The sequence below is a fragment of the Callospermophilus lateralis genome, chromosome 2, assembly GCF_048772815.1.
Source record: "Callospermophilus lateralis isolate mCalLat2 chromosome 2, mCalLat2.hap1, whole genome shotgun sequence".
Lineage (NCBI taxonomy): Eukaryota > Metazoa > Chordata > Mammalia > Rodentia > Sciuridae > Callospermophilus > Callospermophilus lateralis.
Window position 1 is genome coordinate 199,293,966 of NC_135306.1, and position 241,696 is coordinate 199,535,661.

At 39.4% G+C, this 241,696-nt stretch overlaps 11 protein-coding genes and 8 non-coding genes across 29 annotated transcripts; 11 read left to right on the plus strand and 8 right to left on the minus strand.

Moving 5' to 3' along the window:
• The first annotated feature begins 6,052 nt into the window (after nucleotides 1-6,052).
• Nucleotides 6,053-6,997, plus strand: Or4d6 (olfactory receptor family 4 subfamily D member 6). Its single transcript, XM_076844635.2, has one exon. The coding sequence runs from the start codon at nucleotides 6,053-6,055 to the stop codon at nucleotides 6,995-6,997; it is 945 nt and encodes a 314-aa protein (XP_076700750.2).
• Nucleotides 6,998-12,930: 5,933 nt separating this feature from the next.
• LOC143391873 (olfactory receptor 4D9-like) lies at nucleotides 12,931-13,866 on the plus strand. Its single transcript, XM_076844636.2, has one exon. The coding sequence runs from the start codon at nucleotides 12,931-12,933 to the stop codon at nucleotides 13,864-13,866; it is 936 nt and encodes a 311-aa protein (XP_076700751.2).
• Nucleotides 13,867-20,565: 6,699 nt separating this feature from the next.
• Nucleotides 20,566-21,501, plus strand: LOC143391874 (olfactory receptor 4D10). Its single transcript, XM_076844637.2, has one exon. It carries the CDS (start codon nucleotides 20,566-20,568, stop codon nucleotides 21,499-21,501), a length of 936 nt encoding a protein of 311 aa, XP_076700752.2.
• Nucleotides 21,502-38,455: 16,954 nt separating this feature from the next.
• On the plus strand, nucleotides 38,456-39,391 carry LOC143391875 (olfactory receptor 4D10-like). The gene has a single exon (XM_076844639.2). It carries the CDS (start codon nucleotides 38,456-38,458, stop codon nucleotides 39,389-39,391), a length of 936 nt encoding a protein of 311 aa, XP_076700754.2.
• A 7,318-nt stretch (nucleotides 39,392-46,709) lies between these two features.
• On the plus strand, nucleotides 46,710-47,645 carry LOC143391876 (olfactory receptor 4D11). The gene has a single exon (XM_076844640.2). It carries the CDS (start codon nucleotides 46,710-46,712, stop codon nucleotides 47,643-47,645), a length of 936 nt encoding a protein of 311 aa, XP_076700755.2.
• A 7,637-nt stretch (nucleotides 47,646-55,282) lies between these two features.
• LOC143390546 (olfactory receptor 4D9) lies at nucleotides 55,283-56,218 on the plus strand. The gene has a single exon (XM_076842917.2). It carries the CDS (start codon nucleotides 55,283-55,285, stop codon nucleotides 56,216-56,218), a length of 936 nt encoding a protein of 311 aa, XP_076699032.1.
• Nucleotides 56,219-67,915: 11,697 nt separating this feature from the next.
• On the plus strand, nucleotides 67,916-68,851 carry LOC143391877 (olfactory receptor 4D9-like). The gene has a single exon (XM_076844641.2). It carries the CDS (start codon nucleotides 67,916-67,918, stop codon nucleotides 68,849-68,851), a length of 936 nt encoding a protein of 311 aa, XP_076700756.2.
• Nucleotides 68,852-81,525: 12,674 nt separating this feature from the next.
• Nucleotides 81,526-81,598, minus strand: Trnav-uac (transfer RNA valine (anticodon UAC)). The gene has a single exon. It is a non-coding gene; the product is annotated as a tRNA-Val (tRNA).
• Nucleotides 81,599-81,891: 293 nt separating this feature from the next.
• Trnav-uac (transfer RNA valine (anticodon UAC)) lies at nucleotides 81,892-81,964 on the minus strand. The gene has a single exon. It is a non-coding gene; the product is annotated as a tRNA-Val (tRNA).
• Nucleotides 81,965-82,226: 262 nt separating this feature from the next.
• Nucleotides 82,227-82,312, plus strand: Trnar-ucu (transfer RNA arginine (anticodon UCU)). The gene is given in 2 exon segments: nucleotides 82,227-82,263; nucleotides 82,277-82,312. It is a non-coding gene; the product is annotated as a tRNA-Arg (tRNA).
• A 426-nt stretch (nucleotides 82,313-82,738) lies between these two features.
• Trnal-uaa (transfer RNA leucine (anticodon UAA)) lies at nucleotides 82,739-82,821 on the plus strand. Its single transcript has one exon. It is a non-coding gene; the product is annotated as a tRNA-Leu (tRNA).
• Nucleotides 82,822-86,326: 3,505 nt separating this feature from the next.
• Nucleotides 86,327-86,399, plus strand: Trnak-uuu (transfer RNA lysine (anticodon UUU)). Its single transcript has one exon. It is a non-coding gene; the product is annotated as a tRNA-Lys (tRNA).
• Nucleotides 86,400-87,260: 861 nt separating this feature from the next.
• Nucleotides 87,261-87,333, minus strand: Trnaf-gaa (transfer RNA phenylalanine (anticodon GAA)). Its single transcript has one exon. It is a non-coding gene; the product is annotated as a tRNA-Phe (tRNA).
• A 2,085-nt stretch (nucleotides 87,334-89,418) lies between these two features.
• On the minus strand, nucleotides 89,419-89,491 carry Trnak-uuu (transfer RNA lysine (anticodon UUU)). The gene has a single exon. It is a non-coding gene; the product is annotated as a tRNA-Lys (tRNA).
• Nucleotides 89,492-95,165: 5,674 nt separating this feature from the next.
• Nucleotides 95,166-95,238, minus strand: Trnaf-gaa (transfer RNA phenylalanine (anticodon GAA)). The gene has a single exon. It is a non-coding gene; the product is annotated as a tRNA-Phe (tRNA).
• A 7,227-nt stretch (nucleotides 95,239-102,465) lies between these two features.
• Nucleotides 102,466-133,527, minus strand: Osbp (oxysterol binding protein). The gene is made up of 14 exons (XM_076847286.2): nucleotides 133,046-133,527; nucleotides 128,198-128,406; nucleotides 125,140-125,390; nucleotides 120,442-120,640; nucleotides 120,088-120,190; nucleotides 119,715-119,769; nucleotides 119,385-119,516; nucleotides 115,421-115,666; nucleotides 115,040-115,160; nucleotides 108,785-108,888; nucleotides 106,842-106,937; nucleotides 105,845-106,026; nucleotides 104,855-105,075; nucleotides 102,466-104,777 (listed from the first exon to the last, which is right to left on the minus strand). The coding sequence occupies exons 1-14, from the start codon at nucleotides 133,405-133,407 to the stop codon at nucleotides 104,635-104,637; spliced, it is 2,424 nt and encodes an 807-aa protein (XP_076703401.2). The 5' UTR covers nucleotides 133,408-133,527; the 3' UTR covers nucleotides 102,466-104,634.
• Nucleotides 133,528-149,258: 15,731 nt separating this feature from the next.
• Patl1 (PAT1 homolog 1, processing body mRNA decay factor) lies at nucleotides 149,259-176,647 on the minus strand. 3 transcript variants are annotated; one of them, XM_076847287.2, is made up of 19 exons: nucleotides 176,367-176,646; nucleotides 174,390-174,501; nucleotides 168,014-168,231; nucleotides 167,651-167,731; nucleotides 166,672-166,866; nucleotides 165,639-165,740; nucleotides 165,106-165,195; nucleotides 164,668-164,885; nucleotides 163,389-163,478; nucleotides 161,730-161,910; nucleotides 161,008-161,131; nucleotides 160,459-160,556; nucleotides 159,747-159,806; nucleotides 158,604-158,752; nucleotides 157,077-157,248; nucleotides 153,523-153,678; nucleotides 151,423-151,514; nucleotides 151,185-151,334; nucleotides 149,259-150,886 (listed from the first exon to the last, which is right to left on the minus strand). In XM_076847287.2, exons 1-19 carry the CDS (start codon nucleotides 176,379-176,381, stop codon nucleotides 150,865-150,867), a joined length of 2,325 nt encoding a protein of 774 aa, XP_076703402.1. In that variant the 5' UTR covers nucleotides 176,382-176,646; the 3' UTR covers nucleotides 149,259-150,864. The 3 variants fall into 3 exon arrangements, with proteins under 3 accessions (XP_076703402.1, XP_076703403.1, XP_076703404.2); XM_076847288.2 differs by having other exon boundaries at nucleotides 157,089-157,248; nucleotides 176,367-176,645; XM_076847289.2 differs by lacking the exon at nucleotides 149,259-150,886 and adding an exon at nucleotides 152,744-152,792 and having other exon boundaries at nucleotides 151,250-151,334; nucleotides 176,367-176,647.
• A 28,078-nt stretch (nucleotides 176,648-204,725) lies between these two features.
• On the plus strand, nucleotides 204,726-205,664 carry LOC143390547 (olfactory receptor 10V1-like). The gene has a single exon (XM_076842918.1). It carries the CDS (start codon nucleotides 204,726-204,728, stop codon nucleotides 205,662-205,664), a length of 939 nt encoding a protein of 312 aa, XP_076699033.1.
• Nucleotides 205,665-225,640: 19,976 nt separating this feature from the next.
• Nucleotides 225,641-230,621, minus strand: Or10v1 (olfactory receptor family 10 subfamily V member 1). 9 transcript variants are annotated; one of them, XM_076844647.2, is made up of 4 exons: nucleotides 230,565-230,621; nucleotides 228,367-228,426; nucleotides 228,251-228,284; nucleotides 225,641-228,174 (listed from the first exon to the last, which is right to left on the minus strand). In XM_076844647.2, exon 4 carries the CDS (start codon nucleotides 227,810-227,812, stop codon nucleotides 226,883-226,885), a length of 930 nt encoding a protein of 309 aa, XP_076700762.1. In that variant the 5' UTR covers nucleotides 227,813-228,174; nucleotides 228,251-228,284; nucleotides 228,367-228,426; nucleotides 230,565-230,621; the 3' UTR covers nucleotides 225,641-226,882. The 9 variants fall into 9 exon arrangements, 7 of the variants coding, with proteins under 7 accessions (XP_076700762.1, XP_076700764.1, XP_076700760.1 ...); XM_076844649.2 differs by lacking the exon at nucleotides 228,251-228,284; XM_076844645.2 differs by lacking the exon at nucleotides 228,251-228,284 and having other exon boundaries at nucleotides 225,641-228,250.
• Nucleotides 230,622-241,696: the final 11,075 nt, after the last annotated feature.

Consider the following 241,696-nt stretch of genomic DNA (forward strand, 5'->3'; position numbering starts at 1 on the left):
TTCAAACCTGGATCTTTTCAGGATTATTATGAGCCCAAAACACAGAATGGATTCTTTAAAATCTCCCAGAAAAAAAAAATTAAAAACCTATAAATGTTAGGGATTCTTATTATCAAATAACATTTCCCCAAGGAAGCATTCTCAGGTGCTCAGGACTGTGCTAAACCCCTGTGCTCTTCTCTCCCCATTCTCATGACACCCCAGTTACGATTACACATGACATAACCCCTGTTTCTCCACCAGACGGCAGACTCCACGAGGGAGACCATATTTGTTTATTTGATGCACAGAAAACACTAAAGAAATGTTTTGATTGATGATTATAATTGATCCTTTTGAAGGAAATCAATTATGTGATCCAATTGTGACCATTGTCACATTTGTCCTATGGAATTGACTTAAATATTGTTGATGAAATTGGCTATAATGGGTATGAATGATATGAGGACTTTGCATAAAGTTCATTTTGAGGTAGCCTAGGGGAGCAGCCTTTGGGGATTCCTAAGCCTTCCTGTACAGTTTTATCACATCCTCATTAGATGTCTTATCATAATGGGTGTGTGTGTGTGTGTGTGTGTGTGTGAGAGAGAGAGAGAGAGAGAGAGAGAGAGAGAGAGCACATGTACGTGTTGCTTAGTAACTTTTTAATAACTCCCATTGCATCTGCAAGCTTTGCCATTGAAAATTGCATTTCCTACAAATATCCATCCTAATTCCCTGTGATGACACTATATTAGACTCCTAATTCCATGTCTGTGGGAACATTAAGCTGTGTCTGTGTTCAGTGAAGATGGAGGAACTGGCAAGCTCATCCTTCTAATGCACAGGTAGGTAAGGGCATCCTGAAGACGGTTGCCTGCAAGCAACTTCAGCACACATCAAAAATTATGATCTTGATCGTGTTTGGCTTTCAGTTCGTGAAATGTAAAATAGCCATGGGCAATTCTTTAAATGTATCCAATTTCAAGGATGATTACGTTCTTCTGCCTCTTGTGTAAAATATTGGGCTTCTTAAGACATATTTAAATTAAAAGGTAATTGTTACATTAAAACTTATCCCATAAACATTTACTAAGTACCTATGATGTATAGGCAAATAACTGACATGGGACCTTTCTGAAACAGAAATTGAAAGTGTGTTGGTATCAAGGAGAGAAACACAAGTATATAACAACGATAACATTATGATGATATTAATAGCCTACATTTATATCATGCTTTGAAGTCTACAATGGTGCTCATATGCATTAAAGCATTTAGGTGATTTACACAACACCAGTGAATAGTAGATGTAGCACGAGGTTGAAAATGGGGTAAAGCAAAGCCAACCCTTGTTGGGATCTACTGCATATCAGACACTGACACCCATTCATTCATCCACATGTGCAAAAAGAATTATTGAATAACTGGATATACACCAGGTGGGAGCTACAGATTCAATAGTGACAAAATAAGTTCTGCCTTCAGGGAACTTACATCTGGAGGAAAGGACAGAAACAGAGACATTATGATAGCAGGAGGAAGAAAAAACTAGATTATCACAAGCAAATCCCACTGCAGAGAAAGTCCAATGTTCCTCATTTCATGCAAAAAGATTCTGAAGAGTATAATGGTTAAGTAGACCCAGGTCATGGAGTCAAGTTTCAAACACCTGAACCTGATTTCAAAGGTTGAACTCTTTTGATCAAACTGCCTCTAGTTTTGATAGTGCAATTATAGAAATGTCACCATTTGATCCTGACCTGTTATTGAGTCTAATAGTCTAGAACTTTCTAAGGTAATTGACCAGAAGAGCAAGTAGAATAATATTAATTCAAAAGAGAAGCCAATAATAATTAGTTTTAACCAGCTCTCAAAGACCAAAGTTGGCTGGTCCCAGGTCTCTACGGAGGCCTCAAGCCAATGACTCATGGCTCCATAACATATGAAGAGAAACACTGGTTTAGTTTCCCTCCCATAACTCTTTCCTTAATAAGTCAATCATCTTAGAATAATTTTACAGAGGGCTGGGGTTATAGCTCAGTGATAGAGCACTTGCCTAGTATGTTCAAGGCCCCAGGTTCAATGATTACTCTATGTGACTCATGATACATTTTGTTTTCAAGTATCTGTCAGTTTCTTATTGATTTATGAGAGCCCTTTTATATCAAAAACATTAAGCTTGTTTTATATTGTGTTTTTTAGCAGATATTTTGCCAAGTTTTTCATTTATATTGAGTGCATTTTTGTTTTGTAGCACTGGGGTTCAAGTATATTTAGTTGTTAACTTATTTACAGTGCTTTTGAAACATAAGTTTCATATTTTTACTTAGTTAAATATAATAATCTTTAGTGTGATGCTCTTTTACTCCAAAAATTATGAAAACATTTACTGAAATTTTTTCCTAATATTTTCCTTGCTTTGATTTTTATATTTATATTTTTTTCCTGAAAAATTATCATTAGTTGATAATATTTATTGAATACATAATACAATGATAAATGAATAAACACATGAAATAAAATGGGGAAGCCATAATAAATAAATCATAGTTTTCTTATTTCACTGGTTATCTATACAGTTATTCTAAATTGAAAATCCATCTGTAACTCACAATGTTTTATGTCCTAATAAGGTAGGACAACTTTTCTTAACCTTTATCAATCCATCATTACGGAAGAATCTATTATTAAGTGACAAAACCCTTAGTTTCCCTTTTCTGTGAGAAATTTAGAAGTGTGTCAATTTATTTCAGTTCATAATATCTATAAAAAGAAATCAAGTAAACTCTATTAGAATTAGGCCCCTTATGGTATCTTAATCATCAGTTAAAATTAGAAAACTGACATATCATTTGACTTTATAAGTCCATTTCTAGGAATTTTTCCTAAAAAAATCATAGATGAGCCAGGCTTGGTGGCACATGCCTATAATCCCAGTGGCTCAGGAGGCTGAAGCAGGAGGATTGTGAATTCAAAGCCAGCCTCAGCAACTTAGCAAGGTGCTAAACAACTTAGTGAGACCCTGTCTCAAAATAAAATATCAAAAGGGCTGGGGATGCGGCTCAGTGGTTAAGTGCCCTGGGTTCAATCCCTGGTACAAAAAAGAAAGAAGAAAATCATAAATGCACACAAAAATGCATTTATAAAATGTTTAGTGCAACATTATTTTAAAACACTAATTAGGGCTCAACCAGGCAAACTAAAGGGGTTAATAATAGTTTTGTGGCCCCTCCCACCTGCATATTCAGAAAGTCTGACTCCTGACCTCCCAGGACTGCTATTCTCCTACTGGTGCTCATTCACTCTAGCCTTTCCCACCAATGCCAGTCAGACCAGCCTGGATCCCATATACCTATGAAAACCTGTCTCAGCTCAGTAACCCTGTATTACCATCGCATCCCACAAAGGATTGGGAGACTTTATAGCAACAAGGACAAACACACAATAAAACAATATAATGTAAATGAGACACTGTAAAGAGGCCACCCACAGGGGAAAAAAAAGAGAGAGAGAGTAGGAAATGAAGCCGCACATGCTCTTGAGTGCATGGAAGGCAAAGCAGAGATATGTAGTTAGTCAGAATATCCTCATTTTCTAAGAAAATGAATGTTATTGGTGTCCCAGGAGAGTCCCTAGTACATGGGTCTACAATAAAATGAAAAAATAAATGAAATTTCTTATGGAGAAAATTGAATAGATCCTGCCCTCAACACAATCATAAGATGGGCGCTCACCCTTACAGATACACTCGATAAAATGTGTTCCAAATTTATTCTTTCTGCTATTTGCTAGGTGGCAGTAAAAGAATGAAAAAGAAAGAAAGAATTGGGGGCAGGGGGAGGAAGAAAGGAAGGGAGAAAGGAGAAGAGAAAGAGGAAAGGGAAGGAGAGAAGAGAGGAGAGAGGGAGGGAGGGAGGGAAGATGGGAGGGAAGGAAAGAAAAGAATGAAAACTCCAAAGAACCAGCTTTACATAATGTATTACTGGGTGCTGGCATATTAAAGTAGAAGTGCATCGTATATCTTAAATATATACCAAAAAATGTAAAGTTTTAAAATTAAAAGAAAGAAAGAAAGAAAAAGAAAGACAAAAGCAGCAATTCATTTTTTACAGGAATGAACTCGTGTTCACGGAAAGAACATTAGGGACCTTGAGAGCTCACAAGATTTTTATTATTTAAGAGGTTTTCTGTATGCCCTGCCTTTCAAATTAGACCATAAAATAGACAGAACTGAGAAAAATAAATACCTACACAGTTATTAATAAGTTGTTTATGGACTGCTATGCTCTGCTTTATTTCGGGGAAAGTATTTTTTTGTTTTTTTTCCTTCAATCTGGTAGAATCTCTTCATTGTGATTCTGCCTCTTGCAGACATGATCCCATTGCTTCAAATGCAGTTGTCTGCTTGCTACTGTTGAAATGAATTTTGGCCATCTCAGTTATTTGAATTTTTAAAAATTATCTGGAATATGAGTTCTTAGACATAAAGATATTCTTAGTGAAAATGATTTTATCCTCTGATGGCTGGTTTCTGATTTGAAAAGGCTATTTTTGACATGATATAGCAATAGGAGAAAATCCTTGGAATACAAGTCAGTGAATCTTGCAAAAAGTCTTTATCTTTTACTGACTCAAATTTGGTTCTGGACAAATCAGTATCCTCCTCTATTCATTCCTAAACTCAAAGTGTGGGCTGTCACCTCCAAAGTCTTGTGAGGTTTTAATGATCAATTTTTCTGTGACATTTCAACATGCCCTGAACAATCATTGTAGGTAACAAATCTACCAAAAGCCCTCATGCTGCCATGAGATCCAGGTTTCCCAAAGTGTCAAACAGGAGTTCTGACGAGAGCCTGGTTCTTTTCTTCCTCTATGGCAGGGGATGAGAAATAAATAATGAGGCCACTCAGTAAATGGTTTAAGCCTTATCTGTGTTCAGACTAAACCAACATAAGACCCAGACTTTGGAAGAGGAGTATGGTGAGAAAACTACTAGAGCTTAATGGAAAACTATTCACTGGACCACTTATTAAATACACAAAAGTAGACTTTATTCAAAACTATTGCAAAAGCTATCACAACTATGGCAACAAGAGAGATGGAGCTCAACTCCAAATATAACAAGGACAAGGGGAGATTTGTAGCCAGTAAGCAAGGGGAGATTTGTAGCCAGTAAGCAAGGTGAGAGAGTCAGTGGAGAGGAAGTCACTAAGAGGAGACACCAAGAGTAAGATGCTGTTTATTAAACTGGCTTAAATGGACTCTTGCTAACAGTAGCCAGGGACTGGGATACAAGGGTTTTCCTATCCATGATGGAGGGTGAAGAATCTGGCTAGATACCAAGGCGGGGAATTCTCACTAAACTGACTTAGCAGGACTCTAGCGGAAACTGGGCTTGGCAAGGAAAGACATGGAAGGCCAAGGTTGAGCTCACATTGAGAAGTTCAGAGGAAGTTAACCAAAATTTGGACAAGGAGGAAGTCTTTGCCAAAAAATGATTGAGATTTGAGTCCTTGAGTTGAGTCCTTGAGTTGCCATCTACCACGTACATGGTATGCATCTGCAGTTATGCAGGTGTGTGAGTAAGTCTTTAACTGCTCTAAGCCTCAGCTTCCCTATACACAAAGTAGGTGTGATCATGACCATTCTGAAGACCGCACAGAGCCTTCAGGAGAAGCAGTCAAGATAAGATTGCTTTTGTAGGTGAACGCGCTTGGTAAAGTATAAAGCTTAGCACATATGAAAAGACCCTTGCAGGTCAGAAGATAAACCACAGGCAAATGACCATAGTCCATTCATCTCTCTGGAGCCAGTGAACAGGTAAGAGTCTGACGATTCTGCCTGCAAACCCAGAGTATTTTTAACAGGAAAGAAGAACCATAAGGATAAAGAATTTCTAGAGCACAAAGGGAAGACTCCAGCCCACATTTCCAGAGTAGTCAGGATTATCCGAATGCTTGAGGGAGACTTGTAACATATGTGATAAATGATGTTGCCACTTCATGATGCCACATTCCAAACCCTAACTCATCCTCTCCCTAGGTAGACTTGGAAGAGGGTCACCCCCACCATGGACCAGATCAACCACACCAATGTGAAGGAATTTGTTTTCCTGGAACTCACTAAATTCCGGGAGCTTGAGTTCTTTTTGTTTGTGGTTTTCCTTCTTGTATATCTAACAACTGTGCTGGGAAATGCTCTCATTGTGGTCACCATCACCTCTGAGCCCCGCCTCCACACTCCCATGTATTTTCTCCTGAGGAATAAATCAGTCCTGGATATTGTCTTTTCATCGATCACGGTCCCCAAGTTCCTGGTGGATCTTTTATCACAGAGGAAAACCATCTCATACAATGGCTGCATGACCCAGATCTTTTTCTTCCACTTTGCTGGTGGGGCAGATATTTTCTTTCTCTCTGTGATGGCCTATGACAGATACCTTGCTATCGCCAAGCCCCTGCATTATGTGACCATCATGAGGAGAGAGGTATGGGTGGCCTTGGTGGTGGCTTCCTGGGTGGGTGGTGGTTTGCATTCAATTGTCCAGATAATTCTGATGCTTCCTCTCCCCTTCTGTGGACCCAACATCTTGGATGCCTTCTACTGCGACGTGCCCCAGGTTGTGAAGCTGGCCTGCACTGACACCTTTGTTTTGGAGCTTCTCATGATCTCTAACAATGGACTGGTGACCCTGCTGTGGTTCTTCCTGCTCCTGGGTTCCTACACCATCATTCTGGTGATGCTAAGATCCCACTCTGGGGAGGGGCGGAACAAGGCCCTCTCCACCTGCACCTCCCACATCCTGGTGGTGACCCTGCACTTTGTGCCTTGTGTCTACATTTACTGCCGGCCCTTCACTACCCTGCCCATGGACACAGCCATATCCATCAACAACACGGTCATCACTCCCATGCTGAACCCCATGATCTACACCCTGAGGAACCAGGAGATGAAGTCAGCCATGAGGAGACTGCAGAGGAGGCTTGTGCCTTCAGTGAACAGTAAATGGGGGTGAGCAGGTGCATGGAGGCTGGAAGTCCAAGACTGGTTTAGTTTCCTCCAGCTGCTAGCCCAAGAGAAAGAGAGAGCTGTCTCTTTTCTCATCATCACTCCACTGCATACTTTTATAGCCACTCAACTCTAAGGAGGAGATGAGACTGAACTATGTGGGCCATCTGGTCCGTGGCCTGGGAAGAAGATTGAAATCAATAACCTGGATATTATATTTGTGTTATCTATTGCTCTTTTGCTGACACTGACCTCCCTTTTACCACCTATTATAAATAAATAGCTACTCATAAAATGTCCTGAGAATGAAATATGATCATTACGAGGACCATAGTTGTGGTAGTTACCGTTCCCTTCACTAATCAAGCATTCAATGAATGTTCCCAAATACCTTTCCCTCTACTCCCAAATACGCATGCACACAGCATATAGACATGTCCATTACACACATGCTTCTTCTGACTCTGTTATTTCCAGTCAATTATTAAAATCACTTTTTGGTTTTATATTTTGAGTATAGTATCTTAAATATATTTTGTCAACTAGTGGAAAGAGAAGGAATGTTTCAAGCTGTGCCAGGTCAGATACATGCATGAACAAATGTATTCATGAACTAATGGCTTCCTATTCTCAGGTCCGTTCTATTGATCTGCCTCCTGAAATTAATCTCAAAGTTACTTATATAAAATATCTGCATAAAATATCTGCATATTTTCTTAAAATCCCCGATGACAATGTCTTTTATGTTAACCTGCACCTCCTTTTCCCCTCTGTCTCCACTTCACATTTTATCCCCAGAGCTTTTATAACTGGAGTAAAACTACAGGTTTTGTCAATGTATGCACAGACAATCCAAGACAAGTAGTTGTAAATTAAAAAAAAAAACTACCAAAAAATATACCTTTTGCCCTTGAGGCCTATTTTTGGTATCAGGAGAGAAAAGAAGCACTTTGTATACAGGGTCATTGATGAATGACCCCTGGGCCTGTGTTGGAAGCCACCTCTCTCCCAGTGGGAACGATTGCAGTGGAGTGGGTATGTAGAGAGATGATGGATCGCCCTTCTCCTCTGTGCTTGCCTCAGATCCCACCCCTCAATCTACAATAGTCATTCAAATGTAAGCCATGAGAAGTAAGGAAACTCAGAAAATTGCAACACATTGAACAGTTATTTTGACTGCTATAATATGCTTATATTTGGCCAAGAAGGTCCTGGTAGGTGACACACATCTGTGATCCTCCCCGAATACTAGAAGACAGACACATTGAGCCAAGACTCAATCGCATGAGAGTCCTTCTCAGCCTTTCTTAGTCTATAACCCTTTCAAGGAGCTTTATTAAATATGTTTTCTGAATTGTCCCAAAATTTAATACCAAAGATATAGCATGCATCTTTTTATGTACTGAGGCCCTTTTAAAGGCCACACATCATTGAAAAAGCCAAGATATTTTTGCTTTCACCAAGAACGGGTTGTCCCTTTGGGCATACTGTCCCCATTGAGAGTTAATAATAATGTGACATTGCATGTTTCTTAGACCAATGTTTCCTTAAAATTCAGAGAATCACAAGGTAGATTTATGTCTTCTGAGGCCCTGTAAAAATTTGGAAAGTAGAGAAATGTGAGCATCTGTGTGTGTGTGTGTGTGTGTGTGTGTGTGTGTACTTGCTTGCAGTAACCATTTGGAAACTGTTAACTACCTCCCTCTGGAACTGACACTCAGAAGAATGTCCACTCCATTTCCACACTCACTGCCAAACCCCCTGTGCTAATTCTTACATTAGGCTTAGACCTGAGAGAATAGAGCACGTGGCAGGGACAGGTGGGAGCAGGCAGAAGAGTCATGATGATGTGGCTCCCTGAGTATCTGCCTTCCCAAGGTGAAGGCTGAAGAGGTGCCACTTAAGTCTGGTAGAACTACTCTTCAGAAGTACTTCACCCTCAAACTCGATAGTTCCCCTCCATCACGTGCACCGGTTGGACACTGAAGAATTTGGGTAAGGAGATTGAACACTCAGGGTCTGAGATATTATTAGATATTATAGTATCTAATATTATAGATATTATACATGAATATCATGAGCACTAAAATGTGCCAGATACCTTAAGACTCTGCAGAAATAGTGGAAAACTTTAGCACAGGCTATAGAGAAGTAGATGTCAAATGTTGGGAAGTGAAAAATGTCTTCTAAAGAAGAAGCCACAGAGGTGGGGTCGGCACAGTAAAAGGGAAGGCAGATTTTGATAGGAAAATTGAGACAGTATTACTTTATGTATGTGTATGACTGCATGACCAATGTGATTCTGCAACACGTACACTCAGAAAAATGAGAAATTATATCCCATCTGTGAAAAAAAAAACAAACTGAGTTACATAAAAAGAAAAGATTTTAGAATTTGTCTGCAGGGATCATGAAGCCTCTGTCTACAAAATATATGTTTCTTTAAAAAAAAAAATCCAAGTTCCCTTAAAACCCATGGAGGTTTCAAAGGCCGCTCTATAGGCATACTATGCCCAGGGCTCACCGGTTCACCTTTCCCTTCCATCTAGAGATAGCTCTATTCTCAAACCCACAGACCCAGCCCTGAAGCCTTTGTTTCACTTGGTCAATTTACGCAAATTCATTCAAACAAAAATAAGCAAGTTGGTTCAAAGAGAACCAACTGTTCTTTTATAGAGCAGTATCTTACATTTTGCAAATGACTTCATAATGCTTTGTGTTAGGCAAGGAAGATGTTTTTTCAGAAAGGGAGAGAAACCGATTTAATTGAAAGTCTACTACAGGTCAGGTACTTCACAAACATTGTCATATTTCCTTATGTCACTTAGTAAAATAAGGATTGTGCTTCCCAACTTATGGAGGAAAGTGAAGGATTTGTTCCAGGTAACAAAGGAGCAAGACTCAGAATTCCAACCCAGCTGTGCCCTTTCAAAGCTCTTCACATTGTCCAACACTCCCTCACAATAAATGGCTCCTGAGTGTCACAACTGAGGTTCTGAGGTACAGAGAGCCAAAGCAGATACCTCAAGGTCAATGAGCTATTTTATAGCCTGCATCAGGAAAAAAGAATAAAAATTAAAATTCCCTGGCATCCCTGAGACCCAATCAAAAATATAAGCAGAATAGATTCCTCGTCTGTGCTTGTTGTGATCTTTCTCATCCAGACTCCAATGTCAATGTTTAAAATTCATGAGATGCATTTATTACCCAGGTTTACTCATTAATTTGAAAAGCATGTATTGAACCCTCACACGTGCCTCAGACTAGGCAAACCTTTGACAGCATTAGGATAGACAACACTTTGAACAGACTGGAGGAATCTGGGGTCTAATAGGGAAATGACACTGAATTAAATAGTGCTAGGCATATAAGAAGTCAGTCACAGTAAATTGTCACAGGTACCAGAAGAGAAGAGGGTTCGGGAATAAAAAAGGAATACCCAGACGGGATCTAGTTAAGGGGCGTCATGAAAATTTTCACAGAGGAAAACACCATGAACTTGAATATGAACATGGGTGTTTGCCAAGGCAGATAAAATGAGAGTCTGAAAGTGGGCAGGAGATGGTGGACAGAGGGAGCCAGAGGAACACAGATTCAAAGGAGTAGACTGCAAAAAAATTGCATAAAGTTTGAGCCATTAAAACCGAAAATCAAAAGAAACAGGTCAAAGATGGAGGAAATTCAGGAATGCTCTTATAAAAGAAGCTAACCTTGGTTCAGCAGGCAATAGCAAACCATTGAAAATTCTCAAATAAAGGAATAAAGTGATCCATTTATGGCATCAAGGTATTTCTGGAAACAAGAGAGGATGGATTAAAGATGTAGACCCAGGAAAAGGAGATCAGTTAGGGAACTCCCACTCTAGTCTAAAGAGAGAATATAAGGGTTTAACTGAGGATAAAGAAGAAGGAACAAATCAAGACAAGTGTCATGCTCGGGAGCGCTAATTTTGCATGGGATCCTGGTTCTTTGCAACGTGAGTAGCTCAGGGCAAGTCTCTTGTATGAACTGTGCCACCTGTCAGTACAGATGGTGGAGACGACTATGCCTCACATTTGAATGAACCGGGAGAACAAGACAAGTAGCCTCAGTGTGTTTATCTACTTGGTTTCTCAAGGTTATCATCCTCCAAAGCTTACTTTGACACAGCCCACGCACGATGCCTCCCAGCTGGACACTGACCTTCGAGCTTTCTATCTGCAATTGTGACAGACGACTCAGACAGATGCTCAGGCTGAGCATGGCTTTTTTCTCTGAGTTAACTTATGTGATGTTGCCACTCTCATAAGTCTCCTCAAGAAATTCTTGAAGTGACATGCATAGAAAATGCCCTGGGCTGAAAGTCAAAGAATGATGTCACCATTAGTTTGCTATCTTGTTCTCTATATGTCGTTGAAGCCACAAGAGATCTCTCCAAACTGACTCAAATGGAGGAATAAAAGGGATTTATGATTCTCTCTGCTGCATCTGCCCCTTCCTCCCCACCCAAGAGTTCATAATAAGTAAATCTACATGCTTAGCGGGCAGTTTGGGTGGGGCACTGTTTGTTTCCATCTTGTGCTGAAGTGAATGGGCAGATCTGCACTGGGCCAGAAAAGGCAAGTCCAAGGCTGAACAGACACTGCTTACCATAGATAGGAGGGGAGCGGAAGGAAGCCTATCTTGACCTGACTGCCTACCTCACTGGTATTCTTGCATTTCATGTCATTTCTCCAAATCTGCATGCAACTTTCTTCATGAATAGAGCTGTCTGCCTCCTCTCTCTAACCATCCACCTCATCTTCTTTGTGTTAAACCATTTATGTAAACAACTGAGTAGCCATGAAATGAAATAAAAAGCAAAGAGAAGAGACGTCATTTGCACGACATATTATGTGAAGCTCATAGAAGGGCACTGGCATAAACTTCTACCGTGATTGAGAAAGAAAATTGAAGGAGTGGTGAAATCCACCACTAAAATGTATTTAAGGGCTGGGATTGTGGCTCAGTGGTAGAGTGTTTGCCTAGCATGTGTGAGGCACTGAGTTTGATTCTCAGCACTGCATATAAATAAATAAATAAAGGTCCATCAACAACTACAATTTTTTAAAAAATTTAAATTTTTTAAGGGCTAGGGATATAGCTCAGTTGGTAGAGTGCTTGCCTAACATGCAGAAGGCCCTGGGTTCAATCCCCAGCACCACAAAAAAAAAAAAAAAGTTCTTTTAAGACTTTTTTGTAAAAATTATTCTTGATTTATGCATCTGAAATTGGCAGGCCAGTGTGGGATAGTAGAAAGATCCTAGAATGAAGAGTCAGGAGGAAATTTGTCTTATTTTTTTCTCCTTCACTGATTTTTCTCTATGACCTTAGAAAATTGACTTGTTCTTACTGTGTTCAGTTCTGATATTACGGAAGTGGGAATAATAGTATCTTTCCTCAGACCACAGAGGGATGCTACTGTATTTCAGAATACAGTTACTTTTTAAAAACTACCATGTGCTATTCAAAAGGATCCCCATCATGTTGTTAGTGGGTGTTATTTCATCCCAATGGCTTTTAAGCCATAGAAAGAAAATAGAAAGTGCATCAAATCAGAGCTGCTCTGATTCAGGAAGATTCAGGAAACCCAGAGGCCCTTCCACAAGGCCTTTCTTCAGGTTCCTTCCTTAGTAAATTCCAGAAGTTGGTTTTAGCAGATCCATGGGCACCCTCCCTCCTAGTACAGTAAGAAAACAAGTGACCTACTCCAAACCATGACATGCACTAACCACGGAGATAAGGGGAGGGGAAGCAAGTGATTTTCCCAGATGATACAGCCAGTTCCGGAGGACATGGAGCAATGACAAAACCAGACATATATGCATATTCTGTTTCTGTGTAAGAGATAAACCATGCTTGATTTCACCATCTCATTAATATTTCCTTCAAAGATGTCCATGGAGGAAAAAGCATCATTCAATGGCTCTAAAAAATCACACCAGGGTGACTGAATTTATTTTTCAAGGATTGACCCAGTCCCGAGAGCTGAGCTTGCTCTTATTTTTCTTTTTATCTATGGTTTATACAACAACTGTGTTAGCAAATGTAGCCATCATGGTCACTGTGACCTGGGAATCCCGCCTTCACACCCCCATGTACTTCCTGCTCCGCAATCTCTCTGTCTTGGACATCTGCTTCTCCTCCATCACGGCTCCTAAGGTCTTGGTGGACCTTCTGTCAACGAGAAAGGCCATCTCCTTCAATGGGTGCATCACCCAGATGTTCTTCTTCCACCTCCTTGGAGGGGCAGACATTTTCTCCCTCTCTGTCATGGCGTTTGACCGCTACATGGCCATCTCCAAGCCCCTGCACTATGTGACCATCATGAGTCGGGGGAGATGCACTGCCCTCATCGTGGCCTCCTGGGTGGGGGGCTTCGTCCACTCCATCGTGCAGATCTCCCTCTTGCTCCCACTACCCTTCTGTGGACCCAATGTTGTTGATGGCTTCTACTGTGACGTCCCCCAGGTCCTCAAACTCGCCTGCACTGACACTTTTGTCCTTGAGCTCCTGATGATTTCCAACAATGGCCTGGTCACTACCTTGTGGTTTGTCCTTCTCCTTGTGTCCTACACAGTCATCCTGACCATGCTGAGGTCACACACTGGAGAGGGAAGGAGGAAAGCCATCTCCACCTGCACAGCCCACATCACTGTGGTGACCCTGCACTTTGTGCCCTGCATCTACGTCTACGCCCGACCCTTCACCGCCCTCCCCATGGACAGAGCTGTCTCCATCACCTTCACTGTCATCATCCCTGTCCTGAACCCCATGATCTACACCCTGAGGAACCAGGAGATGAAGTCAGCCATGAGGAGACTGGAGAAAAGACTCTTGCTCTCTGAAAGAGAATAGTCTACTTATGGGTTGCAGACCAAAGTGGGAGTAACATCATTGAATTATTTTCTTAAAATAGTAGCTGTTGAAGGTTGAGACTCAGCCACACACAGATTAACTATAGCAGAGTAGCACACACACACAAAGGATCACTGACTTGGAACACTGGTTTTAAAAAAATATATCAGTAGAAAGTTTAACAGGAAAAATGCAGCCCTTGAAGACCAACTGACAACAAGCAGGTCTTAATCCTGAAATATAAGAGGAGTTCTTGGTGTTCAGGCAATGGGATAAAGGTTAACGTTGTGATGATGTTCAGGAGTGCGACAGCTGTCTCAACATAGCAAGGCTCCAGCAGCTAGCTCTCAGTTCTTCACTAGTAATTCTGTGGCTACTTATTAAGCACCTAATATGTACCCAACACTGTTGGAAAATATTCTTCTCTATCACTTGTGCTTTGTCAGTAATTTTGGAGTCCTTTTTAAAATTAACTCACCTATGACATGTACTAGCACAACCCCCAGAACCATTTGGTTAAACAATCCTAACTCTTAAGGATTTCCTATGGTCTTTCGCTCCCTGTGACCTTGTCAGAATTGAGTCTGACCTGGGACTTATAAAGACTGATTTTATAAATCCCTAATATATGAAATACAGAAATGGCAAGAATCTGGGGCTATCTACCCCACTGTTCATACCAGCTATACCTTAGCCATAAACGAGTTTAACTCATTGAAGAAATAAAACCTATCACCCAATAATGTTTTTATTTTTCATATATGTACTTCTTTGTCATTTCCCTTCCTGTGTGTATTAAAATGTCCAATTGGTAACCTATTTCTCCTTTCTATTTCCAGTCTCTAGAATGACTCTTGATCCATAGGAAGCTTTAAATCAGTGTTAGTTGACTCTCTGGAAAGAAACAAAATGAATGCATGTATGAAGATAATACCAAAACAATAGTTAGTCTTTAGCTTTACTATTTAAAACTAACTTTATTTGGGGGTGTTCAGTGGTAGAGAGCCTGCCTTTCATGCACAAGGCCCTGGGTTTGATCCCCCACATCAATACTTAGATACTTCTTCATGGAACCCAACTGAAATAGAAATGACTGAATCAGAGTGTACTGTGATATTTTATTCAAGAATACAACATCCTTCTGTGTGTCTTCATGAGGCCACCAAATCAAGGGTACATTCAAAAGTTTTGTTGGGACCGTGTATACAATAGAAGAGGAATATCCTAGAACAAATGAGTGTGCACACAGATGCTCATGCATCCAGAGTTCTAACTAGCCTGCGCTCCAAGGATATACAGATAGCCCCAGTAGACCTGAACTAAAGAGAGTCATGTACAGGGATGGAATAGGTCACCTCTTTCTTCCTTCTAAAGCATCAAATCTAGCAAGATCCAGATAAGGCATTCATTGAAATGTAATTAAAAACTACTTCTAATGATGATATTATTACAGAATCATATTCCTTATAAAATTTAGTGAGACCAGATAGGTTTTGGAAGTTAAATGTCTTAGATTTTAGAAAGACAATACAGTCCATTATTATATATGACATATATATTATATATGACATTCTTATATATGACAATTGTTTCTCCAATATGGAGCAGCTGATACCCATACTCATTAATATTTCCAAAGGAAAATGTGTACATACTCTGACCAAGTGCAATGAACAAAACATTAATTCAGACCGAATATTGACTCAAAATTAGTTCAGATCAAATCCAGCTCTACGACTTTATGACTTCCTAAAAATCTTTCAACACTCAGCATCTGAAGATATCAGAATGACTGGCAACACAGGCAGAGACTGGAAAAGAGGGCGTAGTGTGTGGTAGGTGGAACAATCCCCTGTAAAGGTACTCACATCCCAATCCCCAGTCTCTTCAAATGTGTCATACTGCATAGCAAAGGGGAATTAAGGTTGCTAGTGGATAAAATTAGGATGGTTATCCTAATGTGAACCCAAGGTCAAAGTGTCCCTCAAAGTGGTCAAATTAGAAGACAATGTCCGATGTCAGGGTGTTATAATGTGACAAGTACTTGACTTGCCATTGCTGGCATTGACGAGGGACAGGAATATGAGTCAATTTCTAGACGCTAGAAAAAGAAAGGAGATGGATTCCACCAGGAAAAAAAGAAAAAAGAGCAGCCTGCTGACACCTTGATTTTAGCCCAGTGATACCTGTGTCAGGTTTCTGTAAGACAATAAATCGTTACTGTTGTTTTAAGCCTCTCATTTTGTGATGCTTTTGTTACAGAAGTAATAGAAAACTAACACGAGGATTGTGCTTCAGTTGAAGGGGGAAAGGCAGTAGGAAGTGAATAGGGAAAGGAAGAGAAAGAAAGATGAAAGCAGCAGGGGCCAGGGGTGGGCGGGCAGCTCTCTGCCAACCCAGGGAGGTGGCCTGCGAGCCTAGGAATGTGCACTATTCCCAGGCACAAATCTCAGGTACCAGTGCCATGGGCTAGAGAAGCCACTCTCATGCTGTCACTATTTTATGGACTCCACATGGGAAGGAATCAAGCACTTGAATGTGACGTGTCGGTCAAACGCTCTGAAACTTCATATGTAATTGATTTATTTGATACCAAGCAAACCACTCCCACACTTTATGAAAGAGACACAGAAACAGCATTTCCAGTATGCATACAGCAAATTACCTTCTTATTTAAATAGAAAATGCCATCCACTGTCAGATGAATTTGTCACTTTTACTAAGACATGTAATAAAGAAAAAACATTTTCATGAGATATATTACATGGACTCATTGACTTTTAAGCACATCTTAATTTCAGGGACATTAAAATATGAAGGAAAGAAATACTCCATCTTAGAACTTAAGATACAAGGTAATTGGCCACTGTGACACACACACACACACATACACACACAACACACACACTTTCCTAAAAGAGATAAATGAAAACAAACAAGTTTTATTTTGTCATCTCTGTGTTCTAGGGATGTAGACCCACCTAAGACAACCATTAACTCACTAGTAAGAAGCAGACCACTCACAGACAAGTTCTAGTCATCTACAACTCACACTACATTATTTATATGCAGTTCATCAGTTGCCTGATATTAAAAGAAAGATTGAAACTCAGATTTTGCTTCATTTTAAAAGAAATAAAAATGTGCTGTCTCTAGTCCCTTACTTTGGAGGTCATGGAGACACCATCCTCATATCTGTCTTCTACCAAATACCTGTCTTCCTGGCTGGGCATGGTAGGGCATGCCTGTATTCCAGCAACTCATGAGGCTGAGGCAGGAGGGTGGCAGGTTCAAAGCCAGCCTCAGCAACTTAGCAAGGCCCCAAACAACTCAGCAAGACCTTGTCTCAAAATAAAAAATAAGGACTGGGGATGTGGCTCAAGCAGTAATGTACTTGCCTGGCATGTGTGGGGCACTGGGTTTGATCCTCAGCACCACATAAAAATAAAATAAAAGATGTTGTGTCCACTGAAAACTGAAAAATAAATATTAAAAAATTCTCTCTCTCAGGCTGGGGATGTGGCTCAAGCGGTAGCGCGCTCGCCTGGCATGCGTGCAGCCCGGGTTCGATCCTTGGCACCACATACAAACAAAGATGTTGTGTCTGCCGAAAACTAAGAAATAAATTTTCTCTCTCTCTCTCTCTCTCTCTCTCTCTCTCTCTCTCTCTCTCTCTCTCTCTCTCTTCTCTCTCTCTCTTTAAAAAATTCTCTCTTCTCTATCTTTAAAAAAATAAAATAAAAAATAAGAAGGGCTGGGGATGAGGCTCTGTTGTTAAGTGCCTTTGGGTTCAATCCCTGGTACAAAGAAATAATTTTTAAAAAAATGAAAAAAAATACATGCATATACACACACATCTTCCCACTAGGATATCAGTGCCATGAGAGCAAGAATGTGAACATTTTACTGTCTCACATTTCTGGTACCTACAGATGTTTGCCTGGTATATGGCAGCCACTCAGTAACATTATTTAGTGAGCATTAGCTTTTTTAAATTATTCTGTATGTTTAAAATATATTAAAGATGCCAAAGTTCACACATCTTTATGGCTAAGTAAATCTCCACTGTGTATATATAAAGAAAATGCAATATATAAATATACAATGCAGTTCTCCTCAGCTATAAAGAAAAATGAAATGATGTCATTTGCTGGCATTCTTGTTCTGATTTAATTTTACCCTTTAAATTCCATCTTCATTTTAAAAAAAAAAGTCCAATATAGATTCAGAATTCTCTTCAGTAAAACTCATGGAACAATTCAAAGACCTCACTCAGTTCCTTTGCATATTTAATACGTCAGGGTTGACAACTTGAGGTTCTTCTCATACAATACATATTTGTCCCTTCCATGTGTAGGTCTATTCCTTTCTTTATGTCTGCTGGTTTTCATTTAAAGGGGTAAATAATGGCTGAGATGGAAAGAGTAGAACTAAGGATCCACTGAATTCTGGATCTCCTGGACCAGACTCCATGACCCTAGAAATACCAATAACCAAAAATTCCTATTCCAGGTGCAACGATGTTACTTCACACTCTTGCTGTTCCACGGATAATCGAGTTAATATAAAAAATCAAATGGTACTGTGTAGGCAATTTACCAACTGATCTTTATCTAGCTATGAATTTACTTAACTCTCCCCACAGTAAAGGTCTCTGTATGACATCATGTGAGAAGCAGTCAACATGCGTACATTTCTAATTGTCACCTACGACATGCTGTGCAAAGGGACATCCAGGTAAGGAGCCACAACTTCTCTGCTGGATGAGAAAACAAAGGGCAATGAAAGGGCTTGAAGTCCAGTTCTCTTTTTCAAGCTTATTCACAAATATATCTAGTTCGACCACATCATCTTTTATACTTTTCAAAACATACAAATGGACTTTGAAAAGATTTTGGTACATCGACCTGCTTTGACAAATAACTGATGGAGCTGAAGATAAGGGGGTTGATTTTTCTCTCTTGCCATTGATAACATGGACATAGACCAAAAAGACTTTTTCCAGTAAATGGATTGTTTGCAAACGTATTAGCAACAACTTAATAACTCCCACAGAAACCCATCACCACCAGAGCTAGCCACTTGCTTTCCACTCCCTTGTCCAAAAATATCCCTCTCCCTAGCTCTCCTAATAGGCCTGGGAGTAAGGGACTAGTACCGGAGGCAGGGACACAGTGGAACAAATTGAAGCCAAAAACCTGGTTGGTTTCTATTGTCTCTAAACAATTTGGACACCAACAAAAATGTGTCCTTCTGTGTATGCACATGCGTGCACACACACACACACACACACATACACACACAAGCGCGCATGTTTTGGTAACATTTTAATAAGTCCCACTGAAACCACACCAACAAACTGCCATCAGCCATGTGACTTGAACTTTTTTTTTCCAATATATACCCTTCGCCACTCTCATACTGAGCCTGAGGCTGAAGGGCTTGAACATGACCCTGGGACACAGTGCAAAAAAACTTAAAGATGTGATTCTTGGAGTCTGTCCTTTATTTCCTGAAAAAGGAGCAAGGACAAGAAGATGTTTAATCCCCCATTGAACTTTACATTTGGAAACAAATATTTCAAGAATCAATGCTACTGTTTGTTACACACTGTACCTAACAGCATACAACTTTTAGTTGGAGTTGGATTGAAGGAAATAGGACTTCTAGTTAAGGCGGAGGCATGCATACTGAAATCAAGATGCTGTTATTGATTAGGTATCACTAATTTGACTTGAATATATTCCAGGTATAGCAAATGCTTCAGAGCCAAGATGTGCATCTCACTGACAAGCAAAACGGTGGGTGTCAAACATTGGGAAGAGGGCGGGTGTGTTAAGAAGGATGCAGAATACAGTCTGGGTGTGAGCAAAGTCATCACGCATTTACCAAGAGCCTTTGAGTTGCTTCTTGGTGACGCTTCCTCAGACTAATTTAATGGAAGAAGGCTTTCTGCCAAGTGCTTTTCTTCAGATGGACTTTTTCAAATGTCCTTGCAATGTGAGATCTTAACCTACATGGATTGAAGTGGGGAAATGTGGAAGAAGACAGAATTGCCTTCCATCCTCTTTCTTTTCTTCCATTAATAGCATCCTTCCTTGAATCCAAAAGATATCCCTGCTATGTCATGAAAAACAGGAATAACACTATTTCTGACCTAATGGGTGAAGGTAAAAATTAAAGACATCAACATTCTGTGCCACATAGGCATACAAAGCACTCAGAAAATAGTAGCTTTTATTACTGCTAGAAATGATTTTATCATCTACCCTCTCTCCTTGGCTATCCAAATCTCCCTTTACTTCTCTAAAAAAAAAAAAACATATCTCCCTTTTTATCATGCATTGTCTTTTTATTAAAGCAGAATAAATGCAGAAAAGTTTTATGATATTGGAAGCTGGTACCCAAAGCATCAATTTCAACCTTGGTGATTTCATGTTTTACATGTGCTATGTAAATGTCACTACTTAACAGACTTTCTTTGCCAAAATAGTTCTATAGGAAAAGGAATGAATGGTACTGTGTGTGAAATGTGATTTGCTCAACAATCTGATTGCAATGTTTAAAATATGGAAAGCTTAATAAATTGCATACACTGCAGCCATGCAGGGAAGCTTGAGAGGACAGCAAAATAAATAGCCCTTTCTTCATACGACACACCTTGGAACCAAAGAGCAAAAGGAGGATGACTCCATAGAGATGGAGAACTGCACCAGGGTAAAAGAATTTGTTTTCCTTGGCCTCACCCAGAATCAAGACGTGAGCTTTGTCTTGTTCCTTTTCCTACTTCTGGTGTACCTGACGACTCTGCTGGGAAACCTTCTCATCATGGTCACTGTGACCTGGGAGTCACGCCTTCACACCCCCATGTATTTTTTGCTCCGTAATTTGTCGATTGCCGACATCTGCTTTTCCTCCATCACAGCTCCCAAGGTGCTGGTGGACCTTCTCTCTGACAAGAAGACCATCTCCTTCAATGGCTGCCTCACTCAGATGTTCTTCTTCCACCTTATTGGGGGGGTGGATGTATTTTCTCTGTCAGTGATGGCTCTAGATCGATATGTGGCCATCTCCAAGCCCCTGCACTACGTGACCATCATGAACAGAAGCCGATGCATTGGGTTAATAGTGGGTTCCTGGCTGGGGGGCTTCGTCCACTCCATTGTGCAGATCGCCCTCTTGCTCCCACTGCCCTTCTGTGGACCCAATGTCCTTGACACTTTCTACTGTGACGTCCCCCAGGTCCTCAAACTCGCCTGTACTGACATTTTTGTACTTGAATTGCTGATGATTTCCAACAATGGGATGCTCACCACACTGTGGTTTTTCTTGCTCCTGGTGTCCTATTTGGTCATATTATTATTAATAAGGTCTCAGGCAGGAGAGGGCAGGAGGAAAGCCATCTCCACGTGCACCTCCCACATCACCGTGGTGACCCTGCACTTTGTGCCCTGCATCTATGTCTATGCCAGGCCCTTCACTGCCCTCCCAACAGATAAGGCCATCTCTGTCACCTTCACTGTCATCTCGCCTCTGCTGAACCCCTTGATCTACACTCTGAGGAACCATGAGATGAAGTCAGCCATGGGGAGACTCAGGAAAAGACTTGGACCTTCTGACAGAATGGACCAGTAGTTGCCTCCTGTCACCACCTTTGAGAATGTTGAACATCAGGTAGACTCTGTTTGCTACCTGATTTCTAAGTTTTCTATTTCTACTAAGATAAGCACGACTTTCAAAGATTCTGATCAGCATGCCACCAAAGTAAACAGATGTGCTTCGTGTCCCAGAAGAAAGTAAACAACTAAGGTCTAGAAATACAATCTAAATGGTGGATTAGAGGAAGGATACGCTTCCCAGAATGCTCAGCACCAGACTTAAACAGCAGAAACCGTGCTATCAGTGAGGTGGCTCACTAAGGGAATTCACTGAGATCCAATACTGGATGGTAAAAGAAACCACAGAGACACAGAAAGTCAGAAACTTTTACTATAAAAGAAATAATGCATCAGAGATGCACCAGCTTGACTGGCACCTGGGGGAGCCTCAGCTGTTGAGGGGAGGGGACCACAGGCAGAGAGACAGAAAAGCTGATGGAATTTAAAATATTGGCTTGGTGGGGAGGAACCTGTGGCATAGAGACACATGTTGATCTTAATGGAACCAGAGCTGGTGGGACAAGTGGTTCAGTGAAAATCAACTGAAATCACTCAGCCTACAGCAGACCGTCTGACAGGAACTATTTATAACTGCAGCACAGCAATGAGCAGAGTCAGGAAATCGGGAACTCATAAAGGAAGTTGCAGGTGCACCCAGCAGTTGCCTATTTGTGATTCCCAGAGTGTGCCTGAACCAGAGTGACTGAAATAGGCACATGGAAAATTCTGCCTGGAGAATACACATTCCAGATACCAAGGAAAGAGAGTTCCCTTTGCTGTTGACACCCCATCAGAACTATTGGGAAGATGCCTGTAGCAGCCACACAGGAAAGGCTGCACTCCAGGGTGAGTACTGGGCAATTCACATCCATGGAGGTAAATGTGAAGCCTCTGGAGAGTTTGTCCTTATGCCCTAAAACTGGATTTTACTGGAGGTCTCTGGCTTTCAGAGATCCATTAGAAACCAGCATCTCCCCAGCTTTGGGGGACATGGATCAAATTCGAAATAGCCACCAACAGAGTTCCAAAGATCAGCTAAAGCTAAACCCCAGCTACTGGAACTTCCAGTTCAAACTCTGCACCACTCACACTGTGGGATTACACCATCTGTCAGCATTCACCTGTCTAGGCTCCCTGTGCTGAAAGACAGGAGACTGAGAGCTACCACATCCAGCTTTGCCTCCTAGCCACAGTGGCTGGCAGCTGGGTGAGGAACACAAAGACATCAGACTTCACAAACACCAGCCCTTGAGCCAGGGTTACACAGTCAAGAATGAACAGAAAGAATGAAAATCCATCCCTGCCAACAATTTTGACCATCAATGGAAAAAAACATTTTATTTCCCATTAAGATGTTTTCTTTTTTTCTCTCTCATTTCTTTTCTTTTTTATTCTTTCTTTTCTGTATCTCCCCTTTTTTACCTGTCTTATTTTAATTTTTTAAATATTTTTTCAACAATTATTATATTTTGGTTTTTTTGGTTCTATGAGATTTTTTGGGGGGGAGTGTTAATGCTTAACTGCACAAATAGGTTTATAAGATAGATAGATATGGGTATGCAAATATTCATATAAATTTACTTATATTTTAATTGATTCTTTTCTGTACCTGTTTACTATTTAATCATGGTTTGACTTGGGTGAGGTATAATTATATGTGGGTTTGAGTTGTTTTGATCCTGTTTCTTTGTTTGTTTGGTTTTTTTCCTCTTCCTCACTCTCTCCCACCACAAAGAGCCAAATTTTCCTGTTCCTTCCTCCTTTCTTTCATTTTCTATCTTCTACTTCATTTTTATTCCCCTTCTTTACAGCCATCATCTGCTACCTATCTCCTTCCTCTCTTCTCTTCCCTTTTTTAAATATTTCCAAATTTTGTGCCTTCCTACCCCATAGTTGAGAAATTGAAATCCCAATATCTAATAGAATTATATAGTACATGTGATACCTATGTCATTCATATTGTGATGATTAATACGGTGGATGACGTAGTAGACACCTGCTGTTCAATGCCTACTCTAGTAACAGTTTTTGATTGTTGATGCTGATGTTAACTGTTATTCCGAGTTAACACTGTAACAATTAGTGTCACAGATGTCAAAGCAGACACTAGACATTTATCTTAAGGCTGTGCGCTAGTGCTATTCCTGGCTCTCTGCATTCTCTAAGAGGTTCTGGAAAATGATTGGGACATTTCAGATATTTCACGATCAAAGAGTAAAATTCCTGCTGCCAAGCAATACTCACAACTCAGTCAATAACAGCAGATCTCACCCCACACACACTCTAGCCTTAACTGAGCCTCAACAAATACTAATATATTGAATTTAATATTATGTTCAATGAACTAAAAGAAGATCTAAGGAATTAAGAGCAAATGCAGGAGATGAGAGTACACTTCAATAAAGAAATAGAGATAATGAAAGGAAACCAATCAGAACTCCTGGAAATTAAAGACATAATAAATCAAATTAAAAATTCACTTGAAAGCATCACCAAAAGATTACATTGCATTAAAAAAAATAGAAGTTCAGGCCTTGAAGGCAGTGTATGTGAACCTGAATACTCAGTATGCAATAAAGAGGAGTGGGCGGGGTATAAGACCATGATCAGAATATACAAGAACTCTGGGAGAGCAGCAAGAGAACAAACCTGAGAGTCACTGGGACAGAAAAGAACATGGAGATACAAGCAAATGGCTTTAAGAATATCTTCCATCTGATAGTAACAGATAATTTTCTGCATGGTAAAAGTTAGATAGACATCCACATACAGGAGTCATACAGAACCTCAATCTAGACAAAATAAGAATAGAACCTCTTCAAGACACAGCACAATTAAAATGCCTAACAGAAAAGATGGAAAGAATATTAAAAGTTACAAGAGAGGGGCTGGGGCTGTGGCTCAGTGGTAGAGCACTTGCCTCACATGTGTGAAGCACTGGGTTCAATCCTCAGCACCACATAAAAATAAATAAATAAATATGTCCATCTACAACTAAAAATATTTTTTAAAAAAAAGTTGCAAGAGAGAAACATCAACTCACATTTAGAGGCAAACAAATAAGTCCCACTTCTCTGACTTCTTGACGCAGATCCTAAAATCAAAGAGGGTCTGGAATGAGATATCCCAAGCTCTAAAAGAAAACAATTGCCAGCCAAGGTCATTATATCCAGCAAAGCTGTCTTTCAAAATCAATGGAGAGATAAAAAACTTTCCATGACAAGAATAAACTCAAAGAATTCATGACCACCCCGTTAGCACTACAAAGAATATTCAAAGATACACTACACACAGAGGAACCCCAAAACAAACCCCAATTCTCCCAAATAAATAAAGATCAATATAAGACCAACTAACTAAATGAAAATGGAGACAGAAATAAATATAGGAAAAAAACAAGATGAATGCAAACTACAAATACTTATCCATAACAAGACTGCATATAAATGGTCTAAAATAATACCAATGACATTCTTCTCAGAACTAAAAAAAAAAAAAAAAAGTCTTAAAATTCATTTCGGAAAAATTAAAGGACTCAGAACAGCCAAAGGAATTTTAAGCCAAAAAAACAATGCTGGAGCAGCATCACAACATCTGACTTCAACTTGTACTACAGAGCTACAGTAACAGAAACTGTCTTATACTAACATAAAAACACATAGGCAAATGGTACAGAATAGAAGACAGAGACAAACCTACTTATCTAAAGTCTGTAATCCTTGACAAAATTACCAAAAACATACATTGGAAATGCAGCCTCTTTAACAAGTAGTCCTGGGAAAACTGGTTATTTTTATGTAGAAGAACGAAAATAGACCCTTATTTCTCACCCTGCACAAAAATCAACTCAAAAAGGATCAAAGAATTAGGAATTAAGCCAGAAACTATGTAACTCCTGGAAGAAAATGTAGGATCAATACTCCTGCTTTTAGACCCAAGCAATGACTTTCTCAATGGGACACATATAGCTCAGGAAGTAATGCCAAGAGTTCGTAAATGGGATGGCATCAAATTAAAAAGCTTCTGCACACCAAAAAAAAAAAAAAAAGGAATGCAAAGAGACAACCAACCTACAGAAGGAAGAAAAGTTTTGTTAGCTACTCTTCTGACAGAGGATAATATCTAGAACATCTGTAAAACACTTTACACAAAATATCAAATAACCTAATTAATAAATGGGTCAATGAATTAAAAACACATATCTCAAAAGAAGAAATAAAAATGGACAATAAATATATGGAAAAATGTTCAAACTTATTGGCAATTAGGGAAATGCACATCAAAACTACACTGAGATTTCATTTCTATGAACAGCATAGTACTATTTGTACTTGGTGATGTGGAGGAGGTGGGAGAGAAGCAATTGCAAAAGGTAATCTATTAGTGGGTTCATAACTGGACATCTTCTGATATCAGTTTTACATGTTTTATGCATTTTGTTTTCCTGTGTATATAGTGGATATAATGGGAAAATTAGTCCCAATTTTCCAATATCTAGTCTCTAGATGTTAAAGAAATTGCCACTGCGTGAGCAAGTAGCTAGTAAAATTGGCACATTTTGTACATTTTGTGTTGAAATTCGTAGGAAAGTTTGTCCTCTGTAAATGACTTTTGGATATGAAAACCATATCTAAGCAGTACATGCCTATACTTGCCCCTTAACTAAAAGTAAAGAAAAGAAAGTGAGAAGGGAAAAGTTCAAGGACAAAATGGTCAAGTTAGGAGACACCTCAGATTATAACCATTGTTATGTGTGCAATTTTATTTATCAGTTCTGAGTGTATAATGGACAGGTTCTTACTTATGTGGGATATCTAGTCTTTCTATATATTTAGTAGTGCTTGATATATTTAAAAGTAGAAGTAGCAGGATAAAAATTTTTGTAAATAGCTTTTAAAAACTGATGGGAAATACTGTGTTTGGAATTATTAAACCACCTCTGAACAGAATATTGTCTGTACTTGTTCATTGGGTCAAGAGAGGTGAGAGGAAGATATTTGCAAAAGGCATTTGGTTGGAGTATGCTAGAAATTTTCAGCTTACTTATTGCCCTGTAATATGTGTTTCATTAACTTTGCTGTGCTGTATATATTGTGTATCTGCTGGACAAAGGAGTCATAATTTTATAATATCTGGTCTCTAGATATTAAAGAGGTGGCCAATGTATGACAAAAGTAAAGTTAATAAACTAACACATTTTGTACACTTTGTGTTAAAATTCATGAAAAGGCAGTCTTCTGAGAAGGACTTTTGGAAGTGTAATTGTAACATCATATCTGAGTGACCCATGTGCTTATATCACAAGAGACATAGGAAAAGATGTGGAAGAAATGAAGGATTCTAGGCCAGAATGATCCTACTTAAAAGAGACTTTCAGATATAACCATTGTGACATGTGTGTAGTTGATTCAACACTAATATGTATATAGTCTTTCTAGATGCTTAGATGTGCATACAATATATTAAAGTAGAGGTAATAAATAAAACATTTTGTAGATATCTTTTTATTAAAATGCATAATGGAATAACTATCTTTTGGAAGTAGAATGGTCAAAACACTTCTCAGAGAAGGGCATGTTACAGTTTGCTGGTTCAGGGAGGAAGAAGGAAAAAAAGGCTTTTTTCTGTTTTATGTTAAACAAGAATGACCATTGTCCTTCATGTCTGTGGGTTTTGTTTTACTATGCTGTGTAAATAATGTATATAAAGACAAATCGAGTCCTAATTGACACCTGGTCTAATTAGGTGTTAAAGAAGTTGCCAGTGTATGATGAAAGTAAAGTTAGTAAACTAACACATGGAGTACACCGTGTGCTAAAATTCACAGGAAAGACTGTTCTTAAAACCACTTAGGAAGTGAAATTGTCAAAGCCATCTCTAAACATTGTGGATGTATATATCCGACCCGTAGGTTGATAAGATATGAGAAAGAGAAGGATTCTAGGTCAGAATGTTTCTCTTTGGAAGATACTTTCAAATTCTAGCTTTAAAGGGGGGGATTTTTTTGCTTCAAAGTCTAGCTTTTGTTAAGTAAGTGTGTATAGTCTATACTTTGCCACTTTAAGTCCTTGTTGGAAACATCTTGTTTTTCCAGATGTTAAAAAGGGCACCTGGTAAAAAGTAGAGCGCTAAAGACATGTCCTTTGAGAATTTTCATTACTACCTAGAAATGCCATTTAGGGGAATGGGATTGTTGAATTTCATGTCTTGGAGAGTATGTTGAAGGTTCACTGGTGGGAGGGTGGGGGTGAGGAAAGTATGCATAAAGAAGCAATCTGTGCCCCTTACATTACTTCAGATTGTCTAGCCATTGTTATATGTGCATTTTAATTAATATTGCTGGGTATTAGAGGACAAGTCCTAATGCTCAGAGTTTGTTAAAAGCAGCAAAATAATCTCTATATAAATATATTTTGATAGGTTTTAGGAAGAAATGACTTCTGTTAATCCACCTCTTGGAGATAGGGGTATTCCTAAAATTAGTCACTGGAATGGTGAAGAGGGAGAAAGGAAGGGCGAGGGGAAGTACTCTTTGCTCATATCTCCACATCTGGAAGACAGTTTTAGATTATACCCACAGTTATATATATGCATTTTTGGTAAAGTAATTGTTTTTATTTTGCACAAATTTTAGACTTTATTTCACAACATCTAACTTTCTAGATGTCCTGATGTGACAATGTATCATGAAAGATAGAGCGAATGAATTATCCAACTTGTAAGTAACTTGTTGTCACAGTTGATAGAAAAGATGCATCTTGGACATGGAATTACTAGATTTCTGGGCAGAACTTGTTCATTAGGCTGGCAGCAGAGAGCCAGAAGGAAGCATACAAGGAAAGATGGGAGTAAGTGCTCAAGGATTTACACTTGAACCATTGATGTGTGTGCATCTTCTGGCTGTACCATAAGAATATTTTAATTCACTGGGAACATGCATTCTTGCTAATATTTTAGTTGAAGAAATCTGGTAATGAAACAGGTTTGGTGTATTCTGTGCTTTGTCTCATTTTAAATTGAAAATTAAGAGAATGCATATTTTAGTTGTAACTCTGTCAATAAATCTATCTAAAGTCTTGTTGCCATTTCCGTCTTCAATGAAATTTTTGTCCTGAAGAAAGGATTACAATTCTTTGTAACAGATTGAGTTGGTGTCACGTATAATTGGTTATCAAAAAACACGTAGCTTTGGGATTCTGAATTGGTGAATATTAGTGATGTATGGAAAAGCAAGATATACACTACAACACAAAATGGGATGCTGGGTATGAATGTATATGCACAATCTGGAGGAACACAGCCAACTAAGCTGCTTGTGACTGGAAGACTTTGTTCTTTTCTTGTTTTTTCTTTTTTTCTGTAATGCACATATTAACTTTTAAAAAAGCTATTTTTAAAAATAAGAATACAAGTAATAAATCTTGGAGAGAATGTGGAGGGAAAAAAAGAACACTTTTACACTGCTGGTGGGATTTTAAATTAGTATCAAGATGGAAGATTCTCAAAAGACTAGGCGTGGAACCATCATATGACTCAGCTATATCACTCCTGATATTTTCCGAAAGAATTCAAGTCACAATACTACATTAAACCCATGTTAATAGCAGCACAATTCACAATAAATAAACTACGGAACCAGCCTAGGTGTCCATCAACAGATGAATAAATAGAGAAAATGTAGTATATGTATACACAATTGAATTCTATTCAACCATAAAGAAAAATAAAATTTCATTTGCAAGAAAATGGATAGAACAAGAGACCATAGTGTTAAGGAAAATAAGTCAAACTCAGAAGGTCACAAGTTGAATATTTTCTGTCATATACAGAAGCTACAGAGGAAAAATGAAAATAAATGTGGGTAGTGGATCTCCTACAAATCAAAGGGAGATCAGCAAAAGGATTCCTCTAGGAGGAAAGTACTGGGGAGCAATATTGGCTAAATTATAATGCTATATTGTGTTCGTGTATGAATATGCTACAGCAAATCCCATCATTATGTGCAACTATCATGCATCAATTTTTAAAAAATGGTCTCAACTTCCCAATGAAAACACAGAGATTACCAAAATGGGCCAATAAAATAAGATCTAACTATATGCTATTTTTTAAGAGACTCACAGGCACAGACACTCACTGAAAGAAAAAGAATGAGGGAAAAAATCCCATGAAAAATGGGGTCCAAAACCAAAAAATAGTAGCTATTCTTATATCTAACAAAGCATATTTCAAGCAAAAAATAATCATAGGAGACAAAGAAGACCACTACATCCTGGTTAAGGGAACAATCTTTCAAGAAGTTGTAACAATAGTAAAAATATGTGCCCCAAATTCAGTGCATCTTATTACCCAAAAAAGAAAAAAACTTGACATTCAATCCGAGATGGATCCCAATACAATAATAAAGATTTCAGCACTAACATGAGTGATTTCAACACACAATTTTCTCAATATACAGGACATAAAAATCAACAAAGATATTTTTATCTAAATACTATAAACCAAATAGACTTAATAGACATCCCACAGAATATTTCACCCCAGAGCCACTGAATTTACCTTCTTCTCAGCAGTTCATGAGACCTTTTCCAAAACAGACCATATTCTAGGTCACAAAATAAGTCTTAGGATATACAAAAAAATTCATATAATCCCATTCATCAGATCATAATGGAATGAAACTAGAAGTCAACAGCAAGAAAAATAATGGAAACCACACAAGTGTATGGAGATTGAACTATACTCTTAAAGGAAGAGAGGATCATAGAAGAAATCAAGAAATTCTTAGAAAAAAAAATGAGAACAGAGATACAATATATACCTCTGGAGCATTCCAAGAGGAAGACTATAGCATTGAGTGGCTACATTAAAAAAATAATAATAATAAAGAGATTCCGAAGAAATAAACTGATACTCCCCCTCAAAGCCTCAGAAAAGGAGAACAAATGAACTTCAAGATCCAGAGAATACTGAAAATAATTAAGATCAGAGCTGAAATTAATGAAATTGAGAATAAAAAATACATAGGATTAATCCAACAAAGAGTTGGTTCTGAAAGATAAATAACATTGATAAATGCTTAGCCACCTTAATCAAAAGAGAGAGAAGAATCAAATAAACAAAATTAGAGTTAAAAAAGGAGATATCATCACAGATGAAATTCAGAGAATCATTAGAAATGGTTTTGAAAATTTACACTCCAATGAACTGAAAAATCTAGATTACAAATTTCTAGACATATATGAGCTGCCCAAATTGAAAGAAGAAGAAATATAAAGCCTAAACAGACCAACATTAAGTAATGAATTTAAAACAGAAATTAAAACCCATCTAACAAAGAAAAGCCAAGGACCAAATGGATTCTCAGCTGAGTTCTACCAGACCTTTAAAGAAGAACTGATACCAGTCTTTCTCAAATTATTCCATGAAATTGAAACGGAGAGAGCCCTCCCACATACATTCTATGAAGTCAATATAACCCTGATACCAAAACTAGACAAAGATACATCAAGGAAAGAAAACTATAAACCAATATCTCTGATGAACACATTTGCAAAAATCCTCAACAAAATATTAGCAAACCATTCAAAAACACATCAAGAAGATAATACACCATGTTCAAATGGGTTTTGTCTCAGAAATGCAAGGTTGATTCAACATACACAAATCAATGAATGTAATTTGCCACATACAGTTGAGGAATCATATGATCATCTCAATAGATGCAGAAAAGACCTTAGACAAAATTCAGCACACATTCATTTGAAAAACACTGGTGAGACTGACCTCAAAGTTGTAAAGGCTATATATGACAAATCCAAAGCCAACATCATCCTGAAAAGAAAAAAAAAAAAACTAAAAGTATTTCCTCCAAAATTGGGAATAAGACAAGGGTGTCCATTCTCACCAATTCTATTCAATACATTTCTTGAAACTCTAACCAGAGTAATCAGGCAAGAGAAGGAAATTAAAGACGTACAACAGGAAAAGAAATCAAATTATTCATTTGCTGATGATATGACCCTTATTAGAAAATGCAACCCCAAAAAAGTTCACTAGAAGACTTCTAGAGCTGATAAATGAATTTAGCAAAATAGCAGAATCAATATTTACATTATATATCAATAGCTTTATACTAAAAGTGATTTTGCTGAGAAATAAATTGAAAAATTATCCCATTCACATTAACCTCACAAGAAGAAAATTCAGGAATTAACCAAGAAGGTAGATGATCTCTACAATGAAAATTACAGAACCCTGAAGAAATCAAGGAAGACCTTAGAAGATGGAAAGACCTCTCATGTCTCATGTTCTTGGATAGGCAGAATTCATACTGACAAAATGACCATACTACCAAAAGCAATGTGCAGATTCAATGCAGTACCCATCAATATACCAATGCCATTCTTCACAACACTAGAAAAAGTGATTCTGAAATTCATCTGAAAGAATAAGAGACCCACAATAGTCAAACCAATCCTAAGCAAGAAAAGCAATGCTGGAGGCATCACAACATCAGAACTCAAATTATACTACAGAGCTACAGTAACAAAAATAATGTAGTATTGGCACCAAAATGGGCATGAAGACCAATGGAATAGAATAGAAGACCCAGAGACAAACCTACATACTCACAGTAATCTGATACTTCACAAAATGTGTTGGAGAAAAGACAGACTCTTTAACAAATTGTGCTGGGGAAACTGGTTATCTATATGCAGAACAATAAAATTTGATCCCTATTTCTTATCTTGCACAAAAGTTAACTCAATGTGGATCAAAGACTTAAGAATCAGACCAGAAATTCTGAAGCTGCTGGAAGAAATTGTAAGCCCAATACTACAACATATTGGCACAGGCACAGTATCCTTAACAAAACTCCTAAAGCATAAGAAGTAGATAAATCAAGAATCAAGAAGTGTGATGGCATCAAATTAACAAGTTTCTGCACAACAAAGGAGACAACAGTGTAAAGAGAGAGCCTACAGAATGGCAAAAGAAAAATGCCAGTTGCTTCTCTGACAGAAATAATATCCAGAATATATGAAGAACTGAAAAACCTAGCAATAGAACCACAATACGACCCAGTTATTCCACTCCTTGGTATATATCCAAAATATTAAGAATCAGCATTCTATAGGGAAGCAGCCACATCAATGTTTATAGCAGCACAATTCACAATAGCTAAACTGTGGAACCAACCTAAATGCCCTTCAGTGGATGAATGGATAAAAAAATGTGGCATATATACACAATGGAATTTTACTCAGCAATAAAAGAGAATAAAATCATGGCATTTGCAGGTAAATGGATGGTATTGGAGAAGATAATGCTAAGTGAAGTTAGCTAATCCCCAAAAAAAAACAAATGCTGAATGTTTTCTCTGATATAAGAAGGCTTATCATAGTGGGGTAGGGAGGGGAAGCATGGGCAGAGGGGTGGGAGGGGAAGGGAGGGGGCAGGGGGTTAGCAAGGATGGTGGAACGTGATGAACATCATTATCCAAAGTACATGTATGAAGACACAAATTGGTATGAACATACTTTATATACAACCAGAGATATGAAAAATTGTGCTGTATATGTGTAATAAGAATTGTAATGCATTCCATGTATTTTTTAAAAATCAATTTAAAAATTAAAAAAAAAACAACAAAGAACATTATGAAGACACAAACTGGTGTGAATATACTTTATATTCAACCAGAGATATGAAAAAATTGTGCTCTAAATGTGTAATATGAATTGCAATGCATTCCACTGTCATATATAAATAAAAATAATAATTTAAAAAAATAATTCACCTTTAATTATAAAAATAGTAAAAGAATTCAACTACATTGTCACAAATAAAATTAATATAAAAATAATATAAATATTAATGATGTAAATATTAGTCTATTAATAATAGCTCATATATGGTAGGTATTCAATAAACAATAAAGTTTATTATAAATAGTGAAAGAATTCAATCAGTTGGTCACATATAATATAAGTATTAATTCAACATAAGTATAATAATATAAATATCCATCTACTAATAATAGCTAATAATAGTATTTATTAAGCAATAAATATTTTTTAAATCTTCATGAAAATTATACATCCAACTTTCAGATAAGGATTATCTCAGGAAAGGAAGGAGATTCACAGTGGAGTTCTACTGTCATAAAAAAGAATGAAATTATGACATTTGCTAGTATTCTTGTTCTGGTTTGATTGTACTCTTTAAATTCCATTTTCATGTAAAAAAAATAGTCCAGTATAGATTCAGAATTCTCTTCAGCAAAATTTATTGCACAGTTCAAAGACCCCCTCCCCTCAGGTCCTTTGCATATTTAATATGTCTGTGTTGGCAACCTGAGATCCTTTTTACATAGTACATACTTGTCATGCATAATTCAAAAATATAATTTTCTTACACTTTTCAAAACATAAAAACGAACTCTGGAAAGATTTTAGGCATATTGACCTTCTTTGACAAAGACCTGATTAAGTTGAGGATAAGGGAATTGATTTTTTCTCTTGCCATTGATTACCGGGACACAGACCAAAGGGGCTTTTTCCTTTAATGGAACACTTGCATATGTATTAGCAACAACTTAATAACTCCCACAGAAACTCCATCACCACCAGAGGAACTAGCCTCTTGGTTTCCACTCCCGTGTCCAAAAATGTTCCTCTGCTTATCTCTCATAATAGGCCTGAGACTTTGGGACTAGTACCAGAGGCAGGGACACAGTGGAATAAATTATAGACAGAAGTCAGATTTTTTTCTATTGTCTCTAAACAATTTGGACACCAACCAAAATGTGTCCTTCTGTGCATTTGTGCACATACACACACACCAGTGCATGTTTTGGTAACATTTTAATAAGTCCCATTGAAACCACACCACCAAAACTGCCATCAGCCACACAACGTCCACTTTCTTGTCCAATAGTATTCTCTTTGCCGTTCTTGTACTATGCCTGAGGCTGAGTGGTTTGAACATAACACAGGGATACAGAGGAAGAAACTTAAAAGATGTGATTCCTTGAGTCTGTCCTATATTTCCTGAAGAAAAAAAAAAAGAGCAAGAATATTAAGATACTTAATCCTCCATCAGATGTTAGAAACAAAATCTTCAAGAATTAGTGTTGGAGCTGAAGGTATAAAGCTTAGTGGTAGAGCACTTTCCTGGAATGCCCAAGACCCTGGATTCAATTCTGAGCACTGCCAAAAAAAAAAGAAGAAGAAAAGAATTAGTGTTTCCCTTTATTATGCACTGTACCCAACAGCATAAAGCTTTTAGTTTAAATTTTAGGATTGAAGGAAGTAGGTAAAGACATTAGACTTCTACTTAAGACTGAGTCATGCACATTGAAATCAAGATGCTGTTATTGATTAGGTATCACTAATTTGACTTGAATATATTCCAGGTATAGCAAATGCTTCAGAGCCAAGATGATCGTCTCACTGACAAGCAAAACGGTGGGTGTCAGACATTGGGAAGAGGGCGGGTGTGTTAAGAAGGATGCAGAATACAGTCTGGGTGTGAGCAAAGTCATCACGCATTTGCCAAGAGCCCTTGAGTTGCTTCTTGGTGACGCTTCCTCAGACTAACTTTAATGGATGAAGGGTTTCTGCCAAGTGCTTTTCTTCAGATGGACTTTTTCAAATGCCCTTGCAATGTGAGATCTTAACCTACATGGATTGAAGTGGGGAAATATGAAAGAGAACAGCATTGTCTTTTATCCTCTTTCTTTCTCTCCATTGTTTACTCCTTCCTTGTATCCAAACTAGACGCCTGCTATATCATGAAAAACAAGAATAACACTATTTCTGACCTAATGGGTGAAGGTAATAATTAAAGACATCAACATTCTATGCCACATTGCATAAAAAGCACTCAGAACGTAGTAGTTTTTATTATTGCTAGAAATGATTTTATCATCTACCTTCTCTCCTTTACTATCCAAATCTCTCTACTTCTCTCACAACATCTCCCTTTCTTATCATGCATTGCTTTTAACTTGCACAAATCATCCACATTTATTAGACTGCAAACACTTTAGCAGTGTGACCCAATCTATCTACATCCATTTTTACTTAATATTTGTATTTAATATTATCTAAAATATTACTTATGCATATTAAAGAAGTTTCATGTGATATTTCCACATATGCATAGAACCAGCTTGCACTGACCAAATTTGACTTCCCTTTGTTCACCACCACCCCCAATACACACACCTCCTTCCAGTCTCTATGAATCACTATTCTACTTTCAGGTCAACTTTTGTAGCTTCAACATATGAGACGGACCATGCACTACTTGCATGTCTGTGTCTGGCTTATGTCCTTTAACATAATGTCATTCAGTTCCATCCATTTACCCATGTTCATAGCAAGATTACAATAAATGTCTGCTGGCTATGCATGAGATAGAGCAAGTCATAATAATCATAAAACTTCCTTATAAAAAAGCAGGCATTGTTCTGGTGACACCAATGCCTCTCAATGCTTGTATGATCCCCCCATTCTCTAAGCATGATTCAAAGAGGGAAAGAAGCAGAGAAAAGTGTGACTGGTACAGTGAAGTACCAGGTCCCTGTTCTTTTCTCTCCCCCGCACTCAAGCAAGAGCCACAACTTTCCATGACTGCTTTCCAGAATATTCCCTGACAGAACAATACTAGATAAACGCACTGGAACTGAAGGTGAAAAAGTCCAAGGGCATTGCTACCACCCATCAGAAAAAGAAAAAAAAATTTAATTTAAAAATTTTGAAATCTTGAGGATGAGATCAAAGAGTCAGTGGACTTAGCTCAATCATTCATCAACCAAAAATACCTAGGTAATGCCTAAGTGCACCTAGTACACTGAATGTGACAACACACTCATTCATGAGGTAAGACAGATTTCTCTCAGTGATAAAAACCTGCTTTTATTCTACACTCCTACAGTGTGCCAACCGCACTGTGTTCCCCAATGCTGCCTGTACAGTCCTGTTATTTTTACCGCTTACTGAACTTTCATGAGTTCTTGCCTCTGTGTGATATATCTCTGCTCCTGATTCTTGGAAATTCATGAAGCCTGAGTGAAACCTTGGTCTCCTCTGGAAAACTTCCGACGCAGGTCCGCCATTCTCCCACAGGACTGATCAGGCCACACTGTGTCCCATGAGTGTTACACACTTAAATGTATGTGCTCTCCAGCACACAGAAAATTTCCCCAAAGGTAGGACTTTGCCAAACTGTGTGTGTGTGTATTGCTAGTACCAGCCCAATCCCCACATGCTGGGAGGGTCACAGAATGTGTGTGGAAGGACAAAAGGACTCCTTGGCTAGATGCAGCCTCAGTGATAAATAAAGGCATTGTCAGGAATGCAGTTGAATCTAACTTTACAGAATCGGGTTCCACTTTTTTTAATAGTCTTTTTTTTTAGTTGTAGATGAACACAATACCTTTATTTATTTATTTATTTTATGTGGTGCTGAGGATCGAACCCAGTGCCTTACGCATCAAGGCAAGTGCTCTACCACTGAGCCACAGCCCCAGCCCTCGGGTTCCATTTTTCTAACATCAATTTCTGCTGCACCATGTTATCGAGGGTGCTGCAGATGCCTGGGAGGTTAGGTTGAACCTATGCTAGGTCCTGATTTATCTGAAAACTTTATGACCTTTTTAAACATACAGCTCATCTGGGACTGTTTTTCTCTCACCTCTACCCTAAAATTGAGGTAGAAAATAATTCTAACGAATTGAATGCTTAAACAACTATTGCATGTTCTTAGTAGCAAATGGAATGTAGGTTTGGGAACTAAACAGAATCACATCCGTTCAACAGCTTACTAGTGTTTGGGGAAATGAGCTCACCTTTTTTGAACATTGTATCTTTTTCTGTAGGAATGAAATAAAAACCACTTCTTCATAAGAGAGAACTATTCACAAGACACTTTATGTCTTGAGATGGGAAGCTTACAGAGGGCATCCTGACGGACTCTCCAGATGTTTTTTCTCAACCACTTAAGAGATGGATCTACTGATATCTACAAGACAGGGGAAGGAGGAGCAAAGCAGGAGAGAAGTAGGTTTCCAATTTGCTTCCGCCTTTTGGCAGAGCCTAAAATTGAGCTCCTGCATCAGAACTTTCTTCGATTTTGTAGCCTGTCAAGTGAATCTCCCCCTCAGTTCAGATTCCTCTTGCTCTCTGTGGGCTCCAACTTAGAGTGTCCACGCAGTTCAGAGTTGAGGGTCACAGCCCCCATCATTCAATCAGATCCAGAGTGTGGACAAGATGCAACCTGTGCTGCAGTCTCCCAGTCCAGAGCTCTCTGCACAATGTCCCACAGCCTCTCTCAGCATTCATTCAGACTTGATGAATTTACAAAAGCATCTTTCAGATTTCCAAAATATCCACAGGTTCTGGTAGTGTGGAGAAATAACAGATAATAATCACAAATTAGGAGCGGTTGAAACAAAAATAAGAAAGTGCAGATGGTCCTTTTATATCTTGCCTTTAAGGAAGCCAGAAACTTTCACTACCTCCCTTCAGAGAAGCACAATGGACAAGAGTTGAAACAATTTTATTAAAGCAGAATAGACGCAGAAATGTTTTTATGATATTGGAGGTTGGTACCAAAGCATCAGTTTCAACCATGGTGGGTTTATCTCCTCAAATGTGCTATGTAAATGTCACTCCTTAATGGACTTTCTTACCCAAAATAGTTCTATAGGAAAAGAAATGAATGGTATTGTGTGTAAAATGTGATTTGATCACAAAACCTGACTGCCATTGTTAAAATGTGGACAGCTTAACAAATTGCAGCCATGCAGGGAAGCTTCTGGTTGCATACTAGGACCTTGGACAGACAACAAAATAAATTGTCCTTTCTTTCATTCGACACACCTTGGAACCAAAGAGCAAAAGGAGGATGACTCCATAGAGATGGAGAACTGCACCAGGGTAGAAGAATTTGTTTTCCTTGGACTCACCCAGAATCAAGACGTGAGCTTTGCCTTGTTCCTTTTCCTACTTCTGGTGTACCTGACGACTCTGCTGGGAAACCTCCTCATCATGATCACTGTGACCTGGGAGTCACGCCTTCACACCCCCATGTATTTTTTGCTCCGTAATTTGTCGATTGCCGACATCTGCTTTTCCTCCATCACAGCTCCCAAGGTGCTGGTGGACCTTCTCTCTGACAAGAAGACCATCTCCTTCAATGGCTGCCTCACTCAGATGTTCTTCTTCCATCTTATTGGGGGGGTGGATGTAATTTCTCTGTCAGTGATGGCTCTAGATCGATATGTGGCCATCTCCAAGCCCCTGCACTACGTGACCATCATGAACAGAAACAGTTGCATTGGGTTAATAGTGGGCTCCTGGCTGGGGGGCTTTGTCCACTCCATTGTGCAAATCGCCCTCTTGCTCCCGCTACCCTTCTGTGGACCCAATGTCCTTGACACTTTCTACTGTGACGTCCCCCAGGTCCTCAAACTCGCCTGTACTGACATTTTTGTACTTGAATTGCTGATGATTTCCAACAATGGGATGCTCACCACACTGTGGTTTTTCTTGCTCCTGGTGTCCTATTTGGTCATATTATTATTAATAAAGTCTCAGGCAGGAGAGGGCAGGAGGAAAGCCATCTCCACGTGCACCTCCCACATCACCGTGGTGACCCTGCACTTTGTGCCCTGCATCTATGTCTATGCCCGGCCCTTCACCGCCCTCCCAACAGATAAAGCCATCTCTGTCACCTACACTGTCATCTCCCCTCTGCTGAACCCCTTGATCTACACTCTGAGGAACCATGAGATGAAGTCAGCCATGGGGAGACTCAGGAAAAGACTTGGACCTTCTGACAGAATGGACCAGTAGTTCCCTCCTGACACCACCTTTGAGAATGTTTAACATCAGGTAGACTCGGTCTGCTACCTGATTTCTAACTAATTTTTCTGTTTCTACTAAGATAAGCATGACTTTCAAAGATTCTGATCACCATGCCCCCAAAGTAAACAGATGTGCTTTGTGTCTCAGAAAAGAAAAATAAAATTTTTAGCAGAGAGATGTATGTTGCTTTTGCTACACAGCCTCAGAAGAAATAAAGGAATCAGAATTAAAATCACTCAGGTCTTCCCACCATATCTCTGCACCGTCAGCCGGAAGAGAGCTCAGGCCTTGGGGTTCTGCAAGGTGGGAATCGCGTCCTAATGCGGTCGTCACATCTAAGTTAAGTTCCTCTGCTACTTCTGTAATATGAATAAGCTAATGATGCCCACCTATAAAGACTTTTTAGTCTCAAGTCCACACTCCACTGGTTGAGGGCAGGTGCCTTGTAGTTAGCACTCCCTGAGTTACAACAGGCCCTACCAGCACTTGTCAGAAGTACAGGAGCTCCCAGGGGCCAGAGGTGAACTAACCCATGCTTCAACGTAGTGTTGGGTTATTAACCAAAGCATAAAATAAATACCCATGTGTTCATGATGATGTAAATAAATGATTGAATAAATAAATCAGTGGAGGGGCTGGGGCTGTAGCTCAGTGGTTGAGCACTTGCCTTACATGCATGGGTTTGTTCCTCAGCACCATATTAAAAAATAAATAAATAAATAAATAAATAAAGATATTGTGTCCATCTACAACTAAAAAAAAAATTTTTTTTAAATCAATGGAGGGTAATGAACAAGTATCACATGGTGTAGAATTCCAAATAACTTATGTGGATTCTCCACCCTCAAAGATATGTAGGCTACCCTGAGATCCCTGGAATACTTGGAGAATTGTTCTGCCTGGCTTAGGGGTCAGTAGGTCTTGATGTATTTCCGTATCCATGTTGAGGACCCACTTGTACTTTTTTCAGTTGGGGCTCAGGAATTCTTGCTCACATGGGATGGAGACTGCCCAGTTTGGGTTCTTTAGTGAAGGTGATTTGGGGAACCTTTTAAATAAGACTTCTGAGGGATGGGGTTGTGGCTCAGTGGTAGAGCGCTTACCTAGCATGTGGGAGGCACTGGGTTTGATCCTTAGCACCACATAAAAATAAATAAATGCAATAAAGTCATGCGTCCATCTACAACTAAAGAAAAATATAAATAATAAAAAATAAAACTTCTGAAGGTAAAAAAAAAAAAAAGAGGTGTAGCCTAACCCCCAACTCCTTGCAGGGGAGTCCTGAATAGTGATGTCCCCCCAAAGAGCACAACGTGGGAGCAGAACAAAAAATCTGGAGAGACCTAATACTACTTCTGCCCGGTATTCAACACTAAAAGCATTGGTGACAAATCATTTTAACAGCATGTGCCCTTTGACATGCTGGAATGAAGGGGCACTTTAGCTCTATACCTTTTCTCCCAAAAACCTATGACCTCTGTCTAACCAAGGGAAAATCACTAAACCAAGCAAAATTATGGACCCTCTCTAAAATATATAATTCCTTAATACTGTCAAGGCCATCAAAAACAAGGAAAATCTGAGAAATTTTTCATATAGAGGAGCTTAAGGAGCAGGGCAAAGAAATGCAATGTATTATCCTAGATGAGATCCTATAACAAAAAAAAAATAGGATATTAAGTTTAAGAGTAAGGAAATCTAAATAAAACATAGATTTTATTTAGTAATAATTTATCAACATGTGGTTTTTTTAGTTGTGACAAAATTACTGTAATACTGTTCACAGGGAAACTGTGTGTCAGGTATATGGAAACTTAATAATATTCTTGCAGTTTTGCTGTAAATCTGTCCTAAAGTTAAAATTTTACTTTGTTAAATGAACCTAGAAACCTGGCATGGTGGCACATGCCTGTAATCCCAGCAGTTTGGGAGGCTGAGGCAGGAAGATCATGAGTTCAAAGCCAGCCTTAGCAAAAGGGAGGCACTAAGCAACTCAGCAAGACCCTGCCTCTAAATGAATATTTAAAAGTGGGGGCTAGGGATGTGGCTCTGTGGTTGAATGTCCCTGGCCTCAATCCCTGGTATTAAAAAAGAAATACCTAGCACATAAGAATACTTAATAAATACTTCTCTTATTTTTCTATAAAGATGATGCTCAAAGAGAAAGTTCCAGGAACTAAATTAGAACAAAATATATTCCATGCTTTTATAATTATGTCAAAATAAATTTTATTATCATGTATAACTAAAAATAACCAATTAAAAATTTTAAAAAATGATTTTCCAAAACTTGTTTTCCTCAATTTAAAATGTTTTTCTTCCCCTAAAGCCTTTGGGAATGAGAAGAGGGAGGTGGTGGAGACTGTTGGTTAATACTACGAAGTAATATCCTGCCAAAGTGCCATTTGGGGAAACTGAGAAATTTCTGCTTCCTGCATTTTGTTATTAACTTATTCAGGCTGGATGCTGGGGTTTGTCATTTGAAGGGACACCTTGACTGAATCATGCAGATGTAAAGTAAATCCCTGCAAATTGCAACTGGGGAGGTCTTGAATCCAAAGAGTAACTCAGAATTAGCACTGTAAGCATTCAGTTTGCTGATCTTCACTGGGAAAGAGCTGGATACACTAAACTTAATTCTGTTGCAACTAGAGAGAAGGAGTTGGGTTTGGACTTTAGGTGACATTAGGGAGACTTCTGCCCGTAGAATCCCTTCTGCCTGGAGGCTGTCTAGGGCCTAAGGAGGAAGAAGCCGGCAGGCTGCCCTTTGCTTCGAAAGCATTCCAGGTAGGCAGAGGAAGCAACTCTTGACAATATCCAGTTTTGAAGGCCTTAGAATTGTGGAGAGTAGATATGGTCAAACAGCATAGCTAGCTATCGATTTTCTCTATTTCGACATTTCTCACTGTGTGGACATCTTGGTGTCTTATTTCATTTTGCTCACTTTTTCTTAATGTGAACAGCTAGCAATAGTGCTCTTTCCTGTACCTGCCTTATCCTCTTCCCCAGAGGGGGAACCCCTTGTAAACAAAGTGCTGAGATACAGGGTGGCATGGGACTTCCCCCAATCTTCCTGCCCCTGAAAATCCAGTATTCTTTATATGAATTTTCAGATACCGAAATAGAACAGGAACCAATGTCCTGCCAGCTATAAGTCTATGTCAACTTCATGGATTCAAGGGCAAAGAGCCCCTCTGATGATCAAGAACCGTGCAATTTGGGTTTTGTAAGAAATACACGTTGACATATTTTAAGGTAACCTCTCCCCCTGTTGAAGCCAGAGCCTGAGGGGATTCTCTCTTTAGGCTGCCTCTACAAAAAGTGTAGAGTCTAGACAGAGTGTGTATCCCTAAGCGAATGTGCCTAAGTAACTTCTTAATTACTCCCACTGAAACAACCTCACCATCACCGGAATTCTTGCACACCATATCCACCAAAATCCCTCTGACAATTCTCACATTTGTTCTGGGATTAAGAAATTGGTAAATATGACAGCGCACTGGGTACCAGTGTTGAAGAACCAATACTATTCCCTGAGTCTGCCCTTTGTCACTTCGATGCAAAAAAGAAGCCACTGAAATCAGTGGCTTCCGGAAGGGTGTTTAACAGAACATTCTGAAACCAAATGCTTCCCAAGTTTCATGTGAACTTTAGTTAAGATGTCAGAGCTCTTGAAAGAAGGCTGGAGATCACAGGTAAGAGACAGTGCCACAAGATTGTATGTGCCTGTGGTGCCTGGTCACCAGATGAGCAAACAATAGTAAGAACTATTGAAATCCAGGGGTAGGGGCTGGGGTTGTAGCTCAGTTGGTGGAGCGGTTCACCTAGCACATGTGAGGCACTGGGTTCGATCCTCAGCACTACATAAATATAAATAAATAAAACAAAGGTATTGTAACTATCTGCAACTGAAAACACATTTTTTAAAAAAGAAATCCAGATGTAATTGTTAAGATTAATAAAGTTTAAGAATATTAAGAATGAGGACATTGTGAAATGAGACACAAAGAAATGAGATCAGACTGGAATTGGAGGGAAAGCAACTTTTGTCTCTGGGGTTTCTTGAGTTGTACAGAAAAGAGATTGTTGTCTTGTATTTCTTCCCTCTATCCGGATGGATCTCCTCAGACTGAAATCTACAGAGATAATTCTTATCCCAAATTTAACCTAGAGAGAAAAATGAAGTATTTCAAATTCTCAGGAAAGTAGAACGACTTACAATTAACACCTACATGAAGTTCACATGAAACTCAAGAAATTAGCTTTCTCATTGAGCATCCTGTTCATGAACAACTTCCAGTGGTCCCCCAGCACTTTCTTCCCATCCCCAAGTGCCCAAAATGTAAGGGTCACCTCCTCTGTGCAATTTTCTGAGCCTCGTGGTGAGAAATCCTTTTCTCACACTCAGCTTTTCATCTGTCCTGAGACAGCCCCTGTCACTCCCCTATAACTATAGATAGTGACACTTTTCCCACTGTTTGGATTGTACTCCTTTTTCTCAAATAACCTGGAACTCGACCATGCTCTATCAGGATTTGCTAAATAGTTAGATGGATTTTAAAAAGCAGAAGGATGGAGAAGCTGAAGGAGCTTGTCTTTGAATTACCAAAGGTAGTTTTTAAAGGTAGAATCTATTCCTTGATTTTCTACCCTTCTGTGTAGACCACGTTTGCTGTACAACTGGAGGTCTCAGTGGAAGACTGTTATAACCAAGGTGGTTCCCCTGAGCATCTCCAACAACTAGACTGAGTTGGTGCTTTCTGGTGACCATTTGCTCTCTTTAAGCTACTCTGATTGATTTTTTTTAGTGTTGTATAACTAAAACACTTTGTGTTCCAAAGGAATTTTCCCCCCAGACTGGATAACCCTATTTAAGTAGTTCTAAGGACCCTTATCTTCAAAAGGATGCTCTTTGGATTAAATTCTACAGAAGCATTCAGATACCATTTGGCTCAATATGCCCCATCTACCCATGAGCCCCCACCGTGAAAGTTACCCAGCACAGTTCTAGACAAAAGGAATATCCAGCCTGCACATGGAAACCTTTACATACGCAATTCACCAACTCCTCACAACCTCCCCGTGGAGTGGGTGCTATTATTATCTCCATTCCACAGAGGAAGCACAGATCCAGTGAGGGCACACACTTGCCCAGATCCCACATATGCAAAGCCAGGACTTGAACCCAGATGGCTTTTACTACCCAGCCCTTGCACTGCACCACTTCACGAAGCCAGATGGAAGCCACACCAGGCAAGTGGTCTTCTCACCTCATACATGGTCACCAACTTCCGCCCTGCTTTTATTGCCACTGAAAGGAAAAAACCTCCTACTTTCTGTAAAACAGTATAATCTGATGATGTTTGAGTCTCTGAAGAAGCAATGTGTGTATGTGAATTGTTAACCCAGAGTTTTTCTTCATGCTTACACACATATAATCATTTATGAATTAGGCAGTATTCTAAGTACTAACGCTTTATGTAGATTAATTCATTTAGTTTCCACAAAAATCATATGAAGAAGATGCTGCTGCCTCCAAATGACCTTTGCATACACTGAGGTCAATGGGGTAAGTGTCTCAGTGGAGCGGCATAACCAGCAAGTGCCCAGATGGGCTTTGGACAGACGGGCATGTGGTGCCAGAGTTCACCAGGCAGCCACCTCTAAACCACCTCTCGGCAGCTGGTTTTAAGTCTTTGTAATTAAGTAGATCTTGGACAAAGTTGCATATTGAGGAAAAAACATTTTGAATGGAAAGTAAACTGTGTCAAAAGAAATGTCTTCATTTGGACTAACAAAGACATACAAAAAATGGGAAGAAAGTGACTTTCACTCTTTTTGTTTGTTTCTGATTATGGGACGAAAAGGGAGATAAACTGGGAAGAAATTAAGAAATTAAGGACCATTTCAAGGATTCATGAAAAAACAAGAACCCCAAAGCAACACAATTCTATGGTAAGTATATGTTCAACATTTTAAGAAACCACCAGACTGTTTTTAAAGGTGGTTTTACCATTTTACATCCTCACCAGTATTCTAGTTTCTCTACAACTTTACCCACTCTGGATAGATCAATTTTAATATTAGTCGCTCTAATAGGTGAATACCATTTTCAATTTACAATGTGGTTTTAATTTATACTTCCCCAGTAATAAACCATGATGAACATCTTTTAATGTACTAATTTTCTATGACTGTACCTTCTTGTTGAAGCATCTGTTCAAACCATTTAACCTTTTTAAAAATTGTACTTGCTCCCTGGCCCAATGCTGGGGATGGAACTCAGGGCCTCACACTTGCTAGGCAAGCTCTCTACCACTGAGCCACATCCCCAGCCTAATGCTTACTTCCTTATTAATGAATGTTAAAATCTACAGCTATTCCACCCTTAGTTATTTGCCCAAGAAAATGGAACCATATGTCCACACAACAACCCATACATAAATGTTCATTTTTTCCCTTTCTTAACCATAGTGATAGTGCCATAGCTATTAACCTAGGTCATTCTTTATCAAAGCATACACTTCAAATATGTGCAATCTATTGTAAGTCAATGGTCGCTCAATAAAAGAATTAATCTTTAAGAAATTTGAACAATGAACAGAAAGGGAGTTTTGATTAAAACTTTCATTTCGGTAGCTGAAGATTTTTCACTTTGCAGGAGTGTTGGTATTCAAAGGAAAGGTAGAACCAATGAGTCCCCCTTAAGGAAAAATGAGTAAAAGAAGAAATTTTATGTCTTTTTAAACTTTCTAATTCTTCATGGAATGAAACTTGCAATTAAAAAGGAGGAAATGCTTCTGCAGAATTTAATCCAAAGATCATCATTTTGCAGATAGGGGTTCTTAGAACTACTTAAATGGGTTATCCAGTCTGGGAGGGGGGAAATTCCTGTAAAACCCAAGTGTTTTAATTATACCACATTAAAAAAATAATAATAACTCCACTTTCTAATTCCCAAGCCACAAATAGTTCACTTATCAATATCTAGCATCCACCTTTGATTATCTTGGCTACTTAGAACTTATATACTTAGAACATGATCTCTTAAACATTTTCTACAATAAATGCCATTTACAGGAGAAAAAGTAATCAAATTTATGCTTGTGAAATAAGATGTCATGTCATTTGGAAACATCAGCAGTTACCCTGAGACAGCAATCCATGCGGCAACAATGCCTCCTGAGTTTTCAGACTTAATTCCTGACCCTATAAACCTGCATTTAGACTAAGGGAGAATCAACACCTTCTGAAATAACACTCTCAATTTTTTCCAAGATGTACAAAGAAGAGGAAACACAATTCAATGGAGTTAGGAAATGACACCACAGTAAAAGAATTTATATTTCTGGGACTTACCCAGTCCCAAGACCTGAGTGTGGTCTTATTTATCATTCTGTGTTTTGTGTATATGACAACCCTGCTGGGAAACCTCCTTATCTTGGTCACTGTGACCTGTGAGTCCTGCCTTCACACCCCCATGTACTTGCTGCTCCGCAACCTAGCCACCCTTGACATCTGCTTCTCCTCCATCACGGCTCCTAAGGTCTTGGTGGACCTTCTGTCAAAGAAGAAGACCATTTCCTACGTAGGCTGCATGACACAGATGTTCTTCTTCCACCTCCTTGGTGGGGCAGACATTTTCTCCCTCTCTGTCATGGCTTTTGACCGCTACATGGCCATTTCCAAGCCCCTGCACTACGTGACCATCATGAGTCAGGGGAGATGCACTGCCCTCATCGTGGCCTCCTGGGTGGGGGGCTTCATCCACTCCGTCGTGCAGATCTCCCTTTTGCTTCCACTACCCTTCTGTGGACCCAATGTTCTTGACACCTTCTACTGTGACGTCCCCCAGGTCCTGAAACTCGCCTGCACCAACACCTTTACTCTAGAGCTCCTGATGATTTCCAACAATGGCCTGGTCACTACCCTGTGGTTTGTCTTCCTGCTTGTGTCCTACACAGTCATCCTGATGATGCTGAGGTCCCAGGCAGGGGAGGGCGGGAAGAAAGCCATCTCCACGTGCACCTCCCACATCACCGTGGTGACCCTGCACTTTGTGCCCTGCATCTATGTCTATGCCCGGCCCTTCACCGCCCTCCCCACAGATAAGGCCATCTCCGTCATCTTCACTGTCATCTCCCCTCTTCTGAACCCCTTGATCTACACTCTGAGGAACCAGGAAATGAAGTCAGCCATGAGGAGACTGAAGAGAAGGCTCCTGCCTTCTGAAAGGGAGTAGAAAAAGAATCCCAACGCTTTATCACCAAGGAGTCCTTTCCTGTGTTTCCCATGGATTTGTGTACCCAAACGCATGGCCAACTAACCAACTGCCATCCTAGGTAGCCACTTATCTTCCTATTTAGATTAATAGGTAACAACCTAAGCTTCTGTTTCACATGAAGTAACTACCATGATGGGATTGAGCTGATGTATATATTTCCAATCAAAATCAAAGTAAAAATATGTCAGTCAAAATGACTGCATGATCTAGTTCAACTCCTTTTACAGAAGATAAAGTAATAAAAGCCCAGAAAGAAAAGGTGATTTGTTCAAGATTTTCAATCAAGTTAATTCTAGACACGTCATTGTCTCATACCACAGGAGTGTCATTTCTTACACTATTGGATCTGTCTGTACTAAGCTGTAACCATGTTCTAGCAGGACTCGTGATCAGCCCTCTGAAGTACACATATGTGGGTATGGATGGCCTATCACAGATTGAGAAATCTTCCTCTGCTCAGTTAAACTCCTCAGAACATAATCGTTGCCTTCCTGGATCCCCATCAAGAATGAAGCAGCTTGGGAAGATTTATCATAATGGCAAAAAGAGATTTGTCTCAACACAGAAGAGACATGTCAGATGCACATTCCTGTGAGAGAGTAAACAAAGGCAGAAACCCCAAAGGCCCCACCCATGATGCAATCCATCTCTACTATCCAAGGACTGATTTGCAGCCTTATTAGGGTTCAGCTTCACCGTTCATATTTCCTCCCACTGGAGAAAAAGTAAAAATGTTAAAGAAGATAATACTCTGACCAGTCTATTTTTCAAACTGTTGGAATCTGAAAATGTCCCTTTATAGGCTAGTGTTATTTGCTACTGAAAGTGGCAAAGCCTGGCAGCTGAAAGCTCCACCTTCAGACCTACATGCAAATCTCTGCCTGCCTCCCATCAGCTGTGTGATCTAGAGCAAATAAACTATCCATCTCATGGAGTGGTTAAGTTAAAATGACATAGTGTGTATAAAACATTAGTTATCTGGAAGATAGTAAATGCTTAGTGAAAGGCAAATGTCACTGTTAATATTGCCCTACAGCTTTGCCTAATAAGGTTTCTGTCCCCTCTTGTCCTGTTAATCTTCTCCTATCTGGCCCGCACTCATAACTTTTTAAAAAGTGAGGGAGTAGAAAACACGGGCATGTACAATGAATTCAAAACATCTATCATCTTAAAATTTCTTGCTTTCTGGGCTGGGGTTGTGGCTCAGTGGTAGAGCGCTTGCCTAGCGTGTGTGAGGCACTAGGTTTGATCCTCAGCATCACATAAAAATAAATAAATAAATAAAGTAGAGGTATTTTGTCCATCTAAAACTAAAAACATTTTTTAAAAATTTCTTGCTTTCTAGCATTAAAGCATGACAATCGGTTTCCTTGTTATTTTGTTAAGGTTCAGAGCCACCCTGAAGCTGATACAAGCTGAGAGATACAGCACAGGTCAGTTTCAGATGAAAAGGAGGCAATGGATCAAATATAAATCCAGAAGACAGGACCAGTAGGATGGAGAAAAGAAAGCAAATCATAGCATGTGGAGGAAAACTTCATTTGTGTCCCTCATTGGCCCTGGCCTGGCCCCAGAAGCATTCACGATGCCTCCAAACAACTATCTCAAATGTTTGCCACTTCCTGCCCCCTGATCCACTCTAGTTTTTACAATATCAACTTACCTCCCCACACATAGAAATTCTAAGAATGATTCACATTTGCCACCTCATTAGTCATAGATTCATGGTTCCCTGACCCCAGTAGCTCTGGTCTCAAGACTCTAGGTTTTTCTTTATGAAACTGCCTATAAGAAATGAGCACCAAGAATCACTTAATAGTCCATTTCATGCAAATGTGTTCTTTCTTTCCAATCTCTTGTGATTCACTCCAATCATGTTTTTGTTCTCTATGATAGAATCTGATGATACCAAAGATGTATAAAGTCTGAGTCACTGTTTCTCCAAAGTGTAATTCTAAGGGGGACAAGTACTCTGGAACTCTTGTCATGTCATTATCCCTGATGACCTCCTCAAACCATGTCCAAACACACACATGAAGGAGAAAGCAATTGCATCTGATCATGCAAGCATTTTTCTGGATAACATAAAATCACTAGTTGGGCTGCATTTTTCCCCATTTAAATCAGGGTTTTATTAATATTTACTTTTTAGATATAGTTGGACACAATATCTTTATTTTATTTATTTTATTTTTATGTAGTGCTGAGGATCGAACTCAGGGCCTCGCAGGTGCTAGGTGAGCGCTCTTCTGCTGAGACACAACCCCTGCCCAGGGTTGTTTTTTTCTTTTCTTTTTTTTTTTTTTTAACCAGCTCTATTAAGGTGTATTTGACAAATAAAAATCATACAAATTTACAGTGTACAACATGGGTGTTTGGATACATTTTTCCACAACTACCCTTTTATTCAGGCTTTATTTCCCAACTGATTTCAGGCCTTTAAAGTGACTTTGGTAAAGGGGAAGACAGCACAGTCCTTAGTGTCATCTAATACAACACTTTCTTCCTGAGTCAAAGAAGAAATGCACTCTGTGCTTCCTCTAGGGGAAAGGATGTGCCCTGAATGTGCATGTATTCATGTCCCCCTTGCATGGATGGGAGAGAAGGGACAGAGAGGAGGTGAGTGAGGGGGAGCAGGGGAGGGAGAGGAAGAGAGAGAGAAAGATGAGAGGGAGAGAGAGAGAGAGAGACCTTGGTGACATTTTAATGACTCCCCCGGGAACTCCACCATATTGGCCACTCAGCCTCCACATTCATCCCCAACTGTATTCCTTTAGCTAATTCCTATATCGGGCTGTGGCTAAGGGACTAATACAGTGTCCAAGGCACTGGAAAGCAGAAGAGAAGAGTGAGAACAGTGATTCCCTGAGGTTGCTTTTTCCCATCTGAAGGAAGAAGATAACAAAACCCCTGGCCTTGGGGTAGGCTTTACATTAAACCCAAAATTCCCCTAGCACGCACTTCTAAGATGCAGTGCAAGCATTATAAGCCGATCGATTTCCCACTTGGAGATTAAGCCAACAGCTAGTGTTGGTGTGTTTGAAGTTCTGAAACTGAGAAATTGTTAGTGTTGATTTTTTTCAGCAACGCTGCGTGTGTAGAATACTCCTGTCAAAGCCAAGGCTTTTAAGGAAGCAAAGAAAAGCAGTTGTTTTTCAGTAGTGGGAAGAAGAAAAGTGTAGCTTGCAAAACAGCGAGAAGGTCAGTGGTCTTACTGGGCAGGATATTAAGGTTTGAAGTGTTTTGAGGGTAACTGAGAAAGTGCTCAGCTCTGTCGGGAGGGTGATTCTTTGGTAAAACAGAATTTAGGATGGTGGTTCCTGAGCTCAGTCTATACAGTATGACCACCTGGGCTCCTTGCCTGGGAAAGGAAGTTTGGGGCTTTGAGAAGATGTTTTCATGACAAGTTTATCTGTGCCTTCACATGCCCACTGAATGTGAATAATGATTTTAAAACTTTTAGAGATTCCATCAAGAGTAGGGGACTTTCAGATTTGAAAAATTAAAAGCCACAATTGTCTAGGGGCACCCTAGACAATGAGGCAGGCTTGCTCTGTGGAATCCTGGGGCCAAGGGGGAACACTTAGTCTTCAGATTCTGTCCAAAATAAGCTTGTTTTCAAAGTATGGTCTCCTATGCGGTGATTTTTAAGAAATTCTCATGATCTTTATTTTGACCCTGCAAGACACTTAAAATTGTATTTCTTAATCCATTGCCTTGACCCTCTTTCTATTGTGCTTGTGTTTTAATGCAACATGCATAATCCTATACTTTCAAAGAATCCTCTGCAAAAAGACACCATTCAAAGGAACCCACCAAATCCATTATTTGCAAGGGAATCCACATGTGAGGTGATATTACTCAGACTTCATCTCTGTGCCTTTCCTTTGGAATATTATGTATTTGCTGCAGGTTATTTATAAAGGTTTCTGCAAAGTCTGATTTTTCAGAGTCTGCTTTTATTCAAGCACTTCAGCATATAAAAAGTCACTCTGACATCCTCTCAGGCTAAGTCACTGTCAGCCATTCCTCTCACACACCACCTGCCACCTTCTAACACCATCATCTTACATAAAATATTACTTTAATTTGATTTGCAAAGGATTTTCCTGAGCTTCTTTTTTTACAGCATTTTCTGGGAATGGTTGATTACTGGAAAGAAGGAGACTTGCAGAAGAACATTAGACTTTGAAATAAGACAAATATTGGCTTGAAATAAAATTCTGCCAACCGTGAGACCTTGATTAAGTTACTTTTTCTCTTTCTGTGCCTAAGTTTCCTCATCTATAATACCAGGATAATAATATCTATTTCATATAGATATTATAGATTTAGAATGACCAAAAAAAAATGATTCAATGGGCTCAGCACACGAGAATCACTCCATAAGTGTTTGCTAAAAGCAAGCAAAAATTTTGCAAAGTTGAATTCCTTTATTCTGCCTACAGGTCTATGATGTTTGAAAATTGCATGAACCTTCTAGAACTTAATCTCCAAATTACAGCATTTCTTATTGAGGATAATGGTATATTTTCTTTCTGTAAAACTTTATAATATAAATATCTACACTTATAATTGCTTCAAAAATAATTTTTAATTTTTATTTTCTAGTTGTTGATAGACACTTATTTTATTTTATTTTATGTGGTGCTGAGCATCAAACCCAGTGCCTCACACATGCTAGGCAAGTATGCTACCGCTGAGCCACAGCCCCCAAAAATAAATTTTTTGAGTCACATTTATAAGTAGACGTATGAGTACAAAAACTCTGATTTTCTTTTGATACATGTCTTAGTCCAAGTCCCTGAGCAAAACAGAAAATTATTTCAAGAAAAGAGATGGAATTTTCTCCTTACCCCGAAGTATGGGGAACCACAGGGTCAATAGCAAGATGAGCCCCTGTAGATGGACCTGGCCTATATAAGGAAAGACTTACTCATCTGGGGCCTGAGTGACTCACCTCCTCCTTAGAAGCGCACTGTGTATGAGGAAGGTCTTTTATTATTATGTAGCAGATAAATTATAATTCTGAATATTCAAGAGGACTCTAAGCTATGTCTTGTGAACTCATGAGTTTGGTACAAGCTCATGGAATAAATTCTCCATGGTCACCCCAGATAGGAGGTGGTAGTACCTAAAGGCATAAACGTTCCAAATGATCTACATGTATGTGTCCAAAATACATATGAGGGCCATGATATTGCTCAGCAGAGTTTCTGGATAACATGGGGTTTACAAATAGCATAGACTCAAATAAGAGAACTGTCTTTGTCTATATCACCATCATTTGTTCAGCCCCACCTTGTTTTCTGCCAGTTCCCCAAGCTGCAACATTCTTACGGTCTTAAGTTTTTAAGGAAGGACCTATATTTGAGTCCCCTTTCCTTGGGAAAAGAAAAACAGTTTAGTGTCATGGAAATGATGAATAGAGAAAGGGGGGGAGAAGAAAAGATAATAGGTAAAAGAAGAGCTGGAGAGAGGGAGAAGGCATGCAATACAGGAAGCTCTTGGACTGTGCCTTCTGAGCAGATTTGAAAACGGAAAGAAAGATTCTAGAGTGAGCTGCTGTCCTTAATGAAAAGGGGTCTGGACACTCCAGATAAACCAAGCTTCCTTTTGGGTGTTTCCTCCACTTCCCAGCTGTGGTAAGTACAGTGTGGGCAATTCTTCCTTCAAAGATCCTGTAAAACTGAAATCTCCTAGGATGGTCATTTAGAACCATCATTCTTGCCACTCTTGTGTTGACATTGACACTCATGGTGGGGAGACTGAGACAAATCTGAACTAATGCCAAGGCAATGAGAAAAGGGGGCTCTGATTTGTGTCAGTGAAAAGGAAGGTGCTGCTTGGGGAAATATAGTATTTTCAGGACCTTTTTCCCCCTTTGAAATTATTGGTGCACACCTATAATCCTAGCAGAGTGGAGTTAGGAAGATTACAAGTTCAAAGCTAGCCTCAGCGACTTAGTGAGACTTGGTCTCAAAATAAAATAAAAAGGGCTGTGGATGTGGCTCGTTGGTAAACCACCCTAGATGATTAGAAGAGCAAGGGAGTGTCGCTCAGTGGTAGAGCATTTGCTTAGCACATGTGAAGCCCTGGTTTCCATCTCCAATACCACAAAGAAAAAAAATAGAGGAGCAAAATGAAAAGGAATAGAGGAATTAAAATCAGAATCATAAAAAGAACTACATGTGGACAGCAGGTCAACTACTGAGAGTTTGGGAGAACCTAAAGGAAGTGAGTAGAAAATACAAGGGTGACTGTCAGATTGTAGCTGGTGAAGACTATAACTGTGTGATATGAAAGCAGCTGTTATGAAATTGGGTGGCCCATTCCATTTTGCTGTACATGAAACTGACTCTTTAGACATGATACTAAAATGTTGTGAAGGAATGACCACATATTTACAAAATTGTAACTTTATCCTGAAATATACTGATATACAGAAAAATGCCTATAAACGTAGAGAACAATGAATTTTTACACAAGCTGAATACACCTTTGGAACAAGCCCCAGAATCTCATCAGCCCCACAGAAGCCTCCTCAGGCTCCCTTCAATTCTGCCCATGTGAGCAAAGTGAGAGTGCGTTCCCTTTGGAGTGTGGGTTATCCAGCACAACATGGTGTTTGTGAGACTCACTTATATTCTTACATATAGCATGACACTCTAACTGCTGCATAGTCTGTTGTGACTGTGACACTATTTATATTTTCTACTGTTAGTGAGTTTTTTAGGTCCTTTCCCAGTTTGAGGGAGTTAGGAACAGTGGTGCTATGAAAACTCTAGGATCTGTCTCTTGGTAGACATGTGTACATATTCCTTAGGAGAAGAAATATCCTTAGGAGAGATTCAGATGCAGAAATAGACCTTTAGGAAATGTGCATCTATATCTAATTACATATACAGTTTTATCAGAAAACACAAGCAGCAAAGTGGTTGTGCCAGTTTTACACACCCACCATCCATGTGCAAGACTTGCAACTGTTCCATCCCTCACCATCCCTTCGGGTTTTTTCATCTTTCCCAATTTAGCCTTTCTAATGTGTATATAGCACTTGATTCCTGTCATTTTAATTTGCATTTCCATGCTAACAAGAAAAGTGGAATTGGAATTTAGATATCCTGTTTTGCAAAATGTTGATTCCTACCTTTTGCTATTTTGGGTTGGGTCATCTGGGGTTTTTTTGAACTGATTTGCAACTCTTTACATATTCTGAACATGACTGTTTTATTGTTTAATGTAAATGTCTTCTCTTTTTTTTTTTCAGGAAACCTTTTAACTGTCTTAATGATGGCTTCTGAACAGAAATTGTTAAAGTGGTCAAATTTATGCTTGCTTTTTATTATTTTAGGTGTCAGATTTTGTAGTAAAATCTTTGGTGACTTCAGCGATAGATCTGTCCGCTTAAAAAACTGAGTCAAAATCCTGGGTAATTGTTCAACTAATGGCAACACTCTGAATAGTAGGCCCAGTGCATAAGTAGAAAAAATATTCCCCCCAATTCAAAAGATGACACTAGACTTCAGACCATATTTTAATAACTATACTGTTATTTCTTCCAGAGATGACCTGGAAACAGTATCTGTGAGGCAATGGATTCAGGAAATGACACGAGAGTGAAAGAACTTATCTTTCTGGGAATTACTCAGTCCAGAGAGCTGAGCTGGGTCTTATTCTTCTTCTTGCTTCTGGTGTACATGACTACTCTGATGGGCAATCTCCTCATCATGGTTACAGTCACCTGTGAAACTCATCTTCACACCCCTATGTACTTCCTGCTCCGCAACCTCTCTGTTCTTGACATCTGCTTTTCCTCCATCACAGCTCCTAAGGCTCTGATAGATCTTCTGTCAGAGAGAAAGACCATCTCCTTCAGTGGCTGTGTCACCCAGATGTTCTTCTTCCACCTTCTAGGGGGAGCCGATGTGTTCTCCCTCTCTGTCATGGCGTTTGACCGCTACATAGCCATCTCCAAGCCCCTGCACTACGTGACCATCATGAGTCGGGGGAGATGCACTGCCCTCATCGTGGCCTCCTGGGTGGGGGGCTTCGTCCACTCCATCGTGCAGATCTCCCTCTTGCTCCCGCTGCCCTTCTGTGGACCCAATGTCCTTAACACTTTCTATTGCGACGTCCCCCAGGTCCTCAAACTTGCCTGTACTGACACCTCCACTCTGGAGCTCCTGATGATTTCCAACAATGGATTAGTCAGCTGGTTCATATTCTTCTTTCTCCTCATATCCTACACAGTCATCCTGATGATGCTCAGGTCTCAGGCAGGGGAGGGCAGGAAGAAAGCCATCTCCACCTGCACCTCCCACATCACCGTGGTGACCCTGCACTTTGTGCCCTGCATCTATGTCTATGCCCGGCCCTTCACCGCCCTCCCCACAGACACGGCCATCTCTGTCACCTTCACTGTCATCTCCCCTCTGCTCAATCCTATGATCTACACTCTGAGGAACCAGGAGATGAAGTCAGCTATGAGGAGACTGAAGAAACAACTAAGGTCTTCAGAAAGGACTTAAGTCCAATGGGGATGAATGAGAGAGGAGCAAATTTAAAGACAGACATTAAATTTCACCTCCTCAGAAGGGAAGAAATCACTATCATGCCAAAAATCAAAGGACCAATTCTATTATTCATGCAAAAAAAAAAAGAAAGAAAATGAGTGTCTTCTTTGTTGGTTGAACTTTGCTATATCAATTTTATTTCCATCTCTCAAAAACATTCTAAACAATTTTCCATTGCTAGACATACTTCCCCGAGCATTAAAATCTAATAAATGCATACATTTGTGTTCAGATCCGTCTGCAGACCCCAAATCACTGTGCACAGCATGGATCCACTCCTGCTGGTTCCCCACATCCTCTTCACTTTCTGCAATGATTCCCTTTTTCAACCTCCCTGTAGACTTTAGTTCAAGCAAGATCTTTAGGACTGAGCAGAATTTTAAGTGGCCAAAGACCTGCACGATCAGAGTGTGTGTTCCCAAGGCTAGGACCCCCAATAATGGTGGCAACCCAGCAAAAGTTGCCCACACTGCTCTTCATAGAGACACATGCAAAACAACTACATCAGACACAGTGAAGGAAGGCAGCTGAATTCAGGAGAGCACCATCAGATTCACTTCTCTTTCAACGTAACATCAGATAATTATTTACATTCATCTATAGTTTTCTTCAGGTAGAAGCATTTTTCTTAGAGAACCATTAAAATAATATTAAATTGATTCTAGCTTAATTATATATATATGTGATTAATATGATTTTAATATGCATATGTATATGATTTCAAATTTCCACAGTATTTTTTATAAGCAAATAAATTGATCTTTGTATGCAAACTGGCTGGGTTTATGGGTGGTCCTACTCTAAACTTCTGAAGAATTTGGAGATTCAAGTTGCTTCAGCTCAGTTTCTTTAGCGTGGTCAGCAGCCCAGTAACCATATTAAGCATCCATGATATTACAGTCACAAAACACTACCTTGGAGGGATCTACCAAGTATCGTTGTTGTCACTGCATTGCTTATCTTTCAAGTCTGAAAGAAAATGCTATCAACACAGCTTCTATCCAGTAAAATAGACTGTTATCTCAGTGCTGGATTAATAATCTATTGCTGCATAGTGTATTACCCCTAAAATAAGTGGTTTTTTAAAATGCACATTTTTCAAAGTTTCTGTCCATCATGCATGGCTTAGCTGGGTTGTCTACTTCAGGATCTCTCACAGGATTGTCGTTCAAGTGTCAGCTGAAAGTTGCAACCTTATCTTAAGCTTGGAAAAATTCTTTTCCCTATTCATGCATGTGATTATTGGCCATGTGATGACATAAGCTTTTGGACTGAGGATTTTGGTTCCTTAAGGGCTGTTGGCTGGAGACCAACAGTGTCTTGTCATGTGAGTCTCTCCAGCCTGGCTGCTTACTTGATCAGAGCAGGCAAGCAAGAGGAAAAAGAGAAAGTATCAGCAAGGTCAAAGTCACCGTCTCTCATCATCTAAAGTGACAACCATCACTGTTGCTGTATTCCGTTCACTAGATGTGATTCCCTAGGTCCAACCCACACAAAAGGGGAGGGAATTGCACAGGGGTGTGAACAAGGGGCAAAGACTGAAAAGTTCTAGAAGGAAAAGATGAAAAGATCATTCGAAAAACAATCATTGCAAATATGAACAAAGCTTAAAAGTGATTTATTCAGGAAGAGTTACAGAAGACAAAATATATATATGGGAGGGGGAAGAGGCATGTTAGTCAATTCAGAGACATTGAGTCTTGACAAGAATAATAGTGGCAGCTGCAGAAAAGCTGTGTTTGGTGCTTGGTAATAATGACCAGATCAATTTTAGCCATTTTAAGTTAGCCATGTGTAATATATCTAAGTGGGACTCTCCATAGATCTATGGTGAGAGATGAGGTTTCAAAAATGACATTGACAGTGAGCTGAGTCTTAGAGATTTTTGAGAGGCAAAAATGAACTTCACTCCTAGGATCTGTGGAAGCACAGGGTCTGGAATGGTAGTGCTCAATAAATAACTTCATGACCAAATATTTGGTGACTGAACGATGCCAATCTGTTCTTATTTTTTGTCTGCACGTTTCTCCTCTGCATGTAAGAAATGTGGTGGAAAGAAGAGAGAAAATGTGTTTCCCAGTCTTTATGATGCTTCTGATTATGTACTTTAATAGGTCAACAAGCAAACCATTTTCCTAGGGAAAAAACTGTGTAGGGAGTTCTATTCGTTTTCCCTGAGCTTCTGCAGCTTAAAGAGACAGACTTGTATGTCCCCTATGAGCCCAGCAAGCAAAGATAATCTGGGCTCTAATCACAGGATCTATAAGGATCTATCTCCTCCCTTCAAAGTGTATTTTGCACACATCTTCAGGTGCACTTTGACTTCTTAATAATTCCCAGCAGAGCTTCATCCCAATAGGAAACTCTGGCCATGAAACTTCAATAAACACATCCAAAAATATTCCCCTTGGTGATTCTTCTATTGGGTATGAGACTGAGGGAGGGACTGGTACTCGTGGCAGGGGCACTGAGGGGCAGTGTTTTAGAACCATGCAAAGATGATTCTTGGAGCCTGCAGGAGAGGAGATACTGAACCATCCAAGCCTCCGGTGCATGTCTGCCTTAAAGGAGAACAGCCCTCCGTAAGCATTGGCTCCAAAGGTCAGTTGACGCGATCAGATGGCCAACTCTGCTTCTTGATAGAAATTAGAGTTTGGGGCTTTAAACAAGATCTTTATGTTAAGCTGGAGTTTGGGGGAGTGTGTCTGTATATCTGACAGTATGTCTATGTGGGCATGTCCTTGCATAATCAATTTTGAAATATTATTATAGATTTAGAAATGTTTTGATGTTAATGATGCTCTTGATATGTAGAAGATGATATCCATTGAAGCTAAAAACTGGAGGAATGCAGAGAATAATAATTTGTTTTTCAACATGAGGAAAGTGTCCTTTCTATGAAGGACACAGAAATGTCTACTTGATTAAAAGAGATGGAGCAGCATGTACTTTCAGGAGAGTGGAGTTGGGGAGTTCCCTCAGGCTGGGGACTCTCTGAGGTCATAAGCCTGCTTCATTGGGGTGGATTTTCTTGCTCCTATTGCTGAGAAGTCCTTGAGATTTTCAGTTTGTTCTCACCAAGACAAAAGGGAAAGAAAACTTACAAATAATACTTCTGTGTTTTATTTTCTTCTGTTCCAAAGAGACACATATACACACACGAATTCTTTCTTTATAACCTTGGCCAAATAAATTCTCCCAGTTTCAATTTCCTCATCTGTGAGACAAAAGATTTTCCTCACAGCTTTATTGTCAGTATTAAATAAACTATAATAAGTAAAAGACCCAGCAGAGCACTTCAATTCATGTTTGCTGTCCCCCTTCTCCAATTGCACTTGGGTGGCCCTAAATATGATAATTTATACACCATTTGGTTCTTGAATATGCTCTGGCTTTGAGTTTAACAGTGGCCCTAGAATTGCTTTTTTTCTATTATCTATGTTGGTCCTTCTTATAATAGTTTATAAACCTAACCATGTGAAGTATAAGAGACATAAAAGGAGATCTAAATATAACCTAGATTATTATTTTTTTTAAAGAGAGAGTGAGAGAATTTTCAATATTTATTTTTTAGTTTTTGGCGGACACAACATCTTTGTTTGTATGTGGTGCTGAGGATCGAACCCGGGCCGCACGCATGCCAGTCGAGCACACTACCACTTGAGCCACATCCCCAGCCCCAACCTAGATTATTTTTTTATAAGTCCGTGGTGGTTTGGATACTCCACAGGATTGTTAAAATAAATAACTATTATGTATTCAACAACAGGATATATGTACCTACACACTCATATTTAAAATAAGGCAGTATCCTTCCATATTAATTTATTTCTTAAAGATCACCATCGATTACCAGCTTTGAGACTTTTTATAAACAACTAACTTTTTCCTATAAATAAATCCTACTATAGATACTTCTCTGCAACCTGCCTCTTTTTGCATAATACATCATGAACAACTTTTCTACCACCATACATAAAATTACTGAAACTTTTCAAAAACTTCACGAAATCTTTGAAGAGACTTAACAAAAATGCATGTAACTAATACTTTATGATTGGGCATCTCCAACTGTGGTTATTATACACGACAGTGAAACAAACAACTATAAACATCATTAGAATAAGTCATACTCCACGTACGTGTAAGATGTCAAAATACACTCTACTGTCATGTATATCTAAAAAGAACAAACACAAAAATTAAAACTTAAAAAGAAAAACGTGTAAACATGTTTGCAGGCTTCATTCTGTTCTCCTTATCTGAGCATGGACACCAGAAGGTCAGAAGCATGGTACCTGGCAATAAAATCAGTTCTTAGGGCAGGAGAGCAGTGAACCCCAAACCTCTTGGGATGTGTTCCCAAGAAGGATTTCAGCCTAACCAATTCTACTCAGGGAACACTCTGCACTTGAAGTCCAGGAAAAGGCTAGGGAGAGATTAGATCTTTGGCTTCAAGGCTAGAGCCGCAGTCTTTACAAAGACCTGAATTTAAACAGTGGTCCCTGTACAAACCTGCCTGACATAAGACACCATATTTCCTGGAGGTGAGTCCCTGGCTCACCTCTATAAAGTTGATTCTTTCATTTATTTTGCTGTTTATTACCTCTTCCGATACCAACATTTAAGCTTTTTCTACACAGAACAGAAAGATGAAACAATTTTTCCTCTGGTTAATCAAAATGGGTTTTTTAGGGATTGGGGATTTAATTCAGTGGTAGAACACTTCCCTGGCATATGTGAGGACCCAGGGTTCAAACAAATAAGGCTAAAATTATTATAATAATAATAATTATTATTATTATTATTATTATTACTGATGTATAAAAAGGGCCCCTTTGGCTTCACAAGTTGTTGGTTATTATATCATTTATATTTTTGGAATACTGTTAAATTGGGGGAAAAAATCACTATCCATTTTGCCTTGTGTATGAGCTCTAAGAAGTTATGGCATTTCATATTTTCTGGGTAAGAAGTGATAAGGAGTCTTAAATACTCCATGAACTGATAATATTATCAACCACTAGGTATCAGTTCTTCCCTATTGTGAGTTTCATTTCACCTTCATCTATGAATGAGGTATTTCAATTCAACTCAGTCAAAAAGAAATAAGGACCATTATAGATGATTGGACAAGGCCATTTGGGGGCCTGGGAAGACCATGAGCATAGGCATGGTCCAATGGTCAGCAAAGTCCAGTTTGGAAAGAACACACTGTCCAAGGGAGCAGCAAGAGAGGGAAAAGGTACTTTGAAGCCAGGTAGAAAAGGGGCACTGGGGTCAAATGCCAGAAGTTGGCTGGAAAGACATTTTCACCCTTTTAAACAAAGTCGTTCAAAGGCCTCTTGATGAATTATGAAGCATATGAATATTTACTAATCTACGAAACATTTGCTATTAAGACCCAGAGTGACTGCGACTCGTTTAAATACCTACAGTAGACCCAAAAAGTTTATGTCCTAATCCAACCTCACCAAAGCAGGATCTTCAAAATGCCTGTGACCTCTACAAAGACACCCAGAATAAGAAGTATGATGGAAGGGAAGCTGGAGTAGACACGAGTCTTAACTGATTTGTGGCTATCATGTTTTACTTTTGAAAACTATAAAAACATGTGGCCATCTGAGCATGTTGCCAGGGCTCGTCCCAGAACCTTGGCAGAGGCTCAGGCAGGTGAGGGGCCCTACACTCAAGCCCAGTTCCCCTCAAGAGAAACCCACATTAATCCTCCAGCGTAACCAGAGCTACTCCACTGGCACCCTGAGGCCTGAGTCGAATTTTTCAATTTTTTAGAGTTCTATAATATAGATACCAAAGAATCATTACATAAACCACACTCAAAACGGAGGTGTTTAATTTCTAGACCATCCTGACCTGTAACTATGGTAATGCCAGGTAATCTCTGTAACAAATGAACCACATTTCCATTCAAAATGTTACCTGTAGAGGTGAGAGGGAATTTTCCACTTGAACCTAGACCAGCAAGAAGAGGACCCTGAGCTTCAGGGAAACTAAACAGGCTGCGTCCTACTCGTAGAAGCCACTGGAGGTAAGAGCCCTGGGCTGTCATCTAAGGTGCCAAAAGCCGAGAGTGTTTCAACCTGCTGGCTCTTTCTTTACACGTGGAAATTTCTAATTCTTTGGATGTTATAGCCACCCACAACCGACCAGAGACCTCCTTCTTTCCACACTCTGTTAAGAATCTTCCTTGCATATATTATTTTACTTTTCTGCTTCAGTAAACATAATAAGTAACAATAATAATAGTATTTATCGAGAACTTTCTGCTCATCAGACAACTAGCATATGTGTTTTGCATAATTCTCTAATTTTATCCCCCAACCTCTCTGGAGGAAAAGTGGGATTATGATGATATCCACAAAAGAATAAAACTAAGACATGATTAAATAATTTGCCCAAAGTTACCCAGACAATAAGTAGTGACTGGGATTGAGATTCAAGATCTGAGTCATATATTATTTCACTTTTCTGCTTCAGTAAACATAAGCTTTTGGATATTAAGTACTTGGGTATTTTTAGCAGCAGGTGCCCACTGACTTCCCATTTTCTCAGTCACACCGTTATGTAGTAAATCAGATGCATCATTTAGAAGATGGAGTTATAAAGGATACTCAGGCTGCTGCCTTGGCTAATTTCTCACTATTTCAGATCATTTGTCCTGGGGGAAGTCAGTTATTAAGAGACTGATGGAGAGACCTACACAGGGAAGAACAGAGACCTGTTACCAAGATTCACACCAATGAGCACAGAAGTGGATCTTTCAATGAGTCATGCTTCAAGATGACTGTAGACCTGGCAGACATTCTGACTGCAATCTCCTGAGAGATCCTGAACCAACGGAGCTGTTCCACTTTCCTAATCTTCAGAAACTGTGAGGAAAAAAAAAAAAATTGTTGTTTTAAACCACTAAGTTTGAAGTCATTTGTTGAAATGCAGCCATAGATAATTTATACAAGATTCCTACATTGTCTCAGGACAATTGTTCTAAATATCAATACAGACTATATAATACTGAAGGTATTTATGCCTGAATTCAGCCTACAATAAACATAGCTAAAATGTATGGAAGAACATCAGATATGCTTCTAGACTTCCCGTATAAGTCATCTCCTTTAATGGTCTCTTTATTAGCTCAATTGTTCAGATGAGGAAACACAGAAACATTGAATAACTATCCAAAGATTAAACATCTAGAGAGCAACAGGCCCAAGATCTAAAAGTGGCCATTCTGGGTTGCAAAACCCAGTCTCTTACCCACTACCCTAAACTGATCTTAGAAATTCTTGATCTCTGAAATTTTTCTTGCCAGTGCCAATCAGCTTAAAGTTAAATGTCAAGAAACACACCTGGCTAGCTGGGGTTTGTAGTTACTTGAGGTTTAACTATGACTAAGCAATGGACATAATAAAACTGTGCCTTATCGCCAGATAACTGAGGACAACATTAGGGAGAAGAGTTGAACGTTAAGGCTCCAAGAGCTGGAATGTGTGGGTTCCTTAGGCCATATTAGGGTTACATGCTGTGTAGACACCACCACCCCCCTTGCCCCCACACCTTCAAAAGGGCTTGAGGTCACCAATGCTCCCATTTCACTGATGAAAGACAGTACCTAGGTGCCTCTAAAGTCTCCACTATTGCTGGGTACACTGTCACACACATGTAGTCCCAGCTATTAGAGAGGCTGAGAGGGGAGGATCACAAGTTCTAGGCCAGCCTGGGCAACTGAGTCAGACCCTATCTCAAAATAAAAAATAAAAATGGCTGGGGATGTAACTCAAGGGTAGAACTTTTGCCTAGCATGAACCAGGCCCTGGGTTTAAAAAAAAATAATTTTAAAAAGAGCCAGGCACAGCAGCTTGGGAGGCTGAGACAGGTGGATCATGAGTTCAAAGCCATACTCAGCAATTTGGCGAGGCCCTAAGCAACTTAGTGAATCCTGTCTCTAAATCAAATAAATAAATAAATAAATAGAGGGGGATGGGGATGTGTCTCAGGTTCAGCGTCCCTAGTTAGTTCAATCCCCTGTAATAAATAAATAAAAGTGTACTATTTCTCCATCAAAGTCTAAGGTTGGCATCAAAGCTCAAGTCTCCCAAATTAGGGTCTCTCTGCCATGTTACCTCCTTTCATAGTCCAAATACAAACAATAAAAGAGCCCTTTATGCATTATCTGAAAAACTGCATGGGTTCTGATTTTCTTTTTTATTATTATTATTATTTTTCAAAATATTTACTCCGAAGAAACTACCTGGCCACTTTTTTAAACATCTGCAAGCAATTAAATCCTCTGAGTTATTGTTGGATTAATTAACAGATGGAAGTAAGACTGCAGAATTAGCTTTGTGTGGCTTAAACGTCAGGAGGAAAGTGAGCTCACCACAAGTTCTATTCTGGAAAGAAAATAGGAGGAAAAGTCCTGGGGGACCCAGAGAGCTCCGTGGTGAAGAGCAGGACCAGGGCTGGCCTCGGTGTGGGCAGAATGCCCAGGGGAGGGTACAAAGGCAGGTCAAAGACAACACAGCCAGACAGACGGTCCTTAGAACCGTGAAACTGACTTGACTCAGTGACTACCAACGGAAGGGGAAGCAGCCGAGCCCTGTTGTCATTGTGAAGTAGCGATGTGGGCATTGGAAGGGACAAAAGACGGCCAGGGAGAATAGCGGGTCAGAGTCAGGAGGTAAAAAAATGACAGAGGCCTGGTGAGCGAAAATGCCATTAGGCAGGCAGGTCTGGGGCAGCGGTTCTCAAAGCCAGGATTAGGCCCTCCTGCAGAGCCCCTGCAGGGACGGAGGCAGAGGATCCGGCCTTCCTGACAAAAGACTAAGAAATGGCTCCCGGGTCCAGGAGAAAGAAATTTCTGAGGCTTTAAGAGACACTTATGCACAATTGCGAGCTCTTTTCAGTAAATGCTTTAAGAAAGGGAGGTCAGGGCCCATGGTCAGGCTTTTCAATAGAACACACAGTAAATTCTCCTGGTTGGCCTTCTTGGGCAGGCATTTTAATGAGGATCTGGGGCCATCCGAGGGACTCGGCCTTATGACCTTACACAGCTGGAAGCCATGTGTCATGATTGGGTCTTAAATGTGCCCCAGAGGCCCAAGGACTGAAGGCTTGGTCACCAGCCTGCGGCACAGTAGGGAGGGGGTGGAACACTTAGAAGGAGGAGCAGAGCAGGAGGAGGCAGGTCCTGGGGGCATGTCCTGGGGGATGTGGGGACCCCAGCCCTTTCCTCTCTCTTTTTGCCCCCTGGCTGCCATGAGGTGAGCGGCGGCCTCTGCCCCATGCTACCCACCTTGAAGTAATGTCCCGTGCTGCCACAGGCACAACGCCACACAGGCCCAACCACCACAGACTAAAACCTCTGAAACCAGCCAGAATGAGCATTTCCTCTTTTTGAGTTGTGTATACCCAGTATTTTGTCACAGCAACGAAAGCTGACTGACATACCATGCTAGATTTTGGTCTAGTACAATTGCTTTGGTCTGATAATTCTGCAATTCTGAGGAGCATGAGGAAATGTTGTGGGGTGATGAAAGTATTCATTATCCTAATTATGGTGGTTTCTCTGAGATTATATAGATGATAGATGATAGACAGATAGATAATGTATGCACGTATATATAAATACACACACATATATTATGTATCTTGATGTTAAAACCCATCAAACTCTATCCTTTAAATGTGTGAAGTTTATTGTAGGTAAATTACACCTCAGCAAAGCTGATTTTAAAAAGCAAAAAGAAAGCCACAACAGGCAATTTCACTTTGAGCAATTAACAAAACCACTATATCCAGACGTGTATCAACACCCAAAGCGTTGTACTTATTTTAAACTTATTTCACACTCTTTGAAACAGGGTGCTAAGCAAGGGAAAGAGTTGAATTGGGATTTGGAGGAAGTAAAGTTTGGTAATAAAAGTTTTAAAAGTGTGTATCTTTGCATTATGTTTTAGACCTTTTTATCCTTTGGCACATCTGTTCTTTAAAAAAATAATAATAACAGATTTTATTTCTTAGAGCAGTTTTAGGTTCACAGAAAAACTGAACAGGAAGTACAGAGAGTTCCCATATACCCGCTCTCTTTACCACCACCAGTTTCCCTTATCATTAATAAAATATTTCATTAGTGTATTTAATATTTCATTAACAACTGATGAACCAATATTGGAGTGTTATTATTAACTAAAGTCCATAACTTACATTAGGGATCACTGTGATGTACACTTCAACAGGTTTTGACAAATGTGTAATGTCATATATCTGTGATTATAGTCTCATCCAGGATAGTGGTAGCATCAATTACAGTATCATAGGCTTATTAGAGCATCATACAGGGCAGTTTCTCTACCTAAAAACCTCCTGTGCTCCACCTATTCGCCCTTCCTATCCCAGCCCCTGGTGAGCACTTACCACTTTATTGTCCCTACAGTTTTGAGTCTTTCCAAGCATGTCACATACTTGGAATCATACAGCTTGTACCTTTTCAGATTGGCTCCTTTCACTGAGCAATAGCACTTAAGTTTCCTCCAGGCCCATCCAGGCCTTGAGAGCTTTTTTTCTTTTTATCGGTGAATGATATTCCCTGGTTGAGAACCACATATCTTTTAAATGCCAGATTTGACCATACCTGCAATTATTTCAAAGAATTGTATTTTGCAGGAAATCTATAATAGTGCATTTTAGTCAGTATGACACAAATAATGTCATTTGGAAGACTAGATTTGATGAATGTAAATAAGAGGGAGAGAGTGGTCTGCGGTGAACTTGGGTTAAATAAATTTAAACTAGCATCTTTACTTCTCAGAGAATTTACTAAATTTTCAAGAGGAATGTAGACTATATAAAATTTTCCAACCATGAAATTTGTTAAGTAGAATTTTATGAACATACCAATAGATGACTGTCAATCAACGACATCATTAGAAATCCACTCTTTATTCCACTCTGAGAGAACTGAAGAAACACCAATTGTTATGGTTTGGATGTGATGTCCCCCAAAAGCTCACATGTGAGACAATGTAAGAAAGTTTGGAAGAGAAATGGTTATAGCCTTTACCTAATCAGTAAATTAATCCCTGATGGGATAAACTTAGTAGTACCTGAAGACAGGTGGGTGTGGCTGGGGAAAGTGGTTCATTGGGGGCATGGCTATGGGGTAGATACTTTGTATCTGGCCAGGGCAGTGTCTCTCTCTCTCTCTCTCTCTCTCTCTCTCTCTCTCTCTCTCTCTCTCTCTCTGTCTCTCTCTTTCTCTCCTTCCTGATCACCATGTGAGCTGCTTCCCTCTGCCACACTCTTCCACCATGATGTCTCACCTTGAGCCCTGAGGAATGGAGCTTGCTATCTATGGATGCATAGCTCTGAAATTGTGAGCCCCTACATATTTTTCCTCCTCTACAGTTCTTCTGGCCCAGTCCTTTAGTCACAGCAGCGAAAAAGCTGACTAAAACACCAATTCTCTACCAAGGACAGCTTACCTGAGGCATCCTTGCCCAAATAGAAAATGGCCCTAAAATAATAACATCCCAAGCACACAAACTTGACTTCCTTTCATTTTCAGTGATGTACCTTCTGTAACAAGATTATTCTCTCCCCAGGTGGTTGAAGAAGTAGAAGAAACATGATCCAATGGAGCAGGGAAATTACACCAGGGTGAAAGAATTTATTCTTCAAGGATTGACCCAGTCCCGAGAGCTGAGCTTGCTCTTATTTATTTTCTTATTTTGTGTGTACACAGCAACTGTGATGGGGAACCTCCTCATCATGGTCGCTGTGACCTGGGAGTCCCGCCTTCACACCCCCATGTACTTCCTGCTCCGCAATCTCTCTGTCTTGGACATCTGCTTCTCCTCCATCACGGCTCCTAAGGTCTTGGTGGACCTTCTGTCAACGAGAAAGGCCATCTCCTTCAATGGGTGCATCACCCAGATGTTCTTCTTCCACCTCCTTGGAGGGGCAGACATTTTCTCCCTCTCTGTCATGGCGTTTGACCGCTACATGGCCATCTCCAAGCCCCTGCACTACGTGACCATCATGAGTCGGGGGAGATGCACTGCCCTCATCGTGGCCTCCTGGGTGGGGGGCTTCATCCACTCCATCGTGCAGATCTCCCTCTTGCTCCCACTACCCTTCTGTGGACCCAATGTTGTTGATGGCTTCTACTGTGACGTCCCCCAGGTCCTCAAACTCGCCTGCACTGACACGTTCGCTCTTGAGGTCTTAATGATTTCCAACAATGGTTTGATCTCCACCCTGTGGTTTGTCTTCCTCCTAGTGTCCTACACAGTCATCCTGACCATGCTGAGGTCACATACTGGAGAGGGCAAGAGGAAAGCCATCTCCACCTGCACCTCCCACATCACTGTGGTGACCCTGCATTTTGTGCCCTGCATCTACGTCTACGCCCGACCCTTCACCGCCCTCCCCATGGACAGAGCTGTCTCCATCACCTTCACTGTCATCATCCCTGTCCTGAACCCCATGATCTACACCCTGAGGAACCAGGAGATGAAGTCAGCCATGAGGAGACTGGAGAAAAGACTTGCGCCTTCCGAAAAGCAATAGATGCTATGAATTCCAGACTGGAAAATAAGAACTGGAAAAAAAATATTTCCTTATGACACAACAGAAAGTTCCCTTCAATATACCATCTTGAGACCAAATTTTATCCTTGCTCCACAGCGGAGTCCTCTACTAAGTCTTCCCTGAGACAATCACCTCTGTAAGTTTTTCTCTGGGTGAGACTGATGGCAAATTAGAGCTTCACATCTATAAACTGTCAGCTCTTAAAGGAAGTCAAATGCTTATACCATCCAAACACCTCATCTTACAGGTGAGGGAATAGAGTCTAAACAGAAATTATCTCTTGACTTTGGAGTTGTGGTAGCATCATGTGTTGCCTAGGAGATAATTAGTAAAATGACTTCCAGGGGCAGAAGTAAAGTCTATAAAAACCAACTACTTCTCCTTAGGTAGAAGTTGGTTTTTCCATCACTAACCTTGGAAAATTAAGTAAAGTCTATAAAACCCAACTACTTCTCCTTATCTAGAATTGGTTTTCCATTACTAACCTTGGAGAATTTGGTTTCAATTTTTCTAAGGAAGGTTCTGAATTTCCTTTGCATAAGATGAGGGAAGTTTCATGTCCTAACAAAGATTTCCTAGTTAATTAATGGCAGAGGCAAGACTCGAACTCTCAGCTGAGTGCACACTCTACTGTCCCTGCTGCCTCTGACAGGATTTGTCAGAATCTGAAACTACCTCACCTATATTAATGTCTCCTCTGTTGTAGTATCGTGAGAGGCACTTGTTGGTCCTTCCTTCACAAAAGAGGACATATTGCAAGACTTTGGACTCCTGTAAGAATTTCAATGCCATTTTACAGTCATTCATTCCTGAGCAGAACTCCAGCAAGAAAGGAATCCTATCCCACCTGCATCTCTAGAACATGCCTGACTCGCACATGCCCAAGAAACAAAACCTTAAGAAGAAGACCTACTTTCCATCATTCAGGGACTGATCAGCTAAAGATTACAAATCTGCCCATTCTCTTCATTCTTTATAGGATTCTCTTTAGCACCACCTCTTTACCAGGAGGAAGAAATATCATTTGATTCTAGTCGTTGTCCGAGAAACCTATTTGTTAGGCTGAAATTGGAAATGAATTAAAATTTGGACTGGATATGTTGATTGGCCTGCAACAACTCAGTTTAATCTGCCAGGCGTCCAGTATAATGGAAGGGAAGTAAAGAAACATTTGCGTAGTGTGATCTAGGAGGAAACTCTGGCAAAGGGAACCTGCTCTCAAACAAAGCCCTTCCCAACCATTTATGTCACTGCCTACTGTCTCTCTCTTGTTCTGACCTCAAATTTCTGCTCTTGGGATATTTCAAATGTTAGACACGGTTCACAGAGAACGTGCCACAGCTTTAAAAATTATATACAGCTCCAGGTCACAGCTTCCAATTATAGTGCTGATGGTCATAGCAGGGCATGGGAGGGGATCTATTTCTAAATCCACTCTCAGCAGGACCTCTCGGGGGATTGGTTTTGGTGATCTTATGGGACGATTCATTTTAGGTGAACTTATGGAAGGCCCAGGTATCCTTCCAGAGTGGAGGAGAAGTAGCACAGGAATGCTTCAGTGGAGGGACCCAAAGGGGATCAATGCAAGCCCAGGATGTCAAAGGTAGCCTGAGGGACCCAAGCACAGAAAAACAAACCACTTCAGCATGGTGGCCTAGGCAAAGCCAGGCAGGCACCATCAACAAAATCCACATTTTCTTACATTTGGTCCTGGACGTGTGGATGATTTACTAAAGCTGAAAGACTTTTTTAATATTTTTTTTTAATTTTTTAGTTGTAGTTGGACACAATACCTTTATTTTACTTATTTATTTTTATGTGGTGCTGAGAATTGAACCCAGGCCTTGAACGTGCTAGGCAAGCATTCTAACAATGAGCCACAACTTCAGCCCAAAGGGTTTTTTGTTTTTTTTTTTAATCTGTGTTTGCTGCTTTCCAGGGGCTGCCAGTTCCTGTCTGGAGCTAAAATTGTTCACCCTATTTCTGACTCTGTCCTTGAATTTTGTATCCACTTCCCCATGAACAAAAACTCCAAGAACAAATCCAACTTCTCTTTGAACCAGAGTACAGAATCACATTCTGCCATGCCCAGGATGTGCCTTTGTCTATCACAATAGTAGATATTTTCTTTCTTATAAATCATTTTATTTTTTAAAAGCATACTTTTCATAAAAATTAAGCTTCCTTCTTTATACTTTTTGCTAAGTTTATTCTACATTCAGTCTTCACTTTCCAGAGGAAAAAAACAAATTGAGAAGTAACAAAAGATATTTATTTCATATAAGTACAAATATATATATATATATATATATATATATATATATATATATATATGGTGTGTGTGTGTGTGTGTGTGTTTTCTGTCTATATACATGTGTTTACTTTCAGCATGCATTTAATTTTTTCTCCACATATTTTATTGGTGCATTATAGTTTTACATAATGATGGGATTTGTGGTTACATATTCACACATGCACACAGTGTAACAATATAATTTGGCCAATATCCCTCCCCAGCACTTGCCCCCTTCCTCCTCTCCTCCCTCCCTGGTCCCTTTCCTCTATGATCTCCCTTTGATTTTCATGAGCTATCACACACACACACACACACACACACACACACACACACACATACTTTCTTTTCCTTTTTCCTCTTTGGCTTCCACATAAGAGAGAAAACATATGGCCCTTGACCTACTGAGTTTGGCTTGTTTGGCTTAACCTAATGGTCCCAAGTTTCATCCATTTTCCTGAAAATGCCATAAGTTCCTTTTTCTCTACGGCATATATTTAATTTTAAAACGCATACATACACACACTCTCTATATTGAGATTATCTCAGGATACCCACAGTTTCCTAAGACTACCAAAAATCCATTCCCCATAAAAATGTGCTCTTTCTCCTTCAAGGTCACAAGAACATGTTCCTTGAGAACATATTTTAATTTACATACTCTAACATGGGACCATGTAAATTTCTGCTAAGTTGTTCCACATCTCCCACACTGAGAAGCTGAAATTCTGAAGAACTTCCTCTTAAATGGGAAAACGTGCTTTGTAATACTTTCTCTTACCGCTAGGAGGAGCCGTTCCTTCTCCAATGTTTCTCCCTTGGCCAGACATTTAAGAACATTAACACATTTTTATTTTTGGAGATAAAGCTTCAAAACGACTGTCACCTCCATTTTCTCGCCCTAAAATTTCAAAGCTGCTTCTTAAGAGTGGAAACGACTTAACACTCCAGATAGAGAGGAGCAGCTCTGTGGATATTTCCCTGAGGTACTTCTGCTGCAGTCCTCCTGAGCCTCGGAGATCACAGTAGGAAATTATCTGTAGGGCATCCTGTACTCTCTGGGCCAGTGGTTCCCATACTTCAGTGGGCATAAGAATCACCAAGTAATTTAGTAAAAATGTAAAATTCAAGCCACTATATCAAGGGCTTCAACAGTTCTCTTGTGGAAACTGGAATCTACATTTCATCCAACACGCCCCTCCTTGGGGCGTCCCCTGTGACTATGATGAATATGGTCTGTGAATCGCACGTTGAAAGACACGGTCCGTGTTTTTCAGATCAAAGATCCTGAGACTCTAAAAAAAAGTGTGATGTCATTTTAGTAGGTCTGAAAATGCATTTTTAAAACGAAAGAACAGTCTAGGGTAGAATAGAAAAAATCACAGAATGAGTATTTCAAAACTGTGTATCTGACTCAGGGTTAATATCCAAAATATATGAGGAACTCTAACAATTCAATAGCAGAAAATGAAACAGAAAAAAAAAAAAAAAACAAATAACCTGATTTAAAAGTGGGCAAAGGATCTGCATAGTCATTTCTCAAAAAAAAGACATGAAAATGAAGAATGTTCAACATTGCTCATGTTCAGAGAAATACAAATTAAAACCCCCATGTGATATCACCTCATACTTGCTAGAAGAGCTATTATCAACAGGACAAAAGATGACAAGTGTTGGCCAAGAAGAGGAGAAAAAGGAACCTGTGTCCTATTGGTAGGAATGCAGACTAGAGCAGACATTGTGGAAAGTAGTATGGAGATTCCTCAAAAACTTAGATACAGAATACAACTGGTCCAGAGAAATGGCTCCTATCTCCTTTTTTCTTTTATAGTTTTAGTTGAAAATGGACACAATACTTTTTTCTTTTTATTTTTGTGTGGTGCTGAAGATTGAACTCACATGTTAGGCAAGCACTCTACCACTGAGACTACTGAGCTACTAGGTTTATATCCAAAAGAAATAAAATTAGTATAGTTATCTGTGTCTGCATGCTTCTTACAGCATTACTCACAATAGCCAAGATAAGGAATCAACATAAGTGTCCATCAGCAGATGACGAGATTGAGAAAATGTGGGACATAAGTACAATGGAATACTATTTGGCCATCAAAACAGAGGAGATACTGTCATTGGCAACAACATCAGTGAACACACAAGTCAAACCCATAGAAGTAGAGAATGGTGCTTGCCAAAAGCTGAAGAGTAGAGATGTCTAAGGATACACAGTTTTAGCTAGACAGGAAGAATAAATTCAAAAGATCTACTGTGCATATGATAACCATAATCAACTATACGTCATATGCTTGAAAATTTCTAACAATGCAGATTTGAAGTATTCTCACCACAAAAAAAAATTCTAGGTAAGTTAATGCAAATAGGTATCTGGCCATTCCACAATATAAACATCATGACTATGCTACAAACATATATAATGTTTATCTATTAAAATTTAATTAAATTTTTCATGTACTTTTCAATATGCAACTTGTCAAAAAGGAAGTCACATCTGAAGATCAAAGGCTAAGACACAGGTTAGTAAAGCCATGAGTTACTGACAGCACCTGTGATTGACCCCTGCAGCAACTGCAGGTGACTCCTTGGCTTCTCTCGTCTCCTCTTCCTCCTCCTCTCCTCTCTATACTTCTTACTCTTTCTCTCTCTTCCCTTATTCCCCCTCTTTTTTGTGTCTCTGATGTTTATTATACTGTCTGTCCTACCTGTTGTCACCCTGACTCACCATCAACCTCAACATGAATAAGAAATTAAGAGCTGGGCTGGGTTGTAGCTCAGGGGTCTCAGTGGTAGAGTGCTTGCCTAGCGTTCGAGTTCAATCCTCAGCATCACACAAAAATAAAAAGATAAAGGTATTGTGTCCTTTTTCAACTAAAACTATAAAAGAAAAAAGGAGATAGGAGCCATTTCCAAACTGCACACCAATTGAAGTTGAAACTGGGCACCTGCTAAGCCGCCTTATAACTCTGAGTGGTTAGTCTGCTTTCGATCTAATTTAGCATAGATACTTTGGAGAATGATGCAAGGTTCCTGATGGTTTGAATGCATTTCTTCTCTCTTTGTCCCTCAAAGTCATTGTTTTTAATTCCTAAAAATAATAATAATAATAATAATTATTATTATTATTATTATTATTATTATTATTTTGTACTGGGAATTTGAGCCAGGGGTGCTTAACTGCTGAGCTACATTACCAGTCCTTTTTTTTTTTTTTAATTCAGAATCTCACTAAATTACTTAGGGCCTTGCTAAATTGCTGAGGCTGGCCTCAAATTTGCAATCTTCCTTCCTTAACCTCCTGAGTCACTGGGATTACAGGGACACATCACTGACCCTGGTTAAAGAGTTTTTTCTTCACCTTTAAGAATAATGAAAAAGAGACCTCTTCTCTATGCGGAGGGCATCTCAAGGTCTAATAGTTCTGTGACCTAGCATGATACATTGCCCAGATTAAGTTCTGTAATCCCCCAAGAAATGCAAAAGCCTACAAAAAAATTATATGAACACAAAATTTTGTTCATATGAAACTATTATTAATCTCAGTCTGGAATCCATTTCTTTTTTCTTTTTTCTTTTTTTTTTTTTTTTGTCAATGGACCTTTATTTTATTTATTTATTGTGGCTCTGAGAATCAAACCCAGTGCCTCACATGTACTAGGCAAGTACTTTACCACTGATCTCCAACCCCAGCCCCGTTTCCCATTTCATTTCATCATTCATTCAATGAGTTCTTATTTGCTTACATGCTTGCTTATTATGTTTTTATAATTGAAAGCCTATAATGCGTCATAAAATTTTTTATTGCAAGTTATTTACAGGACATTCTACCCTTTTAATATGTAGAGTTCCATGAAATTTGACAAATATATAAATTAAACAGCCACGATTGTAATCAAAATATAGAATGTGTCCACCACCCCCAGATTTCCCCCATGCTACCGTGGAGTAAATACTTTTCCCCCACACCACCCTCTTCACCTGCAGACAAGATGCATTATGTGGGACATTGGCTCTTTGTGATGGTTCATTTTCCATGTCACTTGACTGGTTAAGAGATACCTGGAGAGCTGGTAAAACATTATTTCTGGGTGGTTCTGTCTGGAGGAGCTTAGTATTTGAATCTGTGGACCTAGTAAAACAGATTGTCTTTACGAATGAGGGTGAGCATCATCCGGTCTATCAAGGGCCCAACTAGAAAAAAAGAATTAGAAGGAGGGTGAACTTGCTCTCTGCCTGAGCTGGGCCTCCCGTCAGCTCCTGCACCCAGACATCAATGCCACTGGGTTTGGGGCCTTGAGACTCAGAGCAGGACTAATAACCATTGGCTGTCTGGGTCCCAGGCTTGGGGATTTGGACTGCAACCATACCACTATTGCAATAGATTGGGTGTCTCTGTTCCCCACCACCCAGATTCCCACGTTGAAACATACTCCCCAGTGTGATGGGCACAGTCCTCATAGACTGCATTAGTGCCCTCCTAAAAGAGGCTCCAGAGAGCTCCTCTGCCCCTTCCACTATCTCTGACAGGATGCAAGCCTTTGCCAGACGCTCAAACTGCCAGGGCCTCCCGTCTGGATCTCCCGGCCACCAGAACTGTGAAAAACGAATTCCTGCTGCGTATCTTATAAAGCCTGGGGTGGTTTTTGTGGTGGTTGTTGTTTGTGTGTTTGTGTAGCTGCCCGCCGATCTCTCACCATGAACCTCGTTCTGTATCCCTCTGTGGTCTATTGGTTCTGTTTCTCTGGAGAACCCAGGTCTGAGCACACATCATGTCGAATCCTACTTGGACTTTCCGGAGGGAACCCTTGATGTACCTTCTGTCCCTGTAGTTTCCCCCTTTCCAGAAAGTCACATGAACACCACCATAGAGCACATAACACTTTGTGATGATTTATTTCCCTTAGCATAATGCTGCTGAAATTAATTCACATCGTTGCCTATGTCAGAAATTCTTTTTTTTTTTTTTTCACTGTGGTACCACCATTTCCTTATCTATTCAGTTAAGAACATACAGTTTGTTTCCAGTTTTTGAGATAATAGAGTCACTATAAATATTCACATATAGGTCTTTGTGTGCTTTCATTTCTCTCCAGTAAATGCCAAGAAGTGGAACTGCCTAGTCATCTAGTGAGAGCTTTTACCTTCAAAAGAAATTTCTGACCCAGAGTGGTAGTGCATACCTGTAATCTTGTCTCTACTGGAGGCTGAGGCAGGAGGATTACAAGTTGGAGTCCAGCCTGGGAAACTTAGACCCTGCCTCAAAGAAAAATTTAAAAAAGACTTGGGGTGTTGCTCAGTGTAAAAGCACCCCTGGGCTCAATCCCCAGTATCAAAAAAAAAAAAAAAAAGAATGAATGAATGAATGAAAAAAGAATGAAATTTCAAAATTCTTCTTAAGTGGCTGGATGATTCTGCATTCCCATGAACAACATAGGACACTCTCAGCTGCTCCTTACCCTTACCAGTACTGGGTATTGTCAGTTGTATGATTATGTTTTGTGTTTTAGTTTTTCTACCAGGTATGTAGTGATATTTTATTGAGATTTTAGTGTGCATTTTCCTAATAGCTAATAATATTGAGAATCTTTTTATGTTTTTATTTACCACATCTATGTATTCTCTTTGGTGAAACATCTGTTCTTGGATCTGTGCCCATTTGTTTAGTTGGGTTGTTTGTTTTCTTATTATTGAATTATAAGAATTTTTGGTGTTTGTTTTTTGAGGTTCCCCTCACCACACCCAGGGATTTAATCTAGGGCATTTTACACTGAGTCACATCCCCAGCCCTTTTTATTTTTCATTTCGAGACAGGGTCTCACTGAGTTACCTAGGGTCTCACTAAATTGCTGAAGCTGGCCTCCAACTTCAGATCCTCCTGCCTCAGCCTCCTGTTGCTGCTGGGATTACAGGCATGCGTCACTGTGCCCAGTGAATTAAAAGAATGTTAAAACAAACTCTGAATACAAGAATTTTATCAGGTAAACCTTTTACAATTTTTTTTCTCCCAGTTAGCGACTTCTCTTGTCCTTTAACAATGTCTTCCCTGCACTGAGGACCTATCCATATCTTTCCTTACGTATCTCTTCATCTGGCTGGTTGTTTGTATCCTTTAAAATATCCTTTACAATAGACTGATATATTTTTAAAAATAGTGTTTTTAGAGGAACAAAACTTTTGTATGTTGATGAAATTAAATGTATTCTTTTTTTTTAGTTTCTGGATCATACTGTATGTGTCTTATTTAAGAAATGTTGCCTAACCAATGATCACAAAGTTTTCCCTCCTCTCTCTTCTTCGAGACGAAATCCCTGATAGCTTCAGGTTTCACATCTTGCCTTTTTTAAGGTTTCAGTGGAGTGATTTCCAATGAGACCTTGCCCTGGAACACGTGTGTGCTGTGTTTGGAAACCTTCAAAGACGATCTCCCAAAAAGAGGGGGAAAAAAGTTTCTTTGATGGATAAAAATTTTGATTACAAAAGATCTTGAGTTAAATTTACTTTCACAAGATCAAAATTTTTATATACCTCTGTCAAAAAAGTTTTTTTTTTTTTTTTTTCTCAGAATCACCTTCAATTCCCCAAGCATGTAGGAATCATGGCCTACTGCAGACTGGGAAACCAGTAGAGATACTGAGGAAACCTGTCTCCTTGACCAAACTTCAGACTTCTCTGAACCCCCTCCCAACTATGCACAGAGCCCAACCACCCCCCATCCTTGCCCTGCACAAAGCCCAGTTTCAGCAAGAATCATGAAGCTCAGTTTATGAAGAATCCACACACCCTTGATATCTAATCATCCTGGCCTGCTTCAGCAAGAATCCAGCTAAGTCGGCTCTCCAAGAATTCCCTCAGCCTGAGGTCTTCTCTTAGCAATTTTCTATCCACCGGCACCCTCCTCTGACTCTTCTCTGTGGCTATCAATCCCCAGTGGCCTTACTGTACTTGTAGTTGAGTCCACAATCTTGACACCTATTGCAATGGTCCTGAATGAAGTTTTCCTTACCATTTTATCTAGCGTCAGAATTTTTTTTTAACTTAACAATAGTTGGGGGTCGGGGAGGAAAATAAAAAATAAAAAGCAAAATGTCTTGAGCTCATGGATCTTGATACCACAAAATTAAATAAGAGCCAGAAGAAAGGAGTAACCAGTTCCTTTGATGCTGGGGTTGAAGTCAAGAATGAAGAAGAGGAAGTGGGATCCAAACCGCCATGAATGGGGAGCCGTGGGTCTTTAATGATGAAGGAGGAGAAGACTCAAGGACTGGGCAGCAGGTGTCCTAGTTCATTTTAGGCTGCTATAATAGAATGCTACAGACTAATTTACAATGAACAGAAACTAATTCTGTATACTATACTTACGTTCAGCACATTTGGCTCCTGGTTCTGCAGGCTGGCAAGTGCAAGAACAAGGGGTGCCACTGGTACAGGCTTTCCTACGGCATCATAAGAGGCCAAAGGGCATCACATAGTGAAACAGAGCGAAAGGTTGGACTTGCAGCTTCCAGTCCTTTCATAATCAGCACCAATACAGTCATGAGGGGGGATCCCCCGTGAGCCAGACAGCTCCCGTTGGCTCCCACCTCCCAACACTGCTGCACTGGGGAGTAAGTGTGCAACACAAAGACCTAGTGAACACACGGCAACACAGCAAGGAAACGTGGCAAGAAAGAGGCTGGAGAGGAAGACCATGGCTCAGAGGGCTCTGGGGTAAAGGAAATAGGGAACGTGAGTTACACTTTAGAGAAGTCATTCTGATTGCTTTGTGAAGCATTGACTGGAGTAGTGTTAGACCAAAGATGGGGATGCTGTTGGGAGGTCGGAGAAGAGATGACAGAGACCCACTGAGCAGCAGAGTGGGGGAGAGGGGGTTGCAGATGACAGAATCTGCAGGACCTGGTGACTACATGGTAGGAGAGCAGAATGAGGGGGAGTCAGAGTACCTGCGTGGTGTCTGACTGGGGTGGTGGGGTGGTGATGCAATCCCCCAAGAAGAGAAATTCAGAAGGGTGTGTGTTTGGGGGCAAAACCGCTTGGTCTGTTTGGATAATTTGTGGTCTTGGTTGAATTGTTATGGTTTAAATATTAGCTGTCTCCCAAAAGCTCACCTGTGAGACAATGCCAAGGAAATGTAGAGGGGAGATGATGGGGTTATGAGAGCCTTAACCTACTCTGTGTTAATCCCCTGGTAGGGATTGATTTGGTGGTAACTGTGGCAGGTAAGGGGGTGGCAAGAGGAGGTGGGTCATTGGGGGCATGACTTTATCTGGGGTAAGGGGAGTCTCTCTCTGCTTCCTGGTGCACTGCACTGAGCCACTTTCCTCCATCTCACTTGTCTGCCATGATGTTCTGCCTCACCTCAAACCTCAAGGAATGGAGCCAGCCATCTATGGACTGACACCTCTGAAACCATGAACCCCCCCAAAAAACTTTTCCTCCTCTAAAATTGTTCATCAGGTCTTTTGTCACAGCAGTGAAAAAGCTGACTAAAACACCATCTAAAAATCATATCTTGAAGCCTCAACCCCCAGTGCCTCAGATTATGACCTTATTTACAGATAGGGTCTTCAGAAAGGTAAGAAAATTAAAATGTGGTCATTAGGGTGTGGCCAGATCCAAGTAACTGGTTTCCTTGAAAAAAAAAAAAAAGGGGGGGGGGGGGAGTTTGGGCACAGAGATACAAGTAAACCAAAGACAATGCGAAGAGACAGAGAGAGAGGAAGAGCCGAGGAGAGAGACCTTGCAAATTAAGATCACATATTCTAACTGCAGCATTTCCTAAAAATTTCCCTAAGGGAGTGATATTATTCTACTCAAACTGTACCACACCTATCTGTCAAAACAGAATTAATGACATTTACTCCCTGTCTACTAAGTGCAGATAATCTGACATATACAGATGTACCATTTCACCATATCCTCTCAAGAATCGTGTGAGATATTATCCCCATTATACAAAGAAAGAAGTTCACCCAGCAGTTAAGCAGCTAGTCCAAGGCCATGCAGCACAGACTGGTTAGGTACTATGCCCAGGATACACAACCAGGAAGAGATGACTAGAAACTGAACCTCAGTTTAGTTCTGGAGTCTCCAGGTTGAACCTCTGGATTATGTCCTTTGTGACAGGGGCACATAGGAAAGCACAAGGAATGGGTTTGATGAGCCCAGGGAGTACAAGAAACCATACCTACTTTAGCAGAGCTTCTGGAAAGTTCTAAGGGGGTTAAGCAACATGCAAAGGCAGGACCATTTTAATTTCTGGAATCAGTGTGATTTTTACCAAGCAGACCGGTTTACTCCTGTGACCTTCAGTCCCCAAAAGTCTTCATAAAATCCCTTTGTAAAAGCCCATCTTCCCTCTCTTACCCAGTTATGGAAATTTCATTTGGACTAAAGATTTTAACATCACAAAAATTTTGATTATATAATCATTGAAAGACAATATAGCATAATTTTTGAGATATAATCTCAAAATAAGGAAGTACTTTCTAACCAAGAAATTGTAAAAGTTCCTCCCTCCCCCAAATAAGGGGATGATGAATTAGACCATATAAAAAATAGGTAACTTCTGCATAGCCTAGAGTACCATAATAAAAAGACAAATGGCAAGTCTGGGGAATACATTTGCAAAATTAGTCCCCCGCAGGGCACACGCTGTGGTGGGGATGGCGAGGGGGTGGTGACCCTTTGCAGGTCAGAGGAAGGGTGCGCATGCGCAGGGCCCTGTTCAATCCCCAGCGTTAAAAATATATATATATTTTAAAATGTCCTGAATCTGAAGAAAATACAAAGAACAACTAGGAACCAGCAAGAAAACATTAACGATATAACAGAAAACCTGACAAGAGGTAAATAGTTTAAAAGAAGGGACATGCGAAGGATTTTGAATTCTTTACCCTGCGCACATTAATTTTTCAAAAAGTATTTTTAGTTTCAGTAAATAAAATATAAGTCTGTGGACTAAAGGTTAATCAACAAAGCAGGAGGTGGACTTCAGAAAGCTCAACTCCGTGGTGCGGGTAGCGGCTTTTAAAGGTAGTGCAGGGGTAGCTTGGACAATGGCACGTAGCGAGCAACAGGACGACGCTGCGGACTCCGCCGGGTCAGCTCAAGAATCCAGAACTGCAGGCAGCTCCACCAAGGGCGCAGGCGCAGGCTGCTGTGAAGAGCCACTTGCACTTCCCAGGACATGCCACATGGGGGCAGCCTCCTCAGCCCATTGGACTGAACGTTCAGGAAAGCAGAGACAGGGCTGTAGGGCTAAAACGCCGCCGGGACTCTGGCTAGACCCTTCCTCTCCAGCCTCCTTAAGCAAAAGGAGGCTCAAAAGAGAACACCTTGTAGCACGAGGTGGTTCCACTGGGGCTCGAACCCAGGACCTTCTGCGTGTAAAGCAGACGTGATAACCGCTACACTATGGAACCACGTGCAGGGAGTGGGCACCAAGATTACTTAATTCAAGATAATAAATTTTAATAAAGCACAAAGAAACTGAAATTGGACATTCAGGGACTGCGGATGGAGGAAAAACTCCAAAAGAAATACAAACGTTCCAACGCTCAAAGGAAAAAGGCCGTTGATTTAAGACCGAGCACACTGGGGACACCGTGGAAGCGGCCGCGACTGCAGCTTCTGGAAACAAACTCCAAGGCTTAAAAATGGTTAAGGTGAAGGGGGGCTGGGGGCCGGGGGCCGGGAAAAAGAAAATGCAACTCCGTGGTTCCACTGGGGCTCGAACCCAGGACCTTCTGCGTGTAAAGCAGACGTGATAACCGCTACACTATGGAACCCTACAGGCACCAGGTGGGCCGGGATACCATAACTGCGCACAAAGACAATGTAACTGTAAACAAGATCAGATTGGGCGCTTGGCAAACGTGCTCGGAAAGAAATTTTCCAAAGCTTTTCAGATTTCCTGGCGCGGATCCCAGGCAAGGCTTTCCTCGGCCACACGGCTGCGTGGTTACTCGGGGGAAGGCAGCCTGCGCTCGGCTCTCGGCTGCGCGCCGTTCTTGCCCTGATGTATAAAGCGCGAAAGAAAACAGGCTATCCGGCTCTGTGGCGCAATGGATAGCGCATTGGACTTCTAGATAGATGAAGGAATTCAAAGGTTGTGGGTTCGAGTCCCACCAGAGTCGCTTTTTTTAAATAAACGGGACAGCAAGTGGGAATGAAAATCGAGGATCAAAACTGCAACCATCGAGGGGGGTCACGAACTGAAAGGACTCAAGAGACTTCAGTCCCTTAATATGTCACCTTACCAAAAAGAAGCAAGAATCAAACAAAGGAAAAACCCTTGCTTGGGCGTGCTGGGGTTCCTGCGACCCGAAATGATCCTGCTACTTTTTCCAATCACTGTCACCAGGCTCCAATTCCTGGTCACCAAATGAAGAGGTTAGCGAGATACGAGCAAAAGTTACTGAGGAGTCCCCGCCATCACCATCACCATCACTCCGTTTTATTTTTTAATTCCAAGAATTTTTTTAATTTTAGAACTTAAAAAAAAAAAAAAAAAGCCCAAAATTACCGAAGTAACCAAAAACCAAATTAAGGGGATTTCAGATACCAGAATGGCCGAGTGGTTAAGGCGTTGGACTTAAGATCCAATGGATTTATATCCGCGTGGGTTCGAACCCCACTTCTGGTAGAGATTTGTTGTACTTTTCCAAATCCTGAGTTTGTTTCCAAATAGATCTTAAACACAAGTCCTCAAAGGAGGGAGAGATCAAGTGTTACCATGAAGAAGATACCTGTATTTTGCCAGATGTAAATAAAACTTGAAGGACACCTTTGGAGCTGATGCTTTTTGCCAAGTAGAAAGAAAACTTCTGGTTGAAATTTATAATTCTTAGAGGTTAAAGGTACAGAACAAGGACATTGTGCTGTAAACACATTCACTGGTAGCAGGGGTTTTGTTGTTTTGTTTTTCTTTCTTTTCTTTTTTTTTTTTTTTTTTTTTTTTTCCTTTTAGATCCTGTAAGCTCCAAGTACTGTTCTAAATGATCCCAGTGACTGGGGAGGCTGAGGCAGGAGGACTGCAAATTGCAAGTTAGAGGCCAGCCCCGCCAAGTTGACAAGACCCTGTCTCAAAATAAAAATAAATAAATAAATAAAAAGGGCTGAGGATGCAGTTCAGTGGTAGAGCGCCCTTGGGTCCAATTCCCCAGTGTCACCACAGAGAGAGAGAAAAAAGATAAAGCAAGGTGGCACAGTGTAATGGCATAGAATTGTCCTTTACTTGACATTAATATTCCACCCTCCCAACTAAATAAGAACTCCCAAGGATCAATTCTGTCCCTCCTCCTCCACTCTAAGCCTTCCCTGACCAATGGCCTTCATTCAACTAGCCCCTCATTCAATGAGTCTTTGAGAATTTGCCTTGCAGGAGGCACTGAGCCAGGCATGGGGGAACATAGAAATATCCTAAAAGGGAAAAACACAGCCATGTGGGAAGGCTCAGAGCCCCCAGTTCCCAACCCATCTGGAAAGGATCAAGCAGGGACCTCTGCACAACTCTTGCACTCTAAGATAGGCCAGAATTCCCCAATCCAAAAGGTGTTAGAGTGTGGGATGTGGTAATCTTTCAAGTTGGGCATGGAGGGGAAAAGAGCACTTAGGAAGTACTGAATGAAATGCAGGCAGCTGAGCAGGACTGTCCCACACTATGGACACTAGATGGGAAGGCAGTTTGAGGCCTGTGTTTGACCTGAACAGGTCTTCATGCTCTGGTTCATTAGGATCCATCCTCAGCAGCCACTGTGAACTTGGTGCCTTGAAAGAAGCCAAGCTCCAGAGGTAGACAGAGGAACAGGACAAAGGCTCATAACTTGCCTGGGGCTGTGAGGCTTGGCAAGAGGGCTGCTTGGGGGAGGGGGTCTAGTTTTAGTGTTCTCCTTTAAACCTAGATTTGCTATCCCATGTTTAGAGATTCGAGTCTTTCTCTTGTGAAAACTGAATCTAACACGTGTGTGGTTTTCCAATACCAACAATTCCCCTCCAAAACTATGAGGCATTGAGGAGGAAGTTTGTGTTTTTAATCTTTCTCTGTGGAATCCTTAGAAAACAGCTTAAAGATACACAATGGAATTTTACTCAGCAATAAAAGAGAATAAAATCATGGCATTTGCAGATAAATGGATGATGCTGGAGAAGATAATGCTAAGTGAAGTTAGCCGATCCTAAAAAAACAAATGCTGAATGTTGTCTCTGATATAAGGAGGCTGACTCATAATGGGGTAGGGAGGTCGAACTTGGGAAGAATAAATGAATTCTAGATAGAGAAGAGGGGAAGGAGGGAAAGGGAGGAGGCAGGGGATTAACAAGAATGGTGGAATGTGATGGACATCATTATCCAAAGTACATATATGAAGACACGAATTTGGTGTCAACCTACTTTATATTCAAACAGAAATATGAAAAATTTTGGTATATATGTGTAATAAGAATTGTAATGCAAAAAAAAAACACAAGTACATGTATAAAGACATGAATTGATGTGAAAATACTTTATACAAAGATATGAAAGATTATGCTCTATATGTGTAATAAGAATTGTAATACATTCCACTGTCATGTATTTAAAAAAAAATAAAATCAATTAAAAAAGAAAGAAAGAAAATCACATACACACACACACACACACACACAAAAAAAAAAAAAAAAAAACAGCTCAAAGAAGTTTGGATCTGAGGAGTCAACTAGGAGATCCTAAAAGCTTGTAATAATGTAACAGATCACAGATTTTTCACTTATTTTACTACAAAAATAACACATACTTGTTTTTTAAATTCCAATAATACAGATATGTGTGATAAAGAAAACAGTGAGAGATTCATTGTCATCCTCAAAAAAAGACATCTTTATTAGATTTTTTGATATATTTATATACATATATATACATATATGGCATATATAACTAAGTATAATTCATATGTGCACATATTCTTTCATTTTTCACCAATAAATATATACACATCATATGGCACATTGCATCCTTTATATCCAGCATAACCTGAATATCTTATATCTTTCCATAACTGGCTATTTTTATTATTTGTTTGTTTGTTTATTATTTAGCACTGGGGATTGAACCCAAGGACACTTTTCCACTACATCCCAGTCCTTTACCAGTGAGCTACAACCCCAGCCCTCCCCTGATCCCTTCATACATAATTTCCTCATTGCTTCCTGATATGGTGGGTTGCCTCTTAACTCCAAGAGTTAAAATGCATGCGAGGCTCCAACCTTATATGATTCCAAATGCTCCCCTTCAGGCAATCTTTTCCAATGCCTTTCGGAATGATATGGCAAAGAAGTTATGAAGAAGCAGGATAAGTTTTTTAAAAAAATGACTGAAGACATGTATTCAGGAAACAGCTGCCATGATAACAGGACTCCCTTTAAAAAAGATTTTTAAAAGTAGCCCTTAATTTGCATGTTCAGCATCTTTCTCCACGGAAGCAGACTCTCAGCGAAGTAAATAATGCCATTGCCCGTTGGCCATTCCCTCTGGTCAGAATTCTTTTTCCAAGTCTTCAAGGGCCGATCCCAGTCACCATCCATGGCTCGGTTTAGGCCTAACCCCAGGAAGCGTGGCTGGGTGGTCCTGGCCCAGTCCTCCCGCGTGCGCCAAGGCTGGCTGCAGCCCCTCAGCGCTGGCCTGAGGACCTCGGGTTCGCTGTGATCCGGCCCCACCGAGGACGGACAGCGAGGCTTTGCAGCGCCCCGAGCTTGCTGAGGTCCTGGAGTGCAGTGGGCATTCCGTGGGGGTCTGTCGGATGGTAGCCCAACTATTGGACACCTAAGCAGGCATCCTCCTGCCTCCACAAGACGTTCCAGGGCTCCTCTCCTACCAAGACGGGGATTAGAAACCGGTCCAGAGGTTCTGAACCTGGGGAATTCGACGTGGAAGTGCCCCATAGGGCGCCTGAGATTGGGGCTTGCGGCTGGTCAGACAGGAAGCTGTGCTGTTAGACCTTATATTCTGTATGTGATGAGAGAAGGGCAGCATTTGTCCAGACGCCAGGCTCTTCTCGATTTTGTAGGAATACTTTGTCATCCCAAAGACTCGGGATTTTAAACCAGGAGGAAAAGAATGCTGGCACGTGGCCTGTTTTACTGTGGATACGCTAAGGGAAGAGGCTCCTGGCAGAGCCCGGATAGCTCAGTCGGTAGAGCATCAGACTTTTAATCTGAGGGTCCAGGGTTCAAGTCCCTGTTCGGGCGTGCGTTGTTTTAAGCCTCAAAACGAACTTGCTTGAGTCTGTAGCTGGGCCAGCAGCAGAGAAGACACAACCCGACAGGTTGTTTGCTGAGCAGGTGATATAATGCTGCGCCATACCTGGAATTTACGGAAAAAGTGAAAGTGTCCAACGTGGACATTTTCCCCCTTAAGTCTGATAGGTACTACTTTTATATTCAAAACATCAATAAATACATAAGTAATACAGTTGCACAACCAATAAAAATAAATAAAGTTGCATACCTGTCAGAATCACAATAGTAATACTTTGGACAGGAATTCTACAACTTTGGGCACCGAGGAATGTGTTCCGGCACTTTTTTATTAAAAGCTCAGTGAGGAAACTGAGATTTGAAGAAATATTTCAGGTAATGCATCATTTACAAGTCCCCAACGAGGCACTGTCCTTCACCAGATTCATGGGCTCCTTACTTTGTGAGTCTTGCAGTGGAAATGTTTTTAGGGTCATCTTTATATCTGTCACTGATAAGAAAATTTTCATCCCTAGTAAGGTAAGTACACTGAGGACAAACAACCCAACATCTTCCCCCTGTGTGGTAGACATGCCAGCCTCCACAAAATTATGCTTTGCACCATATAATGCTACAAGTGGTACATGGAGCGACTATGGACCTGGAAACAGATTATCCTGAGATTTAAGAGGCTTAAACTCTTTGGGGTCCTCATAATGCTAAACTAAATAAAATTAACTCATTCTGTACCCCTTGAAGGGACACACACAAAGCTCTGTGTGTACGCGTGGGGTGTGGGCTTGCAGTGTAGGTGTACTTGTGCAAATGGGGTTGGGGAAGAACACTTGGTGCACTCCATCCAACAAAAAGTTCTGCCGAAACCCGGGATCGAACCAGGGACCTTTAGATCTTCAGTCTAACGCTCTCCCAACTGAGCTATTTCGGCAAGGACAAGGGTAGGTGATGCCGTGCTGGAGGGAAATTTAAAAGACAAAGAAAAAAATGTTCATTTCCCTTCACCTTCAAATTTTTTGGCCCCTAATTTCATAAAGTGTATTCCTATAAAAAAAAATAAAAAAAAAAGGTCTATTCTTTTTAGCCATGAAATTTTGAGAACAGTGACACAGAATATTAATTCCTGTCATATAGGGACACTTTTGTGTTCTGCATCGTCCCAGATTACCTTTCATTGTCTTCCTAATTCTTTCTCTACCTCTAATGAGAATAACAACAGCCACTGAAAACCCTCTCTGTGCCCAACACTTGATCTATTTGGTTGCATTCAGTCTCTATACACCACATGTGTCATACCGTTGATATGATAATACAATAAATCTTGAAATAAATCATTTGCCCCCAGCCATCCAGAACTGAACCAGACCCATCTGACTGTTCTGAAGACTGAAAGGGCATGGTTGAGACTTTAGTTTTTAGTCTGTCACTTTTCACCAAAGGGAAAGGAGAGGAACTGGAAGAGGAAAGACCAGAAAGAACCAACACTCTCCACCACCTGCCCTGTCTCGCCCAGCCTGGACTGTCCTAATTGAGTCAAAACAATTGGAGCAGAGACTCCACTTTTGAAAGCTGCCCAAAGTGGATTTGATCAGGTTCCAAGGGACTCCCTCAGGGAGAAGGAGGAAAATTGGGGTGTTTGCCACAGCTCCTTATCTGTTTTTTTCCCTGGAATGCTTTCTGACAGTCTCACCCAACCAGTCCACTCTTTCTTGGATCAGTGACCACAGGTTCCTTTAGCACAAACCTATCGAGCAAGTTATATGAATATAGGTTTATAATCTTTGGCAAATATTTCTTTGAAATGGCTCCTTACCTGTTCCAATATGTATCTTTTGATTCAGTTCTAAATTGAAAACTCTTTAGTAATAATAATAATTACCATCTATCGACTGCCTGCTTTCAGGCAAAGTCCCTGTTAAGCACTGCACATTTAATTAACACAAAAACTTTATGTGATGAAACTATTTTTATTATTATTACAAATTATTATTCCCGAGGAAGCTGAGTTTTAGAGAGGAGGAGATGGTAATTGTGGAATCTGTGTGGATCCTGAGTGAAGGGTGAAGACCCTGCCTCAAATTCAAGTTCCACCTTCACCTTGACTTTTCCCTCTAATCATCACTGGCTGGGGGCCAAAGTCCATTACCTACTAAGAGGGCAGCTGACTCCTTCAGGCCACCTTCCCATACTGTCAATAAAATTAAGCTGGGCTTCTTTCTGTGGCCTGGCTGAACCAAGGAAGACTCCATCTCTGGCTAGTCAAGAGCTGCACCTGGACTCTCAACTGCCCAGGGAAAATTAGTTCACCTGGGTGACCTTGTGCCTGAGCTTTTTATGTTAACAAGCCAACCTCCTAAAGGCTTGCTGTAGGTTAAATTTCCCCTTATTTGGGTGGGTGTTTTTTATCATTTTGTCCCATTCCAGCGCCTTTTATGCATTCTCTCCCAGCGTGCGCCCTCCTTCCCCCACTAACAGAAGCTGGTATGTCAACCTCAACTTCTGTCTGTAGTCTGGGTCACACTTTGGGACCAGCCGGGGTGGGGGTGATTTGGTCTAGTTTAGAGAAGGGAGCTGCTCTGTTTGACACTTCAGATGATCTCTTCCTTTTCAGAAAAAAAAAAAAAAAAAAAAAAAAACAACTCTAAGGGACAGGTTGAAAGGTGCAGGGTCCGTGCCATATTCGCAGGCACCTAGCAGGAGCAAAACCCAAGATAGCCAGCAAGGGAACGAAGCGAGGTCGCAGAGGAGCTTGTTTCCCATCCTGGAATGCAACAGCAGTAGTTGGGATTCAGCAGAAGGGAGATAGGCTGCAGGTTAAAGGTGTCTGCATGCGCCACGACGATAGGTTAGAAGTCTCTGGATACCTTCGCACAAGGACCTACAAGTATTCATCTCCCTTAATGCCCTTGCTTCTTTGCAAGAACTGTTTGGGGTCGTTGGAGTAGGCACTGCAGGAATTCAGCATTCCTCTCTCTAAAGGTGCTAGGGTGTTTGATTTTTTAAAAAAAGGAGCCTGCGCCCGAACAGGGACTTGAACCCTGGACCCTCAGATTAAAAGTCTGATGCTCTACCGACTGAGCTATCCGGGCCCATAGCACAGGTCCCACTTTATTGAGTGAAAACTGTAATCATTTTTGCTGTACAGTCATAACCATATCAATGGCGAGTTTCTGGGTTCCTCGTTAGTGTAGGATTCAATCTAATCCCCAAGCACGGACCCCATGGAAGCGAGAAGAGGACGAAGTGAGGAAATCTGAAGAGCACGTGGCTCATGTATGCCTTGGCAGCTGGATACAGACTCTTTTTAAAATAAAATAAAACACGCTCCTCATTTATTTGGAGGCACCCGCACCCTGGCACACGTGCACCCCGAGTTCTGCAAAACTGCTCGGAAAGGGAATCCTCCTCCTAAGCGTCCCCACCCCTGCGCGCTGCTCCGTCCTAAACCCAAAGCGCACAGGCTCAGAGACCACAGTTCGGAGGTTAAAGGCATGAAGACGCCACTTCCAATTCCTTGTCCCCCCCGCCGACGTGCCCACTTCAAAAGGCAGTGCGAAACAGACTGGCTAAAAGACAGACCTGGGAAACACACTCAAACGGCTGCAGCTCCAGCGGCCTCCGGGAAGCCCGCCCCAAGCCGCTGGGTCCCGGCGGGCAGGTCCCTGCGCACGCGCAGCTCAGCACGGTTCGCAGGCGGAATCCCCCGCGGGTCCCCTGCTGCTCACCTGTAAGCCGCGCTGTTTTCACAGCGCAGATTCCGCAGATCCCGTCACAACCTTCAGTTTCTCTGAGCCTCTGTTCTATCGCTAGTTGGAATGTCACCTCCCTTTCAACGTCTGTCCCCTCGTTGCCCCCAAGCACCTGTCGAGAAAGAAGAAGACTTTTACTTTCTACCCTTTGGAATTCTCAGCTGAGACCCTTGTGACAAAAGACAGAAAAATTAGAAAAACAATGGGAAGTGTATTAACGTGTGCATTTCACATATACATGGGAGAGAGCCAGGGAATGAGTGATTCTTAAAGGGATGCTCTAGAATTCCAGTTTATATAATAGCATCTTCAACAAAGAACGTTAAATTTTTGGAGAAGTGATAAGAAATATAGGACCCTACCTCTCCAGGGACAATAAATTACAGGAGATAGATATGTGGCAAAGTATTGGTAGATAAAGGTAGTTAGCAAAATCGGTCATACAGAGAGATTCCTCCAGTGCCATCTCCGCACTGATAAGGGAATAAGACTACATTCATGATTAACCTTTGTCCTTCTTGGTAGATAAGAGAATAGGGACATCTTTGAAAATTATGTCCTATTTTTAGACAATTGAGGGAAAGGTAGAGAACTTTTGGGGGTACCTGCTCCTTACATGCTTTCAACTCAAAATAATTCTTATGCTAAAATGGCATATTTCGAAGTAGCATGTTTCAGTTATCTTTTCCAAATTTGAGAACATTGTTTAAATGCCATCCTCTCTAGGAAGCTCCCTATGACATGAGCAGCTGGCAGAGTAGCATGTGGCAGGGAAAACCAAAAAGCCTTAGGACTATACCTTGAAAAGTGAGTTGGAGTTTGCACACCGGCAGGAAGGTGACCCAGTCAGAACTCCACAGCCTTCTCTGAGCTTCTTGCTCAGATCCCAAGAGGATTCAGGGATTCTCCTTTCCTCTTCAGTCAGAAAGTTGGACAGGGTTACAGGCCCAACACTTCCTAGGAGTGTGACTCCCACCTTTACATCCCTGAGGTAGCTGTCCTAGGCTCAGAGCTGTAGAAACAGGCTTCCACTCTCCATTTCCTGTGCATAATGTAACACTTTAAAATGTGCTGTCAGGATTCTCCAGAAAACCAATAGGAAACACACAGACAAGGAGAGAGTTTTTTTTTTAAGAACTTAGTTCAAACACTGGGGGTTGGCAAGTTCAAATCCTTTAGGGCAGATTGACAGAAAATTCATATAAGAGTTGAACTTGGGGTCTTGAATTCAAATTCAGCAGGTCGTAAACTGGAGACTCCAGCAGGTTTTTTGTATCAAAATTTTGAGAAGTATGTCTTCATCAGAAAAAAAAAAAAAAATCCTTTTTTGCTCTTGAGGGTATCTGATGATTGGATGAGGTACAATCACATTAGGGAGGGTAATTGACTTTACAATGGAATATTACTCAGCAATAAAAGAGAATAAAATCACTCACTTGCAGGCAAAGCCTACTGATGTAAATGTTGATTGTTTACTTATTTAGCATAAAAGAGTAGGGTTTATTCAAGTGAGAAAAGACAAACTCCTGTAGGTTGAGGGGGCTGGAATAGGGATTGCCACTTAAATGTACTAGTCTAGGTGTTTATACAGCTACTGGGCAGGGGCATTGATCATTATCTATGCTAATCAGGTATTGGAAAAGTACCAGTACTGTTGGGTCAAAATCTATGCTAAACAGCTATTGAAAGACTGTTAGGCTATTGGTTAGAACTTGAGTCTGTAGACTCAGGTCTGTCCCATGATCATACTTCTTTTTTTTTTTTTTTTTTTTTTTTTTTTTAATACTAGGAAATGAACCCAGAGCTTTACTACTGAGCCACGTCCCCAACACTTTTATTTTTTATTTTGAGACAGGGTCTTGCTAAATTGCTAAGGCTGGCCACAGACTTGCCATCCTGCTACCTCAGCCTCCATAGCCACTGGGATTACAGGCTTGTGCTACCACCAGCTACATGATCACATCTTTAAAATAAATACATTCGCAATAACATCTAGACTGGTCCTAGACCAAACAATTGGACATCCTGGCCTAACCAAACTGACCCACGTGATGACCCTGTAAGGATGGCCTTAGGCCTGAGCCAAGCAACTCCATTTTAAAGCTCCAGTTTGAAACCTGCAATCTCACGAGGCAAGCCTATGGAGCCCTCCCGTATGGCCCTCAGGCACAAACAAATCACTTCTCCCCACCCTGACAAACTCAGTGAAGTCTCTGGCATGTTTTCCTCCCCCCCCCCTCCTGCTAAAGGGGGAGCAGTGAGAAAATCAGTTTGGGGACCACCAGACCAGATGTTTTAACATCAGATAAATGACATAACTGAGAGACCCAATGGCCGCTGATAGAGATTGAAAGTGGGGTCAAAAGCCCCAAAATTTGGTATAAATAATGGAGCAAATGAACAGACATTCAGCCACCCAACACTAATGCCCTCACGCTGGAGAGCCTGATGAGGACCTGGACAGACATCCCAAATCTTCTCATCGTTTGCCTGATCCTCTGCATTTTCCTCACCTCTCTCAAACTCTACAACCACATCTTGACCCTGGTGAGAGCCGCAACTTCTCCCTACGACCCAGGAGAAGCCTGCCTTGGTTCCTGATCTGGTCACTACCGTCTGAGTGAATGTGCATCTGCTGGACTTTAAGCCTAAGGCTTGAGACTTTTGATCTGACACTAGAACTTAGTATGCAGAGGGAATGTCTGTCATGAGCCTGTCATGATTAAGTGTTTTTGCAGTGCTTAGAATTAATCTAGAATTGCTTGCTGTGACTTAATTAATCTAGAATTGTTTGCTGTGAATTAATTATGTCTATTGCAGTGCCTAGCATCCAGGATTGTCATTTTCTTGATTAAGAACCAATAGAACAGGATGGAGATACAGCTCAGTTGGTAGCGTGCTTGCCTCAAATGCACAAAACTCTGGGTTTAATTCCTAGCACCACCACCAAAAATAAATAAGTAAATAAATAGATAGATAGATAGATAGATAGATAAAACATTGAGTGATTTGAGCGAATAAAGCATTGACAAAGGCAGAAGTACATAGACATTCTTTATTTCTCCCACTCAACTACATAATTGAGAAACAGACCCATCACGGGCTCTGACAGGCATCATACAAAGTTTGAACTGCCTGATTTATTAGACCACTGTTTTTGTTTCCTTCCTTTTGGTCATTGTTGGATTTTCAAGGGTCTCTTACTAAAAACCCAGCCATTTGGAAGATGAAGCCTAGCTGACATCTTGGCAGACTAACAGAAAGCGAAGGCTGTAAATAGGCCTGCAGAGTATTTGTCTCCATTTTGCCTTTTGCCAGTGAGTTCTTAGAATGTGAGAACTAGACCTTGATCACAGGGTTCAGCCTGACTCCTGCCTTTAAAAAAAAAAAAAAAAAAAAAAAAAGTGTGTGTTTCAATAGCTAAACTGTGGAGAGCCAACCTAGATGCCCTTCAATAGATGAATGGATTTAAAAATATGGCATATGTTCACAATGGAATATTACTCACCAATAAAAGAGAACAAAATCATGGCATTTGCAGGTAAATGGATGGCGCTGGAGAAGATAATGCTAAGTGAAGTTAGCCAATCCCAATAAAACAAATGCCAAATGTTTTCTCTGATATAAGGAGGCTGACTCATAGAAGGATTGGGAGAAGGAGCATGGGAGGAATAGATGAATTCTAGATAGGGCAGAGGGGTTGAAGGGGAAGGGAGGGTTAGAAATGATAGTGGAATGTAATGATCATTATTATCCAAAGTACATGTATAAAGACACGAATTGGTTTGAATATACTTTGTATACAACCGAAGATATGAAAAATGGTGCTCTATATGTGTAAAAAGAATTGTAATGCATTCCGCTGTCATATATTAAAAAAAAAAAAAAAAAAAAAGTGTGTGTTTGTTCAATTGCTTTCCCTTGAGTGGAGTGGTTCCCTAACAAGATTTTTGGTTTGGGGTTTTGAGGGGGTTTTGTTGCTTTTGTTTTTCAAATTAGGATCTCCTGAGCCTCTAGATTCTTTTGTCCTCTAACCCAATCCTAAAGGAGTGTGAACAACTCTGGAGACCTGGGGGCAGGTGAAGCCGCTTGTTCCTGGGGTCTTTCCTGGTGATTTCTGCCACTGGTTGATGGGTGCAAATGCACTTGTAAATTTTGAAATATGGAGGACCAGAAATAGCACAAGTCTGCTTTGAAATTCAGTTCCTCCTAAGTAGAGTGTCTGAGAATTTTTGCTGGGTCTTAAGATGGGCAGAGAGGCCAGAGGATATGATGTACACTAGTGGCTTGTGATTCACCAAGTAAAAATACAGGGTACCCACTGAAATCCGAACTTTACAGAAACAAGGAATATGCACTTTGTTATGTCTCATGCAATATTTGAGACAAGGCTTACACTAAAGGGTATGTGTTGTTTCTCTGCAACTCGGATTTAAGTGGGCGGTCCTAGATTTTTGTCTGGTTAAACCAGAAAGGTCTTCCGATGCCCCATCCAAGAGCTGGCTTGGGGTCCTTGTTATTGTTACACTAGCTGAACAAAGTCTGGGCGACTGACGCTCTCCAAGATTTCTTTGGCCAACAAGGTGCGCGAGCTGCGGCGGTTCCCGGAGTCGTGCAGGTCCCAGGACCCAGCCGCCCACAGGGCGGTGCAGGCCAGCGGCGCGCATCTGGCCGCGGAACCGCTGCCCAGCCAGAGCCGCTGCCCTTTGAGAAAGTCTCCGGAGGCTGCAGATGCAGGACGGTCTTGGAAAACAAGAAAGAACGAGGGCTGGAGTACTTAGTACTTAGAAGTGAGCTGCGGTCTGCGCGTGGGGACAGTCAAATCAGGGGACACTAACTTGATAACTTGACCGGGAGCCTTTTACAAGAGATTAAGGGTAACAATAGGAGAGTCTTCAAGGGCAAGTGCGAATACTCACAGACCACCCATTTCGACCCCTTTAAAGGGGGTGAGATTAATACAGGTCAATGGCTGAGAAACTAGCTAGTGGTGACAATATGACAATTGCAAAACTGCCGAAACCCGGGATCGAACCAGGGACCTTTAGATCTTCAGTCTAACGCTCTCCCAACTGAGCTATTTCGGCTGCCTCTGGTTGGACCTTTTTTTCCTTTCTGTAATTATTATGAAATAATGCTTCTTTCCGGGTAACAAAAGTGGTCATTTTGCAAGTTTGGTTGGGAATGGGCGTGTTACAAATGTTGGAGATGATAATGAAAGGACCTTGTTCACAAGCTAGAAATAAAAACTATTTTTCTCAAGTTTTTTTTTTTTTTTTTTTTAATTTTCTCTAATGGCTCTGCAATTTGTTTTCTAATTTTAAAATAATTCATGATGAACCTCGCGACCCTGTCTCAAAATTTGAGAGATTTTGGTTAAGGATCTGGGGGTGTAGCCCAGTGGTAAAACTCTGCTTGGGTTCAGTTGCCAGTACTTAGGGCACAGAGTGAAAGGGGCGTGGTGGGTCGGGATCATGAACTTTTTTCATGGCAGTATAGGGGCCTATTTCATGCTGTTTAATCCATGCAAAACATTGGATTATATGGATATAACACAAACTATTCAATCAGACTTTTCCCCCTAAGTTTCATTATTTTCTCCCAGATATAATTATTTAAAATACTGCCTTTGGGGGGAGGGTGTTACATATTTGTTCTGTGTGAAGGCAGATCTTGCAAGGACAAAAGATATATTTAATTTTTTTTTTTTTTTTTTTTTTTTTTTTTTTTTTTTTTTTTTTTTTTTTTTACAGATATCATCAATTTGGACTTCAGAAATGTTTAGAAGAGTACAAGAAGGCCTAGCATTTGTAAGGCACTGGATTTGATTGATCCTCAGGGCAACACACATGCGCCACAGGAAGGCCATGTGTAAAGGCTTCACAAGTAGATTTCTACTGTTATATATAGTCACTGTATTTGTTAAAAGCATTGGTTTGCTAAGCTTAGTATTAAAAATACACTTCCATTTTTGTAATTCCGTCTTGACTTTTCTTTTTTTAAAAGTTTTAAATATATATTGTTGAGAAATAGAATTGGACCAGACCTCTTTCAAGCTCTATGAAACAAGCTGTGGTTTAATAATATCCCTCATATGCTGATTCTGTTCCACCTCCGTCTCCTGTTTCAAAAGTTTGCATCTCTTGCATTCATTCACTTAAAATTGTTTTAAATAAACTCCATAAGACTGTTAATTCAGTGCTTCATATTCACTTGTTTCATAACTGGGGAAAGAACACAGGCTTATTATAGCTCGAAATGAAACTGACCTTAGTTTAGAATTTATAAAAAAAAAAAAAAAAAAAAAAAAAGACTTAAAGTGGAGGTTGATTCCAGATTGCCCTTCTCAAGACAGTAAGGAGAGAATGTTTCTGAGGTGAGAAGTATGGAGCCTAAACTAGATAGCATCAAAGTTTTTTCAGACTCTAGGAGTCTATCATTTGTTTAGCTTAAATGTTACCTTTTTGCTTTTACTCATAACTCTACTAGGAAAAAAAAAACCTAAAATGTCTCCCCAAGACACCCTCCCAGCCAATCAAGTGCCCTGGTTAATCCCTGGGACTGTTAATATGGATTTCATCCCTGTGGTTATGTTAGATTTTATACCAAGGCTGAACTCTAAAATATGTGATTATCAAGGTGCATCTGAACTAATCACATGAGCCTTTAAAAGCAGATTTATTTTTCCCCCAGATGGTCACAGAGGGACTCAAAAATTCAAAATGCAAGGGGGGATTCAATGCTGCTGTGCTGGTTTGAAGATGGAGACTGCAAGACAAGAAATATGGGCAGGCTCTGATTGCTGAGAGCAAATGCCAGCTGACAGCCAGAAAGAAAACTCCCCTCAGTTCTACCTCTGCAAGAAACTGAATGAAGTCTGCCAAGAGTGAGCTTGGAAGTACATTTCCCCCCAGTGCCTGCAGATGAGAACTCAACCTGGTTGACACTAATTTCAGCCTTGTGATACTCTGAGAACCCAGTCCGTATCACGTGGGACTTCTCACCCTCAGAATCATGAGCTAATACACAGTCACTAAGTTCATCTTAATTAGGTATGCAGCAATAGAAAACTAATATAGCAGTATAGATGCCCTAGGCTTGATTTCCCAAGTGTACTATTTTTTTTTCTTTCTTTTTTGTACCAGGGGTTGATTCCAGGGACCCTTAACCACTGAGCCACATCCTCAGCCCTTTTTATTTTTTGAGACAGGGTCTCACTAAATTGCTTAGGACCTTCTAAATTTCTGAGGCTGGGTTTGAATTTGCAATCCTCCTGCCTCAGCCTCCCAAACCACTGGGATTACAGATGTGCACCACCACACCTGGCCCAAATAGTACATTTAAAACCTAATCTGATCACTTGCTTGTCTATGATTTTGGGTAAGTCGGCTCCTTTGTGTTCATATTATAGATACAGTTGTGTTAATAACCACATAGTTCAATTAGCATATGTGTATAATTATACTAATCCTAGCCCTAATTTACTCACAATCTTTGCAAATGAGGTCCAGGTATTATATTTACATTTTAACTTGGGCAAGTGACTTTTAATCTGCACTTTCTCCCATCTCTCAGTGCTCACAAATATAGCTACCACTTGTAATATCCAATATTTTTTGTTATTATTTGACATCTATACAGGCACCTCCAACAAAGCATATCCAAAAATGAACCTACATTCCCCCTTCAACTTATTTATCTTACTATCAACTTCCATCTAAGTTTCCTAAGTTAGAAAATTACAAATTCCCTTCTCCTTCTTCTACTTTCCATTCATAATCACACCCAAGTGTTATTTATTCCATCTCACTATCTCTGGAATCGACTTCTTTTTCTCTTCCTATCCTCTCCACCTCTAAATTGTTTTTCCTACCTATAACTCATTTTCGACACTGGAACCCAACATCCTGCTTAAAAATTCTCCCTTATTGGGCTGGAGTATAGCTTAGATGGTAGGGAACCTGTCTAGCATGTGAGATGGGCCCTGGGTTTAATTCCTAGCACTGCAGGAAAAGGACAAGAGGAAAAACCCTTCACGGTCTCTCTGGTTAAAACCAAAAACTTAGGTTATGTAAGTTCTTCAACAGCTGTCCTCACCTTCTCTAGTATCATATCTTCTTGACTCTAAATTATAGTTGTTCTGGCTGTCGTGATGCTTTTTGTGACCTTACTCTTCAGTTTTAGTCATGCAAGATTTTTCACCCTGTCTTTCCCCAAGCCCCTTTAATCCACAACCCTTAGCTCACATTTTCTATTTTCAAAAGCTCTGACCCTCTGGGCTACGGTTGTAGCTTAGTGGTTGAGCACTTGCCTTGCAGGAGTGAGGCATTGAGTTCGACGCTCAGCAACACATAAAATAAATTAAAAAACAAAGATTTAAAAAAAAAAAAAAGCTCTGGTCAGCCCCCCCCCCCTTCCAGGCTAGTTGCCCCTCTGTAGGACTTTTTATACCACTTACCAAAAATAGATTGCAACTGCCTGTTAGGTTACCTAAGTTTTTTCTTGCCATTTATATCCCCAGTCTATGTTATAGAACAGGCTGGAGTAAATGTGGAATGAATGAGTGAATGAAAAAATGAAAAAAATTCTAGTCAGATCCCAGGACCAACTGGGTGACTTCAAAAATCACCTGGTCAACCTCTGTAAAGTTATTTGTAGATTCTTAGCTCTTTAGTTTCTTTTGCAAATCAAAACTACTCTAAGATGTCATCTCACTCCAGTCAGAATGGCTGCTATTATGAAGACAAACAACAATAAGTATTGGCGAGAAGGTGGGGGGAAAGATACATTCATACATTGCTAGTGGGACTGCAAATTGGTGCAGCCAATATGGAAAGCAGTATGGAGATTCCTTGGAAAACTGGGAATGGAACCACCATTTGACCCAGCTATCCCTCTCCTTGGTCTATACCTCAAAGACTTAAAAACAGCATACTACAGAAACACAGCCACATCAATGTTTACAGCAGCACAATTCACAATAGCTAAACTGTGGAGCCAACCTAGATGCCCTTCAGTGGTTGAATGGATAAAAAAAAGTGTGGCATATATACACAATGGAATTTTACTCAGCAATAAAAGAGAATAAAATCATGGCATTTGCAGGTAAATGCATGGTGTTGGAGAAGATAATGTTAAGTGAAATTAGCCAATCCCAAAAAAACAAATGTGGAATGTTTTCTCTAATATAAAGATCCAACTCATAATGGGGGGGGGCGAGATGGGAGGAATAGATGAATTCTAGATAGGGCAGAGGGGTGGGAGGGAAAAGGAGGGGGCAGAGGGTTAGCAAGGATGGTGGAATGTGATAGACATATCCAAAATACATGTATGAAGACACGAATTGGTGTCAACATACTTTACATACAACCAGAGATATGAAAAATTGTACTGTATATGTGTAATAAGAATTGTAATGCATTTCGCTGTCACTTATTTTTAAAAAATCAATAAAAAAATAAAGATAACACATCTGGCTATTCTGCTTTCTTCCCCTGAAGTATCAATACCAAGCAAAGAAAGGGTACTTGCAAAGACAATTGGGAGGTGTAAAAGTCAACTTGAATTGCTGACTTGATTGGATTAAGAGATTACAATGTTTAAGAGGATTGTGGATGTGTCAATGGGGTGTGTTTAAAAATGATTGGCCTGTGGGATAGCCAACTGAAATGGAGACTCTCCCTAAGCATGGGCAGCACTGACCAATAGGATGATGGCTTGGATGGAATAAAAATCAGAAGAACAAAGCAGCAGCAGCAGCAGCAGATGCAAGCTAGATTCTTCTTAAATGGGTTCTTGAATACTGCTGTGGTGGTCTGAGGATATGGAATTCTCACTTCTTCACCCTTCCAAAGCGGACTCTGATAGTGATTCTCCAGAAGGCTTAGGTCTCAGACTAGTGGTAGCACAGTTGATCCCTCTTTTTCTTGGGCTTCAGCCTCTTGGACTGTGCAGCTACTGGTTCTCCCAGCTCTCCAGCCTGCAGACAGCCATTGTGGATTACCCAATTCCTGGTCGTGTAAGCCAACCTACTAAGCCCCTTTTTATGATTATACTTCCTGTTCATTCTGTTCCTCTAGAGAACCCTAATATAGGAAGAAAGCCTGAGAATTTAACTACAGTTCAATTTATGAGCTTTGTAAGGGAAAGCTGTGTAAAACTTGGAATTCTTCCCACTGGTTAGGGTAGAGTATGGGGCAAAAACTTTATAAAATTCTTAAGCTTTTAGAAGCAAGTTCTATATTTTGATAACAATCTTAAGAATTTCACAAAATATATACATCTATAGCAAACACAGTCCAAAGAGTTTACTACACCTTTTAGGACTGTACTGTAGGTTGTTTCTAAATTATGTTGCTGAATGTAGAGCATATCCTTGAAATATACAGATTTAACATTTTTTGTAGGGTTTCACAAGTACCTGATCAGTGTAATAATTTATAATTTTCATGACTCATAATTTTGAATCGTAACCAAGAAAGGAAGACCCCAGGGTTCACATCACAACACATAATCACATTAAAGTTCTCAAGGAGGGATCATTAAATGTTTTGTTTGCCTTGTGTGGAAAATTATATCTCACAGTGGTATTCAAGTTTGCAGGATGTAGTTCTCAAAAGGTTAAGCATCTACTCAGTGGTTTTTAGCTTATGAGAAACTTTTACTGAAATTTAACATCCAATCCTGCAATAAAAGTTAGGCAAATTGAGAAGGCAGGTAGCCTTTCCAAGAACCAGGCAAGAAAAAATATTTCCTAACAATATAGCTAATTTTGTGGACAGGAGAGCATTGAAAAACCCAGGGTCCTGAAGGCTAAATTCCAAGGATGCTCTTTTCTTCAGATGGAGTCTTAAAAAGAAACTGTACTATCCTCATTAATAAGTTTCTGAAAAGAGATATGTGCATTTCAGTATGATGTGATGTCTATAATCTGGGAAGAAAGCTCTTAATTTGAGTTGCCTTCTGCTGCAGTCTGGCTGGGCACAATTCAGGAGCCACTTGTCAAAAGAAACAAACTTTATTTTTAGAACACACACACCACACCGCAGAGCTCTTCAGGAATTCCCTCAGAGCCCAACTGCCACCACTGGCTTCCCCAAGCCTCTCCACCTCCCCCGACTCCTCCTGCTCTTGAGGCCAATTGGCTGGGTCGCATGGGAGGAGCCAAAAAAAAAGTTCCCCCAAGGAGCAGCTCTGTGATCTGAAAGGGCAGGGAAACAGCCCAATGAGCATCACCGCAGAGGAGCCAATCAGTTGGCAGCTAGAACTTTGCTGGGGCCACTGTGAGCCAATCATCAGCTGGCAGCTGGAAGTTTGCAGGGGCCTCTTGGGCTGTGGCTCTCAACAGCCTTCCAATCCAGTTTCTCTCAAGAGCACAGGGTTGTACAGGTCACAAACCTGCACTAAGCACACCCTCCTTTGAATTCTAACACTGCAACTAACCAATCAGCTATATGGCTTGAAGAAATTTGCTTAAATTAGTGCCTTTCTACATCTTAAAACTATTTGTGGCCAGGCATAGTGGTGTATGCCTATAATCCCAACAGTTTGGAAGGCTGAAGCAGGAGTATCATGAGTTCAAAATCAGCCTCAGCAATTCAGCAAGCGAGGCCCTAAGCAACTTGGCAAGACCCTGCCTCAAAATAAAATATAGAAAGGGCTGGGGATATAGTTCAGTGGTTAAGTGCCTCTGGGTTCAATCCCTGCCCCCCCACCAAAAAAAAAAAAAAAAAAAAAAAAAGACAAAAAACTGTAATCCTGGGAATATTCAGGTCCCCATATAGGCAGATGCTCCGTGAGCATGAGGTCTCCTTTCAAGGTTGTTCTCTAGGCCCCTAGGTTACTTTGCCCATCTCCCCATCTGAACATGAACTTTAGAGAGAATGTGAATGTCATCACTTTTCTGAGGTCTTCAAATCAAAACTCACAAAGCAGAATTTGAATCCCTATATGAAATGGCTAAGAATCTGAGAATCTAACTGGGGAAGAGAAATTAAATTCATTAGGAAATTTTTTATTTTTTGAGGCAAAATAGGTCCACAATAAAAAACACTAGCAATGAATCCCTTCACCAAGTCAGGATGCTCCTAAATATATCACATTGGAGGGCTATTAAAACTGCTTTTCTGCCCATGGACCCTCCAAAGTGGTGCTTAATAGTTGAAATGTTTTTTTTTGTTTTTTTTTTTTAAACAAAGACCAGGGCTCCAAGGTTCCCAGGTTCCCAAGCAGGACAAATCACCATCAACCAGTTCTCCCACTGTCCACCTCCAATTCCTGACACATAGGAGCAGAAGCAAATCAGACAAACAATATGGCTTTTAAAAAAATTATTTAATTTAGTACTTTTTTTTGGAAAAAAAAGCAATAAGGCAAAAAAACTGAAAATATATATAGTTTTGTTTCGTTTTCATGTGACTTTATTCCACCTGAAGGACTCTAAGCTGCTTCCATTAGCAGGAATCTGGGGATCAATTCAGAAATGTAGTGCAGATGGTAAAGGAGGAAAAGGGGGATAAAGCAGGAAGTTCAGTTTCGCTGGGGAATTCACACTCTATCCAAAGCCCCAGATGAAGTTCCTGCTTCCATGGGCCTCCTTGGAAGAAGCCCCGGCATAACCTCTGGCTTGTGCTGGGAAAAGCATTCTTAGAAAGGAGGACATTCCTACAGCGGTCAGTCACTCCCCTCTCATGTCTATCACAGCAAGGAGGGATGGTGGGGAAGGATTAAAGTACTAATTAATTTACCCATAAAATACAATTTCCCGGAGGGATGGCTTCCTCTGGAATGATATTTCCCCCCAGGACCCACACTGGCTGAGGCTCAGCAGTTAAGGAACAAAAACAAAAAACACTAACAAAAAGCATACAAGGAAGGCACCTCAATTTGTGATCCTCAACCAAGGGTGGGTTCCCCAGGGGAGATTTCTGAACAAGACAACTGAAACAAATATAGAACATACAATAAGAAGGAAGCCAGGTCCCAACAGGCTCAGTTCTCTGATCCACCCCACTTGACAGTGCTTTTAGCCCACATCCCTAGGAAGAAAGTTCTTTTGGGATTTAGCCTATGTGCTGGACAGAGGCAGGAGTAAATAGGAAATTACCCTCCTGATTTTCTACCCATACTCTTCCTAACAAAAGACAGAAAAGAGGCAGGAAAGAGATTAGGATTTCATTTTCAAGAGTCGGGTAATTAGGAGAGCAGAGTTCAGACTGCAGTGGGCACCCCAAGATACAAACCATGGACAGAGTCCCTGTTCTGTAACTGCTAGACGTGATCCTTCCTGCTCAGGTTTCAAATCTGCCTCTAGAAGATGGAAGTAAAGGAGTGCTAATACACACCAGCTCATGTCCAAGAGAGTCCCAGGGAGACAAATGATATTAAAAACCAAGATTCTTAATGGGAAGGAGGAAAGTCAAACAAAAAATTAGATTTTTCTCTACATATATATAATATACAGATATTTAACACATTATTCCAGAGGTGGCTCCAGTCCATGGGGCTTGAGAGATGGTGAAAACTTTTGTTCCAGATTAACTTCTCTCAAATTCTGAAGTTTATCAGAAGGGGACAGGCAATGTTTTGCTCCAGACTGGGGCACGGGCCCAAATTGGTATTATGCCAGGAGAGAGAAGCTAGAAAGGCAATGAAGGATGGGGGCGAGGAGGAACCAGGAAGGTAAAAGTGGCTAGCAGTCTTTTTCCATCCTGCCTGTGTTCTCAGAAGTTCTCTGCCTGAGGAAGTCCGTAAAACCCCTTTGTGAGGATAATGCGACTCTTTTAACAACCACCACATGGCCTCCAGTTGCTGCCAAAGAAGATGGAGAACAGCAGACGGGTGTTTCACGTGAGTGAAGATAGAAACTTCCAAGAATGTAACTGAATATTCCAGCCCTACAGAACAATCACTCTTGCAGGTGTTCTAATACCTCAGTTATCTATGCATGATGCCCCATAAACCAACGCTGTATGAACACCTTTCACAATGTTAGACCTAAGCTCCACTGCAATCACTCTCGATGTCTCTGCTGGTTAAGTCTTATATGTGTTTCTTTTTAAAGGAACTTTAAAATCAGTTCTTGCCTGAACAGCACCAAAATGCTCATGAATCACAATTTTACGCAGATCTTGGCTGAGCAGGATACTACAAGGGGAGGGTGAATGACATCACCTTAAATGGGGCAGAGGGAGGAAGAAGAGCCAAGAATACTTGACTTTGTAGAAGTGGAATAACACTAACTTTCAGCCACTAAACCTCTCCCTTACAAGGTATCTAGTACATCGATTTCAGCATCAATCAGCTAAGGCAACCAGCCAATCACCACCACTGGTGTCTGCTTCTGGTGATTGATTTGGAAAAAATGATTGGTTAAGACAGACAAACTTGAGGAAAGCACTTGGTAAGAGTCACAACTGCCAGCTTTCCTGCACATCCTCTGTCCTCTTCTCCATTTGATCCTCTTCCTTTGTGTTATTGGTGCTTCAAAAAATGTCTGGGCATGAGTTCCAGTCCTGCTTTTCTTTGCACTCCCAATATTCACCCCTATAAATATGGGTTAACTCCTTGGTCACAGGGTCCTTCTTCCGCTCAAACCACAGTGCCTTATAAGGATCATATGGCGTGCCTAAAAGAAAGAAAAACACAAATTGAGCTGACACTCTCTATGCATCAAGAAATGTAAGTAGAAGCCAAGTTCGTTACCATCTTCTGTGGCTTTCATAGCTTCTGCTTCTCTCTTTTTTCTGGAAAGTCTTTGTTTTTCCTCCAGGCGCTGCTTTTCAGCATTGGCTTCATCCCAGCGCCCATTTTCCATCAGTCTCTGGTCAGGCCGTAACCGGCTGTCTGTGGGTGCAGTGCCGCCTTCCCAGGCATTGAGAGTCAGAGCCAGCTCTGAAAAGTAGTACATATTTTCTGCATTTTTCCTAAGGGTAAAGAATGAGAGAAAGGAAGGGTAACGCCAGAGCCCAGAACTTAGTGAAGGAGCAGAAAGGCTGATCCACAAATGGAAAAAATCTAGCACGATGTCAAGAACCCCTAATGAAGAGAGCCAAACTGGATCATTCCTGTCCTCACCCTCCACCCCCAGCATCACTCAATTCAATAGTCATCTGGGACTACACTGCTCTCAGTTAAAATGATCTACATTTGTTAGGAAGAATGAAATATTCTACTTAATGAAATTACTCATTTCCATTCCTTTGTTTCCCTTTTAACCTCTTTCTGGGATAATCTTGGCTGTTACTATAGACTGAATGGATTAGATGGTGATAGGAGACAAATGGCCTCCACCTTGTTCCAAAGTCCTGTGCACTGTCTTAGGGATTTTTATATTGCTCCTGCATTTTAGGCTAAATTGTTAATAGGTAGTAAGCACCTTTCTCCTCTAGCTGCTCTTAAATTGTCTGCTCTAAATTGTAGAAAATATCCTTCTGAATTGCATTTCAATGGATCTTTGGGAAGGCCAAACATTTTTTCACAGATGTGATTTGGTTAGTTAGAACTTTCTTGGGACAAGGCATGCTGTAACTCAAATCACATAGTGACAACCTTCTGGTAATCTCTCCAAAGGCTCCAACTTCCCTGGCTGAATCCCTCACATATTGAGTTGTGAAGGCAGGCAGAAATACCTTCAGTACTGCTTCACAGTCAAGGCTAAAGTGGTACTTGGGCAGCTTGCACACTGATACTCACGGTAAAGGATTCCTTTTCCACAGCATGACCCTGCTTTCCTCTGCTTCATGGACTTTCTGGCGAGCATCACCTCCATTTTCCCCAACAGCTGGCTGTATTTTGAAACAATCCATTTTCTCATCCCAAGTCCCCACAAGGGCAAAATGAACTTTTCCCGATGGATCTGTCACTTCCCCTGTCACCTGCAAGGGTGGAGAGCAGGGCTTTGGAGCAGAGTATTCACTGTGAGGTAGCTTAACTGACTAATCCAGAAACCAAAGTCAGAGGGAAATATTGGTTAAGTCCTGGTATGACAAACATGATGGAGTCATCCAGATTACTTTGTTATATTATTTTTTGAAATAACTGAGCCATGGCTTAGGGGTTTCATTATCACTGTTATAGAGGGATTTCTGATGCAATCATAAGTAGAAAAAGTATCTGACTAGTGGTCAGAATTATATTTTGGAGAAAATAGAGACAATCACAAATAAATCCCCAGCTACTGTTCACTCTCTCACAAAAACTCACAGCACAATTTCTCCATGGTGTTAACACAAAATTCCCCCTAAAACTCTCAAGGGTCAAACTCTCCACACTCTCTTCCTATAATTCTTTTATTAGTCCCTCCTTTGTGTTTCCATTCTGAGTCTCTCTTCGATCTTGACTTTTACTTTCTCACCGGTCTGAGAAGAAATTGATTCATCAATGAAACATAGTCCCTTTTCCTGCTTTATCCTTTATCTCTAGTTATTCATTCATTCATTCATTCATTCACTCATTTATTTTTATAGTTGTAGATGGACAGTATGCCTTTATTTTATTTATTTTTATTTGGTGCTAAGGTTTGAACCCAGTGCCTCACACATTAGTTAGGCAAGTGCTTGGCCACTGAGCTATAGCCCCAGCCCTCTACTTTTTTTGAATCACCATTTTTAACACACACACATAGACACCACACCAGCTCCACAGGAGTAGGCTCTCTAAGTAAAAAAAATTGAATTCCACTTTCCCTTACCTTTCTTGCTACATCCCGAGAGAAGTAGCTATAAGGAACAAATTTAAGATTACACTTATCTCCCGTCTTGTGATTTATAATGTCAATTTCACCAGACTGTAAAATGAAAAGAATCATGAATTAGTTAAATAACGACTGGATAACTTGAATATCTGCCAAACCCCTTATCTCATAATTCTTTATTCTTTCTTTTGTGGTACTGGGTTAAAATTAAACCCAGGGCCTCAGACATGCTAGATGAGTTCTCCACCACTGAGCTATATCCCTAGCCATAATTAGTTCATCAGCTAATTATTTTTGCAGTGCCAGGGATCAAACCCAGGGCCTCATGTCTGCCAGGCAAGCACTCTACCATTAAGCCACAACTCCAGCTCTCTCTATTCTTCAGTCTTAAATTCTAGCACTTCTTTGCTTAAAATTCAGTTCTAAGCCAAACTTGGTGATGTTATGGAATCCCTTTGTAGCCTTGGTAATTCCAGATTGGGATCAAGACCAAGTGACCATTTGTTTTGTTTTGTGTGTTACATGTTAGGTATCATAATTTGACCTTCTGCACACACACTGAAATTCACATAAAATTTATCTTTCCAAACCAATTCTTCCTTCACTTCACAAGCTTTTCAGCTTAAATCAAAGAGCTCTAGGGGCTGGGGATGTGGCTCAAGCAGTAGCGCGCTTGCCTGGCAGGGGCCAGGTTCGATCCTCAGCACCACATACAAAGAAAGATGTTGCGAACGCCGAAAACTAAAAAATAAATATTAAAAATTCTCTCTCCTCTCTCTCTCTAAAAAAAAAAAGCAAGCGCTCTACTTAGTTTTAAGGTTATATATATGGAAGGCCTTTCTACACTTTATTTCATTTTTCCCTTCTTTCTATCTTTTAGAAAGAGTCATCTTAATTCCTATATGTACAATGAAGCCCCTGCACCCTGTTTTTTTTTTTTTTTTTGCTATGAGGGATTGAACTAAGGGCATTTAAACATTGAGCCACATCCCCAGCCTATTTTATTACTTTTTAGACAGGTGTTGCTAAGTCACTTAGAGCCTCACTAAGTTGCTGAGGCTGGCTTTGAACTTATAATCTTCCTGCCTCAGACTCCCAAGTAACTGGGTTTACAGGTGTGCACTACCACACTCAGAAAGTGAAGCCCTTCTTGACTGCTCAGAAGATAGTATTTCTTCTTTTCTGATTTACTACAACCACTGTTCTAAGAACAAACTAACAATTAATTAAATATTATCTTAGTACGCCTCTTGTACTAGTGTTTTGTTTTGTTTTTACAGTGCCAAGAAGCATTCTACCCCTGAGTACATCCCCTTCACCTTTTTATATCTTATTTTGAGACAGCTCCTCACTAATTTGCCAAGGTCAGCCTCAAACTTACAATCCTCCCGCTTTAGCCTCCTGAGTAGCTGGGATTGCAGGTATGTACCCCAGAACCCAACTTGTACTTGTGTTATTCTGTTGCATATTTTTCAATCTATACTTTGTCACATATCTTCAATGATGCAGTAACTCCTAGAGGAACATCTCGTCTGACTTTGTAACCCCAGTACCTAGCATACTGCTTGGCAATAAATATTTCATAAATAAAGGAAGGACTAAAAGTGTTTATTATGTTTATTATGTCCCCAACATAGTTCTAGTCATCACTGATGAGTATTAAAACACATGTAATCTCAGTCGCTTGAAGGCTAAGGCAGGAGGATTCAATGTTTGAGGCTAGTCTCAGCAACTTAGCAAGGCCCTAAACAACTTAGTGAATCCCTATCTCAAAATAAAAAACAAAAAGGGCTGGGGATGTGGTGCAGAGGTTAAGCACCCCTTGATTCAATCCCCAGTACCAGGAGAGAAAAAGAAACAACAATAACTAAACACTGCAGAGATAAACCTAAATAAGTGTTCTCCTATACTTCAGAAGTATTCTGGGTACCTTTGCTCACCTGATCTATCCACAACTTGCCCACAATAATGTTGTGCACTGTTGTAGTAACTTTTTTCCAAGTGTAGTGATGCCCAGTTGCATGGAAAATACAGTGGATGGTACCTACAGGAAAAGAAGTACATAAATTAAGCCAAATATTAGAAAAACAACACCATGTAGACTAGAAATAATAATAGATGGACATCTTTCTATTGATATGGCTTACTTTAAAAAGAGAACAATTAATCAAAAAAAGACTTGTAACCTTCTTAAATGTTGGAAGCATTGATTGAAATGAACTTTTTCACTTGATTTTTAAATATATGATAAAATGTAAGTGATGACAAACACTGACAACAAATACATCTTAGCTAGGGAGCTACATTTTGCAGTACCAACAGCAAAATTTACAGGAACAAGTCAAATATGCCATAATGTGACCAAAAAAAAAAAAAAAAAAAAAGAAAGAAAGAAAAAAAAAAAGAAAGAGGATTTCACTGTGGGAAAATTGCATTGGTTGTCAGTATTGGGGGCCAGGCTCTGATTCAAGTCTAGCTGTGGACCTTAAATGAACCATTTATCTAAGGGCCTGAATATTAAAAGTGGAGGAGTAGATACAGCAGGACTTTGGAATTAGAACTGAATTCAGTCCTGCCTCTACTACTCATTAGATGTGTGATTCTATGTTATACAGTAAAGAATTTGTCTGATCATTATTCCTGGGAAGGAATCTTTCAACCCCTGTAACTTCTTAAAGGATGGGAGTGAACATGATAGTTTATGCTAATGAGGTGATTCATGCTGGCCCCCACACAGCTAATGCTAATGAGATAACTCTGATGAGGGCAAGCCAGGCCAGGAAGATCAACCAAGTGATTAGGGAGTTGGGATCTTAAGTCTCTGTTATCAACCCAACTTCCTGACCTCCCGCTGTAACCACTAATGAAAACAACATGTTAATTGTGGTTTAGGCAAGCCCTTTTTTGTACAAAAGATTCAAGTAGCCTTGGTAGTTGGCAAGTGAGGATGACAACAGCATCATGAGAATGAAACAGCAGCAACCCTGCTGACAGCATAGCCACTCTGTGCTATACTCTCCTCATACATTATCTCATTTAGCCTCCACCATATTGGCTCTACTTATATATGTCCAAAATCTCTAGATCATTCCCTCACTCTATGATGCCCCTATTATCCTGATACCAAAGTCAGACAAAGATATCACAAGAAAAGAAAAACAATGTCCCTTATGAAAAATGATGCAAAATCCTCAACAAAATACTAGGAAACCAAATTTAGCAGCATATTAAAATGATTACAAGCCATGACCAAGGGGAATTTATTCCTGGAACGTAAGGATGGCTCAACACATGAAAATCAGTCAATATAATAGCATCACATTAACAGAATGAAAGGAAAAGAACCTAGATGGTAATCTCAATTGATGCAGAAAAAAGCATTTGACAAACTTCCAACACTTTCTATGATTAAAAACATTCAAAAAACTAGGAATGAAACAAAAGTACCTCAATATAACAAAAGCCAAATATGAAACCCCCAGGAAAAATATCATATCCAATGGAAAAACACTGAAAGATTTTCCTTTGATTAGGAACAAACCAAAGACATCTGCTTTCACCACTTCTACTCAACATACCAGTTGTTCTAGCCAAAGCACTTACGTAGGAAAAAGAAATAAAAGTAGGAAAAAGAAATAAAAGGCAAAGTGGAGAGGAAGAGGTAAATTATCTCCTTTAACAAATGATATGATCTCATATATAGAAATAGTTACTAAGATTCCACAAATGCACACAAAATAACTGTTTGAAATAGTGAATAATTTAGCAAAGAAAAAGGTTACACAGTAAACACATGCAAATCAACTGTATTTCTTTTTTGTTTATATATATATATATATATATATATATAATATAATATATATATAATTATATATAATTATATATTATATAATTATATATATATAATTAATATATATATTATATATTATATATATATATATATATTTTAGTTATAGATGGACACAATAACTTTATTTATTTATATTTATGTGGTGCTGAGGAACAAACCCAGGGCCTCACACATGCTAGGTGAGCACTCTTACCCACAGAGCCACAACCCTGGCCCATCAATTGCATTTCTATATACTAATAATGAATAATATCAAAGACTCTTATGGAATCAATTATAATAGCATAAAAAAATAAAATACTTAGGAATTAATCAATGAAGTAAAAACTATAAAATATTGCTCAAAAAAATTAAAGACGACAAACAAATGGAAGCACATTCCATAATCATAGATTGGAAGACTTAATATCGTTAAGATGTCAATACTATTCAATGTAATCTACAGATTCAATACAATCCCTATAAAAATATATAATATATATATTATATATATATACATTTATATATATATGTGTGTGTGTGTGTGTGTGTGTGTCCCCATCCTGGGGATTGAATTCAGTGGCACTTTACTACTGGTTACAACCCCAAACATTTTTATTTTTTTATTTTGAGACAGGGTCTTTCTAAATTGCCATGGCTGGTCTAGAACAGTATCCTGAGTCACTGGGACAGGAATGCACCACCATGCCTGGCTCTAAAAACATATCCTAAACTTCACATGGAATCTGAAAGGATCCTGAATAGCTAAACTAATCTTACAAAGAGGAAAAAAAAAAGAAAAAAGCTGGAAAACTCATACTTCCTGTCTTTGAACTTATTGCAAAGCTACCATAATCAAAACTGTGTGGTACTGGCATAAAGAGAGACAAATAAACCTGTGGAACAGAATTAAAGAAAGCCCAGAAATAAACCTTTGTGTATTCACTTAAAAAATTTTTGACTAGGGGAATTTTTTGAAAGGGGGAAAGAATAACCTTTTTAACAAATAGTCCTAGGAAAAATCTAGATATCCAATGTGCTAAAGAATGAAGTTGAACTTTTTCTTAATAATAAATAAATACTTTAAATATACACATAAATAAATACATATTTTATACACACACACACACACACACACACACAAACACACATACTTGAAATGGATCACAAGCCTACATTAAGACCTCAAACTATAAAACTCAGAATAAAACAGAGGGGAAAAGCTTCATGGCATTGGATAGGCAATAATTTCTTGAATGACACTAAAGACGCAAGCAACAATAAAACACACAGACAAAAATGAACTTGCTAAATTTTTTCAAACAATGTGTGCTGGGGCTAGGGTTGTGGCTCAGCGGTAGAGCACTCGCCTCGCAAGTGCAAGACCCTGGGTTCAATCCTCAGCACCACATAAAAATAAATAAGTGAAATAAAGGTATTTTGTACAACTACAACTAAAAAATATAAATAAAAAATGTTGTGCATCAAAGGATATCAACTAAAGAGAAGCCACAGTATGGAAAAAAATATTTACAAATCATATTTCTGATACAGAATTTGTATTCAGAATGGAGAGAACTTCTACCCCCCCCCCAAAAATTAACAACTCAATTAAAAAAATGGGCAAAGAAAACAATTTTTTTAAAAATGGGCAAAAGACTTAAATAGACATTTCTCCAAAACACACAAATGGTTAGTCAGCACATGAAAAGGTACTCAACATCTCTATTAAACCAAACCACAATACAACCAGAGAAATGAAAAGTTGTGCTGCAATTGTGTACAATGAATCAAAATGCATTATGATGTCATATATACCTAATTAAAATTAAAAAAAATGAATTGCAGTTTATATAAAGTTTAATATTTCTATATCTTTCACTATGAACATATGCAATATAGAGGCATGCTGGAGATACTGTTTTATTACTTACTGTTTCTCTTTTAAATTTGTATCAAAAGCATTTACACATTTACCAGGCTAACAAGAATAAAAACAACCTGAAATCTATAGAGTGAAGAAAAAGAAAAAACTAAACCACTGTGAGATACCACCTTACACCCATTAGGATGACTAATATGAAATAAATAACTGGTGGCAAGGTTATGGAGTAATTGGCATGAGTGTACACTATTGATGGAAATTTAAAATGGTATTGTCACTATAAAAATAGAATTGATATTTGATCCAGCAATTCTACTTTTAAGAATATAATCCAAAGACTGAAAGCAGGATCTCAAAGTGATATTTGTGTACCTATGTTCATAGCAGCATTATTTATTTATTTATTTTTAATTCTTTTTTTTTAATATTTTTTATTTTTTAGTTTCAGGTGGACACAATATCTTATTTTATTTTTATGTGGTTCTGAGAATCGAACCCAGTGCCTCACGCATACTAGGCAAGCGCGCTACCACTTGAGCCACATCCCCAGCCCAGCAGCATTATTTATAATAGCCAAAACCCAAGTAAGTGTTCACCAACAGATTCAAGTATAAGAAAAGTGTGATCTATATGTACGATTGAATATTAAGCTTTAAAAAGGAAAGAAATTCTGCCATTTGCTATATTACAGATGTACCCTGAAGATATTATGCGAATAAATAAGTCACAAAAAGACAAATACTATATAATTCCATTTATATAAGATACTTAGAATGGTCAAAATCATAGAAATGGAGAGTATAACAGTGTTTTCCAGAGTCTAGGGGGAGGAAGAATGGGTAGTTACTATCTAATGGGTATACAGTCTTACTATTTAATGGGTATACAGTCTTAGTTTTACAAAATGAAGAGTCCTGGAGTTGGATGGTAGTGATGGATAGACAACATTAAGAATATATTTAATGACACCTAGCTGTACAGTTAAAATGGTTACGATACCAAATTTTATTTAATGTGTATTACCCTGCAAGAAAAAAAAACTGAGGAGTGGTAGGGGTAGGAGGAGAAACTACAGAGACCACATGGCAGTGGAATGAAAAATTCAAAGCTGAAAAGGAATTAATTCTATGTCTAGTAAAATTATCCTACATAGACAGAAGAGAACTTAAGAAGTTCCCAGATCAACAAAACCTGCAGGAGTTCATAAATAGCAGATCTGTCTTACAAGAAATACTATAAGAAGTCCTTTACACTAAAATGAAAGGATACTAACTTAAATCTACATTAAGAAATGAAAGACCAGGGCTGGGTTTGTAGCTCAGTGGTACAGCATTTTCTTTGCATGGGTGAGGCACTGGATTGATCCTCAACACCACATAAAAATAAATAAATAAAATAAAGATATTGTATCCATCTACAACTAAGAAAAAGAAATAAAAGACCAGTAAAGGTAACTACAGTTAAACTATATAAAAGATAGTATAAGGGTAGTTTTTACTTGCAACTGCTTTTTTCTTTCTCCTATGAGATTTAAAGGCATAAAGAAACATAAAACTATTATAAAACTACACTGATAAGATTAAAATGTATAAAAATTATTATCTGTATGAAAATAAGAGCACAAAGTTAAGGAAAGGTAATGGATCTCTATAGGTGAAAGATTTTGTATATCATTCTAACAGTGTATATATACTAGAATTCCTATTCCTAGGACTTTTTCTTTTTTCTTTTTTTTTTTGATTGGGGGAGGGATGAGGGATGGGGGTACTAGGGATTGAACTCAGAGCACTCTACTACTGAGGTACATCTCTAACACTTTAAAAATTTTATTTTAAGACGAAGTCTCAGTAAGTTTGGCCCAGAATTTGTGATCCTCCTTTCTCAGCCTCCTGAGTAGCTGGGATTACAACTGTGTGCCACCAGGCCTGACCTGAACTTTTGGATCTTGACACAAAATTAACTTGTAATTCAGTAAGATTTTTTTTAAAAAATAAAGTTTCACCTTACTTGGAATTTAGTGATTACATAACTGATACCTAATTCATCAGATAGAGAAAGAGAGGGGGTGGAAGGAGAGAAGGAAGGGGAGAGGCTAGCCAAGAAACCTAACCTTGTGATCATAAGGGTCCTGATTTTTAGAGAGAACTGGATTGCTAGAGTAATCAGGGAAACAACACAGTTAAGCGATAGAATTTTTTTTTTTAAAGTCATGCTAGAATTTATGTTCTAAAATTGTGCTAAAGATGTGTTCAATATGGTTAAGAAGACAAAGAATTTATGTAGAGCTGGGTCCTTAAAGAGACTCTGGCCTTCTCACTTATTTGATAGCAAAGAGCAAAGAAGGTAAATAACCTAACTAAAGCTAGTTAGTGAAATTTGGTGTCTGAATCAGAGATTCTTCTGTCTGCTGATGACCTCCTTCATCATGCCAGAAAAACTTTTATTCCTAAAGCATTAATTCTTTTAAAGATGGGGCCTTACCGAGGGGCATAATGGAGAGGTATTTGCCTCGAAACTTGCTGGTGATTTTGATTTCCTGACGCAGTGTCCAGCCATTTTTGGACTCCGCATGGTGTGCAGCAGCTGGGGGATGATGACTCACCTTGAAGAAATGAGGTTCAAATTAGCAAGGCAGAAAGAAGGAAAAGATATGGCCTAGTAATTGGTGATAAACACACAAAATTCATCCTTGATATTTTTATACCCACAATAGTAAGGGAATACCAGGCCTTCAGTGTTTAATTCTGAAGGAAAAGAAGGGTAAGATGACAGGGACTGACATTTCTACAAACAGCACCCAAGGGTTCAAAGAATCAACCTTTTCTTCAGAAGGAAATGTGTCAAGGTGCTGAGGCTTCTGACCTGTTCACAGAGGGATCGGTACCCATTTTCCTCTAGTCGGTCCAGCTCAAAGGTCTCCCCAAGGAGTGGGTTGAATGGCTTGCTGGTACGGAAGACAGTAGTGGAGTAGGAGGACACGGTAAAAGCTGCAACATAACAGAGCTGTTCTAGAGAGTTCTCACATTTTGCAGCTCGGTCTAACAGCTCATGGTATTCCAGATCTTCAGTAAGGCGCTGAAGCATGGACAAGGGCTCATTAAAGTTCACCTGTAAGGAAAAGAACACATATAAAAACCTTGTCCAGACATTTTTAAGAGAGTTACATTTTTTTGCAGGGATAAACCGATCCTGAGATGTTGAGGTGATAAGACAAATAATGAAAAGAAAAAAGACTTAACCCAAAGGCAACCCATTTTCCTTGGTATCTGCTCATGTCAGAGAGCGGCAGAAATCATCATTTTCATCCATTTCACTAACAGTAAGCTTTTGGAGATGGAAACCTTGCCTCTTCTGTCCATTACTACCTAACCAAAAGCCATCAGTACATGGACATAGGAGACCAATAACAAATTTAAGTTTTGAATGAATGAATTTTTTTTAATATTTTTTTTTAGTTGTTGATAGACCTTTATTTATACGTGGTACTCAGAATCCAATCCAGTGCCTCACACATGCCAGGCAAGTGTGCTACCGTTGAGCCACAGCCTAGCCCCTGAATGAATGAATTTTAAAATATACTAAGTTGTAGCACAAATATAATCAAAGAGGAAGTCAGGTATTTAAAGTTCTTGAGGGAGAAAAGAAAAGGTATTCAAATACAGGCACTTCCAGACTATTGAAAAGATCGCATTACAAAAGTTAGCTTCTACCCTGGACTAGACAATTGCTAAGTCTCAGTTCAATTCTACATCAGGCCAGGACAGACTACTTCTGAGGCCAGACAGCTGTATTTTTAGATGTAAAGTGCTTATGATGGTGGCTGATAAAGATGACTGATGAAGACCTAATCCTCAGCAATCTTTCAGAAAAATTCCATAGTTTAATAACCATGCCAACAAAATCTCTCAGTGGCAAAATTTCAGGCAACATGAAGCAACATTTCCATATTTTGGGGGAGAAGAGTGTACTCTGGTGGCTACTAGACACATCCACTGTGCCTGGAACTAGAATCAGTACATCCTAAGTCTATCACTGCTTTCCATGCACACATGACCCTGCTTTCCAACAACTGTTCCAGGAACCACAGTTGCTCTAAAAGTGCTAAATTTTTTTATAATGATCATTTTATCACTCTGAGGTTAAATAGGAAAACTAATGAATCTGAGAGCTTGAAATGAAAGGAAGAAGGGAGTTGATTATATAGCCAGCAGGCAGCTAGAGAAGACAATCCTGAGATGAGCAACACCAGGAAGCCATAATGGAGGAACAGAAAAAAGCAGTGTTATTACTAAAGCCAGAGGCCAAGGGGAACTGGCAGTGGCTAAAACCTTGGGAGGGGCTGAGGAGACCTGTCCAGATGCTGCCAGAAAACTGCCTAAAAGGAGAGAAATACCCTCTTCCAAGCTCTCATCTCCTGGTATCTTGCCCTAGTAGAGTCCAGCCAGACTCCAGCAGACACAAGACACAGAAGCTTGAAAAATAGCCTCAGATGATCAGCTTTCCTGTGACCCAGTATAGAGCAGGGGAAGGGTGAGAACTTGATTTGCAGGCCAACAGGTACAGAACTGCACATTCCTAGTGGCAAAGTCAATAAGGAACTAAGGGTAAAGGTGAACAGAGAGGTCACCTAGACCTAGAACTGTTTTTAAGCAGAAATGCACTTCTCAGACCATGACAAACTGCCCACCTGCCCACAACTTCTAGACATCTAATGTTCCAGGCAAGTGGGATTTCTTTTCAGGTCCCCAAAACACCCATTATCTCAGTTTCTCCAATGTGCCTGCTTACTCAGGGCCTTTTCTTTTCTAAGCCTTTTCTTTTTTTCCCAATGCTGGGAATCAAACCAGGGCCTCACTCTACCTCTGAGTTATATATATATCCTCGACTGTAGTTGATAAATATATTTTTAAATCATACAGACTTACAAATAAACTATTTGCTTTTCAAGATTTGTTGATTAATTAGTTCAACAATTTGTTGAATGATCTGTATATGCCAGGCTCTGGACTAAGCATCAAGGATATAGAGTCCAATTAGACATAGTTTCTCTCCATAAGAATATAGTATATGAAGAGACAGAAATCATACACTGTTCTCTGCACCCAGAGAGGTAGAGAGAATACTTTCTGTAATTCTGTCTGCCAAGTTTTTGGCTCTCTGTACCCCCAAGTCTTCATTTCCAGCCTTTTCTATAGCTTACTATGGTCATATAGCTAAGTCCTGGCCACAGAGATTTAAGAGATTAATGGATTATGCAATTTCCAGGAAACAACCCTTAAAAGGGTTGACTGGAATGTGATCCCGATGGTTCAAACTGGAGAGGCCACTATGAACCTAAGAACTAAGACCACAGACACAGAGAAACAGGAGAGAAAGCAGTCTGGTCCTGACACCATGGAGTATGATACTAGAACTGGACCATTTGCTTCTGGACTTTAATACAAGAATGAGTGAGGACAATATTTGTTTAAGACAGGAGTTGCCAGCTTTTTCTGTAAAGATCTAGATAGTAAATAGTTAGGCTTTCCGGGATATGTGGTCTCTGTCACAACTACTCAATGCTGCTTTGCAGCATGAAAGCAGCCACAGATAAGACATAAATGAATATCTTTGAGTTCCAGTAAAACTTTATGGACACAAACACCATGGACAATTAGTCTCCTTTTTATTTTTTTTTCCCAACCACTTAAAAATATAAAAGCTATGTTTGGCTTGTGGACAACATAGATAGCAGCCAGATTTGGCCCACAGACCCTAGCTTGTTGACCCCCTAATTTAAACCAATATATTTGGATTTACTGCTTTAAATTGATTATTCCCAGCTGTTATACTAGTACAATACCAGGCAAATAGAAGACACTTAGTAAATTGTTGAATGAATAAATAAGAGAAACACGTGGCCCAGACACAAATGGTGGAACCTATTGGGGCACAGGAGAGAAGACAGATCTCATCCTGACTGGATGCACTGGAGGTTTACTGAAAGAGATGTCATTATACTGAATTCCAAAGGAAAGAGTTTTAGCCACAGCAAAAGAAAACTACCAAGGGTTGGTGGAAAATTCAAAGTTCAGGCAGAAAGATCAGTGTGTATAAATGCTCTGAGGAATAAACAAGATAACTCTTGAGTATCTGAGGCTAATCTGATGACTATACCATCACACATATATGATGACCTTGCCCCTGGGGAAGAAGTGCTAAGTCCAATAAAGAATCTGAACTATGTCCAGAGCAATAAAGATCCAGGATTTTAAATTGAAGAGTAACACAACCATGCTTGCAGTTTTAAAAAAATCACTTTGGCAATAGTGGACAGGCTGGAAAAATGAATGATCATCGACAGGGAGGTCATTAAAAACCCCATCTTCGCCATGGCAATCAATAATTTTCACCTTCCTGGTTGGAATGGTTTTTGCTTCTATGCTCCCTAAACCTTTGTATATATAGTATTTCCCATTACACTATGATAAAAAATAATAATAACATCATTTTTAGCCTGTTTTCATGTCTCTTTTAAATTATGTGGTTCTTAAAAACAGAAATAAGGCTGTATTTATTTTTGCATGCCCCCAAGCCCAGAGCATAGGAATTTGCTCATAAAAGTTACTGAACGTGTGCATCTGGTTCTAGGTGATCTGGGAACATACCAGATTCAGAGCCAAAACTCAGCCAGCTAATTTAAAGGAACAGTTTATGACTATAAGGGTAACAAAGGCTATGCTCAAAACTGCCACGCGTATGGGAGGGGAGGGCTGTCATATCAGCATTCTTTTGCCTGAGGCTGAGAGGACCTACTGGCAGCAGTTAGGATGTGCAAGGACCTTACCGGCATGGGGATCTTGGAGAGTTCTTTTCCAATGCAGTTCTTCATGATGCTCCATAAGTTGAGGCTATAGTTTGGCTTGTATGGTATTCTAGTTCTCTTTTCCTTCTTCGTCTCTTCCAGCTGATGCTTGTACTGAGAGCAAGAACAAAGCCATTCAATCACCCACAAAGAACAGAAAATCTGCTATTGCTAATCTTCCCTTCCCCCATACTTAAAATTAAAAAAAAAAAAAAATCAGGATTTTTCTTTCTTTCTTTACACTTTACAAACAAATCCGTGGGACTCATAGCCCAAATCCTTCACCTTTGATGCCCTCCACATAGGAGTTACCTGTTCATCAAGGCTAATGTCACTGCTGGCCCCACTGATGTTGCTGCCAGTGCGTCTGCATAGAGGGGAACACAGGAGATTTAGAACAAAGAGCACAACTAGAGTTTGGGCCTCAATGTTTTTTTTACAAAGCAGAATGTCAAATATGCTGCACAAACTTATTGATGGCTAATCAAAAGGTGTAAATAGATATGACTGTAAATGCCTCTGGAGAACTCATCATGTAAAAAGCTGACAGTTTTCCACTTACTTAAGGAAAAGAGCCCAGATTTTACCAAATGTCGACAACTATAACATTCCCACATTGAACAATGTTTCTAACCTCTTGATGATCAGGTATGTTCCTTTTCTTTAACAGTAAAGGATAACTTACTTGTGGCCCAAATTCTCGGGCATGGTGATGATCTCTGGTGCATCAAAAAATTCATTCTCATCATCTTCATCACTCATGTCTCCTTTCCCAGAGCAGCACTGATCTACGAGGAGAAAGGCCTTCTTTGTTTTCTCTGGTTATATTTATCAAATGCCTGGTACCGCAGTTCTTCTCAGTACCAACCACAAACATAGCAACAAATGGTAAAGTAGTGGAAAAGCCAGAAGAAATGAACAGCTCCAAAGCCACTTCAGATAAGTCATTAAATTGTGAAGAATTTGGAGCTCTTCTATCAATTGCAGAAAATCACCTGGCTCAAATCTGAACAGGCTATGCAAGAACAAAGCGTCTTACCTTTAGCAGATCCTGCGCTGCCAGGAGTGTTTGCAGGCAGCACTGTGGCTCCCCGGAAGGCCCTCTCCAGGTGGTTGTGCTGCTTTGCCAGCTGCTCAAGGGTTTCTTCCAGTCGGATACGCTGGTCTCTTTCATACTGCAGTGACTTCTGCCACTTTTTACTGTGGGTCTGGGCTAACATGAGGAAATCTCTGCAGGCCTGTGAGGAGAAAGCACTAGATTGTGTCACTTCAACTAGTCAGGTTCCCCTCCGGCCTCTGTATGCCCATTAAGAAACCTCATTCAGCAGAAAAATGAGAAAGACTTTCCCTGTATTCCACAGTATCAGGGACAGCTAGCTCATGCTGCAATCAAGGTCAAACTCAGAAAAGAGTGAAAACGGTTGTCATGGTTCTCTTACATTTTCCTGGTCATTAGGACTAAACAAATGCCAAGTGAGCAGTAAACCTAGACAAAGTATTTGTGGCAATATCACAAAGGGCAGGTATGTGAACTACACCAAAAGAGAATTACAGACTGAGCAAGAAGAGAAAATACACAGAATAACTACTTTCAGTAATTTTTTTTGGGGGGTGCAGTTCTTAGATTGAACCCAGTAGTGCTTAACTAGTGAGCCACATCCCTAGCACTTTTTATTTTTTATTTTGAGAGAGGGTCTTGCTGAGTTGCTAAGGCTGGCCTCAAACTTGCAATCCTCTTGCCTCGGCCTCCTGAGTTGCTGGAATTACAGGCATGTACCATCATTCCCAGTCCAGTTCAATAAATTATTGACTAAACTCAAGTAACCTAAAGCAGAGGAAGTTAGACACTGAGAACCGAAAATCTGCACTGAATTAGACTAAATACCAGGCAACATAATTTGCTTTTATTTTGGTCACTGAGAGAAACAACTGACATTAAAAATTATAGACCTACTTGAGGAATCAAAGAAGCATTCTAAAGAAAAAAATAGAAATATGTTCATATCAGTCCCTCCACTGGCTGACCACTATGAGTGAAATCAGATCCCAATTAGTGGTTATAAATACTAGGTATCCTTCACAGGACGGCCCCCACCTGCCTTGTCGCCTTCTCTCAGGTAGATATGCTACACTCCACAATACAGCCATGCTGAGCTGCTTATCATTTCTTGGACAGAGTTCTTTCAGGCCTGCCTGTCTCAGCATATGCTATCCACCCTGCCTAAAATGCTCTTTCCTAGCCCCTCTCTAAGATAGGAGAAATCCTGATTTCTCAAAACCTGGGACAAATGTTAATTCTGTGACAGCTTCCCCCCTAGTCTCAAAGGTAGTCGGTCTCTTTTCTACATTTGCTTGGTGCTTTGCACTTACTTCTATTTTACATATTTATGGCAGAATCGTGACTGATTTTCCCTCTCCAGATGGATCAGGAGCAACTTAAAGACACATTTTATGGCTTATTCATATACAGATCTTTAGCTCATAACTTAGTTGTTTTGTACATAGTGAGAGCCTGATAAAGTCTGCTTAACAAGTCAATGAAAGAATACAGATAAGTAAAGGAAGGAAGGAAGCAAAGTAAGCTTAAGAGTCAGAGAAACTTAAAGTAAATAGAATGTCTACTCCCATGGTTTCAACTATTGCCTGCAGGTCAATGGTTACTAAGTCAGTGAAGCCAAATCCCACACTCACTGAGTTTTAGAGAAGAATCTAGATGTCTATTCAATGCCTCAAAGTAACCTCAGAATCAGTGGATCCCAAACTGAACTCACTGCACTCCTCTGCTGACTCTGTTTCTCCTTTTGATGTTCTCCATCCCAAGAACAATTCCAGGGCCCTCCCAGCTGTCCAAGCCAGGAACCTAAGGGGAACCTCTTTTAGTTTTGCTTCCTTCCTCATATCTAATTATCAAGTATTATTGATTATTCTTCAATATTTTGAATCCATACTTCTTTCTATTGTCTATACCAGAAGCAGTAAAGAGTATACTTCTGGAGTTGGGCTGTTGGGGCTCAAATCACAGCTCCATCCTACTATTTGGCTGTGTAATTTGAGGCACACTTCTCTGCCCCTTATCTTCCTTATCTTAAACAAAGAATTAAAAATATTAAAGTATTAACTACCTCAAAGAGTTGGTGCTTTACATGTAAAGCATTTAGATTTTGAACTACACGGGGCTCACAGTAAACACTCAAAAAGGTGCCAGCTATTAATTATGGCTACATCAAAACTCCTCTCATTCTCTTCTTACCCAATCTACAAAGCCCACTTAGCAGGATCTGCATCTCCTCCTACCTCCTCTCCCCTCTCACCTCCAGCTACTTCCTTGCCAGCAGTTCCCACACTGTGGAGAAGGAGGGCTCCACATATGCCATACCTCTACCCCAATCAACTCTTCTTTGTTCCCTTTTAATAATACTGATCATGATTAAAATTTAGCAGAGACATATTTCAGTACTTTGCTGCGCATTTCACATTAATTACATAATAAAAGCCTTTCAACAACCCTGTGAAGGGTCTACTAGCATCAAAGCCATTTAAGGATAAAGAATTGAAGTCTCAGAGAATAAGGTTGCCCAGGGTTATACAGAAGGTAAAGGAGGTGGTTGAAACCCAGGCCAAGCTCTATGTTGCCCTTCTTCCCAGAAAGACAGTCATTGCTCCTTCAGAATTTAGCTGAGATGCTATCTTCTCTAATCCTCTGGTCTGAGCTAAACACCATAGCAGTCTAGACATGCTCATTCTATTATATCATGATCCACTCAAATCTCTGTCCTCTCACTAGAGAGTAATCTCTTTGAGGGTAGAGACCACATGTGTCCCAGGGATATCCCCTAGCACAGCGTATGGACCATAGCAGATACTCATTTAGCAAATGGATATATTAACAGTGTCTTCTGTTAGATTCACTTTGGTGGTAAGAAAGGCAATATCCTAAGCTGTCAAGAAATTGAGTAAAATGTACTCTTCCTTCGATATAACTGTTCATTTAGAGCTGTCATGCATTAGCATGTTAATTTTTAATATGCCTATTACACCTAAGACCTTGCTATTATATTAACACCAGAAAGGTACAAAGAAAACAACATAGGGAGAAAATGTGCACTTCAAGCAATAATCAGTCATAAAAGGGGTACAGGTAATGAACTGAGGGAGAACAGACTAAGAAAACAGCTTACCTCTGATTTCTAAGGGATTGTTCCCTTTAACACAAACTCTGGACACTTATAACTTGGTGACGACTTTCCCCAAGAGAAAAAAAAAAAAAAAAGAGTTTGTTTTCAAGAGAAAAATCCAAGCTAAATTTTCAGTTTCATGAAGGAGTGCTTTATTTAGAAAATTTTTCATTTCAGAATAGAAAAAAAAAAAAGAAAAAGAAAAAACCCTAATACAAAAAAATGGTGTGGTCACCTGACATTGATAAAAAGTAGCTTTCACTCTCTGGAGTGTCATGACCAGAAGAATAAACACACAGTCACTAGGAAGTCAACAGTTTGGAAAAAGAGCAAACTAAACATCAGAAGCACAAGCAAGAGTACTAACTTGCTGAGTGGTCCTAGGAGATGGGTAATCTTCCTGCAACCCCTAACTGGAAAAAAAAAAAAAAAAAAAGAATTTGGGTTCTTTGTACCTTATGTGAATCAAAATACTGAAGAGTGTTCAACACTTCAGAGCATTCAACACTTCATGCTAAAGTAACTTGGTGGTTACTTTCCACCAACTAAATTTTCCCTTGGTCATAGGAAAAGGACTTTGATCTTTTAAGAGTCTTCAGTGAACTAAACTAGCTTTAAGCAAATGTCTTACTATCATCACCTAAATAAGAGAAAATCTGGCACTAGTGAGGTAATTTCATCCCATTTAATTAGGGTGGAAAAAAAAAAAAGCCAGCAAGAAACCCTTTCTCACAGAATAGTCTTCTCACGTATAAAATGTCTTCCCTGTGGAAGGGAACTAAAATAACCTGCCAGGTGAGAATCAGTGACCAGGAGAGGAAAAACAGCATTGTTGTAAGCCGTGTATTCATTTCATAACTATCAATTCATCAGTAAGGCCACTGGTGTTCTGTTCACCTGCAGCCTTGAACCCAAGCAGCTAAAGTATCCCATACACTAACAGCTACCCAAAATAGGAGTCCTAAGGAAGCAAAAGGGCTACCTCTTCATTATAAAAGAAAGTTTGCAGATTTTGTCCCATCAACAGAATTACCCCTGAAATCAAGGACTAACCAGTATTATAAAGTCCTCACTAGTATTTGATACAGCCCCCGTTACTATCCTGTATGCCAGAATGCATTAGCCAAGTAGGGCTAGGACTCCAGCCTAAAGCTAAAGAAAATGCTGTGGAAAGAACCCATGGAAATCTTTTAGATCCAACAGATGAAATTAGATAAAAATAAACATATAAATAAAACTACAATCCAGAGAGATTAAGGGACTCAACTAATATCACCATCAGATGTCCTGCTAGTTGCAAAAGCAAGACTGCAACTCTGGACTCCTAACTAATTCTCAGGCTGAAGCAATGTCCTGACCGCTTGAGCAGAGCATGAAAGTCACTCCATATGGTGCAACATGTTCTATTTCATGTAAGAAACAATGTAACTTAAAGCCCTTGAGCAGTGAAGCAGGGTCTAAGGCTTTGTGCTTTACCAATTACAATTTTCTGACAATGGGGAAGCATAATGTTTCAAAGAGGAAAAGAATCAAAAAGCAACAGAGATACCATCTGTACTCACATTGATCATGGCATTGGATGTTATCCTAAAAAGTGTGGCTCGCTCGTTGACCTGTTTGATCTTTTCATTGCTCTCAGCAGGCAACTTTAGGGACTCTAGCTCACTGAGGGAACGCTGCAGGGCTGTGCCATGCTTGGCTATCAAGTCATTGCACGTGCTCAGGTCCTCTACTTTGCTGGAGAGGGTTCGGAGAGTGTTTTGCAGTTCAGTCTTGTCAGTTTGTGAGACAGACTCTTCATCTCCTGATTCATCTGTAGGGATGCAAAAGTAAGTTATATGACTCCAGAACCAAACCAAGAGTTGAAACCCTACCTACTTTGCCCACAACCAAACAAACACTCATCATGCTGCGTTTTCTATCTGGAGGCTTGCCAATTAGCAGATGATTTCTCTACAGTGTAGTATACACTCAACTGGCACCAGAAACACGTGAGGCTCTTCTTTTTTTTTTTTTGGTACCAAGGATTGAACTCAGGGGCACTTGACTACTGAGCCACATCCCCAGCCTTTTTTGTATTTTATTTAGAGACAGGGTCTCACTGAATTGCTTAACACCTTTCTTTTTGTTGAGTCTGGCTTTGAACTCATGATCCTCCTGCCTCAGCCTCCCAAGCCACTGGAATTACAGTTGTGCACCACCCTGCCAGATCTGAGGCACTTTTTAAAGGCGCAGAGTCTCTGGCCTTATGCCCAGAAACTTTGATTCAGCTGGTGTGAAACATGGACCAGGAAGCTGCAGTTCTAATAAGCTACCCAAGTATTTCTGATATACATTGAAGTTGGAGAGCCACTGACACACAGGAAGCCATAGAGAAGCTGAATAGCTCTTGGAATTAGGAATGTATTATTGAGTCTTTAAATTTTAGCTTGGAGTACCAATCCAGTCCTAACCAATTATTAAAAATTCACCATTATCTGTTGGGTGAGAGGTGAAATGGGTTGAGAACAAAAGTCATTCATTATGACAAAGTCTATGTCATTAAAAGTGTCATTAAGAATTTCACGGGGCTGGGAATGTGGCTCAAGCGGTAGCGCGCTTGCCTGGTATGCGTGAGGCCCGGGTTCAATCCTCAGCACCACATACAAAAAAAAAAAAACAAAGATGTTGTGTCCGCCGATAACTAAAAAATAAATATTAAAATTCTCTCTCTCTCTTTAAAAAAAAAAGAATTTCATTAAGGGGCTAAGGGTGTGGATCGGTGGTAGAGCACTTGCCTACCATGTGGTGAGGCACTGGGTTTGATTCTCAGCACCATATATAAATAAATGAATAAAATACAGGCATGGTGGGGCATGCCTGTAATCCCAGCAGCTTGAGAAGCTGAGGGGGAAGGACGGCAAGTTCAAAGCCAGCCTCAGCAAAAAAACGAAGCACTATGTAACTCAGTGAGACTCTGTCTCTGAATAAAACACAAATAGGGCTGGGGATGTGGCTCAGTGGCCTAGTACCCCTGAGTTCAATCCCTGGTACCCACCCCCCAAAAAAAGTTTCATTAATTCATCTTTTCTGAAGGAGAGCTCCGGAATCTCATGATGAACTCATTTGATACTAAAACTACTATAAAAGTAATGCAAAGTCTTCTCTGATAATAAGTCAAAGAAAGAAGCTCTGTTGTACCTGTTACTATAGTTTTGTACTTAACAGTTTTTAACTGCAAAAGGCCTTTCTAGCAGTGTCACTTCCTTTGGGGGAACTAACATCATCACTAAAACTAAAAGAAATAAGACAAGACTTGCCTGTCAGAGAAGCAAGACCAAGATCAAAATACAAAATAAATGAATAAAATTAGAAAACAGTGAATTTTCCTTTCATTGCTTAATAGATATTAAATATAGTAGGGGAAATGACAGAAAATAAGATAAATAACAGACAAAACTCTTAGTGAACAAGCTCATTAAACTATCAACATTTCAGCCAGATGCAGTGGCACATGCCTGTAATCCTAGCGGCTTGAAAGGCTGAGGCAGGAGGATTGTGAGTTAGAAGCCAGCCTCAGCAACTTAGCAAGGCCCTAAGCAACTCAGTTTTGAGATTCTGTCTCAAAATAAAATAGAAAAAAGGAGGGGAGGGCGGCTGGGGATATGGTTCAGTGGGTTAAGCACCCCTAGGTTCAATTTCCAGTACTATCCCCCACCCCACCCCCAAAAAGCTATCAACATCTCATTGGCAAATTCTACCACTTTCCTTGAAGAAAAATAAAAAATACAACTAGGTTATTTCTTTTAGTTTAATGTTGCAAAATGAAGTCTTTTTCATAGGAAATATATGGTTTTTCATCATCTATAAAAATTGTTTCAACTTAACAAGTAAGACTTTAGGAGAAAAAAGTAGGGATCGATCCAAATTACAAATTGTAATACTCCTAAGACTGACCTCATAATAAAGTTATTATGTCTCAAAAAGTTAAGGTGGTCAACTGGCATTCTTCTTAGGAGGCTGAGGCACAAGGATCACAAGTTGAAGGCCAGCTTTGGCAAAATAATTAAGACTCTGTCTCAAAATAAAAAATAAAAATAAAGAACTGGGGGTATAGTTCAGTGGTAAAGTGCCCCTGGGTTTAATCCCCAGGACCAAAAAGAAAAAAAAGTTTTAAATGTGTGGGTGGGGCACTGGGGATATAGCTCAGTAGTAGAGCACTTGCCTATATTATTCATGGCCTGGGATCATTTCCCAGTAGCCCCTGTGCCCTCCTCTCCCCCACACAGAATAAAAGCACAAGAATGATGTCTAGTTTTTCAATCTTGGCCAGATTAATTTTTTGTTGTGAAGGATGGTTATGTGCATCGTAGGGAGTTTAGCAGTATCCCTAGCCTCTTCTCTCTAGGTGACAGTAGCATCTCCTTCAGTTGTGACAACTAAAAATATCTCCAGAAATTGCCTGGAGGAGACAGAATTGACCCCAATTGAGAACCACCACTCCTGGAGAAATACTGTATGATGAAAAGTAGCTAGGGACATTTAAGAGAGGTGATAATCAAAGGACAAAACACAATGAGGAACAAAAGATAATGGGGACATATGGAAAGCTTTCCAGGCAAGGTCTTCTTTGCTTCCTACCTGATTCTGCTAGCATCTTCACAGCCTTGGCTTTGGCCAGTTCTAGGGCAGTCACCCAGCGCTGTCGCTCCACTTCTGAGCTAGCCTTCAGATGGTAGGTCTGAGCGCCCCCATTGGAAATGATAAAGTTGCAGGAGTCCTCCACAGTGATGTTGGCTGTGGCGAGGTTAATGGTACCACGGCAGGTATGTCTCATTTCTGCCTTTGACCTGCAAAAGTGAGACAAAAACAAGCTCAAGAAAAAGGTAATGGGTGGATTATCCTTTAACACATTTCATTTCTTTACATAATTCTGAGTCCTTGAAAATATGGTAATCTTAGAAATCTAATTATAGTTCCTGCAAACAGCCCCCCTAAAATTCAAGAAACAATATATTGGGAATTTATTTCAGAGCCTTTAAGAATTGTTTCTTAAACAAATTTTATTCTTCCACTGTTCCTCTTGCTATTAACCTTTTAAAAATAGACATTATTGAGGTATAACTATTTGCAATAGTAATTCAGTAGTCTCAAGTGTACAACTGAGTGAGTTTTGACAAGTGTATACAACTGTATGACCACCACAATCAAAATGTAGAACCTCACCTCAAAAAATTCCCTCCTGCCTTTCCACAGTCAGGAGTTACTCTCTACTTAGCAAGTTATAAAGGTTTATATCCCTTGCAACAAAATTTTGTATGACAATCTCATTCCCTAAGAATAGTTCTGTCTTCTATAAACTGAACCATCCCCCTCACTGTAAATCAGCCCAAATCAGAACTGTCACACCATGCTTAGAATTATACTGTAGAAGTGTAAAAAGGCATCTTTAAATGTTTCAATGATTAAATGCTGGCTATAGCTCAAATGATATGAAATAAGAATAATTGCCCATCTGAGAGAGCAAAGAAAGAATTATTAAAGAATCACCAGACATTTAATCTTTTTGGAATATGTTCTTTTCTAAGGTCCACAGACTTCTATTGGTAGGAACTCCTAAGCCATCCTATTAATAGCTAGGAAAGATTCAGCAGATCTGCACTGAGGACTGGGTGTAAAAATTTTCCCAGTCTCTACTGACTGACAGTTCTATTAATAGGCTAACTTTTGAACTTTACAGCACTACTTGGTGACAACAAGCCACAAGGCACTTCACATAAAATAACAAGCTTCTAGCACAATTGTGTATACAGAGAAAACTGTGCTAATTTCTTCACCATGCTGGTTATGCCCAGGGACCTGCATGTTTAGACTGCATGCAGTTTTTTCCCTGTCCAACCGGGAACATAAAGAGGTCAAAGTCCTTTGCCAAATGCCACAGTACAAAGCAGAATCATTTCCTCTTCAGTGAAGCCAAGTGGCCAAACACACCTGGCACATCCAGAATTCCTGCATGCCAGAGGCGGCATACGCCCCATTCTCCAGAAACTAAGATTTGGTATGTTGGAAAAAGTGTGTTTACTATGCTTAGGAAGACAGATTTGCTGTCATTTGGTTTGTCACATGAAACAGTTTTTTTTTTTTTTTTTCTCCTCCAATGCACAACTGAGCTGTATGGGATCACCAGGGGGGTCTCAATGGACTGGGCCATTTTCCATCCTCTGCACCTGCCACACTGTAATGTGAATCCCTGTGTTTTCTATTCTTACCTCCCCACCCCCAAGCTTCAGTTACATTATGCATAATGCAGACCGAATTACAGACACACAGCTGACAGGCTGGCTCACCCTTGCTTTCTCTTCCAAGGGTGCCACTTGGACCTTCTATCACATTCCTCCTTATTGGCACTTTTCACTAACTACTTCCTAGGAATCTCTTTCTGCATGGGTCATCTTCACACACTAAAGAAGTTTCTCAAACAGCATAAAGTATACAACAACTTAAGAGATTGCAAGGAACCCTGGAAATAAGGCAAGCTTGACCTCAAAGCTCTTGAAGTTTAGGTAGATACACCTATGGTTATAAATGACTAGTGAGAATCTAGAAAGATTCTTTTCTCTTGCAAGAAGTTTTTAAGGCTGGGGATGTAGCTCAAGCGGTAGCATGCTTGCCTGGCATGTGTAGGGCGCTGGATTCGATCCTCAACACCACATAAAAATAAAAAAATAAAGATATTGTGTCCACCTAAAACTAAAAAATAAATATTAAAAAAAAAAGAAAAGTTTTTAAGACACTAAAGTACTGGGTGGTATTTTCTGGCTAGAAACCTCTGCCTGAAAAGGTCAGCTGAAATAGTAATTTAATCTCTTAGAGCTAGTCATGAAAATTAATAATATAGCCTATCATGCTGCTTCTGGGAGAGCCTGGATTCTATATAAGGTTTTAAGTAATGGATCATCTATGTAACCAGGTATAGAAGGAAGCACAGGATAGGTAAAAAGTGATGGTCTAGGAAGGACATAATTTCATTTAAAAGGGAAATAATATTTTGCAAAGAGGATACACAAGAAATTGCAGTTTAAGAGGCATGAAAACAGGAGGAACGACAATTTGGCTAAATAATCCAAAAGGGAGACGGGGACCAGAAGTACCCTGTTGTGAAGAATAAATAGCTAATAGTTGGAAAGAAGTACTTCACAGCAAGTTTGAGGGTACTGAAGAGATTTGATAATCTAGATCCTGTTGCTTGGTTGGTTTATGGGTGGGGAACATACTAGCTGTTAAGGACAGGCCAATCACATGTTTCTCAATAAGTGAATGAATATGTCTTAAGAGAAGTTTTATTTGCAATTAGGCAGGTACCACTAGCTATCATAGGAGAAATGTTGAAAGTAGTTACAAATACTTAAAAAGATAGTGATCAACACTGATCAAGACTGGTACTGAACAAAGGATCCAGTGACCTGGAAAGCAGATAACATAACTTGGATGAAAAGGAAAGGAAAGACCATATGTTAAGGCCCTTACCTGATGTACAATTTTTTAAAATGGGCAAACAGTATTAATAGTGTTTGAGGAATCAAGTCAGGAACATTGAACATTAGAGTAACAGTCATAGTAACCAGAAAGCATGAACTTGAGTAGGGGAAAAAACTGGGGCAGAGTAAAATTTTAGACTAAACTGATTATCCTAGATGAGAAGTTAGCAATGGTTATATTAAGATCAATTCTAAATACAATAATGTAGATGATATATACAACTTCACAATTAATGTTTAAGCAGTGAGGAGGAGTTACACGAGGCACCTTACAGCTAAGAATGTGTTCTGGCTGGGCATGGTGGCACATACCTATAATCCCAGCAAGTCAGGAGACTAAGGCAGGAGGGCTGTGAGTTCAAAGCCAGCCTCCGCAACTTAGCGAGGCCCTAAGCAACTTAGTGTGACCCTGTCTCTAACTAAAAAATAAAAAGGGCTGGGGATGTTGCTCAGTGGTTAAGCACCTGTGGGTTCAATCCTGATACCAAAAAAAAAAAAAAAAAAAGATGTGTTCTCACCAACAACCTCCAGCTCCCATCTTTAATCTCTTCTTGAAATTCTCAAAAATAAATCGTATGGTTAAAAAAAAAAAAAAAGAAAGAAAGAAAGAAATTCACCTGGTAGCAGAATGATTACAGTCAAGGAAAAGGAACAAAAAGTGAGTCACTCTTCAACAGCAGTGTTTTGGGTCCCAAACAGAATGGTCTTTAGGAAAATGTTCACTGAGAAATGCCAGTTTATTGAGCAAAGTCTCCTGTAAAACACACTTTTTGTATAAAGTATATACAGTAACCATAATCCATACTTACTTGCTTTAGATAAGTAATTTACCTCTGTATCTGACTGATTTGTGTAACACTAACCTGGTTTTTAGGTTATGTTGGTGTGAACAGAATTAGTTTCAAATCCTGACTCCTCCAAGACCTTGGGAAAAAGTTGCCCATGCTGAATCTCAGTTTTCTCATCAGAAAGATGGAAATATTGTCTAACTCCCACAGGTTTTTGCTGGGAGTCAATCAAATACTATACCTAAAACACCCAGCCACAATGTCCAGCCTTTGGGGAATATTTGTATCCCATCCCCAAATCAACACCTTTATACATAGTAATATGAGAAGCCCAACAGCATGTTATGACCACGTTCTGAGTCACTGAGGATAAGTATATATTAACTATTCCAAAATAAACAATGTTGAACAGAAATAATCATACCAAAGACATGGATTCTTATTTTAATAAAACATAATTCTAACTAACCAAAAAGATCACAGAAGTGTTGGATACAACAAACATTTCCACGGGAGGGGGTGGGGCAAACGAAAATAAGAGCAAAGCAAGAGGGCACATCTCCAGTCTGGGCTGTCCAGAAGGTTGAAAGTATGCATAAGTCTTGGAGAGATAAGAAAGGCAAGGGGCAGAATCCTGAGGACACCTTGTGTATGGTGTCTTGGTGCCTGACTGTGGAGAGATTAAGGTCGGGTACATCAAGGGCTACGAATAACCTTGAATTTTAGAGACTGAGCATAAATAACTAGACTTTGGGACTTTCACTGTTAAGTTCTTTGAGAGCAGTGCTTAGGCTTTGCTCTTCTATGTGTCCCTTAGCGCCTACAACAGTGTCTTGCTGGCACAATTAATAATCCCACCCATGTGGTGGTGGAAACACAATGGAAGAACAGATGCTCTCCAAACAATTGATGATGGAAAGGCCAGGGAAGGAGAGATATGGCACCAATGGGGGTAACAGGGGATGGGTGCGGGTACAAGTCCTGGGGCTTTCAATTTCGTGGAAGTGGACTCCTGTCACCACCGACTGTCAGTTTGCGCAAGTGAAAGAAAAGGGCCTGGGGCGACCTTGGCTGCCGTGCCTGCTGGTGAGGGCGCCGGGCGCCAGGGCTGTGGGCTGTGGTGGGGGAGGCAAGGTGAGTGTCGGCGCCCCGGAAGCAGTTACCTGTAGTAGCTCAAAAGCCCGTTGCTCAGCACGAACCACCGCCGCTGGTAGCCTTTGATATAATTGGTCCATTTGAAGAGCCAGCCCTCTCGAGCCGAGCCCGAACCCCCAGCGCCCGAGCCGCCCGAGCCCCCAGCCGGCGGCGCAGGGGTTGGGCCAGCCGTCGCCACTCCCCCGGCCCCCGGGCCCGGGCCGCCCGCAGCTGCCGTGGCCACCGTCCCTGACGCGACCCCGGAGCCGGGCCCCGCGTCTCCGCGGCCGCCGCCTCCTCCCACCACTGGGGGACCTGCGCCGCCGCCGCCAGGAGCTGCAATGGCTGCCGGGCCCGGCCCCACCACTCCTCTCAGCTCGGTCGCCGCCATGAGCCGCCGCCGCCCCGAGATACAAGACCGGAACCTCCTACGAGAGCCGCCGCCACCGCTGCCGCCGCCCCGAGCGCCCCACACGGCTAGCGCATCAGCCGCCGCCGCGCAGCGTCCCCGCCCCGCCAGGCCCGCCGGAGGAAGGAGGGCTCGGTGACCGGGGTGGAGGACGTCGATTGGTGCCGCGGAGTGTCACTTGTGGAAGACCCCGCGGACATTGGCATTTCTCTCGGGCCTGTCATTCTACTCCGCCCAGTGAGAGCCCAGGGTGGGACGCGTCCACACGCTCCGCCTTTGATTGGTTCAGATGAAGGCCAATCAGATGCATGTACAACCTCATTGGCGCTTTTCTGAAGTCTGGGAGGATGGGGGAATGCAGAGTGCCGGCCAGTTTGTTTGCCGATTGGCTAGTGTTTCCGCCGCTCATTTCAGTTTATGCTTCTGTCACCGCCACGTCACCACCTCCCATCACTCTTCTCATCGTCCTCTTCCGCTCTTACGGATTGGTGGTTGGTATCAGCCGCTCAACCCTTTCTACCATTTACTGATCGCTTGAGCCTGGGAGGAGGAGCCTTTCGTCACATTCTTAATTTCATTTCTTATTGGTTAGCGTCTATGTCACTCACGTGTCGACGGAGAGGCGGGGCGATTCGTGGAGATGATTGGTTCCGGGAATTGTCTGTGAAAGCAGGAGCTTGGGAATACTGACCAATGAAAGAGATTTTCATGAGAGAGGGGCAGACTTGGACAACCAATAAAATCCGGGAAGAGTGATTTGGGGGCGTGCCTGCCTGCTTCCAGCTTTAGGGAAGTTGGTGGAGACGACAGCTAGTTGGTTCCTCTTGTTTGATGTGGGCGCGATGTCGTATTTCTTCTTTATGAATTAAGTCCTCCATAATGTCTTCTTAGGAAGAGGTGATCCGACAGATAGTGACTCTTGGCGATCAGGCCCCTCCTGAGTCCTCTTAAAGGTCCCGCTTCGCTCTCAAGAGCTGGAAACCCAGCTTCGGGGTCGGGGTGGGGGGAGCAGAAATAATTTCCACAGGCCCCTGCTGGATCCACGATCCCTTTAATTTCCTACCCTGGTTCGCTCAGCATCGCACCATACTCCTTATCATTTGATTCGAGACTGTCACATGCCTCTATTAACTCTGTCCTCACGAGTTGCTGACCTAGCTTTGGGGGCAAATAGATTTGCAGGATCTAACTTTATGTCTCTTTCAGGCCTAAAGATACTTGGTGTTAGCATCACAAATACGCATGTATGTGCTTTAGACAGAAATTCGTTACTTTTGATCAATTGACTTTGTTTACAGGTTACAAAAAATACAAATTAAGCAACTAGTGTATCATTTAAATATTCTGAACTATTGTTACGAATGTTGTCAAAAGCGAGATATTTTGGGGAATCCAGCACCTGTTACACTTTGCCAGTTGAGTGGGCAATAGAAATAGCTTTGAGAGCCTGTAAAAACAAATTTCAAGAAAGTAAAGAAAAACTTCTTTTTTTAGAAAATGGCTTCAAAAGGAGAGAAATACTTATTGAAGTATGGAGAAATAATACTCTAAAAATATTCAGCCTAGACTATTGGAGATTATGATGATGATGATGATGATGATGATGATGATGATGATTTGTTGTGCTGGGGTTTTGTGGTGCATGCAAGGCAAGCACTCTACCAATTGAGCTATACCCCTAGCCCCAGAGATTAAGTTTTTAAGTGAACTAAAGTTAACTTATTTATGCTTGAGTCCTTTCTTTGCTATTTATTAACTCTAAGACCTTGGAAGAATCATTTAAACATTCCAAGGCTAAATTTTTACTTCTAAAAGAAATGAAACTTGAGAGGGATGCTATTGTGATTAAATGCACTTGAATGGGTTGATAAATTGCAAACAACTACAAAAATATGAGTTATGTTGCCAAGCATCCCTCAGGTCACTTAGTGATCACAAAGAAGAAACACATACTTTCACATCAGGTGGATTGGGCTGTCCCCTCCTTAAACCAGGTATTCAATTTAGCATCACTAACACACCAACAGTTTTAGGAGGTCCCTGGTGTGCTCCAGCATGAAATATACATCACAAATTAATGAAGTTTCCTTGCCAGAAATGTTGAAGTTGAATCTAATCAGACCTTTAGATCTGACCTCCAATTTACAGGGGTTAGACATACCAGTTAGACATACCCCCAAGGAGACAATCAGTTAAATCAAGAATGTAAAGCATTCTATAAGACAACTGTTTTATAGAAGATAAGACATAAAGACTATGGATAATCAATATCAAACAAAAGAGTCAGGGGTCATTGTTCTGAATTACAAAACAAGAACACCATCAAATGCTTCATTGGATTCTGCAAAAAATTGCCTTTCTGATCCTGATGGGACATGGGAAAATTTGAAAATATATTTGTATTAGATGTTGCTAGGCGGTTCTTACATTTGCTCAGCATAATGATAGGAAAGCAAACATCAAAAATTTGAAAAAATTTGCTAAATATTTAGGAGTGAAGAATTATATTGTCTGCAATTTTCTTTGAAACGACTCAACAAAAAAAAAAAAAAAGAAAAGAAAGAAAGAAAAAGGAAAGGAAGTCACCCAAAACTAGTAATATGTATATATTTTAAAAGTATATATACATATATATGTATATGAGTATATACATATATTTAAAATGCATATACACGTGCACACACACACACATACACACACACACACCCCTCTATCTATGGATCAAGCAACATGTAGATTCATCAATGCTAACAAATATGCTGCTCTAGATAACAAATATGCCAACATGGTAAAATGTTGTTAAATCTAGGTGGCAAATATATGAATGTTTATTGTACTATTATTTCAACTTTTATTGTGTATTTGAAAGTATTTTTAAAAGGCTAGTCATTACCCAACACTGCCTCTAGAACAGGGTCCAGAATTCTTAGCCTGGCCAATGAACTCTTTGACAATCTAGTGCTACCTCTGCTTTCCAGTCTTTTTGTTTTGGTCTTGTTGTACTCCATGTTCAAGTTCAATCGATCCACCCACCTTTGTCTACATCTGCCCTATGCTTCCTTAGACTGGTGCCTTTGTATAGGCTTTCCCTCCATTCAGCACCCAGTACAATGTTATCAACAGAGTCTCTTGTGATTCACATGGCTATAAGACATGTCCCTTCCTCAGGACTGGTAGTGTTTCCTGTGATGTTAATTGCCTTAAATGTTTGTTTCAGTCAGATCTCCTCTATTGGAGGGTGAATTCCTCCAACATGTGATCTGTATCCATTTCATGTTTGATTCACCCACCACAGTTAGGACACAGTCTGGTATATTTACACATTTAACAATATTTATTGCATGTGTATTACCATTCTTAGGCCTAAGCCACATGCTGGGAACATAGTAGTAGATGTACTAATGGACTTTGCTTCCTCATAAGAAAAGGATTTTAGGGATCTTCTCCCTGGCCTCCTCTTCTGCTCTGCTTCCTGGCTGCCATGAGCTGAGCAGCTTTCCTCCACCATGCCCTTCCACCATAACATTCTGCCTTGTCTCAGGCCCAGAGCAGTGGAGCTCATTGAACATGGACTTAAGCCTCTGAAATAAATGAGCCAAAATAAATCTTTCCTCCTGTAAGTTGTTCTTGTCAGATATTTTGGTCAAATTGATGAAAAGCTGATTAACATATCCATCAACAAATATTGTTCCCCCCCCCACACACACACATTAATGGACCTTGACAACAGTGACCATACTTGCATGCCAGAAATGCTGTTCAAATACACATGCCAGGGCTGGGGATGTGGCTCAAGTGGTAGTGCACTTGCCTGGCATGTGCAGGGCGCTGAGTTTGATCCTCAGCACCACATAAAAATAAAAAGATGTGTCCACCGAAAACTAAAAAATAAATATTAAAAAATTCTCAAAAAAAATCCTTAAAAAAAATACACATGGCAGGGGCTGGGATTGTAGCTCAGTCATAAGTCCTTGGGTTTGATGCCCAGCACCACTAAAAAAGAAAGGGCTTTTAGAGACAGGTATTAAATAGAAGCATGAATGAATATGCACAGTATTTGAAGAAAGAAAATATGTTCAGTAATTACATACATATATACATATATATTTTATGTATATATACATAAAATGGAAGGTAACCAAGAATAGAATAACATGTGTAACCTGTCTCTTTAAAAAGACAGTCTCTTTAAACTGTGATCTGGGGGCTGAGGAGGAGTTATCCAAGGACAGAATGGAGACAGGCCCAGAGTGAAGGCCCAGGGTGGTGAAAGAGAGGCAGTCCACTGAGGTGGGACATCAGGCAAAAACCCTCCTAAGAAGTTTGGTTTTTATTCTCAGTGCAATGGGGAGCAATTGGAGATTTAGGCAAGTGACCCCAATTTTTGTATAAAATGATCACTGGTGGTTGTATGGAGTCACCAGAGTGGAGAGGAGGCTAGAATTAAGAAGCTTCAGCCATCTTTCAGAAGAGAAGTACTGGTAACTAGATTGAATGTGAGATCTACAGAAATGGGAAATAAGCACATTCTGAATTAATTTTGGAGATGGAACTGATAGAACTGAGCACATGGTATTCAGTCAATGTTTAGTGAATGAAATAATGCAAAATTTTGAAAATGATGTGTGATTTTTCTCATGGAATCATTTTCTTCATCTTGTATCCAGTTAGTAACCAAAACCTGGATGATCTTTTGTATACCCTTTTCTTTATTGGTCCAGGCACTTGTGTTTTATTCCTGTTTTTAAGCAAGTCTGTCTACAGTTAATCTTCCACAATTCTCACAGAATAGCTGCCAGAGGGATCTTCCTAAAATAATCTGTTTTTTACCCAAGTTCCTTGCTCAGTAATCCTCAACGGCACCCTTTCATCTATAGGACAAAGTCCCAGTAACTCACTTTACCATCTTAGGCTCTTTGCTACAAGGTCATAACCTTCCTTCCTATTCCATTTTTCACCATTCTATTTAGTCCAGAATGGTTTACCTGCCAAATTCCAGTGCTTTGGACATTTCTGCTTTTCTGATTTTTTTTGACATACCCATTTTTTTAAGAGCAGTTTTAGAGTCACAGAAAAAAAATTATCAAGTTTCCATGCATGGTCCCCAAACCTCTGCTATTTATAGCAGCACAGTTTGTTAACATTGATGAACTTACAGTGAAACACAATTATCTACTAAAGCTCATAGTTTACATTAGGGTTCATCCTATGGGTTTTGACAATGTACAATAATATGTATGAACCATTATAATATCACTCGGAATAGTTTTATGGCTCTGCCTTTTCACTCTTCTTCCCCTTTACCCTCAGCAATTACCAATCCTTTTACTTTCACCATAGTTTTTGCCTTTTTCATGAATGTCACATTGTTGGAATCACACAACATCTAACCTTTTCAGATTGACTTCTTTAACTTAGTAGTATGTATTTATGTTTCTACCATGTCTTTTCATGACTTGATAGTTCATTTATTTTTAGTGCTGAATAACATTCCATAATTTGGATGTACCACAGTTTATTCATTAACCAACTGAAGTATATTTTGGCTGCTTCTGGGATTTAGGAATTATGAATAAAGCTATGAATATCTGTGTGCAGATTTTGGAAACATGTGGACCCTTTCCAACTCATTTGGGTAAACTTTCAACCCTACTTGTCATGTTCTCCATGTTGCTACTGAGCAGGTGATCCAACATTTGTGTTTGCTGAGTGTGTGAAGATTTGTTAATAGTGCAGATTGTACCAAGGTAACATTGTTAGACATTTAGCTGTCTTGTTTTACCCTTACTTCATTTGTGTAAGCAATAAAAATATTCTTGCTGGAAAAGATAATTTGTTGTTTTGAGGGATAGCAGGAATCTCTCAACTGAATAGGAAGAAATTTGAGTTTGTCTTAGGTCAGAACTTTCCTGGTGAGTGCTCTCAGGAGCAACGTTCCTGTGTCAGCAAAGGAAAGAGGATGGGTCAAGAGAAGTAGGACTGAGATGCACTAGCAAGAGGTCTAGGGAGGCCTGGGGAGGTCTGGAGTTGGATAAGCTAATCCAGGTGTCCAGTCTTGAGGGAAGAGAGGGTTTAGCACTTAGCCTGTGGATTTTCCTGAGAAGGCAATTCCCAGAGGGAGAGGCTCAGCTGTGAGCCATCAGCCAACACTTTCAGCAGCTGAGGTTTGAGCACCTGGTTCTAAAGGGATCTTGGTGACAGAGCATTCACTATAGCATAAGCCATTTTTTCCTCCTAGGTCAGGACTCCTGTGGTTCCTGTAACCTACGAGAATGCAGCAGCAGGCTGAACATCTGGTATATACTATGTACATCTGGTGTATACCACTATACTTGGTGGTGAGCCTGTCATCATGTTTCCCAGAGATCACTGAAGCTAGTGTCATTCATTGCTTTCCCTAAATGATTCTTTTTAAAGAAGGGTACCGGGGATTAAACCCAGTCCTTTTTATTTTGAGACAGGGTCTCCACTAAATGGCTGATGCTGGTTTGGAACTTGCAGTTCTCCTATTTCAGTCTCCTCAGTCACTGGGATTACAGGCATGTGTCATGCATCTGTCCCCTAAACAATTCTTAAAGCCTGCTATTTATAGATACTGTATTAAAGAATGGAAAAGAGCTTGAAAGATGAAATTATCTTTGTGGTCATCAAACAGTGGTCTTCCTGGTTTTCTTTGCTTGCTAAGCTTTTTCTGGAACAAGGGCTAAATCCCAGCCCTTTGATCTTCCTCTTTTGTTTGTGCAACAGAATGATGAAATTCACTGAATCGAGAAGATACAAAAGTGAGTGTATCAGAACTGGTTCTTTAACAAAGTCTCAAAAGAGGTCATTTAAACCTCTCTTTTAGGATTTTTAGGGGAACAGTCACTCTTAGAGAACAAGTGCCATAGTCTGTGTAGATTTTGCGGATAGTCCCACAGGGAGTCATTATTAACTTTAAAAGGGAGCGCTTCATACTGACCAGGAAAATCACCTCTTTGACTCCCTGGCAGAAAAAGCTATTAACCTATTTCTGCAGTATAGTAATCAATTATACCATCTTGGGATCCCTACCACCTGGGGTCAGATACTGTTTTTTTTGCCAAGTGAATGCAACCTTGGGCCATTTACTTAATTTCTCACTGACTTCCTTATAATCATATTAATAGCTACTATTTTTCAAGGTTTGGGGGAAAGAATAAACAAAAATGCATGACATGTGCCTGGCATGTAGTACTGAATGCCAACTGTAATTATTAATTATGCAAGAGTATCTTCATAGCCCACTATGAAGTTATATTATAGCTAATATAAGTGGGGCCCACATGTGCTCCTTGATGAGATTAGACATGCCATAGAAAAACCTGAAAACACTTGGACTTTATATGAGGTAGAAATAAATTGATAAAGTAAAGGGACGCTAGTTTTTACTGAGTGTTAAACACTTTCAAATGTTATTATTTCAAATGTTATTATTGCTTATTTTTTTTGTCACAGTCCCAGTTGTTCTCTTTCACAGAAGGGATGGCTGACACTTGAATGTGTAAAGGCAGAGCCACCATTCAAACACAGATATAACCAGGCTATCACCATACTCCCTCATGTCTTGAAATCTTTTTTCTTTTAATAACAGAAATTATTCAAATAGTTAAATGAGGTGTCAAGATGTCAATAACCAAAACAAAGGTAACCTTTTGTAAAGTATCCATCTACTCAAAATTTAAATATAAAAATACATTTTTTTGGAAAATTTTGAAAAAATTCATTTTAAAAATTGAAATATTTGGTTTTAATTTTAATAACAAAATGATTTATTTTTTATATATTTTTTAAAGTATCTCTAGCCTACCCCTGTTTCATTACCCCCCCAGGTCGATCCTGATACTTAGCCACCCACCCACCTCAGGAGACACAAACCCTCATTTCACATCATAAAATCCTGCTTTGCACTTCAGAGAAAATGGAGGACCATGGGAAAGGAAGTCTTTAAAATTTGTAATGGTTAAAAAAGTATATTGAGGGCTCATGTTGTAGCTCAGTGGCAGAGCGTTTGCCTAACATGTGTGAGGCACTGGGTTCAATCCTTAGCACCACATTAAAAATAATAAGTAAAATAAAGGCATGATGTCCATATACAACTACAAAAAAAAATTTTTTTAAAGTATATTGAAAATTGTTTTTCCAAGTACCATTTGATGAATTTTACCACTAACTGACTGGAAAAATCCTTTGTAATAATTATCGTTAGGCTTATTTGCAAGCAACCAAGGCCTAATTTACATTGGCTTAATCTTACATTGAGTTTATTCTCACACATAAGAAAGACAGGGGTAGGCAGCTCAGGGTTGGCATGGCGCTCCCTGAAGCCTTCAGACACAGGCTTCTTTCGTAGTGTGTATTCTTTTTGTTGTTGGGATTATTTTTTGCCTCAAGGTGACTGCAAGAGCCTAAATTACTACAGCTGCATTCTAGGCAGCAAGAAAAAAGGGAGAAGACAAAGGTAGTGGCTCCCTGTTAAGGAGCATTTTTGAAAGTCTCACAGTCTTCTTGAAGGTCTTCTTGCTGTTAGATGGAGAAGAAATGGAAAATAATTGTGATTCAGGTTTTCTTTTTCTGCCACTTACTTGGAGAAATCATGTCCATGTTCTCTTCTCCTCCTTCCTTTGAATAGAAACCTATTATATATTCATTTAAAAAGAGTTAAAAGTACTCAGAAATGTAAATATAGAAAATAAAAATTCTTCATAATTTTACCTTTCAGCAGTAACCATTGTTAACAGTTTGGTACATATTATTCTACTACTTTGCGGATTTTTAGGAATCATTAAAAATATTTGGTGATGTAATATTTGAAATAGTTAATATGCTAGAGCTGCTATAAAAACCACAGACTGGGTGGATTTTTTTTTTTTTTTCTTACAATTCTGGAGACTAGAAGTCCAAGATCAGGCACAGGCTGGGTTAATTTCTTCTGAGGTCTCTCTCCTTGGCATTCAGACAATCACCCGAGTCTTCACATGGTTTTCTACCCCTTGCTCTGTGCTTGTCTATGTCCTAATCTTTTATTATAAGGGTAAGTGCTTGGACTAGGGCCCACCGTACTGATATTATTTTAAAGACTCCATCTTCAAATAGTCATAGTCTGAAATACTGGGGGTTAGAACTGCAGTATGAGTTTGGGGGCGATACAATTCAATCCATAGCATACACAGAATAAAAATAAAAAAAAAACTAGTACTAATCCACAATTCAGCATTTTGTAAGAAATACAAAATGATGGGTTTCTTCCTAAACATTGCAAAGATAACTGCTGTCCCACATCTGTTTTCAAAAAACTATTCCCTCACTCACTTTGCTTTTTTTTTGGTACTGGAGATTGAACCCAGAGGTGATTTACCACAGAGCCACATTCAGCTTTTTAAAACTTTGAGACAGGGTCTCATTGACTTGCTTAGGGGCTCACTAAATTGTTGAGGCTGGCCTCAAACTTGTGATTCTCCTGCCTCAGCCTCCTGATACGCTGGGATTACAGGCCTATGCCACTGTGCCTAGCTTTACTTTGCCTTTTGAAGTCCAGGTGTCCACTTTCTGCAGACAAAAGCTTAGTGTCAGGTTCTCGGGTAAGTGCCCCTGCTCTGGTTTGGATGTATGTGATTTGTTCCCACCAAAACATGTGTTGACATTTAATTGCCAATGTAATAGTATTGAGAGGCAGTGGGAATTTTAAGAGGTAATTAGGTCATGGGGGCTCCACCTTCATGAAAGAATTAAAGTACCTGTGAAAGTGGGTTAGATATCATGAGAGTGTGTTATTATAAAGTGGGTCAGTTCCTTTGTCCCCTTTCTTCTGCATGTCCCCACTTCCTCTAACACGCTTCCTCCATGCATGGATTAGCACGTGGCTCTTGCCAGAAGCTAAGCAGATGCTGATGCCACACTCTTGTGCTTCTAGAACTGTGGACTAAGTGAAATCTCTTTTCTTTAGAGATCACCCAGCCTCTGGCATTGTTACAGCAACAGAAAGTGGACAAAGCCCCCTTCTCTTGTCTAGTTCCACTTCATACAGCATTGTAATTCTTGGGGGTACCAGGGATTGAATTCAGGGGCACTCGAACACTGAGCCACATCCCCAGCCCTATTTTGTATTTTAATTAGAGACAGGGTCTCACTGACTTGCTCAGTGCCTCACTTTTGCTGAGGCTGGGTTTGAAATCTTGATCTTCCTGCCTCAGCCTCCTGAGCCACTGGGATTACAGGTGTGAGCCACCATGCCCAGCAGCACCATTGTAAATTTAATTATTTATTTTTTAACATTTAAAAAAATGTTATATATGACCAGCATTGTAATTTTCAAAGGCATAAATGATGATGTTTTATATTATTTTTTCATACCAATTCTGCAAAGGCTTCCCTTTGCAATGAGAACAAATTCTTCCCAGGCTCTGTGTGGCCAGTCTCTGTTAACTTTCTGATTCCCATCAGTCCCGGTTCCATTCCCTTTACTCCAGTGACACTGACCTTGGGTGATTCCTTGAATTCCTCAGACTCACTCTCCTCCTTTCATGTGGCTGTCTTCTCATTATTCTACTTGAATGTCACCCACTTGTTCAGGCACCCCTGGCTACTCTGTCTAAAGTGCAAATCCTCCCCATACTCTTGATTTCATTACCCTCTTTTGTTCTCCTTTTAACACTTATCACTCTAAGTATCATATTCAGGACACAAGCTACACCATAACAGGAGTTTAGTTTCTGTTTGTCACCACTGTTCCTAGTGTAATGTGGGACTTACAAGAGCTTGTCTGACTTATGCTATCAAATTGTTTCTAACCTAGGGGTGATGTGATAAAATGAATAACAATGTATTTTGAAATTGGCCTTATGTAACAATGGGCCTTAATTATATCAAGGTCTGATCTGAGTAAGCATTTTAAATTCTGTTTCTTAATAGCACAACTACAAGACATTGTTGGTTGTCAGCTAGGCGTTGATACTATACTGGGTTTGGGTGAAGAGCTATGAACAAGATAGTTTCTGCATTTGTGAGCTCACATATTAATACAGTAAATTAATGGATGAGCCAATCAACTGTGACTAAATATGTCGAATAAAAAATGCATTTCAAAACAATGGGAAGGAGGAAGAATGGAAGCAAGGAGTGCCATGTTTCTTTTTTCAGAATGTTTAAACCAAAAAAAAAACAAAAAAACAAAAAAACAAAAAAACAAAAAACTATACAGATGTTTGACAGCTGCATCCTTGTGATTCTGATGCTTCCATACTGCAGTTGGTCCCAATAATTACAATCTGAATTATCCCTTTCTGACATTCCCAAGAGGCAATTGCTTAATTTGCCTACTGAAAGTCAAGACATTAAAATCCAATCAGGAATGATTACAGATGTGACCTTAAAGCCTTGTAACTTTTTAGCTACTCCAATACAAAGCATGAGTCTAGGACAGGAGCCTTCTTAGCGTAAGGACACTAGATAAGGAGCTTAAAATTCAGAGTTTAAATCCCAGTTTTAGCTCTCACTGACTGGGAGGTCTGGCTGATCCATTTTGGTACAGTGGGCATCACAGATGCCTATTTCAAAAAGATTATGAGCTGGGTGTGGTGGCTCACACCTGTAATCCCAGCAGCTCAGGAGGCTGAGGCAGGAGAATTTCGAGTTCATAGCCAGGCTTATCGAAAGGGAGGCGCTAAGCAACTCAGTGAGACTCTGTCTCTACATAAAATACACAATAGGGCTGGGGATGTGGCTTATTGGTCTAGTGCCCCTTGAGTTCAATCCCCCGGTACCTCTGCCTCCCCCAAAAAAAGGTTACAGAGAGGATCAAAGTAGAAAATGAACACGTGTTCTTTGTACGTTATAACTATGTAGAAATGTAAGGTGATTTTTGTGGCTTCATTTTTCTTCAGTGTTGGATGAATAATGATAATTGACCATTGAAGACTGAATCCTATTAACTGATGATCAGGTAAATAAATTATGGCACAATGGAACACAGCAGAACACTACACAACCGTCAAAAGAACAGGATAGCTCACTAATTCTGGACACAAAGATGCATGATGTATTAAGGAAAAAAAGGTAAAAATATAGTTCTATCTTCATATACATACACACAAAGAAATCACTTGGAGGACACTAAACTGTTGGCAGTGTTTTTTATTTTTTTTTAAGGGGGTGGAATTTGAGACACTCTTTGTTGGTTATATGCACATTTCTTTCTTATGCTTTAGGTTGGTACAACCTAAGCAATTTAAGAGATTTTATATTCACAACTGGCAAAGTAAACCTAGCTCCCCTCTAGATAATTTTCAGATCTCAAGTCTTGACTTTGGTTAATATTGCTTTGGAGAATGAGCTTAGCTAAATTGGGAGCCTGAAGAGGGACAATGAATAATGAAGGAGTTCTCAGAACAGCCTAAAGTGAATCATTTGCAAAGTAAAAAGCAGAGGAAGCCATAAGACCTGCAGTCTAGCCACAACTGTGCCTCTAGTGCAAGAGATGGTCAAAATGATACTATATAGTGATTTTAAGATACTGAATCTGTAAAGACTTATTTCCTAAAAACCCACATTCTTAGGGATCACAATATTAATCTATTTAAGCATACCTGGGAGAAAAGTACAAGACACTCCTGCCCCCCGCCCCAAGGCTATTCAATTTACAAGTCATGTCTTGCCTTTCCTAATACTTAGCAGGGCAAGTTGGGTGATTCAGCACCTACAGTTTGGGAAAAAAATGTACAACTTAGTGTAAATATGGTATCATACTGGGAAAAATAACTTGGATTTATAAAAATGATGTATCCTTTTAAACATCTGAAATGAAATAACTGCCTACACCTCAGGATAAGCTAACTGTTGTGCTTTCAGATGACTTCTCCAGACTCTTAGCACTCAACAGTTACAGAGTCAAATGCAATGTCTCTGAAGGTAAGCACATCTAGACACTTCTGCCTTGCTAGATTTTTCTCACTAGAAATAGATGACTACTATTTATAGCAGTTTTGAGAATAATCCCCTTTTATGGTTATAATACAGTACTTGCTCAACTGAAGGCAAATTCGGAAAATATGGAAAAGCCTTAACAATCACCTAACCAGGAAACCCTCCACAGCCCCTCCCTTTATGAGCAATCATTGCTATTTGGTCATCTTTGATTTTATTTTTTTCCTATATATATTTTTTTTCTCCAGACTGTCATGTACACACATAGAACCTATTTTTTACTTAACATGATATTCTTAGTATATTTCTCAAAATTCTTTGAAAACAATTTTTCCTTAAAAAATACGTTTTCTAAGATAAACAATGCATTTTCTTGGTCGAAAATTTGGAAATTACTGTAAAGCAAATTCCTATTAATGCCACCCTCTGGAGATAGACATCAGCTAACTGCTAGTAACATTTTTATTCACATATACATTTTTATTTACAAAAACGGATTCAAAGCATATATACCATGATTTTTTCTCACATCATAAACACTTTCCATAACTAAATATTCTGCCTTTCAAATTGTCAATGTCATATGGAATCCAACATTTACTTACCATTATTGTGATGTTGAACACTTAGGTTATTTCAAACTTTTCTATTATAAATAAAGCTGTAGTAAGTATCTTTGCTTTGTAATACTTCCTGTAGATTTATAAAACTAAATTAATTGGCCAAAGGCTTTTGAAATTTTTCACATTGCCACAGGATTTTATCAGAAAATTTATTATCATCAGGGAATGGTAGCTCCAAATTTCTGCTAGTATTACTTTAGAAGTTTTTTTTTTAATTTGATAGATTAAAAAATCATTTTTGACTTCCCTGATGACAGTGAGGGAGGACATATTCATTTGCATTTTGCTTTGGGAACTATTATGCACAATTATGTTACCTATTACGTATGAAGGCCCATCTATTACTAAGGCTTTTTCTCAAAGATTACACACATGGATATCAGTTCTTAACTATGCCAGACTGTTGCCAAATTATTTCACTGCAATAACTAATGTGATTTTTTTTTTTTTTTTTTTTTTGAGACAGGGTCTTGCTAAATTGTCCAGGCTAGGCTCAAACTTGTGATCCTCTTGGCCTCCTGAGTCCCTGGAATTACAGAAGTGTGCAACTATGCCCAGGTATAATGTGATAATTTCAGAATATATTTAATAGCAATACTAATATTGCTCTCATTTGTTATTCTAAGTAAGGCTTAAAAATGACTTTTAGAGCACCTAGAACAGTATCTGGTACATACTATATGACTCAAAGCTGATTAATATTGTATAAACTATTATAATCACATATAGTATAAACACTTGCCTCAAGTGCAAGTGCTGTCCATTCTGCTCCCTGAGATCTTCCTCACTCTGACATTTTTAGTTTCGTCTCCTGGGAACACAAGGACATCCTCCCTGCTAGCCCACTTTCAAAAAACAGGGCTACTAGAGACCTTAGGTTTGTTCATTGTCAAGAAGAGAATATTTTTTATCAGAAGATAATTTTATTCCTTCACAGCAATAATATCCTGAGTCCCCTGCTCTGCAGCTCACTTGCTGTGTTACCTCAGGCAAGACATTTTAATTTTAACCTCAGAGATACTGAGAAAGCATTATACAAGCAGGTACCCAATGTTAAATGATCCTCCTTCCTAGTTTTCTGCCTTTCTTCAGTTGTTTGCTGAATCTTTTACCTTGAGCAATTTTTAAAGTTTTTTTTTTTTTTTTTTGAATGTTACAAGAATTTAGTCAAAAAGATCATGTCATCTTCAGACTCCTCAGATTCTCTTTCTTTGCTTCCACTTTCTTCTCCTCAGCTGGGGCAGCTGTGGTGGAGAGATCAGGACATCCTACTGGTGCCACACCTGCTGCTGGAGCAGGCCCACCAGTCCTTACATTGTAAATGAGGCTCCTAAATGTTGATGTGGCCAGGGCCTTTGCAAACAAATCAGGCTAAAAAGTTATCTTGAGCATGTTAGAGTAAAAATGATACTAAGTTTAAAACTTACTATAAAGAAGAACTAATCGTTTCCCATCTCCTTTAAAGAGATTAATTTCAGGATATAATATGGTGAGTGTTAAGGATGAATACCAACCATGAGGGCAGCTAAATGCCAAACTGCAGTCTCCAAAAAGTTAAGCAAGACGCTGTTTAGAGATAGATGGTCTGGAGAAGATTAACTACAGTGAACCTACTAAGTCATGATTCTGTTATGTAGTTAAAATAGATGGGCAGCATTTTGACTGCAAGCATCCTAGGTTTTTAAAGGAAAGTTATATCATATGCTTGGGTGGCTGAGGCAGGACTGCAAGTTCAAAGCCAGCCTCAGCAACTTGGCGAGGCCCTAAGCAACTCAACAAGACCCTGTCTCTAAATAACACAAAATTGAGCTGGGAATGTGACGCAGTGGTTAAATGCCTCTGCGTTTAATCCTTAGAGCCAAAACCAAGCAAAAAAGATATTTAAAGCAGTGTGCAGAGGCATTTATCTCTAATCCCAGTGATTTGGGAGGCTGAGGAAGGAGGATAGTAAGTTTGAGGCCAGGCTTGGAAACTTAGACACTGTCTCAAAACAAAACAAAAATAAAAAGGTCTGGGGATGTAGTTCAGTGGTAGAGCCCCATGGGTTCAGTATCTAGTACTGGGGGTGGGAGAAATTCCCTTACAACAAAGAGGCAAAACCACTACGTAATAATATTTTTACAATTCCTCCACATCAAGCAATTTGCCAGTGTATCTATATATGCTAGAAACACATCCAAAATCCATTCCGAAATAACAAAAAAGTACAAATTTCAGCACAGTTTTTTGAAGTATACAATTTGTTTTTATTTACAATACCCTATAAAAATGTAAATTTAGAAACTTTTATTTTCATTAATTAGAACCAAACAAAAATAAAGCACAGTAAGGAAGAAATAATAATCAAGTATTCACTTGATCAGTTGTGAAGGGAAGGTAGGAAAGGCGCATAGTGGAAATAGTCAGTAGGTGATGGTGGAGGGAAGCTAGGTAATGTCACTGGGGAACAGCTGGTGAAGCCTGGGTTACAGAATGGGAAGAAACGGAGATGAAGAACAAGGACAGCTGGTTATAACAGGATTTTACTGTTGTACAATACATGTATGTGCAAAACGTTTATTCTCTTTAAATGTCACAGCCTGTCCCCCCACTACATTCGAAAAGGTGAGAATGGCATAAAGTAGACTGGAAGGGCATGTAAAATTGATTCAGATTTAATCTTCTTCAGAACTGAAATCTCTAGGGACCAAAACCCTTTATCCTGGTTGATTGCTGAAAGGAAGAAGGGTAAGTGACAAAAGATCATGGCAGGCTGTACCTGCTAAGATTTAAACCCAGGTCCCTGGCTGCCTGGGAATGAGGTTCAGATGAGATGGACGAGCCAGGTTGGCAGTTCTGCGCATGTTGGAGGATAGTGAAGAGCAGAGCAGGCCAAGCGTAGCTTCCGTGGTTACATTTGAAGGTTTCTACCCATGACACCAGATGACAATGAGGAAAAGAGATGGACAAGCATGGCTTACTGAAGTCACCTCAGGAAGACAGAGTGTGCAAAAAGCTACACTGCTCAAGCAGGCTGTAAGTGAGGATCACCTTGGGTGCTCCTGAATGCACTTGAGGGGACAGGCTCAAGCACACTGTGGCTGTAGCTGGAAAAAGGCTTAACCGTGTGCTGTTTCCATTAGGGTGGACAAAACAAAGAAAATACAGGTGGGGAAGAGGAAAATAACTTCTCAACCTAGAGCTGGGCACCAGCCAATTAAGAAATATGATCTTATTAAATGTCCCATATACCCTGTATTTATATTAAAACAAATAAGTATTTCCACCAAATTAATTACAAGACGAAATAGAAACAGATTAAAAATATATCAGTTGGTTTGTTTAGAGATGGTATGTGTCAATTAAATATTTTTCAATCTAAAATTCATTCTTTAAGGACCCTCTGGAGATCATATAAATGTATGTATGGGGTATGTGTGTTTCTAGAACTTGATTTCTATTTAGTTGGCTCTCCTACAGCCATATTAATATGGGATAATGAAAAAAGACTTCAATAGGATGAGGGGAAGAATCTTTTGGCAGGCTACAATCTACTTTGAACTGGAGTAGTGGTAGTGGGATCAAGGGAGATATAATTTTTTGTCGATAGGGCAAAGAAAATGAAAAATCGAGAAGAATTGAGTAAAAGTAGGACATGCAGAATTGTAACACAGAAAGTAAAGAAGAAACCAGCATAAGTATCACCCAGCCAAATTTCACAGAGCAATGGGGAAAATACCTGGCATTTAGAGACAACCCCTGTAAACAGGAATCAATCCCACAAGACTTTGCTTTGGGGAATAAGCTACCTTCCCTCCCTCATTAAAAACACTCCATTGGTGATGGCAGCAGTGCAGGTGGCAGCCCAAAGGAGGTACAGGACACATTTGGAGATCTTTTATCGTATCTCCTGAACTAGCCTAGGGTATAAAAAAAGAGAAAGAAAACTTGTTTATATAAATAAGTTAAAATAGAAAGCAAACTTTTGCATTAAAATTTCAACCTTGTAAAGATTCTCAATAACAAAACACCCAAGACATTGTTTTACTCTTAGTCAACTTCAATGAGGGTACTGCTACACCCAGTATAGCAAGATACGCGAATATTTATTTAAAGTCTTTACTCTTTTCCACCAAATTCAGTTTTATCCTCCCCTCTATCATAACTTCTAAAATGCCAACTTTGTTGACATGTGCAACTATCCTTTTTAAAACTTACTGCAGTTTTGTCTCCAGCAAGTTCAATTTCTGCCGGTCGACATAGCGAGAAAAAAGGGACACTAGGTTTGTGGGTATAGAGATTGGTTTGGCCAGGGCTGCTTGGGGAATCCGCAGAAGTTCTCGGGTTGCCATGAACATCACCTCTGTCCTGATAGGGAAAACCAAACAACAAGATGAGGGAAAAAAAAGAAAGATCACCTCAAAAAACTTAAAATAGAGAAATAGTCTGTACTGACCATTGGTTATTTTGCGTTGATTCTGTAGCAGGGTCTGAACTCTGTAAGTCTTCCCCACGGCTCAGGAGGACAAGGAGCAGTGACAGGCCAAACTATGAGAGAAGACAGGGTGTCAAACAAAGCATCCAAACCTCCTCTACGACAACTGATGGGATCCTGGCATTAAATGGGAATAGCACTAAGCCACAATGACCTCACTGCTGTGCTTCTCTGTGAAACCAGGCAGAAAATGGACAACCCTGAGCCAGAAGCCTATGTCCTTTCTCCCGGTTTCGCTTTTGGCACAGCCACGACCAAGCACAGCCTTTGGAAACAGAACATCATGGTGTCCAACATTCTTATCTGTGCCTCACCCTGGGGTGAAAGGATGATCCCCCCCCACCCCCGCCCATCATGGTTAACATGGGATTCGGCTTTTTCCTATTTACAAGAACTGAAATGGATTAAAAAGAAAAGTCAAAGTTCATGGAAAACGAAAAAGCATGCGCGGGGCACTGGGTTCGATCCTCAGTACCACATAAAAATAAAAGTGTCTACTAAAAACTAAAAACTAAATATTAAAAAAACCTCTCTCTCTTAAAAAAAATAAAAATAAATAAAGAAGGGATAAACAGATGCATTCATCTTATTTAAAATTAAAATCCAGCAACATAAGGTTTAGAAACTGAAATATAAAAAAATGTCTTATTTAGTGGTGGTAAAAGGAGGAAACGTAGGTTAAAGGGGCATGAAATGAAAATACAAATAGGGACAAGAAACAGGTTAAATGTGGACAAGAAACAGGTTAAATGTAAGAATCACATGATCTATAAGGAAACATAAAGGGAAGGATAATCTTGCCTTTTCACAAAATTTCCCTTCATGTTATGGGGGCGGACACTGGGCTATATAATCTTATCTGATCTCAGTTTCCTACTGTCTTTACCAAAATTAAAACCAAGAGACCAAATCATATCCCTGATTACTCCAGAAGCCCATCTACATCCCTGAGGCGGTTACTTCTCCTGCTCTGATGTTTGCCCTTCAGAGTCATGCTTTGATAGGATTGTAAGTGAAAGGCAGAAAGAGGCCTTGAGACTATTTTTCACCTCTACTGTACAGAGTGGCCCTGAATGAGTGCCTATTATGTATGGGGCACTACATGAAGCACTCAAAGCCATCATCTCAATGAAGTACGAGGACAACTCTGTGAAGTCTACATCATCACTTCTACTTTACAGATCAGGAGGAAGCTGCCCTAGGAAAGTGAGAAAAATCTGTCCAGAATTCTAAGGCTAATATGGCAGGAAAGGACTAAAACCTGGTCTGTTTAAAAACTCACATTTGTTCCTTCCTTTTATGCTTCCACTAGGAGTTGCTGGATCTTTAATCTGACATAAATAAAATGGGAAATTCTACTTATAATCATATAACAGAGACCACCAATTGTAACTTAATGATAGACCTTCCTTTTCATTATTAGGAACTCTGACTTTACTTGTGGCACCAATGATGTGCACTAAAAGCTATTTCTCAGACTTTTTTGCAGTTAGGTTTATCTAAATCCTGGCCATTGATATTAAATAGAAGTTGGTTTGAAGTCCTGGAAAAGGTTCCAATGAAGAGCACAGAACATTAATCCACATCTTCCATAACCATCTTCCTTCCTAATGTAAACTCCACACCATCTTAGATCATGGGGGATCATGTTCCTTCTGTATTGTTTCATTTAATCCAAAAATACTTATTTCTCTAACAAAAGTTGACAGTCTTGCTACTAAAGATGACAGCAAAAAAAAAAGATGGAGCCTGGATCTCTTGAGTCCACTGTGAGCTGACTATACCAGATTTGTTTCTTCAGGAGATACATAAAATCCTACTGTGTTTCAACAAAAGGAAACAAAAAAGCAGCAAAAACTAACAACACTGTTTAGCTTAAAAAGCTTAAAACTAACAACACTATTCTTTCTAGCTTTTGTTAGTAGGATCAACGCAACTTCTGACTAAAGGAAAAGAAACCCTTTTGAACAAGTTATCACAGCCATGGTAGCCATTGCTTTTAAATCTGTAACTCAAATTTAGATGTTTCACAAAATCTAGGGAACCAAAAGTCAATACCACCTTGTTCTGGAGCACAGCTGCAAGGTGAGGGTTGGAGGGTGCTGGTGCAGCTGCACTTTGAGGTAGGTTCATTAGCTGTTGCAGAAGGCTGGTGACAGTCACTGAAGGAAGATGATAAAGGAGGAGAGAGAAGGGACTCAATAAACATGGCAGCACCTACAAAAAAATAAACAAAAGTATTACATCTTGTCAACTGTTCTTTAATTACTGGCCATCAGTTGCCATGGACAGAAAGATGCTCAGCAGTATACTCAACCACTCACGGCAAGATTTAAGAAAAAAGAGGTGGCAAGCCCAGTGGATATGACTGAAGTCTCAACAATGGATTCTAAGGTATCTATTGAGAATGTTTTCAATTCAATCTTCACTGGAAATGCCATGACTTGTAGTACCAAGGGGGCTGAAATCACTTTTCAAATATTAAATTCATATTAATACACCATACTATTATTTTAGTATGAACGTTGAGCTCATTTCACAAACGTCTAAAAGCCTACAATGTGCCAGACACAATGCCCACCCCACCTCTCCCCAAAAAAGATGGTAAACAGGTCACACACGGACTCTTAGACATCTGAAGCATAGTTGGGAAGACTGGCAATTTTGATATACTGTAAGAAGCACTCTAAAGTTTAGACTGCTACACAATTATTAGCACTTTCAAACTTAATTTTATCTTATTTATAAAAGCTCATTGAAGAAGTAAACAAATAGTTAATTAATAATTACTAGAGAAACTAAGTGATCAGAAACTCAAGTGTTCAGAGATACATAGTTAGTAGTTAGAACCACAACCCAATGATGTTGGATTGTAACCTATTCATTTATTCCTTTTTGCCATGTGGCCTAGACTGGAAAAAGTTAAAATACAGCTGGTTTTACAACAAAAAAGGAAATCAAGAGCTGAATGTGGTGGCACATGCCTATCATCCTGACTGAGGATCTTAAGTTCGAGGCCAGCCTCAGCAACTTAAGCAAGACTGTTGTAAAAGTGCTCGCCTAGCACACGTAAGGCACTGGGTTCGATCCTCAGCACCACATAAAGTAAAATAAAGACATTTGTCCACTTGTAACTAAAAAAAAAAAAAAAAAAAACAAACAAATAAATAAAAATATTAAAAAAACAAAAAAAACAGTGATGTATTATTTTAAATGGCACCTAAGGACAGAGACTGGGTCACTTTTTGTCATTTAATACTCTATTATACAAACAAAGCTTTTTAATCATAGATATTTAAATACATACATGAAAGTACAAATAACAGAAATTGTTCATGTATCCACTACCCAACTTCAATGGCCAAATTACAGTATTATCAGTAATAAAATAAACAGATTTTATTAGATCTGTTCCTTCCATATGGTATCATTTCATCTAGAAATACTTATTTCTCTAACAAAATCTCATTATATCAAACAAAATTAAAAATAATTTTAGTATCAGTTAATAGCTACTCAAAATTCCTATTTTTCCATTTGTGTCAACAGTATCTTTTAGCAGCTGATTTATTTTAATTACAATTCAAACAAGATCCATATATTGCATTTTATTGATAAGGTTTAAAAAATAACAGGTCCTTTGCCACAGTCTGTATGTCCTCTTCTCATGCTATTTATTGAAAAAAAACGTGTGGGGCTGGGGTTGTGGCTCAGTGTGTAATTTGTCCCATTGTTTGAATCTGGCGACTGCATCTCTGTGATGCCACTTAATTGGTTCTGCCATCCAGTATGTCCCCATTAACTGATGGTGATTACAAGTTTGATTAGATTCAGGTTTAATGGTGGGAGGTGGGGCAGAAGAGGGAGGCAGGAAGACTGCAGGCATTATGTCAAGAAGCACAGCGCTTAGTGTCCCATTCTTGGTGGTGTTTGCAGTGCATCACCAGGTTCAGCTGTCAGTATGCTCCAAACAAGTCAAGGCTTACAAAATGATTATTTTCTGAAGTTCTTCTATAAAGAATTTTATATTACCAACTCTGGTAACCATGACATTTGGTTATAATAAAAAAGCAGGATAAATGCTTGAGTCTTTCCTTTATTTATCTATTTTTAGGATGAACTGATGGTGTGGCAGTTTCCAAAGCGGACTGGTTTATTTGGTGTCATTATGAATTCATTAAATGAAACACATTTACTACATTCATTCAGTCCACTGTTAATTTTTCTTTCTGATATAAATGATCCCATTTTTAGCCAACAAGAGCCCTTTCAAAGTTAATCTGTGCATCCACAGGACCCTAGTAATCTATTAACTTCTTTGCATTCAGGCACACAATATTTTAGGATTGCCTTAAATTTTCAGGCCCCATACCTGAAACTAGCTATACCTTCATGAAAATAGTTTTGAGAGATGTGGTATACTGCTTTTCAACACACATACGTAAAAACGCAGCCTGTATATTTAATCAAGTCTTCCTCACTAGGAGGTAAGCTCCATGAGGACAGGCATTTTTGTATTTCTAGCTCCTAGGACTGGGTGCTGTTATTTCTAAGAAATAAAATGGTGTCTAGTATGTATCTGCCAACTGAGTAAGGCTCTCTCAAACTTGCTCTGTGTAATTATGGCAAGAGCACCTGCATACAGTGTACATGGTCTAAAATAGCAGTAACTTTTTTAGTTTAGTCAACTTATTAGGATATTCCTCAAATCTTTAAATTTTCTTCCAACCATTTTTCATTCTTAAAATCTTTTAAAAATAAACTTTCTTACCCACTTCACTTTCTTAATCAGACCTAAACTGCTCATTCACTTCTATAGATGCTAAAATTTTAAGGGTCTACAGAAGGAACAATTTCCAATTGTCAAAGCATACCATTTCTAGTGTATCCTGTCACCATTTGTTTTCTGTGGACTAATTACCCAGACAGGTTTCACTCAGCTTGTGGCTGACTGTGACAGGCTCACCTGAATACCGTTTATTATTCTGAATCTCATATTCATTAATACCAGTCCTTTGTCCTACCTTTCTCAATTTCTTGTTTTGACCTCCTACACCATACTAAATTTTGCTAATCTCTTAGATACAGAAGTCCTGATCTATCTTCTATAAATTCTTTTTCCCAGTGGCATTGGTGATTGAATCCAGGGGCACCTTACCACTAGACCACATCCCCAGTCCTTTTTATTTTGACACAGGGTCTTGCTAAGTTGCTGAGGCTAGCTTCAAACTTGCAATCTTCCTAGCTCAGCCTCCTGAGTTGCTGACATTACAGACATCCAACATTGTACCCGGCCATCCTCTATAAATTCTGATTCAGCATTTGGGGTACAGAGCCAACTTATTTGCTTCTCAATTAGTTCTGACATACACCACGTCTTTACAACTGTGTTGTGAATTAAGAAGGAACTACTGATTTCCTCATGTTTTGAGATGGTCTGTTCCACTAACCATGGGATTCAAAAAAATACACCTGAATTACTTAAGGTTGTTTTAAATAATCAAATCCTAATGCCAAAGTTTAGACAAAACAACACAAAAAGGAGAAGAGACAAAGAAATTAGATTCCAGAAATCTTATCAACTATGAAAAAAACTGAAAGGAAAGATGTCCCACATGGTGGATCACCTCATCTTGTGCATCCTTCTTGATAAGAAAAGGGAGGTTCCTAGCAGTTGTCATGAGAATGTCAGCTGCTTGCTCTGTGGAGAGGAACGGGAGAATACGGGCAACCATTCTCTTCCCTTTTCGGATACACATGATCTGTACAAAGTGGTCATCACTTGGCCTACAAGGGAAGAAAAATGACAATTTTCATTAACAAGAGCAATACAGGAAATCCTCATGTTTTCTCTTCTTAGGTCTTTTTAAAATTAATATGCTGCATTCATTTTCACTCTACAATGACCTGTACTACAAAATAGTGAAAATTACTTCTCCAACTTTAACAAAATAATAAAAAGCAAAATTTCAATTTCACTAATTACATTTTAGAAAAACTTGGTCAAACTATATAAGCATTATTACATTAACCCTTAAGTATCGACACAAATATCACATGACTAATAGAGCAACATGTGAAAATGTATACATAAAAATAAAAACATAATCTGAGTTAATTTTACAAGTGTTAACAGTTTGCAGACACTTTTCCATGTAAATATACATCAACCACATACATTTTGATGCCATGTAACATGAAATTTATGGACAAACCACAACTATTCAACCAGTTTCTTGTCAGCCCTAAAAACACCAGAAAAGGTGTGTTGAAAAGAAAGTGCTTGTTTTTTAAAAATAATTTTAATGTATATATTTTGTTATTGATGGACATTTGTTTTATTTATTGATTTATTTATATGTGGTGCTAGGAATCGAACCCAGTGTCTCACACATGCTAGGCAAGTGTTCTACCACTGAGCCACAACCCCAACCCAAGGTGCTTGTCCTTATGTTCTGTTTGTGTATCTCCTGGCTTAGAAGAATCCACAACTCTACTGACTGGACAAAGGGAAAGAGAATTACTAGCCAATGTAGTCCTCTTACATTCATCATGTTAAGTATTTGGGATTTATTGAACATTTACCAACAGAAGGATTCTATTCCAGATAATAAATGGAAGAGAGATGACACAGAAAAACAATAAAAGTTACAGAACTTAAGACTCCACTGGAAGATTTACTGGTTTCTACACCATACACATATTCTGTGGAAATTCCAAGGAAATATAAATATTTACAATCCCCATCTTAGTAGAAAATCAAACAAATGAAGATTATAAGGTAAAACATGCTAGTAATCATAAACCACATATAGTCCGTAAGCTCAAAACCACAAATCCAATAGGCCCACCCCACCATTTATCTGTAGTACCTAGCACAATTCCTAGTAGATACTGAATTCATATTTGTTGAATAAATGAACTCAGGATAAGAAGACGCCCCATGCTGACAAGCCACCAGCTGTGAAAGATTATGAAATGGCTAATATGAAATCACCTTTTGAGTTTGGACAATAGGTAGATTCTGAGTTTACAGACATAGCAGGGGAGAGTCCTGAAAAGGCAGAAATGTGTAAAACTCAGTGTGACACAGAAAGAAGTCCAGGTAGTCTCATGTTTTCCTCAAAGTGCACAAAGCTTACCTCTCTTGCCCGGGCAATTTACCCCTCAAGTTGTCATACATGCTACAGATTTTGTGCTTTCTCTCTTCCATCAGGGCAGGCCGCTCTTCTTCTAAACTTAGGAGATAACGCCTTTCATAATCCTCCACATCAAGAAGTAAACTATAAGTCTAAGGGAGAGACAAAGCAGGCCACAGCATGCTGTGTTAAGATCATCCAGTATCTAATAAACAATTTTACAGTTTCGGACCACCTGACCTGATAAGATCATCATAAACTTCAGATAAAACAAAACAAAAGGTGGTCTTTAAAATACAGGAAAACAGGGTAAAATAACTTAATTCTTCATGTATCATTTTTTATTTCTCCCTGACTTTTAATCTAGCAGATAAAGATAGTGTAATGTCATTACACTTTCCAAATTTTCCATACAGTGCAGCAACAATAGCACTGTATATATGACATTCTGTTTTACTGCCACAGTGACACTTTGTATTTATAAAAATATTATTAAGAAGTGATTTTACCACTGAGTGCCAGCCTCTGTTCTAAACACTTCATGCTCATTCACTGAACACTCGCCACAAGAAAACTATCATAATCATCCTCATTTTTATAGACAAAGAAACTGATGACAGCACAGAAATATTAAATAACTCACTTTCATATCATAGCCTCATAAATGGAAGATATAATTTATAGCATAGAAAATATACTCCAAGGCCATCTTCTATGGCTTTGACTCGTGGTATTTATGCTTTACACACCAACTATATAATATATTTTCCTTAGCACCCAATAAGTGCCCAATAATTATCTATAAATTGACTTAATTAATCCATAGGAGAAACAATATAAATTTTATTCCCATTTTTACCAGGCTTAGAAAGGTGACCTGCCCAGAAATACTCAGCTCTTAATTGAACAAGTCTGAACAAAAATCCAGTACTTCTAATTCTAACTGCAGGATTTTTTCCATGATGCCATAAGAAAGGTATACCACAATTCTTTCTGCTCTGGCACACAATAAGTACTTAATAAGAGTATATTTTTAATTAAATCAAAGAACACTGAGTCATTGCTCACTTCTCTGCTTCTTGGGTACACACATACTTGATAGTTCCTTATTTGAAACTAGTTATAGCAACAAATTCTAAAACTTACTTTCTCAATTATGACAAGGGTTTTTCTTCTCTTGTCCCGAACCTGCTTTTCTTTTGTCTCCTAAAAAAAGACAAGAATATTCAGTGTTTAAGAACTTTACTAAGAACAATTTTCCAAGTATGCATCTGTAGTTCAATTGTGAAAATATTTTAAGAAAATTTTGATTCTGTGAAAGTTAATAATCTAAAATGACACTAGCACAAAGTTCAGATTTGATGGACTCAACCAACACACAAACTGAATTTATAGATAGACAAATGGTAATTATAGAATTTTACGGAGGATTAAAATTTCATAGCAAATTTTGAAAACACACAGAAAATAGTATTTATTTTTTTATTTTTTGTGGTGCTGGAGATTAAACCCAGGGCCTTGTGCGTGGAATGCAAGCACTCTACCAACTGAGCTATATCCCCATCCAGAAAATAGTAATTTTTTAAAAAAAGCAAACTGGAGTAAACAGATGCTGTTTGCAGACAAACATGCCTAGTCTAGATTCCTGCCTCTTCTGGCCTTCACCAGCTACATGAGAAATGAAGGTGTTATTATTTCAGCATGTCTGCTGAAAACCAGAAGGCCACAATGTGCCAGATTGTAAGCTCTGGGTTAGACTACAAACAACTCCGTCATGCCTGATCTCATTCCACAATGACTCCAAAGGAAATGGTGACCACCAAGACATTCTTAAATATATAATTCTACAGACACTTACATCATCCTCACTCCGAGATGTCACAACAGCATCGATCATTTTTCGAGGGTTATTCACACTAGAGACAGTAAGTTTCCCCAAAGAACCCTCAAACTGCACTGTAAGGACAAAATAAAAATAAAAATAAAAATTTCAACAAAATAAAAACTCAGCAATGCAGGCAGGAAGCATTCAAAGATTTTTACTTTTCTGTTCTTTACTCATGGTGTAACAACTTACTACAAAAAAACCTACGTATCCTTTAAAGCAACTCCTTATTACAATCTATCCTTTCTCATTCCTCCTCATCTATTTTAGAAATATCAAAAGCACCCAAGAGGTCATCTGTCAAGCCATACACTTTATGCTCAAATAAAGGCTGATCTTTGCATATATTAAAGGCAATAGTACTTTAAAAATTATTTCCAAACCATCCACATGCATAGAACAGCAGGAATGCCCTCTCCTCTCTGTGCCCAGAAGAGGACAAAACAGACAAGGTACCACCTATATTTTATCAAATCAGTAGCATCTCAAATTTCTCTTATCATTTAAGGGCCTGCATCTTACCTGGCTTATACGCATGCTCCAGTTTGGCCACCTGAGGGGTGATGAGCTTGGTGCGTTCCTTTTTAGGGCCATCACCTTGCACTTCTTCAGCAGCTGACAGTTTCTCCAGTTTTTCGAAGTAATTCTACCACAAAATGATTTCAGTTGCAACACAAGCACAGACCATGATTGTTCTTTACCATCAAATAATTATTTTACAATAGTGGCAGTAACACAACTTGAACCATAGAAATGTACTCATCTCTAATTTTTGCTAGATTTATACTAACATTTACTATATTAAAATTCGTAGCATTTGGGCTCAGGGTGTAGCTCAGTGGTGGAATATATTCTTAGCATGCTTGAGGCCTAGGGTTCAATCCCAAACTGCCCCCTCACCTCTGCCAAGAAAAAATCCTTAGCCTTCAAAAACTTTAATCAAAGGAAATGTCTTTAGACTGCCAATATACTTAATTGATAGAACCAGATTACTGAAGCCAAAGAAATTGAAAACACTGGTCTCAGAGCAAACAGCTCCAGAGTCTCTTGCTTGAAGAGAGGACAGGATTTGTTTAGTAGATTATCAACTACTTGAGGACTACCTCAAAAGAAAATTCTACCTTGAACATGTTCCACCACTGAGCTACACCCCCAGGCCAAAGGCTACGACTTTTAATTTAAGTCAATCTCCTTTCTAGCCTAAGGGGCCAAAATGTTATTTTCAAAACTAGCACCGTATTTACCTGGTAATAAAAATCATCCAGGTAGGGATCAGTGCTTTGCAGCTGCATCATTTGAATTTTAGAGACCCAATCTTTTTCCCGCTGCAACATGAGATTGGCATATGGATCTTTTCGAAGATGATCTTGATGACTGCTCCTGTGACTTCCTCTATCTCCAGCTCCATTGATATTCCGATGCTGACTGAAAAACATATGCCACATTCACTCTAAGTAGGCATATTAATTATTAATTAATTAAAGGTTATAACATTACAGGAATCAAACAGGCCAATTAAAAATCAAGTCTTCAAAGAAAAGAGCTATGTAGTACATACTCAAGGAAATAAAACTATATGAGTAACAAAAGATCTGAGTATCTTACCACATACTAAATACTTTTACTTATGGACTTCTGTATAAACCCTAAAGAACCCTATGAAGCAGGTAGTTTTCTTTTCTCCACTTAAGACAACAAACTTACATCTTTGCCAAAAGTGACACTTCATAAGTTTTGCCTGTCTGATCATGTTAAGTGGTTATCTAATTTTAATCTGCATTTTTTTTGAGTGAGTTTGACCATGTTTTCATTTCTATAAGCCACTTGTGTTTCTTCTATTTGGAGTTTGTATGTTTCTGCATGGCTTTTGTTATATTAAGGACTGATATTTTTAATAGTCAAATGTATTAATCTTTCCCTATATAATTTGTACTTTGGAGTATTATTTAATAATCCACACTGGTTTCTTTCTCCTGAACCTGCAAAAATATTCTGGAACATTTCTGAAACTGAGAAGGAATCACACACACTCAAAGAACAATAAAATTGATGGTTGAAGAAACTTCAGAGTTTATTTTTTTCTTTTCTTTCTTGCTTTCCTCATGTTATTCAAGTACTCTACAACTGAGTTACACTCCAAGTCCTTTTTTATATTTGAGGCAGGTTGTGCTTGAAACTATGATCCTCCTGTCAGTCTCCTGAGTAGCTAGGCATGAACCATCATGCCTGGTTTATTCTCCTCATTTTATTTAGATGCCTAATTATGGTATTACTTTATATGAAACTACAAAGGCAAAGGCTTTATCTGTCTTGTGTGCTTTTTTTTTTAAATCTTCAATACCTACCACAGTCCACAATACACAGATGGGAGATATATGTAAATGTATATATTTATATTTGTTAAATAAAAATTAAATAATTTATATAGAAATAAAGAATGACCACTGGGTTCACATTAAGACCCAAATGTGAGGCTGGTCAATACATTTTTTTCCCTCTCTTTTTTTAATCTTTTATTGATTCTTTTGATTTTTATTTTTTTACATACACGACAGCAGTGGAATGCATTACAAGGTCACTACATTTTTAAGATTTAATTCTGAACTGAAAGACAAAGAAAATGTAGTTAAAGAGAATGCTAAGAACTTGGTAAGGAGTATAAAATACTGGCTTTAAAAAAATTCAGAACTCAACTTATGATCAACAGAGTTAGAACAGTTTGGAAATTTGTTGATAAAATCTTAGTAAAGCTAGTGTATCAAAAACATAAAAATGACAGCATTTGTGATATAACTTTACCAGCAAAATCAGCTTCATACTAAGTAAACTAAGAAAGTAAACTAAATTAATAACATTTTGTTACACTGTTCAATAAACCACCAAGGAATACAGTGAGTACTTACTTCCTGTTCTGCTGCTGTCTCTGATGCAAGAGCCGCCGGTGCTGTGGATGAAGGTGAGTTGTGTCTGGTCTGAACATTGGGGCCTGAGATCTAAGAAAAAAATGATAAAAAAAAAAAAAAAAAAAAAAAAGGCCTTTAATTCTGTCATCCCGATGATCTGAAGTTTTCACAAATGCTGTCAGAACAGGATAACTTCACATAGGTTCAGTAGGGACTGCCAAGTGTATTCTAAAGAGACTTTAAGTAAAAAAGTCACTTTTTAAAAACCTATCTTCCACAAAGACCAGTTCTCAACTACTAAGAGGATGATCATGAAATCTCAGGAAATTTATTAGTAAAAGCATGTAATTTTCTTTTTGCTCCTGTTTAATAGTGTTCTCTCAAGAGGTTTATTTGCCTTAAAAACAGAAGTCTCCGAAGAAATTCTGCATCAAGACTGGAACACAGAAGTCTTGCCTGAATCTCCAGCCTGCCAACATATAACATTTCAAACTCAAGAATGCAACTTCAACTCTTACGTGATTTCTGGCCTGCCCTATAAATTTTTAACTTGCCAGCTTCCACAATCACATTTGTTAATTCCTTAAAATAATATTTTTTTTCTACTGGTTCTATTTTTCTTGAGAACCCTGATAATACAATGTATGTAATAAAAAACAATTTTATCAAAGCAGGAACTTGAACTCCTCTTGTTATAAAATCAGAGGGTAGAAGTAAAAAATGTAGCAGATACCAAGACTTGCTAACTTATCATTGTTATTTTTTTAAACTTCTCATTATTCACCTCTCTCATCCTTACTTATGATTCTTAAGTGATTAACACCATGTGTGCATATCTTAGTGTGTGTTTGTAAAGTGGACATGAAATGAGAAAGGTGAGTAACTTGTAATGTATAAAGGTGCACAGGATGCATGATTCTTGATGATGACATAAGAAAGCCTAAACTGTCAAACCCTGACTTGAGGATCTCAAAATATTTCACTTACAAGATACATACATATATGTATGTGAGTGTGTGTATGTATGTGTGTGTGTGTGTGTGTGTGTGTGTGTGTATTTTTGGTGGGACCTAGTGATAAATATCTTTATTTATTTATTTTTATGTGGTGCTGAGGATTGAACCCAGTGCCTCACAAGTGCAAGGCAGGAGCTCTACCAGTGAGCTACAGCCCCAGTCCTCACTTAAAAAATATTAAGAGACTTTTACATTAAAAAACTAAATTGGAATGATCAAGAGACTTAGCTGGCAATGGGTAAACATTGGCATGTTTTATATACCTTAGGTTTTGCAGATGAGGTCCTGGGCCGGGAGGGTGCTGCTGTGGAGGTGGTGTTGCAGGGGGTGGAGCACCAAAGAAGGCACGGAAGCCTGGTGCTGGGGGAAGCATCTGCCCAACTCGCCCTTGCAGCAACTTGGGATTCATGGCAGCAAGAGGACTACCAACAAATCCAGGGACCCGTGCAAACTGGCTGGGAGACATCCGACCAGGCTGTAGCTAAAAAGAGGGACAAGATCTTAAGACTGAGTTAACCTTAAATCAGCAGCAAGCACACCTGCTTGCTGAAAATTGAATACTGTTTCCATCAATAACTTTATTTTAAAAACTAAAGGCAAAAATAAGAGGCAATGGTGATTACTAACAAAAACATCTATGTCCTAATGAACTTTAAGACAGTAAGCGGGTTCTTTATGGATAGAGCTAATCACAGGCTTACCTGTGCTCCTCCAAGAAGCTGTGCTCTCTGGAGGGGACTGAGAACCGGAGGAACAGTAGGAGGAAAAGGATGACCCAGGAGGGAAGAGTTCTAAGGAAAAAAATAAAGTAAGGAAACAATTATATCATGAAACAGGTAAATCAATGTAATAAGGGAACTCAGTAGAAATGCAGTATAAACTTAGATTGTAAAATTCTCAAATTGTAGCACACCCTACTGAAGGAATAAAAAGAATAATGCTAGAAATTATGAAACATTATGGCCACGTAAAACAAAAAAGAAATTAGAATGAGAGTTGAAGTTAACATGAAACCAGATGACAAGAAAGAGCTTAGATTTTTAAAGAGTAGTGCTAAGAAACACATAAACTATGTCTTCTGACCAGGGGACCATAAGACCCAGAAATTCAAGGATGGAGATTATAAAATTTAAGTGTTCCATAGGAGATGTTAGCACTTCTACATACTGAATCACACAGGCAGTGACCATAAAGTACATACTTCACATTTTTGTTAGACTGTAAAGAGACATACCGGGACACTGCAGAGCTGGTTTGGAGACATCCTCTCACCATAGGGAGCAGGATAACGTGGTGGCATCGGGGGCCGAACATGGACAGGCTTCGGACACAGAATCTATTAGGACAAACATATATACAACTACACTCAATGAAATCAGTTTTTCTTCCACCTACACTCCCTCCCCTCAAGTACTGGTAGAGACACAGAACTCAATGCAAAGCCCTACTTCTAAGCAGACTGCTATAACTATGGATTCAAACCCAGAACCTTTGATCACTTCCTCTCACAAATCAAGCAAAGTCTGAGGAAGATTTAGCTAATTCTCCAGTTATCCCCACCCTTCCATGCTATCTGAGGGAGATATCAGCAGATATTCTGACTTGCAAATTCTCTCCAAGAGGATGTATTTTGGTAGCAGTGAGGGAGAAGGAATGATAAGAAAGCTGGAGGATTAACTAAGTCCTATTCTGAAGCCTGTGATATGGCCGCCATGCTCAGCAATTTCATGATACATTGTGACTCCACCATTTATTTCATAGATAATTGAGCCTAACTAGGCCATACCAACACCACCCTCCCCCCATACCTTCCAAATTGGCCTTCCTTTTCAGCTGCTGGTTTCAGGTGGAGGAAAGTCTATGGAACAGGACTGCACAGGCTCTAGGGAAAGCAGGGATATCTTAAAGGTAAAAAGGGATGTGGACAATGCTGAGTGTTCCCATCCCCCCCAGCTTTCAGTTATCTCTCTGCCAATGTGTTGGGCAGCCAGTAAAACACTTTAAAAAGTACATAAGCCCTAAATGTACTTAACTACCCTTTTCCTCCCCCAATTAAAAGGCAGCAGCAACAACAGCAGCAAAGGCTATTCGGGAATGTGTCTCTTATTTGTACTAACTTCTATGCTAATTGGCTATAATTGGCTATTTTGCTTTCTAATCTAAAGCCTACCCAAAATCTCCACCCTCCTCCCAGTATCACTCATTTCCCAAATAATTTTGCCCAGATGCCCAATATCCTGGGCTGAGTGCCTGTTAATTAGAGGTACCTGTTGGTTGAAGCTGGGTACAGCCATCTGCTTAGGTGGGGTGCCTATGGGCACAGCTCTAACTGGAGGACTCCCAATGATAGGTGAAGTTGAACGCCTTGGTAATGCACGCTCAGAAAGATCCCGATCATCTTCTGGGCCCTGTGGGGGCCTCTGAGGCAAGGCATACTCTAATACAGACACTGTAGGCATTTCCTAATGAGGAAGTAGTTAAAAAAAAACAAAACAAAACAAAACCAAAAAACAGAAATTAGCTAACTTGAAATGTTTTAATAATCTCTACAGATGTCAAAAATACTTTTTAAATTTATTTATCTATTTATTTACTTTTGGTACCAGGGATTGCCAGGGATGCTTAACCACTGAGCCACATCCCCAGCCCTTTTTATTTTTTTGAGTCAGGGTCTCACTAAGTTGCTTAGGGCCTCATAAGTTGCTGAGGTTGGCTTTGAACTCAAGATCCTCCTGCCTCAGCCTCCTATATCACTGAGATTACATGAATGCATCACTGCACCCAGCTTTTTTTTTTTTTAATTCACATATAGAAAAATTCAGTCTTTGGTATACAATTTTTTGAGTTTTGATAAATACATAGAAGAAATGTTGCCTCCAGAGAACAATTTTATCACTCTGCAAAATCCCCTTCTTTTGTCCCTTTACAGTTAATGCCTTGTGCCACATCTAACCACTGGCAAACCCTGATCTCTTCTCTGTCCCTGTAGTTTTGCCTAGACTTTTAAAATAATTTAAATGATATACTGATAACATGAGTTCCAATGGCTCCCTCTCAATCTTTACCCTGGGGGCTGATAAAGGGCACATCAACAGAGAGAGCCGTCTAAGTACTGGATGCAGTAGTTGACATACTACTGGCAAATGATAAATATCGACATGTTCACAGTAAGGAAAAATGACAATAGGAGCCAACTTAAGATTTTATAATACTAGTAATTTTATATAATGAGAAACTTTTTAGTACCTGAGCAAGAAGTGGTCCTCGGATTCGCCTCAGAACTTCAGATCCATCCCAGATGCTGGAATTCAGACTTCCTGGTTGAGGCTACCAAACAAACAAACAAAAAACATATATACAAATTCTTCAATATTGTGAGCTCTCTGGGTGACTCATCTGCTATTAGGAAACAAGGGTCCAAGGTTTTTACTGGCAAGGTAGTTGACAAGAAATTATAGTGCTCCAGAACATACATTATTCCCCAATTTTATTTCCAGAATTACTATCATCAGTAATTATATTATGAATTTTCTATGGCATAAGTGATAATGGCAAAGCTCAATACTTTAATAGTCGACTATAGTTCTCAAATAAGAGTAAATTACTCACTTGCAAAATTGGCCTGGTCTGCACTGCCTGCATAATAGCTGGATCTTCTAGTTCATTTTCAATCACCATCTTAGTGAGCCTTTCTGCCAAATTCTCCTCATGGTCACCCAACAAGTCCATCTCATCCCTTTCTCCATTGCCTGTTTGTTCATTAACTGCCACTGGTAGCTTCTCTTCCAACTCAGCCAGGCGTTCATGTGCTTCCTGCCAATCATCATCTATAAGACAATAGCGTGGTATAAGAAATATAGTTCATATCAAAACAAAGGCTTTATATATAAATTTCTTCCTTTAACCAAATGAATAACCCAGTTCCAGAAGATTTTAAAGACATGAAATAAGGTTGAAACAAGGAAAACACAAAGTGGGCTTTTCACTATTAAGAACAAAAAATACCATGCCAGGAACAAAATTTGGCTTAATGACTTAAAACATTATCAGTGGTGTCCAAATTACAGTCTGAAATTGATTTCTAAAATGGTGATACAAAGCCAGATACAGCTGCATATGCCTGTATTCCCAGCTACAGGAGCGAGGCTGGGACAGGAGGATTTTAAGTGCGAAGCCAGCCTCATCAACTGAGTGAGACTCGCCTCAAAATAAAAATAAAAAGGGATGGGAATGTAGCACAGTGGTAAAGTACCATTTAATTCAATCCCTAATACTATAATAAAAAAACAAACTAACGACACATAAGACCACCTGTTGGTTTTGAGATTTTCAATACTCCACACAAAAACTTCAAAGGAAAGTAAAATCTGTAATACTAGCATAACTGTCTCTTAAATTGTAACTGCTATTTTCTTTACCTGATTTTTTAAAAATTTATTTTTTGTATAGATGGACAGAATGCAGGGACCTTCTCTCATATAGCTTTTTCATTAAAGTAGGGGAGAGACAGATAATAGACAATAAAAATAATGAGGAAGTAAATTAGATACTGTATTAGAAGATGCAAAATGCTACAGGAATATGGAAGAAAGGCAAATCGAAAAAAATAGATGTTCAGAAGAAGGCTGCACTGAGATGACATTTGAGCAGAGATTCAACGAATATGACAATAAGAGGGTAAACAGTCAAATGGAACAGAATGAGCAAGAGAGAAGAGTAGAACAAAATAAAGTCAGAGTCTGGAGGAGGGAGGTTAGTCAGGGTCTTCAACTCCACTCCAAAATGGGGCAGAGCTGATGAGTTAACTTTTGAAAGAATCACTAAGGCTACTGAATTAAAAGCAGATTAGAGGAGAAGTGTTGGGGGGAATGCAGGAAGTCAGGTGGCTACTGCAAGGGAGTATCCACTAGCCAAGGGAGAGGGGATGAAACTTTGACCAAGGCCAATTCCTCTTCTATTTTAATTATGTCTTTGCTATTCCTGCACATTGCTATTTGGTCTGCAGCACTAACATTGTTTTCTTATTTATTATGCTGATATAGCATTGATTTTTGAGTCCCATTACCACACAGACTAAAATCTTGTGAACCCTTCATCAAATTCTCTAGAATGAAAACTCTCACTCCAGTTCTCTTGGATCTAATCATTCTATTCTACTTCTATCATAAACGCACTACTCACAATTCTGCTTCTTTTAGCATTCAAATGCAGAAACCTCTTTCTCCTCATTAAGCTTTCCAAAATATTTAAATTTTCATTTTAGTTTCATCTCACCTAAACATGCTACTTTAATGCACATAAATGTACTCTTCTGTATAAGCTATGTATGTACTCTATTCTTACTTTAGTTATATGTCTTGTATGTTCTATAAAATTCCACATTCAGGGATAACAGGTAATCCCCTTTGTAGCTAACACAGAAATCTATACTGTCTTCTTTCTGTTTACAAATAAAATACAGATTAAAAAAATTCAAACATCACAATACATGACTTAGAATGTGAAAGTTCTTCATAATTCCACAGCTCTGTTCAGATTTTAAGAATGCAATCTGTAGTTTAACTTGATTCTTCTTGGATATACTTTCAAGCATGAATACGTGTATACACATATAACTGCTGAAAATATTATCTCATTCTTTTAAACATATATGTAAGATTGCATTCTATTAATGAACTGAATTGTAATTTATTCCCTACTAAAAAACCATCTGGATGATTTGCAACTTTTTACTATAACAATCAATACCATAAGTAACCTTATACATACCACAGCATCTCAAATGAATATTTAAGTAGGCTAATTTCTCTTCAGGGTCAGACTAAGCATTTAAAATTTGCTATTTTTGTAATATAATAATATATCACATAACCCTAGTGATCCAAAAAGCAAGGGAAGTGGGATTTCAAATTTACAATTGTGTTATCCCAGGATCCACTGTCTGCTCTTTGGTCAATGTGATATACAATATAGGAGCTATGGTAAGGGGTTTCTTAAATAGGGATCACTCTGCCATTTCTGTGATAAAGGCTGTGGGCAAGAGTCACAAAATATCCCTATCTAAGCCTCTAAGATATGTGTTTTCATTCTTATGTGGAATTTTCTTTCCCACCCAAAAGCTTCCTCTTACAAAGTGCTTAGTCAGGTGGCACTCTTCCTCTGAAATTTCCTCTTACAGAAAAGAACTTGAAGTAACCACTTCATTATAATGGTCTCAATAAACATACCTAGATGTGCTTAAAAAAGGGAAAAATCCATTTTAGATAAAAATTATAGTACTAATTTAAATGACCAGTCATCTGAAACGTTCTTAAGGAATAGTGTAATAAATAACCGATTGTGACTTTAATATTGGTGTCATCCTTGCTTAAAAAAAAAAAAAAAAAAAGCTGAAAAAGGATAAATTTTTTTTTTTTAAATGTAACAGCTATGCCAAGAAGAGTGGGGAGTCTATAATCCTGAATTCAGGATTAAAATAATATATATTTTTAAGTTTCCCAAATTTAAAACATTAATTTGTTAATGGATTAATTTTAATGTAGTACAGTTCTAAATTACCTTTGGTAGCCACTCCCCATATTCATATTTGCTAACTTTACCAGATTCTACCAAATAATTTATTTGCACTTAAAAATAACATTTAAAAAGTCTGAATAGTCATGTTCTGTAAAAATGGACATACTGTGAACTGACTATTGCTTTTTTTTGGTACTGGGGATTGAACTCAGGGGCACTCAACCACTCAGCCACATCCCCAACCCTATTTTTTTTTGGGGGGGGGGAAGGGGGTACCAGGGATGGAACTCGGGGGCGCTCAACCACTCTGCCACATCCCCAGCCCAATTTTTGCATTTTATTAGAGTTAGGGTCTCACCGAATTACTTAGTTCCTTGCTGTTGCTGAGGCTGGCTTTGAACTAGTGATCCCTCTGTCTCAGCCTCCTGAGCTACTGGGATTACAGGAGTGTACCACCATGCCTGGTGACTGTTGGCATTTTAAACATGGATGCAAAGGAATCTATGCCATAAAACATTGCCAACATTATTTTTGGTTTTTCTTGTTCTTATGAAAAAAATCAGGAGAGGACTCATGCCCTTAGTTTGAAAGAATATTTCACTCTGTTACTTCTGCAAATTACCTAAAAATATTGTTACTTAGATGTGCCAACACTTGACCTTATTGCATCATTGGTTAAAAGGCTAAAGCATAGGCAAAAGAATAGCAGAGAAATGAAGGAAAAGGAGTATCTGTATTCTTCCAACTAATGACCCTGTACTGTGATGTGGGCTACTGAACTCCATGCTGCTTTTTCAAACACTTATACTTTAATGCCCCCCAGGCCTGTCTGGGATATTTCTGAATGAAAAGAAAATAAAAAGGAAATAGAAGTGATTTAATTTTAAGGCAATCTCAGTTCCCAAAGATTACAGCAGCTATCAAGAAAAGGGAAGGAGAAAGAATGAGAAGCCCATCCAAGCAAAGGTAAGAGATTTCCAAAGATTCCCCAAAGATTGTTTTAACATAACTGGTAATTTATACTGACTGTATTTATTACTTTATCTCTCAGTAACTCTGCTTCCTCATTTGTGAAAATGAGGATAATATTGATAACTACCTCAGAAGGTTACTGTGAGAATTAATAACATGTAAAACATTTAAAACAGTACCAAGCACATAATAAGAACCATGTAAGGTGTAAACTTTTATTTTCAGAGAATGAGTTTGGGATCACTCTAACACCATTTATTGCTTCGAGATGATGCAAACTTTTTTAAAGGGAGTAGATCAATGATTAGTGTCCCATGGAAAGGTGATATCAGAGCTTTTGTAGCCAGTGACCTAAAATACCCACGGTATAAACAGGTGTTGTTCAAGATGTCAGCTCCATGAATTAAAAATTATCAATCAAAACCTACGTCAAAGATCTAACATTTCATCTACTGGCTTAAACTTCCTCTACCAGCTAAATCTGTAAGAAGTGTGCCAAACATATCACAGGTAGACTTAGCAATTTTCTTTTTAAAATATTTATATAAAGATGTTTTGAAGAATTAAGATTTTTACCTTACAATTCAAGTATACTACACTCTCAATGAAAAGCGCTCACCTGTGACATCTTTTCTCTATTATAACCTTGGCTGACCAAGAAGTCCTTCTTAATACCCTTCTACCCTATGGTACAAAGCAAACTAACCATATTCTATTTCACTGCCTTTAATTTTACTACCTGTTCTTTCACTGTGCACCCAAGAGCACTGTGGACTTATACTTTTCTCCTATCATATAAAATACAGTTCTGCACATTCTAATATTCTTTTAAAGGCAATATTCTTGTCTTGAAGGAAAAACAGAAACTCCAGGGGGCGGTGGGGGGGGGTGGGAAACTGCCCTTAGCACTCTGGAAGTCCATGAGAAGGCAGGACCCATTTCTCTCTGTCCAAGTTCAAAACTAAGGAAGGACACATTACTATGTTGCTTCATCTTAATATAGTAGCTATGAATCAATTTCAATTGACCAATTTCATAAACTGAAGAATGTGCTGAAAATGATTTAATACCCAGTACAGGTTTTAAAAGAAAAAGTTTAGAACCAAGAATACAATGTTATGACTTTTATTGTCTAGGTTATTATGCAATTTGCAATTCACATCAGTTCCCTCCATTTGTAATTCTATTCTTCATAGCTTTCCCTGCCATCTCCCTGGAGATGGGCAATCTTATCTCCTAAACTATGACTACAATCCAAAGGATCTTTATTTCCTTTCTGTAATGAGTCTAGTTTATACTTTTAACATTCTTCTTGCTGCTCTAGATCATGACAAAGTCACAGTTTCTACTGAATTTTATAAATGGAAGACTAGTAGGAAACTTTTTCATTTTTGCCAGTTCATTCAACTCTGTGCAAGCTTTCATAAACCTAAGCTATAAAGTCATCACAAAACACTATCCACTATAACTTTTATAAAACCTTTGTTTTTGATACTAACACATTGGTATCACCCACTGTGCTACATTTCCTCTTCTTCCTTATTTAATTTTGAATATTTGTTGCTGCAAGTCTAAAGAAATTACAAATATTGACACACCACAATATAAACACTGCTATTGCTGCTTTCCAACACTAAGTCAAAACAACAATATCTACATTGATTCTGATCTATTCATTTCTTTAAAAAGTACAAATTTCTAATACTTAGTTAACTTGCTCTAAACTTGTTCTAAGTAAATTTTGTTCTCAAATGTAATTATATAGCCTTGCTTCTTAACTGTTTTATCCCAGCATTTACAACTCTGTAGCTTTAAGTCTACTTCAGCTCTTTTAACTTTTTCAGCTCTTACAATATTTACCTATATCTGGGGATGGATAAAATTTCATTTGTTTACAATACTTTTCAAACTTATGAAGATTTCCTATTGCTAAAATTCTTGGAATTAAAAGCTTTTTATTTCATTAAATACAACCATGTACTGGTGTTGGGCTGAATGTAGAACATGCAGAATACTAGAATCTGAATTCTCTATTAGTCCATGAGTTTTCCCTAGATTACATGTTCTCCAAATAAAAATTCCTTTTATTTAGAATTATTTAAAATCTCTTTCAAATGTCTATTGATCTAAACATCTGAATTCCTTACAGTGGCAACCGAGAATCAAAAACCAGATAGCTGGAAGACATAGGGCTTAGATAATACCTGGCTTTATTGATGAGGACAAAAGATGACCAACCAGAAGAGCACAGTAGGAGGATGAACTATTCTGAGTAAAGGACATACTATTCTCACTGAGATCAAGAAGATTAACTTGCCAAATTAGTGAATGAGGTTACTCCTTCTAAGACAAAGTATCTGAGCAAGAGATGAAGATGAAAACTACAAAAGATGCCGCTTGGGCTGGAGTTATAGCTCAGTTGGTAGAGTGCTTGCCTGGCATGTGCAAGGCCCTGGGTTCAATCTCAACACATACATACACAAAAGATGCAACTTACCAACTGCACCCGACCCAAATGTATCATCATTGAACTGATCAATCTCCTCATCTTCTTCTCCCAGGCCCTGAAATGCATCTTCATCTTCATCTAGAGGACAATCCTCCAAAGACTAAAAAAAATGAAAAGAAGTTTTTCATGAAATTCACATTCTCATTTATAATGTTCTAAAAATGTTCACCTTACCTTCTCAGTGAAATAGTTTTATTATGACCTTTTGTAAAGATGGCATTTTATACTCCTCAATTACCCTGACATTGGACACTTTCAGTAGCTTGTTTCTGTTTCTATTCTTTATTCCTTACTTGAATTTTTCCCAAGCATCTTTTTTCTTTATTTTATCAAGAATCTAATGATAGCATTTTCTCATGCACACAAGAAATTAGGCCCACAGTATCCTTTACATCACCGGGTGGAACAGAGATGAAAATTTTCAAATTGCCAAAATGAGTACTTTTATGTATCTTTTTTAACTAAGTTCACATTTTTATCATTATTTTCATGCTGGGTTTTCAACTATTTCAGTGTTCTCTTTTAAAACTTTCTTTTCATTTTCCACCTCTTCACTTTGCTTTCTATAGGCCTAAACTCTAGTGAAAAAAACAGAAATGAACTCTAGAAAAGCCATGATAAACACAGGCAACTCACTTTTCTGATTAATCCATTAACTATCGTGTGTGTGTGTGTGTGTGTGTGTGTGTTTTTAATGAAGTGCTGAGGATGGAACCCAAAGTAGTAGGTAGGTGCTCTAGCCCTCATTAGCATCATTTGAGAACATTTTTGTCTCAGGTTCTGTGCTAGGCCCTAGGTCCTGGATTCTTAAGTGGCGCCACAGAGACAAATACCACTTACCTCAAATAGGTAAGGATCAAACAAGGCAAAGACTGCACATTGCTAAATAAAACCTAGATATTATCATAACACTTTCGGTACATTCTGTTTGGACCTGCAAACCCCCCCCCCCTTCTCTTCAGGTTTACTCAGCTTAATCTCCAAGTTTCCTTTTGGCAACTTCTGCTCATTGTATCTCATCATTCTCTCCATGTTTATACAAAGTCAGTTAACACTTTTATCAAGTATCTGTCCTTACTGGCCTTTCTACCCATCCTAAGGCCCACAAACTTCCACAAAGCAGTCTGCCACCACATCAGAGGCAACTTCCAGCGCACTCCCTTCCGAATCATCAAGATCGACTTAACCAAAACATCAAGATCGACTTAACCAAATCGCTGCTTTTTAAAATTGAAATGACTCTCAGGAATCACCTAGATCAGTCCTTTCACTTTATAAATCCAGAAACCTTGTGTCCAGCGATTAGGAGTGGCTCAAGGTCACTAAGCGAGTGGGCGATACGGTCTAGACTCCACATTCTGGAGCTGCTACATTCCCCTCCGACGTCGTAGCCAAACCCACAGCTCACTCCACTCGTCCAGAAAGAACTTCAGCTGGACACGCCCCCTCCCAGCTCGGAGCGCTCTCCTAGTAAACAGTCCGGGGCCCCAGCCAAAGGGCAAGTCCAGGCGCCCTGACCGGCTGCTTGGGTGTACAGTGTGTACCCGTGGGTAACCCGGGAGAAGGGGGCTGGTTCTGGGTAGGCGGGAAAGTCGTCTCCGGGCATCCCCGGGTGGTTCTTCCTAAGAACAGCCACCCGGTGGGTGCAATGCTCTTCCCTCCACCGCCCCTCCCCGAGTGGGGGCGAGGGGCGCTCAGGTTACCGCACTAACGGGCCCTCCCCACCCCAAAGCAGAAGCCAACTCTCCCCAGCGGCATCGGATGGGACAGTCCCGCCCCCCAAACCTCAAAGCTGGTTCCCAGCCCTCGGACTAAATCCGCGACCCCAGGTCGGGGGCGCTGCGCTAGATCGCGCGACTCCCACGGCTCGCCCCCTCCCCCCAGGAGCACGGGACCGGCGCGCGGAGGGTGAGAGGAAAGGGGCGCGCGAGGAAGGGGGGGCCACTTCCGGTCGCAAGAGCTTACCTCGTAGCGGAACATTCTTGGGGAAGGGGGGAGGGAGCGGGGAGGGGAGTGGGGGAGGGAGGGAAAAGGCGCTGATTCCCCGGGCTCCTCCGCGCGCGGGTCCTCCACCGGCTCGCGACCCCTGGCCGCCGCCGTACGTCGGAACGTGCGTGGGAACGTGCGCAGGCGCGCCTCGGGCAGGGCAGCCGCCCCGCTCGGCGCCCGGCGGCGGCGGCTGCGCGGGGACGGATTTGGCGTCCCGCTTCCTAGTCTCAGCGGCGGGAAGGAGGTCCCGTGGTGAGAGACTGCGCACGCGCCATCCGTCGGGGGCTTCATAGCTAGCCGGACTGGCGGCTCCGCCTCTGATTTCTCGGCTCTTTGCTCGGAGCGGAGAAGCCAGTCACGAGTTTCACGTCACCGACGGGGCGGAGAAAGTCCTTGTGATTGTCACAGGATGTGGTTCTGCGGAGTCCTGGCCTTAGGTCGGGTGCGAGGAATGGAGGCTCCTGGGTTAGTTTTGCAAAGTCCAAGGCACGCTCTTCGGGGTTCCCGGGGGTCTTCACGGCACGACCCTCGCCCGTGGAGGGAGAAACGGAGGCCGAGTTTGTGGTCCACGGAAGGAACGCTGAATCTGCAGCCGGTCGAGGCTGTGATTTATGCGGCTCCAAGTGATGACAGCGCCCGGCTTTTAAAAAGCCCAAGTCAAGTTCCGAGAGGTTTAACTAGGGTAATGGTTTTAGGCTCCTGGAACTTCAGGCTCGCGGAGCGGGAGGTCCTTTGAAGCACAGTCTGGGGCTGCGGGTCTCAGCCGGCGGCAAGGTCAGGGGCCCTGAGTGCACCTATGGGTGACACCACTCCCTCTGGATTAAGCCCAGGAAAGGGCGGGTCCAGCTTCTAAACCTTGACAGCCTGGTTCCAGAAATCTGGTGGTTTGTTACCTATATAAGTTCTTCAAGCCCTTTCAAGCCTACTCAAATCTTCTCTATTCCTGGAGGGACCAAACTTGTACCATGAAGAATTTATTCTTGTGGGTTTCACAACCCCTTTCTCCTGTTGTCTTTAAAACGCCGCCTCCTAAGAGTGGCAGACTGTGAATTCCTTCCACGTTGGTGTGACGCGCGCTTGTCAGAGTTGGAGCACTGGAAACATAGGATTTGGAAATTACAAGTTCTGGGTGGGAATTGGCGCTTTGCCATTGGCGATGAGACTTTGGGCAAGTTTTCTAAACATCTGTGAAACTTCCTTTATTTTTTTTTTTTTTAAATAAAATGGGTTTAATTATATCTGCCTCACCCAGTGGTGAGTCAACCACATGATACTGATGTTACTAATAATAATGATTAAAGTCTGCCTGGCTCTGCTAAGTGCTTTATATGGATTATTTTGTTGAATCATTTCTTATGTTCACCCCATGAGGTAGGTACTATTACTTTCTCCAGTTTATAATTGAGGAACCTGAGGCTTAGAGACATTAAATAATTTGTTTTCAAATCACCCGATGGCAAGTGTCAAACTTGGTAGTTGAGATATTTCTGATTCCCCAACCCAGTCTCTTCATCACTGTGCCAAAATAACAAAGGCAAATATTTACGTGACTCAGGCCTGAGTCCTAAAGAACTAGAGCAGGCCAGGGATAAGAAAATTGGTTTTCAAGCATGAACATAACATAGCATAGCATAACATAACATAACATACTAGGTGCAGTGGGTCTTAATTACTGAAATTTTGATGCTGTATAGAGGACAAAACTATGGTTCAAAGTTGAATCTGTTCAGCCAAGTGTTTTTGTAAGAAAAATTTGAATTGGAATGTAGCCGTATTAATTTATTTAAAAATTGTCTTTCGTTGCTTTACTCCCATAAAGGCAGAGTTGGGTAGTTACAATGGAGACTATGTGGTCTGTAAGTTATGAAAATATTTACTATCTGGCCCATTACAGAAAAGTTCACTGATCCCTGACCATGTTTTCTGATCATTGCATTAAAAATTAATAGTAAAGATAGATAAGAACAAAATTCCATATTTTTCCATATTCAGAAGTTTAAAAATCCCTCCCATTGATGGACTAATTAAGAAAATAATGGATCACTGAGTGATAAACACTTTTTAACATTTTTTTTAGTTTTAGGTGGACACAATAACTTTATTTTTTATGTGGTGCTGAGGATTGAACTTAGTGCCTCATGCATACTAGGCAAGTACTCTACCACTAAGCCTCATTCCCAGCTCCTGAATGATAAACATTTTAATGTATCAAAACTTCTGGGGTACAGCTAAAGCAGTTTACATTAGAGAACAGGAAAGCCTGAATGTAAATTAACTACAGAATACACTAAAAAAAAAAGTACAGGGGAAGAGCCTGTGGGGTAGTGCATGCCTATGATCCCAGCAGCCTGGGAGGCTGAGGCAGGAGGATTTCAAGTTCAAAGCCAGCCTCAGCAGTTTGGCAAGGTCCTGAGCAACTTATTTTGAGACCCTGTCTCAAGATAAAATATAAAAAGAGAAAGAGCTGGGGATGTGGCTTAGTGGTTAAGTGCTCCTGGCATCAATATCTGGTATCCAAGTAAAAACATAGAAGGAAAGAAAGAATGCAGAGAAACCATTGAATGAACAGAAAATGGTATCAGGGTTAACAAAATTTCACATTTTTTTTCATGCAACACTTGTGTGAGGGAGATTAAGAGTCCCTTTGAGAGAATAATGTAGTTTTTTTGAGCTGTATAGTAGGCCCTATTTTAAGGTAGAGTACAAGTTCTTTCTACAGGTGATTCTTTAGACACCTCTGGGGAGATTGTAGGTGGAAGAAGAGAAGACTCCTGCAGGTCAAGTACACGAAGGAGATTTTTTTTAAGCCAAGAAAGAACATCAAATAATGAAAGTCAGTATGCCACACTAGCTTGCTTTGGTGTTATCTGTGCTTTCTCTAGGTGCTGAAATAATCTATTTGTTGTATTTAAAAACTTTACATTTTTTTAAGTTGGAAAAAACACATACCACAAAATCTACTTTATCCCTGTTAATTCGATTAGCATACCTATAATGTAAATTACAACCCAGAATTTTGATGTTTAAATTTGAGGGTGTTGCAGCTATCCACTATGCACAACAAACCATCCTGGGTTTGCTGAATAAAACCAACGATGATTTATTTCACTAAAGAATCTGCAACTTAGTCTTTTGATGCCATGGGAACAACAACTCATCTCCTCTTCAGTGTCATCAGCAGGTACTGCTTGGAGGCTGAGGGTTATTTGGTGTTTGGAATCGGGAATCATCTGAAGTTTCACTGTCTGGCAGTTGGTGTTAGCCATCAGCTGGGACTTAGGTGGGCTGTTCAGCCACAGCACTCACCTATGGGCTTATGGTTGCTAACTTTCTCCCCAGAGTGATGTTCCAAGATGTCCCTAAAGGGCCTGTTGGAAGGTGTATCTACGTTTAGGACCTATCCCTGAAAGTGAAAGAATGAGTACTCTGTCCATGATTGGGGGATTGAACAAAACCAGAGAGACAACAGGGGAAGACTAAAAGATCTCCAGAACCGCTAGGTTGCCCAGAAAGAATTACATAGGAACGTGGAGCAAACACGCAGCCTGGACAGCAAGAGAGATGGTCCATATGTATTAGCAGGGAAACCACAAAAACAAGCCCCTGCACCTGCACGATGGGGGCAAATGGAACTGGATCCCTCCAGTTTGGTTTTCTCCCCCCATAAGAGGGGCACATTGGGTTTTCTACAACAAAAGAGAGCAGATACTTGAGGAAAGAGTACTGTGGAGCATGAAGTTTTCTCACCTGTGGTTTTAATAATTCTAAGATGAGTTTATTTGTGCTATGCAGGCCACTCTTGCTGGTGTTTGTCACTTCACATTTTCAAGAGATTTGGCTGAAGGGAACCAGAAGGTCTATCACCAGGAAAAGGAGCCAAGTTAATTTGCCCTATAAGGCATTTTGTGGGGGAGGGGAGTAATGGGGATTGAACCCAGGGATGCTTTGTCACTTAATTACATCCCCAGCCCTTTTCTTTTTTATTTTGAGACATAGTCTCCCTAAGTTGCTTAGGGTCTTGGTAATTTTCTGAGACTGGTCTTGAACTTGCAATCCTCCTGTCTCAGCCTCCCAAGTCACTGGGATTTCAGGTGTGGGCCACCATGCCTGGCCCTGAGTAGCATTTAAACTCAGGACATTGACTTTATTTTTGTTTTTATAAGAATGAGCTGAGATAATAAGCCCTGAGATTCTGAATTTATAAATTGTCCAGAAATAATCTACTGGGCTTCAAGTGTTGAGTCATAGAGGTCTTGCTTCCATGACCCATAATATACACAGGGGTCATATTGCATATTGTCTGTATAAGGATGGTGTGTGTGTGTGTGTGTGTGTGTGTGTGTGTTTTGGAGAGGCTTCTTCCTAGAGAGATAAAGAGGGCAGCAGTTGCAGTTCAGCAGCCCTAAGCATAATGATCCATTGCTGGTTGTGCTCTAGTCAACTCTTGAGTCTTACAGTACACTGGCCACGATATTCCTGTACCTCTTATGAACTGTTATGCTTCTAACAGTCAAAAAATGTATAGTAATTATATACAAAGCAGCAATGTACACATAGCAATATTTGCTTTTGGACAGTTGGTAGTTCTAGTCGTGATGACCTGAGTATAAGCCACAGAGAGACCAGATGCCCAGCAGCTCAAGGACAAATTGTTACAGGCCATTTCATGCTTTTGCGATGTGCTGATGATCATAATTAGAGAGTGAATATATGTTGGAATATCAAGTAGAGTAGCCTATACAACTTTGTAAAACGTTTAGTTTTATGATAATTTTATTATTTATTTTTAAAATTTCATTTAGTTTTAGTTTTTTCCCTATCTTAATTGGTACATTATATTTATACATAATGGTGGGATTCATATTACATATTCATACATGCACATGATACAATATAACATGGCCAATATCATTTCTCAGTATTTTATACAATAGAGCATCGAGTAGAATATCCTGTACAGCTTTCTAAAACAAACCTTTAAATTTTTTTTTTTTTTTGGTACCGGGAGTTGAACTTGGAGGCACTCACTGAGCTACATCCTCAGCCCTTTTTATTTTTTGTTTTGAAAAACAACACTAGGTTGCTGAGGCTGGCTTTGAACTTGTGATCCTCTACCTTCAGCCTCCCGAGTTGCTGGGGTTATAGGCATGTGCCTATGCACCTGGTTAAACATTAAATTTCATGGTAATTTTCTTTATATCTTTATTCCTCAAAGATGTATAATCTTTTGCAGGATAGGATGAAGATAATTATCTTCTGATCTTCTAGTGTGATAATGAATAAATGTTTGTCAAATAATAAGTAAATGACCAAGTCTCTTTAAAAACAAGGAAAGGATTTCATTAGGTGGAATAGATGACCTGAGTATAAGCCGTGGAGAGAGACCAGATAGATGCTCAGCAGCTCAAGGACAAGTTGTTATAGGCATTTCATGTTTCTGCAATGCGCTGATGATCATTACTCATTTAATTTTCCAAAGATTTCCGCAAGTATGAATGTCTCCATTCATGACCAAAGTACAGAGAGAGTAATTGAGCCATTATCTCACAGCTATTCAGAGGTGGAAGAGGCTAGCACAATTCTTGGCTTCATTTTTGAAGCCTTCATTTTTTTAAAAAAATATTTTTTTAGTTATATATGGACACAATATCTTTGTTTGTTTATTTTTATGTGATGCTGAGGATTAAATCTAGCGCATGGAGACAAGTGCTCTGCCACTGGTCTTATCAGTGACACTCTTGGTGAACTCAGGACCAAGCAGCAAATCTTTCCCCAGTTGAAGGTCTCGTGTGTGTGTGTGTGTGTAAGAATGACCTGAGTGATCTAGAGGACAGGACACAGACCTACACCAGAACTCCTAGCTAATCCCCAGGGTCTACAAGGTTTCTGTGGGGTTGGAGCTACTCTAAAATACTCCTGATGTAGGAGGGGTGTGGTGAAGCACTGTGTAGCATGTGCAAGATGTTTGACTTGGTCCTCAGCATCACACACAGACACTAAAATAATACTGAGTCAAATCAAAATTTCATTGGTCAGACTTGGCTTGATCTGTAAGGACCTTAGGTATGCTCATAATTAAAGCTGAATTTTATTTTCTGACCAGTGACAAGCTGTGGTCCCTGAAAACACAGTTGCACTGATTGTCTTTGGGTTCACAAATTGGCCATAATGTGTGTAGGGTTAAAAACTTGAATACTGGGAACCAACAGACCTGGGACTATCATATGGCTCCACTACTTACCAGCTGTGTGACATTGGCAAACTTAATCTCTATGAGCTCTGGTTTCCTTATCTTCATAATGTAAATATTATTAACAACTATCCTGTAAAGTTGTGCATATTAAGTGAGATAATGATCATTAAATGAGTTGTACTGTGTCTGATGTTGGTAAGTGTTCATTAAAGTCTAGCTGTTACTATAATTGATTTCTTAAAAGAACTGTACTCATGGCCCTATGTGTTCTTATTCTGATATAATCATGTGTAATATCCCCGATGATCATTTTTTCTATTTTCAGGTATCTTTTAACCACAGTGTATTTTGATACATCTGATTATCCCCATTGGGCAAAGTGTGTTACATCTTTATAGCAGTCTTGTGAGGTTGAAATTATCGTTTCTGTTTTGCCCATCAGTCAGTGGAAGTCCACCCAGGCTAAGCACATGCTCAGCATCCAAGTGCTTCAGTGCCAGCTAAAATCCATATTTTTTACTTGAAATTCTTTTTTTTTGTCACATTAAACTCCCATTAGTCTGTATTTTTGTGACTTGAATAATTTTGCTTCTTGTTATTGGTGCTGAGTTATAGAATAACATTTTTCTATAATTGTCTTTTTCATTCCATGTATATCCTATAGAATGAGTATTTCCAAGGTCAGCTGACTCCTAACGCATCTTTGAATTAGTGAAAGATGCTTCTTTGTCAAGTTAAAAATTAAATTTAACAAATTATTTCTCAAAAACAATTAGAGCAACCATGAATTCTTTTTGGGTCAAATATACTGATCAAATTTTGAATGTAAGTAATGGAAAAATTGAATGTTCAATCATAATATTAACTGAAAGCTAACAATATAAATTTGTTATAAATATTTATGCATCTTTTATGAAAAATAATTTTATGAGCATTTCAATGCTTACTAGTTCTAATATCTCAATTTCTATAGGCATCATTACTAGTTTTCACTATCATCTTTCTTATCCCTTTGCAGGCTTTAAGTTATTTTTGTTTTTTACATTTTTTTTTTTAAAGAGAGAGTGAGAGAGAAATTTTTTAATATTTATTTTTTAGTTATCGGCGGACACGTCTTTGTACGTGGTGCTGAGAATCGAACCCGGGCCACACGCATGCCAGGCGAGCGCGCTACCACTTGAGCCAGCCCCATATTTTTTACATTTTTAATGCTAGGGTTTGAACTCAGGACCTCAATACATGCTAGGCAAGTGCTGTATCACTGAGCCACATCCCCTGTTCTTTTAATTTTTTTTTTCTTGAGACAGGGACTTGCCAAGTTACCCAGCCTGCCCTCAAACTTGGGATCCTCCTGCCTAAGCCTCCCAAGTTACTGGGATAATAGGCATGTGACATTATGTGTGGCAAGTTTTTAGTAAGTATTGAATTAGAAAAGCCATATGCTGTCTCAGTGATTGATTTTGCCTCAGCAAAGTTAAAAATGAGAACTAAAACTTCTGAGAGATCAATAGTATTTGAAAATGTATATAGTAAATTATGGCTATAAATATATTTCCTTATTTCAACAGGGTCCTCATACTACAGTATAGAGAACTAAGGGTATGCATTCCTCATACATTGAGTTTACAGTAACATTAAATTCTTTGGGTGGTGGGTAGCGGGGTTAAACTCAGGGGCACTCCACCACTGAGCCACATCCCCAGCCCAATTTTGTATTTAGAGACAAGGTTTCACCGATTTTCTTAGCGCCCTGCTGTTGCTGAGGCTGGCTTTGAACTTGTGATTCTCCTGCCTCAACCTCCTGTGCTGCTAGGATTACAGGTATGTGCCACTGTACCTAGCACATCATATTCTTTATTGTGTTTATCACTTGCTGTCAATTATATATTTTTATGATGGCTGCAGTGCACTTTCTTCATGATTCTGTAAATTACACCTGCCAACTAGAATATACATTTTCCTATATCCTAAAAAAAAAAAAACAACAGACCATCTAAATTTTTTTTTTGACTTTTAAAAAATAAAAGTTTTGTGTCTATATTCATCTGGGGTATTGTCCTGTACCATTCTCTCCTGGTCAGGTCCTTGTCTAGTTTTAGCATCAGGTTAGTCTTGGCACATGGCAAAATGTGTTGGAAAGTGTTCAATTTTTTTTTTAAGAGTTTAAGAAGAATTGCTATTCCCTTTAAATGGTTGGGAAATTTAGCAATGAACCATCTGGTCTGGGATCCCCCCCTTTTATTTTTTTGGTCTGGGAGATTTGATGACTGGCTCAATCTACTTACAGTTATAAGCCCATTCATATTTCCTACTTTTTCATGATTCATTCTTAGTAGGTATGTTTCTAGGAATTGATCCATTTCTCCTAGGTTATCCAGTTTGAAGTATATAACACTTCATAGTAGTCTCTTGTGATCCTTTTTTATTTTTTTTTTAATTTTATTTATTGATTCATTTTAGTTATTGATGGACCTTGATTTTTTATTGATATATGGTGCTGAGAATTGAACCCAGTGCCTCACACATTCGAGGCAAGCACTTTACCACTCAGCCACAACCCCAGCCCTCTTGTGATCCTTTTTATTTCTGTTGTATGAGTTGTGATGTGCCCTCTTCATTTGTGATTTTGAGTCATCTCTATTTTTCTTTGTTATCATAGCTAAAGATCTGTCAGTTGTTTTCATATCTTCAGAACACCAACTCTTAGTTTTGTTGACCTTGTCAATTGTTTTTCTAATCTCTATTTCATTTATTCCAGGTCTGATCATTGTTATTTTCCTTCTTCTTCGATCTTTGGGCTTAGTCTTAGTTTGTTTCTTTGTCTAATTCCTTGAGGTATAAATGTAAGTAATGGAAAAACTGAATTTTCAATCATAATGTGAAATTTTTGTCAGTCAGCTGACATTCCATTGCTCAGAGAGAATCTTGACCAAGGCCTAAACCAATGAAGGTGGCCAATATACTTGGCACTGCAGGTTTACATGGTGGAGGTAGAGGGTCAAGAATGGAGAACAGCATGCTAAATCTGTGACACCTTTTTGCAGTTAAATGATGGAATGTTTATCTTTTTCAAAAAATTTTTATCTTAGATGATATCAAAATACCTGAGTAGCAGGAAAATGAACTGTATGCATCCAGCATTCAACTTCAGCCTTTGGCAGTTGTTAACTCTTGGCTGCCTTTTTTCATTTATACTCCTACTTAACTCTTTTTAGTTAGATTCCACATATGTAAGGATATATCTCTAAGAGAAAATTTTTAAAAAGTATTGTCACAACTCCTTGAACAACTTCTTAAGAACATGTAGAGTCTTAACCAGTTATGGAAAATTATATCCACAATAAGCTTGTAATGATGTAGGAAATGAACATAAATTAAAATGAAAGAGGAGACCATGTAACAGCAAGTATGTTAAAAATACAGTATAGCAGAGATGAAACAGATTCATCAAAATGTTAAGTTGTTTATTGGCACTAATTCTTATCACTAGTTTATTGAAAAGGAAGCAAAAAATTGTAGAAAGGGCAATATCCTTACCATCAGAGGATTCTGCAAATTGCTCAAACTTACAGAATGTGGTTGTACTTCAGAGTTGCCAAAAGAGGATGAAATAACATCACTTACCATCATTATTATTTTGAGGATCAAATACATAGTGAAAACATTTGTAAATAAAAACTTTATATAAAATTTTAAGATATGATTTCTGAGACCAAATCCCTATCTAGAACCTGAGCATTGACATCTACAATGGCAAGGTCCAGAAAGCAGGCTGTGAAAAATGGACTTCACAGTTAAAAAATTTTCTCTATTTGAAAAGAGCACTGGGCGGATGGCTTTGCTTGGGTTTCAGGTTTGGTGTCACCAAAACTAGACTTGTGACTTTCTCACCAGGTTAATCTCTTTACTGTCTCCCTGGGTTGATAGTCATACTCTGGGTTCAGATCTACAGAGGAAATGGACCAATTAAGATATGGGATCTGATTATCTGTTGCAGAAAAAAACATTTGACAAAATATAGCACCCCTTCATATTCAAAACACTAGAAAAACCAGGGATGGTAGGAACATACCTCAACACGTTGTAAAAGCTCTATATGCTAAACATCATTCTAAATGGAGAACAATTGAAAGCATTCCCTCTAAAAACTGGAACAAGACAAGGTTGCCCCGTTTCACCATTTTTATTCAATATTGTCCTTGAAACTCTTTAAAGGGATAGGAGTAGGAAAAGAAGAACTCAGCTATCACTATTTGCTGATGACATGATGTTATATTTAGAATATCTAAAAAAATTTCACCAGAAAACTTTTGAAATGTGCCTAATAGAAGAAAAAGTAGGCCCAAATCTTCATCATGTCAGCTTAGGATCTGACTTCCTAATAAAGCACAAGAAGTAAAATCAAGAATCAATAAATGGGATGGATTCAAACTAAAAAGCTTCTTCTCAGCAAAGGAAACAATCAATAACATGAAGAGCAAGCCTATAGAATGGGAGAACATCTTTACTACATGCACCTCAGATGGAGTATTAATCTCCAGGATATATAAAGAACTCAAAAAATGCAACACCAAAAAGATAAATAACCCAGTCAATAAATGGGCTAAGGAACTGAACAGATATTTCACAGAAGAAGAAATACAATTGGTCAACAAATATATGAAAAAATGTTCAATATCTCTAGCAACTAGAGAAATGCAAATCAAAATTAAGATTTCATCTCACTCCAGTCAGAATAGCAATTATCAAGAATACAAGCAACAATAAATGTTGGTGAGGATGCTGAGGATGTAAAGGTAAAATTTCTAAGCTGATTCTAAGCCGCAGAGCCAGAGTTAAAGTGTAAAAGACCGGACATTGTGAAGTCTCTAACTGCAAGACTTGGGTTAAAAAGTAAAAGATTATTGTTACAATTCCTCTGCTACCACCGAAACCTGTAATCCCTGTAGCTGTTAGGACAATACCCGAGCTGCCCAGTAAACATTCTCACTGGCTCCTCTGGTTGTCTAATAACCTGGGACTCTGTGTAAAATGGCACGTAGACATTACAAGTCCCAAAACCAATCAGTTTGAATGTGCACCCCACTTAGAAGTAACCAATCACCCCTGTCCAATCTGTTCCCGCCAACAAATGTGCTAACCAGGTCTCAGAGTTGGTTGTTCAATTTTCCCGCGCCTCATGATGATTTGTTCTGATGTATGCAAAGCCCCCCGCCCTCTCCAAAAAAGTGTACTTAAGCTCTGCCTGACCTCTGCTCGGGGCTCTGGGCTGCTCTATCTTCCTGAGTGAGCCTGGAGCCTCAGCATGCTGAATCAATAAAACCCCTTCTGCCAATTGCATGGAGCCGGTCTCTTGTGGTCTCTCCCTCTGACGTTTCGCTGGACCCTTACAAGGAGAAGGTTCACTCATACATTGCTGGTGGGACTGCAAATTGATGCAATCATTATGGAAAGCAGTATGGCAATTCCTCAGAAAACTTGGAATGGGACCTCTTTTTGACCCAGCTATTGCACTCCTTGGTTTATACCCAAAGGACATAAAATCAGCATACTACAGTGATGCAGACTCATCAATGTTTATAGAAGCTCAACTCAATAACTAAACTATGGTGACTTTCAGCAGATGAATGGATAAAGAAAATGTGATATATATGCTATGGAGTATTACTTAGCCTTAAAGAAGAATGAAATGAAGGCATTTGCCCATAAATGAATGGAGCTGGAGAATATCATGCTAAGCGAAACAAGCCAATACTAAGAAATCAAAGGCAAAATGTTTTGTTTGATATATGGATGCTAATTCACAATAAACAAGGGTGGGGCTAGGGAAGAATAGAGTTACTTTAGGTAGAGGGGAGTGAAGGGAGGAGCAGGGGTACAGAGATAGGAAGGATAGTAGAATGAATAAGACATTATTATTATTATTAAATATTTATTTTTTAGTTTTTTAGATGGACACAATATCTTTATTTTGTTTTTATGTGGTGCTGAGAATCGAACCCAGTGCCTCACGCATGCTAGGCGAGAGCACTACCACTTGAGCCAATCCCCAGCCCTGAATAAGACATTATTACACATATGTGACCAGTGTGATTCTACATCATATAAAACCAGAAGAATGAGAAATTCTACTCCATTTATATATGATGTGTCAAAGTTCATTCTGCTGTCATGTATAACTAATTAGAACCAATATAAAAAAAAAGATAGGATCTGAGTTTTCATTAAAGCAGATGGAAGATTAGAACAAAGGATTTCATATATGCAATCATTTAATGTACAAAAACAGATCACTTTGGGAACTTGTTTGTTTCCTTCAGTGTGAGCTGGACTTAAGAACATTAAAGGTTAGTTTCTACCTCCTTGTGTCGCTGGGTGTACGGCAATGGACAAATCTTTTAACTATGTTGATGTACCAGTTTTTTTTCAATCTGTATCAAATGTGTTTTATAATTTCAGCTTCATAGGGGTGCTATTAAAAGGATAGGGGTGATAACATTCTTGGATAAGTTTTGTATATGCAAACTACTCTACGTTTGTGAATTGATGTTACTTCAGTGTTCAAAGGGATGTGTTGTCTGGAGGTATGCATTACCTGTTTCATCTTAATGAATGAAGCTGATTAAGGGAAAATCAAAGGCCATGGGTATTTTTTTTTAAAGAAACAAAAGAAATAGTTAGCTTCAAAACTTGGACACAAACCAGAAATGAAGCTGGAGTTTCAAATGTTGACATTGAGGAAGAGATTTGTCAAGAGACCAAGGCATAAGTGCAGTAATTATCCATCACCCAGATTCATTACCCTGGGTCTTATTACATGAAGTAAGCAACTTTAGGGACATATATGTGGGCATGATATAATAATTCTCAGATGACAGTGTGTGGCCTTCAGGCATAATTATCAGAGTCAAGAATTAATTCTGTCCTAGAACTCAGATAATAACTGGAGATAAAGACTTGGCACACATCTACATGTAAGAAGCCAGTTTCCAAACATTGGGGTAAATAGTTCAGAAGTATTTTTTGTTGTTGTTCAATGTACAAGCATAGATAACTCTTTTAAAATTTTTCTTTAAAGAATGTTTGTGTTCTTAATGAATTAAAGTCAGCATACTATAGCCGTTCATGCATACCCATGTTTAAAGCAGCACAATTTACAATAGCTAAACTATGGAACCAGCCTAGGTGTCCACCAATGAATGAATGGTTAAAGAAATTATGGTATGGGCGTGGCTCAAGCAGTAGCGTGCTCGCCTGGCATGCGTGTGGCCCAGGTTCAATCCTCAGCACCACATACAAAGATGTTGTGTCTGCCGAGAACTGAAAAATAAACGTTGAAAAATTCTCTCTCTCTCTCTCACTCTCTCTTTAAAAAAAAAGAAATTATGGTATATGTTCAAAATGGTGTTTTACTCAGCCATAAAGAAAAATGAAATTATGTTATTTGCAGGGAAATGGGTGGAACTAAAGAAGATTAGGTTAAATGAAATTAGTCAAACTTGGAAGGCCAAGGGTCATATATTTCCTCTCCTATGTGGAAGCTAGAAGGGAAAAAAGCAAAAGAAATGTATGTGTTGGGGGGATCTCATGAAAATTGAAGGGAGATTAGTAGAGTAGAGGAAAGGGACCAGGGGAAATTATGTTGGCTAAATTACATTATAATATCATATGCATGTATAAATTTGTAACAATGAATTCCACCGATAGGTATAATTATAATGCACCAATAAAAATATAGAAAAAATTGTGTTCAATTATTTCTCTTAAAATTAAAAAAAAATTGTGGTGTAGAGATCTAGCTGAACCACACTGCAGCCATCTGGAGTCATAACTGCTGTCATTGCCCCTGAATAACCCTAGTCTGTTTTGCCTCATAGTTTTCCAGAATACTGCAAATCAACAAAAACTTTATCACGGTATGTGAAATTTATGACTGGACCCTGCTATCATCAGAGCCAAGGAGGTGCCTGACATCCTTGATCCTTGATGTTACCTTGAAATAAACCAGGTCCATTCTTGTTAGGATGAAAGTCACTTTTGTTCTGACCACTATTTAAGCTTCCTTTCTTTGGCTCGAGTCGCAGGAACCACTGGTCTCGATGCCACTCTTGACCATGACTGTTAATTAAAGTCCCTAATAACTCGCACTGTGTGCAATCCTGTATCTGTCTCCCTCTTCTCTCTCCTGGTACCTTTCACCTATGACAATTAGTTCTTTCACACTAGAGTTTCCTAGATCCTTGTGAGAACATTTAACCTGATATCTATCCTCTTAACATATGTATATATGTGTATAACAAAATATCATTAACTATAGACAAAATGTTGCACGGCAGATCTCTGGAACTTATTCATCTGACATTCCTGAAACTTTATATCCATTGATTAGTAACTTCCTATTTCTCCCCTCTTCCTTATTCCCTGGAAACCATGATTTTACTCTTTGCTTCTGAGTTGGGCTATTTTGATAACTGAGAAAGGTAGAATCATGAAGTATTTATCCTGTGACTGGTTTGTTTCACTAAGCACAATATCTTCAATATTCTTTCATTTTGTTGTATATTGCAGAAATTTCTTCCCTTTTAAAAATCAATGTTATTAATAGCTATAAACATTTATGGGTTACAATCTGAAGTTTCGATATATGCATACAGTGTGGAAAGGTTAAATAAAGCTAATTAACACCTTCATCCCTCAGTTTCCTAACATTTTTTACAGTGAGACATTTGAAATTTCCTTTCTTAGTTATTTTAAATATACATTGTATTATTGTTGACTATAGTCACTACTGTGCAGTGTATCTCAAAACCTATTCTCCTGTCTACCGGAAACTTCATACCTTTCTTTAAAATTTTCTTTTAGTTTGTAGATGGACACAATAACTTTATTTATTTATTTTTGTGTGGTGCTGAGGATTGAACCCAGTGCCTCACATGAGCCAGGCAAGCACTCCACTGAGCTACAGTCCTAGCTCCTGGAATTTCATATCTTTTGATTAGCAACTCCCCATTCATTCCATCTCTAATTCCTCAGCGTATGATAATCATCTTTCCCCTCTCTACTAATATGAGTTCAACTATTTTAGGCCCCATATATAGTGGTCATGCATTGTCTTTTTGTACCTGGTCAACGTCAAAATAATGTTTTTCATATTGATCCTTGCTGAATATACGGATTCCTCTCCCACCCCTATTAATATTGAATAGTACTCCATTACCTATAAACCACATTTTCTTTGTCCATCATCCTTTGATGGCCACTTAGGTTGATTCTATTCTTGCCTATTGTGAATAATGTTGCATTGAATATGGGAATTCAGATATTCCTTAGCCATACAGATTCCAATCCTTTGGATAGGTACCCAGAAGAGAGAGTACTGGATCATACAGTAGTTCTATTTTTGATTTTTTGAGCAACCTCTGTACTGATTTCCATAATGGATGTACTAATTTATGTTCCCACCAACAGTGTATCATGGTTCCCTTTTCTTCAGATCATCACCAACACTTGTTATCTTTCATCTTTTTAATTATTGCCAATCTAACAGTTGAGAGCTTTTATCTCATTGTGGTTTTAATTTGCATTTCCTAACTGATTAGTGAAAATGAACACTTTTTTCATGAATCTATTGGCTATTTATATCTCTTTTTGAGAAATGTCTGTTCAGGTTTTTTGTCTACCTTTAAACTGAGTTGTTTTCTTGCTATTGAGTTGTTTATCATGCATTTTGTATATTAACTCCTTATTAGATATATATAGTATACAAATATTTTTCCCTTTATGTGGGTTATCTCTTCACTTTATTTCCTTTGTCATGCAGAAGCGTTTTAGTGTGATGTAGTCATATTTGTTTATTTTTGCTTTTGTTGCCTGTGCTTTTGAGGTCATATTAAAAACAAATCACCACTTACAGCAACATCAGGGAGCTTGCTCTCCATTTCTCTTCAGGTCTTAAATGTAAGTCTTTAATCTCTTTTGAGTTGTTTTTTTGTATATGGTATGGGACAAGGGTCCACTTTCCTCCTTCTGCATGCAGAAAATTAGTTTTTTCAGCACCATTTATTGAAAATACTGCTCTTTCCTACTTATGTGTTTTTAGCACCTTTGTGGAAAATCGATTGACTGTAATTGCATGATTTTATTTCTTGGCTCTCTATTTTATGCATACAAAGAATTCCATATAGACTCCACCAAAAATAGTGAGAACTAATAAATTTAGTAGAGAACCAGGATACAAAAATCAACAAATGATAATTGGTAGTGTTTCTTTATACCAACAAGAAACTATTCAAAAAAGAAATAAAACTAGCTTCCTAACCAGCCCACCCCCTTCAATACTGGGGATTGAACCCAGGGCTTCACACGTGCTAGTTGAACACTCTACCTCTGAGATACACCTCCAGTCCTTTTTAAAAATTTTGTTTTCATAGTAATGTCTCAATAAATGCCTGTAGAATTTTTGTAAAAAAATAAGAATTTTGTTTTGATACAGGATCTTGATATAATTCCCAAGCTGACCTTAAACTTATGATCCTCCTGCCTCAGCCTTCTGAGTAGCTTGGGATTATAAGCATGCATCATCGCACCTGGCCCAACAACCCCCCACCCTTTTTTAGATACCTGGAATTGAACCTAGAGGCACTTAACCATTGAGTCACAACACTAGCCCTTTTTTGTATTTTATTTTGAGACAGTGTATTGCCGAATTGCTTAGGACCTCCCTAAATTGCTGAGGCTGGCTTTGAACTCACGATCCTCCTGCTTCAGCCTCCTGAGCCACTGGGATTATAGGCGTGCTTGCCACCACACTCTGCTACAATCCCATTTTTAATAGTTAGGAAAAGTAAAATACTTAGGAATAAATCTAACCAAAGAATAAAACTTTCTATATACTGAAAAGTATAAACATCAATGATAGAAGTTAAAGAAAACACAAATAAATGGAAAGATACTATATTCATTGATTGGAAGAACTAATATTGTCAAAATGTCCATACTACCCATCATCCAGATTCAATACAATCCCTATCAAAATTTCTACAGCAATCTTCACAGTAATAAAACAAAATGATGAAATTTGGATACAGCCATTAAAAGAATGATGAGAAAGATGAAAAACGTTGGAGGTATAATGCTTCCTAATATCGAACAATTACAAAGCTCAACTAATTCATATAATATAGTACTTCTATGAAAATAGACACATAGGGGCTGGGGATGTGGCTCAAGCAGTAGTGCGCTCACCTGGCATGTGTGCGGCCCAGGTTCGATCCTCAGCACCACATACAAACAAAGATATTGTGTCCGCCAAGAACTAAAAAATAAATATTAAAAAAAAAAAGAAAATAGACACATAGACCAACAGAAAAGAGAGCCCACAAATACAGCAACACATATATGGTTCACTCATCTTTGAGAAAGGTGCCAGTAATACACAACAGGAAAGGATGATTTCTTCAAAAAATGTTGTTGGAAAAAACTAGGCATATGTATTTTATTTTTTTAAAGATGATGCATCTTTTTTTCTTTTTTTTTTTAGAGAGAGAGAGAATTTTTTAATATTTATTTTTTAGTTTTCTGTGGACACAACATCTTTGTTTGTATGTGGTGCTGAGGATCGAACCCAGGCCACATGCATGCCAGGCTAGCGCGCTACCGCTTGAGCCACATCCCCAGTCCGGCATATGTATTTTAAAAAGAATTTTTTTAGTTAAAGATGGACACAATACCTTTATTTATTTATTTATTTTTATGTGGTGCTGAGGACAGAGTCCAGGCCTGACACATGCTAGGCAAGCATTCTACCTCTGAACTACAACCCCAGCACCAAGCATCCATATTTTTAAAAATAGAACGAAACTGAAATACTTTTACACATTATACATAAACTTAGCTTGCAATGAATGGATTCAAGACTTAAAGATAAGACTTGTATCTTTAAAACTCCTAGAAGATATTGGGAAAAAAATCTCGACACTGGTCTTGCCAATAATGCATGGATATGTCACTAAACCATAAGAAAAAAAAAGGGGGGGGGATAAAAAATAGGATTTCATCCAACTAAGAAGCTTCTGTTCACAAAGGACACAATCAACAAAATGAAAGTTCACATGTGGAATGAGAGAAAATATTTAAAAGCCATTATATGGTGATTCATTAATATCTATAGTATATGAGGAGCTCTATCAAATAACTAGCAAAACTCCCAAATAATCTGATTTAAAAACGGAAAATGAGCTCAAAGGACATTTTTCAAAAGAAGGCATAGAAATGGCCATTAGTTGCTTGACAAGCTCTATATTGCTAGTCATCAAGGAAAAGTCCCTATAACCACAATGTGATGTTACTTCAACCTGTTATGATGGCCATGATCATATGACAATAGAAAAGAAACACTGAAGAGTGCTGACACTGTGGTGGGAATGTAAACTGGTACAGGTGTTAGAGAAAACAGAATGGTGGTTCCTCCAAAAGTTGAAAATAGAACGAATACTTGATCCAGCCCTTTCACTAGTGGGTGTGTGTCTAAAGGGAACTAAAGCAGTAACTTGAGGACATATGTGCACTACCATATTCACTGCGCTGTTATTCCCAACAGCAAAGATATAGGAAGAGCCTGTCAAAAGATTAATTGATAAGAAGTGGCATATAAATATACAATGGAATATTATCCAATCATAAAACAGAAGCAAATTCTGCCATTTGCAATAACATGAATGAACCCCAAGGGCGTTTATTCTAAGTGAAATACACAAGAAAGAGAAAGACAAGTCCTATATGGTGTCACTAATTTGTGAACTCTTAGAAAAGATATTCATAGGAATAGAAAGTAGAATGGTGACTGTCAGGGGATCGGGGAGTGGAGGAAATGGGGAGAGGTGGGTCTAATGGTACGAGCTCTCAATTAAGAAATGAGTAAATTCTGGGATTGAGTGTAGAGCATGGTGATTATAGTTAATGTATTGTGTACTTGAAATTTGTGAAGAAATTAGAATATTAGTACTTTCACCAAAAGAAAAGCAAAACAAACAAAATAACAACAACAAAAAATCCCAAAATATTGTTGTCATGGTTTAGGTAATAGGTATCCCCCAAAGATCATGTGTGAGTCAATGAAAAGAGTTTAGAGGTAAAGTGAGTGAGTTATGAGAGCCTTAACCTAATAAGTGTGTCAATTCATTGTTAGGGATTAACTGGGTGGTAACTGAAGGAGGTGGGTCACTGGGGGCCTGTCTTTGGGGTTTATGTTTTGTTCTTGTTGAGCAGAGCAGAAACATTCAGCATTTAGTTTTTTGGGGTTAGCTTACTTCGCTTAGCATGATTTTCTCTAACTCCATCCATTTGCCTTCAAATGCCATAATTTTATTCTCTTTTATTGCTGAGTAAAATTCCGTGTGTATATATACCACAGTATTTTTATCCATTCATCTATTGAAGGGCATCTAGCTTGGTTCCACAGTTTGGCTATTATGAATTGTGCTGCTATAAACACTGATGTGGCTGTGTCACTGTGTCACTGCTTTTTAAAAGTCCTTTGAGTATAGATCAAGGAGTGGGATAGCTGGGTCAAAAGGTGGTTCCATTCCAAGTTTTTTAAGGAATCTCTATTTTACTTTCCAGATTGGTTGCACCAATTTGCAGAGACCAGCAATTTATGAGTGTGTCCCCCCACACCCTTCCCAACACTTGTTTCTTGTATTATTGATAACTGTCATTCTGACTGGCGTGAGATGAAATCTTAGTTTTTATTTGCATTTCTCCAATCACAGTATCAGACCTTGAACTATACTACAGAGCCATAATAACAAAATGGCATGGTTTTGGCACCAAAACAGACATGTAGACCCATGGTACAGAATATAAGACAGAGACAAACCCACATAAATACAGTTATCTCATACTAGACAAAGGTGCCTCCAAAAAAACACATTGGAGAAAAGATAGCCTTTCAACAAATGGTGCTGGTAAAACTGGAAATCCATATGAAGCAAAATGAAATTAAACCCCTATCTCTCACCATGCACAATGCTCAACTCAAAGTAGATCAAAGACCTAGGAATTAGATCAGAGACCCTCTGCCTAATAGAATAAAAAGTAGGTCCACAGCCGAGTTGGGATGACGGATGGCATTCTGCCAGAAGGGATTGGTTGAGAGGTGATTTCAGCGAGCCATTGAGATGATGATAGTTATGTTAAGCTGTGTTGTATATGGACCCCTGCTGTCCAGCAATAGGGTGGCTCCCGGAATAGGGTGGTTCCGGGTGCCTTGGGCACCCGCTACTCCAAAGTAGCTCCCGGTTGAGTTCTGAGGGGTCCAAGTGGGGTGGGGGTGGGGGAGCTGGGGGAGTTCCTGGGAAGTGTGCGTGGAGTGCTGGTGGAGTTCTGGCAATAAAGTTTCCTGTTTGAACATACAAGTGCTTTGTGGAGGCTTGGTGATTTGTGCCCAGCCAGACTGCGGCACATCACGTTGGATTAGGCCCTAACTTCCTTAACAAAACTCATAAAGCACAAGAAATAAAATTAAGAATCACTAAATGTGATGGATTAAAACTAAAAACCTTCTTCTCAGCAAAGGAAACAATCAATGAGGTGAGGAGAGAGCCAATAGTATGGGAGCAAATTTTTACCACACACACATCAAATAGAGCAGTAATCTCCAGGATATATAAAGAACTCAAAAAACTTAGCACCAAAAAAGCTAAACAACCCACTTAATAAATGGGCTAAGGAACTGAACAGATACTTCTCAGAAGAAGATATACGATTGATCAACAAATACATGAAAAAAATTCATTTTTTCTATTATTTATGTTCAAAATTTTATCCATAGAAGGAATTCATGGTTGTTATAATTTTAACCAAGAAGCAAATACTTTGCTAAATTTAATTTTAACTTGAAGAGAAAGCCTCTTTAACTAATTGAGAAAAAGATGCTTTATAATGATTCTGCTCTAGGAGTTATATGATCAAGAGCTGGATGGAGCAAAAAAGGCAAAGGTAGAGAAGAAAATGTACCTAGAAATAAGGTCTAATAACATTACTATAGGGGCTGGGGATGTGGCTCAAGTGGTAGCGCACTCGCCTGGCATGCGGGCGGCCCAGGTTCGATCCTCAACACCACATACAAACAAATGTTGTGTCTGCTGAAAACTAAAAAATAAATATTAAAAAAAACATTACAGTAAAGTCAACAGCAGTTTTTAAAGCCAAAAGATACAGATTGACAGCTTAATATGATGGAAGAAAAAGGATTTCAAATCATATATCTGATTTCACCCAGGGCTCGCGCACTGTGGATGCTGAGCACACACTTATCCTGGGTGAGTTTCTGTTTTCTGATCTACAAAATGAAAATAATAATCTCAACCTCTCAATACTGGTGTTAGGATAAAAGAGGTAGGAGATAACTAAGTAGGAAACTATATATATTCTGATATATGCACATCCTACGTATATTTTAGATTATTTTCCAGTATACATTTTTATATTCCCAGTAATTTATGAAGCATTTTATCCAGCTTCCCTTTTCTGAAAACAGAAGTAGCATCTCCCAATGGTAGTACTGATATTTAAGTAAATTTTTGAGAGAAGAAATAATAATGCATTTCAGAAGGTTAAATTCATACTCTAAAGTCATATCTGAACAAGCTGGGTGTGGTGGGACACGCCTGTAATCCCAGCAGCTCAGGAGGCTGAGGCAGGAGGATCACGAGTTCAAAGCCAGCCTCAGCAATTTAGCAAGACCCTAAGCAACTCAGTGAGACCCTTCCTCTAAATAAAATACAAAAAAAAAAAAAAAAAAAAAAGGGTGGGGGATGTTGCTCAGTGGTGAAGTGCTCCTGAGTTCAATCCCTGGTAAAGAATATCTGAACAGATATTGTGTTCATCTAAAATCTTGCTTTCATCCTATAAAATTTGAAAGGGTTTATATTAAAACAATCAAACGTTTGACTCTCAAACCTTTATCTAGGTAAGTAGATATCAGGACACTAAAATGCTTTTTCTTTGTGGTAATGATACTAGAGATCTTATTCCTGAAGAAAAGACTATTTTGGTGATGGTTTTCTGATGTAATAGTTCCATTTCAGAAAAGAGCATCCTAAGAACCGCCTTAATGACAACAGAAAGAAGATGACATCATCAGGGCAAAGTGCCAAGGAAAAGAAAGTCTGCTCTTTAAAAGCTACTGAGTAAGGTTGAAGGTTGGTAGGGATTTTTTTTTCCGGGGGGGGGGGGAAGGTCATACTTTGGATTGCTAAAGTCTCTAAGCGATTGTTGGAGATGGAACTTCACTCGTGGACTGTGAAAATATTCCTAGTGACCAGCTTCTAAGGGGCAAATGCCTCACCTCAGCTAAAAACAGAGCAGGATGCAAAATGGTTGGAAGATGCTTTGACTCTTCTAAGGGCAAGTCTGACTTGTGAGGGCAGTGGCCACGATGAGGTTAAGACCACAGCCTCACCCCCATGTGTGCAGAGATCTAGAGACATGAGGGAGGTTGGTCCCAGAGGTTCATGCAGGAGTTGTAAAGGCTTGGGGACTGATGGAAATCTTTCATGATAATACCTGGACTAGAAGACAGATTCATCCTTTTAGAGGACGGTAAGTTCCCTGCCAATGTCAGCATCTCTTAGCTGCCTTTCAGGGCATAAGAATCTCTACTTTTGTGCTTAAGAGCTGTAAAGTCTGTAAACCATCAGAGGTCTTGATGACTAGAAAATGATCCTGAGTGTACCGTTGAATATTACAACTACTGTTCCTGACTTTGTCTTTTGTAACATCTGCAAGAATCTGTAAGATCTGGCAGCACCATGGAATTCTGAACTAAACTTGGTCCAGGTTCCAACTGGAATGGTTCACAATGCCATGCCAACATATTCATACTTAGCTCTACGGAGATATTCAAGGGCATCAAGGTGTGTTATTGTACACAGAGCCCTGAAAACAGGAAAACATGATCATCAAGCGTATTATACAGTGTTAGAATAAGAACACACTGGGCCAGGAGTTCAGCTTTTAAGAAGTCAGTTATGGTAACAGTTAGATTAATGAACACTTACTAACATCAGAAATCATTTTGTAATCATGGTCTCATTTAATCTTTACAACAACTTTGGGGCATAGATGTCAATGATATTTGTATTCCAAAGATGAGAAAACTAGAGTTCACATAGAGATTAAATTGTCAGCATCACATGGCTGGTAAGTAGTGGGGACAGATGATGGTCTGTTGGTCCCCAGTATTCAGGTCCTTAAGCCCACCGACTTTATGGCTGTTATTATGAACTGAAAGACAACCAGTGTGACTGATGATGTTTTCAGCATCCAGAGGTTGGTGCTTTGGCACCTGGAAGCACAGCTTTAATATGCACATTTCTGAGCTCCTTACTGTTTAAGCCAAACCCTACCCATGTGATTTTGATATGAATAAGTAGTATTTTAGAGTAGCTCCAACCCTATAGAAACCTTGTAGACCCAGGGGATTAGCTAGGAGTTCTAGTGGAGATCTGTGTCCTGTCCTCCAGATCATTCAGGTCATTCTTCCACACACACGAAAACTTCACCTGGGGAAAGATTTTTTGCTTGGTCTTGAGTTCACTGGGAATGTCACCGATGAGACCACAGCTGCTTCATGGTCCTATGACAAAAATAAAGCCAAGAATTGTGTGATCACTGACAGATATAAGGAGATCCAACTGCTGGCCTCTTCTACCTGTAAATAACTGTGAGATAATGGTTCAATTACGGATGTCTTGGCCATTAATGGAGATATTCATATCTGTCTTCTTACTTGCAGAAATCTTAGGAAAACTAAATGAGATAATGGATCCTCAGCACATTGCAAAAGTATGAAATGGCCCATGACGTTCTGTCCTTGAGCTGCTGGCATCTAACTGCCTCTCTTAACACTCCTAACCCACACTCCTAACCCACACCCATCTTAGCACACATGGAAGCTGGGGGCATTTTCACTTTATCAGAAAAATATTAATTTTAGGAATGAGGGTCTTTGAAGAATCTTCAAATTCTACTTTTAAGGCAAAAATCTTACCTTCCTTTGTGTGAGGATGAGCCTAATCCAAGTACAAACAGTGATTAACAAAACACATGTGACTTTGAGTGACTTCCTACATGGAGCTGTTGGGTGGAGGGAATGTTTGTCCATGGATGGGAAAGGGACAAAGCTCTGAAACAAGACCCTGGCTGTGTTCGGTTCTCTAGTTTCCCTGTGAGGGTCTAGTCTAGCCAGTGTCCCTTCCATAACCCAGAAAAGCTCTACAGTTGGTGTCTGGTGCCTGTTAGTGGCCAGATCCTGGGTAGGTCAGTGCCCACATCAGAAAGGTACACGGAGATCAGTTATGATGAGGAAGGAATGTCCATGAACATTCCAAAGCTCAAAGTATATATTGTTCATGCTTTATACAACTATCATATTTTTTTCTTTTTTAAAAAATTAGTAATTTAATTTCTTTGGTGGTTGGATATCTAACTAATGAACCATGAGTTTCCATTTATAGCGCATTTTTAAAATAGTGTTGGCTAAATATGTTATACTCTCATTGACTCTTGATTAGATGCTTGGAGAAAGTTTATCAAAGGGTCTACAGTATGAATGTGTTACCCTAAAATCTCACCCTGGGAACTTCATCTCCAGTGCAACCATGTTGAAGTGGGGGAACTTCAAGAGGAGTTTAGCTCATGCAGCTGTGCCCTCGGGGATGGACTGAAGCCATCATTGCAGGTGTGGGTACATCATCAGTGTCATGAACGTGGGTTTGTCAGAGAATTGAATTTTGCTCTCTCTTGCTCTGTCTCTCACACCCTCCTTCATTCTCTCATCTTCTACCATGGGATGATGCCACAAGAAGACTCTCACTAGGTGCTGGGCACCTTGAAATTGGATTCCCCAGCCTCCATAAATGTAAGAAATAAATCCCTTATCTTTATGAATTACCCAAGTTTTGCTCTTTTATTATAGTAACACAAAACAAAGTCAGAAAATTGGTACTGAAAGGTGAGGTTGTTTCTATAACAAACAACCTCACCTTTCAGTACCAATTTGTGAAAATATGGATTTGTAAGGGTAAAAGAAATTGAAGTTAAAGTGTAAAAGTTAAAGTGTAAAAGACCAGGCATTGTAAAGTTTCTAAGCTGCAAGGCCTGAGTTAAAAAGTAAAGGACCAGGTATTGTTAAGTTCCTCTGCTACCCCCAAAACCTGAAATTCCTGTAGCTGTTAGGACAATACCCGAACTGCCCAGTAAATAGTCCCACTGACCCTCTGGTTGTTTAATAACCTAGGACCCTGTGTAGCCTGGCACGTAGGCATTCAGGGCCCAAAACCAATCAGTTTGAATGTGTACCCCGCTTAGGAGTGACCAATCACCCCCGCCCAATCTGTTCCCGCCAATGAATGTACTAACCATGTCTAAGAATTGTTGTTTGATTTTCCCGCGGAGTATGATGATTTGTTAAAGGAGACTGTGATATATGCAAAGCCCCCGCCCTCCCCAAAAAGTGTACTTAAACACTGCTCAAGTCCTGCCCGGGGCTCTGGGCTGCTCTCCCTTCTTGAGTGAGCACGGAGCCCCAGCGCGCTGGATTGGATCCTTAATAAACCCCTTCTGTGAATTGCATGAGTTGGTCACTTGGTGGTCTCTTCCTCCGACCTTCGCCAGACCCTTACAGATTGGGCTTTGGATTGCTTGTTGGGTAGAGGCTGGATGAACTTGGAGAATCAGGCTAGAAAATGCCTTGGTGGTCGTGAGTGGGGATTTTCATTTGAGGATCAGAAGAAAGAACTGTAGGGAAGATCTGGAATTTCTTAGGGATTACTGAAATGATTTTCGTCAGAAGGTTTGTAGGAATACGGCAAGGACCGGCCATTCTGATGAGGTGTCAAGTGGAACCCAGGAATAAGCTGTTGGAGGTTGAAGTAAAGACAAATCCTTTTTATACAGTTGCAGAGAACTTGGTGGAATGGTCTGTGCCGTAGAACTTTGTGCAGGACAGAATTTAAGAGCCATGAGCTGGAAAATCTGGCAAAAGAAGGATTTGGACTTGCTGTTATTCTTTTCTTCTTGTCCCTTTCTCCCTTTTGGAGTGGGGATTTCTATCCTGTGCCTGTTCCACCACTGTGTTCTGGAGGCATATAACTGGTTTTGATTTAACAGTTTTAGAGCTGGTAGGGAATTTGTCTTAGTAGAAATTTTGCCTTGAGCTCTCACCCATACCTGAGTTAGATGAGATTCTGGACATTTCTCTTGATGTTGTTCTAATTTGTTATACATGACAGCAGAATGCATTTCAATTCATAATACATAAATGAAGCACAATTTTTCATTTCTCTGATTGTACACAAAGTAGAGTCACACCATTCGTGTCTTCATACGTATACCTAGGATAATAATGTCCATATCATTCCACCATCTTTCCTACCCCCATGTCTCCTCCCTTCCCCTCCCTCCCCTTTGCCCTATCTAAAGTTCCTCCATTCCTACCATGCTCCACTCACACTCATTATGGATTAGCATCTACTTATCAGAGAAAACATTTGGCCTTTGTTTTTGGAGACTGGCTTACTTCACTTAGCATGATATTCTCCAACTCCATTCATTACCCTGCAAATGCCATGATTTTATTCTCTTTTAATGCTGAGTAATGTTCTATTGTGTATATTTATCCATTCATCTATGAAGGGCATCTAGGCTGGTTCCAAACTTTAGCTATTGTGAATTGTGCTGCTATAAACATTAATGTGGCTGCATCACTGTACCATGCTGTTTTTAAGTCCTTTGGGTATAAACCTGGGATACCTGGGTCAAATGGTCATTCCATTCTAAGTTTTCTAAAGAATTTTCATACTGCTTTACAGAGATTCTGGACTTTTGATGCTGAAATGAGTTAAAACTTGTGGGGCTATTAGGATTAAGTAAATATATTCTGCATGTTAGACAGCTGTGAATTTTGGAATCTAGGATAAAAACGCTATGGTTTGAATTATATCCCCCCAAATTCAAGCATTTGAAACTTAGTCCCATGGGCTGGGGATGTGGCTCAAGTGGTAGCGCGCTCGCCTGGCATGCGTGCGGCCCAGGTTCGATCCTCAGCACTACATACAAAGATGTTGTGTCCGCCAAAAACTAAAAAATAAATATTAAAATTCTCTCTCTCTCTCTTTCTCTCTCTCACACTCTCTCTTTTAAAAAAAAAAGAAAGAAACTTAGTCCCAGTGCAATGGAATTGAGAGGTGGGACTTTTAAGAGGTATTTAAGTCATGAGGGCTCTTTCCTTACAGATGGATTCATGTTATTATAGGAGTGGTTTTATTATTGTATGAATGAGTTTGTTTAAAAAAATCTCTCTCTCTCTCTCTTTCTCATCCCCTCATCTTCTCACCTTTCACTTTGGGATGATGTAGCAGAAAGGTCCCTGCTAGGGCCCAACACCATGAAATTGGACTGACCAGCCTTCAGAACTGTGAGAAATAAAGTTATTATTTTTTTTACAGGTTATCCAATGTGTGATAGTATGTTATAGTAGCATGAAAATTATAAGAAGATTGGGGTGACATTTATGGGCCAATGGACTAAAAGACCCCCTAGATAATTATGAAAACCCAAAATCCAGTAAGGGAGTCATTATCCTTGGTCCTGGTGAACTGGCACAGATGACCCTTTTCTATCTAGGAAGACAATTCTTCAGGATGAAATGAAGCACTCTGTGATTTTGCCCCTTATACATACTATGTGTCATTGAATCAAGACCACTCTGAGTCAATACCCACTGGACTATTGCAGCTCAATTTGTAAGTTCAGAAGCTGAGAGGTTATTATTTCAGCTGTTTTTTTTTTTTGCAAAACAACAATGTCCTGAGTTTGGATACCCCATGGGACAGATTACCATGGCTCCTTTTCACGGTGACAACTTTTATATTTAACTTCAGCCAAATGTCTTGAAAATGTGAAATGACAAACACCAGTAAGAAGAAAGTGGTCTGCACAGCTTGGGTAAGCCCATGTTCAGAATTATTGGAACCACAGGTGGGGAAACAGTATCCTCGGTTTCATCCTAAAGATACGTCACTTTCTTTCCTAAAAACACTTGTCTTCTTTTGTCCTGGAAAATACAATGGACCACTTTTATGGGGCATGAAAACCAAACTAGAGAGACCCAGTTCCATTTCCACCCCTTTTCGCCCATCCTGGAGGTCCAGATGTTTATTTTTGTGCTGTTCCTGCTGTTGTACATTGGCAGTCTCCTTGGTAATGCCACAATCTCTGTCACTGTCTGGGCTGAGCGCTCGCTCCACATTCCCATGTACTTCTTTCTGGCCAACCTGGCAGTGCTGGAGATCTTTTACTCTTCCACGGTGGCCCCTCTGGCTTTGGTCAACCTCGTGACCATGGGGAGGGTTCCCATCTCCTTCGCTGGCTGTGGCACTCAGATGTTCTTCTTTGTTTTTCTGGGTAGTGCTGACTGTATCCTCTTGGGGATCATGGCTTACGATCGGTTTGTAGCAATCCGGGAGCCCTTGCGTTACACCCTCATCATGAGACGGCAGCTGTGTGCCCTGCTGGCTTTGGGAGCTCTGGTCCTTGGTTTCATTCTAGCTTTACAACTGACAGTTCTGATCTTCCATCTGCCATTCTGTGGCCACAACAGAATCACCCACTTCTTCTGTGATGTGCTGCCCATCCTGAGGTTGGCATGCGGGGACACTCGGATGCAGGAAGCCATGATCTTCATCGTCAGCGTCATCATCCTCACCATCCCCTTTTCTCTGATCTCCATCTCCTACATCTTCATCATCGCTGCCGTTTTGAAGATCCGCTCTGCTGAGGGACGGAACAAGGCCTTCTCCACTTGCTCTTCTCACCTGACTGTGGTTCTTCTGCAGTATGGTTGCTGCAGCCTCATCTATTTACGCCCCAGCTCCAGCTACAACCCAGAAATGGGCCGTGTGGTGTCTGTTGTCTACACCTTTGTCACCCCTGTCTTGAATCCTTTGATTTACAGCATGAGAAACAAGGAGCTGAAAGATGCTCTGAACAAAGTAGTGAGAAGACATTTATTGCAGTAGGAAATGGGCTTCTGGTCTCGTGCAAATGGCAGGAAAGGGTACAATGAAGTATTAGATGACTTAAATATTTACTACTTCCTCCTGCTCCCTCTTCTCTTTGTTGCTCCCAAAGATAGAGCAAGTTCCTGAAGGTAAGATTTCACCACTTAGAGGAAGCTCTCAATGGGCAGGTATTTGTGTGTTTTTGTGCACTAATCCATCCCTAGTATTTAGCTACTGACACTGAGTACATATTTATTCAACTAACGAATTCATTAAGATGATAGCAAATAACTTTTCTGGCTTTTTTGTTGATGTTGTTATAGTCCCCAGAACCGTATATAGAGCTTTGCCATAATAGGCATTTAACTAATATTTGGAGGATAACTGAAAGTCATCTAAGAAACCTAATGATTTTTCAAGTTTCCATTCATAATCTCTATTCCCCTCCTCTGTTAAGTGACCCTTGGGAATGTTTACTGTAATGTTTCCAAAATTCAAAGTTAGAAAACATTTTAACTCCTTCTCATTTGAATGAGAAATTCATTTTTCATTCTTCTTCTTTCTTTTCTCCTTGCTTCCTCCTCTCTCCCTCCCTTCTTCCTATTCTATCTTCCTTTCATCAATTTGAAGGTTTTACAATGACAACTATTTGTCTCACTTGCATTTATTTATTAATTAAACTGATTTTCTCATGTATTTTATAGGCTACTTGTAATTTTTGGTGTATTTTTCTAAGGCATTTTAAAATTTTAGGATCGACCTTTAAGTCTTTGTATTGTATGTCAACAATTCCTGTAATATTTGTAGAAAATATTTTGAGAATTTATTAATGATTTTATACACATATTCATATATATGTATCATATGGAATTATGTATTCAAATTTTTGCCTTGTGATGTTCCATTTTTATAATAAATAAATTCTGAAATGTTATCTTGAAATCATGAACATACTCACTCATTTTGTCTTTGCTGCTTAATCTTTGCAATTTTACATGGGACTTATTGATCACTCTGGAATGATGTGTACTTTGCTATGAGAGTTTAACCTTTTCTCATTGGTGGTGATACTGGCATCTGATGTACATGTGCCTGTGGAGCATCCACAGCTTGGTCTGGAGATAGTTTACACAAAGAAGTGACAGAGCCAGGGGTTGGGGTGAAGGTATACATAGAGTGGCACTGGAGCTGGGGATCTGTGGGTGAACACAGAATAGCCAAGGTATGTGTCCAAGGCATGGGTGCAAGGCTTGTGCAGGGTTGCAGGGAGGGTGGTCACCTTTTTCCCTCCCTGTGCAACAGCACCTCCTTTGGCATGGGATGAGTAGTGTCTCCATCCCTAGGTGGTCAGCGCTACCAGTGGCTGTTCTTTGCCTTAGTGGTGAAGGCTGCAGGTGTTCTCTATGGAGCAGGACACTGGAGTTGGTGCTAATTCACACCATAAGGTCCTCCAGTGACCTTGAAATGTGCAGTGAGTCTGTGGCTGTCATGGAGCTATTGGGTTTCTTGGTGGCAAATGCTAAGTGGGCCTTCTAGAGAGGAGGCCATGGGGTACTCTTATGGCATGCCTCATGGCCCACAAGATAGCCAGCTTCTTTGATTCTAGTCATTTACAGATGTCTCTAGTTAGCTGATCTCCCAAGCAATCTTTTCCATACTGTATTTTTTTCTCATTCTCTTCGTCTAGATCCACTGTGTTGTAGTAGGTTCCTAATTGGCATCTTGAGCCCTCCCAGGGCTACTTGTATTTGTAGATAGCTAATTGTTTTTTGTTGGGGTGATGAAGGCTGGTTAGGTTAACTTATGATCGGCTTAAATCATACTGTTTATGTAAATCCTTAATTAACCACATACCAATAGACATTATTCAAAAGAGCAACAGAAACAAATGGAAAATAATCTACGAAAAAACCCACAATGAAACAGGAAGGAAGGCAGCAAGAGAAAGAAAGAGGGACAGAAGAACTCTAAGAAAAACAAAAGCAGCTAACAGATGGCAGTAGTAAACCCTTCCCTATTAGTAATTAATTTAAATGTTAATGACTAAAGTCCCCAATAAAATAATACAGAGTTCCCCAAAAAGATCCAGCCCTGGCCAACTACAAGAAACTCACTTTAGATCCAAAGGCAAACATTCTGAAAGTGAGGAATAAAAATAGCTATTTCATGCAAATGAAAACCCAAAGAAAGCAGGGATGATTACACTTACATCAGACAAAGTGAACTTGAGTAAAAAACTGTCCGTAGAGACAAAGAAGGTCATTACATAGTGACAAAAGGGCCAAATCAACAGAGCAACATAAGCACCCAACATCAGTGCACCTAATATATGAAACCGATATTGACAGATTGGGAAAGAAAAACTGGCCACCTTGCAACAATTAGGAAAGACTTTAATACCCCACTTTCCATAACGGATAGAACATCTAGACATAAAATCAATATTGAGAAAGAGGACTCGAACAACATCATAGGCCCGGTGGACTTCCTAGACAGCTACAGAACATGAGAGCAGAAAAATGCACATTCTCCAGCATGCACAGAACATTTCCCGGGACCTCATGCTGGGTCCCCAAACAAGGGTTAACAAACTTAAGGAGACCATATATTTTTATTCTGACAACAATAAAAATAAAACTAGAAATCAACACCAGCCAGAAAATGTGAAAATTCAAAAACATGTGGAAGTTAAATAACAAGCTCTTGAACACAAGTCAAACACAGAAAAAACGAGAAGAGAATTTTAAAAAATACGGAGACTAATCAAAACAAAGACATAACTTTCCAAAAAGTATCTTAAGACAAATAAAATGAAAATGCTATGTATCAAAATTTATGGGATATGCCAGAAGCCATTCTAATGGGCAATTTATCATGATAAACATCTGAATGAAGAAAAAAGAAAAATCTCAATGGAAGATTGAGCTTTATGCCTCAAGGAACCAGAAAAAGAACAAACTAAGCCCCGAATTAACAGAGAGAGGAAGTATTAAAGATTGGGCAGAAATAAATCATATAGAGAACAGAAAAATTATAGAAAAGAAATCAACAAGACCAAGAATTGATTTTCAAAAATAAACAACATTGACAAATCCATAGGTAGATTAAGGAAAAGGGAGCTAAGACTCATGTAAATGAAAACAGAAAGAGGAGTTATTACAACACATGCTTTAAAAAACAATCATAAGAGATTAGTTATAAACACTTTTACCAAACTTTCAAAGAATTAGTACCAATCTTTCTTAAACCCCTCCAAAATTAAACTATCAGAGACACTTGAAAACTAATTTTTAGGAGACCACAACCAACCGAATACCAAAGCTAGACAAAGTTAACAAATAAAAACTGTAGGCCAATATCTCTGATGAATGCAAAAAATCCTCACTAAAATACTAGCAAAGTGAATATAAGAAAAGATTATACATCACCAAATGGGATTATCACCGGTATGCAATGCTGGTTTCACATATGCAAAATAATCAGTTTCACATATGCAAGCAAATTCATATACAGAGTGAATGATAAAAATCAAGGATAGTTTCAATATATTTCTATAGATTAAAACAGATGGGGCAAAGTTTAACGTTCATTTATTATAAATTGCTCAAAAAATAAGTATAGAAGGAAATCTCAACAGACTAAATACTATTTGTGAAAAGTTCACAACTGACATCATCATTAATGGGGAAAAATGATGTGCTTTGCCTCTGAGATCCAGTATAAGTCAAGGACATCTATCTCACCACTTTCATTCAATGGAGATTGGGAAGTATTAACAAGAGCAATCAGGAAAAGGAATAAAAGATATCCAAATCAAAAGGAAGGAGGTAAAATATTCTTTGCAAATGGCATCATTCTATATGTAGAAAACCCTGAAGACTATTAAAAACAGAATAAAGCAATTAAGTTGTAGGCTACAAAGTCACCTCATGAAAACCAGTTACATTTCTTCTCACCACTGATGATCAATCTGAAAATGAAATACAGAAAACAATCGTATTTATCATAGCATTTAAAAAAATAACAAAATACTTAGGAATAAATTTAACCAAGGAGGTGGAAAGATCTATTCCCTGAAAATGATAAGACATAGAAAAAAGTAACTGAAGAACATATAATTGTGCAGGAAAATGTCCTGTGTTCATATCCAGTGCAATATGCAGATTCAATGCAATTCCTATAAAAATTTCTGTGCCATTTTCAGTGATAGAGGAATCAAATCTAGTAGACCCCCCACCCTCCCGCCCCAAACCTTAAATATCCACCGTAATCATGAGAAAGAACAAAGCAGGAGGCATCACACTTCCTGATTTCTAAGCATGTCCGCACAAAGCTAGAGTAACCAAAGTAATACAGTGTTGGCATAAAGACAGACACAGGCCAATGGAATGGAATGGAGGGCCCGGAAACAACCTGAGCATGTATAGACAACTTTTTTTGTTTGTTTGTTTGTTTTTTGTACTGGGGATTGAACCCAGGAGTGCTTTACCACTGAGCTACATCCCTAGTCCTTTTTATTTTTTATTTTGAGTCAGGGACTTACTAAATTGTTGAGCCTGCGCTTTGAACTTGTGATCCTCCTGCTTCAGCCTCTCGAGCCATTGAAATTACAGCATGGGCCACTGCGCCTGAGTTGGCCATGTCTTAACTTTGGTCATCAACTCAATATGTATGACAACCCATCAATCACATAAAACTGTAATTTTTATTAAAAACAAACAAAATCTCCACTTGCTTTTCAAAACCCTTTATAAATTATTTTCTTTTTAACTTTCCAATTCATCTCCTGATAGAATCCAATTTTACTCTACATTCTAATCAAGCAAGCCATTTTCCAAAAGAAAAGTGTACACAATAATCAGGAACCTCTAGGAATTGTTCCTTTGAAGAGGCAAAAGTTTTGAAACAGAAAAACCTTGGGGTCTGCTTTTGGTGAGATACTTTTAAAACCACTTTATTATGGCATATCGGCATATAAAAAGCTATGCATATCAAGTATATAAGTCTTAATGAGTTTGGTGATAAGTATACACTAGTTAAACCATCACTATCATCAAGACCATAAACATACAAGAGGATATTTTTAAAATGTCTTTTTAGTATATAATAGTTACACATGATATTGGCATTCTTTTTTTTTTTTTTTTTTTTTTTTGCAGTGCTGGGGATTGTGCATGCTAGGCAAGTGCTCCACCACTGAGTCACATTCCCGGCCCTTGGAGTACGTTTTGACATATTCGTAAATATATAACATCATTTGCTCCATTTTAATTCCCAGTATTTCCACCTTCCCTATTCTTCTCCCTTCCCCTGATCTCCTTCCTCTATTCTACTGGTTGGTCTTCCTTATTTATTGTGTTTTTTAAGTAGCTGCATGGTCGTTATGGATAATGGTGGAATCCACTGTGATATATGCATACGTGCACAAAACATAATTCGGTCAATTTCATTCTGTGTTTCCTCTTCTTTCCTTTTCCCTTCAATCCCCTTCCTCTACTCCACGGTTCTGAGAGGAGATTTTAAGTAGTGAACTTCAGGGGGAAAATGGCACCGGTTAATGAGAACACGAGAGACAGGAGGAGAGTCTAGGGAGACCAGGTGTAGAAACTCTGAAAGAACCAAAGACGAACATACCAAATTAACAGATGAATCAGAACAACAAATAATCCAGCTAGTAAATGTTGTAGGCAATCTGAACAAATTAGGGCCAGAGCCCATGAAGCTTCCAGTAGTGATTTAAGTCAGTGTAATGTCTTTATATACACCTACAACCATGAAGAATACAGACTGTCTCTTTCCAAGAGAGCAGCACCCAGGAACTGGAGTTGCTGCTGACCTTACTTAAGAGTCTGACAGTGGATGATTGTGGGATCCATCTCTAAGCCAAGATAAGAAGAGGGATTTTGGAGGATCTAAGGTTAAGCTACAAATGCAGGAGTCCTGCCAACTCTATTTATTTCATGCTAGAAACGCAACTTTGGCAATGTCTACTTTTTGACTTCAAAAGGTGGTCAGAAAAGCAACTGGATTTGGTTACTGCATGAACTCTACCTGCCAAGTCAACCTGTGTTTGGATGACAGTCACACACTGTAAGAAATCTGAGCTCGATAAAACCTCCACACCTCTGATTTTAGTTTTGAGAACAGGAAATAGAGAGATGCAGGGACATTAAAGAAGAATAAAAAGCAGCTTTATTTTGTGAGCCCTAGACCGTAAAACAGAAGATGAAAAATTATAGCGAGTAAAAACTCCGTTCAATTTGAAGGATTATCTAGATTGATTCTGGTTCCAAGTAAAATGACATAGGCATAATCCCTCCATCTCTCCTCCTGATTGAAGCCATAAAAATTGGACCCAAAGCTTGGAGCATCTATTTGAGGGATCTAAAAGGTAATATTATTACCTCTCTTCTAATCCCCTCTGTTTTTGCAAGTCATGTTTACTAATGACTTTGAAGATGGCACTAAAAGATAAATCACCTTTTAGCCTTCCAGGTGACAAACTGGCCCCTGGTGCACCACATGTAGGGTATATCTGAATATCACAGCAAAGGTGTTAGATATTGAAAACACAACACAGCACCCCCCACCCCCAACAATTTGGCCCTAACCTCCAGGAACAACTGTTTCTTTCACTTGCTCTTCTGTTTTTTCATCTGGTCTTATATCCTCCTTTTCCTCCTTTCTCATTCATATTTTATCTAGCCATTAATATATTAAATATTGAAAAAAGATCATTTCCAGGCCTCCAGGAAAAACAACTCTTATTTCTCCCTCTCTGTCTGTCCCTTGTTTCTCTTCCATTTTTCCCTTTCCCTTCCCCCTACATGGCAACTCCTCCTTTTTCTGAGATATGATAGTAACAAAATGCAGTTGGAATTTTCATCAAAACAATTATAATTCTCATCAGAATGATGACTCAGATCACAGAATTAGTCTTCTATTAGTCATGAGCCGTTGCAACACTGGACACCCATTGCACATACTTTAGTGTATTTTTCCATATTAGGCAGTTGGCCACATCTTCCTGAATTTTCCAGGTGAACAATGAACCTATGTATGGGACTCAGTAATAAATTTTCAATATTTGCATATGAACATTCAAAGTAAATTCGCAGGGACTCTAATTTCTAGAAAATTAAACCTCAACTCTCTGGTTATCCCTAGTAGACCATCAGGATTTGTGGAGAAAGAGCACTTGAGAAAGAGAACAGTGATATTGTGATTTATTTTAAATATATAGGAAAATACATATTTGGTTTTTTAGTACACAGCATATTCCTCCTAAAATCCTGGGATTTTCCGAAGTGGAAAGTAAATCTTTGTGTGCTTATGAGATGAGTGGTTATTTGGGGCTCCTGGGCAGCCTCAGAATGGGGGTTGGTTGCCAGCAGAACCAACCATGTGATTAGAGATTTGGAACACTCAGATCCCCGCCCACCTCTGGGGAAAGGTGGGTGAAACTTGAAAGGCTGAAACTTGAGGTGATGGTCAGCATCCAGTGATTAATCAAGCATACCTACATAATTTGATGTCCAGTCCCACTTCCTCCAAGAGACAGGGTTCAGAGAGGTTTCAGGTTGCTGAACACATACAGGAATTGGAAATTTTCCAGAAATGGGAGAGTCGCTCCATGCTTCTATCCCCACATGCATCTTTTCATTCAGAGGTTGTTCCTTTAAATAAACAGGTAACTGTAAAAGTGTTTCCCCAGCTCTGTGAGCCATTCTAGCAAATAATTGAAGCAGAGAAGGAGCAGGAGGCCCTGAGATCCTTTGACTTTTCATAGTTTGTGATTGGCATCTGAAGTGGGGGATGAAGAGGCATCTGATACCATCTCCAGGTAGATAGTGTCACAGTTGAATTAAATTGTAGGACCTTCAGTTGGTGTCCACTGAAAATAGGAAAATTACTGGTGGAAAAAAAAAAAACATGCCTACATATTTGGTGGCCAGAAGTGTTGAATGAGAGTATAGAGATAAATCATTGTTATTTTCTCCCTGCTGCATTCCAATAACAGAGGAGTCTTCATTTACCAAACCCTACGTGAAACAGGAAAGAATCTTTCTGAGTGTCAAGATGGAAAACAAAATCTACATTCATAATCTTTCTGACATTGAGAAATGTAGGAGTTTGTTCTAATTAATTTCAGCATTTTCCTTTTTAGAAGAATACACATGCAAAAACCTTTCATAAGCTACCTAAAATAAATAGCATCATAACTTTGTCTCTGAATTTAATGACCAGAAACAGTGGAGAGGCTTTCTGGACAAAAATGTTGGACAGTATTGTTCGCTTGTGAATTGTCATTCCTTCACTGCTCAAGGGTGTGTCACCCACACGTACATCATTTGTCTGATTCATATATATATCACCACTAAGCCACATCCCCAGTCCTTTCTATATTTTTAAATTTTGAGACAGGGTATTGTGAAGTTGCTGAGTCTGGCCTCCAAACTTGCAATCCTCCTGCTTTGGCCTCACAAATTGCTGGGATTACAGGCATGCGCCAATCCAGCTGCCACTCATCTTAATGAGTAAAGCTTGTGAAAGGAATAATCAAAGGCCAGGGGTATTTTTTTTTCTTTAAGGGAACAAAAGAAATAATTAGATTCAAAACTTGGACACTAACCAGAAATGGGAGCTGGAGTTTTGAATGTTGACATTGGAGCAAGAGATTTGTCAAGAGACCAAGGCTGAAGCACAATAATAAGCACTTTTCAAATTCATTACCCTGGGTCTTATTACACAAAGTCAAGACCTTTAGGGACATCTATGTGGGCATGATAGAGGAATTCTCAAATGACAGTGTGTGGCCTTCAGGCATAATTGTGAGACTCAAGAATAAAGTTGGATTTCTATTAAATTAACTCTAATGAGAAGAATTCATACAATTATTAGAAACAGAGATGGTGCTAATTTGGGTTAGACATGTGGCTCAGTGGTAGAGTGCTTGCTTAGCATGTGCAAGGTCTTGGGTTGAATCCCTAACACTGGGGGGTGGGGGGAGATGCTAATTCTCAAGTATTGGAGTAATGGTTCAAGAGATAATTTTTGTTTTATGTATAAACATGACATTTTTAGTTTGTTCCTTAACAATTTTTTTTTTTTTTGGCCAACTACTTCTCTTTAAATACTTTTAAATTTTTATTCTGATAAGGACATTTAATATGAGATTTAACATCTTAACAGACTTTTAGGTGTATAATACAATATCATTAACTATAGACAAAATGTTGTACAGCAGGCATCTGGAGATAATTCATTCTGGCATTATGAATCTGTATACTTATTGATTAGCATTTCCCTCCCTCTCCTGTTTTGGCAATCCTGGTTCTGTTCTTTGCTTCTGTGAGTTTGCCTGTTTGAGTATCTCCTATAGGGAATCATGCAGTATTTGTCATTCTGTGACTGGCTTATTTTACTTAGCATGATATCCCCCAAATTCATGCATGTTGTTGCTATTGAAGGATTTCCTTCTTCTTAATGGCCGAATGATATTCCATCATATGCATAAACCTCATTTTCTTTAGGAATTCATCCTTGATGGTCATTCAGGTTATTTCCCCATTTTGTCTGTTGTGAACAGTGCTGCAAGGAGTGTGAGGATTCTTCAGAAACTGATTTCAATTCTTTTGAATAAATACAAAGAAATAGGATCGTTAGGTCATATGGTAGCTTTATTTTTAATTTTTTTGGGGGAGAAATCCTCTTACTGTTTTCAACAGGGGCTGCACTACAGTGCATTTCCATCAACAATATATAAGGGTGTCCTTGTCTCCATCTCTTTGACAACACTGTTGTCTTTGATTTTTGATAATAACCATCTGAACATGCAGTGAGTGATGCCTCATTGTGCTTTTGGTTTGCATTTCCCAGATGATTAGTGACATTGAGCATCTTTTCATGTATCTATTGGCTATTTCTATGTCTTCTATGGAGAAATGTCTAATGAGGTTCTTAGCTCATTTTAAAATTTTTGTTTCATTTTTTTTGGTTTTGTTTGTTTTTGTTCAGCTATTAAGCTGTAGGAGTTCCATGTATGTTTGGAAATTAATTTCTTAACTGATACATGATTTTCAAAAACATTCTCCCATTCTAAAGGTTGTGTTTTCACTCTGTTAACTATTTGCTTTTCTGTGAAGAAGTTTTAGTTTGAGGTAGTCCCACTTATCTATTTTTTTTTGTTGTTGTTGCCCATGTTTTGGGTATTATATCCTTGAAATAATTTCCCTGGCCAATGTTTTCTTTTATGTTTTCTTCTAGGCATCTAATAGTTTGGGGGCTTATGTTTAAGACTTTAAACAATTTTTAATTGATTTCTGTATATGGTATAAGATCTTTATCAATTTCATAGTTTTGCATGTGGATACCCACTTTTCTCAACACCATTTGTTGAAAAGTGAATTTTTCCCTTTTGTGTATTCTTGGTGCCATTTAAAAAAATTAACTGATTGGATATGTTTTGGTTTCTTTCTGAATTCTCTCTTCTGATACATTGGACTTTATTAATTGACATACCCTGTTTTTAGTTTGTTGAGAGGATTTTATTTATTATTATTATGAAGAGGACCAATTTGGAGCACAGTATGGAGATTTCTCAGAAACCTTGGAATGGAACCACGATGTGACCCTGCCATCCCACTCCTAGGTTTATACCCAAAGGATTTAAAATCAGCATGCTATAGCAATGCAGCCACATCAGTGTTCATAGCAGTTCATTTTGCAATAGCTAAGCTAGGAACCAACCTATGTGCCCTTCAACAGATGAATGGATAAAGACAATGTGGTACATATACACAATGGAATATTACTCAGTCACAAGAAGAATGAAATTATAGCATTTTCCGGTAAAAGGATAGAACTGGAGAATATCATACTAAGTGAAATAAGCCAATCCTCAAAACCAAAGGCCAAATGTTCTCTCTAATATGTGGATGCTAACATACAATGAGAGGGTGGCTAGAAGCTCAATGGATTAGACAAAGGGGGATGAAGGGAAGTAAGTGGGGAGGGAATGGGAAAGCCAGTAGAATTAATTGGACATAACTTTCTTATGTTCATATATGAACACACAAGCAGAGTAATTCCACATCATGCACAACCACAAGAATGGAAAGTTATATTCCATGTATGTATAATATGTCAAAATACACTGTACTGTCCTGTATATTTTTAAAAAAACAACAAAAGACAAATTGTGAAAATGATAAAGTTTGTCAAATGTTATTCCTGCATCTATTGAGATGATCATTTTTTTTTTTTGCCTTCCATTCTATCTGTTTATTTAGCCATCTTAGCATCCTGGAGATGAATCCCACTTGGTCTTGAAGAGTTGTCCTTTTCATATGTTGATTTGGTTTTACTAGTGTTTTGATGAAGATTTTGCACTGTTTTCATTCCAGGACATTGGCCTGCAGTGCTCTGTGGTGTCTTTGCCTAAGCATTGGTGTCAGGATATTGCTGGCTTAATAAAGTGAGTTTGGAGTGTCTTTTCTGTTCAGTTCTTTGGAAGACATTGAAGAGGAATTGCTGTTAATTTTCTTCAAATCTTCGATAGTATTCACCAGGGAAACCATCATCCTGAGCTTTTGTTTGCTGGGAGGTTTTTGGTTATGAATTTCATCTCTCCACTGGTGGCAGGCATACCTGCTCAGGTATCCTATTTGTTCACAATCCAGTCTTGGAGGTTATATGTTTCCAGGAACTTGTCCATTTCTTCTAGGTTGGTTGGTGTATTGGTAGATAACTGTTCATAGAAGTCTCATATGATCCTTTTTACATCTGTGGCATTAGTGATAATGTTTGCTCTTTTATTTTGGATAATTATTTCTTTGAGTCTTCTTTTTGTCTTACTCTATTTAAATCTTTATCATTTCTGTTTACTTGTTCAAAACCAACTCTTAGTTTCATTGTTTTCTTTTTCTGTTCTCTATTTCTGCTCTAATCTTTATTATTTCTTCCTTTTTTCCAACTTTGAGCTTAATATCAATACAGGTTAACCAGCTGTGGCAGATGTACCTACAGTAATTTTAACAATGTGGAAAATCAAAAAAAAAAAAAAAAAACAATGTGGAAAATCAAACACCTAGGGTATACTATCATTCTTATCTAAAGCACACATTATTCACTCAATTACTTTCTGTTATCACATTTGTTGACTTCACAGCCATTATCACAGTGCATAGTTATATTTTTTATTTGTTGACTACATTTCTCCCACTAGATGGTAAAGTCCAGGAGGGTAAGAATCTCCCCTGTCTCATTCCTGCTGCATTCCCAGTATGGTCTACGTTACCAAACACAGATACCCAGTCATAACCACTGAACTGTGAACGAAAGAAGGAATTATCAATGGTTGTTACCAAGACTTGTAGGATCATTATAACTAGAGCAGAATGAATTCTTTGTATTATTATTTTATAATAGTATAATGTTTCTTGCTTTCTCTAAAGAGAAAGTGCCTTTAACCTGGGCTACATTTATTTCTATTCCTTTCCTCTCTCTCCTTCTTTCTTTTATTTTTTTCTTCCCTTTCCCTTTTTTCCCCTCCCTCCCCCCACTCTTCTTCTCTCTGAGCTACATTCCCAGCCCACTTTATTTTTTATTTCGAGATGGGGCCTCGCTAAGTAGCTTAGGGCCTCTCTAAGTTGCCAAGGCTGGTCTCAAACTTTTTTTTTTGTTTGTTTTTGGTACTAGGGATTGAACTCAGGGACACTTGACCACTGAGCCACATCCCTAGCCCTATTTTGTATTTTATTTAGAGACAGGACCTCACTGAGTTGCTTAGTGCCTTGCTTTTGCTGAGGCTGGCTTTGAACTTGCAATCCTCCTGCCTCAGCTTCCTGAGCGGCTGGGATTATTGGTGTTTACCACTGTGCCAAGCTTGTTTCTGTGTTTTGATGGTGTGTCCTGTTTTTTCCTCACTGGTTCATTTACCTGTCCTTCTTCAGACAATGTTGTTTTGATCATCAACTATTCCTTGTGGCAAGTTTCATGAGATAGTCAAACACATATTGTACACGGTCCCTGCAACCAATGAACTCAGCCTCTGATTTGGGAGATAAAACACATGGGCACGGGAGGGGGGATAGTAGAGGATAGGAAAGGCAGCAGAATACAACAGACACCAGAATGGCAATATGTAAATCAATGGTTGTGCAACTGAAGTGATTCTGCAATCTGTATATGGGGTAAAAATGGGAGCGCATATCCCACTTGAATCAAAGTGTGAAATATGATATATTAAGAACTATGTAATGTTTTGAACAACCTACAATAAAAATTAATTAAAAAAAAAAAAAACCACATGGGCACGAAATGTTTCCCTAAAATTAAGCCACAATGGGAGACTCTCTCTTGAAAGGGATGTTATCAGAGTTAGGCAGGCTTCATGGTGGCAGCAAACAATGAGCTGTCCCTGCAAGGATAACTATGAATTGATGATTAAATGAATTAATGGAATATTTTTGAAATCTCTAGGCAACATATTAACAAATAGTTTCTCTCTCCAAGGAGGTCACAGAGTACTTGAAACTTAAAGAATACTTAAAGTGTTTCAGAAGCTATCTTGGAGAGATGCAGAAGGTACAAAGGAACATAGGAGACAGTGTGAACTCTTGTCTTGGAATGAGGATAGTGATCAAAAAAGCCTTTTAAGAAAAAGTTTTATTTATAATAAAATAAAAAAATTGTTGAGCCAAAGAGTTCAATAAAAATATTTCCTTTAAAAATACCTGTCATAGGAAAGAATGGTGATGTATTGATTAGGTTTTTTTTTCCATTCTTATTTTAAACAGAAATAATTTAATGCAGGTAAGTAGGTACTCACCAAATCCTTGAAAGGGATGGAGAAGCAGATCTATTTAGACTGCTCTTTGGGAATGGCTCCTACAAGAACAGAATTGAACTGTTCACCCAGAGGAATCCCTACGTTGACCTGAAAGAGTCTGGGGAATCAAGGATTCTTTGATGTGGTTTTGGGCTCCAGAGCCACACTTTATCTGCCAGAATTTCAGCAATAAATGGATGTCTCACACTTATGCCACCTCTCTCTCGGTTTACTCTTCTAACTTATGTCTCAAGGGAATATGCACAATTGGTAGAAAATAAATGTCATCCTACATTGCTTGGTAGTTGGAAATTTGAGAGATTTAAAATCAGATTTTGGGTCCACGAATATGCAAAGATTCACATATTTTGGAACAGTTGTGATTGAGAAATTTATGTATGCACCAGGTTTTCCACAGCCTGCATAAATTGCATGATGACCTCAAATGACAAAGACTGTTGAATATCAGACCCTAAATTAGGCTGTTGGTCTAATGGTCTGGAAAATTACAGATCAGAAAATCACAGCAACCCAGTCAAATACATGCAGAATACAGTCAGCCCTCCATATCCATGGGATCTGCATTTGTGGATTTAACCATCCACAGATCAAATGTATTTGGAAAAAGATTATGTATGTACAGACCTTTTTTTCTTGTAGTTTTCCACAAAACATTACAATATGAACTATTTACATAGCATTAATATTGTATTAGGCATTATAAGTCCTCTAGAGATGGTTTAAAGTACTTAGGAGGGTGGATATAAGTTCTGTGCAAATACTATACCATTTTCTATAAGGGACTTGAGATCTGTGGATTTTGGTGTCTGCAGGGGGTCCTGGAATCAGTTCCCCTCAGATCCTCTCTCTCTCTCTCTCTCTCACACACACACACACACACACACACACACACACACACCCTGGCCATCTTTCTATTGTCTCCTCAGAATGGACCCACTTTGGGAGGGAGGGTCTTTCCAAGTCAGGTGCCTAAGCCATTACTTATGAGAAGGGAAGGGTTACTGCTGCCCCTTTTGTTCATACTCAAGTTGTTCTGTTTTGTGTTTTGCTTGCTGATTAAGAAGGAGCTGAGGAGCTATTGCATCAGAGTTGGTGACACCATAGAAGCCTCCTTAGAACTGGCCAACACCTGGACAAAAGTAAATAAAAAAGTGGGAGTTAAGTTAATAAATCAATGTCAGTGCTGGGAGATAAGCTTAAGTATTAGCAAACACAACCCTCTCGTTGCCTAGTTACTGAGACTGAGGCTTTGTTATGGGCTGAGCAGTGGCCCCCAATGCATATGCTGAGGTCCTAACCCTCACTATCTGAGAAGGTGTTTTTTGAGATAGAGCCTGTAAAGAGGTAATAAAGATTACGTGAGATCATTAGGGTGAGCCCTCATCCAATAAGACCTGTCTTAGAAAAAGAGGAGAGTAGGGCACAGAAGTACAGCCGAAAGGCCGCTGAAGACAGAGGGGGAACACAGCTGAAGGACAAGTGAAGGACAGAGACATCAGGAGGAACCAACCCTGCCAGCACCTTGAACTTGGACTTACAGCCTCCAGGACAGTGGAAAATAAATTTTGTTGTTTAAGCCACTCAGTCTGGGGTACCTTGTTATGATTTGGATAGGGTTTGAGTGTGTTCCCAGAGGTTCTTGGGTCAGAAGGTTGGTCCCCAGTGTGGTCACGTGGAGTGATCCTATGGGGCATGGACCCTTGCTCAGAGTGATTAGGACATGAGGGCATCACCTTTGGAAGAGATTAATGCAGTTCCTATGGGATCCCCAAGACTGGGCTATTATAAAACAGCAAGACTGGTCCCTTCTTGGTCTTTGGCTTCTTGCCTTGCTGTGTATTCTGCCCATCTTCCATGCACTCCCTCAATGATGCCACCTGCCATGTTGTGATGCAGCAAGGAGGAGCTGCATAGGTAGCCAAATAGATGGGGTTACCCTATCTTGAGCCTATCATGAGTTAAATAAACCTCTTTTCTTTATAAAGTACCTAGACTCAGGTATTTTTAATAGCAAAAGAAAACAGATCAATATACAAAACAGACCTAGCAACCGTAAAGAATAAAAATGACTTTCCCAGCATTATAGTTCCTACAAATCATTTCTCCTGGATCTCAGTCCCATATTGTCCCATCCAGAGAAGCAATGGGAGATGAATCAGATGCTGTAGGGTCCAATAAAATCCAAGCTGACTCTTGGAATAACCCATAACTCCTTTCATTTTGTTATGCCTCATCCATTTCCACTGCTATAACAAAATATCTGAGACTGGGTATTTATAAAAGTAGAAATTTTTTTTGTACTGTACTGTAGTCTGGAAAGTTCATGACCAAGACACCAGCAGACTGGTGTCTGGCAAGAGCTGGTCTTCCCTTCCAAGATGATGTCTCACATTGTAGAAGGGATGGGAGGGCAAGGATTCAAGCTAGTTCCCTCCAGTTTTTTTTTTTACATAGCTTTAATCCATTCCTGAGAATCCTCATGATTTAATCATTTCCCCCAAAGACACTCCCTGAGGGGGTGTAAACCATAGCATGTAAACCATAGCAGTTACATCTCAGATATTCCCCAAACATCTGCTTTCCTCTATCACCCTATATCCATCTCTTTACCAAATTTATTCTTATCTTTTGACTCATCTCTTTACCATTATTCCTTCCCCATCCTGCTTAGTAGAATTTCTGTTTCCTCTCTTCTCCCTCCAAATACTTCAGTACCAGGAAGGAGAGGATGTCTGTTTCAGACGTTTTTCTTGGCGGTGACAGCATAGCGTGTGTGTCGACCTAGTTTTCTAGAATTAGTGGAATGGAGTGTGGCATATATATGACAGTAGCTCCAAAGCAACCATGAATTACAAATTCTCAAAACTTTCTGAGTGACTGAAGTTTTAAAAATCCTGCTAAATTTGGGTTAAAGGTGTAACAGGGATTCACTTGATGCTTTCACTGTATACTTTGTGGCTTTGAATCTTATATGTTTTTTTTTCTTTTTCCCAATCTTGTTTTCCCTGAACTTCTCCTTGATCTTCTTTTCCCTAATTTATCCTCCCTGATCTTTTCCCTAAACAACTTCTTCCTGATCTCCTCTCTGATCTTCTCCTTCTTGTTCTCTCCTCCCTAATCTCAATTTCTCTGATGAGCTCTATAAAAGCCCCCTGTTCCTACAGATGGGCAGAATCACAGCCTTTGGGACAGAAGTTCCTTGTGTTTCTTCTTTGCTAGCAAAGTAATAAACCTTCTTTTTACCTTTTTTAACCTCATCTTCATTATTAGATTGGTGTTGAGGACAAGGACTGAGCTTTTGATTACAAAGGTAGCAGCATACATGATCTTCCTTTAATATGTGATAATGATATTAATGTGCTATAAGATATATAAGACGCAATCCTCTCAAATAGTTTATTGTTCCTCTTTGTATTTTCCACTGTCTATATTTCTTAGGGAACAAAGCATTTATAGATACTAGACTCAAATAACACATTAAAAATTAGTACTAAAATGTTTATTTATTTTTTGTTTCTTTATTTTTATGTGTGAGGCAAGTGCTCTGCCACTGAGCCACAACCCAAGCCCCTAAAATTGTTATTTTTAATGAAAAGATTTTTTTTTTTTTTTTTACAAAAAGGAAAAAGAAGTTTATTGCTTTGCTAGCAAAGGAGAAACACAGGGTACTCCTGTCCCAGAGCCTGATTCTGTCATTAGGGGACACACGGGTTTTTAAAGAGGTGATTCAAAGACTACACTCCCTGGTTCTCTGTCCAGAGTTGTAAATTGGGGAGGTAGTAATTTCTGAGATCTTCTGGTGCCATTCCCAAATCTGAATTACTTTTATTCCTGTTGTGGGTGTGCACTTAAGGACAGAGAACTCTGCCTGGGATGGGGAAAATGGTAATTCTGTTTTCCCTGAGATTAGGGAGGAGCAGGGAAAGAGGAAGAGAAAGAAACATCTGTTTGGGGGGCCATAGTTACAACAATCTATCACAGGTGGCATTGAGCAGATGTCTGTCTAACTGAAGGATTCCCAAAGAGGTGGACAACCAGGTACTGTATCTTCATCTTGTCCCACTCTACAATTTTTTTCCTCCATGATTTGGACAAAGGAAATAAAATACCATTTTGCTATTTTTAAAGAGCTAGGGTGAATAAAATCCATCATAAAGATAACTTTGGCAATTTGCATTACTTCACCCAAACCATAGAAGATCCAATTTATCAATGTTAAATAACAAGTCCTAAATTTACGCTACTAAAAAGCAAATTATGGTCAGGCAGAACAGAAAGTTATTTTAAAACACTGTATGGAATTTCAGTTGAGGCCAAATTTATGAGTCTAAAGTGATCAAAATGAATTAACAAAAATTAACTTTAAGATCATGAACAGTGACGTTTCCCCAGAACAAAATGTTCTGTGCATTATGGCTATTTCCTGGTGAAAACTTATAGAAGAGTATGAAACTAGAGAATCTAGAAGTCGACTACAATAGTAAAGAGGGCTCAAATATGACTTGGAGTACTTGCTCTGGAGAAGAGGATGAAGACTTGTAGAAAATACAAAATCTGTTCTAATACATTTGAAAAGATTTTCCGTAGAAGAGAATTCTGGAGGGTAAATAGGACCAGTGGAAGAAAGTTGTTTGTAGGTAGATTTTGGCTCAAGGTAAAGCAGAGTACTTTAACAACTTGAATGAGCTTACAAGGAATGGACATCTTATGAGTTAATTACCTCTCCCCTTGCAAGTCCAAGAGGAGTCTGGGTGACTATCCAAGAAGCGGAAGAAGAGATTCTTGACAACTATGCAATTGAATGATACCAACTTTCATCTTTCCCTATATCTTCACTTATTAAATGACATTTTCCTTTGTTATCATCTTTTTATGACTGCAGCACTCTTTAAAAGCTATGAACACTGTCATGAGTTTGTATTTTGGTTATTGAAACAAAATGTGTAAAGAATAGTTCCCCTTCCTGTTGCTAACTCTAAAGCTCTGTTGAAATGATACAGTTATCATGTATTAATTGTACAAATCGGTGGGATTCACTGTGGTGTTTCTATACATATATATTGAGGATAGTGAGGGTTAATCATGTCCAACCTCACTACTCTTCTACTCTCAAACCCGTACCCCTCTTCCCCAGCAGCCTTTCCAGTGCTTAAGTCCTTCTTAATTTCCTTCTGTCCCCCCTCACTCTTCCCCATCTCTAGTGACCACTGTTTCATTCCACACTTCTACCAGGTTGACTTTTTGGTTTCCTTAGATGAATGATGGTATGTGGCATTTCTCTTTCAGCCTCTGGCTTGTTTCACTCAACATCACGTTTCCCAGTTGCATACACATTACTGTAGATGACAGGATTTCGTTCATATTTATGGCTGAGTAGTATTCCATTGTGTAAATTATACCATTCACCTGTTAAAGGGCATCCCAGTGGATTCCATATTTTGGCTATTGTGAATAGTGCTGCAATAAAGATGGAGGTGCAAGTGTCTTTTTGGTATAAAGATTTCAATTCCTTTGGTTATGTATCTAGTAGTGAAATTTCTGTCATGTGATAGTTCTATTCTCAGTGTTTTGAGAAATCTCCATAATTTTTAATAATGCTGTACTATTTTACTTTCCTACTAGTGGTGTGTAAAAGTTCACTTTTATTTGCGTCCTGGCCAGCATTTATTTTATTATTTATTCTCTCTCTCTCTCTCTCTCTCTCTCTCTCTCTCTCTCTGGGGAATAAACCCAGGGTACACTGATCTACATCTCCAGACCTTCTTATTTTTTGTTTTGACACAGGGTCTTGCTAACTTGAGGTTGGTCTTGAACTTGTGATCCACTGGGATGACATGATATCTCACTTGACTATCTCTAATGATTAGTGAAGTTGAGTATTTTTTTCGTGTGATTATTGGCCATTTTTATATCTTCTTTTGAGAGGTGTCTGTTTAGGGGCAGTCTCTTCAATATATGGTGCTGGTAATGTTAGATAGACATATGCAGATGAATGAAACTAGACTCCCCTTTTTCTCACCATACACAAAAATCAACCCAAAATGGATCAAAGACCTGAACCTTAAACCAGAAACTCTGCCAGATTTCTACAAGAAAGGAGGTGGGAACACTTCAAGACGTTGGTGTTGGCAATGATTGTTTAGACAGAACTCCAAAAGTATAGGCAACAAAAATAAAAACAGACAAATGGGATTACATCATGCCAAGAAGCTTTTGCACAGCAAAGGAAATAATCAACAGGATTCCGACAACCTACTGAATGGGAGAAAATATTTGCAAATGGTACTTCTGACAATGGCTCGACATCTAGAATGTATAAGGAATTCAAAAAGATGAGCACCAAAAAAAAAAAAAAAAAAAAAATCAAACAACCTAATTTCAAAATGGGCTAAAAACTCTTCTTTGCCACCTATGACCTTGAAAGGAACCCTTGGAATCTTCTAGTTCAGCCTCCGCTTCAGATACAAGGGAGCTGGAGCCCAGAGCAATAGAGAGACTTGCCTGAGGGTCGGTGCACTCCCACAGGTGGACAAGCCAGAGCAAGGAGAACAGGATGACACAGGGAAGGCTCAGCCTTGAGATTGCCAAATGCTCTTGTTCTTACCCTTGAAATAGCTTTCGTTAGCCACATCAGTTTTCTTTTCTCAAAAACAATGATGATGCTTGTTTTAGTTAGCTTTCTATCTCTATGACCAAAATGACTCTAAGAACAACTTAGGGGAGCGAAAGTTGATTGGGGGCTCATGGTTTCAGAGGTTCAGTCCACAGACAGTGGGCTCCATTGCTCTGGGCCTATGGGGAGGCAGGATTCATGGAAGAAGGGCTCACTGCAGGAAAGGTGCTCACTGCATGAGATTCAGGAAGCAGAAAAAAGAGGAGAAGGAGCCACAAGGAAGATGCACCCTTCTAGATCACACTCCCCAACTCCTCCAGCCACACCCACTTGCCTACAGTTACCACCCAATACATTCAAACTAGGATGAGCTGATTAGGTTACCACTCTCCTAATCTAGTCATTTCACCTCTGAATAACCCTGCATTAGTAGAAATGTTGGGGGGACACCTCATATTCAAACCATAATACTTACTCTGGATTATGTTGAGATTAGCCTACAAAGTGCCAGGTATGCACTAGCTTTCAAACAAATGTTGGACATCATGTTGGACATCTTGGACATCATGTTGGCTTTGTTTTCAATAAGACAGTGGTATTAGTTTTTTTTTTTTCCTGAAAGTCCCAGCATAACAGGTCATAAGTCTTAAGAGGACATTGCTGGCGTACACACGTCATTCCAGCATAATTATTGATAACATCCCATTTCACTCTCAAAAGTATCTCTATTTTAAGTGAATCATAGGGTTTGCTTAAGAAGGAAAGTTCTACCTAGAACTTTCTCAGTGTCTTCTTTAGGGCATCTTTCAGTTCCTTGTTCCTCATACTGTAGATCAACGGGTTTAAAATGGGGGTGATAAAAGTATAGACCACAGACACCACCCGGCCCATCTCAGGAGAGTAACTGGAACTGGGGGACAAATAGATAAAGCTGGTGCAGCCGTACTGCAGGAGGACCACGACGATGTGAGAGGAGCAGGTGGAGAAGGCTCGGTGGCGCCCTGCTGTGGACCTGATCCGTAGAATAGCTGCCACGATGAAGACGTAGGAGACGGAGATCAGGGAGAGTGGGATGCTTAGGACCATGAAGCTGATGGCGTACAGGGCCGTCTGGTGAACACGCGTGTCGGCACAAGCCAGGCGCATGACTGCGGGCATGTCACAGTAGAAGTGGTAGATCTCATTTTTGTGGCAGAATGGGAGATGGAAGATTAAGATGGTTAGTGGCAGTGACAGCAGGAATCCCAGCACCAGGGACCCCACCATCAGCTCCACACACAAGGACCAGCTCATGATGAGGGTGTATCTCAGGGGGTAGCAGATTGCTATAAACCGATCATATGCCATGACCGCAAGTAGGACACAATCAGCTCCTCCCAAGAAGACAAAGAAAAACATCTGTGTGCCACAGCCAACGACGGAAACGGGGGTTTTGCCCATTGAAAGAAGGTTGGCCAACGCCAGGGGGGCAATGGAAGACGTGTAGAGGATTTCCAGGAGAGCCAGGTTAGCCAGGAAGAAGTACATGGGGGTGTGGAGGGAGTGCTTCATCTGGACAGTGAGAGCAATTGTGGCATTTCCACCCAGGCTGGTCAGGTACATCGCTAAGAAAGCCACAAAAATCACCATCTGCACCTTGGGGTCAGGTGAGAACGGGCGAAAGAAGAATTCTATTCCTGCTGTTTTATTTATCCCTTCCATGGGTAGTGTGTGGGACCTACCTAAGGGAGGAAGGCACGAGTGTCAAGGCGTCCCTTGTTTCCTAGTTTTCTCAGCTGTCCCGTGTCAGAGCACTTGCTGAAGGGGCCCTGGCAACGACAGGCAAACCTTCTTGTTAGAGGAGGTCACTTCACCTGATGATCCACACATTTGCCATTTCCTCATCTTTCCTCTCCATTCCCCGCCCCAAGTCCCACAGATTGAAAAATCCTTCCTTATCTGTCCTGAGAGTTAAAAATAATTATTTTCCTACATTACCTCATACTTCAGAATTCCTCTAGATTTCCTCTTTAAGTCGGGTGAAGCGTGGCGACTCTTTCATCTAATTCGTAAGCTAGTTGTGACTGTTAAAAGATGGCTCATGAGAAACATGCATCTGCATGGCCTGATGGACCCATGTGGTATAACTGTTTGGCTTACCTGAAGAGCCGAATACAATCTTAATTTGGGGATTCTGATTGTGGGATAAACAGAGAAAGAAGAACAGTGTTATACTCACAATTCACAGGCAGAGACTCTGCCTGGAGCATAGGTACCTGTGATTTCTGGAGATGTTCACACTGGTTGTAGCAGAACCAGGGAGGATCTGTTGCTACCTAGTCAAAGAACAGACTCCAATATCAGATGCATTCAAACAAAAAATATTTTTCCTTACAAGTCATTCTTTAAAAAAAAAATTATTTTTTAGTTGTAGATGAACACAGTCCTTTTATTCTGTTTATTTATTTTTTTATCTGGTGTTGAGGATTGAATCCAGTGCTTCACACATGCTAGGCGAGTGCTCTACCACTGAATCACAACCCCAGCCCCACAAGTCATTCTTGAGTAACTGTTTATACGTGTGTAAAGTGACTCTCCTGGGTACTTTTTGGAAGAAACTCCTGTGAACATTTTTGGGCAAAGGCATCCAGAAAAAAAAAAAAAAAAAAAAAAAAAAAAAAAAAAAAAAAACAAGAGCCAAAGCTGGATCCCTTTACTGTTAATATGTTAAATCATCAGAAGTTTCTTTTTTTCCAAAGGCCAACAATGGCAACACACAGGGGATTTCACATGGTTCAACAGGAGACTTCTACAAGTGAACTCTGAGTGTATCACGTGAAACATTCAGATGTTCAAAAAAGTTACCACACTCCTACAGCAATAATAATGGTCATTTTAATGTGCCCTCACTAGCATTGGTACAGTGTGCCAATCATTTACAGGCACAATCTCCCTTAAGGTGGCTCTTCAGTTCTACAAAACAGGTACTTCCATTATTCATATTTTTTTTCGGATGAAATTTTAGTGTTTAAAGACAGAGAAGGAGTTAATTTCTAAGTCAGTCTGAAATCAAGTCCGTTTCTTTTTAAAATTAATTTCTAAAGCAGTGCATTACAGTCATACATAATAGTGGATTAAATGTGACACATTTACACGTGCACACAACACAGTCTTGTCCCTGTCTTTCCTCCCCTCTGCCTCCCCTTCCTCTACTCTCATGGTCTCCCTCATATTGTTACGACATCCAACTTGCTCTTTTCTCCAATTTTTTCTCTCTAGCCAAGTCTTTTGATCACTAAAATAAACTGTCTCACTAAGCAACACACCAGGTATAAGGCTGAATAATACATGTCTGAGGGAGAGAAAATCCTTTAATTACAATTGTCCTTTATGGACAAACTGTCACCACAAATGGGGTGTGTCACCAACAGCCCCTGAATCACTATGAAGTCACCCCAATTTGTAATATCTTTTTTTGTGTGTGCCTTTTTCTTCCTTTCTCACCACATACGCAATCAATGACATTTATTTTAATATATACCTTTGACAAAGCTTTATGAAGGCCCTACTCTACACAAAGCATAGCCCTTGTTTTTGGGAAAAGAGGGAGAAATGTGGAAAATCAGAAGACTCCGACTTGAATGAGAGATACGGTAATAAAGTTGAATTCAGTTAAGTGCTGCCATAAAACAAAGATGTACTAGGAGAACACGGGCAATAATGCCTTTTGAAAAATCACATAACATTACAATTATTTTTTTACCTTTATATTTATTTGTTTATTTTTATGTGGTGCTGAGGATCAAACCCAGTGCCTCATACCTGCCAGGCAAGTGCTCTACCACTGAGCCACCACCCAGTCCTATAATCATCATCATTATTATTATCTTTTAGTTGCAATGGACCTTTATTTCATTTATTTATATGAAGTGCTGAGAATTGAACCTAGTGCCTCACACATGCTTGACAAGCGCTCTACCACTGAGCCACAACCCCAGCCCTACAATTATTTTTTAATGCATAGAGTTTCCCACGTGAAGGAAACTTCTGGTCCTTCCTTTTTTAACAGAAGTAGATAGTTTTTTATTTTCAACATCTACAAAGTTGAAATTTGGAATGATGGTTACATTTTTAAAAGTTGAAGAGTCCTTGAAATCACATCTCTATATCAGAGCTGATTAGTATTGAGCTCTGGTTATCTGATTTAGAATGTGATTCTTCTGACCTTTCTGAACAGACTGTTCTCTGCCTCACATCAGTTTTAAGATCAAGTTGGAAGAGGGTTTCACAGTATGTATTCTTGAATTTCCCTTGAACTCTCTGGATCAAACACTGGTCCTAAGTAGGAGCTGGACTTTGACTCTTACTACAGAAAATTCCAACTTAGCCTCTGCTATCTGCCTACCCCAAACCTTGGCCTAATTATGGAGGATTTTTCTAATATGATATCTGAGGTCTAGGAGTAAATTCTTACCTTTGGATGGGCCCACATGAACTTCAAGCCATTGCAGATTTACACTGATCCTTTGCTGAATGCAGGACTCCAGGGACCTGCCTCAAGGTCCTACTGTCCTTGGGAGATGTCCATGTTGGGCATGTTGATTACTGTTAGATCTCACATCGCTGACTCAGGGTACTATGTTGAAATGCTTCTTCAACCAGATCTGATTCCTATTAGATCAGTTCTACCCTTTTCTTCTTTGTACAAAGTGACAGGCAGGCTTTACTTATCATCTCTCTGTAGCTTGGAACTTAACCTTTCAAGTTGCATTGCTATTCAGACTTAAAATTATCACCAAATAATGACATTTGTAACTAACCTGAATAATGAGTCATTGTTGGTCCCCTGAGGTGACTGAGCTCTGTTTGGGAAGCGTAAATCAACAAGATTAAATACAGTGTATCTAAGAGTTAAAATTGCATCAGAATTATTCCACCGGTACATCTTCCCTAGGGGCTGTATTTTAGTAAGTTCTTCGTGATGAGGTCAGTTGGGGGAAAGAAAAAATATTGTTTTCATTTGACTTATCTAGAAATAATTTTAAAAAGGAAATTTCCACACATAGCCTTATTTTATTTTATTTTTTTGTCACAACCACAGTATCTCCCACTTGCTTTGCTTCTGAGAAATAACTTCCTCCTAATTTTACTCCTGCCCTCTGATATTCTTTCTTAGTTTGCTTTGCTGGCTTGTCCCACTTCCCTAATTTCCACCCAAGCTGGGGCTTGGTCCCAGGTCTTTCTTTCTACTTGCATATGTTTGTAGGTGATTCAACTTAGTTTTTTGGCTTAAAATATAACTAATATGTGTTTTTTCTGCCAACCTCATCCACAGACTCCAGCTTGTATGTGAACTTCTCCATATGACATCCCTACTTGGGTAACTAATCAGTATCTCCCATTTAACAGACTGAAGTAGAATTTTAAATCCATTATTCCCTTGAGAGTTAAGTATTGGGCCATTCAAATCACGACAGTCATCTCCAAATAAATTTGTTAGTTAAAATTAATGAATACTAATGCTTCATTCAATTTCATAGAATTTTATGGAAAAGATTCGGAGAGGCAGTTTTTCTTTCAGTATTTTTTGGAGAAATGATAGATCATCTTAATCTCCTCCCCTTCCTTTTCCTAAGTCATTCATGAAATAATAGAATTAGAAGGAATTTTAGAGGTCATCTAGTGATTGCCACCTTGGATCTCCAAATTTTACAAGATCTTTAATATTATTAAGAATTTATTAGGCTCTTCCAGGTAATTTTAGTTCAAAAACTACTAATAAAGTCATACATTTTCCTGAGATAAAGATATACATACAATCCTTATTATTATTTGCTTTTTTGTTTGTTTGTTTGTTTAAGGGATTCTATTAGAGCTGGGTGTGGTGATGCACACCTGTAATTCCAGTGGCTTGGGAGTCTGAGGCAGAGGATCACGATTTCAAAGGCAGTCTCAGCAAAATCGAGGCACTAAGCAATTCAGTGAGACCCTGTCTCTAAATAAAATACAAAATAGGGCTGGGGATGTGGCTCGGTGATCAACCCCTGAGTTCAAACCCTGGTATTCCCTCTGACCCAAAAAAGATCTATTAGGAAGACCAATTTTCAAGAACACAGAGGTTTGAAGCAATGTAGAAGAATGGCAAGAATCCCTAGTCTGAATTCAGGATGACTTAAATTCAGACCTTGTCTCAGTCATTCAGTGGATGTATGCTTTTAAGTTAATTAACCTCGGTACCCTGATCTGCAAAATGAGAGTAATAGTACTGTTTTTCACTCATGGGGCAGTTGTGGAGGTTGAGTGAAATGATACATGTGCAGTGTTTATCACAGTATCTCACAGTTTCTTAGCTGGATCACTATTAATGTGGGGTTCACAGAGAAGCTACCGTCAAGTCTGAATGGTGAAGAGAATACTGACAGATGCTGATCTAGTTTAACATCAGTAACAATAAGTCTCTTCATTCCCAATATTTTTGACAGGTAGAAATCAACTACACTAGATCATTAACCACACAGAAAAAACTAGGAGGAAGCAAAGACTTCATCCTATGGAAGTAAAAATACAACTTCTGGTATACATTTAATTGTCTCTGACACATTAGGTTTAATTTATCAATATGCAAGTTTGTTTCAATAAGGAAATCAACCCATCAAAATGTATTATATCAACAAACTCTCAGAATAAAATATTGAAGAGATATGGAAAAATCTATTTCAGTGAAGATTCTTTACAAAAGCTCTGAATAAAATAGAAATAAACCATTTAAGTATATAATGGTTGACTTATAGTCAATTCTGTAAATTATTTATCCAGTGCTTATTATATGCCCCAAACTGGAAATGCAATGGTGAGTACTTACAAAAAGATTTCTGCTCTTCTATTATTATTATTATTATTATTATTATTATTATTATTATTATAGTGGGGATTGAATCCAGGGGCACTTGACCACTGAGCCACATCCCTAGCCTTTTGAAATATTTTATTTAGAGACATGGTCTTGTTAAGTTGCTTAGGTTATCTTTCTAAGTTGTTTAGGGCCTTCCTAAGTTGCTGAGACTGGTTTTGAACTGGAGATCCTTCTGCCTCAGCCTCCTCAGCCACTGGGATTAAAGGCCTACACCACCACACCTGGCTTGTGTTTATATTATTGATGGCTTCTCCTGAACAAGGACTCATCTCAGGACTTCATGTATCATCCAGTATTCATGATTACATTGTGAAGTAGGTACTTACCCTCCTCCTCTTGATGAGGGAGTTGAGGATGCCGAGGTTAACTTGTCCAGAGTCACACAACTTACAAATAGTGGCACCAAAATTAAAAGCTACACCATCCACTCTGAAGAGGGAGTGAGCTTCCTACAGTCCCCAGGCTAGATCTGCAGACTGCTTGCCTCAGTCGTTCCTGGACCTGTTGTCTGGGGCTGCTTTCATTTACAACAGAGCTGAGTACCTGTGACAGAGATGGTGTTGCCTATGAAGCTTAAAATCTTTACTCTCTGGGACTTTGCAGAAGAGTTTGCTGACCCCTGCTGTAGAGTCAACCCTCTGTTATGTGTGGACTCTTCATCCTGGAAAGACTGTGTTAAAATCTCAGGACAGGCCTTGCTTTCAATGGTGAAATAACCAAACCATGCTTGTAATACCTCAGGTGTTAGACAGGACACCCTTCATTACCATGATTAGTCCACACTTTTTAGAGGATCTAAACAATACAGTAAGCCAAGGAAAGGGAATCACTGGTCTTAGATGATATGATTTTATACTTAGAAAAGAATAAGGAATTTTAATTAAGAGCCATTGTATTAATTAGGTAGGTTTTGGGTGAAGACTGAGATTTGCATCTGTATCAAGCTCTCAGCTGATGACAATACTGCTGGTTTCTGTACCATACTTTGAATAGAGAGTGTGTCTGTTGCAAAAAGGTAGTCTAAAGTGTAGCTTTGAATTTCATCAGATTGAATTCTCTATTGCTTTTTAATTTTAACCTTACTATTTTTGATCAAGTAGTTTGACTCTGGAAGCCCCAATTTCATAAGTGATAATAAGTACATGGAATTAATAATGAATAAAACAGGTGGCATGTTACACAGATCTGCCCATAATAGATAGCATCCAGGACCTGTCAGCTCTGTTAATACCTCTGACAGGTCAAATTTCCTTTGGATTTCTATGTTGGCAATCAGAGGAAATGAAAAAGGCGGTAGAAAACACCCCAACTACCTGCATTATTTACAACCCTAGTCAGTCATAGCAATCTGTTAGAGAGGAACATCACATATATTCTTTTCTTGCCTGTATGTAGACCTCCATATAACTGAGCTTCCATGGGGAGGTGGAAGGGTGGGTGTAAGGAGCAGGGCAAGTCTGATTCTGGGGCCACCAATCTTCCCTATGGTGTCAGGCCTCCTGTTTCCTTGCCTCACTTCTGTTCTGCTCTCTTCTCTGCACCATAGTTGAGTGACCTCCTTACACCACAGGCGCTAATGTATTGCTCTTCTTAAAACTTCTGGTGGTTTGCATAACACTTAACAATGGATTCCTGAATTCTAACTATGGCCCTCACTGTCCTGCACGACCTCTGCTGCCTTCCTCTCTTTCATCTCTCCCCATTGCCTGCTGTCTTCCATCTACCTTGCTCTTCCCCTGGTTCATGAAACTGCCAACCAATGACTGATTGCCTCAAGACCATTGCATAGGCTGGTCCCTCTCCAGCTCTTTTTTGGCTCTTTTATTTTCTATCTTTCATGTCTCTGTTCAAAGTCCTGCCCCTCCACAGGTATCCCCCAACTCCTTTTGCTAAGGTGGCCCCCATTCCATCCCATCACTGTCCATTCTATTGCTCTGCTTTATTTTCTACACCATCCTTATTGCCTAGAATTATGTTTTTAATTTATTTTTCTTACGTATTATCGGTTCTCTCTCACTGGGATGTAAATTGGCTTCATCAGGTTCAGGACTTTTTATGTCCTGTTTGCTTCTTTATCTCCATTCCCAAGATCAGTACCAGGAACATGAAGTCTCGATGAATTAATGTTAAGTAAATGAACGCAGTGGAGATTCCTGTGAAGGGAAAATAAGATGTGGCTAACAGCAGGCTGCAGTAGCCCTCAGCAAGGATATGTTTCAGGAGACTCCAGGTCCCCTACATAGTGTGTAATGTGCTAAGCTCTGAGGGAAATAAATGTGTAAAAAAACCACCTGGTAACTTAACCTCCTTGTGATGCTCAACCAGCCTGGGGCAAGGTTCAGTTTCTGTTTGGAAAAAGCCTCTCTGATGATAGGCACCCAATTTTTTTTTTTTTTTTTAATTAGGCTATCCAACAAATTTACAAAAAATTACTAAAATACATGCAAAGAATTAGTACAACCACTCTGGAAAGCAGGGTGGAGATTACTCAAAAAACTAGACATGTAACCACCCTGTGACCTAGCTATCTCACTCCTTGGTGTTTATGCAAAAGATCTAAAATCAGCATACTATAGCGATACAGCCACCGCAGTGTTAATAGCAGCACAATTCACAATAACCAAGTTATGGAATCAACCCAGAAGTCCATCAACAGAAGAATGGATCTAGAAAATGTGGTATCATACACAACGGAGTTTTACTCAGTCATCAAGAAGAATGAATTAATGGCATTTGCTGGTAAATGGATAGAAATAGAGAACATCATGCTAAGTGAAATAAGTCACACTCAAACTCAAAGGTCAAATGTTTTCTCTTGTATGTGGAAGCTGGAGCAAAGTAAGGGAAAGAAGCCAGTGGGGGAAGGGTCAGATATCATAAAGATAAAGGGAAGGTCAATGGAGTAGAAGTAGGAGAAGGAGAGGGCCGAAGGAAGGGAAAGGGGAAGAAAGATGCAATGAATTTAGCAAGATCATGTGAGATTCTATATAAAGGTACCCAAGGGAGTTCCACCTTTATGTATATGTAGAAGAAAGGAAGTTTAGTGGAGCAAAGGAAGGAAAATGGGGGAAGGAAGTGGGGACTGAAGTCAAATTCCTAGCAATTATGAGTTTGTCCAAATGAACCCAATTACCATATATAATTATGATGCAAATGTAAGTACATGCATAGGTACTTACTTCTCTTAACACATACTCATAACTGTCTGTGGCCTCTTACATCCTTGGCTTAGTTACAAAGATGTTTCACATCATTACGACTGTGGTTAGTATTCAGCTTTCTTGGCTTGTTCCTAAACTGAAATTCCTTCACTTACACTTTCCATATCTCATTCTGTCTTCTTTTCTCTTTTCTTTGTGATTGCCTTTTCATTCACTGAATTAAGGCACCATGTATATTTAGTTTTTCCTTAGCATTTGGATATTTTAGTTTTTTCTGTGTCATACGACTTGCTTCTTTCTTTTAGATATAGAATTGCTGCTAGAAATAGCCTTATATAAATACTTTTTATTCTCTTCACTTGCTTTTTTAGAATTGGTTCCCAGACATAGGAACATTCAATGCATGATTTTTTTTTTTTTTTTTTTTTTTTAGATTTCTTGTTCCCAGCTGGTAGGTGATGTGTTTTCTCTTGTAGACAAAATGTGCTAAGTCAGTAATTGCTCTTCTACAAGTCCATGTGCATGAGGCTGAACCTTGCCTAGGTGACAGATGTGGGGACGTGATTATGTCAAACCAATGTGGAGTAGTCACAATCTGCAGTCTTTGGCTGGAGTGAGAATCTGTGACTTGGTTTTCTCACCTGTAAAATGAGGGTAATAATAACACCTACCTCATGAGTTCATTATGAGAAGTGAATGAGTTAAGTGGCAGAAATGGTGTCTGACATCCATAAACATTAGCAGTAAATTTGTAATGCATGAAATATCAGCAGACACTCAATATGTAGGTTAGTAGAATTTTTCACATTTTTCCCCTACTGGTTTTCGTTGAGCTGATATAACTATTGAAAGAAAATTGAATTGCACTTAGTATATGCAAACAGCATGTGATGGTGTATAAAGGCAAAATACAACAGAAGCATTTCTTAAGGAATATAAAAGTGTAAAATATAGCTGGGGAGATGTAGATGTATACAATGACTCAAGCATGCATGAAGGAGAGTGACAGGGACATGTTGACCATGTGCCAAGTATCAAATAGCCAGTTTCAAGTTTCCATGTCAGTATTCTCATATGAGATGCATTGTGCTATGGTGGCTTTGGTCAGGCAGTTTCCCTGAAAGAGTTGGCATGTAAGGGTTATTGCTCTATAGTGGTTATTCAGGGAAAGTAGACTGTCTCGAAAATAAACTTCAATTCCATTTCAGGTATAATTGGTGATAAACTACTTGAATGAAGGACCAGCTGTACATTCCAACAGTGACACTTCTCTCACTGAAAATAGAGTGGTTAATTGTGGAGTAGAAGAATGCTTTTTAAAATAGATTCTGTATATTCACAATAGCCAAGCTGAGGAACAAACCTAGGTGCCCTTCAATGGATGAATGGTATAGAAAATGTTGTACATATGCACAATAGAGTATTACTCAGCCATAAAGTTGGCAGACTATCAAGATAAGTGAAATAACCCAGTCCCCAAAAGTCAGAAATCAAATATTTTCTCTGATATATGGAAGCTAATCTAAAATAAGGGGAGGGAGATTTAAAAATAGAAGAAAGGGGGCTGTAGCTCCGGGGCAGAGCACTTGCCTAGCATGTGTGAGGCCCTGGCTTTGATCCTTAACACCACATATAAATAAACAAATAAAATAAAGGCATTCTGTTCATCTACAACTGCAATTTTTTTTTTAAATTTAAAGATTAAAAAAAATAGAAGAAAGATCAGTGGAGTAAGGGATAAGGAAAGAACAGTGGAATGAATCTGACTTAACTTTCCTATGTAAATATACGAATATACCACACTGAATCGCACCATCATGTTCATTCACAAGGCATGAATTATTAAAAAAAATTAAGTGAACAGCAGAAAGATCAACAGAGTAGAGGGAAGAGAACAAGGGAAGGAAGGGGAAGGGGAGGCACTGGGACTGAATTAGAACAAACTGTATTTCATGCTTTTATAATTTTGTCAAAATGAATCCTAATGTTAAATTAATCCTAAATAATATAAAGGATTCTGTGTAATTTGTTTACTTTGTTCTAAAAATTTGCAAAATGCCATATTTCATAGTTTGAGGATAATACTTCTTATCTTTTTATCATATGGTTGTAGTGACTTAAAATTATAAAAGTATTGATATTTATTAAAGAATATTGAAAAGTACCAAACAGGGAAATATCTGTCAGGCTTATCATTCGAAGTCTGGAGTCTTGTGACAGTGTGATTATAATCTCACTTTTTGCTTCCTATCATGTTGCACATTTTCATGTTTTGTGTTGTCTTTTTAAATATAATTTTAAACAATTGCACAATATTTAATCAACTTATTCCAGTATATTGGTTTGTTTTCATTATTCCCTACTAAAGTCATGCTGGGCTTTTTACCTTGGGTGTAATGCTTTTGTTGTCTTGTCATCATTGTTATATTTTGGATTCATATCTAAGCTTAGACTTCTGACTTGTAATGGCCAAATTTAAAGTCAAAACACTAACTTCTTATTTGGGAAAATCTCAAACCTACATTTGTTAAAGGGTGGTATACTGAATGCAATCATTTCCTAACTTAAAATCGCCAGTCTATTGACAAAATAGGAGTGTTTAACAAAGTAATTTTCCTAAAGCCTTGATCCTTCCCCCTCTACCAGTGAGCTTATGAATGCTTGTTTCTCCTCAGCTTCACCAGCACTGAGGATCTTTATTTCTAAAGGTGCACAGAATTAAAACTTGGCTTACTTGGTCAATAAACAAAAATGGTGCTTTTATGCTTTATTTGTGGCTGTTACAAATCATGTCCCTCTACTTCAGCACAATAAAACTTTTGGACTGACCTGGTCTCAGCATCCTCTGAAAATACCAATACAAAGACCCCTGTGGATACCACCTTTGTCCATTTGACCCTAACAGAGAAGGTAACCCATAAACATAGGAGAGTGTTTGCATTCACAGACAAGTCTATCTTGCCTCAGATTAAAGCTCAATCACATTTAAAGATCAACAGAGGTGTGGCTGGTGACCTGAGGCCGTGAAGCATGTCCATTGAGTCATTTCCTGAAGTCATACCCCCAGCAGGCTGTGCTACTTTCACTTATAACATTGTTTTGTGAATCAGACTATAATCATTGAAGGTGATGCTGGTGGAATAAGAGACTCCTTTGCTTTTTAAGCTTTTGGTCAGTGTGAGTCATGTGACTTCAGGAGCATCCAAGGGAGATAAGGGATGGTAAGTCTGGTTGGTGAGAGGGGAGCCATGCACGAGGGGGATGAAAATCCTAAATTGGATACTATGATTGCACAAATGAAGGGAAGGTGTACATACAAAGAAGGTGAAATAAGGTAGGGTTCATATCTGACATAACAGTAGAAAACAAAGCAAAACTGGATTATTGAGGTTTAACAAAAAAATGAAGCTGGTCATTGTGGCGCATGTCTGTAATCCCAGTGGTTGGGGAGCCTGGGACGGAGGCTCACGAGTTCAAAGGCTAGGCACTGAGCAACTCAGTGAGACCCTGTCTCTAAATAAAATACAAAATAGGGCTGGAGATGCAGCTCAGTGGTTGAGCGCTCCTGAGTTCGATACTTAGTATCAAAAAAAAAAAAAAAAATTCCCCAAAACAAACAAAAAAACCCCCCAAAAACCTAAATTCTGAGTTTGAAGAGTGTGGAGGACAACAGTGGGAGCTGTGCAACTTCTCGGGGCTTTCTGCTTCCACATTTGTAACGTGGGGAAACAGGAGACGTGTGGCTGTTTCTGGGCTCACCATGAGAATCATATGACTTTTGTAGAAATGCCTCAGCTGTTCCTAGTGTCAGTGGGTGATCATAATAAAGAAGGGATACAGGCATGATCAGGGGAATTTGCTATTGAAAAAAGGAATGAAGATCCAGGAAAGAATGGAAATAGGAAGGAAACGTGGGAAACTACAGTGTTCCTGACACTGGGCTTGCTGCTTTCAGACATGGGTTCTCATGTTGTTCTAACCACCACCCTGAGGCGGGTGCTTCCCTCTTCCCGGGATTATAGGGAGAATGCGGAAGTCCATAACTTCTCCAAGGTCACATGGCTAGTAGATTAAGCAGGGTGGGTAACAAAGTAACATTGACTGAACTCCCCCAGAAGCCTGAGGAGACCTCAGTGACTGCAGATTGTGTTTTAACACAGTGGACCTGTTCCAGGCTCAGACACAGGAGGGTGACTTTGCCCAGGACCTCTTTCCTTATACCGGGTCTACTGGAAGAAGAAAACTAGATAGGGGTGCTGCACTTCCTCTTCTTGCCCTTTTCAACAGATCTGACAGTGGAATCCCTTGTATTTGTGGCATTCTTGCTGTGGCCTAGGAAGCCCCATTGGAAACCTCACCACTGGGCTCACAGTTTGGCAAGACCCCTCCCATCATACCTCAATGCACGTCTTCCTTTTTTGCATGGGCCGAGTTGGCAATGGGCTACTCGGTCAACATTGCTTCATTTACTCTGGCTTTTTGTGGGGAAGATGTTTGTTTCTCTCTCTGGCTCTGGGGCCCAGATGGTCTTCTTCATCCTTCTGGGGAGAGTTGACTGTGTCTGGCTTGCTCTCATGGCCACTGACAGGTAGGTGGCCGGCTGTCATTCATTGCATTACAACCTCATCGTGAGTTGGCTGGGATTCCTGTTGTCATTGCCTATGACCATTCTAATCGGCCGCCTTCCATTCTGCGGCCACAACAGAATTTGTCACCTCTGTGTCATACCCACAGTCATGTGACTGGCCTTTGCAGACACCCCACATGCACGAGGCAGCTCTCTTTGCCATCTGTGTGGCCCCTGTGGCCAACACTTTCTCCTTACCTGCTTCTCATGGTTGGACCGCGGCCACCTTCCTAAGGATGAATTCTGCAGATGGAAAGTGCTAGAACTTTTCCACCTGTTCTTCTCACCTCTTTGCAGTTCTCCTTCGGTAAGGATATTGCACCCTCATCTACATTTCCCCCCTCTATAGCTACTCCCCAGAAGACTCCCCAACTTCTGTTGTCTCCTTTTCTTCCCAGTGCAGAACCCCTTGGTCTACAGCATAAGTAACCAAGAGGTGACTAACGCAGTAGAGACTCGTGGCAAAAATTTTCTGGGTCAGGAATCCAGAAATGTCATTTCCTTGAAAAAAATCATCCTTGAACCAGGAGGAGGGACATGATCTGATGGAGAGGAAACTCAAAAGATAAAAGAAAGGAGTGAAGCAGTGACGGTCTTCATGTCTTCCTTGACTGGTGGAATGCTCAGCAGTGCTAACTCCTCCATTTTTAATGAGATTCTAGTGATGAAGACCTGAGTTGATTACTTCCACCTTAACCAGCCTCCTTTGCTCCCTTTGGGCTTAGAATAAGGAGTGGCGCAGGAAAATCAGCGAAGAAAAGAAGGGACAAATGTATGATGCTGATCGCAGGTAAGGCACATAGACCCAATGGTCTCTCCTTTCTCTTTGTCATGTAAGGCCAGCTCAAGTCCAACCATCTTTGTAAAATCTGTCTGACCACTCTGCCTGACAGTGATCTTTTTCT

Excerpts from the sequence above, each read along its gene's own strand:
- LOC143390547 (XM_076842918.1), top strand. The coding sequence starts at position 204,726 with ATGGGGCATGAAAACCAAACTAGAGAGACCCAGTTCCATTTCCACCCC.
- Osbp (XM_076847286.2), bottom strand. The coding sequence starts at position 133,407 with ATGGCGGCGACCGAGCTGAGAGGAGTGGTGGGGCCGGGCCCGGCAGCC. Across the intron at positions 128,407-133,045 it reads GGGCTTTTGAGCTACTACAG|GTCAAAGGCAGAAATGAGAC; the intron begins GTAACTGCTTCC and ends TCACTTTTGCAG. Across the intron at positions 120,191-120,441 it reads CAGCGCAGGATCTGCTAAAG|ATCAGTGCTGCTCTGGGAAA; the intron begins GTAAGACGCTTT and ends TTCTCCTCGTAG.
- Or10v1 (XM_076844649.2), bottom strand. The coding sequence starts at position 227,812 with ATGGAAGGGATAAATAAAACAGCAGGAATAGAATTCTTCTTTCGCCCG.
- LOC143391875 (XM_076844639.2), top strand. The coding sequence starts at position 38,456 with ATGGAGAACTGCACCAGGGTAGAAGAATTTGTTTTCCTTGGACTCACC.
- LOC143390546 (XM_076842917.2), top strand. The coding sequence starts at position 55,283 with ATGGATTCAGGAAATGACACGAGAGTGAAAGAACTTATCTTTCTGGGA.
- LOC143391876 (XM_076844640.2), top strand. The coding sequence starts at position 46,710 with ATGGAGTTAGGAAATGACACCACAGTAAAAGAATTTATATTTCTGGGA.
- LOC143391873 (XM_076844636.2), top strand. The coding sequence starts at position 12,931 with ATGGCTCTAAAAAATCACACCAGGGTGACTGAATTTATTTTTCAAGGA.
- Or4d6 (XM_076844635.2), top strand. The coding sequence starts at position 6,053 with ATGGACCAGATCAACCACACCAATGTGAAGGAATTTGTTTTCCTGGAA.
- Patl1 (XM_076847287.2), bottom strand. Across the intron at positions 165,196-165,638 it reads ACCAGCTCTGCAGTGTCCCG|AACTCTTCCCTCCTGGGTCA; the intron begins GTATGTCTCTTT and ends TTTTTTCCTTAG. Across the intron at positions 159,807-160,458 it reads CATCTCGGAGTGAGGATGAT|GAGACAAAAGAAAAGCAGGT; the intron begins GTAAGTGTCTGT and ends GTCTTTTTTTAG.
- LOC143391877 (XM_076844641.2), top strand. The coding sequence starts at position 67,916 with ATGGAGCAGGGAAATTACACCAGGGTGAAAGAATTTATTCTTCAAGGA.
- LOC143391874 (XM_076844637.2), top strand. The coding sequence starts at position 20,566 with ATGGAGAACTGCACCAGGGTAAAAGAATTTGTTTTCCTTGGCCTCACC.